The sequence below is a fragment of the Odocoileus virginianus genome, chromosome 22 (genome assembly GCF_023699985.2).
Source record: "Odocoileus virginianus isolate 20LAN1187 ecotype Illinois chromosome 22, Ovbor_1.2, whole genome shotgun sequence".
Taxonomy (NCBI): domain Eukaryota; kingdom Metazoa; phylum Chordata; class Mammalia; order Artiodactyla; family Cervidae; genus Odocoileus; species Odocoileus virginianus.
In genome coordinates, this window is record NC_069695.1 from 27,162,120 (window position 1) to 27,450,477 (window position 288,358).

At 38.9% G+C, this 288,358-nt stretch overlaps 3 protein-coding genes, 1 long non-coding RNA gene and 1 other non-coding gene across 14 annotated transcripts; 3 read left to right on the forward strand and 2 right to left on the reverse strand.

The window, feature by feature from the left end:
- Nucleotides 1-16,508: 16,508 nt before the first annotated feature.
- Nucleotides 16,509-86,228, reverse strand: SS18 (SS18 subunit of BAF chromatin remodeling complex). 7 transcript variants are annotated; one of them, XM_020872321.2, is made up of 11 exons: nucleotides 86,060-86,228; nucleotides 82,763-82,839; nucleotides 73,685-73,769; nucleotides 50,338-50,491; nucleotides 46,667-46,888; nucleotides 36,393-36,560; nucleotides 35,641-35,745; nucleotides 32,714-32,806; nucleotides 31,877-31,996; nucleotides 27,342-27,475; nucleotides 16,509-18,269 (listed from the first exon to the last, which is right to left on the reverse strand). In XM_020872321.2, the coding sequence occupies exons 2-11, from the start codon at nucleotides 82,837-82,839 to the stop codon at nucleotides 18,243-18,245; spliced, it is 1,185 nt and encodes a 394-aa protein (XP_020727980.1). In that variant the 5' UTR covers nucleotides 86,060-86,228; the 3' UTR covers nucleotides 16,509-18,242. The 7 variants fall into 7 exon arrangements, with proteins under 7 accessions (XP_020727980.1, XP_020727979.1, XP_020727975.1 ...); XM_020872320.2 differs by lacking the exon at nucleotides 86,060-86,228 and adding an exon at nucleotides 85,817-85,888; XM_020872316.2 differs by lacking the exon at nucleotides 86,060-86,228 and adding an exon at nucleotides 85,553-85,685.
- An 11,876-nt stretch (nucleotides 86,229-98,104) lies between these two features.
- On the forward strand, nucleotides 98,105-119,388 carry PSMA8 (proteasome 20S subunit alpha 8). Its single transcript, XM_020905338.2, has 7 exons — nucleotides 98,105-98,325; nucleotides 106,535-106,661; nucleotides 108,197-108,321; nucleotides 111,260-111,382; nucleotides 116,439-116,558; nucleotides 116,858-116,920; nucleotides 118,898-119,388. The coding sequence occupies exons 1-7, from the start codon at nucleotides 98,224-98,226 to the stop codon at nucleotides 118,988-118,990; spliced, it is 753 nt and encodes a 250-aa protein (XP_020760997.1). The 5' UTR covers nucleotides 98,105-98,223; the 3' UTR covers nucleotides 118,991-119,388.
- A 96-nt stretch (nucleotides 119,389-119,484) lies between these two features.
- Nucleotides 119,485-239,931, forward strand: TAF4B (TATA-box binding protein associated factor 4b). Of its 4 annotated transcripts, none has more exons than XM_070452770.1 (16): nucleotides 119,485-120,264; nucleotides 141,535-141,639; nucleotides 153,170-153,315; nucleotides 154,868-154,975; nucleotides 160,817-160,984; nucleotides 161,087-161,209; nucleotides 163,117-163,206; nucleotides 165,697-166,314; nucleotides 173,545-173,680; nucleotides 174,380-174,482; nucleotides 186,958-187,127; nucleotides 190,685-190,815; nucleotides 195,427-195,552; nucleotides 200,351-200,407; nucleotides 210,739-210,849; nucleotides 238,065-239,931. In XM_070452770.1, the coding sequence occupies exons 3-16, from the start codon at nucleotides 153,205-153,207 to the stop codon at nucleotides 238,230-238,232; spliced, it is 2,220 nt and encodes a 739-aa protein (XP_070308871.1). In that variant the 5' UTR covers nucleotides 119,485-120,264; nucleotides 141,535-141,639; nucleotides 153,170-153,204; the 3' UTR covers nucleotides 238,233-239,931. The 4 variants fall into 4 exon arrangements, with proteins under 4 accessions (XP_070308871.1, XP_070308868.1, XP_020760998.2 ...); XM_070452769.1 differs by lacking the exons at nucleotides 119,485-120,264; nucleotides 141,535-141,639 and adding exons at nucleotides 143,488-143,540; nucleotides 146,349-146,450; XM_070452767.1 differs by lacking the exons at nucleotides 119,485-120,264; nucleotides 141,535-141,639 and adding an exon at nucleotides 143,049-143,540.
- Nucleotides 125,948-142,615, reverse strand: LOC139030386 (uncharacterized). The gene is made up of 3 exons (XR_011482745.1): nucleotides 142,358-142,615; nucleotides 128,796-128,986; nucleotides 125,948-127,922 (listed from the first exon to the last, which is right to left on the reverse strand). It is a non-coding gene; the product is annotated as an uncharacterized lncRNA (long non-coding RNA).
- LOC139030483 (U6 spliceosomal RNA) lies at nucleotides 204,883-204,989 on the forward strand. The gene has a single exon (XR_011482848.1). It is a non-coding gene; the product is annotated as a U6 spliceosomal RNA (small nuclear RNA).
- Nucleotides 239,932-288,358: the final 48,427 nt, after the last annotated feature.

A 288,358-nucleotide genomic window follows, 5' to 3' on the forward strand; every position in this document is an offset into this window, starting at 1 on the left:
TATGTGTTAAAGTTTGGTTTTCCTCATGGAATTTATTCTCAAACTAGATTTTATATATATATATTTATATATATAGCATGCATGCTAAGTTGCTTCAGTTGTGACCAAGTCTTTGCAACCCTGTGGACCTTAGCCACCAGGCTCCCCTGTCCATGGGATTCTCCAGGCAAGAAATACATACATATATATGTGTGTGTGTGTGTGTGTATAATATTCATATATATGGGCTTCTCTGGTAGCTCAGGGGTGAAGAATCCACATGCCAATGCAGGAGACTCAAGTTCGATCCCTAGGTCGGGAAGATCCCCCAGAGAAGAGCATGGCAACCCACTCCAATATCTTGCCTGGAGAACCCCATGGACAGAGGAGCCTGGCGGGCTACAATCCATGGGGTCACAAAGAGTCAGACACAACTGAGCGACTAACACTTTCAGCCTGACAAACAGACGACACAGTAAAAACTCCCTTGAGAAATACTTGGGACTATTTGTGAAGTTTTATCGCCTGACATTCATCTATCCTTTCCCACTAATACATCTTTCCATCTCAAATGTGCAGGCTAAAAGCAAGAATAACTCAAGATACAGGATTGTAACCCAGCAGAACTAACTGTAACCAAGGAGAGGGGCTTCATCTAGTACAAGAGACACAAGGGCTCTACACTTGAACTCCAGCATCCTCAAAGGACTGCCTTCTACATCTCTCTGCATTGCCCTGCCGGTAAAACGGGGATAATTCAGCTCACCTAGATAACCCAACAGACATGAAAGTGAGTGTTAGCTGCTCAGTTGTGTCTGACTCTGTCATCCCATGAACTATAACCCACCAGGCTCCTCTGCCCACGAGATTCTCCAGGCAGGAATACTGAAGTGGGCTGCCATTTCCTTCTCCAGGGGATCTTCCCCGACTCAGGGATCAGACCCAGGTCTCCCGCATTGCAGGCAGATTCTTTACCATCTGAGCCATCAGGGAAGCCCCACAAACATGAAGAGAGATGAATTATTCAGGGTTCACTGAGTGCTTTCAATATGAAAAGCACGATGTATGTCACAAACAGAGGGCTCTGACTTCAGGGGAGGCAATCAGCAGCAGGCACAGATGAACTTTAAAAAAAACAAAGGCCCTATTCTCATGTAAATACTCCATAATAAAGGCTAAGGAAAGGAAGCTGCAGGAAATATAAAATATAAACAGAATATTTTCCATGAGGAGTCAGCAGATTTTATCAAGTTAATAAATTATTACAATAGAGTATATAAAATCAAACTCATGCAGAATCAGACCAGAGACTATCACGTGTGGCTGCTGGGATCATCTGGTGGGAAAGATCTCATTGATTTTTGTAGAGCACTGGATCTGGGAGATTTTTAAATTAGGTAAAGATGATGACCTGGTTTGGGTGGGAAAAGCTTAGTGGTTCCCAAGGAAGAACACAGCCCAAGAAGAAGTCTCTGGAGGTGCAGTTATTTTTAACCTTTCAGACCTGCATGACATGAAAAGAATTCTGAAAACTGAATGCAAAAAGGAGACATTTTAAGAACTTCTATATCCACTTCTCCTTGTCATGACCTGGGCTAAGATTTAAAAAGGACAGGCAAAGTTTATTTACATTTAAATAGGGATTCAAGGAAGATGAAATTCAGCTTGATATTCTGTATTTACCAGTATATGAAGGAACAGAGCTGGGTGGATTTTCTCTTGGACAGAGATTGGACTAAGAGAGCCCCGTAGGAAATAAAGGCCATGTGTAGTCATTTCAGTAGTGTCCGACTCTTTTCGACCCCATGGACCATAGCCCGCCAGGCTCCTCTGTCCATAGGATCCTCCAGGCAAGAATACTGGAGTGGGTGACCAGGCCCTCCTCCAGGGGATCTTCTCAACCCAGGGATCTAACCCACATCTCTTACGTCTCCTGCATTGGCAGGTGGGTTCTTTACCACTAGCATCACCTGGAAGCTACACTGAGATGGCTGAAGAATGTTTATTTTGAGACCACAGCAAAGTGCTGTCATCACCCACCATGGTTTCCAACAGTAACTGGGGCCTGACACTGTCCAGGGTAGCCTCCCTTTCACTGCCTGCATGTTGCAGCTGCTCCAAAGCTTCCCACACTAGTCAAGTTCTCCACACCCCACGAGGATCCTGCCTACCCTCAGCAGCTAACTTGGCTTGTTCTTAGAGAAGAATGTACTCACCAGGACCTGTCTCAATCTCTTCTCTTCCACCTCTCCCGACTTGCACTTCTGCATGTGTCCACACAACAGTGGATGCTGTGGGTGCTCAGATCCTCTTTACTGGAAGGTAATTTTGTCCCTTTCCATGTGACTTTGGAAAGTCACATGGGCTTTCCATGAGACTCAGTTCAGTTCAGTTCAGTCACTCAATCGTGTCTGATTCTTTGTGACCCCAGGGACTGCAGCATGCCAGGCCTCCCTGTCTATCACCAACTCCTGGAGTTATTCAAACCCATGTCCATTGAGTCAGTGATGCCATCCAACCATCTCATCTTCTGTCATCCCCTTCTCCTCCCACCTTCAATCTTTCCCAGCATCAAAGTCTTTTCAAATGAGTCAGTTCTTCTCATCAGGTGGCCAAAGTACTGGAGTTTCAGCTTCAGCATCAGGGCTTCCAATGAATATTCAGGACTGATTTCCTTTAGGATAGACTGGTTGGATCTCCTTGCAGTCCAAGGGACTCTCAAGCATCTTCTCCAACACCACAGCTCAAAGAATCAGCTTGTCAATGCAGAAGATGTGGGTTCGATTCTAGGGTTGGAAAGATCCCCTGGAGAAGGAAATGGCAACCCATTCCAGTATTCTTGCCTGGAAAATCACATGGACAGAGGAGACTGGCAGGCTATAGTCCATAGGATCTCAAGAGTCAGACACAACTGAACGACTGAACATGCATGCTTTTGTCCCTCAGCTGTTCTGAGAGCTGGCTGTTTAAAATTCACGGCTACTGCCTTCCTGAGAATTGCCCTCAGATCAACTGTATGTACCTAGTCTGGAAGGCTATGACCCATTCCCCTGGTGGGCAGACGCTAACCAATGAGTAACTGGCAGGGGGAAGGCCAGTCTTCTGGCTCCAGGTGGGTAACCGTGTGTTGCAGCCCCTCCTTCCATTAGACTGTCACTAGTTTCCAGTCAAGATCACACTCTTGCTTGGCTTTCTTCCCTACCCCATAGAGAAGATACAGAGTAATATCAGAAGAGAATATTTTACAAGAAAAATGAATTGTTTTTGACGTGTTAAGTCTTCAATGCCTGTGATATTAAACTTGAGATGTTGAGTAGGCAATTGGTATTGAGGGTTTCAAGAAGTTTTGTGTTGGTAAATATATAACTGGCTCTTGGTGGAGGAGGGGGACGCATGCATACATAAGCATTTATACATTTTCCTGATGTGAAGGATGTGTGGTGCCTAATTTACACATACTAATAAAATATAATACTCTATTGTAAACTCCATATCACCAACCAATTCTCATAAAATGTTTTTGTTGACTTTTATCAAGTGCTTGGATCCACAGAAAACCTATAAATGCAACTGATGAATGAGTGTTATGGTCAATATTTATGTTTAAGAGAAACTGAAACAAGTAATTCCCTGGTAGTGCAGTGGATAAGAATCCTCCTGACAATGCAGGGGTCACGGGTTTGATCCCTGGTCCAGGAAGATTCCCCAGGCCATGGAGCAACTAAGCCCGTGTGCCACAATTACTGAGGCTCGTGTGCCTAGAGCCTGTGCTTTGCAATAAGAGAAGTCACCTCAATGAGAAGCCTTCAGACCACAGCAAAGTCCCAGCACAGCAATAAATAAATAAATAAAATTTTTTAAAAAGAGAAAGTGAAACAATAAAGTTGTAGGTCAGGATTTCTCTTGTTCATCAATGAAAGGACCAATTTCTTCGCTGAAGTGGATAACACTTTTTGAATAGGAGACTATTTCCTCAATTTTTTGGCATTACTATGTTACAGCTATAGACATGACACTATTACGCTTAATCTACATTATTAACATTTTCTCTATCACCTTCGTAAGTCTAGACAATCAACAAAACAATAAATTAAACCCTGATCTGAAGCATTTTCCAATTTCCATAGCGTAAATATTCCCACTGTGGCAGTTTTCAAGTTACCAAGATGACATCGCGGAATGTGAGTTGCAAGAGATGTGCAGTAATACGCCACTATCAAGTCCTTTCAATATATAAATACAACAGACGCACAAAATCTCAAGTGCATTAATAGTTTTAAAATGTAGAAAAACTGTTAGGAAGTAATGAGTTTTAAGTATTTACTACCTTTGTTTTTTTTACTACAATTTATTTTGTTGTAAATTTATAATAAAGACTGGGTTTGGCAGCTCACTCACAAAGTTCCTGAAAATGATAGTTGGCTGGCCGCAGCACACCATCAGTGTAAAGTGAAGCTGAGTGGTCCAGGCTGAGACATTAAGTGTATAAGTAATAGCCCAATCAAGCATATGAATGAAATTCCCCCAGGGCGAATATTTTTCATAAAAAGGTAAGACAAGGTAGTGAGGAGGAAACCAACATTTAAAGGCAGGTAGTAGAAAAGTGAGTATGGGGAGGAGATGAGAAAGAGCCGAAGAACAAATGAGGCAGCAGAGGGTGGGGGGTGGCGGGGAAAGGGTGAAGAGTGATGTAAGAAACGGTATGGTCAACAGTGTGAAATGAGGCCAAAAACTGATCACAAGGAATGAACATTATCCATTCATTCATGGGATCATTTGTTTACTCATTCACCGATAATAATTCATTAAAAAATTTTTTTATCATGGTAAAAGTCACATCATATAAAACATACTCTTTAAACCATATTTAACTGTACAGTTCAGTGGTCCTAACTACATTCACACTGTTGTGCAATTTTCACCACCACCCATCTCCTGGATTTTTCACCTTCCTAAACTGAAATTGTTCCCATTAAACACCAACTCCCCACTCCCCCTCCCCACTGCAGCCACCCCCTGGCCCTTGGCATCTACCAATGTACTTTCTGACCCTGAGTTTGACTATTCTAGTTTCTCTGTATGTGTGTGTGCTAAGTCGCTTCAGTGGTTCTGACTCATTGCAACCCTGTGGGCTGTAACCCACCAGGTTCCTGTGTCCATGGGATTCTCCAGGCAAGAATACTGGAGGGGGTTGCCATGCCCTCCTCCAGGGGATCTTCCCAACCCAGAGATGGAATCTGCATCTGTTATGTCTCCTGCACTGGCAAGTGGGTTTTACCACTAGCGCCACCTGGGAAGCCCATCTCTGTATAAGTGGAATCAGACAGTATTTGTCTGCACGTGGGCTTCCCAGGTAGTAAAGAACATGCCTGACTGTGCAGGAGATGTAAGAGATGTGGGTTTTATCCTTGGGTCGGGAAGATCCCCTGGAGGAGGGCAGGGCAACCCACTGCAGTATTCTTACCTGGAGAATCCCAATGGACAGAGGAGCCTGGCGGGCCGCAGTCCCTGGGGTCGCACAGAGTCGGACACAACTGAGTGACCGAGCAGCACAGTGGCCTGTGACTCCGTCCAGGAGAAAGTGTCCCGAGAGGCAGGCCGAAGTCGTCTGGAGTCTGGGTGCTTGGACACTCAGTCGTGTCGAATTCTTTGTGACCCCGTGGACTGTAGCCCCCCAGGCTTCTCTGCCCATGGGATTTTCCAGGCAAGAGTACCGGAGGGGGCTGCCATTTCCTCTTGTAGGGGACCTTCCCGACCCAGAGATGGAAGCCTCCTCTCTTACCACTAGCAACACCTGGGAGGCCCTCTAAAGCCAGAGCAGGAGGCTACATTTGAGAAGTACCACCTCAAAGGAAGGTCTCAGCCTCTCGGAACACATCCTTAGTGCATTCTGCCAGAGGGCCCAGCAGTCTGGAAAACGGCTGGAGGTGTACATTTGGCTGCAGAGATCACAGCTGCCCGTTTACCGTATAAAATTTTCTTTCCTTTGTTTCTATGGCATAATATCTCCCAGTTCTCCTTTTGATTTCTCATTGTTTCACTAATCCTCCTTATCCACCCACTCCCACACCTGCCTACGTCCTTAGCCATTCAGTCCTCCTTATATCACTGAGACGCCTCTGTAAAATTTTCTTCAGAAAGAAATACTACTTCCGAGTTTGACCTGAATATACTATATTTCACCTAAGACTCGTGTTTTATCTGAGTTTCCGAAATGAAATTATAGAATATGGCTTATCTTTGTCAGCCTGAATTTTTATACCCTTTCCTTTCTCCGTCGTGGCAAACTTCTCGATGCATCAGTCCAAATATGAATGTACAGATCCCACACGTGCTTACCAAGGTATTCCAAGGAGCTCTTGCTATCTATTTCTCGTAGAAAAAGACAAATTATTAGTAACAGTAATGCCATGTCAGAAGCCCCTCATGTAAGGGAGCTGTCTACCAGAACTTGGAAATGCTTAGAAGCCATAAAATGTTACTAAAGCAAACAGGTTTAACAGGCAACTTGATTGAAGATGGTTGAGTGAATATTATGCGGTAAGGAAAGCCACTTGGAATGTAAAGGTATGTTTGTGGAGGTTGATGGGGAGGTGGGGGAGAAGCTCTAGGAAACAGAAGGGGCATTGTTAAGGTAGGATGGGTGCGCAGCCAAGGGTACAAGAGAGATGTGGAGAGGACGAAGAAGTATGACGGCAAGATCATACTGTGTATCACAGTGGGCTACAATGGTGAAGGAAGAAAACTGCACTTGTTCCTAGTAAGTTGTAGAATCCTAATCATTTAACTCTGGGCACAGAATAGAGAATAACAGAGACCAAAACACAGACAGGAATGTTGTCATCAATGTCATCATTTTCCCCATCTAAACAGACATCCCCGAGATTTCCTTTTTTTTATTAACAAGGTGAAATAAGACAAAGTTAGCTTTGCTTATCATTTTATAACTATAAACTTATTGCAATTCTATAATTCATTAATAAGTCACCAATACAAACAGGCAACTACTCCTTGCCTACTTAAAAATGAAATGTATTGTTCTATTATACAGCTTAGGTGGTTCAGTTGGTAAAGAAACCTGCAATGCAGGAGACATAGGTTCGATCCCCTGGGTTGGGAAGATCCCCTGGAGAAGAAAATGGCAACCCACGCCAGTATCCTTGCCTGGGAAATCCCACGGACAAAGGAACCTGGAGGGCTGGCAATCCATGGGTTTGCAAAATAGTTGGACATGACTTAGCAACTAAACCACCACAGACATTGACACAGATTCAGAATCCCTTATCTGAAACTCCTAAGACAAGGTATTTCATATACAGTATCTTACATCCACACCTCAAGGGGAATCTGAGTCAGATAAAGACAGGCCAGGCTTTGCAGGCACATGACCTCAAGATAGGTCAGGACTGGGGAGTTTTGAAAAGGGAATTGTGGACCTGTGTTAATAATAATAATAATAACCTTCTATTTTAACCCATTTGTTTCATTACTTCATTTATAATATGATTCCTAAATTTCTACATTCTAATTCATAACCAACATTCCTGATACTTTCAACTAATACTTACAGAATTTCCTTTCCATATCAGGCCTTATTCCACACACTGAGAGACCAGCATAGACAAAGTCCTTGACTTCAGGGAGCTGACAATGACTCCCTTTGAGCAACAGGAAGATTCATAAATGAGCTATAAAGTGATGAAAGAATTCAGTTTCATTCCTAAATCTAGCCATGACTCCCAAAGAAGCCAAAGACCACATCCTACATATTTTGCGATATTAATGCCAAATGTAAGAAGTTTATGATCAGGTTGGCTATACAGATCTTTTATAGTTCTAGCAAATATTTGGAATACACAGTACATTTGTAATCACACTCCTTTCTCTCAAACTACTTGCTGCTACTGCTGCTGCTAAGTTGCTTCAGTCGTGTCCGACTCTGTGTCTGACGGCAGCTCACCAGGCTCCTCTGTCCCTGGGGTACTTACTTGTACCTTAATATTTTTTCTTGGTCAAATTATAGCTCTGTTGGTTATTTTCAAAACACAGATGTGGTTCTTATTTGATGATCCTCTTATTTTTATTAATTTATGATCTTTATTATTCCCCCTAAAAATCTTCCTTAGATTATTTTGTCTATGTTTAGTTTTGGCTTCCTCATCCATATTCCTGAGTTGAATTTATTTTCAACCTTTTTCACATAAAGACATTTAAGGCTATTAGTTTACTTCTAAGAACTGTTGCATCAACACCTCATGAGTTTTTATATTGACAACTTGTATTTTAGCTCAGTTCTAAATGTTCTAAATTTCCATTGCAATTTTCTCTTTAACCACAGATGCTTATTAATAAATTTTGCAAGTTCCTAGCACATGTACCATTATCAGATAGTGACTCATCCAATGGATTCTGTAAAATTTGATCAGACTTTATAAATTAGCGTAAGGTCAATTTTTGTAAATATTACATATACTTGAAAAAGATTTATACTGTCAGGTACAAGACTTTGTATTTACTTATTAGATTTTCTAAATCAAGGCTATCCAGCATGGTAGCCACTAAGATGGGGCTGCTGAGCACTTGAGATGTGACAAGTGATGCACTGTAAGTATGAAATACAAACTAGATTTCTAAGACTTACTTTGGAAAGAAAGTGAAACATCTCATGAATTTTCTCTCTCTTGAAATAGCATTTGGGGTACTCTGGGTTACACAAAAGTTATTATTAAGTTTCTCTGTTTCCATACTTTTAAATGTACTAATAGAAAACATTTTAATTACATGTGGAGCTGATACTACATTTCTACTGGACAGAATCTTTCTCAATCCTTACTGTTGTCTGGATAGTAGACCCAAGTTTCTGCTAGAAACAGACTAAAATCCTTCCACTATGGTCTTGCAGGAGTCCCTTCTGCAATGCGGGAGACCTGGGTTGGGAAGATCCCCTGGAGAAGGGAAAGGCTACCCACTCCAGTATCCTAGCCTGGAGAATTTCATGGGGTTGCAGAGTCACACATGACTGACAGACTTTCACTCACTATGGTCTTACAGTTTTACATTTTTGCTTGTAATTCTGTTTTTGCCTTATATATTCCAAAGTTATTATACCTTAAGTGGTTTTTCTATTTAATTACTTCAGATTCTTCTTTATTCTATTACTGCTTTTGCTTATAAATTCTACTTTGATATTAATATATTTATTTTTCTACCTTTCTGTTATAGTTTTAGTAGTATCTCAATAAGAATAGTTCGGGTTCCCAATTTAATATCCTATAATAAGTAAGCTTAATCTGTTTATACTTACTGTGACTGATGTATTTAGATCTAATTTTATGATATTCTTTCATGAGTTTTTAGCCCCCCATCTCTTTTTTCTTCCGTCCACTGAGTTAACACATTTTGTCTATTTCTTCTTCTCTTTTTTCCCTCTTCTTCCCTCTTTCTTGGCTCTTAAATTTATTAATTATATTTGTTTTTTTAACATGACTCATTTTTTATGCTGACACTTTTTAACATTACTCTTACAATTATACCCTAAAAATTTCCAATAAAGTCTAAAGGTTTTCAGTCTATTTCCCTGAACATGAAAGAAAACCCACATGCTTCCTATCTTGTATCTGATTATTGTATCAGCTATCTATTGCTGCAATAATGCTTCATACCAAAGAAACATATACTAGTTTCACACAAACAAAGAAACTATACACATAGTCAGTGACATATAACAAAAAAAATGGCTTAAGAGCCTGCAGGGTCTTGTTGATCTGGACGAGACTTGAATCTAACCTGTGGTCAGCTGACTGGCTGGGTGGCTTTGCTGATCTTGCCTGGTGTTCACTGTTGATTTGGCTTTGCCTCTCAGGTCTCTCCCATTCCTGGGCTGGTTAGCCTGGGCAGATTTCCACGGCAAAGGCAGAGATACTGAGTGGAAGCAGAACTGCACCAGCGTTCTGTAAGCACTCTATACAAGTTACATCTGCTAACAACCCATGGACAAAAAGCAAGTCACACAGCCAAAGTCAGAATCCAGAATCCAGAAAATGAACTCAGCCTCTTCAGTGAGAGGAAGTGCAACATCACATGGCAAAGGGGCACGAACTCAGAGAGGGGCAAAGAATTGAGATCATAAATGCAACCAACCTACCACATTTATAAATTTTTTTTTACCTTTTATCTTTACCTTTCTTTTCCATGGGGTTCCCTAGTGGCTCAGATGGTAAAGAATCTGCCAGCAATACATCAGAGCCAGGTTTGATCCCCAGGTTGGGAAGATCACCTGGAGAAGGGAATGGCTATCCATTCCAGTATTCTGGCCTGAGAAATTCCATGGACAGAGGAGCCTGGAGGGCTACAGACCATGGGGTCGCAAATTGTAAAGAGCAGACATGACTGAGTGACTAACACTTTTTCTTTTCCATCCCCTAAAGAAGCGATCTGCTTCCTATGAATAATTACATTTGACAAATTTTATGTAATCTCTCTTCATCATCCTATACCTTCTTCTGATCACTATTATTATTTCTTTGCTGAAGTACATCTTCCATGGATGATACACTCTCTTGGTCTTTGTAAGTCTGAACATTTCTATTTTGCCTTCACTGAAGAAGGCTAGTTTAGCTAGGAATAACATTTAGACTGACTTATTTTCCCTCAGTACCTGACTTCTCTGTATCTTTTAGATTGCTGCAGATTAATTCTCTTGCCAAAATTTTATTTCTTCATAGGTAATGTGTCTTTTCTCTCAGATGTTCTGAACACCATCATAATGTATCTGAATATGGATTCACTTTCCTTTGCCCTCACTGGACCTAGGGCAAATTGATAATTCAAGTACTAATAGACTGAATTATGGAAAACTGTCAGATTTTATCTATGCATAGTTTTCCTACCAATCCCTCTATTTTCTTCTGGCACTACCTTATTGAAACTCTGCCTTCACTTCCATATCTCTTCAATGTTCCTTCATTGATATATATATTTTAACATTTTGTGTTCTTGTATGAGACAGTATCTCACACTCTCATCTAAATCACAAATTCCCTCTTCAGTTGTGCCCAGCCTACAGTTTATGCCAATTGAGCTTGTTTCAGTGATAGTATTTTTTACTTGTAAGATTTCTCAGTGGTTTCTATGTGTGTTTCACTTCTTCATGTTTTTGTTTTGTAATTTCATATCCATTCAAGGATGTGACTGGATAAATTTCCTTGAGCTACTTAAGCATTCACATTTTAAAATGTCAGACCATTCCATAACATTTAATTTTATATAGTGGGAATACATGTTCTTCCAAGTGATTCTGACATATCTTGAAATTTTAGTTCATGGGTTTATTTAAAGGCTTTACTTGTACTTTCTTCCTCTCTTCCCTACCCTTCTTCCATCTTTCTGCCTTTCCATTTGTACTCCTGGACCCTTGCAGAAAATTCAGAACCAAATCTCTAAAAGCTTCTTTCCCTACCGTAATTATTTCAGGAATATTTTAGATCTAATTACCAAGTTTCAGAATACCTTGGTTCTGCTCCATATTAAGATGCTAAATATGTATTATCTAGCATCATTATACTTAGCTGACTGGAAAGAAGGCCCTGGATAGTGATCATCAGTAGATTTTTTTTTTTTTTTTAAACAAAACCTCCTTTTGGATGTGTGAACAGTTGGGAAGAGTCACATTTGAGCTTCTCTGATGTCAAAACAGTAAACGTGGCTCCAGTGTCCAATCTTGTTATTACTTTTAGTTTTTATTACTTCACAGGAGCCAATTTCTTAACTACCACTACCTGCTTCTAGACTCAAAACCCAGGTGCTCTGTGGTTTCAGTCTCACTCACCAATTCACATTTTTATTCTGTTTTTGCTCCACAGAGATACTTGGTTCTTTAAGCTTGACTATATCTGCTTTGGTTCCTTTCCTGTCTTATCTTACAGTAGCAGTATTAGTATGCATTTTGAGATAATACATCAAAACATAAACCATCCCTACTTGATCAGAAGTCTACATGGAATATTCAAATCCATACACACCCCAATACAAACCCCAAAAAGTCCATACACATTCTTTCTGACTTTTGAGTGACTGATCTTAACAATTTTCCACTTCCAAAGAAATTTATATCAAATGATCTATTTAGTGATATTAATGACATAAACTGTTACCTCCCAGAAGACTGTTGTAAATTATGGTCCAAAGTCCTTTAATCATAAGAACATTGAGGTATATTTTATTTCAAAGAACCAAAGAGTTAAGTGCCACTGATTTGCAACTTGGAATTCAATTTCTTCTTATAAAAATCCAGTTATAACTTATTAAAACTGAAAATGCTTATGGGAGGGGGAGGGGGCTGCAGGAGGATGAATGACTTTTAGAATAGCCTGAGAATCGTGAATAAAGAAAAACATTGCTGTGTTTATTTAGAGAGTATTACCCCTTGGAGCCAGCATTTGCACTAATGCATTTTACATTAGCGTGCCGCATCAGGAAATCCTGAATTCTGGTGCCAAGGGGGTAATTAATATCAGTTCATGTTTTCAAAATGGTTGTGTTTATGTGGGAATGAGGACTGAGCACTAACATGTTGAGTTTGAAGTATGAAAGCTTGCTGTGAAGCAAGATCTTGGGAAAGAATGGAATACTAAAATTAATGAATAGGAATAGGATTTCTATGGATAGACTAATATTAGTACTGAAAAGAAAGTCACTGCCACACTTCCTTTTTCTTAATTTACTAAGCTAACCATTAACCGAAATAATCCCCTGGTATAGTTGCATCGAGAGAAGATAAAATCCGTGATAGCTATAAACAGTACTTTGGTCCATGATGTCAGGAGTCCTAAAAGTGCAGAAAACTTGATTGGTATGAAAAAGTATGAAAAATAATCAATATTCCAAGATATCCTTCCATAGCTAATATAGTTACACTTCCTACAGATATTAAATCCTTTATATTTGACCTGAAACTGAATGATAAAAGCTATTACAGGTATAAAATTAGAATGTTTAGTACATCTTCCCCACCCACCCCCTCAAAAGGAAAGTCAGCAGGTAAACTAGAATCAATGTATACACTTCAGATAGTCAAAGTCAGAAAACTAAGGAAAGAGCAAGAAAACATTAGAGAAAAAAGTCCAAAGATCAAGTTTGGGCAGAAGAAGCCATAATAAAATTAAAAACACAAGAGACTTTATGAAGTCCTATCTAAAACATAATCCTCAAAGTAAGTATTCAGAACACATGCTATTTATAAAATTTATAAAGATGTCAAATGATAGTAAATAGTAAGTATATTTTTACCAGTACTTTAACTAAATCTATTGTTACTAAATACAGCATTCAGCTAATTCAAGTGGTGGAAAGCTGAATATGATCTTAAACGAAATATAATGGGTTTTATCCTGTTTCACTAGTTAAGAATATGAACTAAATACAAAGTACACTACACACACAATAAAAACTTGTCACTTCTAAAAACTATGACTCCACGCAGAATATGTCACAGGGTAGTATGAACTGGCCCTCCCCTGTGTGACCCTACATTAGAGTATAGGGCTTGCTGCTATAACAAAGAGCCTCATGAGACAGAAGTGGTACTTCTCTCATGTCATCATCCAGGCAGATAGGCAGTGGGGGGTCCATGAGGCCATTCAGGAGACTTTTCATTTTATTTAGTTGCACTGTCATCCTCTAAGTAATTTTCTAATATGTTAAGTTCAGATCTCCCTACTAATATGTGATAAGCAAGCCCTTGGGAAATGGAAGAGAGAAAATGGAGCATACTTTTTAAAATGTCATCTAGAAGTTACACACATCACTCCAGCCCCTCTTCCACAGGAAGCTGTAAAATGTAGTCACTACGTAGGTGGCCATGTGTCACCCAGAACTTGGGGATTATTTTTAAAAGAAGAGAGGAGACTATTGATTGTCATCAGTATTTCCTAACAGAGACCACAAATGATGGAAAAAATCCTCATAATATTCAGGATTTTCCATTCACCTATTTTAACATTAAATAATTATTTATAATGTACCTCTCACAAAAAACCTCTCAGAATATTACCACAGTTACAAATTATAGCCTAAACATAAATGCACTGCTCACACATCTAAGTTCTTAAAATATAGATCTCTATCAGGAAAAAAATTTTTTAAATATATACATACATTTATCCACATGTATACAAATATATAATACATACATATATATGAATGTGTATGTGTAATGTATATTTCAATAATTCTCTTACTATCAAGAAGCCACTCATTATTTATACCATTGCAGTTAACTCTTACCCAATAGTAAAACCCTTGTGAGGGGGAAAAATTAATAACTTTATGCCAACTAAGTGAAGTTATATTTAAATAAATCTAACTAGTCTTTGAAATGGCATAAATCAAGCATGTCTTAGCTATAATTAATTTTTTAGGTAAACAAAATAAGGTGACTTCTCAAATAAGTTGGTTTATTCAGTAAATGATATTGAAACAACTGGTTATCATATAGGATAAAAGCTAATGCTCTAAATCATATCATGTACAGTAAGTTTTAGAAAAATTAAAATAAGTATGGGGAATATTCTCATATATTTGGAAGTTAGGGAGGTTCTAAGAAGTTATGAAATTGAATATGTGAAGTCTTAAAACTTTAATACAGTGAAATATATCAATAGTATATCTACAGTTAAATAATAGAGACTAAAGAGATGGAGAATATAGAAAGAGAATTAACATTTACATTTAGAGAACCACATATAATTTTGTAATTTGTGTATATGTATTTGTACAATTTCCTGTGTCTCTCATATGCCCAAAGAAAAATGTACAAAGAATATTAAAAGCCATTTCACAGCAAAAAATAATAAACTCCCTTTAAGTATTTTGGATGCTCAAACTTACAAATAAATCAAATGTAATTCAAATTAAATTCTGAGATAGCATTTTTTAAAAGCCTATTAGAATTGCAAAAATTAACAAGGCTAGTAATCTCGTGTTAGCAAGGATATATCCTTTAGGAAGATAATAGTGTACATGGCCTTAAACCTAACATACTAAAATTTATAGTTTAGAAATATTCCAACAATCATATAAAAACAAAACCAAAAAAACCTTGCCAGATAGTTTATGAAAGCTTTGCTTTTGCAATTGTAAAAAACAAACAAAAAATCCAAGATATTTTTTACCTAAATTTTTTTAAAAAGCTGCAAAACTGTGGTTAGTTAAATTCCAATTTTGTTTAAAAAGAGAAAATATCATCTCAGCTTACGTGTATAAAATCAAGCTGGAAGAAATGTATCAAACCTTCATAACAAGTGTTACATTTGAGAGATGAAATTAGGAAGACTGTACACTTAGTATACTTTTGCTAATACCTTAATGATTTAATATAAATCACTTTTTAAAATGAAAGAAAAGGCAGCAATTTGGCCATACGTATTCTGAGATGATTTTTCATTCACTGTTAACAATTAAAATACAAAATTTCCAAAGCAGGAAGAATCCTGGTACTAAGGTGTTACTTTAAAAAGTATTTATCTTTTAGAGATACTTATTGAAAGGATGAAAGGACATAGTGTTTGCTTCAATTTGTGGGTGGGTGTAAAGACAACACAAGACTGGCCACGAATTGCTAAGTGCCTCAGTCAGATTTCTGGTACACGAAGATCCTCATACCATTCTCCACACACACAAAAAATGCCATTAAAAAATTAAAAACAAAACCAAAACCAACTTGCCATCAAAGCTGCACAGACTACTAACATACTCTCAAATGCCAAAACTAGCACAGTTAAATATTTTTAAATGTTGATCAATAACTGCCCTGCTCTTCTTAGTAATGTTTTGCTTCTGGAATTTCATGGGATGGTATGATATTTCTTCATAATAATAAATTTTGCTAAAACGAAATTTCCAGTTTTACAATATATGGTCTGTATGGTGATGTCAAACTTGGTAGAAAGCTACTGGTAAAGTTATTCAGCTTTACTAGGTATCAAAGGAGTAAGGTAATTTTTGTCACCACCAATTAAAAACTTCTACGAAACAGGACTGTTATAAAACAATTAAACCTTGCAAATGCGGTAGTCTCCAGGAAGAAAGTCCTGGAGGAAATTCTGCTTATTAAAATTGCAATTTTAGTTTCCATTAAAAGGAGAATAAGACAACAGAAGATGGGTTGGCAAGACAAATTATTTCTTAATGTCAGTTGAGCTTATTTCAAATGAGATAACATATCTACACCAGGTTGGGTTCAGCACAATTTCGTCTCCTCAACTCATTTATCTAATTCAGTCATCTTGATTATAGCCTCATGGACTTCATTTTCAGAGAAAGAATTCCATAACAAACAGCCCACACAACATTCTGATTACTGAACAGTTAATTCTAATTAACTTGGGCATGACAAGAGAATTTTGATAAAGTCCTAGAATACAAATATAGTCTGCTTATACTAGACTAACTTATATAAAAAACCCACAGCACAGTCTCCAGACAGAACAAGAGAGTCAAAGAGATCTAATTTAAAAAAACAAATGAGAAAATTAAAATCACAAATAATTTATTCTTCTGTTAGAGTTGATACAGTTTTAAATAGCAACAAAGTACACAGTGGTGGAAAATTGGCACAGAACCTAAAAGCATTTCAGTCACAATAAGGCTGTCCATGCTTTATCTGTTAAAACTTGATGTCCATTTTCTACTGACCATGTTGAAAACAGCCTTATTCAGACCTTAAAACACACACACTCTCTCTTTCATACAGAGACACATTAAAATTTCTCCTTTTGGTTACAGTATGTTGAGAACAGTACATTTTGCTTTTTCAAATTTATGGCACCCCTTCTGTTTTGTTTCCAGTTGTAAGTGGGAAAAAACAATCCAATTATAAAGAATATACCTTATTCCCTGGGCACAGGCAACTGTGATGAAAATAGCAACTTACCTTTGGGCTAGATGTTTTCAGATTACGCTTAAAGAATTGTGGTTATAAACTTCTCAATGCATGATTTCCTGCCCAACTGCAAAATCCCTGAACTCAGCTCAAACAATCAGGCACAGGACAGTCTCAAATATGATTAAACAGACCATGCTAAACAGAGTGATCTGAAATGCAACCTCTATGCTTTTAATATAGATCAGAATAAACCTCATCAGCAAGCATTTTCCTAAACATCTCTATGTTCTATTAACCAACATAAAAAAGGGGGAAACGTAAAAGTACTCCTTTATAAATGGCATTATTTCCAGTCAAGAAAAGTTGAAAGGAAGGTTTATAAAGTCTTCTGAACTATTCTTATTATAGAAACCAATTATCCTTCTCATGTTAAAAAATAAAATACATCATTGTTGACTCTTCTTTGATATCATTTATAAAATGTTCTGATATTATTTACTAGTGATTACTCAAACAAGGTAAAATCAAAACTTTCATGTTCAGTTATTGCTGTTTTAGGAGAGGACTTACATGCAAACTGTTAACCAAGATTCTTCAGATCCCACACGAAGTAATTCTTATTGCCTCACATTTTAAAACAGAATTATAAATGATCTTTTATAAAAAAGGTTTTTGTCCACAAAACTGGAAAGCTTTTTTAAAAAATGTCTTTTTACTCAAAACTGTACCACAGTGCCCCTGATTAGCTGAGAGAAAAGGGGTCTGAATGTCCCCTGGAGAACCTAGTAGTGGACGTATGGGAGCTTTGTCTTCCCCCTCACCTTTAGCTTCACAGAACACCATTTTCAGACTAGCACAATCAAGCATCCAACGTGCTCCCGTCCCCATAACAGAGGATTTCTGATCCTGTCCAGCGTGTAGTGTACCGCCTTGCAGATTCACCACATGAAATAAACATAATATACAAAATATTGCTGCTGTAAAAAGTGTACATTTCCCTCTTCCCCTTACAAAAGAATCTATGGAAAAGTATTAAATTCCCTTAACCTTCATAAACATACAATGCTGTTCACACCTTTAAGTCTGTAACAGTCCGTTTGAAACGCAGTTCCGAAATCATTGCAAATTGGGTATGTCATTGTATTTTCTGTCCAATGTTGCCATCTAGAGTAGACATGTGAAATCAAGAGTATTTTTGAGCTACTAAAGCCTTTTTATAACTAAGCCACACAGGCTGCTTACGGATGAAACAGCCGCTTATCCACAAGGTTTTTCCAAAAACTAGATGGAATGGAAGGGTCTCTTCAAAGGAAGGTGTCCACAGTGCTGAGGCGACAATATGGCTGCTAGTAGATCCTGGCTACTGGAATGGAAGTACTTTTCACTGCTGGTAGTTTCCATACTGCCCCTAAAAGATAAATTTTAAAATGTAATTAGATGATCATTTGACCATAATAGTTTGCACAGAAAATCACAAGTAAGTCTTTACACTGTCATATGGCAAAAGCAGCTACTTTCACAGCATACAGATATCGTTCTAGGTATATATAATATCTCTGTAACTTTTTTCTGATATCACAGTCAACTGCAAATGGATTTCAAAATCTTTGAGCCTAGAAACAGCACATAATGAGAATTTAAGTTTCTGGTGAATTTTGATGAACTGAATTGATCAGGAATGAGCGAGAAGTTCTGGCTCTAAACTCTGGCATGGTGTATATCAGTGTATAAATTATGTGCTAGTATACAAAGTTTGTAACTGTTTAGATTATTATAACTACTTATGTATTAACACCAAGTTAGAACAAGTAGCAAGGATGAAGAGATATCTGGGAGATAAGGGGAAAAGCACCTATAGCCTGTCTACAGAATTTGGGCCTCTCCCTGAGGCCAGTGAGGTATCAGCAGACATATTCAGATAGGCAGCTGGTACATAAAATCAAAGAAAGACTGTTGTGCTTTTGTTGCTTTTATTTTATTTTTATTTATTTTTGCTTTTATTGCTTTTAATAAGGTAGGTTTGAAGGGCCTGCAGGCTGACAGCAAGGGAAAGAAAATAAAGTATAGATATAAAAGAGGTAATGAATGAAACAGCAACATTCTACAAGGGAGGTAAACAATGTCCAGTATACAACTGTTAAAGCAAGTTTTTAGAAAAGAGAAGCAAAATATTTTTCTCCAAAAGAGAAGAAAGGTAGAAGAAAAGAGAGACCAGAAAAAATATACTTTAGTAAAATATCTTAAATGTGTTTTAAAAAGATGCTCATAAAAGCACTTATTTTCCAAAAACAGTATTCACTGGAAGCACATAATCAGCTATTTACTCTGGCTAAATATCCCCTTCTAAGTCACATTAATTATTTTATATCAAGAAAGTATTCTAGAGTTGAACTCCTCCTATACCATAAGAAGTAGTACCCTAAAAGTTTACACTTTCATAGAAGCAAATATACTTGAAAATCTGCTGAATACCACTATATCTAAGCAGATAATGCACTATAAATAGAATTAAGGTTTGAAAAATTTTGATGTATTTTACATAATTATATTCAGAAAGATTTAAAGTCAGAGTTCACCTTATAATATGTGTAGGGCTTCCTAGGTGGTCCAGTGGTTAAGAATTCAACTGCCAATGCACACGACACGGGTTTGACCCCTGCTCTGGGAAGATCTCACATACCGAGGGGCTACTAAGCCCATGGGCCACAACTACTGAGCCCACGCTCCGCAATAAGAGAAGCCCCTGCAGTGAGAAGCCCACGCACCACAAAGAGCAGCCCTACTTGCCACAACTAGGGAAAACCCCACAGAGCAATGAAGACAGCACAGTCAAAAAATAAACAGGCCATTAAAAAAGATAAAATTATAAAAAGAAATATTTATAGGTAGGATTTGCTTTAAAATAATAAAATAGGGTGGAAAGTATATAAAACAACATTGGTAAAAATGTTGATAATTGTTGAAGTTGGTTTGTAAAGTACCCAGGGATTCATGAGGTTCTTCTCTGCTGTCTTTGTTTAAAAATTCCTATGTGCTGTGCTTAGTCGTTCAGTTGTGTCCAAATCTTTGCAACTCCTTGTGTCCATGGGGATTCTCCAGGCAAGAACACTGGAGTGGGCTGCCGCGCCCTCCTTCAGGGGATCCTCCCGACCCCGGGATGGAGCCCAGGTCTTCCGCACTGCAGGTGGCGTCTACTGCCTGAGCCTCCAAGGAAGCGCAAAAACTCCTACAGCACGAAGGGCGAAGTAAGACGCGCTTCCTGTATGGGGCCTGCCATTCAGCTGTACAGGTATCTAAGTACCGAGCTTAGATCCCAACGCCTGTTAACTGTTTGAGACGCAGATGCTTCACCGATGAGGTGGGGACTGTAACATGCTCATCTCTGGATCTCAGCTTTCTGTTGAAGGTTACATGAGTTCTACCTCATTTGTTTGCTAGGACACTCAAATAAGAGAGGACATGAGAAAGCGCTTTCAAAAATTACAAAAAAATTAGAAATAAGCAAGTCTCAATGCTGGAAGGAAACACTCTCCTAGTGAATGTGTATAATGAGATAGTAATGATGAAAGCAAGTGGCACATATTACGAATCATGTGAATGCAGAAGAGAGGTAAAAACTGTTGTGCTATATAAACAGAAGCTATAATCTACTATAGTATGAATTAATGATAGGGACTAGGTCTTATCCATTCTTAGGCCCCAAGTATTGATGAGGGCCTGACACACAAGACTTCTTCAATAATATATGCCAAATATGATATTCAAGCAATTACAAACATTTACTGAGTAAATATTATATGTTCATCACTGTAATAAACCTGAAAAATAGGGAAAATAAGATTTACAAATGGAGGAAAAATGGGTAAAAAACACTTAGGTAACTGGAGAATAAAAAAGAATGTACAATAATAAGGAGTAGAAGCTCTTGATTATTTGGTAACACACAACTTGAAGTAATAGATGCAAGTCTAATATCAATAATAGCTAACTGTTAATATATCTCAATAAGATCTTAATTACCAGATGTCAAACACCATAATAAGCGCTTCGTGTTCATCTGTTACTTATGTAGTACGCATTATCTCCATTTTAAAGATGAAGAAACTGAAGCCCTGAAAATTTAAGTAACTTAATCTACACTTAATCACTTCGCTAGGATAAAATCAAATACAAGCAAGCCCCCCCAAATACTGTATATGTGTAACCATTAGCAAATTCTAGGGTTAAAAGTAAGGGTTTTGGAGCCGGAAATCTATTTCTAGTTTTAATCCTCCTGCTTAACAGTTTCTTGTCCTTGAGGCCAGTTACCTACCTTCCCTTTCTTGATTTTCTCATCTGACAAGTGAGGATAATTGTAATTCCTGCTTCAGACAGTTATTCAAGAAGAGCATGAAGATGCTTTGCACACAGCTGGTGTGGCTGGAGGCAGCCTGGTACACTGCCTCCAGTGTACTGGAGTGAACTGGACCCCCAGGAAGGGTCCAGTCACTGGGTCTCTAGTCACTCAGGACTTACCACCCAGCTCGACCACTTCTCACCTCGGTCATCTTCGGTCAACCACGTCTACTCTCTAGGCCTCGGCATAGCATCTCTGCTTCTTCAATTTTTCTTTTCCTTTTTTAAATTACAAAATTCCTCTGAGTAAAGAATGAATGGGAAAGGATGCAAGAAGACAGCACGGGAGAATCCTTCATCCTGTGATGAAGTTAGGACATATTAATGGTCTAAACAAAGACAAGGCACTTTTAGAAGTGGACGGATACAAGAATGTTGAAGGAGACCAGGCTAACAAGATTTTGTCATTTACCAGATGGAGAGAGGGAGATGGAGAAAGACTTAAGCACCAAATGTGGCACATGGAATTCTAACTTGGCAATAGTACCTCTCTCTGATAGACAACACAGAAAGGAGGAATGTGTGGCAGAGATTATAAATGTTTTGGTTATATGAAACTGATATGCTACTTCTAATTGCAGATGACTACTAGGCGCCTGATGTTCAGAAGAGAAAGTCAGACTAGAAATAAAGATTTGACAGTCAACAGCACAGTAAATTGAAACCCTGTGAGTAAATGAGATTTTTCTAGAGAGTGTATGGTGTGAAGAGTCCCTAGACTGAACAATAACTGAGTAATATCAACCATCTTTAAATTTCTTTTTTTCATTCACCTAATCATATAAAGGTCTTAAAATTACTGTCAGAATACTTTTTAGGGGTTTCTTATGATTCTTATGATCACCATTCAGATTTAGAAAGTAAAGGCGTTATATGTTCACTCACCATATTTATTGACTACTCAGTGTGTTCCCTGGAAGAAAAGCTATGACAAACCTAGAGAGCATATTAAAAAGCAGAGATACTACTTTGTCAACAAAGGTCCATACAGTCAAAACTATGGCTTTTCCAGTAGTTATGTATGGATGTGAGAGTTGGACCATAAAGAAAGCTGAGCGCCAACGAACTGATGCGTGTGAATTCTGGTACTGGAGAAGACTCTTGAGAGTCCCTTGGACTGCAAAGAGATCAAACCAGTCAATCCTAAAGGAGATCAGTCCTGAATATTCATTGGAGGGAATGATGCTGAAGCTCTAATACTCTGGCCACCTGATGCGAAGAGCTGACTCACTGGAAAAGACCCCAGTGCTGAGAGAGATTGAAGGCAGGAGGAGAAGGAGCTGATGAGAGGACAAGATGGTTGGATGGCATCAAAAACTCAATGGACATGAGTCTGAGCAAGCTCTGGGAGACAGTGAAGGACAGGGAAGCCTGGCGTGCTGCAGTCCATGGGGTCACAAAGAGTTGGACACACCTGAGCAACTGAACAACAACAATAACAGCAATGTGTTCCACTGGGTGGTGGAGACTCAACAGTGATAAAAACAGACATGGTGCTGTCTTTAAAGAACTGACAGTCTAGCGGAAGAGAGTATGATAATAAACATAACTACATAATGTGTCACATGGAGATAAATGCTATGCTAGAAAATAAAAGCATTCAACATCATATTTAATGAAACTTTCCTGCTAAGATCTAATGAAACTTTTGTGCTAAGATCAGGAACAAAGCAGAGATGTCCCCTCACACCACTCTTTCTCAACACTGTACTAAAATCCTAGCTTATGCAATTAGAAAAAGAAATAAAGATAAACAAATTGGAAAAGGAGAAATAAAACTGTCTTTGTTTGCTGATGACATGACTGACTTGGGAGAAAATCCCACAGAATCAACAATAAAAAAACCTCCTGAAACTAATAAGCAAGGTTGCAGGATACAAGGTTAACACAGTAAAGTCCCCTATATACTAGCAACTGAGACAGTCAATTCCTGGGCAGGTTGATAAGAAGTCCAGGGTCACCGAGGAGGAGAGAGGGGTCTGGAATTCTCAAGGAGGAGGAAAGGACAAACGTCTTTTTTTTCTGTGTTCCTTAGTCTGAGTCATAAAACACTTTTTTCTTTAAGCCTGGAAGTGATGCTTATACAACAAACAACTCAGTTTAAACTCTGTACTGAGGATTATGTAACAACAATGTATCCTGTCCTGAGGACAGCTTCTCCTTCCTGAAAATCTTCTGACTAATCCTGGTATCTTGGGATGTATATTATGGGAAAATCCTTCTGTTGTTAAGTTCTAATCCTATTATCTTAAAATGTAAACTGTGGGAGTGGGTTTGGTAAAATTTTTACAACCTTGAGACATTCTTGTGATTTATTGTAATAACTAATTTAAAAACTATATAACCCCCTTGCTAACACTAGCGAGGGGGCCACTCTCTGTCCCCCTTCCTATGTCTGTGTCAGAAGCTTTCTCTGTCCCTTTTCTTAGTTTAATAAAACTCTGCTACACAAACGCTCTTGAATGATCAAGCCTGGTCTCTGGTCCTAAAGCTAAATCTTCTTCAGAGATCATGAATCTCACACCATTCACGGTAAGTTATCACAATGAACAAGTGGAGTTTGAAATTAAAAATAATACCATCTACATAAGAATTCTCCCCCACAAGTTAAATTCTTAGGTATAAATCTAATAAAATATATATAGAACTGTATAAGGAAAATTTAAATAGTAATAACTAAATAAATGTAGAGATTCTCCATGTTCATGGATAGGAAACTCAATATTGTTGAGATATATGAGTTCTTCCCAACTTGATCTAAAGACTACTCAACACAATTGCAACCAAAATCTTCAAGTTATTTTTGGATACTGACAATATAATTGTAAAATCTATATGGAGAGGCAGAAGACCCAGAATAACCAAGGAATACTGGAGGAGATGAACAATGACTGATAATGTTCAGCTTCAAGACTTACTATCAAGCTGTAACAATTAAGACAATGTGATATTGGTAAAAGAATAGAAAAATATATCGATGGAAGTGAACAGAGAGCCCAGAAATAGATCCACTTAGATACAGTCAACTGATCTTTGGCAAAGGAAAAAAGGTAATACAATAATGCAAGAGTGGTGTCACTCAACAAATGGTGCTAGTTAACTGGACATCCGCATACAAAAAAGTGAATCTAGATACAAATCTTAACAATTAAGGTTTTCTCAATTCAGAAAATTAACTTAAATAAGAAATTGACCTAAATGTAAAATACAAAACTAATAAAGCTCCTAGAAGGTAACATAAGAGAAAACATAGGTGACCTTGAGTTCTGTGGTGACTTTATAGGAACAATATCAAAGGTGTGATCCACGAAAGAAATAACTGATAAACTGGACTTCATTAAAATTAAAACTTTCTACAAAGACAATGTCAAAAAATAAGAAAAGCCAAGAAAACAAAAAAGTACTCGAAAAAGACACATCTGATAAGGACTGTTATCTAACCTATTCAAAGAACTTACAACTTAACAATAATAAACAACTCTATTAAAAAATGGGCCAAAGACCTGAAAGATACCTCACCAAAGAAGATACAAGGATAGCAAACGAGCACATGAAAGGATGTCTATATAATATGTCATTGGAGAAATGCAAAATAAAACGAGATACGCCACACACCTATTAGAATGGCCAAAACTCTGAACACTGATAACATCAAATGCTGATGAGGGTGCAGAGTGACAGGAATTCGCATTCACTGCTGGTGAGAACGCAATATGGTTGAGCCACACCATTATCAAGATAAAGGACAAGCTCCCCTCTATGTCTTACAAGAGTCCTCCGAACCTGGCCCTAATTTATCTCTCCACTCTTGCCTCTTCCTCCCCACACTTCTGCTTCACTGAGCCACATATCTCAACACTAGTCCTTCATGAGTGCACTTCTTTCTGACAAGAATACCATTCTGTTCTCTACAACAAGCTGGCTCCTGCACTTATACTTCCCAAGTAACATATATCTGAGTTAAGAGCTCCCTTTCACAAAAATCTTGCCTTCCCTCATACAAGTACCTTCTCACACTACATCATATCATCTACTTACTTGTCTGTACCCCACCTAGACTTAAGTTCACAAACACAGAGTCCATATCGATCTAATTTTCCTAACATGTTCCCATCTTGGCATATAAATGTTGCTCAAGAACCATTTGCTTAATGAATGATATAAGCTTAGGAGATTCAGAAACATGATGAGTCAGAAAAAAAATGATGAAGCTGAAGAAAATGGCAAGACACCCAGAGAGATGTTCTGTACACAGCTGAAAAAATGGAGCTGGAGCTGGGTTGAGAAGGGTGGGTTAAGGATACGGAAAATGTAAGACAGGAGGAATACAGACCGAAAAACACTAAGCCAAGGATTGATAAAAGAAACTGATGGGGGGTAAAAGAAAGATGAGAAACAAATAAAAAATAGAAAAGGAATCACTGGAAATGTAAGAGGAACGAAACAGTAGTCACACAGAAGCTAAAACACCACTTAAGAATGAAAATAGGAACCTGAGTCAAATGCTAAAATGAGGTTAAGGAAGATGGAGGGAGTTTCTCCATGAGCCATAAGGACCAGGTCTGTTTCACTCATCTAGGACACAATAGAGTGCCCAGCACACACGGGAAATTAATAAAAATTTGTTGAATTACGGAGTAAATGACCACTTTTCAACAGCTATCCTGTGGATTAGAATGAGCCTAAATTATATCTGCTCAGGGATCCTGTCCTTAGATACTCACTAGTCAACACTTATTTTTCAATTAAATAAACCTTCTACCTAATCCTTTGACTTAATCTTAGTATATTCTTTTTAATATTACTTATCTGTCCACATCCTTTTATTTTTCCCACCTAACTAGAAAGTGTCAGTTACAAGAGGGTTGTCGACTTGAGAGAGCGCTGACGAAAGAGCTGCTCATGCCTCATCATCTAACCAGCATTGTATATGACTTGTTCCTCAAACTAGATCATTCCTACTGGTCCTGTAACCCTGACATTAGAAAGTAAGTATTTTAGGCAGCTTAAGTGGTGAACAGATCAGATTCTCCTCACTGTAAAATCATTAAACAAACCTAAAATCAATCAAAAAAAAAAAAACCTGCCAACATAATAAATCATCTTAATAATTTAGAGCATGTATGAGAAGATTCATAAAACAATGACTGTGGCGCAGATTATTAAGCCTGAGCAATTTACTGACGAAAAGAAGGTTTAAGAGAACCCAGACATCATAGGATGAGATGCACTTATACTCATCTAAAGGAAGCAGAAGGAAGGGTAACAGGGGAGAAAGAAAGAGTATTAACATCTGACACAGTGGACAGGGGTACAGGAGGCAGCAGAGACGCTGTGAGCATGAACGGAAAGAGAAAGGCCACCGTGGCTGCTGAGGATGTGGAGTGAACGTGCCGACGTGAAGCGGAGAGCCAGTGAGTGCACTGACTCAGACGGACTCCACGTTTCAACAGGGCAGGTCTTGAGGAGTCTTGAACAATAAGCAGAAGGGAAATAAGAGAAACCAGGGGGTTTAGAATACAGGATAATGTTTGGAAGGGCTAAGGGAAGCATGCCTGCAGGGTAAAGACTAGAGAGAGGCTATAAATGAATGAACATGAATGAATGCTGGTGCCTGGAGAATGCCATGTTTTATATGCGCAAGTAACCATGCTGCTGCTGCTAAGTCGCTTCAGTCGTGTCCGACTCTGTGCAACCCCATAGACGGCAGCCCACCAGGCTCCCCTGTCCCTGGGGTTCTCCAGGCAAGAACACTCGAGCAGGTTGCCATTTCCTTCTCCAGTGCATGAAAGTGAAAAGAGTAAGTGAAGTCACTCGGTCGTGTCTGACTCTTCGCGACCCCATGGACGGCAGCCAACCAGGCTTCTCCATCCATGGGAGTTTCCAGGCGAGAGTACTGGAGTGGGGTGCCATTGACTGTGCTAGCATTCTATGAAAAAGACTCAAGAGAAAATATTTTTTTTTTTTTAGTTAACTCATGTTATAAACAAAAGGAGGGAAAAACGAGTTGCCAGCTGAAAAATATTTAAGCTAATCAAGAGTGAGCAAACAATGGGGCAGCCACACAGCCGGCCAGGTAACTTACCTGGTCGTACCCATAAGGCCTCTGCTGCGGTGGCTGTGGGGGTCCAGGCTGCGCCGGTCTGTAAGCCCCATACTGCTGACCTTGTCCCTGTGCGTAGTTAGGATACTGAGGACCTGGGCCGCCCTGTGAAGGACCTGCAAAACAATTAACACAAATAAAACCCCAGAAGAAAATACAGCAAGTTCCTAGAATTCTAGAAAGGGTTTAGAATTAGATGTTACTATGCTCTCATTTTTAAACTCAAAAGAATAGTTTGCTACCTTGATTCTTCTCAAATGCTTTTTGAAATAAATTCCAAAATTTATAAGTAAAAATACTGTTAGGTTCAAGAAGGAGGGGACACAGGTATACTTATGGCTGATTCATGCTGACATTTGGCAGAAACCAACACAATATTACAGAGCAATTATCCTTCAATGAAAAATAAATTATAAAAAAATACTATAAGTTGTAAAGCACATGAACTCCATGATGTTAAGGAAACTCATCTGTATTTCTATTAGAAAGTTAACTAGTATGAGCAAGGGGTAAAAGAAAAAAGCAAGAAGCAGACTCAAAATACTGAAGAAATTTCTAATTAAAGTTTGGAAATCAGTGATAGTTGCAGCTGTATAACTCAACATTTACACTTGCAATCACTAGAAGAATCACAAAGAATGACTTTACATGTAAATTCCAGATTTAATTCACAATCACCAAAAGAAAGCTTTATGCTCTATCTACACTGACAAACACTGACAAACAGAAAGTAAAGAAGACTTGAAGAGCCACAGATCGCAAGTGAAAAAGCACGATTCAAAAGTTACACTCTGTACCCATCACCTTTAACACTTAACACACATAAGTGAATGATTTCAACGTCCAGAGAGACAAGGGACTAATTTGGCTTGCCAAAAAAATATGTTTATTTCGTAAATTCTACTACTGTCTATTGTCAAGAATGCTTTATAAAGCATAAGCTGAAATGCTTTCGTGCTTAAATGTTTTCAATCACAGCCATTCAAAACCTATCACAGAAAACACTGATTATAGAGAAATGTCAAAGAGAACAAATTTTCAAGCTGAATTCAGTCTACTCTTTTGACTATGTAATTATTATGTACCCAATTATTAAAACTAAATTTTCTATTAGAATGAAGTTTGACAACTAAAACCTACAGATAAGCAAAGTGGGAACATTTCCATGAGGGTACCCAATGTCAGACAGAAAAGCATTTAACCACTTAAACCCAGATTTAACCACTTAAACCCAGTAAATTTCTTTTACTCTCTCTTTCCACTGAAAATATTTCTCTTAACTCAATAAACTTGCCTGACTGATCCATGTAACATTTGTTTTCATACAAACACAATAAAACCAGAATACTCTATTTATTCAATGTACAAAATGTCCAATGGTCATGAAATGGAAATGCCATTTGAGAGTAGTAAGAATATCCGTTCAAAAAGACAAGAAATACATGGAATATTTCTAAAGTCATATTTGGAATTAGGGAACCAGAATTGATCAATGAGGGGAAAATACCTAACTTCCAATACTTGACTGAAATTTCAGTGCTTACTTGCGAAGGTACAAGAGAATTTTAGCCTGATTCTGGTTCTCAGATTTGCTATCACAGGTGGAAAGAGGTGCCCATAATAACAGCAGAGTTTAAATCAATGAATAAAAAGAGTATGACATTGTTGTTTTCAGTCACTAAATTAGGTCTGACTCCTTATGACCCCATGGACTGCAGCCTGCCAGGTTCCTCCATCCCCTACTATCTCCCAGAGTTTGCTCAAATTCATTGAGTCAGTGATGGTATCCAACAATCTAATCTCCTGTTGCCCCCTTCTCCTTTTGCCTTCAATCTTTCCCAGCATCAGAGTCTTGTCTAATGAGTCAGCTCTTAGTATCAGGTGGCCAAAGTACTGGAGCTTCAGCATCAGTCCTTCCAATGAATATTCAGGGTTGATTTTTTAGGATTGACTGGTCTGATCTTGCAGTCCAAGGGACTCTTAAGAGTCATCTCCAGAGTCATCTCCAGCACCACAGTTCGAAAGCATTGATTTTTTGGTGCTCAGCCTTCTTTATGGTCCAACTCTCACATCTGTACACAACTACTGGAAAAACGATATTTTCAACTATACGGACATTTATCGGCAAAGTGATATCTCTGCTTTTTAACACACAGTCTGGGTTTGTCATAGCTTTCCTTCTAAGGAGCAAGTGTATTTTAATTTCACAGCTGCAGTCATCATTCACAGAGATTTTGGAGCCCAAGAAAATAAAATTTGTCACTGCTTCTACTTTTCCCCTTCTATTTGCCATGAAGTGATGGGACCAGATGCCATGATCTTAGTTTTTTTTTAATGTTGAGTTTCAAGTCAACTTTTCATTTTCCCCTTTCACCCTCATCGAGAAGCTTTTTAGTTCTTCTTCACTTTTTGCCATTAGAGTGGTATCATCAGTGTATCTGAGGGTCATTGATATTTCTCCTGTTAATCTTGATTCCAGCTTGTGATTCATCTAGTCCTACATTTTGCATATAAGTTAAATAAGTAGAGTGATAATATACAGCCTTGAAGTACTCCTTTCCCCATTCTGAACAGGTCATTCTATGTCCAGTTCTAACTGTTGCTTCTTGACCCACACACAGGTTTCTCAGGAGACAGCTAAGGTGATCTGGCATTCTCATCTCTTTTAAGAATTTTCCAGTTTGTTACAATCCACAAAAGGCTTCAGCATAGTCAATAAAGCAGAAGTAGATGATTTTCTGGAATTCTCTTGCTTTCTTCATGATCAAACAAATGTTGACAATTTGATCTCTGGTCCCTCTGCCTCTTTGAAAACCATCTTGTGCATCTGGAAGTTCTCAGTTCACAGACTTGAAGCCTAGCTTGAAGGATTTTGCACATATCCTTGCTAGAATGTGAAATGAGCACAATTAGATGATAGTTTGGACATTCTTCTTTCATTCAATGGAATGAAAATTGACCTTTTCTAGTCCTGTGGCTACTGCTAAGTTTTCCAAAGTTGCTGACATATTGAGTGCAGCATTTTAACAACATCATCTTTTAAGATTTTAAATAGCTCAGCTGGAATTTCATCACCTCCACTAGCTTTATTCATAGTAATGCTTTATAAGGCTACTTGACTTACATTCCAGGATGGCTCTAAGGGAGTGACCACACCATAGTAGTTATCTGGGTAATTAAGACCGTTTTTGTATAATTCTTCTGTGTATTCTTGCTACCTCTTCTTAGTCTCTTCTGCTTCTGTTAGGTCCTTACCACCTCGGTCCTTTATTGTGTACATCTCTGCATAAATGCCCCGTTAGCTCCAATTTTCTTGAAGAGAACTCTAGTCTTTCCCCTTCAATTATTTTTCCTTTATTTCTCTGCATTTTTCATTTAAGAAGGGCTTTTATCCTCTCTTTGCTATTCTCTGGAACTCTGCATTCAGTTGAGTATATGTTTCCCTTTCTGCCTTGCCTTTCACTTCTCTTCCTTCCTCAGCTATTTTGTAAAGCCCCTTCAGACAACTACTTTGCCTTCTTGCGTTTCTCTTTGGGATGGTTTTGGTCGCTGCCTCTCGTACAACATTACAAATCTCTGTCCATAGCTCTTCAGATACTCTGTCTACCAGATCTAGTCCCTTGAACCTATTTGTCACCTCCCCTGTATAATCATCAGGGATTTGATTGAGGTCATACCTGAATGGCCTGGTGGTTTTCCCTACTTTCTTCAATTTAAGCCTGAATTTTGCAATAGGGAGCTAGCTCATGATCTGAACCACAGTCATTTAGACATATTGATGTAAAAAAAAAGAGACCCTGTTAGCAAAAGATGATACCTAATTAAGAAGCTATATCTCCTATCATAGGAACTATACTTTCCTATATCTCAATAGTCATAGATAATTAAGACTGATATTTCAGACTGATATATCAGGTCTGTATCATTCCCCACTCCCTATCTAATAGATAGCCAACTAGTAAATACTACAGTGAGAATATAATAAGAAAAAATGGCTATACTTCCTCCAAACTCTGTAAGATACATACCTGCAATAAACATACCCCCATGAAAAGTGTACACTGCTATTTTAAAAGGGCATGACAAAAACAGTTTCTCTAGACATTCCAAATGGACCTCATTTGTACACTAAAGGATCAATGTTACTTTTCATGGTAACAGTCATTAGTTTTGGAAACGAATTTGCCAAGCAGATTATGTAGATACTGTTAGTAATCACCCAACTCATCAGTTTTCTAAGCACATACAAAGCTACTGGTTGGTCATGAATGCCAAACAGGTTTAGGAATTGATTAATTAATGAATTCATTTCAAATGACTTTCTATACCTTACCTGTGGTCAATGAGCCATCTCCAGTTTATGCTTTCTCTTAAACAGACTACTAGTTTTAAGAACATTTTAAAGAGACACTCCATGAGCAAACTGAGCTAAAGCTGTGAATTTTCAAATGAACATTAAATATCCACTTCCACATTTTGAGGGGAGGGACAAAGTTAAAACTTCCAGAAGCAATTACCATAGCCCTGCTGCTGTCCTGGGTAGCCTTGCTGCCCTGGGTACTGCTGCTGGGGTGGGTAGCCCTGTTGGGGAGGTGGTCCTTGGTAGGCATCTTGCTGTTGGCCATACTGTGAATTTCCTACATGATAATTGGAGAAGAGGACAAAAAGAAAATACTGAGGAGTTTGCTTAATTAACTTTTTTCCTCTAAGATGCATAGCCAACAACACAAGAACAAAATGAAATGCTATATTGATTTTTTAAAGTTAACAAAACAAAGAAAAAACTCAAACCAAACAGAAGGATTTCGGCCAAACAAACTGCAGTTAAAGCCAATTTTGCAAGGTTGAACTGCAGCATTTTCAGCGTCTCTGCCATACGAGCATTACATTTACTGGAACATCACAGTCATAAGATCATGACTATGCTAAATAAAATAAAAAAGACAAAAATTAAAGACAGCTACAAGAGCACACACTAGCTACACAAGATCAGCAAGCTGTTTCCTAGAGGCACTAAACTTATATGTAAAATTATACATATGTGAACACACAACAAGAAAAAAAAAATTGGATTGATGGATTTATGTTCAAATAGAAAATTTCCACCGGGGAAAAAAATTATTTTAAAATGTTTTAGTCTTTTTATGGTTGTTAGAAATGGCAAGTCATGGTTATACATTTTAAATATTTGTAGGAAAATTATTCTGATTGTTCTAGGCTCCCTGGAACTTTCAAGACAGCCAGCAACTAGTATTCTACGAGAGCTTTGCATGGGTAGAAGTTGTCTTATGCAAGAATTTTTGTTCCTGTAGAAGGGGATATATATGTGTATGTGTGTGAAGGTATATAGATACCTCCTTCGTAGTAATGTTGTGAGGAATCCTCATAAGGCCTATCGTAGCCTTGTTCAGGATACGACGGTTGCTGATAACCGTAATCATTATGACCTACATCAATTCGACAAGAGACAGGAAGAAACGTTAATGGCCACTGAGTGAAAACCCTAAATATATTTATACTTTCAGATAAAACTGAAAAAAAAAAAGAAAAAGAAATGGAAATACATAAAAAATAATTTCAATTGCATTAGCCAAATATTTACCAAATGTGATTGCTTTCATATTGAGATAACGTGCAATTTTCTTTTTAAAGCAAAAAACAGTTTTAGAAACATTACATTTAGTCTTAACTCTGATAATCCTCATCAAGGAGGGGAAAAAAAACTCTATCTTCCATTTTTTTAAAAAAAAGAAAAGAAAAGCACTTAGGCCTTTCACATGTAAATAACCTGAACTAAATTAGAATAAGCAAAGGAAGCAATTATCATATTTTGTCAAACACCTGTTCTGCTGATCGCCAATTCCTCAGCATATGCTAAAACAATGCAAAATATAAAAGAGCTCATAAGTTCTTTTCCCCCTAAAAGAAACTTAAATATTTCACATTCTGTATTAACTTCCTTGAAGTATCTGTATCTCAAAGTATTTTCAGATGCAAAAATATATTGCTTAATGCTGACATTCTAGGAGCCTTTAGAAAATATTTCTAGAGTATCATAAACATACACCTTCATAAAATTAATACTGTGTTAAGTGCCAGAGCACACTTTTAATTTTAAGGCACAATAAGTTACACCTGCAAGATGACTAGGCTTAGTCCTTTTAACTTAGTTGCTCAAAGAAATTGCAGGAAAAAACCTTTCCGTTAGCTAAAATCTGAACTAAATTTTAGAATACCTAATTAAGGAAGGAGGAATATAGTTATGAACAAATATAATACTCATAACTCTAGCATTTCAGTGTTTCCAAACCACCTCCTAAGTATCTACATTATAGATTGGCAACCTATGGCCTGCAGTCTAAATAGAGCCAGTGGCTTGTTTTTGCAAATTAAGTTTCACTGGAACAATCATACCCATTCATATTTTCTATAGCTGTTTTCATGCTACCACAAAAGTTTAGTAGTTGAGACCAAGACCATAGGACTTGCAAAGACTAAAATATTTACTCCCTTGCCCTTTACAGAAAAAAGTTTGCTGGTCCTTATCTACATATTTACTGGCATAAGTATCTAAACGTAGTAAGAAAACATCCAATGCTGTTTAAGAAAATTGAATGTTGCTATAAATGAAATACTCTATGTAAATATCAGACAAATATATTAATACACATTTACATAAAAATGATATACAGCTTAAATTTTTAAATTCCATTGTACAACAAAAGAATTATTTATAGCAACCTTAAAGTTCTGCTATTTATAAGAACAATGTATCTATTTAGAAAGTTCATATTTATAACAATATAAATTTCATGTTTCACGAAATACTCAGTAACAGAATAATGGTGTTAAATTCACCTCAATTACTTAAAATATGTATTTTAAAAATTAAACAAGACTATCATTTATCTTCAGCAGACTATACCTAATGTATTTAGCAACCTAGATTTCTTTAAAATATCTATAGTATATAAATGTAACTAAAGTTTTTCAAGGAAAAAAAAGTTAAAACAATGTCTACAATGTGAAAGGAAAACAAAAGAACTGCAACATTCTAAATAACTGAGGGCAAGTAAAAGATTTTTTAAAATATATTTTCTAACCAAAATTATCCATATGTATCACTACCACTAAGAAACACAATTTTTGTGTGCAAAATTCTATAAGGCGTGTTTGTTCTGCCTATATAAGCAGAACCTCTGCAGGAAAAAAACAATGTCCTTATACCACTTAGGATTTATACACTGACAGAAAGTGGCTGACAAAATGCTTTTTTAAATACACCAAGTCATATCCTCCTGCTAGCTTACATTAGCTTCTAGTTAAATAGTCTCAACATTTCAGTTTCAAATTCTTAGTTTCTCCAAGTTTCTCTGTTAAGTAGTTTTACCTAATTACATCAAGGGAGCTTAATATAAATAAAGATTTTGGCAAATCCTTCCAAACAAGATAGATCATTTTGTAATGTGAACAGCCACCTCTATCTGATCAATTTTATATGTCTGGATTATTTTTTCTTCAATATTGTATCATAAAATTTTCAAGCATACAAGAAAACAAAGAACTGTATGATGACAGTCTACTTGTATGCTTGGCTTACTACTAAACACAGTACATCTTTTACGGATGATTTTTTCACAAGCTACCTTCTCGTTAAAAAATAAAATTACCATTAAACTAAATAACTAGAGTTAAAATCTGATTTTCAAATGCTTTTCTATTCTATTAACTCTATATAAATAGCTATATTATGGATACAATTTAGCCTCCAAAGTTTTTCTCAAATGCAAATGATAACATATATAAACCATAGTTCTTTGAGACGTATGTAATATTAACTAACAGGATACAATTTGGTAGAATACTCAAGAATTATATTCTCTTTGTATTTATACAATGAATAAAAGTAAATCAACAGTTGAACTTTATGATGTATGAATTACCTCAATAAAGCTGTTTCTTAAAAAAGCAAATCAGTAACACTTGCTTTGGTTCAAATGAACAATTCCAGATACAAAAGGATCTTCTTTTACATAAGATAGGATTCCAATGATAGAACATGTTGCCTGACGATACGAATATGGAATTACCAAGCAAAATATACTTTAAAATAGATTATAAATTAATGCCACGATTGATGCTTTAGATTACTGAAGTGTTTCTAAATTTGGAAGAAACACAGTGTTAGTTTCTTCATTCTCATCACAATGCTTTGAACAGCTGGCTACATTAACACTGGGCAGGGGTAGAAACTGGGACAGTTAACACTGGGAGAGATTACCATCAGGGTAATACTGCTGGCTCATGCCTTCTGGAGGGCCTTGTCCACCGTGACTGTACTGGTCCCCGTAGTAGTCTTCCTGGCCTGAATACTGCTGCGGTGGACCTGAAAACCCACAACCAGTCAAGACGTAAACAGTCTGTTCTCTGTGTCATCAAAGGCGTTCGGTCCAATCTGATGTTATGACAGATTATTTCTCAGCCGCAGATTCCCCATCCCACGCTCTACCATCTCAGACACTTCTGACTTTTCTTATACACACACATGCATAAACACACAGCAACAACACACACCACATTTCACAGAAATCAATGTTAAGACCATACATGCAATGTCAAACAATACCAACTCAAAAAACACAAACACTACCTTCCTAAAAAGAGATTCAAACTGCAGAAAATTAACTTCCTGATATTAGTGCAGTTTGAAAGAAATTAGGGTTTGTTTCTGATCATACATTTAGTAATTTCTCAAAAATAAAATGGTGTTTTCTGCTGTAAGTTAGTGAGCTTGTAATAATTTGATGACATAACCTTTTCCCAGAAATGAATAAACAAAATCATAAACCAGGGAGTTCATATCCACTTTTCGTGACCCTCTGTGCCTACTATACCCATTACCTTTTAAGAAAAATAATAAAATATGATTTTCAAAATCAAGAAAGAAAAGGCTCTAACTTTGCCTATATGAAAACTTCGTTAAAATGGAAAGCCTCTCGAGCACTGTGAGAATTTCTCCCCGTGGAGCCATACCCTGTTGAGGTGGTCTATAGGGGGGGATCTGCCTCTGACCCAGCATATGATTGCCTTGGTTAACTTGACTCATCATCCCCATTGGTGGCTGCTGGCCTTGGTAATGCTGCCCACCTCCCTGGGGCATGTTGTACTGTTGAGAAGGAGGCTGCTGGTGCATCACTGGACCTGAAAACAGGCAAAACATTACACACATAATTGCTGGCATATAACTTCAACATCTTAAGAGAAATACAAACTTCTTGTATTGCCACATAATCCCTCAACTAGGTAATTTATTGGAAGATAAACTGACTTCAAGTAATATAAACAAATCTCTTAACTACAGTTCACGTGCCTAAAATAATCTGCAAACTAGGAAAAACAAGCAATCCATGGTAGCTGATTTGAATTCCACTGGAGGAATGTTGTAGCAATTTCTTAAAAAACAGAGTGGTTATAATATATGAACTTGCTAAATGCATATATTTTTCATTATGTACTATGTAATATTTATCCAGACAACCTTTCCAGAAAAGACAGAATCTTACGCTACATAAGAAAATATCTCAAAACAAAAAAACCCACAAAAGTCACACAGCAAATGAGTATTTAAACAGAGGGAAAGAAATCTAATTCCTGGGTATGTCTTTTTCCTTTTTCAATGCCCAATCATTATATAACAGTAGACAGGGAATCTACAAATGCATTTATAAATGTACTACTTATATCAGTGGAATTTCATACACAATTTTAAAACAAAAACCTAAGGGTCTTCTATTTTTCAACTTTGTGAATATGCGTGTTCAGTCATGTCTGACTCTTCGTGACCCCCATGGACTGCAGTCTGCCAGGCTCCTCTGTCCATGGGATTTTCCAGGCAAAAATACTGGAGCGGGTTGCCATTTCCTTCTCCAGGGGGTCTACCCGACCCAGGGATAGAACTCTCTATCTCTTTCATCTCCTGCACTGGCAGAATGGTTCTTTACCAGTTGAGACACCAGGAAGTTTTTTCAACTTTAATATTTACAAACAAACGGTCTTCCTGAAATCAAAGGGCTATAAATACTTAATAACCTCTAACACACACAGTCAAAAAAACACGTAGGCAGAGAATTACAATAAGCCATAGACTTAGAAATCAGAACTGCATAGTTTCCTGAGTGAGCAATATCCAGACAGTAGAACAACCACTGCTACAGTATCATCACACTGGCAACAGTAAAAATGTATCACACGATATAATCAACAACCATGAAGTTCCGTGTTGCCATCTAACAAAGTAGGTAGCTCCTCAGAGGTTCACTGGGCTAAGTTAAGGTATGCAGAGCCCATCATTTGAACATTATAACCATTACTGCCTGAGAAGGATGTATGAGTTGTCTCCTAATTTCCTGCTTAAATAGCTACATGCCCCACCCCGCCTTCACTGACTTGGGGGAAGAATTAGAAAAGTTTTACAGGCAAAATTGTCCAGATGAGCCAAAAGCTCACAATTTACATAAAAAATTAAAAACGCAACACACCCACCACTTTAAATATATTTCTGACTAACAACAGCAGGAACAATGTGAGCAAAGAGAATTCACTCTTTTCCAATATGAAGAACTGGCTATCTAAAGAAGTACTCTATTACAGCGAAAATTCTTTTTTCTCCTATTTGCCTTCTTCTATTCTACTTCTTTTCAAATTTCTTTTTCCTTCTAATTTTGTCATAAATATACATCTTTCAAAGGTTACTCTGGGACTTTGTTGTCAACAAGGAAGTAAACTCAATCACAGGGATAAGATAGTTCAGTAGAGACTGGGAGGGGAAAAGAGAACCTGACACAGAACGCACTTGCTACCAGAAGTGCTCTCATGTTTACTTCATGTAAATCACTAACAACTACCAGAGGTAAGGATCCTAACTTTCCCGTGTTCAGCCAAGAAATCCAAAGATCAAGATTATATAAGCTAATAGACATCAACTGGGAATCAGGCAAAACTCCAGTTAGATTTCAAAGCAGATTTATTCCACTATTCTTCACTGCCTCTATTCCAGCTATAGCAAAGTTAGTAGTTCAGAAGCAAATTATGCAATGAAAAAGTTTCAAAATACTAATTTAATTAAGGGTACAATTATTAAAACATTTTGTATATTGAACACTAGCATTCATAATAGAATAGGCAGCATAATTGACCATTTATAGAATTCATTTCCAGTAAATGAAGGTTTTGCCTTGTCTTTCTTCTTCAACATTGATTAAAGATCTCTTGTTTTAACAGAAGATCACTAAAAAATTAAAGCATATAATATGCAGTGGAACCAAAATTAAAGGAGAAAGAAAGCAAAACCATAACAGTTGGGGGAAAATCCAAAAAGACACAATAATAACAAAGTTCTAAGGTTTGCTCTAAAGGAGAAAACTAATTCTAGTTTAAGCCCTAGATAGAAAAAACCATGCCACTTGTGCTTTATCTTTTGGGACTGTCAGCAGTTCCAATCCCAAAGAGCTCAATTATCACCCTTCTCTTATTTTCTGTCACTTCTCTCCTTCTAAGGATCCACGACATCACTCAAGATCAAGCCTAAAACTGCAGAAAACAGAGCAGGAGAGCACTGCTAGACCACAGCACTTTTCATCTTTTTCCTTGAATCCTTATCTATTAAAAAACTATGACTTAATTCTGATTGTTTAGGAAGCATATTATTTTTCTTATGATAATGAAATATGTCACACTGGCAAATAAATGTGTATTGACATACTAAGTGATGTAAGAGTGCTAAATCTCAAAAGGCTACCCCAAAATAAGTTCTAAAAATCTGTGCTACAGAATAAAGATTACAAAATGAGTCTATTATAACCATTTTCTACAAAGTGTCACATCACACATTACTATATGCTTAAAGGCTATTTTTTATCTTTCACATAAACCTTTCTGACACTAAGAAGTACTTACTATAAAGGATGATATATACAAAGATCCTACTATCAAATACTCTATAGAAACAATGTCCTATATTTTAATCATATGTTGAGATGCAAAATAATAAAACTCTAAAGTCATATTATTAATCTATGAATAATTTCAAAAGATTAAAAATGACAGCTAACAGTTAATGAGCACTTATTATGGCCCAGGCATTAAGTTAAGAGCTTTATGTCTATTATTTATCCTCCTCAAACCCAATGAAACAGGTAGTATTGTTGTCAACTTCACTTTACAAGTAAGAAAACTTAAGGCATACAAGCATTAAGACTCTTACCTAAAGTTGTATGGCTAGGAAATGGTGAGAAATCTAAAGCCATGCTCTTAGCCATTATGTGTAACTTCTCCAAAGTCAAATCAGACTTCTCCATGTAATATCTCATCTCCAAGAAAAACAGTCCTACATAACATTATCACTATAATAATAAAATCCTAGAATACAGTAAGTTTCTTCTTTTCATCTATTATCTCTGTGTTATAGTAAGAATGGCTATGAAACTATAGATAATATCCACTCCAAGCCCATTTTCTTGTTCATCTGTCATCACCTATTGCTCACATTTTACTACTTGTTCCTTAGCCATTCAGTCTCAAACTAAACCATTTACAGCTCTCATTTGAAAGTATTACTAATGGTTTATTTGTAAGAAGAAAATCCCTGTATTTCAGTAAATTCACTAACCCACTACCTATTAAAATGCCATTTAAAGTGAATAGGATTCTTTACCTACCTAAAATCTACACCTGCCTTCATTAAGAGTTTTAAGTGGTTCATAAGACATTTAGAAAAAAACATCAAGGGTAAAAGAACAAGAGCTAAGTAAGAAAATCTCAGAAGTTTAGTAAAGTCACTGTTAACTAGTACAAACCGAGCTGAATTTCCTAGCAACCAATGAAGAAACAGAACCATGACAGCTTTTATCTTGTAAAAAGAACAATTTTTAGAGAAATCCCATAAAAGTATTTAAAAAGTACTGAAACGTAACAGTATCAACAACTTTTGTTATTGTTGTTAAGTTCTTCAGTAACACAGACCACCCTTCCATGCAGCTCCACAGAGCAACCATTTCTTAAGGCTGTGACTCTGTCCCCAGGGGACATTCAGTCAAGTTTGGAGGCATTTTGGTTGTCTCCACAGGTGCTGGGGGTTGCCTACGGCCACCTAGTGGGTACGAGATAGAAATACTGCTAAATATCTCTGCACGGGGTAGGCCCCCACAGGAGAGACCGATGTAACTCAACATGCCAATAGTGCTGAGTTAAGAAGTCCTGGATTCTCAAGGGCATAATTCTACATCATAGGCATCTCTACAAACTAGTCTGAGGATTAGATTGTATATTTAGCTTTCTGCTGATTGAAAATTAGGAAAGGGATGTGTTGTGGCTTCATAAATCTGACAAAGCAAAAAGCTACGCAATTTCTCAGTCAACTCCTCTGAACAGTTTCAACTATACTATATAATATTAATTCAAAAACAAAGCCCCTGTAGACTGCATCTACTGTAGACTGAAAGGAATTCCAAAAGCTTTAGATTTATGCGACACAAGTGACAATCTACTGTGAAAGTAAAGGCCCCATCTTGTTTAAACAAAAAGCCATGGAGATGGGCTATATGATAACATACAGCTTTGTGTCAACTTACCATGAAAGCTGAAAGTTATGAAGCATCAGGTACAGGAGAGATTATCCTGCCCAGATAAACTTCAGATGGAATAGGCTGTATAAACAGGCATGACTTGGAAGATTTGTAAAATGTAATTTCTAAAATTTACCACAAGATTCTCAATTAATGCGCATGGGGTAGAGCAGACAAACCTTGTTTTAACAGGTACCCCTGATGATTCTGATGCCGGTGGTCTTAGGATCACACTTTGAGATAAAGACTTCTAACAGAAAAAAGTAAATCAATCATCCCCTTTTACCATAAATGAAGCTAGATTATGGTTAACACAAAACATTTAAACTGGAGTAAAACAGCATCCCATAAAGTCACCTAGGATGTTAGTTATGAAAGGAAGGCCAAGGAGTGTATGTGTTACAAATACATCAAAACCCAGTGAATGAGACACTTTTAAGATTTATTTCATTGTATGTAAATGTTACCTTATTTAAAAAAAAAAACTATTAAAAGAAAAAGGAAAAAGTTTTAAACGTTGTGCTCTAATGCTATGCAGACTAAAGTGTTAATGGGCAAAAGTATAATAATATCTGCAAAACACTCGGAAATGCATTTTAAAAGAAGATGCTATTAATGGATGAGTAGAATACAGGGGGCAACGATACAGGTACAATTCCTTTAAGTTTTCTGTACGTTTGAAATTTTACATTAAAAAAAAACCCGGGAGAAAAATTTTAAATTAATCCTAAAAGAATATATGAAGACTTCTCAAAACTCAACAGTTAGACAATAATTCAACTAGAAAATGGGCAAAAGACATGAAAAGACATTTCACTGAAGAGGATATACAGATGGCAAATAAGCACGTGAAAAGATGTTCAGCATGGCCAGTCATTGGGGAGATGCAAATTAAGGCCACAATGAGGTGTGATCTACTACTCATTTTTAGAACAGCTAAGATTTTTTAAAAATTGACCATACCAAATGCTGGCAAGGATCTGAAGAAAGCAGATCCCACAGGCACTGTGCGGCTGGGATGGTAAAATGGGAGAGGTACTTTGGCAGTTTCTAAAAAAATTGAATATATAACTGGTAGTAAACCACTATATAATAAGAGTAAATATAACAACCCTGGCTATGATAATATTTTTTGCCCTTTATATTTATATGGTAAAGGTACTGAAAGAAAAATTTCCCACTACTCTAATGTCAAGCTTCTAGATCAGATCATTATCACTTGCAACTTATGAGCTAAATGAATCAAGACTTTCTTAATACTGTTCAAACAAAACTAAAGCCAGAAATAAATTAGGTCTTATGGCTAAAGAAGACAATAGCCAATAAACAGATCTCAAGTTCTCATTATTACAAAAAAAAACCCTTGTTCTCATTTTATGTAAATTATACAAATAATTATGGAATTAGGCTTTTTAAATGCATCATCTCACTTAATACTTAAAGAAATTAAGAAAATTAAAGAGAGGTCCCATACACAGTACTCTATGGGGCCAAGACTTGGATCCAAGTCTGAAGAATTATATACCATACCTGGAAGTTGTGAAATATATGCTTTAGCACAAACATAAAAATTTGTGAAAATCCTTACATTTGAATATGTAATATGTAAGTAAAATGGTGTTAAAATCTGGAAAGCTATAATCACTAAAGCCTGGGAATGAAAAATATGCTGGTTTGATCAAATGTTAACTGTTGGTCCAGAAAGCCTACCACTCTATTTAAATTAATTAGACTTTTAAGAAACATCTTTAAGGCACTAACTCTATATCTTTCTGGGTTATCATGTAGCATTTGGTTTCAGTTCCCATTCACTGAAAAGACAGATCTGCATGCCTACCCCCAGGTTTTGTTCTAGACACCAGGACAAAAGAGGCAAACCTCTGCCTCTTTGGAGCTGTCTGAGTTGCAGTGGAGCGAACGCTATGTTAGTGAGTAGATCCAACACGTAAGAAGGTGATCAACTGTGAACATGAGCCTTACTCTTAAAGTTCAAAGTGAACATCACTGAACTTAATATGGGAAATAGTTAAAATAACACAGTAAGTAGATCAGATTAACTATTTACAACATTGTGCAGCAATTTAAGAAAGAAATTAACATCAAAAACTTGCTAAACCACTCATCTAAAAACAGCTGTCCTCATAAAAGAATATACACTAAACGCTAAATTTAAAAATATTTGCTTTCTCAATTCACACACATAAAACTACAACTAAAAGTAGGTACCAACTGCAATGCCACTGTCATGTAAGTTTATTTAACTTATAATTTTTTAATGACCATGAATATAGAAATCAGTAAATTTAATGAGGCCATGTTTGGTATGGTAGGTCTACATGTTTTCACTATATTAGACTTTGCATTAATTTGGTTTACTATTATTTTTCAATTTTACAGTAAAAATTTAAAAGCTGAAAACAGCTTTTAGAGAATTAATGACATCCAAAGACATTCCATAATTTCATTGCCAGAAATGATACTTTTACTATAACACTAGTACACAATGTCCCCTTTTATATTGGAACTATGAGTATAAATTATCATGCTGCTTCTCCTTCCTTTTTTAAACAATCAAAATGATAAACAGAAAATATATAAGATATCTATCTTTCGAATTTATTTCAATCAGACTCCAAAATACATGACAAAATTTTTAGACGAGTATTATTTTCCTCCTGAATTTCATTTTCAAAGCAGGGAGAAAAAAAAGAAGGAAAGGAAAGGAAATGAAAGGAGAGAGGGTAAAAAACAAAGCCACTTCAAAACTACCAGAATAAAACACATCTAGGTCTTGACCAGCAATGTTCTATTTAAAAAACTACTAAGACATCATCAGATAAAGTACCCAAATATGTCACCTAAATAATAATTATTAATGTGACAAAGGTTAAATAATTGTTATTTGTTTTTAAAACACAATTATCTGGGCTGGCTTTTTCTCCCCTTTGTTTGTCATTGGACAGAGATTTAATCTAAGAAATTCCACTATTTCATTGTTAAATATTTAATAAATTTCATTGTTAAAAAATAAGTGGTTTTAACATTTTTTTCCTAATATCTCTTGATGTAGAGATATGTATACAGAAATAAGCAGATAGTCAAAAGGCCTCAATGTTTTGAAATCTGAACTAAATCAAAGAACAGCAAATAATATTTCAACAAATAATAACAAAAAATTTTTAAAGTAGAAAACATTTCCTTTTATAGAATATTGATATTCTTCTAAGCTTTATTTTAAAACGTAGTCTCCTCTAATTTCTTTCACCTATTTATCAAAACAGAAAAAATGTAATGTAAAACATGTAGCTTATTTGTATAAAACTAAGGAAAGGTTTTATAATAAAATAAATATTAAAACCTCAAATAAAACATGTCATGCTGAACAAGTTTTTAAAAATCCAACAGGTACCATGTAATTAAAGTATTTTTATAAGGAATTCCAAAATATTTTTATAAGGAATTTAACTGAAAAGTTTTTTGTGATTAAGAAAGCAAGTATTGCTAAAAACTCATATAACTTTCCCTCCTTTTTTCCATGGTAATTGTAATTTTCTTCGGTGGTTCTTGATTCTGAAATGCAAAAATTTAACTGAAAAGCTTTATATTTGTCCTGAAGAGATTTTTTAAAACAGTGGTAATTTCCTCAATAACATCCTCTTTTCTTTTGAAATGTAGCTTTTATTTCTAAATCAGATCCTCAAAGTCATGTTTTATACAGTCTATTTTCTATTCATAAATTCACAAATTATGAGAACAAAGAAAAAGTAAAATAACTTCTAAAAGAAGAAAAAACTACACATTGATACAAATAGGACATTTTTCAGTAGAACACTGTGGGGTGTTGGGGGTGATGCACAAAATAGGTGAAAGAGATTAAGAGGTACAAACTTCCAGGTATAAAATAAGTAAGTCATGGTGGTATAATGTACACATAGAGAATATAGTGAATAATATTTAACAATTTAGTTCAATAACAGATGGTAACTGTTCTTGTGGTTATCATTTCATAATGCATGAAACTAACAAATCATTATGCTATACACCTGAAACTAATACTGTATGTTAACTGTAACTCAATGAAAGAAAAATAATTTTAAAGAACAGTAATAGCTGGTGGCTATGTTTTGAACAGAAACTCCTATGAAACTTCAATTCCTTTTTCCAAAAACAGTAAAACAATTTTCTCCATACACATTGCTGCATATGTTATTTTTCTTCTTCAAATCTTAAGCACATGCTCAGTTGCTCGGTTGTGTCTGACTCCTTGGCAAACCCATGGACTTTAACCTGCCAGGCTCCTCTGTCCGTGGGATTTCCCAGGCAAGAATACTGGAGTGGGTTGGCATTTCCTTCTCCAGGGGATCTTCCTGACCCAGGGATCAAACCCAGGTATCCTGCACTGAGGGCGGATTCTTTACCACTGCGCCACCTGGGAAACCCCTTCAAATCTTAAGATGCCACATCAAACCATGCTGTAGCAACCTCCATTTTCGCACACGTATTATCTAAGTGAGCCACCATTACGGTGGCTGCTGTAAAGAATCGCTATTGCTTTTCTTTGCTCTCTTTCCTGGTAATCAAACTGTATACGAAACATCTGAACCCCTCCTGATCGAGCACTGACTGGATCTTGCTGTGGTTTTGAACCTTTATTTGATATAACTTAAAAAAGGAAATATTCCATAATGGGCACTCAACAACTTTCAGGGGAAAAGAATGGAACAAGTGCCAGTGCTGTGAAGCTATGTTCATTGACAATTTGTTCCATTTATTTGCCTTTGTTTCTGGTGTATTTTACCAAAATTATAGAAAATATCTGTAGATTATAAAATCACAATATATTATTTCATCAAAAAGAATGATCAACAGATTAACATTAACTTCCTTTATCTGGGTGTATTTTGGTGACTTGTTTTTCATAAGCAAAATCTAGAGAATTTTATTGCAAATACATTTAATTCTATCTGAGACTCTTAACCTCACCACATTTCATAATTGAAACAGCTTTAAGCTGGCAACAGGCCAAATGTTTAAACAGGCAATTAGCAGAACAGAGCGCCACTTACTGGTTTTTAGTTATTATTCACAAGAATACTTAAAAGAGAAACATGATAACAATTTCATTCTCTGAGATTGGTAATAAACTTTAATAGACTTCACACCACTCTAATAACAAAAGAATACAGCAGCACCTCCACTGAACATTCTAACAACAAATTATCTTAAAATTACCTTTAATGCTGAAACACAGCATCAGAAAACATTAAATCAAGGAAGATTCAAAGAAAATTAATATATTCTTCACAAGTAAAATGAACCACAGAGCAGATGCTTTTTAAGGGATGTACTTAATAAAATAAAATTTTATTTTCTCAATTCTCTAGGTCTAACCAAATGTTCTGTTATTCACCAATTAGCTTCAAAATCCAAAAATACTGTCTCAAATAAACTGTCCAAACAATATAAAAATAAATAGGCTTAAAAAGCTAAACTGAGCAATTTAATTCCTAAATGTAAAAGAAAAAAATATTTTCAGCTGGTTTCAAACTTGATGTTCCTTTTCTGAGTATGACTTACTTCAAACTTGTGTTTTTGAAACTCAGCTAACATTTTGAAAAAACTGCTCGATTTTCAAAAGCTAATGGAGCATGCTAGTCAAGAAGGGTATAAAGAAAGCTAACTTACCTTGGTTTGGTTGCATACTCATATTTGGTCTGGGGCCATAGTTTCCCATGGGCTGCCCTTGACTCATGGTCATCTGGTTCTGCACTGGCATGCTCTGGGATGACGGCACGGAATGGTTGTAACCTCCCATGGACCCATGGCTACTTGAAGGCATGTTCATGGAACTGTTTGTCATATTAAGTTGATTGGGCCCAGGTCCCTGCATAGGCATATGGTTGGGCCCTAGAAGAAAAGTGATCAGAACCAAAATATGAAAGTTAAACAGATGATCTCTACAAAAGCGCCTTAAGAAGCTATTTTTTTTTGCATTAATGCAATAGTAATGCCAAATGATAACTTGAGTACTGAATCAATAGCCGAAGAAGTAAATGCTTTACTTGAATGATAGCAAATGCTGTAAGGTGGACTACTATTCTCATTTTACACATTAAGAAACTGATGCTTTTGAAAAGCCAGAAACATTCTAGAAAAATTAAAAAAAAAAAAACAGTATGAAGGAGGACTTGCTTTATAAGAGACCAAAACATATGAAGCTGAATTAAAAGTGTGCAGTGCTAACACATAAATGAACAAATTAACAGATCAATGAATCTAGAGCACAATCTAAAAACTGACCCAAAAGCACAACCTGGTAAATGACAATGGTTCTGATACTAAGTATCTGCGAGCAAAAGAAAGATAATTCAGTAAGTGATATTGTGACAACTGAGTAGACATCTGGAAAAACACAGGTTGGATCCCTACCATGTTTTTTCTAGCAAAACTAAGTCCAGATGTATAAAAGAATTAAACATTAAAAAAGAAGAAAGAAAAAGTAAGGAAACCAAGAAAGAGTATTTCAAACTGGAGAATTTCTAAAATAAACTTAGAGTGGAAGTGCTTTCTTAAGTATACAAAAAAAAACTCAGAACTGTAAAAGATTTATTAACTAGAGTACATAAAAATAAAACATTTGCACATGATCAACAAAGCAAAATTAAATAACAAAAAGATTAACTGGGGAAAATTGTTTACAAGAAATATCACAGACCAAACTAATTACTTAACATATAAACTAAGTAGGTAAAACTCCACCAGCAGTAAACAGGCAAAGTACATATGAAACATCAGTTCACACAAAAGCTGCAAAAAGGCCATAGACATAAGAAAATTCCTTGTTTCATTTAATATAGTAAAAAGGCAAATTAAAACCATGAGATCCATTTTTCATCTTTTAGATTTGCAAAGATCAAAAGTTTTGTCCAACCATATTATGAAGAAAAAAGCACTTTCATTCTTCATTGGAAGACTATAAATGTAACAAGTACTATTTTTATGTAGACCAATATGGCAATAGCTACCATATTATAAAATGCATATACCTTTAACCTAGCAATTTCAGTTCTGGGACTTTATCCTATATACAAGTTTTTGAGTGAATATGTATATGGATACAAAACTGTAAGTTTGTTTACTTATTTATTTATATTTCATAGGCATATTCACAAAAGTGTAATTTTTAAAACCAAAAGACTAGAAATAACCTATATTTCTATCAGAAGGAAATTGTCCAAATAAATGAGGCATCCATAAAAAGAATGTAATACAGTCATCAAAAACAATGAGGCAGCTCTTTATATACTGAGTGGTCTCCAAAGTGTATCTTTATATACTCTCGGTCTCTAAGGGAAATTTTTTAAGAGGTAAAAATATGAAATATAATACTACCTAACATATGCTACCATTTGTGTTTAAAAAAAAAAAAAAAGAAAGAAAAAAGAATGTACACCAGCACATGTTTTAAAGGGTAACTAGACACCAATGACTATCTGGAACAACGAGTCTGGGTAGATAGGGGCTGTGTGCCTTTTCACACCTTTTGATTTTGGCACCATAGGTATATATTATCTAGTTTTTTTTTTAACCTGCTAAATTTATTTTAAAGGAAGATACGTGACCAAGATCAAACAGCATATAAAGAGCACTACCACTTACAAGACAAAACATTCAAAACAAAACTAAAATCTGAAATTAAAAGCCTAGATACAAATTTGTGTGCATAAAAAGGTTGGCTAAATACCATATGAAACTTATTAAATAAAAACAATATAACTAACTGGACTTCCAATTTCTCCTACACCTAACTAAACTTTCTAACTATGAGTTGTTTTAGTTGTTCTCCAGTAATCTGGACAACCCAGGTTATAACTGGTTGAAAATCCCTGGCTCATAAAGAGATATCTTATTCCAGATGGCATTACACAAAAACCAAATGTCATGTTAACAATAATTATATTGCTGCTTGCTTGCTTCCTCAAGCCTTTGGCTTGAATGTTACCTGGAAAAGTTGAATCGAATTCCTAATTAAAGGCACCACCATAAAAACAAAAAAGAAATCACAAAACTCCCCTGACTTGCTAACCTGCACTGGCACTACCCTAACAGTTTTAAAAACAACGTGTCCTGATGATCCAAGTGTGGACAGAGCAAGAAGCTTCCTTCGACTACAACCAGAAGGAAGCGAGAAGCCTCCTTCTAACTAGCACCAACAAGCTGTTATGTCTTTAATCCTGCCTCCACGTGGGGTGAGGGCCATGTGGGCCATGACTGTGGAAGCCCCAGAAAGAAAGAGAAAGTTACCACCAAAACACCCCACCCTCTACATGACCAATCAATCACATATCGATCTCCTCTAAGCCAGGTCACCTGGCCTCTTTTGCTCTGTGCTTTCTACATCCACCCTCAACACCAATGCTACCGACACAATCAGTTGATACTATCCTAAGGATGCTAATACTAATTTTAAAAATAAACTTCTCTGTGATTTTAATTTACTCTCACTATTGCTATTTGTATAATACTTTATGTTAATGAAAATAACCTTTGTTTTTAGAAAGCAATAATATTCTCACATTAAATGTAGAAAACACCCCACCAAAAATTATGGGTGTGTGACTGTTGTTACAAAAACAAGATAATTTAAAGATACTTTTCAGATTAAAAATTCAACCCAGCAAAAGGTGTATAAATCAGCACCTGATGGTCTGAAAGATATTTTAAATAGCTCTAAACTTAAAATGGATAAACAACAAATGATGCATTATATAAGAAAGCTGACACTTTTCAGCTTTTGATTTTGCTCAATTTCCACATTTCCATTATGCTATAAACATATATATTCATAAAAATCCAAGCTCACTTTCAACAGACCAATGAGGAAATACTAAATACATTAGCACTTTAGAGAGTGTTTCGTTTTTATCTCCGCATGTGTTATTTTTTCAGCAGTATTGTTTCTGAGATCAATAAAATTTCAAGTAAATACAAAACTCAGAGAAATGTTATAATACATTTTTATAAACATTTTCATTCTTAAGCCACGATGCCATGCCTTTTTTCCCCCCCAAAAGCTTCTAAAGCCAGCTGTATTGCATAGTTTCAGACAGACTAAATTTAGCCAGTTCTGTTCATCAGAGGAATGCTGTGTGTCAGCTACATCAAAGCCCAAGGGCAGCCTGATAAACACTGAATACAGGTCACGTAGCTCTGTAGCTAACAAACTCTAAGAGAGCTTGGACTCGGGGGCATTCAAAGCAGTTTTGTCATCAACAATCTAAGTATCCCTTGAGCCCCCATGTCGTTTCAGTTGCTAAGCAACTCTGGTGTTAATGTCTTAGAGGAGAGAAACTTACCAGGCATCTGGCCGTTCATCTGGTTCTGCATGTGTGGTGCCGGAGGACCCCCACCTACCATTCCATCTGAAGGCATGTTGTGAGCGCGCGGAGGTGGGGGAGGGCCGCTCGGACTCATCCCTCCGGGACCCATAGGCATATTCTGTGTGGGTGGCTGAAAGAAGACAGTTTAGTAAAACAAGACAAACAGTCAGGCTAATATATTAAAGATGCATATGGTGTAACAGTTGCCTATATTATTCAAGTGAACAGGAGCAAAAACACACAAGCGTTTCAACTTATTCTACTGCATTTTAATCATGAGCTTATTCACATTGTGTTTAATACACTCCAAAAACTTCACAGGATCATCAGCATGGATGTATCCTCTGAACACCTTAGACCAAAAGAACCATAACTGAGGTATATTTTACTTAACAGTGAAAATTTAAAAATTGTAACATTCAATACAAAAAGAATTCTTGTTTATCTATCAAGATTTCTAAGGTGCCCACTATTGCTATTTCAATTATACTTTAAAAATCAAGCCTCCTTTCATTATTGATATAATGGGGTATATTTACTCTTAGTGATGTATTTCACCTTAAAACAGTGACAAAAGACTACGGGACAGAAACTTCAAAATGTGATATATTTTATACTGTTGGGAGGGGGGTGATTGTGTAGGGGGAATGTTTTAAAGCACAGAGATGCAGCTCAGCCCAACATTTTTGTGCCGACTACTCCTATAGATTGGAAACATTACTGACGGCCTCCAAGGGTATACAGACAGCTGCCTCAAAAGGATGCCTTTGGCAAATTTCCTAACGCAAGCGTGAAGAAAATCACTGACTAACCTTGAGAGTTCACAAAAGGGCAAAAGGAAAAACACAGATATAAGGTAAGGTGATCTGTAAACTTGGCTCCCTTCTTGGGGATTTTTGGGTAGAGAAAGCATATAGTTTCTTTCCAAACCCCAGTTTTTTAAGCCTGTAAGAGGATACGGAAATCTTAACAGATCTATTTGGCTTTCTTTCTCTACTTGTCTGTGTTCTAAACAGAATGTCCATTTCTACTTCAGTCTTCCTCTGACATGTTTACTATGTCTATACTACCCAGATTTTGCAAACACAGTCCTCCCTAGCACACTGACCAGATATACATCGTTCTTTAGACATCACGTGTAAACACTCAAATCTCCAACCACCTCATAACCACCACCATTTACAAAATTAAACAGATTCAAAATCTTAAATTCAATTCTTAGTTTCTTCCACTACTGAATCCAATCCAATAACTGCTTATTAAATATTTCCTCTTCAAATCTTATCCTAAATTCTTTATCCAATTTTTATTTTTTAAATACTTTGCTCCATTTAAAAAAAATTACCAAACATCAACTTGGTGTCACATATCTCACTTATAAATCGCCCTTTCTTTATCCTCCTTCAATATGGCTGACTTGACCCTCTAGTTTGAAAATCAAATTCCTTCCTCCTATTACCTTGTCCAAATTTTTTGTTCAAGAATTTGTGCTCTCACTCTCAGTAGGTATCAGTTTCTCATCTTCTTGTGATTCAACTCATAAAACACCAGTGTTCTCAGTTCCCATCCTAATAAAGTAGCTTGTATCAAACTAACCCTCTCTCTAGTAAAAGCTGTAAAATCCAGATAGGCCACTCTCTCCTTCTGAGATGGCCCAAACTCTTGCCTGTGGAGTGTCTTTCTCTCTAAATCCATTTCTTACCTATCACCTGGTTCTCATAGAATTCTTTCTGCCATGAGACATCAAGAACCTGAGCTTCATCAAGTTCTGAAACCAGGAGGTGGATTGAGAAAGATCTTGCTGTGATTTATGTCAAGGAGTATTCTGTCTATGTTTTCCAAGATTCATTACTTTATATTTGTGCTTCTTTACCTGGTTAGTTATACTTTTTGAAAATGGCAAAGAAAAATTAAAACTGTTTCTCTAAAAAAAATACAATCTAGATAAAAGTAAAAATCTAGATAAAATCTAGATAAAAATACAATCTAGATAAAAGTAAAAATTTGAAGGCACTGAACAGTGATGTACACAAAGAGGAACAAGAGGGGCTACAACTCTTAAAAGAAGGGAAAATAGAAACAACACAACCCCACAGCCACGCTGGCTTTTCCCGACTTCAATAGGGAACAGGAAAACAGAGCCCATGATGCAGGCGCCAGTCCTACGAGACTAAGACAGAGATTTTTGGCATTTTTGGCTGCCGGAGAGCTGGAAACTAAAGAACAAAGTCCCAGAGAGAAAGAACCAGAAAGAAGGGGAAGATTCAAGAAAACTAGCAGAAAACAGCAATTACGACAAAAAAGAGCTGAGAAGAGATTCCAGCTCTGCCCTGTTTAAGGGAGACAAAGATTGGAGTAGAGGTCCCAGTACATCAGAAAGGCCTTCAAACAAGTCAATCCCTCTGTTAAGATTTCAAAAGAGCCTTTACTTGGATTAAGATCAAATTTAAATAGATGAGCCCTACCAAGTGCAAAAGCCCTCAATTAAAATTAAAAGGCATTCTGCAAAAAGTAAGAAATGGCCAACACTCATCAGGATGGCTACGAAATTTTTTTTTTTTTTTAACTACAGAAAATAACAAGTGTTGGTAAGAAAGTGGGGAGAGTAACTCTCATACATGCTGAAGGGTGCATACATGTAAAAGGGTGCAGCTGTTGTGCAGAACACTTGAGCAGTTTCTTAAAGAGGTAAACACAGAGCTATCAAAGGACCTAGCAATTCCACTACAGGTATAGATCCAAGAGAACTGAAGACATATATTCACACCATATTTAAACATGAATGTTCACAGCAGCACTATTCATAAAATAGCCAAACAGTAGGGAAAAAAATAAAAGTTCTTTAACCGATGAATGAATAAACAAAATGTGATAAATTATCTACACAATGGGATGTTTTTCAGCCACAAAATGGAGTGAAGTACTGATACACACTACAACACAGACACATCTTGCAAACACTTATGCTAAGTGAAGATGTCAGACTCAAAAGTCTATACATGGTATGATTCCATTTATATGAACTGTCCAGAACAGGCAAAGCCAGAGAGACAGAAAGTAGACTGATCAGTCTTTGCCAGGGGAATGGGCAGAGGGGAGAATTGCAGCTGATGGTCAATGGTCATGAGTGTTCTTTTTGGGGTGATGGAAGTGTCCTGAAATTAGATAATGGTAATGGCTGTATACCCTGTGAATACACTGAAAACCACTGAGTTGTCCACAATTCCTTATTTTATTGTGCTTCAAAGATACTGTATGCATGTGTGTGTTATAAATTAGAGGTGTGTGGCAACCCCATGTGAAGCAAGTATATTGGTGCCATTTTTCCAACAGCAATGCTCATTTCAAGTTTCTGTGTCATGTTTTGGTAATTTTCACAGTATTTCAAACTTTTTCATGACTATTGTATTTGTCATGGTGGTCTGTCAGCAGTGCTGTTTAATGTTACTATTGCAAAAAGATTACAACTCACTGATGGTTCTGATGCTGGTGAGCATTTTTAGCAATCAAATATTTTTTAATTAAGGTGTGTACACTGATGTTCAGACACAGTGTCAATGCACACTTCACAGACTACAGTACAGTGTCACACAACTTTTATATGCTCTGGGAAACAGAAGATTTTCTGTGACTAGCTTTATTGCAGTATTCATTTTATTGTGGTGGTCTAGAATGGAATCCACAATATCTGTACTTTAAAAGGTTAAAATGGTGAACTTCACACTATGTGAATTTTATCTCCAGTAAAAAAAAAGAGAGAGAGAGTAGATGGAAGACCAACAGAAATAATAGAAAACAGAAAAAAAGACACATAGGTCATTCACATTTTAGAGTTATATGAGAGACTTTAATAATGACTGATATGTTCCAGGCAAAAAGCAAACAGAATAAATGGAGAACTTCAGCAAAGCCTAGAATTCTTAAAAGAGTAAAATGGAGCAACAAAAGTGTAAAATAAAATCACAAATCAAGACAGAAAAAATGGAGAGAAAATACAACTCAAAAGTGTTAAAGACATGTATGCCGTGTTAAAAAGGCCTAACACACATCTCACATCTAACTGGAATTACAAAAGTGGAGAAAATGACACATAAGCAGTAAGAATGCTGGCCAAGAATTTTCCAAAGCTAACAAAAGACATGAGTCTCTAGCAAACGTATGAAGCTCTACAAACCTCAGCAGGATATGAAGCAAACATAGCTAGACATGTCAGAGTAAAAGGCCTAAAAGCCAAAGTGAAAGCCTTAAAAGTAGCCAGGGAAAAGTTACATTACCGTCAAAGAAATGGCAATCAGACTAAAAACCTATAGTGTGTCATAAATAATAGAAACAGAATTAAAAAAAACCAAGATCTTTAAAGTGCTAAGACAGAAAAAGAAAATAATAAATCAACCAACCTAGAATTCTATACTAAGAGAAAATATACTCCAAATACAAAGATGAAATAATAATAGTTTCAGATGAATGAAAGCTGAGATAACTTGTTCAACTGAAAAGGATTCATCCAGCTAAAAGAAAATGGCCCCAGACAGAAGCACAGAACTAGAGGAATTAACATAAAGGAATGGAAAGGTAAATATGTAAACAAATAAAAACATTAACATTTAAAATAACAGTAACAATGACTAATATAGTTTAAAGATATGTAGAAGTATAAAATATGACAAGACTAACATAAAGGACAACAGAATAAATAAAGTTAAATTGCTATAAATTTCTTGTATTTTTTTCAGCAAGTGTTAGAAGTACAAATTTAGACTGGAATCTAATAAACCAAGCTTGCTATTGGATAACTACTTCAAAATGCCTATACACATATAAAGGAACAAATAATGCTTGATTAATTCAAAGAAGGACCAAAATAAGGCAAACAGAAAACCAGGATCAGGCTGACAAACTCAGACCCTACTATATCATGTTCTACATTAAATGTTTATGGACCTCTCATTTCAATAAAATAACAAATATTATTGAATTTTTTAAACATTCAACTATATTCTGTTTACAAGAGATTTACTTTAAACTTAAGAACATACAGATGTTAAAAGAAAAAGAATAATATATAAACATTAATTAAATGTATGGTGATATCACTATATATCAGACAGTTGACAAATCAAAAACTACTACTACTAGAAATGCTAAAAGGACAGTTTATTATAATAAAAGGGCCAATTAACCAGGAATGTAACAATCATAAATTTGCATACATCTTGTAACACAGCTACAAAATCTATATCATAAAAGTTGACAGAATCAAAAGGAAAAATGGAATAATCCATAATAATGGTTGGAGATTTTAATATACTTCTAGAAACTGACAGGACAAAAAAACACCTAATAAAGAAAAAAAAAAGCCTTAGAATATAAGATTTGACAACACCATTAACAACTCAATTTAATTAACATGCTTAGACTACTATATACAACAACTGCATAATACACATTCTTCTCAAACACTCACGGAATGTAGACCAAACTAGGCTATATACAGGGCCACAGAGGAAGTCAACAAATAACAAATGATTGAAATCATATGTTATATGTTTTGAGCATAGTGGAATTAAACTCTAAATCAGTAACAGAAAACTAATAACCTATTAATGAAGAAATCACAATGGAAATCAGAAAATATGCTGAAATGAATGAATGGTAATGAAGATGCAACATCAAAATTTGTGAGACAGGGACTTCCCTGGTGGCCCAGTGGCTAAGACTCTGAGCTCCCAAAGCAGGGGGCAGAGGTTCAATCCCTGGTCAGAGAACTAGATACCCCATGTTGCAACTAAGGCACAGCACAGCCAAATAAATATTTTCTTTAAAAAAGCAGCAGCAGCAGCCAGAAAAAATATGTGAGATACAGCTAAACCATGAAAATTCATAGCTTGCAAATACATATTTAAAATGCATTTTTAAGAAAGGTTGAAAAGTTAATGATATAAGCTTCCATCTGCAGTAGCCAGGAAAAGACAGCAATCAAACCCCAAGTAGTATAATGAAGGAAATAAAATAAGACAAGTACAGAACTCAAGGAACCATATACAGTCTTTTAGAGAACAAAAAAATGGGGAACAATTTCCAAGTCTTAATGAGGTCACCAAAACTCTGATACCAAAACCTGACAATGATATCACAAGAAAGAAATTTACAGGCCAATATTTCTCATGAACACACACAAAAATCCTAAACAAAATTCGCAAATCAAATTCAGACTGCATAAAAAAGATGATGCATTAATAACCAATGGAATTTATTTCAGGAATGCAGGCTAATTTCACTTTTGGAAATTAATCATTGTAACTCACCAAATTACCAAAATAAAAGTCATATAATCATCTCAATAAAGCAAAATTATCTGTTAAAATTCAACATCCACTAAAGACTTTAAGACATTAAGAATGGGAACATCCTTAACCTAACAAATCTAGTTTACAAAATAAAATGTATACTCAGTATCATCTTTTACTGATGAAAATACTGGACTTTCAGGAAGAAAATAAAAATTCAAGATCAAGACAAGTATATTCATTGACACCATATATTCAACAAAATAAACAAGCCAATAGACAAATCAACAGTATAAAAAAAGAATCAAGTGGGGGAAAAATAAAAGATTGGTAATGACATATAATTATTATTCAAAGATAACATGATTGAGTGCATAGAAAACCCAAGAGAATCTTTAACAAACTGTTAGAACCACTAAAGTAACTAGAGACAAGCAATATATATATGTATATATACCTATATGTGTGTGTATATATATAATTTCTATAGTTTTCAGTAAAAAACTAGAAAACTAAAATTTTGAAAATGATACCATGTATAACAGCATCCAAAAAAAGGTGAATAAATAAATTTAGCAAGAGATGTGCAATACTTCTACACTGCGACATTGTTGAGAGAAATTAAGGGGTTTACTAAACAGAGGGATATGTCATCCTCATTGACTGCAAGACTAAATATTGTGGAGATGTATCAGTTTCTCCAATGTTGGTTTAGAGATTTTATGTAATCTCAATCAAAATACCAGCAGGCTTTCTGCAGAAATTAACAAGCTAACTCTAAAATCTACATGGAAATACAAAAGACTTAGAACAGCCAGGACTTTAGAACATTACCTGATATGTAGTGCTCAGTTATGTGGCTGATGCAAGGACTGATAAACAGACCAATAGAATAAAAGAGTTGAGGAACAGCCCCCCAGACACAGACACTTTACAATAAAATGATTTATATTCAATGGGTGAAAACTGATCTTTCCAGTAAATGGTACTGGATAAACTGAACATCATATGAACAAAAATGAACCCTAACTCCTAGCTCAGATCATAAACAAATTTAATCTACAATGAATCATGGATAAACGAACTTTCAGAAGAAAGCATATCTTCATGACCCTGATACAAAAAAGTATTTCATAAACAAGACACTGAAAATAAAAGAAAAAGACTGATAAACTGGATTTCATTTAAATTAGAAACTGTTCATCCAAAGACACCATAAAGAGAATAAAAAGGTAATTTTCAAACTGGAAGAAAGTATTTGCAACATACATAGTCAGTAAAAGATTTGTATCTAGAATATAGGAAGAACTCCTACAAATCAATTTAAAAGACAACCCAATTTAAAGTGGGCAGAAAACAGGCATCAGAGAACTTTTTTGGAATGATAGCATTATTCTATATCCTGATTGTAGCAGTAGTCACAAGGATTAGTCAAAATTCATCCACCTATACAATTTAAATGAACGAATTTTATTCTATGTAAATTATAGCTCAAATGCCATTTTCTCAAGAAAGCCTTCCCTCACCCCAGCGTCATCAGGCCCCATTATCTGCCCCCTTAGTCCTAGATGCCCTTCCTTCATAGCATTTGCAACTGTCACTTAAAACGTTTGCATAATTACTTAATTAACATGTCTATCACACTATACGTTAATTTCTGTAAGGACTGAGCCCATAATTATATTTGCTTATCACTGTAGCCCCGAATCATCTCGTATCAAATAGAAGTGAAGTGTTAATTGCTCAGTCGTGTCCGACTCTTTGCGACCCTATGGACTGTAGCCCGACAGGCTCTCCTCTGTCCGTGGCATTCTCCAGGCAAGACACTGGAGAAGGTTGCCATTTCCTTCTCCAGGGGATCTTCAGGACCCAGGGATCCAACCTCAGTCTCCAGCAATGTGGGCATATTCTTTACCATGTGAACTATCAAACAGAGGTACTCAATAGATAATTGTTACATGAAAAAATGGGGCTTCCTTCCCTGGTGGCTCAGACGGCAAAGAATCCGCCTGCAACGTGGGGGACCTGGGTTTGATCCCTGGCTTGGGAAGATCCCCTGGGGGAGGGCATGGCAACCCACTCCAGTATTCTTACCTGGAGAATCCCCACGGATAGGGGAGCCTGGCAGGATCATGACTTTTGATGTCAAAATTACCTACTCTTAACTCCACACTTCCATTTGTGAGTCTATTAGACACCTCAAACTTAAAATTTACAACACTGAGTCCCTGACATCTTGGCCTCAGCCTCAAATCCCTTTATCCAACATTATCAGCTGATGGCAATTTCATCTTCCAGTTGCTCTGCTGAAAACCAACAGGGGCATCCTTTACACCTCTATTCTTACACACTGCCTCCTACATCCAACTTTCAACATATCCCTGGGGCTCCACCTTCAAAATAAACCCACAATGTGACTTCTACTACCAACTGCCCTGCTCCCACCCTGGCACAAGCCACCATCACCACTCACACTGATTACTGCAAGAGTCTCCTTGAGGAGTCCCCGCTTTGACCACGCTCCTCCACAGTAAACCCACAAAGTAACCAGAATGAACTTGTTAAACATCAATCCACTCGGGCTCAGAATCTTCCTTGAGCTTCTGGTTTCAGAGTGAAAAACAAAGTCCTTACAACCTGCAAGACAGGCTCGGTTCACACACCTTCCTCACCTTATTCTGCTCCAGCCACAACCATCTTCCCGTTGTCCCTTGAACAAGCCAGGCACAGTCTCACCTCCGGAGCTTCCCACTGCTTGTATCCTCCGCCTAGAACACTTTCTCAGGTCTTAGCTCAGACGTCACTTTCTCAAAGAGGTCTACCCTGACCACTCCATTTCATATTATAAACTCCATCCTAGCTTCCAGTGTTTCCAGTATACCTCTTCTCCTATTTGTTTTCCTTTTCCTTAGCTCTTTCCATCTCCTAACAGGCAACATGCTTTAATTATTTATCATGCCTGCCTTACTCAGTACAACATAAAATCCAAAAGAGCAGGAATATTTGTGTTTTGGTAAAGTAATTAACTATCACCTAACACACAGTAGGCATCTAATACTTAGGGAACAAATGAAGAAACTACCAAATTTAAACAATTTACTATAAAACTAAAAATAATTCTGACTATAAAATATCTTCACTATTTCTTTAGAATATTTTAAAAAACTGAAAAATACAAATTGTAGTTTAATAATCTTTGGGCTGTATAGATATCATTAGTGTAACTGTCACTAAAATAGTTCCCCAAAGGAGGCAATCAAGTGACATACAGAAACAGATTAAAAAGAAACTATTCAAAATAGGCTACATATATTTTACACATACAGATAGATACATATACACATATAAATACTTCCAAAAACTGATAAAGAGATGATCCTTAGACACACACAAGAGTCTTGATGAATCAACCAAGACTGGACCCAAAAGCCCCATCCATATCATTATTTGTCTTACTTCCTAGTCCTAAAACCAGTCTCCCAAAATGAGTTTTACACATAATCTGAAACGGCTTAGGAAGGTCTCCTCGATTCTTTATTCATGCTATCCAGCAAATAGCTATCATGATTTTTCCTAGGAGTCTGAAAAGACACGACAGGCAACAATGTTGGCAAAATGCTCCCTGTATTAACACAGAGAAATGTGTTCCCATAAATTAATTCTCTATGAAATGCATAGTTACCTCCTTTACGAAACCTTCTCTAAGCCTCAATAAAAGAACTAATCACATCTATTATGTTTCAAATGTACTTGAAATATACATACTTCTAAAATAGCATATAATTATACTGCAGAATTACTGTTGTCTTTAATTTCATTTATAGAATGCTCTGGCATATAAACTACAGATACACATTTCAAAAGACCATTTCACCTGCAGTCTTGCTCTGTTTTTAACACCAAAATGTCTTAATTAGACACTTTTTATTTTGCAGCACTTATTAAGGTAGAAGAGAAAGAAGACAGCTGTGGCTGGTGAAAGAAAAGGGAGTAGTCTGAGATGATCACTATGTTTCTCAGTAAAAGAACTCAGTGTTTATACTACTCACTTGAGATAGGAAATATGAAAATGCAGGCTGTGCACTCCCCACCCCCCCTCTTTAACAGCAGGGAACAGAGGAAACTTGAGAGAGATGAGTTTTGCCCACATCATGTGGTGAGGAATATTCAAACTAGGTATGCCAAATGGAAGCTAGATTCACGGTGCACACCTGGGCAAGAAGATACCTATTTGGGAGCCAAGAATATGGAGAAAGTGAAAGTGGCTCAGCCACTCACTCTTTGTGATCCCATGGACTATACAGTCCAAGGAATTCTCCAGGCCAGAATACTGGAGTGGGTAGCCTTTCCCTTCTCCAGGAGATCTTCCCAACCCAGGGATCAAACCCAGGTCTCCCACATTGCAGACAGATTCTTCCAGCTGAGTCACAAGGGAAGCTCAAGAATATGGAGGGGGAACCTCAGGTCAAGAATATAAAAAACCAGGCATGTGAGTGAAATCTCCCAGAACGGGTGTGCATGGTAAAAAAAATGTCCAAGGATAGATCATCAACATTTGACGGGCAGGTAAAGGTAGGGAGCTGAGTATCGAGCAAGGTGAACACAGAAAACCCTCCCGGAAGTTAAAGGACAGCAGCCCCAGCGTCGCCACACTGACCACATGAGCACAGCCGTGCCCATCAGACACTGAGAACATCCCGAGACTCGGAAAAGATGCCGATACTGAAGTACCATGAATCTAAATGAGATGTTAAACACTTTCATTAAAAAAAAAAACTGTAATAAAAAATAGGATAGTGTGTACAGCAAGGTTCTACTCGCATAGAAAAGAAGGGGAACGTACGCATTGACTTTTACTTGCTTAAAAGTACATTGGCTTTTATTTGCATAGAACACAGCAAGAAGACAAGTTGGAGATGGGTTTTGTATAGCTTTTGGCAGTCCTTAATGTTCTAACCACATCAAAGTATTATAACTTGTGCTAAAAATTAAGCTAAAATTTCTAAATGAAACAGATCTTGCTAATCTTTAAAATACTCCACAGCTCTAACCATGTATTCCTTCACTTCACTTGGACCATACCTGCAAACAGCTAATTTTGTAAACAGCAAATCCTATAATACCAAACTTTAGTCAGTGAAACATCGTAACTAATGAGTGCTCTGCCAGCATGGTCACTGACATGAAGACAAGTGTATGATCGTTATTCCTGACACTTATCTAAGGAAAGGCTAATCGAGTGCCCAATGCTAACTCAGACTATCAAGTGTGGCATCCTCCAAAAATGCAATTTAGGAAATAAAAAACAACATATAAAGTGTAAGGCTACTTTCTCTAAGCTGATTTTTAGTAACAATTTAAGACTTTTATTTTTTTGTACAGAAAATACATTAAACAAAAATTATCTTTAATACCTAAAATTACCTAAATTAGATATCCTTTTTAAAACTTAATGCTCATAATGAATTAAGTGAAAAGCCAAGACAAGCAATTCCAATCAACTTTCGGCCTTCTTTTAAAATTAAATGCACACACACTCAAACTCAGTGAATGGCGTGAATATCAGTTAAGTCTCCAAAGTCCTTCCCTTATCCTTTATATGTATTCAGTAAGGGAATCCCACCAATATTCTTTCAAACACTAGCAAATCTGAATTCTCTTTCCATGTGTACATTCCAATTGCATACTACCTTCATTGTCATCACCATCAATATTTCCTGAGTACCTCCTACACACTGGACACCCTGAATGGCTTTATTTAGTCCTCCATGTAGTAGAATCATAGAGTAATTATAAATTCTCATAAAGTGGTCCGGTATACATCAAATGAAGGTAGATACTATAGAAAAAGGTATCATATTTTTCCAAAGTTTTACCTATCCTCAAATATCACTGGATATCCCATTCAAAATATATAGCAATATAAAATCCTCAATTCCTAGTTATACAACAGAATCAACTGAAAAGCTTTTAAAATGTGCAGCCATGGTAAAGAAACACTAGACAATATGATTGTCCAAGTTCCTTCCAGCTCCAAAATTTAATTCTGTAGAAATTCCAGACTGTACGTCTTCAAAATGAACTACCATAATAAAAAAGACTATTTTCTCCCCAAGTTTTTCCCAAAGAAAAATTAAATCAATAGATAAAAGCTTTTTAAAATTTAAACTGTTCTCTCATAATTCTTTCCTAAATCAATGGTACTTGAAAGTGAAAGCTGCCCAGTCCTGTCCAGCTCTTTGCGACCCCATGGACTGTAGCCCACCAGGCTCCCTTGTCCATGGGATTCTCCAGCAAGAATACTGCAGAGTGCTGCCACGCCCTCCTCTAGGGGATATTCCCGACCCAGGGATTGAACCCAGGTCTCCTGCACTGCAGTCAAGAGTCTCTACCATCTGAGCCCAGGGAAGCCCACTGTTGTTTTAGAAAGTGAATACCAACTCTGAAAACCAATATTCCAGTGATGCCTCCAACATCATAAGGTAGACAGGACCCTACATACACATGCTAAATGGAGTCAGAATAGTGTGCACTTTGAACAATGCCCACTTTGTATAAATATTTGGCCTCTCTCAATGTCACCTCAGATGTCAGGTACACTGCTTTTAAATAAGCCTGTCCACAGACTACATTCTCTGAGTTCTGATTTGTGATTTGCTTTTTGGTTATGGACTTAAAAATGAAAAATCAAACTTGTTAAAACATATATAAAATTAAGAATAGTTTCTGTTAGAAACTTACAATGCATTTGAAACAAGAAAAGAATACCCAGGGCCCAGACTAAGAAGTAAAATGCCTAATGGTTAGTACACTGGCTTTGTAAGTCATCTTTCTCCTTTTAGGTCTTTTCCCATTTATTCCTGGTCTTTCAATTCTTGACTTTTATTCAAACAGAAGAAGATTGCTAGATCTGGTCTAGTTTCAGATACATGAAATATTACTATAAACACATAATTCCTCTTTTGGGGGTGATATTAAAGACTCAAAGTTGAGCTTACATATAAGTATGGGCACATTTCCAATTCCCACAACCAGTTAAAAAAAAAATGAAAAACTCCATTCTGGAAAACTTGAGTAAAATCACCCTAAAACATACAGTCTTTTCTCAGGGTCAAAATTTCTCACACTACAGTTAGTAACTAGTATATTCTATCCCTTTTGGCCGACTAGTGATAGGTATTCTGCTATTTCAGTTTTCCCAAATTCACCTTTCTTCCTATTTCATCTCTAATCCAACTGCTTCCTTTGCAGCTGATTTTTCCCCTCTCTAGCCCCACTTTTCTTTATTGGTCCAACTCTCTGTTGTTCCCCTTACTATGAGGATCAATTTATTTCTAGTTTCTCTAAAACCCTTCCTCCTTGCTAATGTTGCTTTTCAAACAACTTAAAGGTCAAAATACTCATTTTTTAAAATGAAAATTTGGTCACAAACTTCAATTAAAACTTTGACCAGTATTAAGAGGGAAAAATTTTATTTCAAAATACACAAATTGCAGTATCTATACTCTTCAGCAAAATATGTAAAATGGTGACTCTGTGTTAAATGAATCTGAAATAATGGTAGGTCTGTAATGAAATCTGTGTCTTTCCTACGTGATAGTTCTTAACTAGGTGATTGTAAAATAATATTTGCCTTGAATACAAATAATAATAATTTTTACTGTCCTATTTGATCTGTAGGAAAAAATATAAATGCTATTTTTAAAAATTGCAAAAAATTTCAGTAAAGTATATAACTTAGCAACAGGTGAGAATGGACTAGCAAATTCTGAATCAGAAAATTTTGCAGTAGCTTAATGAATTTCTATGGTAAGCTAAATTTTACCACATTGGCTTCTCAATAATTACTACTTTTCTGAGGATGGGCAAGAGAAATGAGTCACTAAATCTCCAGATGCGTGCTATGAACCAACACTGTTGTGTTCTCCATAAAAGCTAGAGAGAATAAGGGACATGTGAGAAATTATAATGTTTAAGACTTTAAGATATTTCCATATCCTATGAAGACAGTATTTCAAATTAAGACAAACTGACAAAATTCAAAATTGCACAGCACCGTAAGTCACAGAGACTCTCCACTGGGTGGGCGGAAGGGATATGGAGGGGGTAACAGAATCACCTGAGAGCACTGTGCACCGCTCACTCCCCAGCCACCCCCGAGATTCTGCTAACTGTCTGGGGGAGAGCGTCCCCGCTCCACACTCAATGCCCTGACCTGGGAATCCTGTAATGTGTTACTGTGTTGACGAGAACATGATCAGAAAAGTGTTATATCTTTCAGGAGTACAAGAACAGGAGAAAAAAAAAAAATCATCATGGTGACAATACGAGAAATTCTTAGCCTGCATCTTAAATCCAGAGTATAGTCCCCAAACTATAAGCAGACTAATTCATTTAACTTTTTTTTTTTTAAACAAACTTAACACCTAAGGACAAGAACAATGCTAGACAAAAAAGAAACAAAAGTGATTAAGGCATTCATTTACCTAACAACACAACAGAACAATCAAGTCACTGCAGGTTGTAAAATTTAGATTGAAGCTCTAGAAAAAATCCAGCCAACTCCTACCCTGACACACAAACTTAAGAGCAAAGGGGTCAAACTTTTATTTCCATTCTATCCTAGTAGTAATATGACTGACTGATACAATGCATGAACTGCTTTCAGTAAGGTGTGGGTTCAACGGTCATGCTACCACTTACCAAGACACCCGAATCATCCTGAGACTCAGTATCTTCAACCATGAAATGGGACTAATATTTTAAAGAATTCTGAGGATAAAATACAGTACTCAGAGGACCCAGTACTTAGTAGTCCTTTTCTGCATGTGTGTTCTCTCCCCAGTGAAACAGGCATATCTGAGAAGCCATAAAAATAATTAATATACTATGGACAGCAAACAGAATTCTATGCCAATACTTAAGGAATCACACAGGGTGATGGCAGAGGAGGTCATTCAAATCCTCCATGATGGACAACAAAAAAGCTGGAGAAAATATTTTAAAAATATGTTTCAAGACATAGAAGAGCAGACAAAGTAATTAAAAATGCACAGGCCAAGCTCCAGAAGAAAAAAAATGCAGAGACATGGGCCCAAACCTGGGGCTACATTTGCTGTGGGCACAACAGGCAGTACAGAAAGCTGGTTGAGAATTTCCCAAAACTGATCAAAGATTTCAATCCACAGACTTCAGAAATCTCAACAAAACTCCAAGCAGAATAACTAAAAAGAAAATAGATAAATAAAACACCTAGAGAGATCAGAGTAAAACTGCAAAAAACTCTAGGCAAAGCAAAACTCTTCAACACAAAGAAAATAGTCAAACTGCCTTCAAAATAATCACATTTACATCAACACAGGTGTCAATAATTAAAGGTCAGAAAACAGAATTATTAATTTAATGTATTCATATGCCAACCTAAAATCTGTCCCTGGCAAAAGCATCTTATAAGAAGGATAGTAAGAAAAAAAAAAATTTTCAGATCACATATACAAAAAAAAGACCTGAAGATATTTGTCACCACCAAACCAGTGCTAAAAGGAAATGTTGAAATATGTTCTTTCAGGAGGAAAAGAAGAAATGACCTGAGAGAAAAGGCTGAAAATGAAGGGAGGAATGAAAAGCATCAAAAATGGCAATAATGATAATTCTAATGAATATTAACTTTAAAAAAAGTAATAATTGTGAGTAAACAGTCACAGATTTAAAATGCGTAACAACAGATAAGTCATTGAGAAAATGAACAGAAATACAGTTATCTGAGGGCTCTTGAATTAACTGTACAGTAACCTATACAGTAAAAGAATAGTAAGCATATAAGTATATAATTTCCAAACAAGCATTAAAAAAAAAAAAGGAATGATAAAAAAATTATCCAGACAGAAAGAACAGAAAAAAGGAATATAAACAGATGAGACAAACACAAAGTGTTTGCATGGTAGGTTTATATGATGGTAGGTTTAAACTCAGATATATGAGCAATTACATTCACTATAAATGGATTTAACCTTTCAAGTAAATAAAGATTGTTCAACTGGATTTTTTTAAAGTTTACGATTATTCATAAAACAGGTATCTCTAGCACAAAGAAATGGTCATTCAAATGGGAGATACAACATGAAAATGCTAAAGAGAGCTAACTGAGCTACATAAAACCCAGACAAGTAGATACTAAGACCAAAAGCATAGTCAGAGACAATGAGGGGTACTTCATAACAACACATGTTACAAAGAATCAGAAAGCTCTAACATTTCTAAACATATAAGCACCCACTGACAGTGCCTCAAAGTGTGATAAAATCTTAAAACTGTACAAGGGAAAACAGTCAATGTATAACTATACTTGGACATTTTAAACATACACCTCTCAGTAGCTGATAGAACAAACACAAAAATGAAACGTCACGAAGTTAAAAAAAAATCAGTAAGGCTATGTATTAATAGAAGATTCAAACAAGATTAACACACTTGAAACAGTCAACATATATAGGACTCTGCACTCAGGAGCTAATGAATACATGGAACTTTTGTAAAAACTGACCATATGTTGGACCACAGAATAAATCTCGAAGAATTCCCAAGAACTGAAATCATATAAAGTGTTAACTACCCACAATGCAATGAAGTTGGAAATCATTAAGAAAAAGAAACAATAAAATCTCCGTGCTTGCAAACTAAGAAATATATTTACCAACCCATGTATAAATAAGAAATAACAATGGAAATTATATATGAATATACTACACAAAAGAACTAATTGGACAGAAATTTACACCCTCAAATGCATAAATGAGTATGGAAGGATTAAAACTGAGGAAGCCAGGATTCATCTTAAAACTCAGAAAAAGAACAGCAAGATACAGTGAAAGAAAATAAAATGAAACAATGAAGTAAGATCAGAAACGAGCCATAAACAAAAACAAACAAAAGAGTAATGTCACAAAGTCTGGTTCTCAAGATTCTTTTAGGAAATCCAAAAGGTCCAAACTATTTCCATAATAGTACTAAGATAATGTTTGCCTTTTAAGCTATATTGGTATTTATAATACCATGGTGCAACAGCAAAAGTGGACATAACAGATGCAGCCTTATATCAAGGCATCAAAGTCTACTGCAAATCACTGTATTATTGACTATCAGAGACTGGCAATAAAAGAAAGTCACTTTCACTTAAGAATGTCCTTGATAAAGCAGTAAAAATTATTCATTTATTAAATTCTCCATGTCAGTTAAATACTCCATGTGATGACAAAATGAGAAAATAATAAACATATCTGCCACAAATCAAAGTGAAATGAAAACAGTTTGTGACTGAGCTGCTTGCTGATTTAGGCACCGTTTTCATAGAATACTGGGGTTAGTGTTTTCACGGAACATCTGTGGCTCACATGGTAAAGAATCTGCCTGCAACACAGGAGAACCAGGTTCAATTTCTCGGTTGGGAAGATCCCCTGGAAAAGGGAATGGCAACCCACTCCAGTATTCTTGACTGGAGAATTCACGGCCAGAGGAGCCTGGCTGGTTACAGTCCAGGGGGTCGAAAAGAGTCAGACATGACTAAGTGACTAACATTCTCACTGCCCTTCATGAACACCAGCTTTACTTCAAAGAACAATTTCTAGACAAACTACCCTCATCCAGGCAGACATTTCCTCAAAACTGAACACAGTGAGCCTGGAAAACAATTGACAGTACTTATTGCCAAAGATCACATTGCCAATGATCCTTGACTTTTCAAGGAAGAAATGGGAGTTTGGCAAACATATTTTCTATCTTGAGCTTGACAGCATCCCAACATATAAGAGGCTCTTCTGATGAGACTGGCAGTAATTTCAACAAATGTGGCTTTTGGTATCACATAATGAAACATATCAGTACTTAAAATATGTGCAGAACTAAGTGAATTTATTATTTACCAGATGACCAAATCATGATGTTCTGAAATCATGCATGAGTAAAAGATCCATCCAAAAATGCAAGACAGACCAATGAACTTTAAGGTACCGGAATAAGATAAATGTACTGATAAAATTTCAGATTCCATACTGCAACTAACCTTTAAAAAAAAAAAAACACTTGCTAAGATGTGCTATACTATCAGATTATTCGCAACATTCTGAAAAGGCTAAAAATATTCTTCCCTTTACAAACTTCCTATTTGTGTGGAACTGGGTTTTCTTCTACTTAAACCAAAACATATTATGCTAGATCAAATTCAGAAGTAAATGTGAAAATACAGATGTTTTCTATTAAGCCTGACATTCAAAAGAAATTTACAGTATCATTTACCTCACTAAATTAGATCTAAAAGATAGAGTTGTTTTTTCTTTATAGAATCTTATATTAACATGCAATGAGTTTAGTGTTGCTCATTTTAAATGAATAGTAGTATAATAAGTAAAATAAAATACATATATATAAAACATATGAAACTCCTCAGTGTTCAGTCATGTTTACATATGATGCAGTTCTGAGGACAGAGTTTTGAGAAATGATGCAACAAAGAAAGATCAAAGACAAATGCTGATTCTTTAAAAAGATTAAGAGAATAAATACAAAAAATACTTGGCAACTGTGATCAAAAAAGATTTTTAACAAGAAGGCACAAATAAACTACAATGAGGATAAAAAAAGAAACCATCACTACAGATCCTGTAGACATTAGGAAAATTCTATAAAACCCTAACAGATGTTAGGATTATTCTACAAACTTTATTATCAATAAATTTGAAATTTTAGATAAAATGCTAAAAAGCACAATTTACTGAAATAGGTATCTCATAAAATATAGAAATGCATAAACTGTCCTATAACCATAAAAAAATTGAGCAGGTAAATAAAAGTCTCCTCACAAAGAAAACTCCAGATCCAGATGGCTTTTCTAAATTATACGAATCATCTAGGAAATAGCAATATTATGCAAATTCTTCCAGATAAGAAAAAGTGGGAAAATTCTGCAGCTCATTTTATAAAGCCAGCATAACCTCAAAACAAAAAAGAGACAAAGGTACTATAAGAAAGGAAAGATAAAAGGCAATTACACTCATGAACACACATAAAAATCTTGATCAATGGCTAAATCTATAGCCATTCAAATAGCCCCTTAAAATGGTTATAATCAGTTATTACTTTAGAGATGTCTGGAAGGAAAGATTCCCAGATACACTTGATGGATGAAAAATTGAATTATTCAGGAGAAATTAGTTTTTCTAACCAGGCAGAAAGAGTGCTCAGGGAAATTTTATTCCAAACTATAATCATATAACAATTATGTGTTTGGAAATTACTTATATATAGGTCTCTAAAACACTTCAGTTTGCATTGTTTTTATTTTTAGTCTTCATTTATCTTATAATTGAAATCTTCAAATTATTTAGAAAACAGACTTGATAATGTATAACAGAACAGCAATTTCTATTGAAATGTTGAAGTATTATGTGTTTTTAATGAATATTTAGTTGGTAAATAAAGCTAGATTTTGTTTGATGTTAAAAAAAAAAAAATCTTGATCAAAAATTCAACAAACTGAATACAGCAATTTTTTTAAAAAGATCATGACCAAGTGGGTCATGAAAAAGTAGGTTAATTACTAAAAAAATTCAAGACTGAACATTAAGAAGTAAATCAATGTAATTCACCACAATAACAGATTAAAGAGAAAACTGTGATCATCTCATTAGATGCAATAAAAGTATTTAATAAAACTTAACATCCATTCAATATATAAACTCTTGGCACAAAAGAAACAAAGGGAACTTCCTTAACCTGATTAAAGGTATCTACCAAAAAACTAGAGGGAACATCATAGGGAATGGTTAAACAGTGAAAGCTTTTCCTCTGTGACCAGGAACAAGATTAAGATGTCCTCTGTCACCACTTCTACTCAGGAATGTACTGGAGGCCCTAGCCAGAGAAGTTAAGGCAAAAGAAATAAATAAAAGGTGTAAAGACTGGCAAGAAAAGAACAAAACTCATTCACAAATGATACACTGGTGAATAGAGAAAATGAAAGTATCCACAGAATAAGTTTTAGAGATAAAAACTGAACAAGACTATGGGATTCAAAACCATAGTTTTGTTTCTATGTAAACAGCAATCACGGTTACAAAATAAAGCTTAAAAAAAAACAAAGATTTCATTTAAAAACTGCCTTAAAAAGACAACGTACTTAGCAATAGATCCAAAGAGAGGTGTACAAATCCCCTCCAGGAAAAATCACAAAACTTCACTGACAGGGAGGAAAGGACTAAATAAATCAAAATATATGGAATGATCATGATTTGAAAGACTCAGTATTGCAGAGACATCAATTCTCCCCAAACTGATTGACAGTCAAAGTCATCTCAGTGAAAATCACAATGGGATTATAGTGAACACGCTGATAAGTTTAAGTGTATAAGGAAATGCAAAGGACCAGTACCCAAGACAGTCTTGAAAAAAAAAAAAAAAAAAGGAACCTAAGGAAGAAGTAAAGAACTTCTCTAGTACACATCAAGACTTATTACAAGTCTTGACTATGACAAGTGTGACAGGACGGAGGAAATCATCAAAACCAGCCAGTGGAACAGAAGAGGTAAGACACAGACCCCCAGGTACATGGGCACTTGATATATGATAACAGGTGTCATAACAGAAGTAGAGAACAGATATTTTGCTTTGTTTTCCCAATAGATAATGCTGAGAGAGAATTATCTACCTGGAAACAAATGAAATCAAACCTATTTCTCATACTAGCTGGTAATCAAGATTATGGTTTAAAAAAAAAAAAAAAGATCATGGTAAAAAAAAATCACATTATTTCAGATTCAAAACAAAATTTATTCATTATATATCTTTAGTGAGAATTATCTTAAGGACAAGCCTATTATTGTTAGTGGCAATGTTGCTATATTGAAATTATGTTACATATGTAGCAGTACAAAGTAAACAAGACTATAAAATTGTTAAGATATCAAGCTTTTTAGAAAAAGAAGAGACACTAATATACAAAATTAAAGCTCAGTTAAAAAAAAAAATCTCCATGGCTAATTCATATCAATGTATAACAAAAACTACTGTAATGATGTAAAGTAATTAGCCTCCAACTAATAAAAATTAAAAAAAAAATAAAAAATAAATAAAAAAAAAAATAAAGAAACAAAAAAAAAAAAAAAAAAAAAAAAAAAAATCTTTCCTGAGGTGAAAAATACCACCAATATTTTCTTTAAAAAAAAAAATGTTTACTACCTCTGTCCACTGAAAATGCTCCAAACATTCACTGGAAGGACTGATGCTGAAGCTCCAATATTTTGGCCACCTGATGTGAAGAGACAACCCATTGGAAAAGACCCTGATGCTGGGAAAGACTGAGGGCAGGAGGAGAAGGGGGCGAGAGAGGATGAGATGGTTGGATGGCATCACCGATTCAATGGACATGAGTTTGAGCAAACTCCAAGATAGTGAAGGACAAGGAAGCCTGGTGGGCTGCAATCCATGGGGTCACAAAGAGACAGGCACAACTTACCGACTGAACAACCACCAAACGCAGTAATAACAAATGCCCCAAACATCCAAATTGTGGTCTCTAAATATCAATTCCCACAGAAAAAAAGGCTAGCTGAAAAAACAGCTGGGGCAGAATAGTTCTGGGGCAGAAATACAGTCAGTCTGATCTCTCTCATAAATTCTAAAGTAAAGAAGCTCTACAAGAATACTGGAATCATGTCAGCAGGGCACAGAAGCCAAAGAAAGGGATTCCCACTGACCAAAGGTGAGAAAACTTGAGCATCACAGTGTCTCAATGGATTTAAACACATTAAAAATATAGAAATGTGTAAGTTCAGATAATAATAAAAACAAAGACAAAATCCTTGGTCATCCTTTGCAAGTTGCCACAGACCAACTTGTTATTCTGAAAATTGATAAACTGATTAAAAAATTGATAAAGAATAAAATCAAGATTTTTATCATGACTTTCCTATAGGAACTCTCTATTTTAAGATAACCAAATATTTGCTGAAATTCTCCTCTTTAAAAGAAGTAAAATGAGGGAGGAACTGTAAAGTGAAAAATTTATCATTCTTAGATCTTAAGAAACAATGAACCCAACCAACAAGCACCAATGACTGATAAACCCATTAACTGAAAGGTAGATGAAGAACTTTATAATGGACTGATGAAACTGGTATCAATTGTGAGCACTGATCAACATTAACATCACTAAAAATTGGACAACAAAATATGTTCCTCCTAACAAAAAACAATAGGCAACACTCACATGGCGCAGTCAATGAAATCTTCAACATAAAACTAAATCTAATTATGGTCGAGCCTCTCCATCTATAAATTACCAGTCTAGAGGAAACAGAAATGAGATGGAGGAACATGTTTAAGGATCATGAGGCTACAAACAGCCAAATCCAGAATGTGAGAAATTCTACAAAATAAGTGACCCTCTTTCTTCAGTAAGTAAATGGAGAATGAAAAAAACTGATACAGGTTAAAAAAGACCTAAGACACAGATCAGCCAAAGCAGAGAGTGGGCCTTGCTTGGATTCTGTGGCAAACAATTGGCAAAACATTCAAATTTCTTTTAGATAACTGGGGAAAACTGAAAACATCCTGATTATTATAAGACATTAAGAGATTTTGGCTATTTTGTTACGTGGGATATCAGTCCTTATCTGCTAGAGACGCATATTAAATTACATACATGATGGATAGGGATCTGCTTTAAAATATTATAAATTTGTTCCTAAATAATTTGTGTGATTACACATCAAAATAAATGAATAAATAGGTAGGTGGATGGGTGAATGAATAGATGGATGGATATAACTTCCTTGGGCAGCAAATCAATTCTAACTGAATTAATTCAAATTAAATATGAAGGCAAAATAATAAAGCTAATAGATCATGTAAACAAATATCTTCATGTTTTCAGAGGAGGGAAGGATTTCCTAAACAAATCTCAGAATCACTCAACAAAACTGGGTCCTTCTGTATAGAACTCTATAAAAATTATCTACACTTCCCACTACTTTAAAGGTACTTACTGCTGGTAAGAGAGACTGCATGTTCTGATTAGAATCTGCTATTGTAGCAAGGTAGACCAAGTTGGTATGCAACATCTGTTGATACCTATTAAAACAAAACAAATGTCAATATTAAAAAATCATTTTCTTCCTATCTGCTTACACACAAACAGCATTCTATTTCTCAAGTTTTTAGTAAGAGATTTCTGTTGCATGAACATCAGCAGTACTTCAATTTTTTCCTAGTTCTTCTGCAAAGTAACTGTAAATAAGTACAAAGACAAAAATAAACACAAGGCTCTCTCCATGTGCTAGATATTCCTAGAGAATACATAAACATGCTTTATATACTTAAAACGTCAAACTAACACTATGAGGTAAAGGTTCTTATTTTCTCCATTTTACAGATGAAGAAACTGACGTGTAGAAAGATTAATACCTTGTACAAGATTGTACAGCATAGAAAATGGAATACTAACACAGGTAAGGGCTCCACACAAACTACTGGGTTGGCCAAAAAGTTTGTTCAAGTTTTTCGTATTATATATAACACCTTATGGGAAAAACCAAACAAACTTTTCAGCTAACCCAATACACTTAGAAAGAGATCTAGGATGAAGGAGTCAACGAAACTGATATGCTTATTCCCTTTCCTCTGCCATTTTCGTGTTACCAAAAACCTCAAAGTCAAGTACAGTCAACACGCTCTGTTAAAAATGTCAGAAAGGAGGTGGAAACCACACTTTTTTTATCCTCATTCCCGCAGCAGTGATCAATAATTTATGCAGTTGTGCTGCCCAACTATCAGGACCTAGCATATAGAGGACAATAAATAGGTGTCTCCAAATAAAAACAGAGACATTACTTTGCTAACAAAGGTCCGTCTAGTCAAAGCTATGGTTTTTCCAGTAGTAGAGAGTTGGACTATAAAGAGAGCTGAGTGCCGAAGAATTGATGCTTGTGAAGAAGACTCCTTTGGAGAAGACTCTTGAGAGTCCCTTGAACTGCAAGGAGATCCAACCAGTTCATCCTAAAGGAGATCAGTCTTGAATATTTATTTGGAAAGACTGATGTTGAAGCTGAAACTCCAATACTTTGGCAACCTGATGTGAAGAACTGACTCATCTGAAAAGACCCTGATGCTGGGAAAGACTGAAAGCAGGAGGAGAAGGGGACGACAGAAGATGGAGATGGTTGGATGGCATCACCAACTCAATGGACATGAGTTTGCGTAAACTCTGGGAGTTGGTGATGGACAGGGAAGCCTGGCGTGCTACAGTCCATGGGTTCGCTAAGAGTCAGACACAAATGAGCAACTGAACTGAATTACAAAAAAAAAGTTACAAGCTAAAGCACTGAGATGGAGTAAAGAACAGAACACCAACACCATTACGAATTAACTTTTAAAAACAAAGCAAATTCTCATTATTGGCATGAAGTGGTTAAACATGTTTATTGCTATTTTATTTATTTATGAATAATTTTTGCTAAGCCTCTCTTCATAATTTTAAAAATTAATTCCAATGAAACCAGAGTGAAATTAGCAGTGATTCAATTACTAGTGTTGGTAAATACACAAAATACAAACTTAAAATCTGCATCAGATCATTATTCTTTTAGAATTTCATTTACTAATAAACAGTATATAAATTAAAATTATGAAGTAAGTAAAAAACACCTTTATTCTGCAAAATAAAGCCTTCTACTGCAGATCCCAAATGCAGTAATTTTCTAAAACAGACACCATAAAAGGAATCCTAGCAAATTCTTTGCTGTTAGAAAAACTAGTAAACTCTTTTTCCTGTTAGAAAAACTGGTTTCATTACTTTTTTCTTATTTAGCGGGGAATAAAACTTATTTCTCACTGAACTTGAAGTTTCTTAACTAACAAGATTATGCTTTTGTAGTTTGCTTGTTTTTTTTTAGATTTATTGAGATATAACTGATATTTATAAAGAACTTCACATATTCAATATGTACAATTTGATGTTTGGACATACATGAACACCTGTGAAAATATCACCACCGTGGAGGTAAGACATACCTAACACTTCCCAAGTCTTCCTTGTTTCCCTTTGTTATCGTTTTTTTGTTGTTTAAAAACAAGTCTACAGGTTCTTTATGTTCCTCCTCACATATATTATACACTACGCTGCTCAATCACACGTGACATATTGTTACAATGATCCTTATACAAACAAGGACCAAGAAATAATATTTTTCAGTTATTCCCAATTATGCCACTGAAATTCTTCAAACAGCACTGACAGGCACCACCAGCTGGAACTGCTTCATTATTCCATAGGGATCTTAAATGGAATTTAAGGTGCAGGGTTCCACAATCTTGCCATTTTTAAAAAACCAACCAGCCATTTTTAATTAGAACATATAATGCATTTCAAAGGCTACTCCTTCAAGTTTTCCTCTTTTTCTGAGTACCAGTAAGGCTCTAATACACGTATTCAGATATGAGATTTGCTGACTGACCTATCAAATATAAAAATGCCAACGTTACTAAGAACTATGGCTTACTTATGACCCTTTAAGAAAAACTGTAATCATGGTTACTGGTACTCAGTAAATCAGTATTAAAATATTTAATCTGCCACACTCTTGAGGCCCCATTTATAAAATACTGGCAATGAGAGTGGATCTATAAAGTGCTTGTAGTTCTAAATATCTTCAAATACAGCACCTTTTATCAAATATGTTAAAACATTTCCCTAACTTTCAAATCTTAATTTTTAATCTTGAAATAACCTCAAACTCAATTTCAAGAATAATATGAAGAACTCCCAAATATCTTTCTCCCACACTCCCCAACTGTCAGCATTTTACATTTGTCTCACACTATCTCTAAACACACAAATCAACATACACATGCATGCAACTACACACTTTTTTCCCAAAGTCATTTGAGAGTCAGTTATTGACATAATACTCATCACTGCTAATACTACATTGTCAGTTTCCCAAAAACAAGGACATTCCCTTACATAACTACAGTACAACCATCCTAAGGAGGAAATGAATGCTGATACAATGTTAATCAAATCCACAGAACACAGTCAAATTGCTACAACTGTCCCAACAGCCAAATCTTTTTATCTAATGTAAGGGGATAGGTAAAAACGAAAAATTTTAATGGGTCTTTTATAAGTAACTTCGTTAGGTTTTCTTTCTGGTAAAAGAAAGAAATTCTTTTTTCTTCTTATTTTCTTCTTCATTCTTCTTACAACACTCACCAAATAAGCTTATTCTCAATTCTACAAATATTCTTCTGAGAAACTTTTTTTATTCTATAAATACTACTAATTTATCACTGTAGCAGTTTTTAACATATATGCTTATAATTTCTAAAGCAGTATATATGAGAAAACAGTACATAAACAAAGGGCAGATATAAAACATAATCAACATCTTATATTTGATGATGGTAACTGCCTAATAAATACTGGCAGGTATTTCCAAATACCCTCAATCATTAACCTATTAAATGTGAGGCAGTTCACTTCCCAAAGATTCCACTAAGAGCCACTATATCAATTACCTCGAATAAAGTTAAATAACCACTATTGAATGTATTGATATAATGATAAAACGAATCAAAAAACATGAGATTTCATTTTGAAAAAGAAATCTTTATCTAGAAGCTATGAAGAGTATATTTATAGGTTAATAGGAATACAACATACAGAATAAAAGTTATCTTCATAACTAGAGATTTTAACCAAAATTCATTTATATTATGAACACAAATTTTTCATTTGAGAATTGTTTATAACACATTCTGAAATAGATGCAATCACCCTGGAAAAAAAAAATAAGGGCTGATTTAAGTAAATACATGGAATGATTTAGAAAATGCTCAAACCAAACACCACAAGAGAGAAATAATATATTCTTACATATACACTGTCAGAATTTAAAGCGAAGAGGAGCTTGGTGTACAAGGCTCAACAGTGATTCACTGCCTTATATGTGTGTGTATGAATGTATGAATGTAGATAAGGATATACACAGAGATATATATAGATATACACAGAGCTGTGCATATACATATATCTCTGTGTAGATATACACAGAGCTTCCAAGGTGGCTCTAGTGGTAAAGGATCCTCTTGCTAAAGAGGAGACACAATAGATGCAGGTTTGATCCCTGGATCGGGAAGATCCCCTGAAGTAGGAAATGGCAACTCACTCCAGTATTTCAGCCTGGAAAATTCCATGGGCAGAAGAGCCTAGCGGGCTAGCATCCATGGAGTTGATGTAATCAGCAAAAAATCTTTGGGTGATGAGAATACGGTGTTCATTCTGTAAATTTTATATACCCGTGTTTCCTAATTTTCTACAATGTATATACTGTGTTCATAAAAATAAAGTTATTTTTTATCTAAAAAAACTCTGCTTGAGGCAGTTATCACATCTTAAGGAACTGTTTAATTAAAATTGAACAGTCAATTCCCAAATGGTTGTCATTGACATTTCTCTTTATTTTCCTTTCGCTTCTCCTCCTGTGAGAAACAAGAACATTTATTAACATTGAAAGGAGAGATTTTTTTTCTCTTCACTCCCAAACCAATTCTGACAACTTTAGAAACAGAGTACCTGGAAAACTCTAAGAATGAAATTAGATACAAGAGAAAGGGCAGAATTTAAGATTCTACCTAAATCAATTTAGGCCCCATTTATACCAGATATATCTATTTGAGCGAATGAGGTCTATGCCAACAGGCCGAGAAAGAGGAAAATGATCACATACACGAGAATGCTGAGAATATAAAGAATAAGACAGGATGAACTTGTGCCAACAAGTTGGAAAAGAGGATTCTAGATCTGAATATGTCCCCATCACTCACTGCCAAGGCCTATAGGAAACTGAACCAACCCTGTGCCCTCGGCTCTGCCTGGCATTTTGAAAAGTCACAGGTGTGGTGATCACTTTGTAACGTACAGAAGGGTCAATCACTACGCTGTGCACCAGGAACTAACATAGTGTTATAGGTCAGTCATGCTTCAAAACAAACTCACAGAAAAAGAGATTAGATTTGTGGTTACCAGGGGCCTAGGGGAGGGTACCGAATGTGGACCGGGCAGAGGTGCTGGATGAAGGCAGTAAAAAGAAAAAAGCCACAAGTGAAAATGATCATTCTCATCAGTGCCTCACAATCGTTACTATTCCACAGCTGACTTGAGGTAGGGATCTCCTAACAACTGACGATCAGTCACAGTTAAGCTAAGGAATTAGCTCCGCTGGTAATTTCTTAGAATAATGTTTCACATGTAAACAGACAAGATTCATCAAAGAAAATACACATAAAAGAAATGGCAGTGGTCACATAAAATGCAAAATGCACAAGTGATTAGAAAACAGGATAGCCTAGCATTCAGATCTTAATTTCTGAATATCATTTTCCAAAAAAAGAGCGAGGACCTGGAGAAATGGATGATTCCAGAGTGGGGCCGAAAAAAAATACAAGATAAGCCTGGAACATTTTGTCAGGCAAGAAAATTCTGTAAATGCTCAACAAATAATAAGAGATGTATCAAGAAACCAGCTTGAAGGGCTGCCAGTGGCCAGCATTTGGTACAATTTGAAAAAGAAAATATATAGACTAACAAATTATAATCCAGAGAATACAATAAAAATCCATAAGTCCATTCAGATATAAATCAATGAATGAATGAATGGGAGCAGGGCTTCGGAAATTTCTTCCTTAAAGTAGGATTCCAAACAAGAAGGAATGATAGATTCTGTCACCTTTTGGCAACCAATACAGTAGTAACTGTTTGAGTTAAGAACCACTGTTGTTACTGATGTTTAGCACTATGTCTACTGCTGTTTAGTCACTAAGCTGTGTTCAACTCTTTTGCCACCCCATGGACTGAGGAGCTGGCAGGGATTTACCAGACAAGAATACCAGAGTGGGTTGCCATTTCCTAGTCCAGGAGATCTTCCCAACCCAGAAACTGAACCCGCATCGCCTGCACTGGCAGGTAGGTTCTTTACCAGAGTTACCAGGGAAGCCCCAAGAATCACTGGTGGATGTTACAATGAACATGTAGAAATAGGCTAAGAAACAATGTTACATGTGTCTCAAGGTATCTCCCCAAAACATAGGTAGGAATCATGAAGGAAAAAAATAGTAACTTTATAGTAAAACTCTTGGCAGGCATGACAGCACCTTAACATACTGGCCAAAGTTATCATGAACACTGGGACAAACCACGGCCACACAGCTACCGCAGATGCACTGAGAAGGCGACAAAAGTATGTAAAAACGGATCTCATCAGGAGAAACAGCACTCAAACTCCACAGTGAGGGACATTCCCCACAACCAGCCTGTACTCTCCAACAATGCAAACATCAGGAAAGAGAACGGATGAATCGAAGGACAGATCCACATGAGAGTGTTCTGAGACCAACCTAAACATACCATCTGATCCTGTACCAGACTGTGGACCTGAGCAAATACACTAACAGGAAAACTGGTAAAATTTCTAAAAAGTTTGAAACTAGACAATGGTATTAAATCTTGATTTGAACAACTAGACTCTTAAGTTGTGCCTGTTTTCATGAAATATGTATGAAATACACACGGATATTATAAAGGTGAGAGAGAATCATGCCTGCAACTTTTTCTCAAATGTTTCTGAAAAACAATGTAGGGAAGAAATGAATGACATAGCAAGGAGACTAATACGTTAACATTTGAGGAATTTCAGGGAAGGACATACAGGAATTTCTTTTACTATCTTTGAAACATTTTTTGTAAGAGTGAAATTATTTTAAAATAAAAAGTTTTAGGAAGAGATACCACTCTTCACCAAACTTTGTAAAAAAAATTTTTAAGATGGCCACTATCCACTGCTGGCAGACATGGTTGAAAACTAGGTCTCTGAAACCTAGATGGAGGAAGGCAAACCAATATAATACAATCGAGTAATTTGGAGATTCAGCACAGTTTTTGACCCAGCCATTCCTTTTATAAAACTCTAACCTACTAAAAACAAAATGTCTAAATGTGTTTATATAAATATGAGCACAAATTTGTAAATGCACAGAAAAATGTTTGGAAAGACAGAACTAAATCACTGTAAGTAGTTACCTCTATGGAGAATAGAGATAAGAGTGAGAAATAAGAAGTGTATGCCTATGGCCGATTCATATTGATGTATGGCAAAAAACACCACAATACTGTAAAATAATTACCTTCCAATTAAAATAAATATTTTACAAAGTTTCATCTCTACAAACTTTTATGCTTTATGATTTTAATTCAAAAATAATTTTAAGCACAGGGGAAAAAGTCATGGAGAAGTCATGAAGGACTCAAAATTAGGAAAAGGGTTAATCAGATAATAGCCAAGAGACCAGCACAGCATGAAAGCCATGCAGAGCCAGGGTTGCTGAAAAACATCTTCCTGAGGCAGACCAGTGAGATTTCCAGGAAATAGGTGAATACCAAAACAACGGTGGGAGAATAGTACTTGGAACTGAGTTGTCCAATACGGTAGCCACTAGACACAGTGAACTTGAGGCTAGTACAAAATGTCAGTAGAATCAGATGCACAGTGGGTTTCAAAGACTTGGTATGAAACAAAAGAACATAAATTAACTGATTCGTATTTTTATACTGGTTATATATTGAAGTGATATTTTAGAAACAATGAGTTAAGGAAGGTATTATTAAAATTAATTTCACCTGTCTCTTTCTACTTGTATAATGTGCCTACCGATGGCTGATGGTAAAGAATCTGCCTGCAATGCAAGAGACCCAGGTTAATCCCTGGGTCCGGAAGATCCCCTGGAGAAGGCAATAGCTATCTACCCATATCTTTGCCCGGAGAATCCCTTGGACAGAGGAGCCTGTGGGGTACATTCCATGGGGTCACAAAGAGTCAGACATGACTTGAGTGACTAACACACACACACAAAAGCAAATGTAGAATGACTTATGTGGCTTGCAATATATTTCTCCTGACAGTGCTGTTATAAAGATTTTTGATAAAATATTCAATTTGTTTCACTCTATCAGATCCTACTAGATATAGGGTACTGTTCACTTCGAAACATCATTACTTTAAAATAAGTAGTTCAGTTCTTATGAGTGATAATCAATTCTCTATTTATTAGATATAAACTTTACATTCTCAACCACATACAGTTGACCTTTGCACAAAAGGGATGAAGACACAGAGCCACCTGTAGTTGAAAATCCAAGTATAACCCTACAGTTAGCCCTCAGTATCTCACGGTTTCGCATCCATGTATTCAACCAACTGCAGAGCATACAGCACTGCAGTACATCTACACTAAAAAAAAATCCATGTAAGTGCACTTGTGTAGTTTAAACCTATGCTATTCAAGAGTCAATAGAACATGCATGTAACTATGAATGTGAAGATCTAACTGTTCCAAAAATCAGACTATAGAAATTTGAAGTCATTTATAACAGAGGATAAGTGGTGTAAGGAAAAAACTGATATATCCTCCAGCCCAAGTAACAAATTTTTCTTTTACAAAAATCAAGTCACACAAAAAATTGCACACGAGTGTGCACAGCATCACTCATCATAGTCAAGACCAGGAAACAATCCAAATGTTCATCACTGATAGATAAATAAAATGTGGTACAGCCATGGAAGATTATTTAGCAATAAAAAGGAAGGAAATATTGATATAAGCTTCAACATGGATGAATCCTGAAAACACAATGCTAAAAGAAAGCAGTCAAAAAAGATCACGTACTGAGTGAATTCATTTGTATGAAGTGTCCACAATAAGCAAATATACACAGACAGAAAGCAAATTAGTGGTTATTAGCGGGTGTGGGATTAGAAGGTGAGAATGGGGAGTGAATGCTAATGATAGGGTTTCTTTCTGGACTGTTGAAAATGTTCTAAAATTGATCAAAGCGATAGTAGTACAACTCTATGAATATACTAAAAACCACTGAATTGTACACTTTAAAACAGGTAAATTATATGGTATGTGAATTATATCTCAATAAAGCTATTTTTAAAAAGAAAGAAAAGTAAAAAACTAACCAATACAGAAAAAGAAATACCAAAAAACAACTTTCATATCAATCTTACTGAGAACACTCTGAGGTCTTTCCTTTATTCTGATAGTCCATTATACACTGAATTAGATGGTTATTTTCATCCAGCATCTGAAATAAAAGTAAAAAAAGTTTATTGTAAATCTCATGCATCAAGTAAAATAAAAAATTCAGATTTCTAGAAAAGTTTATCTATTCAGGAACTGAATCCACAGGTCTTTTTTATACCTACAATATAGCTCTGCACAAAAGATCTTATTTTATATCTTTCGGATGTTATGTTTAATCAACAATTTTTAATTTTTTTTTTCAACCACTGCCGCCCAGCTTGTGGGATCTTAGTTCCCAATCAGGGATTGAACCTGTGCCCCCTGCAGTGGAAGCTAATCTGTCCTAATCCAGAATGAAGTAAACTGATGAAAACTTCAGCACAGGAGGCTTGAGGAGATAGCTGGCTAGCTTCCCAGTTTTATGTTGTTGTTCAGTCACTAAGTCATGTCTGACTCTTTGAGACCCCATGGACTGCAGCACACCAAGGTTCCCTGTCCTTCACCCTCTCCCAGAGCCTGCTCAAACTTGTGCCCATTGAGTCCATGATACTAGCCAACCATCTCTTCCTCTGTCACCTCGTTCTCCTGCTGCCCTCAATCTTTCCCAGCATCAGGGTCTTTTCCAAGTTTTATGCAGCATGGTTTTGTGATTTTCCAAATATGCAATCATTAATTCCAGTAATTTCTAGGTAAGTACTGTAATATTAACCACAGACCCTATGAGCCAACCTTATAATTGTCCCAAAAGTTTAAAAACAATCATATATTTATCATACTATGAAAACTTTTCAAAGCAAAATTGGCTTTAAGGATTAAATAATTCATCTAAGCAGAGTGGTACTGAGGAAAAAGCACTGACGTAGCAATTCAAGTCAGTTTTACTGTCAGTTTTGCTATCCTGAGCAAACCACTCAGGATGTCAGAGGCTCAGATTTATTAAGGGACAGGAGTAGATGTTCCTCTTCAAACTGTCCCCACCCTTCCAGGATTTCAGGAAAGCTTTAAGTTTAATACCATAACCACTCTTTCTCACTAATTTAATTAAAGTAATTCTTTTAATTAAACATGAAGATCCATTTAAAAGTGTCACTTCTTCTCTGCATATGAATCAGTCTTCACTAGGTGGAAAAAAATATTAATACGCCTTTCAAAAAAAACAAATGCAGTTTTCTTCTTATATATACTCATCAGATGCCAAAAAATTTGTCTTTAGAATGTGTTTTAATACAATGTCCAACCTAACGATTTCACAACCTATCTTCTCAGTAGATTCCACGGCTTAACAATCTTCACCATTAGAACGTCTGGGTTTGTCTCGTACCTTAACGTCATTCCCTCACACTATACAATCAGGCACTTAATGTGGATCCTTTTTCTCTCCTGAGCTGAGGATGAACACTTTAACTGATCAGCACCTCTTGAGTTAGTCATCCACGATAAATTATCTTAAGATGTAGGTAAGAACTCTTTATAAGAAGCACAAACTCAGAACTTTTTTACAGTCCAAAAAGTGAAGCCTTCCAGAAACACGTTTTGTGTACGCGCACTCACAGCTGTTTGCCAGGCAGCAGACTTCGCCCAGCATGCTACACAAAAAGTACTGCATTTTCAGGCAACGCCAAGCCTGTCTCTTCATAAAAAAAGCAACAGCTGGGCAAATGTCAAACGCCACACTGTAAAGAGCCTGAGAGTCAACAGAAGCCTATTAACAAAAACTACTAGGCATACGATGGTGTCTTGAGTGGTTGTTTTTTTTTTTCTTGAGTGGTTTTAAAAGTTGACTTTTTTCCATTTTCATCTTTGTTCCGGTGCATAAAACGAAACAGAACTATTTAGGGTAAATTGCAAAATTTAGCAAGTTAACTTTTCAAACTCTGGTTCACTAAAATTCAGAATGCTGCCGTGCTCAAAGACAACAAGGGACAGAAAACAATAAAGAAACCTTTGTGTTCGCAACTGGCAAGTAACCGCGGCCACAGCGCAGCTCCCCGCGTGTGTATCACGTCTTCTGAAACTGATCACGAGGCTCAGACTGTCTCCACCACTCGACCCTAAGCTCCCTGAAGGCAGGCAGGGACCATGCTCACCACCGCAGCCTCGGCGCCTACGCTTGGCGCTGCAGCTGTAAATGGGCCGGAGGTAGATCCGGAGGGGAGAAGGGGCTCCGAGAGATCCCTGAAGTCTGGAGGGTGCTCCCTCGTCCGCCTCGGAGCCTCGGCCGAGATACCCCGCAGCATCCCCCAAGTTCTGCTGAGAGCTCCCCAACTCGGCCGGAGTTTGCAGCCGAGCGCCAAGAGCGAGCAGCGCTCCTACTTCTCCTAGGCCCACCCCCGGGCCCCGAGGTGGGGTCGACCCGGAGCGGCCGCCGCACCGCGCGGGGCGGGGCAACGCCAAAGTAACTCCGGAGCTACGCGCGGGCCGCGGGGGGCGCGGGCCTCGGAAAACAACCCTGCCCCGCGCGGCCGCCGCCGCCGGGCGCAAGCGCCCCGCCGCGCGAACGCCGCCCCATCCCCAGAGAAATCGGGCGGCGGTTACTCGGGCTTTTGGGCCCGTAGGAAAGACCCGAGGGGGCGCGCAGGACTCCGCGAGGGGAGCAGGTCGCCCCCTTCCGCCACCCACTAGGGCGCAGCCCCGCGGCTCGGGTTCCCACAGCCGCCCGCCCAGCAGGCCCGCCTCCGCCCCCGGCACGGCCGACAAGCCCGGCCCGAGCCCGACCCCCGGGTTCCTCCTCAACGCGGGCCAGGCCTGGCATCCCCGACGCCGCGCGGCTTCACCTTCTGAATCGCGGCGGGAGTAATCTCCCCCTTGCCGCGCTGCCTCGGGGCCGCGAACGCCACGGACATGTTGCCGCCGTCACCACTACGGGCAAGTCCCGAGCGCTCCGGGTGAACGGCAAACTGGGGGAGAGACGCCGGCCTCTCGGGCCGAACCACGTCGGGCTCGGGGGAGGGGGGATGCTCCGGCGTCCGACGGGCAGCCGGCCGGCCCCGCCTGCGGGAGGAGCTCTGGCCTGAACTAGTCCGGATTCTGCGCGGTACCTGGGAGCCGCGGCCCCGGCAGAACGTCCCTGTTCTCGGTCGCCCTCCGGTTCCTCCGCCTGTCCTTCCTCGCCACCCCCGGCCCTCTGCGCTCGTGGTAGGGCCGCGCCCCAGCCCTCCCTCCGCTTCAGCGATTCAGGAAATGGTCCCGCCGCCCGCGGGAGAGGGAGCGGTAGGGCAGCCCCTGTCACAGGAAATGCGAGCGCCCGAGCCGGCCCGCCCCCTTCGCGCGGGGCCGCTTGCCTCCCTCTCCGCGCGCCCGGGTGTCCCTCGGCGGCGTTTCGGCGCTCCGCTCTAGAGCTCGAGCAGTTTTGCCAACTTCCTCCTCACCCCCTCCTGGGTAGAAGTGGCCGCCCCGAGCTCTGCGGGTACCCGGCCAGGGGAGGAGGAAAGTCAGGACCCGGGAGTTTCGTGCGCACCCGTGGAGCATCTGCCAAGACGCGGCAGAGGTGGCCGGACGAGGGGAGCGCCGATTCGCTGGTTTGAATGGCTCGGCTACGCCCCCGAAGTGCGCACCTCCGAGCCCACGGTCTCGTGCGCATACACAGCACTGCCGAACAATTAGAAAGTAAAGCGCGACCCAAAATCGGGAAACGAAGGCTGTGTCCTGTACTTCAGGGGCAGTCGGCCAGCTTGGCTGGAGCGGCCAGGGTTCGTCTCTTAGGATAAACCCTTGGCGGAAACGTGGGTCGGTTTCATCTGACTTGCATCTTGAATTAGGTTTTGAAATAGGGCACCCTCGCGCTTTTCTTTCGCAATTACGTATTTAGTGGCTTGTACATTAGGCCCAAGCTAATCAGTGTGAGGGGAAAAGCCAAAAGTTTTCAAATTGTGGAAGGGACATGGGCAAAGGTCCGTAATATGTTGGCGCAGGGTTTATTAATACACAGTAAAATTAGACTTGCATGTAACACGAAGGAAAAGTTTATATAAAAATGTCACCCAACATTAATGAGGCTCAAAAATCAATCCCTCGGTTTATATATAAAATAAGCCGGGGGGGGGGGGAGGGAAAATTTCCTTATTTTAAAATATGTTTCAAATAAATGCTCTTCACAAAAAAAGCCATGAGTTTCACTCATTCAGCAAATTTGGGTCCTTTTTATGTGCTAGGCTTTATGCTAGGCGCCTGAGATACAGCTGTGAACAAGATGGACGAGTACGTGTTCTCAAGGAACTTAACTCGGATAGGGCTCAGAGACCAGAGACAAACAAATATGTACATATGTAAAGTACTTAGGAAGACAAGCAAACTGGAGACTGAGAGAGACTGAGAGACTGGTTGTGATGCGAAGTCCCCTTGGTTATATTTAACCTGAGACCTAAAGGATGAAGAGACTCAAGCCATCCTCAGAATAAAAGTAAGATGTTTTGTAATTCTGCAAATAGTAGTTTCTTTCAGGAATTGTCTTTCACTACCCTCAGCGTTGACAAAAATACACTGGTAAACTTGGACATAGTGCGAACACATCAATTTGGAAAACCTGTTGAATTCAGAACAGAAACTAAGTCTTGTCTAAAAGCCTGGCTTCCATGGTGGTGTGTTGATGTTTACACAAATGTGCCTTAGTAGTTGAGAATATCTCAGTAGGAGGAATGAAACTCTTACTGCTCCAATTCTATCTGCTAGGGAGATAGCATGGAAATTGTAGAAGAATGACATGAACCAGTAGCAACACTGTCTGAATTCCTATAGTCCAGAGAAAAAAAGTGCCAAGGAAGTACCCAGAGAAAGGTAACCCTTTTGTCTAAAGTACAGCTTCCCAGCTGTAGGTAAGGAAAGAGATAGCAGCTCTGCTCAAGTAGTTTATTCCTTCAAAGTAGCAGGGCAGGGCCTAGGACACCCACTACTTCTAGACATGGATAACCACAGTTTTCTCTGATACCAAGGGCTTCCCAGGTGGCCCAGTGGAAAAGAATCTGCCTGCCAATGCAAGAGACACCAGAGACATGGGTTCAATCCCTGGGTCAAGTAGACTCCTGGAATAGGAAATGGGTACCGACTCCAGCATTCTTGCCTGCAAAATTCCATGGACAGAGGAGCCTGGTGGTCTATTGTCCCAGGGGTTGCAAACTTGGACACCACTGAGCATGCATGTGTATATGCCAAAAAGATGCCAGTATTTTCTATATGTCCATCCCATGAAATCAAAGGGCAAGCACTGGTGTAATGGTTCATCCAAAGATACAAATGATCTCCGTGAAGAATTCACCTTTTTAAAGGGGCCCTAAAATCCCATGGACGGAGAAGCCTGGTAGGCTACTGTCCGTGGGGTCGGAAAGAGTCGGACAGGACTAAGCAACTTCACTTTCACTTTCGTCTTCCTCCTGGGCTTCCCAGGCAGTGCTAGTGGTAACCAATCTGCCAGGCGATGCAAGTTAGTCATAATAAATGCCGGTTCTATCCCTGGGTTGGGAAGATCCCCTGGAGAAGGAAATAACAACCCACTCCAGTATTCTTGCCTGGGAAATCCCATGGACAGAGGAGCAAGGCGGGCTACAGTCCACAGGGTTGCAAGAGTGGGACACAACTTAGCAAACAGACACCAACAACAATCTTACCTTTAAGCTTTCATTATAAATCCAATCAATCAGCTTGATCTGGACAAGTAGAAAATTCAGCAAGTGGTAAGGAAGACTGTAGCCTGGAGGAACTCTCTGGGAATTTTGGATGCGTTGTACCTATAAGATCCCTGAGTTAGGGAAAAGATAGAAGCATCTAGTCTCATTTCACCATTAGTTAAGAGAGAGGAATCCCAAGGTAACTACAGAGTGATAGCAGGACTGGAAGGGAAAAGAATAGAGTCCCCAGAATTTAGATAAGGAGAAAACAGAGAATGGGTAGTTGGCCCAAGTTTGAGAAATGACTTGGAACTTAAAAATGAGCTATGCAGGCAGCTGTCTCCCCAACTAGAAAAATCCGTCCCATTATTTAAACTGCTCTTGTATTGAGACAACTGAAAAAGGAATTCAGCCCCATAACAAAGAGGTGAAAGGTTTTTGAGAATCTACAATAGCTCAGAATAAGTAAAAATATCCACATGAACAACTGGTCTTTATTATTCACACTAATGAATGTAGATACACTTTTCAAAAAATAATGAGGAAATTATCTGTGCTTGATTTTCAAATATGCTTAAATTCTCTATTTGTTTTACATAAATTTGTATTCCTTAAATGAATTTAACTGAACTGACTGAATCAAGTGCTATAGGAATATGTTCAATATTTAATAAAACTATAAAATCATGGCATTAAAATTATCTTAATCCACAAAAAATACATCATGAATTTTCAGATAATTGAGATAACTTTACTTTCATACAAGCATTTCTTCAGTACTTACTGTTTTATAATTAGTAGACTCTCTGTACTACCAAATTAGCTGGTATTTTACACCCTGTGCTGCCATCAATTCATATAATACATTGGGAAGGCACAGACCAAGCCTGTCTGCTTATAATTGGGCTCAGAGCAAAACCCCTCAGGTAATATCTTTCAAAATATTTCTGCTCACTGTCACCATGGCATTTGATGAGTCATTTTGAGTTGTGGCTTCCACAGATTTCAAGACTATAAGGAGAACAGCAGACATCTATATATAAAATCATTATTCTAGGCAAGAACAAATCACCTTTCCCAATCCTTCGTAAAAGACTTTATTTTCAATACTCCAGAAGATTTCATTCAGAGTAGACTATAACTTAACCTCTCTGGCACATTTCTATTTCTTCTAATGCTATCAAATATTGAATGAATTAAGGAGAAGCTGAATCAATTATATTTGGGGGTTTAATATTATAAGAAAGCGTTGCTTCAAAAAACTAGTTTCTGTGGGAAGCTCTGTGCAACTGTAACTCCCTCTCTGTGATGAATGCACAAGTTTGGAGATCCCAGTTCTTCCACCTATGGCATGATACTGGACAGAACACTCTTTATCTCATTCACCTTTCACCACCCTATCTAAAGGACTATTAGGAATAATAAGAGTTTAATTATTTAGTTAGTATTCATTATGCACAGCCATTGGGCTGAGTGATTCTTTAAGATGTTGTCAATCTTAACCGGTAAAATATGCAAAAAAAAAAAATGTGATGTTGTAATTACTAAATAAGGATAAGATTTGTACTTAATTATCTAATAAGGAGAGAAATACATACTTCAAGACTAGAATTGGTCCAAAATACTTGATAGTGCAGCCTCCTCTTAAGATGTTTTATAACTTAGAAATCACATTTTTTTCCTATTGAACATGTTTCCTGACCTTGAAAATGATGTCCGGTTACTTTACCTTTAGTAAAGGAATATAATAACTGTCCTTGAACTACTTCACAATTTATAGAGAGGATGATGACATACTAATTTCCCTATGAATCGTTAACTAAGTTCCCTATGAATGGATGCGATAGGCACTGTAATTTCATCCTCACACAGATGACTACTTCCCAATCCTCAGAACTTGTGAATATGATAACTTACATGAAAACATGGTATTAAGGTTCCAGTTAGGATTGAGGTAGTTAATCAGCTGACCTTAAAATACAAAGATGAACCTGGATTATTTGGGTGAAAGTTAAAGTCACTCCATTTGTCTATCTCTTTGCAACCCCATGGACTATACAGTCCATGGAATTCTCCAGACCAGAATACTGGAGTGGGTAGCCTTTTCCTTCTCCAGGGGATCTTCCCAAACCAGGGATTGAATCAGATCTCCTGCACTGCAAGCAGATTCTTCACCAGCTGAGCCACCAGGGATGCCTTTATTTGAGTGAGCCCAGTGTAATCACAAATTTCCCTAAATGGAGAACAGTGAGAGAAGTGGTTCTTGAGCCAAGGAATGTGGGTGGCCTCCAGATGCTGAAAAAGCAAGGAAGGAGATTCTCCCCAAGAGCGTCCAGAAGAAATAGAACCATACTAACACTGTTATAGGGCTTCCCTGATGGCTCAGATGGTAAAGCGTATGCCTACAATGCGGGAGACCTGGGTCGGGAAGGTCCCTGGAGAAGGAAATGGCAACCCACTCCAGTATCCTTGCCTGGAGAATCCCATGGACAGAGGAGCCTGGTAGGCTACATTCCATTCCTCGGGGGTCGCAAAGAGTCGGACACAACTGAGCGACTTCACTTTCACTTAATTATAGCCCAGTGAGGCCCATTTTGGGTATCTGACCTCTAAAACTTTGAAGTAATAAATTTGTGTTGTTTTAAGCTACTAAGTTGGGGATAATTTGTTCATGCACCTATAGGAAATTTCCCTATCTAACATTTATGGTTGAATTATGCAATGTGCACTAAGATATGGATGTTATTCAATATGTTACAAACTACTGTCCTAATTACATACTAAGCTAACCTAATAGCATTTATTGTATATTTTCTTTTAAAGAAAATATTATAGCACAGTCCTATAGGCACTATGGAGAAGGCAATGGCACCCCACTCCGGTACTCTTGCCTGGGAAATCCCATGGACGGAGGGGCCTGGTAGGCTACAGTCCATGGGGTGGTGAAGAGTCAGACACGACTGATGTGACTTATCAGCAGCAGCACAGACGATATAGTTTCAGCCTTCTGGCCTCCAGAATTGTGAGAGAATAAATTTCTATTATTTTAAGCCACCAGATTTGTGGTAATTTATTACAGCAGCCATAGGAAAACTAATACAGATGCCAAGATAATTCAGTGGAGGAAAAACTGTTTTGCAACAATTCACGTTTTAAAAAATGAACTTTGACCCTTTCCTCACATAGGCACAAAAATTAACTTGAAATATACTATAGACCTAATGTAGAAAGTAAAATTATAGAATTCTGAAACAAAAAATTGGTGAAAATCTTCATGACCTCGAGTTAAATATTTCTTAGGTATAACAAAAAGCAAGAAGCATCCAAGAAAGATTGATAAAGTGGATTTCAATCAAATTTAAAAGTCTCTTCAATCCTCTTCAAAGGATTATAAGAAAGTAAAAATGCAAGCTATACTCCAGGTGGAAATATATGAAAACAGAGAACTTGTATCTAGAAGATTTAAAGAACCCTTAAGCTCAGTAAAAACGCAAACAACACTTAACAAAAACGGACAAAAAATTTAAAGACACTTAAAACAATGATGTAGGAGCGGCCTATACATAATGCAGGTTTACTGTGACAGTTTCTTAAAGTTGGTTGAAACTTATAGATTCTTACCAGTGAATTTTTATTGCTCTTGTTGTTGTTGTTTAGTCACTCAGTTGTGTCTCACTCTTAGTGACCTCACAGCCTGCAGCACACCAGGCTTCCCTGTCTTTCACCTTCTCCCAGAGCTTGCTCAAACTTATGTGCATTGAGCCAGTGATGCTCTCCATCCAACCATCCCGTCCTCTGTCGTCCCCTTCTCCTGCCTTCAGTCTTTCTCAGCATCAGGGTCTTTTCCAATGAGTCAGTTCTTTGCATCAAGTGGCCAAAGTATTGGGGCTTTAGCATCAGTCCCTCCAATGAATATTCAGGGTTGATTTCCTTTAGGATTGACTGGTCTGATCTCCTTGCAGACCAAGGGACTCTCAAGAGTTCTCCAGCACCACCGTTCGAAAGCATCAGTTCTTCTGCAATCAGCCTTCTTTATGGTCCAAATCTCACATCCATACATGACTACTGGAAAAACCGTAGCTTTGACTGTACAGACCTTTGTTGGCAAAGTAATGTCTCTGCTTTTTAATACACTAAATTGGTCATAGCATTTCTTCCAAGCAAGCATTTTTTATTTCATGGCTGCAGTCACCGTCTGCAGTGATTTTGAAGGCAAGTTTGTTATTACTCCAACTCTATTACATTAAAATCCATTGGTCTATGTAGTCTTTTATTTATGCATAACTGTGTATCTTGCTTTGGTCATTGGAAAATACTGGTTCACTGAATTATGTATAAATTCCAAATGCAGTACTACATAAAAAATTAGACTTTTTCATTGCCACTAGTCTCATCAGTAAAAGTTTATTTTTTTGCCATTTAAGATTTTAATTTAAAAATAATTTTACATATGCATTTTTCTATTCTTCTTCAATTTTTTTCCTAAATGGGTTATTGTAGAATACAGACCAAAGTTTTAATTTATGGGGAAGTTGTCCAGTTCATGGTGATGTATGCAAGTCTTCCAAAAATTCTAATTTTTGCTTAAATGCTTGAATTTTATCTTTTGAAACACACACTATCTGGTTTTGGGGGGGGGGGGGTTGTTTTGGACTTGCACTGGGAGTTGAAGGATATTAGTTCCCCGACCAGGGACTGAACCTGCCCTATGCAGGGAAAGCACAGAGTCCTAACCACTGGCATGCGTACCTGCTCAGTTGCTGGCTGTGTCTGATTCTTTGCTACCCCATGGACTGTAGCCCACCAGGCTCCACTGTCCATGGGATTTTCCAAGCAAGAATACTGGAGCGGGTTGCCACTTCCTTCCCGACCCAGGGACGAACCTGAGTCTCCTGCATCTCCTGCATTGGCAGGTAGATTCTTTATCACTGAGCCACCTGGGAAACCCTCTAACCACAGGACCACCAGGTAATTCCCTGTATGCTGTTCTTTTGAAATGACAGGTTAATGTCATTCAAGAAATGTTTGCCCAAATATCTAACTCTGAAAAACCACAGTATGTCAATCATTCTTTCAAGAATAAATGATGTCCCATAAGAAAGGGGGTGGTTCAGCAAGCAACTCAAATATTTAAAAAATGCTTTTTCTCAAGCTAACATCTTAATTTGAAGGCAGGAGAGGTGTTTTATGTGAACTGCCCCTTACGTCATTCTGAATATTAAAACAACAGGTACTCAAGAGAGAAGATTTAATAAAATTCATAATTAAGTGCTTATTCAATAACATTCTAAAATGAGTTTGGCATTTCTTCCCACAGGTGCCTACTGGTAAAGAATATAATATTTACTAATACAACTTTGTACTACTGCCTTGATTTATTCTAAAACTCTAGCAGTTTTACCTATTTCTTTACACTGTCAATGTAAATATCCATACAGTGAAAGGGCAAATACAGCTTAAAAAAATTTTTTTATTGGAGTATAATTGATTTACAATGTTGTGGGACAAATACTGTTTCAGTGTTATCACTATAGGCTTGACATTGTGAATCCCTTGAAATGTTTTGGGGTACCTCCAAGATCTCTAAACCACAGTTTGAGAAACATTGCTTTATTCCAATAGGACTGAGATGATTCAAAGCTTGGTATTAATCCCTATTAGAACAGGTCTATTTTTGTTTCACTCTTACTTCGGGTTGTGGCTCTCTGAATCCTAACAAAAGCTTAGGTGTTTTTCGTGACCTCTGTACTCTGACAGACTTTGAACTCCAATTTTTGTTTATAAAAGGTCTCCTTTGCTTCTCATGTAGGAATATGTAGATACCTTAAGAGGAAGATGCTAGGCTTACTCTCTATGAGTTTTCCTTCTCTTCTGATCCTGGCACCACAAACCCTAGGTGGAGTTAGCAAGCATGCATATATTTTTAAAATATTTTGTCCAATATTTCTGATTGTTCAATAAGATATTTGGCTCAGACCATCAAGATGTCATTGTTGAAAGTCTCTAGGCATTAAACTAGAAAGTTTAATGTTGCTTTTATTATTTAAGTATAAATTATGTTTGCTGTAAAAAATTTAAAATAATGCATATAAAGTTTGGAACAGTATCTTTCTTCTCTTTTCTTACCATGTCTCCCCAGTCTCCTTCCAATCCTTGGCCTTTTGCAAAGAAAACCATTTGGTTGACTTGATGTATGTTCTTTCACTCTTTCTTCTGTAGATTTAGAAATACATATATACATATGTATTTACACATGTACATTTTAAATATGTACATATTTAAATATATACATTTAATATGTATGTATTACATATATATTAATAATACATACATTTAATATGTATATACACATGTACATTTCAAAAATATATAAATGGGTTCATGCTACATTTTACACTTCCTAATTTTCTCTTACAGAATAACCTTAACTTTTTACTTAACTCAATGATTAATAACAATGGTTATCATTTTTCAAGTGCTTGTATGTGTTAGGTAAGGTAGTCTGGTATTCCCATCTCTAAGAATTTTCCACAGTTTATTGTGATTCACACAAACAGAGGCTTTGGTGTAGTCAATAAAGCAGAAGTAGATGTTTTTCTGGAACTCTCTTGCTTTTTTGATGATCTAACAGATGTTGGCAATTTGATCTCTGGTTCCTCTGCCTTTTCTAAATCCAGCTTGATCATCTGGAAGTTCATGGTTCACATACTGTTGAAGCCTAGCTTGGAGGATGTTGAGCATTACTTTGCTAGCATGAGATGAGTGCAATTGTGTGATAGTTTGAACATTCTGTGCATTACCATTCTTTGGGACTGGAATGAAAACTGAACTTTTCCAGCCCTGTGACCATGGCTGAGTTTTCCAAATTTGTTGGCATATTGAGGGCAGTACTTTCACAGCATCATCTTTTAGGATTTGCAATAGCTCAACTAGAATTCCATCACCGCCACTAGCTTTGTTCAAAGTGATGCTTCCTAAGGCCCACTTGACTTCGCATTCCAGGATGTCTGGCTCTAGGTGAGTGATCACACCATCATGGGTATCTGGGTCATGAAGATCTTTTTTTGTATAGTTATTCTGTGTATTCTTGCCACCTGTTGTTAATATCTTCTGCTCCTGTTAGGTCCATACCATTTCTGTCCTTTATTGAGCCCATTTTTACATGAAATGTTTCCTTGGTATCTCTAATTTTTTTGAAGAGATCTCTAGTCTTTCCCATTCTATTGTCTTCCTCTATTGCTTTGCATTGATCACTGAGGAAGGCTTTCTTATCTCTCCTTGCTATTCTTTGGAACTCTGCATTCAGATGGTTTTATCTTTCCTTTTCTCCTTTGACGTCAGCTTCTCTTCTTTTCTCAGCTATTTTGTAAGGCCTCTTCAGACAACCATTTTGCCTTTTTGCATTTCTTTTTCTTGGGGATGGTCTTGATCACTGCCTCCTGTAAAATGTCACAAACCTCCATCCATAGTTTTTCAGGCATTCTATCAGATCTAAACCCTTGAATCTATTTGTCACTTTTACTGTATCATCGTAAGGGATTTGATTTAGGTCATACCTGAATGGTCTAGTGGTTTTTCCCTACTTTCTTCAATTTAAGTCTGAATTTGGCAATAAGGAGTTCATGATCTGAGCCACAGTCAGCTCCTGGTCTTGTTTTTGCTAACTGTGGAAAATTCTTAAAGAGATGCGAATACCAGACCACCTTACCTGCATCCTGAGAAATCTGTATGCAGGTCAAGAAGGAACAGTTAGAACTGGACATGGAACAACAGACTGGTTCCAAATAGGAAAAGGAGTACATCAAGGTTGTATATTGTCACCCTGCTTATTTATATGCAGAGTACATCATGAGAAATGCCAGGTTGGATGAAGCACAAGCTGGAATTAAGATTGCCAGGAGAAATATCAATAACCACAGATATGCAGATGACACCACCCTTATGGCAGAAAGTGAAGAAGAACTAAAGAGCCTCTTGATGAAAGTGAAACAGGAGAGTGAAAAAGTTGACTCAAAACTCAACATTCAGAAAACTAAGATCATGGCATCTGGTCCCATCACTTAATGGCAAATAGATGGGGAATAAATGGAAACAGTGACAAACTTTATTTTCTTGGGCTCCAAAATCACTGCAGATGGTGATTGCAGCCATGAAATTAAAAGACGCTTACTCCTTGGAAGAAAAGCTATGACCAACCTAGTAGCATATTAAAAAGCAGAGACATTACTTTGCCAACAAATTCCGTCTAGTCAAAGCTATGGTTTCTCCAGTAGTCATGTATGGATGTGAGAGTTGGACTATAAGACTATAAAGAACTGATGCTTTTGAACTGTGGTGTTGGAGAAGACTCTTGAAAGTTCCTTGACTACAGTCCTTACAAGGAGATCAAACCAGTTAATCCTAAAGGAAATCAGTCCTCAATATGCATTGGAAGGACTGATGCTGAAGCAGAAGCTCCAGTACTTTGGCCACCTGAGGAAAAGAACTGACTCATTGGAAAAGACCCTGATGCTGGGAAAGATTGAAGGTAGGAGGAGAAGGGGGGCACAGAGGATGAGATGGTTGGATGGCCTCACCGACTTGATGGATGTGAGTTTGAGGAAGCTCCGGGAGTTGGTGATGGACAGGGAAGCCCAGCATGTTGCATTCCATAGGGTCGCAAAGAACTATCTGAACTATCTGAACTATCTGTGTTAGGCACTGCCCTACAGGCAGTAACACATTATTTCATTTTCTCTTCATAACAACCTTATGAAGTAAGTATTGTTATCCTTGTTTTACAGATTAGAAAACTATTTTCATCATCACTAAAAAACTATTTTAATGACCTGAAATATACTTGCCCAAAGTCACCCTGTTCATTTCAGTGTCAATGTGAATCCGTGAATGTGTCAATTAATCCTTGTCAACATTTTAACATTTTAATGCTATATTTATGAAATATGTGCTATAACACACTGTAACACTTTCAAAATGTCTCTCAGTCAGAGCTATGTAACTATTTTATACCAGTGTCAATTTCCTGGTTCTAATATTGTACTATCGTTAATATGATGTAACATATTGGGTAAAGTAGATGAAGGGTACAAGAGCCCACTCTGTTTTATCATTGAAACTTCCTGTGAATCTGTAATTATCTTTTTTAAAAGTTACATCTGTAAAATATAACGAGGGAGGAAGGGGAAGCGAGAGAAGGAAATTTTAGAATATGAAACCAAACATAAGAGATTGAAAATTAACTTACCACTGCTTCTCTAACAGGTTTGTGAAAAATAAAAATACCCAATCTTCTAAATTCTGTGTGTGTGTGTGCACATGTGTGCACACGCCTTAGCGTGCTCAGTCATGCGTGACTCTTTGCAACCCCATGGACTGTAGTCCACCATACCCCTCTGTCCATGGGATTCCCCAGGCAAGAACACTGGAGTGGGCTGCCATTTCCTTCTCCAGGGAAATCTTCCGACCCGGAATCGAACCTGCGTCTTCTGCATTGGCAGGAGGATTCTTTACCAACGCACCACTTGAGAAAGCCCTATTCTCACTATTAAGCCCTAATCTTTGAGATCGTTTTCACAACCCCATCCTGCAGCAATACCAGGGTGGGAAAACCAGGACACAGGAACTAAGGTGAGCCCTGGAACAGGATCACAGTGGACTCGCACATACCACCTCTCACTCGCGGAAGGACTCGAGGACGCCTGGGTGGCGCGTCAACACTTCCGGCGGCGTCTTGGGGAGCACGCGCAAGCACTTCCGGATAGCACGTGGCCGCCGGCCCCGCCTCTTCTTGCTCCTTGGCTGCCGTATCGTGGGACTCTCAGCTGGGCCAAGGGTAGTGGTGCGCGATGGCGTCTCGGTATGATCGGGCGATCACAGTCTTCTCTCCAGACGGACACCTATTTCAAGTGGAATATGCCCAGGAAGCGGTAAAGAAAGGCTCCACCGCGGTGAGCGAGCAACTTTTCTTGGCCATCGACCCCTGCCTAGTATCAGGCCTTTATTACTCCACGATCCTAGCCCATCGCTGGATGTGGAGGGACCGGAAGTGTCACCTATATGTGAAAATTGCCTCCATTTTCTACCAAGGGAGGTGGTGTTTCTGAAATTCGGGTTGGAAACAGCGGAGTTAAAAGGTGGTAGACTTCTTAGGTTTCCGTTGTTGCAACTGCCATTAACAGTCGCCGTAGATACGTACCTGGGGTGAGGGGGCGGGCGCGGCGTGGAGGTGTGTGTTTTGTGCCCTTGAGTGTAGAAGAGACTTTTTTTTTTTCAAACTTCAAACTTTTTATTTTGTATTGAGGTATAGCGGATTAACAATGTTGTGGTATTTTCAGGTGGACAGCAAAGGGAGTCAGCCGTGCAGGTACTCCTATCGGTTCTCGCCTAAACCTCCCCCCGCACCTCCCATGGAGGCTGGCACATAACATTGAGTAGAGTTCCATGTGTTGTATAATAGGTCCTTGTTGGTTATCGATTTTGCAAATAGCAGTGTGTACAGTGACCTTCCCAAACTCCCTAACTATCCCTTCCCTCTCCCACCAAACATAAATTAGTTCTCTAAGTCTGTATCTTTCTGTTCCGTAAGTTCATTTGTATCATTTCTTTTTAGATTCCACGTATAAGGGATGTCATACCATATTTCTCCTCTGCCTGTCTGTCTAATGGAAGAGAGACCTGTTAAAAATGTTTGCCCAAAAATTTACTCCTGATTATTTAGCGGCCTTATAGAGATTTTTTTTTTATTAGTTGGAGGCTAATTACTTTACATCATTACAGTAGTTTTTGATATACATTGAAATGAACTAGCCATGGATTTACATGTATTCCCCATCCCAGTCCCCCCTCCCACCTCCCTCTCCACCTGATCCCTCTGGGTCTTCCCAGTGCACCAGGCCCGAGCACTTGTCTCATGTACCAACCTGGGCTGGTTATCTGTTTCACCCTAGATAATATACATGTTTCAATGCTGTTCTCTTGAAACATCCCACCCTCGCCTTCTCCCAGAGTCCACAAGTCTGTTCTATACATCTGAGCCTCTTTTTCTGTTTTGCATATAGGGTTATCGTTACCATCTTTCTAAAGTCCATATATATGTGTTAGTATACTGTAATGGTCTTTATCTTTTTATAGAGATTTTTAAGCCCCCAAGAATCTCAACTCTTTTGCCATTTCCCACTTTTGGTTTGATTGTTATAAAGGAGAGTATACCCTCCTTTAAATTGATATATCCACGGTTCTGAAAAACTTTCAAATACTCAGGGTAGCAGTAGTACTCCTGCCAAGGTTTAATTACATTTAATAATCTTAGTGATTTATAAAAATTTATAAGGACAAAAATGGCCTGGTGACCCAAAAATCTGTTACCCCAAATTTTCCAAATCCTAGCCATTGGGTTTAGGAGGATTTGATGTTTTAAAATCTTTCGAATTTCATGAGCATGTTTGTTGTGTATCTTGTAAAAGGAGACACCAGCTATGAGAATACACAGTGCATTTCTAAGTCTAGCAATGTCTATATTTTCTCTGGCTTTCCATGCCAACTTACTTATGGAAGGAAATAATTCACTTTTATTATAAATCTATCAAATGTGAAGTGGTAAAAAAATAACACTAGAAGGAATTTTATCATCATTTTAAAAGTATTTTTCTATTTAATTGGGCCCTCTAGTTTTACTTCTGTTTTGTAAGTAATTCTTTTAGAATTGTAAATTTAAGAAAAGCCTGATGTAGCTTAAACCAGAGGGGTACCATTTTGATAAAAACAAGAAGTTATATAATCCCCAGCATGGCGTGAAGCATATGGTTAGAAATAATGCCCCAATTTTAGAGCCTAAAATAAAGAGAGTAATGGGAGAAGACTGAGGTGTAATAAGAAGCCGCATTGGCTATTTAAAATGTTTTAAGAATGCTATAGAACTGATTGATAGTTCCTTTGTAATGAGTTGTAAAAGGGTAAGGATATAAAAATACCTATAGTGGGCATTTTTAAAGATACATTGCAAGGAGGAGACAGTTTTGTCTCAGGATTCTGAATTATAATTTGCATTTTTGTATGGAGTTATTCATTGTGTTTCCTTTAGGGTGCTATGACCTGTCACATGGGGTAAAGTTTATAATGGCACTTGTTTATTAAGATATGTCACAGAAGATTCTGTCTGTAAATGACAGTTGATATGATGAGTTTTAAATAAGCCAAGGTTGGCCAGTTTTGACCAATGTGAAGATATGATATTATTTAGTAATAAAAAAAAAAGTTATATGGGCTGCAACTAGAGACCGTGGGTTCTGCTTTCTTCTTGATGATCATCTTACAGAATTAAGTGAGGCAAGAGGCCTGTTTTCTTTTTCCTTAGTTCCCTTTTTATATAAATGAAAAATATGTTTGAATAACATTTTAGAGAGGTAATACCTTTCTTTTTAGGAAAGAAAAAAAAAAAATGAACCCCTCAGAGTATTCCCATGGAAATGATAAGATTTATTATCATTCTTCATTCTGTCCTTTCCCTGACCCCAAACTGTTATTAGCTCCATATTTCCTACTTTATCAAGCCCCAGATCCACAGTCTGGCCATCAAAGTCTTCCATGATCCACTTTAATTAAGGGTAGAGCTTTGTGGTTTTACCAATATATGTTTCTTCCCTTGTAGGTAGGGAGAACAGAAAACACCTCTGTCACTCTCTGTCTTTAGAATCTCTGCACATTTCTCTCCTTTGTGGAGCCATCTCTGATCCACTCCAGTCATGGATCTCTTGGTTCTCTGAATTTATCATCTGTACCATTGTATCATCTGTGTATAGTATTTACTATTTGGCTTCATGGGCTTCCCTGGTGGCTCAATTGGTGAAGAATTTTCCTGCAGTGCGGGAGACCTGGTTTCAATCCCTGAGATGGGAAGAATCCCTGGAGGAGGGCATGGCAACCCACTCCAGTTTTCTTGCCTGGAGAATCCCCATGAACAGATGAGCATAGTGGGCTACAGTCCATGGGGTCGTAAAGAGTACATTTGGCCTCATATTCTTTTTAATGTCAGACATTCTAATAGTCTTCTCACTTTAACTGGATAGTAAGACCTTGGTAAAAAATCCACCTGTAATGCAGGAGACCCTGGTTTGATTCCTGGGTCGGGAAGATCTGCTGGAGAAGGGATAGGCTACCCACTCCAGTATGCTTGGGCTTCCCTTGTGGCTCAGCTGGTAAAGAATGTAATGAGGGAGACCTGGATTCGATCCCTGGGTTGGGAAGACACCCTGGAGAAAAGAAAGGCTACCCACTACAGTATTCTGGCCTGGAGAATTCCATTGTATAGTCCATGGGGTCGCAAACAGGTGAACACAACTGAGCAACTTTCACTTTCAAGAATCTAAATGGTGTAATGCCTTTGTACTTTTACTGCAGGATATACAGTGGAGGAGCTGAGAAAGAAGGAAACTGCCATTTTAAGTAATACTCATTTCTGCCACATTTCATGTACATTGTCTTACATTGCATGCTCAGTTACTCAGTCATGTCCAGCTCTTTGCTACCCCATGGACCGTAGCCCTCCAGGCTCCTCTGTCCATGGAATTTTTCAAGCAAGACTACTGGAATGGGTTGTCAGTTTCTACTCTAGGGGGTCTTCTTCTTAACCCAAGGATGGAACCTGTGTCTCCCACATCTTTTGTGTTGACAGGGGGATTCTTTACCACTGAGCCACCATTAAGAACAGTGTTTAATCCCCTTTTTAATGTATGTGGAAGCTATGATTCAGAAGCTTTCATAACTTGGTAAGGGTACCCAGCCAGAAACATAGAGTCTGTGTTCTCACTTCAGTTTTCCTGGTTCCAAAGCCTTTGCACTTTGTGTTGCACCATGTGATTTATTTGGTAAATGTTTGTATATTAATTATCTGTCAACATCTTAAATGTGGAAGCTAGATATGTATCATGTAAAGCAATTAACTTCTCTAAGCTTCAGTTTTTTAAATAGATAGGCATCAAAATAGTGCCTGCTTCATAGAGCTGATGGGAGAATTGAATTCGAGGCAATCAAATGTGTTCACCATTTTGCAGTGTCTGGTTCACAGCAAGTATTTAGTAAATGGTAGCTATTATTCTTTACTATCCCTTTGTTTTCTCTTTTTCCTTGAATTTTGTCTGTAGTTCTTCCAGCACTTCCATTTATTATTTAAAGACATTTTTGTCTGACACTTACACCTGCCAAATGTAGTGCAAGGTCCTCTGGTTTCACAGTGGACAAAAGAGTCTCAGTCTTTGGCCTCAGAGAGCTTGCAAGCAGGGGTGTTGGATGACTGTGAGTATATAGTCCTAACAAGGCCTGTCTGAGTATTATAGTGGGAGATTATGAGGCTTTGTGGGAACTCTAGGTATTAGGTCCTAGGTCCATGGTCCCCATGAGGAAGTATGTGATATTTATGTAGACACCTGAAAGATGAAGTTAGCCAGATGAAAAAGTTGGAAGGGGAAAGAGAGGAGTATAATAGACAAAAAGAACTAACATGTGAGAAGACCAGGTAGGAAAATACAACTATGGTTCACCAACTGAAAGACATTCAGGATTGCTAAAGCAATGGAAAAATGGGAAGAGGTGAAGCCAGAAACAGGAGCCAGGCTGTGGAATGCTTTTAAGGGAATAAGAAGTTGAAGGGTTTTGATGTGGTTATTATTGTTCTGCCTTTCTAATAACAGGCTCCATTTGTCCCACCAAAGAGGTACTCACATGACCCAAGAAATGTTGTTGATAGTTTCTGTCCTCCTGCAACAAGCACGGGACAGAAATCTAGCCAGTATAAGTCCACAGAGCAGGACTTTTCTAGCTAGAGATACTGGTAGCTTTTTTCCTCTGGGAGAACTATTGGGATATGAGTCCAGGGTTCCCATTTTTTTTCTTGTACAGATAAAGCAAGTCTGCATTAAGAGTGCAGAAAGCTGATAATACAGAAGTAAATATTACAGTCCCTAGATCCTTTTGTCCCAAGTCTACTTCTGTGTTATCTTGGTTTGCCTAGTGAGAAATGTTCCCCACTAATACAGGTTTTAAGTGGGGGAGTGCAGCATTCCGATTTTCTTTTTTCTTCATATTTTTATTTTTCAAAGATTTCTCATACTGCATCGTGGTCAGTGGATTAGATGAAATCAAGGAAGCAGGGAAACCGCATAGGAGTCTCTGGAAGTAAGCCAGATGAAAGATAGTAGGAGTTGTTACTAGGGTTGGGGCCAAAATGGACATATGGCAGATTCTGGAGAAAATTCCGTGGTATTGTTGATACGTTGGATGATTATTTGGATGGGTTTGGGGGTTGGGGGAAGAGAAAAGGTATTGAAGAGGGAGGAGTCAGAGAAGGTGCCTCTGTTTCTGGATTTAATCTCTTGGTATATGGCACTACCATTGTGTTTTTTTTTAAGGTAATCTGAAGCACTAATTGACAAGCTTATAGGATCTGTAGTCAGCGGCCTCCAAAATGGCCTTTAATGATCTACATCTTCTGGTGCTCGTTGCCTCAAGTAACTCTCTCCCTGTATGTGAGCTGAACCTAGTGAGTGGCTTCTGAGGAATGGAATGGGAAAGTGATGGAACGTCACTTCACATGTTGGGTTTCAGATGGTGACTTACTTCATCCTCCTGCTTGCTTACCCTGGTGGAGCCCAGTTGGCATGTTGTGATTTGTCATATGGAGGGTTCTGTATAGCAAGGAACTGAGGGAATCATTTCTGTTAAAAACCTGGTATGGAACAAAACCCAGTGTGGAACTGAGGTCCTTAGTCCAGCAGTCCACAAGGAACTGAATCTTGTTAACAACCTTGTGAGTGAGCTTGTAAAGATTCTCCCCCAGGAGCCAGGAGATGAGTGCAGCCCTGGGTGACAGCTTGGTTGCAGCCTTGTGAGAGACTGAACTTAGCTAAACTGTCCAGATTTCTTACCTAGAGCTGGATATACATGTTTGGAAATCAAGAGACTGATCTAGGCTGGGGATACTAATTTTAAATGTATCCTTTCTCTCCCCAGCTTAAAACCTATGTTAAAGGTCAAGTAAATGAGTATTCTTGAGTACCCTTCTTCACTCAAGAAAATAATATATAGACTACAGACCACGTAGAGGGTAGACAAAAGCCTTAAGGGCTTTTAGTGACCTTAGTGACCTATGTGTAGTGCACCTTGGCTAACATTGGGAGGAGTGGGGTAGAAAGCAGGTTGCTGTAAACTGAGTTGATGACAGTATTTGGCCTTGAAAGGGTTAAGAGAGAGAGGCAAAATTGAAATAAAGTGGTCTTTAATATTCTGTTTAAACTAAGAGAGGCTTAGCCATGTGTTCAAATGTTGGTGAAAGTTGCTCAGTCATGTCCGACTCTTTGCAACCCCATGGACTATACAGTCCATGGAATTCTCCAGGCCAGAATACTGGAGTGGGTAGCCTTTCCCTTCTCCAGGGGCTCTTCCCAAACCAGGGGTGGAACCCAGGTCTCCCGCATTGCAGGAGGATTCTTTACCAGCTGAGCCACAAGGGAAGCCACAGGGGACTTCCCTGGTGGTTGAGCCTGTAAAGTGTCTGCCTACAATGCGGGAGACCTGGGTTCAGTCCCTGGGTTGGGAATAGCTTCTGGAGAAGGAAATAGCAACCCACTCCAGTATTCTTGCTTGGAAAGTCCCATGGACGGAGGAGCCTGGTAGGGAGTCCATGGGATCGCAAAGAGTCAGACAGACTGAGTGACTTCGCTCACTTCAAATGTTGGTGAGAAAAACTCTGGAGAGAAAGCTGAGGTTTATTTGTTTTTAGGTGTGTTTGATGTATTTTAAACTTTTATTTTATTTTATTTTAAACTCTTACATTTACAAAGATATAGAGGGAATAGTATAATGAACTTCTGTATACCCATTATGCAGCACCAGTAATTATCAACATTTTACCAGTCTGTTTAATCTTTCTGACTTTTTCCTGTCTCCAGTGGAGTAATTTTAAATGAAATTTCTATTGAGATCATTGTAGATTCACATGCAGTTGGAATAAATAAACATAGGGGTCCCTAGTATACTTTCTGCATTTTCTGCCAATAATAACATTTTGTAAAATGGTACAGTGTCACAACCAGGATATCGATGTTGATATTTTATTCAGAATTCTCCAATTTGACTTGGACTCATTTACCTATGTACTTTCCTGCATCCACAGTCAAGATACTAAGCAGTTCTAGGTTCACAATTCCATATGTTGCTCTTATTTAACTCTTTATTTACTTTCCCTACCAAACTGACCTATCCATAGCTCTAATCCCTGGCAGCATTCACCTATCCTTCATGTGTAAAATTTTGTAACTTCAAATTGTTATTTAAATGACATCATACAATATGAAACTTTTTGGGATTTGCTTTCTTCCCTTGAGTTTCATCCAAGTTGTTGCATATATCAGTGTTTTATTGCAAGTAGTGTTACATGATATGGATGTACCATAGTGTTTAATTAACTATTCATGTATTGGAGAACATTTGAGTTGTTTCCAGTTTGGAGTTTTTATGAATAAAGGTACATTCATAGCACACTTTTGTGTGAACATGCTTTTATTTCTCTGATAAAATCTCCCCAAGTGCACAATTACTAGATTGCATGTTAATTGCCTGTTTTATAAAAAGCTGCCAAATTATCTGCATATGGTCCCTAATCCTTATCCCTCCTAACTGTGAGATATATGGAAGAGCTTTCAGGATTTTATCTACTTGACATTCTATACTACTTCTACTACCACCAGTACTGGTACTGCCCATTCTATAAGAAATGCATACGTATTCCAGCATCTTGTTTCATTTGGGTAAATGTTGTTCTGTAAGGAGTCTGGTGGGCTACAGTCCATGGGGTCGCAAAGAGTCGGACACGACTGAGCAAGTTTTCACTTTCACTCACCCTTAGGTGTATAAGATTAGGACAGTCGTGTGGTTTCAGCACTGGTGGTGTATTCTAGTTTATACCTGTTTGTCTTTGCTTTTGAGTTTGGGAAGTGGACTTCCTGTAAGCCTATACTTGTGTGTCTTTAGTTTTCTTAGAAGTCTCTTTTTCTCTTTTATATTGAAGGTTTAAGGAAAACCCTTTTCCTTTAAGTCATTTGTTAGAGTAATTTGATTTTAGGTGTAAAAATGGCCAGCTCATTCTTTCTTATAATGACTCAACAGGTCGGAATTCGAGGTACTAATATAGTTGTGCTCGGGGTCGAAAAAAAATCCGTCGCCAAGCTTCAAGATGAAAGAACTGTGAGGAAGATTTGTGCCCTTGATGACCACGTCTGCATGGCTTTTGCAGGTACTTGTGGGCCTATAGTAATGATGCAGAGTGTGTTGGTATTTTAGGTAACACAGCTGGCCCGAGTGTAGCTGTTACATAATATTCATCATAAATAGACTATACGCCATTTCTCATTAAACATAAATAGTGTGTCTTTTATTTTGGGGGGAAATCACAACTCTATAAATGAAGATTTCTGATAATGAGTTTTCTACATATGATACTTTTATTTTTCTATAGTTTTGGATCATATCAGTATTTACAATGTAAAGAAATACTGTACTTCAATATCTCCTTCCTTATCTTATTTTTAAATGGAGTAAAGCTTTTAGCCTATAGGGTAGGCTAAGTCAATCTATCACCATTTCTTTCTCTCAGATAACCTTTGCAAAAAGAAAAGAATCAATTTCTTCTCTTTAACTGAGTGTCTGATTGTAATTCATACCCTACTCCTGAGTGTTAGAGTGGTTCTCAACAGTGGCATGTTCTGACAGCTTCTTCTTTGTTGGTTACTGTTAACTGTCTTCAGGAACTGACCATTCTTTCAGGTTTGTAGAAACACATTTTGAAATGGCATGTAAAGAAACAAGTTTGTGACTGCAGAAGACTGATTGGTTATGTGAGAAACGGCTGTTTCAGAGATTTTGTGAATGCGTTTTTTGAGCAATATGATATTAAGAGAGTGGAGAAAGAAAGTAAATGGTGATGAAAAGGTCAAATGCCAAAAAGTCATCAATAGAAATGTTTGTAATCATTTGAATCCCTTTAAGTTTTTGGTCATTTTGATAGAAACATCTTCTGTCTCCGCTTAGAAGTGTTAAGAATTCATCACATGATGTTTTGGTATGATAAAAGTAAGATGAAATTTTTTCTTTCCTTCTTTCTTGTTTTTGGCTGTACACCTTTTGGCATCCTAGTTCCCTGAAAGGAATCGAATCCAGGCCCTCAGCAATGGACATGCCAGAGTCCTCACCATTCGACTGCCAGCAAATGCCCTTCTTTTTCTGTTTTAATGTTCTTGATTTTCAAACCCCTAATCTTAGACAAAAAGCTGACAAGTGGCGTGTCACGGTTATGTTGAATGCAGATTGAGTTCGTGTTTGATAATGAAGTTTCGTCGTCTTCATAAGAAGAAATCCAGCTTACTTTATGGTTTAGGTAATAAGTAGCTTGGTTCTGGAATCAGAATAGACAGTCAGCTTTTGAACAAATCTGCCACTGATACTGTCTCAAAAAAGCTTTCGAAATTTGACTACAGAGTTGTTGTTTTTCTTTAATTTAATAAAACCTAATAATCAAACCAGCTACTGTAAATTAAACCATCTTGATCTTTGGGAAATAGGTTACTTAACATTCATGTTTAAATATTAATTAAAACAATTTTCTTTAAAAAGTAAATAAGAATGGATCAAATGAAGGAAACAAAGCAACTTAGGATGAGTGATACTGTATTTCATAAATTCTTTATTATGGACATATATTGGAGAAAACAAAGAATGTTACAGGAAAAATATAATGGTAGCCAAAACACTTTTTTCTGACTGTTTTTATAGGGCTGACTGCTGATGCGAGAGTCGTCATAAACAGAGCGCGTGTGGAGTGCCAGAGTCATAAGCTTACAGTTGAGGACCCAGTCACTGTCGAATATATAACTCGCTTCATAGCAACCTTAAAGCAGGTAAGCCAGGTATGCCAACAGATTTCTCCACGTGTTCTTTTTTCCACCACGATGGGTCCTATCATGGGAACACTAGTCACTCCAACCATTCAGTCTGTTAAAATGTACTGAATTCCTTATTATTTCTCACTTCACACTCAGATTCTTATACCAGTGGAGTGGATTGATTTGATCACTAGAAATCTCAATCAGTATCAATTCTGAGAATTAAATATTAAAAAAAAAAGAGTGACCTTTTAAGGAGATTTCTGTAGTTCAGAGATGTAGCAGTAAGACACCACTTTTAAAGTTTTCCATAGAAATACCTGATTCTGTCATCTACAAAGCTAAACACAACTGATCAGGTTTAGATATTATGTCTTCTGAATCCATATGTAGATACATGATTTGACCTTTAATATAATCATGATGCATACAAATTTTGCTTCATTTATTATCATTTTCTTTGTTATCTATCCACAGCAACATAGTTCTTAACACTCACCACCCTAACTATGTAGTACTGTTTTTAATTGCTGTCTCCTAATGATTTAGGTCGCTCCAGGTTTTTTCCTTTTCTCCTTCCCTCCCCTACCCCCTCTTTCTGCCTCTCTTGCTGCCTCTGTCTTTCAATCTGCTACTTTAATAACATTATTCTATCTTGGTCACAGTTTTTTCTTTTTTGAATTATATTGTTAAATTAACTTTCAGTCTGGGATTCCTAGATTAAAGGTTGTAATTAGTTTTAAGACTCTTGTTATATGTAGCTAAATTGCTTTCTAAAAAGATTGAACAAATTTTTATCGTACAACTAGCAGTACATAAATATATCCCTAAAGAATCATCAGCATTGGGTTTTTCATTTTTCTTTTATTTTGCAAATAAGTATAGCATAGTATTGTAATAGTTGTTTTAATTTGTATTTTATAATTAGTAGTGAGGTCAATTTTCCCCCCACATGTTTGTTTGCTATTTTCATTTCTCCTAGTGTAAACTATCTTTTCTTTTGACAGGCACTGTAGCAGTTAAGAATTTGCTCCCAGGAGCCAGAAATTTGGGGTTTAAGTCCTGGCTTTGCTACTTCTAGTTAATGCCCTGGGCAAACCATTTAGCCTGTTTTGCCTCAATTTCCTTATTTATAAAATTAACATTACAATAATGTTTGTTGAATTGCAATATATAGTACACTTAAAGAATCTAGAATACTTCCTGGGATGAATTTAGTATTTGTTTTTACATAGAGATTTTTTATAGGTTCTATATATTCTAGATATTAAATTTTTTAAATTTCATACTTATAAGAAATGGCCCTATTTTGTTTTTTTAGAATTTAATTCATTTCAGCAAAGTTAAGCATTTTATATTTTATTTATTTATTTATATTTTTCTTTCTTCATTGCTTTGATTTTCCCAAGTTAAAAGGTACTCACCAAAAGCCACGAAGATTGTGTACAGAAGGTACAGAAGATTGTGTATACAAGGTTCCCAGTTAAGGTTTTTAGGTTTTATTTTGGAAATATAAAAGCTATTATGCATGGAACATTTTTAGAAACATGCATTGTGAATCTGTAACAGTGGCATTGCTACGGAGCAGAAGCCTGAGGCTCTGGAACAAAAGTTATCCTCATGTACACCATTTGTTCTTTTAAATGATTTTTTTTTTTAAATGATTTTAACCTTGTGCATGTATTTCTTCTTCATGCTGCTTCGATCCCTGGTGGAGGAACTAAGATCTCACATGCCTCTCGGCATGGCCAAAACAAAACAAAAAAGTGATTGCTTAAGCAAGCAAAGTAAAAGTTTGTTTCCTTTAAGGTGTATTTACAAAACATCTACATTTACAAAACATCTACTTCATACCTACGTGTGAACTAGGAGCATTAGGGAATACAGAGAAAAAAAGACAAACCCTATTCTTTCAAGAGTTTCTGTTGTAACTCACTATTTGCATTCAAAATTTAAAGTGGCTTTGGAAATTCCCTGGCAATCCAGTGATTAGGACTCCGGCTTCCACTGCTGGGTGTCGGGGCATTTTGAACTAAGATCCCACAAGTTGTGTGGCATGGCTGAAGAAAAATCAAACAAAAAAACCCCAAATTTAAAGTGGCTTGTAAATATATATATAATAACATTAAAATTAAAAAAAAAATTATGTAGACAAGTCCAAGAAGAAAGCTAGTGTAAAGCATCTCAGGCCAGAATTCATACAGTTGCCTACAAATGTGGTCCTTAGTTTTCTACCATAGCTGCTGCTCTGCACAACTTCTCTGGATGCCAGTCTCAGAATTTGCGTGAATTCCACTCCCTAGGACATAAATGCAGAAAGTTCCTCGCACCAAAGTTAAAAGATAAAACTGGTTTCCAGTGCCCCATTATCAGTGAGGAAAAACATGCTTTTTTCTTCAAGAGAAACAAAAGTTTCTTGTTTTGAAACTGAAAGAAATGTCCTAGTTGGATTTTTATGTAGAGATAAGAGCATAGTGAACAGAATATACTTGATAATAATAGTATCAAATAAGAATACTTGATAATAACAACAGTGTCCCTCACAGTGAAACCAAGGCCGTGCTTCGCACAGCTCACTGAAATCAACTTTGTTGAGAACCAGAACGATATGACATGCACAGTTCTCTGCAATAGGAAAATGGTTACAGTGTATTTATGCTACCAAACTTACATACGGCAACAGGAAAACAAATTTGAGACCATACATGAGGAACTTAATGATTTCATTTTACAAGACTGTCAATATTTACTTTTTAAAATTTTCATCATGGGTTGAGGTCACTACTGAAGAAGTTCAGCAAGAAGATCTTGAAGTTATACAAAACAAATTAGTAAAGATCATTTTATCAGGAATACTTTATTTACTATTAGAGATTGTTATTTGATAAGTAATAGTGTTGTCCTTTCTTTGGCCTCATACAGAGAGTAGCCATGAAAATATTTTATTTTTCAGAAATATACTCAGAGCAATGGACGAAGGCCTTTTGGTATATCTGCCTTGATTGTAGGTTTTGATGATGATGGTGTCCCAAGATTATATCAGACTGATCCCTCTGGTACTTACCATGCTTGGAAGGTGAGTCAGGAATTTGTTCGTGTCTTTTACAATTTGAGGGTTATACTCGTTGGATAGCATCACTGGCTTACTGGACATGAGTTTGCGCAAACTCTGGGAGATAGTGAAGGACAGGGAGGCCTTGCGTGCTGCAGTCCAGGTCGCAAGAGTTGGACACAACTTAGCGACTGAACAACAACTGCTGAGAAGCATCTTTATTTCAAAGTCAGTTAGGAAAATAATGGAGATTGCTTAATTGTTGGCAAGTTTATTTATATCTGGGTCTGAAACTGCTTTGCTGTGGTGTTGTAAGGCCAGGTGGTGGAGGTGGGAGGGTGTAAACAGCATGAGCATATGCACACACACATGTACACTATGTCATCATCATTTTACCAATTTTATGTATTGCACTTATAAGATTTTGGTTGAAGGACGCATTATGCAACTTAAAAAAATCATCTATAACAAAAAATCTTGGAGACTTTTTTATTCTAGGTATTGGAAGTAATACTCAGGAGTTAGGTGACTTTTTTTTTTAAGTTTTCACCACTAGTTAACAGCAAGACTGGAATTAGAACTCAGGGTCTCCTGCTTCTTAATGCAGGGTTTTGTCTTCTACTTCATGCTACTTCCCTCAAGCCAAATGATCCTCTCTCTATAGTATATAAATTCTGATATCCAGCCTTTCAATGTGGAGTAAAATCTTGTGGTTTTATTTTTATTTAGGGGTGTGCCCTCTGGCACTTTGTTAAACATAAGGTCAAGTTTCTCTGTCTTGTTTCTTTTTTGCTTTGTTGTTTTTTACGCTGACCTAGTATACCACGCAGCCTGGTAAGATGGTGCTGTGGACTGCTGAGAACACGGCTGTGTCATCACCACCTAATGACAACACTTTGCAGTGCTAGGTTGTAGTCTTACAAGGTGCAGTTAGAGGACATGTGAAATAGATAGTAGAGATTTTCGCGCATTAGAGTAACATGATCTGATTTATATTTTTAAAGTATCTCTCATTGAGAATAGATTGTAGGGCAGAAGCAGGCAAACAAGTTGCATGCATGCTCAGCCACTTCAATCCTGTCCAACTCTTTGCGACCCCATGGACTGTAGACCACCAGGCTCCTCTGTCCATTGGATTCTCCAGGCAAGAATACTGGAGTGGGTTGTTGCCATGCCCTCCTCCAGGGGAATCTTTCCAACCCGGGGATCGAATTCGTGTCTGAGTCTCCTACATTGCAGGTGGATTCTTTACCCACTGAGCCACAGGTTAGGGGACTCAATAATACGTGAACTCAGATTTAGATCAGGGGCATTAGCCAGTGAAAAGTGGGGATAGATCCAGCCTAGTCTGTAAAGGAGGAGAACCCAGAGAGTAATATTCAGGATCCGGAGTGAAAACAGGTTTCCAATAAGAGTTGATCAGCCAAGTCAGCACCACTGATAAATCAAGTAAGAAAAGGACTGTGCTATGATTGAATTGGGCAACATGCAAGTCATTGGTGACCTTGGCGAGAACAGCCTGGATAGAGCAACGGTGATATGCTTATAAGGCCAAGTTTTTTGCTGTGTTGGTAATACTTTAAACAGGAACAAAGTTAGTATATTGTGTACTTCAGGACAGTGTTTCTCAAAGTGTATTTCTTTGGATGTTAATATATCTAAGTTAAGCTGTTTAAGGCTAATTAATTTGGGGAGATGTTTTTCCAAAGAAATTTAATAAATTTTCTTAAGTTCTGCATGTTCTAAAAGACATTGTATATATTCTAAAAGCAGTTTAAGTAGTCCCCAAGATTACTTTAATTTGGAGCCCTTTTATCATAGATCCTCTCTCCACACTGGTATTCTTTGGAAAATACCATTTGACCATTAGTAAAGGCCATTCATTTATTTTAGTAAAGGCCATTTAACCATCATTTTTACTAAGCGCTTTGGGGATCAGCATTTGTTGAAGGGAAGGGAACAAGATGAGGCTGAGGGAAAAGTGGGCCTGCAGTGCAATTTCAGTAACGGCCTCCTCAGTCCTGTGGGAAGCCCTGGGTCAGGGGTAGCTCTTTAGAGTTGTTTCAAGTTGGAGTGGGGGTGCTGGGCATTAATAGCTTTTCATCAGTCAGTCATTGGATTTGGACCAACTCTGGAGAGTACAAGACCTTAGACAAGATAAGGTCTTGTTAACAAAGGCACCTCTCAAAGAAAGTTAAGAGTAGGGGCCATGTGCCCTTGGCACTTCTAGCAGCTGGAGGAATAAGGCTTTCATTTCTGAAGGGGAGTGGGGCAACACATCCCAGGATCCACTCAGAGGTGTATTTGTGAATTATTGTTCTCTGCTCCTAACCACAGGGACGTGATGATCCTTAACACATAAGGATTTATCTTTCCTGCATAATGAGAAGGTTGAAGTAGGCAGTTACTGGTATTTGTCTCTTTTATTATCTTAGTCTTTTCTCATGCTTCCAAGGTAGTTACTAGACCTCCAGCCAACATGTCTGCATTATAGGCAGCAGAGATTCCTAGAAGGTTCATCCAGTTACTTCCACTTGTATATTCCTTTTGGTAACAGAGGGTAGGACATGACATTTTTCAGCAGGCACATTGCCTGGAGTTCTGTCACAGAGGAAGAATGAATACTGGGGTTGGCAGCTAATATTCTTCACCACAGAAAATCATTAATCTGGACAGGCAGGCAGGAAAAACATTGCAGAACCATCAAAAGTCTGTTGAAATGAGCTTGAGTGGGTAATGGGGCTGGAGGGAGGGTGGGGTTAAAGTGTGGTAAGAAGCAGCTGGACTTTAGGAAACCAGTCAAATAGATTCGGGGTTAAAGAATTTTGACATCAGCAATTGGAAGCAGTGGACAGGAAAGTCACCAGGCATTTTACAAGCTGACTTTTAAAGGCTCAGTGAGATTTTTGGATAAACCACTACTTTATGTACTTCCTCTCCAGGCAGCAGCCAGTTAGTTGACCAAAACAAACTTGAAGCTAATAAGCTCCGAAGTCACACCAGGCCGAAGGGTTTACCTCTGATCTTAATGAAATTTCAAGGCCACAAACTCTAATTTAAAATTTCATAGCTATTTATTTTAATCTTCTGAAATATAAAGGTATGGTAGAAGTTCAGTTCAGATGCTCAGTTGTGTCTGACTCTTTGCGACCGCATGGACTGCAGCACACCAGGCCTCCTTGTCCATCGCCAACTCCTGGAATTTACTCAAACTCATGCCCATTGAGTCAGTGATGCCATCCAACCATCTCATCCTCTGTTGTTCCGTTCTCCTCCCACTTTCAATCTTTCCCAGCATCAGAGTCAGTTCTTCGCATTTGGTGGCCAAAGTATTGGAGTTTTAGCTTCAGGATAAGTCCTTCCAATGAATATTCAGGACTGATTTCCTGCAGAACTATATGTTCATGTAGTACAAAAGGTATGTTTTCATACTCACTTCCTAAAAATCTCCTTTGCAGTCTCTTTCCAGTAACCATAGTACATACCAGTTAGAACTGGGACATTCCCTGTTTATAGCCAGAATCCTTCAGTGAAAGGATGGGCCTTTCTGCTGGTTCTTTTCCCTCTCTGGAGCCATCACAGCAAAAGGGCATGTGGCAATGTGGTGTTTAGAGCTCACAGCTCGGACTGATGATTTGATCTACTTGGTTTCAAAGCTCATATCTTCTGCTTACCCCCTATGTGATCTTGGGCAAGATTACCTAAGCCAGTAGTTCACAAATAGCGGTGATTTTGTCCCTGCATAGGGACATTTGGCAATATCTCAAGGCCCATTTGGTTGTCATCGCTGAAGTAGGGGATATAACTGGCATCTAGTGAATAGAAAGCTGAGCGCTGAAGAATGGATTCTTCTGAACTGTGGTGTTGGAGAAGACGCTTGAGACTCCCTTGGACTACAAGGATATCAAACCAGTCAATCCTCAAGGAAATCAGTCATGAATATTCATTGGAAGGACTGATGCTGGAGCTGAAGCTCTAATACTTTGGCCACCTGATGCAAAAAATTGATACTGGAAAAGACCCCGATGCTGGGAAAGATTGAAGGAATGAGGATGACAGAGGATGAGACAGTTGGATGGCAGAGGATGAGATAGTTGGATGGCATCACCAACTCAACGAACATGAGTTTGAGCAAGCTCTAGGAGTTGGTGATGGACAGGGAAGCCCAGCATGCTGAAGTCCATGGGGTTGCAAAGAGTTGGACACGACTGAGCGACTGAACTGAACTAGTGGATAGAGGCTGCTAAACATCCTGCAATGCACAGAATAGCCCCCCACCACAGCAAAGTTATGCAGTCCAAACTGTCGGCTCTTTTAACCTTTTCAACCCTTCATTTCTTCCTCCATGAATTAGAGTTAGTAATGGTACCTTTTTGATTGTTTTTGTGATGGTTAAGATGAGATAATCCATTTAAAATGCTTAACATAGTGCCTGGTACATTAAGTGTTCTGTTAATAAAAATTACTGTTGTTATCATTATCATCACTAGTACTCATCTGGATATTTACACTGAATGGAAAGAACAGGCTATATATTACCTGTAGCCATGCAGCCAGCCAGATGCTTTTGCCTCTTCCTTTCATCTGCTGAAAATTTCTGAAGAACGAAGAAAAATGGGGAATGGAACAGAAGCAGCCCTTGTTACTTATAGTCAGAGGAGATAAAATGATGCACAGTCCTGTTCAAAAAATAACCTTTCTTCTTCACACTGATGTCCTTTTATTTTTCTTTTTGCATCATATTGCAGTTATATCTCCTTTCCTCTTTATATCTTTTCAAGTTTCAACTCTTTTAATCTTTTTTGACTACTACGGACTTGGGAACCATTAAGGAAATATAAAGCACTGGCCAGGACAAGGCATTGGTGTATTTGAAAATAAGTCATGCCATCATCTCAGATTATTCATAGAGTAAATCAAATGAGCTGTTGAAATGTTCGCTAAACCTTCAAACTACAATTTTCATTAAGTAATTATGCTAAGTAATAGTGGAATAAACTCTAAACCCCTAAACTTCACTTAGTAACCATAAGTTCATTCATATTACAGTGGGATTAATAATTATCTTCTATCTTTCAAGGCAAATGCAATAGGTCGAAGTGCCAAAACTGTCCGAGAATTTCTGGAAAAGAATTACACAGAAGATGCCATAGCACATGACAATGAAGCTATCAAATTAGCAATAAGAGCTTTGTTGGAAGTAAGTGATCTAATAACGCATATACAGAAAATCATGGTTTTTTTCCTCTCAGTTGCTTATTAAAACACAGACTTTGGGGAAGGAAATGGCAGTCCACTCCAGTATTCTTGCCTGGGAAAGTCCATGGACACAGAAGCCTGGCCGGCTGTAGTCCATGGGGTTCCATGACTGAGCATGTGTGCACAGGGTGGAGGGAGATGGGTTGGTAGCAATAAAGTGGTAGAACTAAAAATAAATAAATAAATAAATAAAACACAGACTCCTGAAGTAATTCTAAAATTGCACTTGTTTTCCATTAGGTTGTCCAGTCTGGTGGAAAAAACATTGAACTTGCTATAATAAGAAGAAACCAACCTTTGAAGGTAAGTCATTAACCAAAGAGGAAAAATACCTGTAGTATAAGGCATTTTGACAAAAAACTTTAGTATGTTGCTGACACCTGTGAATCTTTATTACAAGCCTGAAACCTCCATTTGCATCCATTGACACTGTGATGAATTCTGTTTTGTTTCTGTAGGCTGACAGTCACTAATCTGTACATGCTTACTATGCAAGCAGTTAGCTCTCCCTAGCCCTCTGTGAAGTCCTAGGGGTGCTGAGATCTATGTATAGGCCTACCCCACTTAGTACATGTTCTTATAAGTAGGAATCCCTAGTGAGTCTGTCCCATATAGGGTCAGTGTACTGTATTCCCTGTGGAGATTCATTCCTGGCACCACATAGTGAACAGTCCTTCTTGCTGTCTTTTTAGATCTGAAACCAAGATTAGCTTCCAGTGTCATTCAGCTGCCATTTATATAATTGCTGGCCCTCTAGGCTTCTAACATAATGTTATCCTTCATTATGTTAAAAAACCAACCTTTCTTGATTGCCTACTGGTTTTTATCTGATTTATCTACTTTTCACTTATGAGTGCGTTAAGCTTCTGTGAGACTTACATTTTGATATCTAATTGTGATCATCTTTTCATATTTCTTTATGTCAAGTCTAGCGTTATTAGTTGTACACCTTAGTCAGCCATTGTATGTTAAAACTGCTGGACCACAAAGTAAATTGTGCAGGACACTGCAATAAATTGTTCCAAACATTGTGATAGAGGACTCATTGGTCAAGAGTATCTGAAATGTGACTGACTGTTCATTAGGTAGAGCTTCACACTGTGTGCCAACTGGCTCTTTAGCTGAGAGTGTACAAAAGCACTTGCATGGGAAACTATATGAAAAATGTGCCCTGAAGCAGTATTTTACATATACCCATTCTTTTGCGTTAAGGAAACCATTTCAAGGGGAAATAGTGTTAAAATCAGTGCTGTGTGGAGCAGTGGTTTGGTTTTCGGAGTTTTGTTGTTTTGACACCAGTGGGTTAGGGATGCAGGGACAGGGCAGGAACAAGTTTCAGTGAGGAAGAGAAGTGGGGACACGGCTGGGGTGCCTCCGTAGGGCCCCACATAAACAGCCAGGGTGCCGAGCAGAGCATGGAGATGTGTGGGGCAGAGTATGGAGGTGTGTCGCCTCTGCTTCCAGGACTCAGGGACAGCTGTGCCAATACCACAGCGACACAGAACCACTGAGCCAGAGTCAGCTCTCCAGCCCCATGACATCCGTGTGAACACAGCTGGATAAGCGCACACACACAGATACACGTGTCTTTATTTTAAGTAGAGTGGTAGGATGGTATGCATCCTGGCAACAGAGTTACACTGTCCCTCCACATGACATTTCCCAGTAGGCTGGGTAGTGAGTAGAGCCTGTGCTTCAGAATTAGGTAGATCTGGGTTTAATTTCCAGCAGATGCATTTGTTTAACAGTATGATCTTGAGCAAGTTGCTCCCATCTTTGATTTTAAGTAAAATAAAACTGATTTAAGTAAAATCAAAACTCTTCTGTTCTCTGCTTAGTCTGGCAGTTCTAAACAAAACACCATGAAAATCATCCTTTTCCTACCTCTTTGGCTAGTTCTGGAGCTGATAAACAAAACCTAATGAGAATCACAGTGGGATGAGATGGGAGTTCAGTAATCAGTTATTTTTTCATGAATAGAATAAGCTTTGAATTCAAATGTGTTCAGAATTATATCCATATATAGGATATGGAATCCAATATTGCATTTCCTGGCTTTTTATTTTAGCACAATGATAGTGGAAATGTTGTAGAGTTCTGGTTTTGTCCATGATTGTTACAATTAAGTTACTTCTGAAATATTTCATCATGTACTTCAAGTTATAAGATAAAAAGTTATAAAAAATAAAATTATAAAATATAATTGGGTTCATCAACATAAATATTTAGAAATTGTTGCTCTAATTTAAATTTGCTTTTTAAAATTTTTTCTCTTTTCAGATGTTTAGTGCCAAAGAAATTGAATTACAAGTAAATGAAATAGAAAAGGAAAAAGAAGAAGCAGAGAAGAAAAAATCAAAGAAGACCACCTAATTCTTAGAAGAAACACTGGGATCTTTTAATATTTCCTTGTTCTCAGAATTGCTTAGTGAAATTTTAAAGGAAATAAGTCAATATGCAACATTATATTTAGTAGTTACATGTGTTGAGAATGTCATACTTGTGGCATTCATCTATGACAAACATACATGATTATGAAGATTTTTTTTAAGAGTTCAGTAATTGTTGAAAGCAGTCATGACTTTACATAAGCCTGAAACTATATTTTATAACTTTCTCAGTATGTTACTTTTTTCATATATGCAAATTCAATTACAAATTTTTAAATTAAAAAATAATTTGGTGCTATTCAAGCATTGACTGTCAGGTAGAGATAGCTATTCCAAAATAAACTGAATATAATAATTGAGTTGCATTTCTAGATAAAAACACCCTTGGATTGGTGAAGTGCCAAAATTTTGTCAGTGCCTTATTTTTAAGCAAGCTTTCCAGGCAGTGCTAGTGGTAAAGAACCTGCCTGCAAATGCAGGAGACGTAAGAGACGTGGGTTCAATCCCTGGGTTGGGAAGATCCCCTGGAGGACGGCACGGCAACCCACTCCAGTATTCTTGCCTGGAGAATCCCATGGACTGAGGAGCCTGGCAGGCCACAGTCCATGGGGTTGCACAGCTGGACAGAACTGTAGCAAATTAGCACATGTTGTCATAGTTATCTTACAAGTTGCAGTACAGTCATCTGTTGGTGTCAGCCCCTGTGAACACCAAAACCTGCAGATGCTCAAGACCCTTGTACAACAAAATGGTGGAGTATTTGCATGAGCCTACACACGTCCTCTTGTTTACTTTATTATTTCTTCCAATTGTATTGAGATACAATTGATAAGGGCCTGGTGGCTCTGCTTGTAAAGAATCCACCTGCAATGTGGGAGACCTGAGTTTGATCCTTGGGTTGGGAAGATCCCCTGGAGAAGAGAATGGCAATCCACTCTAGTATTTTGGCCTGGAGAATTCCATGGACTGTGTAGTCCATGGGGTCGCAGAGTCGGACACAACTGAGCAACTTTCATGTAAAAACAGATTCTGATTATGTATTACGGGCTTCCCAGGTGATGCTAGTGGCAAAGAACCCACCTGCCAGTGCAGGAGACGGAAGAGACGTGGGTTCAATCTCTGGGTCTGGATGATCCCCTAGAGAAGGAAATGGCAACCCACTCCAGTATTCTTGTCTAGAGAATCCCATGGACAGAGGAGCCTGGCGGGCTACAGTCCATGGAGTCACAAAGAGTTGGACACGACTGAAGCATGCAGGTAATTGATATGCAACATGGTATGTTTTAGGGCACACAGCCTAATGATTTGATTTATAAACATTAAGAAGTGATTGTCACATTAGGTTTTAGTGGACTTCCAAGTTTAGTGAACATCATCTCACATAGATAAAAAATGAAAGAAGCAAAAAAATACCTTTTTCTTCTAGAGAACTCATGATTTATTCTTCAGAACTTTCATAAATAACACAGCAGTGTGAATTATATACTTATCACATTGTACATTATAGACATAGTATTTATGTATCTTATAACTGGAAGTTTGTGCCTTTTTGATTGCCTTGATCCAGTTACCCCTTCCTCCAATTCCTGCTTCTGATAAACACAAATCTGATCTCTCTTTGAGTTAGTGAAGTGAGTTTGTTATAGAAGTTTAATTGAACTACAACAGTATGTTAGTTCTTGCTACACAACATAGTGATTTGATATTTCTACCATTTCAAACTGATCACCCTAAGTCTGCTTACAGTATGTCACCACACAAAGATATTACATAGTTGTTGACTGTATTCTCCACACTGTGTGTTTCATAACCATGACTCAATTACTTGGCAGTTGGAAGTTTGTACTTCTTAATCTCCTTCCTCTCTTTCCTCCCTTTGCCTCCCTCCTCTCTGACAACCACCTGTTTATTTTCTGTATCTATAACTCTGTTTCTCTTTGTTTTTTGTTCATTTGTTTTGTAGATTGCATGTATAAGTAAAATGCAGTACTTGTCTTTCTCTGTCTGACTTATTTCACTTAGCCTAATACTCTCTAGGTCCATTCACATTGTCACAATAGCAGGATTTCTTTTTTATGGCTGAGTAATATTCCATTGTATGTGGGCATATGCATGTTTTCTTTATCCATTCATCCATGGATGGGCACTTTGGTTGCTTCCATATCATGGCTATTGTAAATAATACTGCAGTTAGCATAGGGGTGCATATATCTTTTCTAATTGGTGTGTGTATGTTTTGCTTTCTTAGGATAAATACCCAGGAGTGGAACTGCTTAATCTTATGGTACTTCTACTTTAAATTTTTTTGAGGAATCCCCATACTGTTTTCCATAGGGGCTGCACCAATTCACATTCCCACCATCAGTACACAGGGTTCCCTTTTCTCAACATTCTCATCAACACTTGTTTGTTTTCTTTTGCATAACTGCCATTCTGACAGGTGTGAGGTGGTATCGTGTTGTGGTTTGATTTGTATTTTTGTGATGATTAGTGCTTTCCAGATGGCACTAGGGGTAAAGAACCTGCCTACCAGTGCAGGAGACAAAAAGAGACGCAGGTTCAATCCCTTGGTCAGGAAGATCCCCTGGAGAAGGGCATGGCAACCCACTCCAGTATTCTTGCCTGGAGAATCCCATGGACAGAGGAGCCTGGCGGGTCACAAAGGGTCAGACACAACTGCATGACTTAGCACAGCACAGATGATTAGTTATTTTGAGCATCTTTTCATGTGCCAGTTGGTCATCTGGATGTCTTTCCCAATGTCTTTTGCCCTTGTTGAACATAGAGTGATGGGCAGGCACCACATAACTGTTGAATATGTCAACGTATTGCATGCATGGTCCCTGAAAGTGGATTCAGACCCTGGTTAGGTCAAAATGGGGGGACCTCCAGAAAGAGAGGGATGTGTTGCTAGGCCACACATGGCCCTGGGAAGCCATCTCATGAAAGTGCATTCACCTACTGCTCATCCTCACCAAACATTCTCTTCATGCTAAGTGAAAGTCAAAGTTACTCAGTCGTGTCCAACTCTTTGTGACCTCATGGACTGTACAGTCCATGAAATTCTCTAGGCCAGAATACTGGAGTGGGTAGCCTTTCCCTTCTCAGGGGATCTTCCCAACTCAGGGATTGAACACATGTTTCCTGTATCGCAGGCGGATTCTTTACCAGCTGAGCTACAAGGGAAGCCCAAGATTACTGGAGTGGGTCACCTACCCCTTCTCCAGGGGGTCTTCCCAACCCAGGGATCAAACTCAGGTCTCTTGCATTGCAGGCGGATTCTTTACCAGCTCACCTACCAAGAATTAAAAAGATATGGTCCTTGTCTTGAAGAGGTCACATCACCAAATAATTGAGCCCATTCTTATGAGTTATATGAATAATGCAGTCTATTTCCCTTAAATCTGTGGATTTAATATGGAGTATGGAGTATGTTGCTAGTAGTAATTTCTGGAATAACATTTAAATCTTCCCTAGTAAAACACAAAACACTAGACCTTAAAGGAAATGAGATGTATTTTTTGTTAATCAACAAAAAGGAGAAGATACCTTCCTCTCCCAATTTCCACCTCTAATCTGAGGACAGGGCCTTTTCTACCTCTGGATGTGTTTGGCTCTACATGGATACTGTACAATGTTAATTACTCTCTTCTGAACCATACCTCAGCTGTGTGGGTCCCATGTTTCCTAGGCGTGGGGTGAGGGGAGGAATGGGGACACATCATCCTAATGATCCGGTTGTAATTCCACCCCTTAATTTTACTAAACCACTACTCACACACTGTTTACTACATGCCAGACACTGTCTTGAATTCCTTGAAAACATTAACTCACTGAATTCTCTTAACCTCTAATGAGACACACTCTATGGTTTATGCCCAAAGACACATTTCTCCCCAGTCTTCCTCACAAGGCTGCATCATAAGAGGCGAAAGCTTTTATATCTCATTGGCTTTATTCCGCCTATAACTGGCATGAGCATCAGCTTGTTTTTGACTCGATTGCTTTGTTTTACTTTGGAAATCTAAGTATCAGGTTTTGCTGATTTATACATATATCTTTTTTTTTTTTTTAATGTGAAGTTTTAACCAAAATATGGGGCTTCCCCCTGGCTCAGTGGGTAAAAAATCTTGCAGTGCAGGAGACACTGGAGACCCAGGTTCGAGCCCTGGGTTGGGAAGATTCCCTGGAGGAGGAAATGGCAAACCACTCCAGTATTCTTGCCTGGAGAATCCTATGGACAGACGAGCCTGGTGATCTACAGTCCAGGGAGTTGAAAAGGGACATGACTGAGCGATTAACTTTAACCAAAATACACTCAAACATTATTGCTATTTAAAATGTCAGTTTTCTTTTGTTGGAAAAATGCAACATGCAAGCACTCTGTGCTTTTTCTCCCTTGTATCTTCAAACTGAGATGATCACAAACATTTGGTTCTGGGGATCAGCTAGACAACTTCTCTTTCCATCGTTAGGTTATCATTAACTAGATAGTCTGAAAAAACAGGCAAAGAAGCAAACACTGGATAAAATCTAACAAATCTTAAGTACATGCCCTTTAAATGCAGAACTGAACTCACAGGAAGAAAGGGAAATCCCTGAGGCCAAAACCAGAAAAAGGTTTGAGAATCAGAGCAGATGTCAGTGCTGCCCAGGAGAAAGCTGGACTGGTATAGGTAATGCGCAAACTAAAGATGAGACCCCCCCAAAAAATGACTTAAAAACACACCTACCCTCACTGGGTTACTTGGGTTATGGCAGCAAACACTGCATATCAGTGGGTACAGAATAAGCTCTTTAATAAATGGTGAGAGGACAACTGGTCATCCATTTGGAGAGAAAGACAGTGGAATCTCTACTTGACACAGTTTAAACAAATCAGTGTCAGATGAATTAAAGACCTACACATAAAACTTTTAGAATGCAGGAAAAGATGAGACCTTGTTTCTAAACATACAAAAATGCTAACACTTAAGAGATGGATAATTCAACTACCTGAAAATGTAAGCTTCTCTATATCAAAAGATACCATAATGGAAAACTAGGAATAAAATAAATAAACACCTTAAAATACTAGGAATAAACCCACCATATGACCCAGAAATCCCTCTCCTAGGCATATACCTTGGGGAACCAAAATTGAAAAAGACACATGTATCCCATTGTTCATTGCAGCACTATTATACAATAGCTAGAACATGGAAGCAACCTAGATTTCCATCAACAGATGAATGGATAAAGAAGTGGTACATATATACAATGGAATATTACTCAGCCATAAAAAGCAACACGTTGAGTCAGTTCTAATGAGGTGGATGAACCTAGAGCCTAGTATATATACAGAGTGAAGTCAGAAAGAGAAAGGTAAATGTTGTATTCTAATGCATATACATGGAATCTAGAAAAATTATACTGAAAAAATTATTTACAGGGCAGCAATGGCAAAACAGACATAAAGAATAGACTTGTGGACATGGGGAGAGGGGAGGAGAGGGTGAGATGTATGGAAAGAGTAACATGGAAACTCACATTACCATATGTAAAATAGATAGCCAACAGGCATTTGCTGTATGTCTCAGGAAACTCAAACAGGGGCCTTGTATCAACCTAGAGGGGTGGGGTAGGGAGGGGAGGGACATGAGAGGGAGGCTCAAAGTGGAGGGGATATATGTGTATAACTATGACTGATTCATGTTGAGGTTTGACAGAAAACAAGAAAAGTCTATAAAGCAATTATCCATCAATTAAAAAGTAAATAAGACAAAGAAAAAAAGAATGTGAAAAGACTGGCCCCATGGGGGAAGATGGGGGAAGATGTTCGTAACATGTAACTGATAAAAGGTGTGTATCTAGAGTTTATACAGGACTGGTTCAAAGGAATGAACACCATGCAACAGAAAATTGGATGGACCATTTAAACAGACGTTTCACAGAAGAGGACACCTGAACGATTTTCTCTTCATGAGAAGCTTATTAAATGAAACTCTACCCTAATCCAGTAAATACATATTGTAGCTGTGATGAGACACTATTTCACAGCCATCATCAAGCTGGCAAAATCTAACACCGTATAAAATGTCAGTGAGCATTTAGAGCCCAAGAAACTCCAGTATACTGCTATTGGACTTTGGACTACTACACCTGCTTTGGGGAGCAAGGTAGTGAGATCTAGAAAGTCAAAGAGGCATGTGTCCTTCAGCCAGTAATTCTACTCTGAAATATGTAGCCTACAGAAAACTACACTATATGTGCATAAAGATAATCACCGACAAAGGCATTGCTTGTGATAGGAAAAAAAATTAGAAATAACCTAAGACTCATCAACAGGAGAATGACTGAATAAATCATGATTTATTCAAACAGAGCATACCATACAGTAGGGAAAAAGAAGGCATTACCGTGACATGTATCAACAAGAGTATGTCTCCAGAGCAAACACTAAAGCCAGTTGTGACAGAGTACACAGAATGGACTGTTTATAGAAAGCTTGAAGAGCTACAAAATAAAGATAGTGTTCATCAGACACAGCCAGGTAAAACAAGAAAAGCAAGGGAAGAGATGTTGCAAAATACAAGACAGTGAGTCCTTCTGTTGGGAGCCTGGAGAGGAATACACAACGGTGAGGCTTTTGCAAAACTTGGTGGAGAGAATGTGTGTGTTCACGTCATTAATCTCTGAACTGTGCATGTCAACTATCTACACTTATTATGTGTCTCACAATTGTAAATCCAAAGAACATTCGATGCAGAAAAAGATTAAGGAAGTTTAAACATGCATACCTTGCCTTTAAACACACATACTTAAACAGAAGCACACTGTTTAAGAAAAAATGGAAAGCACGCATAACTATAACATTGTGTTGTCTGTGTATTCATATGTAGTAAAAATAAAAAGCAAAATCAGGAGGGTTGGAAGAGAAGGGAACACAAAGGGCTTCAACTGTATTTGATACATCATATTTATTTCTTGAATAGTGGATGGAATAAGAGTTGATTACAGTATTCCAGAGACAACTTGGCTTCTTTACTAAGGTTAGAACTTAATCCTCTCTAAAAATTTCTTTCACCCTCATTCCTGGTTATCTTGAGGAAGATGATCAAGAGAGTGAAGTAATGAAAGACAGGACAAGGTCACCATCATCTGAAGTGAAATCATGACTAATTCTCTTATGAGCAGATCCGTAGTTTGCACAATAAGTTTCAAAAGACATTTGAAAGTGTTAGTCACTCAGTCGTGTCTCTTTGCAACCCCATGAACTGTAACCTTCCAGGCTCCTCTGTCCTTGGGTTTTTCCAGGCAAGAATCCTTGAGTGGGTAACCATGCCCTACTTCAGGGGATCTTCCCAACCCAGGGATCAAACCCCAGTTCTCCTGCATTGCAGTCAGATTCTTCACCATCTGAGCCACCAGGGAAGCCCCCTAGTAAATTTCTACTTGATCTTGGAAAAGGATGTGGTTGAAATAAATACTCTCAAGTTTGAAAAAAAAATCTCATATTTCATATTTCCTTAGGGGGTCTTCATTCCAAGTATTCCGATGCTGTGTGTAATTTAATGGAATATATATATATATAAATTATATATTAAGATTCCTTTAGACAGAAATTAAACAATTTATCATGATTCCACATACATTTTGAGTAGTTATTGACCAGGTCATAAAAATGTCTCATCTAATTAAAAATTAAAAGAAGGCTTTTCACTGTATTTTTAATAGACAGCTATAAACATACATTGTGCTTTACATAAAGTGGAGAAAAGAGATAAGATTTTCTTTCAGGAGGCGTATATCAGAAATAAACAACATAAGAAGTGCATGTAATAGTCTCATTGAATGAAAATGTTTATACAATTAACTCTTATTTTTAATAACTAATATATGTGTGGCTCAGCTAGTAAAGAATCCATCTGCAATGTGGGGGAAATGGGTTCGATCCCTAAGTTGGGAAGATCCTAGAGAAGGGAAAGGCTACCCACTCCAATATTCTGGCCTGGAGAATTCCACGGACTGTATAGTCCATGGGGTCGCAAAGAGTCGGACACAACTGAGTGACTTTCACTCTTCACATGATACATAATTTTTTAAAAAACTGTATAGGCAAATACAGCATAGTCCATCCAATTTTTGTCCCCCAGTAACAGTTCTCTTCCTGGAGGCAAACCATGTTATCAGTGTGTTCCCACTGATATTTTCAGTTTACTTCTATTGATATTCCATACATATACAAACATGAATACCTCTTTTGGTGAAAATGGTATCACACTGTATATACTGTTCTATATTTTGACTTTTTTCACTTACATGTCTTTGATGTCTTCCCATGAGAAGAACATTCTTTCCAATATACAGATGTAAAGTTAAGATTCTTAACCAATCTTCTACTGATGAACCTTACTGTTCATGGTGCTGCTATTGCAAATAATGTTGCAAAGAATGAACTTTGGATTGTCATTCCCCATATTAGACGTATATTTTCAGGGTAAATCACTAGAATTAGAATTGCAGGGTTAAAAGTATTTTACACAGTTATACAAATGTGTGTTTCTCCTAACAGTGAGTGAGGGTCCCTCCACTATACCTTTCCCATTGTTAGTTGCACTGGCTTTGTATGGTGTCAACTCAGCTGACCTTAGAATGACTTCCCCAATTCTTCTTTCCTGTAGGGAAATTTGCACAGTATTTGAAGGCAGAAGAGAAGGAGCTCAGAGTAGGGCACTGGTACTAGAGCAGCTTGCAAGGGATGCTGGGTTGCTGGCTCACTTTACTGGTGCGGGGAGGCATCCAGGCTCACAGCTACTTAGCTCCTCCAGATCCTGCCAAATCTCCTCCTTCACATTCTTCGCTCACGGATTCCTTGCTTGCAGCTTGATGGCAAAGGACCCCAGCTTTCCTGCAGGTCACCAGCAGCATCAAGCCTGCAGATGGTGAAAGATACATGAGGGCACTTTTTGTCCTCGTGGGTTACAGCCTGTTCTCATCCTCCCCATTTCACATCCAGCTTATCTTCCTGACTTCCAGAATGAGCTGACTACAGAGGCAGCAGCTTTGCACAGACCTCTCCCTCAACTCCCACAACCGTGTGAGGTCTACTTCCTCTAGAAAATTGCTTACTCATTATCACAGTGATTTTGCTTCTCTAACTGAACTCAAACTGATAACAATGGTGCGTCAAACTTTTTTGCCCAGAAATAGGTGAATCTCAATATCTATTTACTTTTTGTTTTTAAAAATTTCCCCAAATAATTTTGATTCGCACATCTCTTATGAATGATGTAGAACATCTTTGAAAAGTTGAAAGTTTAGCCGCACAGTCGTGTCCGACTCTGCGATCCCATGGACTGTAGCCTGCCAGGCTCCTCCGTCCTTGGAATTCTCCAGGCAAGAGTCCTGGAGTGGATTTCCATTTCCTCCTCCAGGGAGAACATCTTTATGTTTGTCTAAATGCCTTTTGAGGGCTTCTCCTGGTGGCTCCTCGGTAAAGAATTGTACCACAATGCAGGAGACCGTAGGTTGGATCCCTGGATCAGGAATCTCCCCTGGAGAAGGAAATGACAACCCCCTCCAGTACTCTTGCCTGGGAAACCCCAGGGACAGAGGCCTGTGGGCTACAGTCCATGGGGTTGCAATAGAGTCAAACACAACTTAGCAACTAAACAGCAAAAAAGCCTTTGAATTTTCCTCTCATTGATCCTTCATATCCTTTGCCTAATTTTTCCAATAAGTTTTGGCTTTTTCCACATCAATTTGTATGAGTTTTTACTATATTTGGGAAATTACGTTTTGCTTACATGTTAAAGCAATGCTAGCTGCTACAGTAGATGACCACACACAGAAGTTTCTCAATAACAAATCCCATTGCTGCTTGCAATCCTCCAAGCAAAAATCTAGGAACCACGATTCTTCCCATTTTGTGGCTCTGGCATCTTCAGCATGCCATTTTCAAACACTCCCGAGACTTTTGTGTCCATCTAGATTTAACCTAGCAAATGGGGAAAGAATTTGGAGTACCAATTGTAATTAAAAAAAAAAAAAACTTGGTATACTAGAAATAGAAGAGAACTTCTTCAACATGATAAAGGGTGTTTTTAAAGGACTCAAAGCTAACATCATACTCAACGGCCAAAGACAGAAAGCTTTTCCTTTAAGATCAGGAATAAGACAAGGCTGCCTACTTTCACCTCTTCTATTCACCAATATATAGGAGGTTCTAGTCAGAACAACTGGGCAAGAAAAAGAATTAAAAGGCATCTACATTGTTAAAGAAGACGTAGTATCAATTTTGTTGCCAGATGTTTATTAGTTCTAACATTTTTCAAATGGAATCTTCAGAGTGGAAAACAAAGATGCAGGATAAAAAAAAAAATTCAGATGCATTTTCTTAAAAGATTTTTTTTTTTTTTGACGTGGGCCATTTTTAAAGTTTTTATCCAATCTGTTACAATATTGCTTCTGTTTGATGTTTGGCTTCCAAGTATGTGGGATCCTGGCTCCCTAACTAGATTGAACCTGCACTCCCTGCATTGGAAGGTGAAGTCTTCCACTGGACCACAGGGGAAGTCCCAAGTTAGATGCATTTTATACACTGACAATGAACAATTCAAAAAGGAAATTAACAAGTTCCATTTACGATAGCATCAGAAAGAATATAATACCGAGGAATAAACTTAACCAAGGAGGCAAAAGATTTGTGTACTGAAAACTGCAAAGCACTGCTGAAAGAAATAAGACACAAATAAATGGAGAGACACCTTGTGTTCATAGACTGGAAGACTTCATATTGTTAAGATGTCAACAGTACCCAAAGGCATCTACAGAGGCAATGCGATCTCTATCCAAGTCCTGGTGATGTTTTTTTTGCAGAAGTAGAAAATTTCACCCTACATTGAAAATTCAAGCACTAATCATGGTTTCCTATGTTTTCATTAAAGACCACCCAAGTGGCTCAGAGCTAAAGAACCCACTTGCCAAAGAGGAGATACAGGTTCGATCCCTGGATTGGGAAGATCCCCTGAAGAAGGGAACGGTAACCCACTCCAGTATTCTTGACTGGGAAATCCCACAGAGGAGCCTGGAAGACCATGGTCCTTGGGGCCGCAGAGTCTTTGTTAACTAACGTAAACTAACGAGTATTTCTCATACTTTAATGAATTTATAAATTTAGGATCTTGTGAAAACACAGGTTCTGACTCAATCAGTCTGAGGTAGGTCTTTTCTGTCAAGTCCCCAGATGATGCCTAGACGCACTGGCATCACCTAAGTACTCACTATGCCTGATTAGCTCAGGATTTAGGAGACATCTACCTACATGGAGCCTTACTCTGGTCTATGAGACCTGCCACCCCTCACCCTCCCCATACCTCTTTGCTTCATCTCTTGCCATTCCTACCATCCCTCATTCACCTCAAGCCACACTGGCCTCCCTGCTGTTCCTCATAAACAAGAAGCACATTGCTGTCTCAGAGCTTTGGAACTGACCGTCCTCAGCCTGGAGCACTCTCCCCACATGCTCCATGGGCAAGGCTTGCTCCGGGGTGTGCCTGCTAAGTCACTTCAGCAGTATCCAACCGTTTCAGACCCCATGGACTGTAGTCCGCCAGGCTCCTCTGTTCATGGGACTCTCCAGGCAAGAATACTAGAGTGGGTTGCCATTCCCTTCTCCAGGGGATCTTCCTGACCCAGGGGTCGAACCTGAGTCTCCTGTGACTCCTACATTGCAGGCAGATTCTTTACCGCTGAGCCAGCGGGGAAGCCCGGCTTGTGCCTATACTTCCATTTGTGCACAAATGTCACTGTATGGGCAGGTTTTCTCTGATCGTCATTTGTAAAACAGGACTCCCGCTACCCCCAGACCTAACACCTGAAATAAAGGTTTGTGTTTACTGACTGTCCCCCATCCAAATTATAAGTTCCATGTCTATTTTATTCATTAGTGTATGGCCAGTGCCAAGAACAGTCTGAGCTTACAGTAGGTAGTTAACACATACTAAATGGATGAATATTAGACAGCCATTTACTTATATTACAACTTAAAACCCCCAAATCAGATACCAGTTGTCTCCATTTTCTTACTTAAAATCGCTGGCTAAGATGAGATTGTTTTTTGCTTATTTTAGTATAATATCATATTTGTTGACAATGGCATAAAGTTATAGGAAAGAAGTTTTGAAAAGTTCTCCAAATGATGTGTTTGGTGAGTTATCATTCTGTCTTTGAAATGCATATAGCATGTGAGTGGATTACATATATGAGGCTGGCCCACCTCCACTAGGAATTCAAGGACAATTGAAGGCCACCTTTTTTCAGACATGGTATTTGGAATCTGCTGACTGTGTCATGTGTTCTGTATGCCCACTTCAGTTAAGATCTCTCGGCTAAAAGAAACAAAGATTGACTCCAGCAAGGATTCAAGGAAAAAAAGGCTCTTGCTGGGAAATATAAAACTGGGGAAAAGAGCACCATTTTGCCTTGTAGGGACGGCACTGCTAGAAATCTCAGCGTCAGGAACTTTTGGATCTTAATTCTAATGTTGAAGCAGGAATATGATCACTTCCTTTCAGCACATCTGTTCTTCTCTCTCTGCTGTCTGACTTTCTCAGCCTCGTTTTCTTTCTTTAACACACTGCTTATGCTAACTCATGGCTTCTTTTCCTTTATAACCTTCTGGCTTATACATATGCATTATGGCCCGTCTTGCCTCTCTTTCCATTATGATCGTGTAGCTTCAGCTCCCATAGTTAACTTCTCTTCTCTTTTCAGGTTCCCAACAGAAATTCTGCATGAGTAAATGTGTTTGCACCAGCTGATATTTTTTGCATCTGGCCTGGGTAGGATATCTGCCTTTGGGCCAGCTTCCTGTTGCTTGTCCAGTCAGGAGTGGCCAGTGGCCAAGTGGTTCCACCCTGTGATGACCTTTGTATCAGTAAAGCAGTTCTCTTTCGAGGGGCTGCATGTATGACTGAGGTGGGGGAGTACCCACATGCTTCCTCAAAACTTCTTTCCTTCTCCTTTTCATCGACGGGAGCTGACTCTGGAAATTTCTTATGACTCACCCCAGGCCCAAGAAGCCTTTCCTCAGGCTGGCTAGAAGCCCGATCTCTGTGAGTTTTTGTTGGGATCTGTCTCATACTGTCTAATAAGTGTTTCACACTTGTACCTTCCACTTTAGTGTGAGCATCTCTGGCTAAGAAAACTATACTTTTCACTTAAAATATTTATGACATGTCAAATATTGATGGTAATTGGTGATAATCATCAATTTCTTGCCTCTTACACATCCACCTTTCTTTGCCCCTTTTCATGATAGTAGACCTGGTCTCTGGAAACCTCTCTCCGTTGCCAGCTGTGAAATGCCAAACTTCGCCAATAGAGGGCGCAGAAGACACACTGCAGAGCCGCAGCAACAGGCTTGTGGGTTCCGGTGACCTCCCCAGGTGTAGAGAACCCGCCTGGTTCTCTACAGGAGAGGCAGGTTCCATCCCTGAGTCGGGAAGATCCCCCGAGGAGGAACCGGCAACTCACTTCAGTACTCTAGCCTGGAGAACCCCACGGACAGAGGAGCCTGGTGGGCTACAGTCCTTGGGCAAAGAGTCAGACACGACTGAGCGCGCACACACTCACAGATCCGCGGTGGCCCTTTTCCTCTGGCAAGCTTCTTCATCACTGCCAGGCAGTGTGCTCCATGCCCTTTTTGAGAGTTCTGAATCTCAGCCATGGGGAGTCTCCTCTGGTAATCTCTGGGTCTTTCAGTGTTCACTCTCCCTCTAGCTGGAGGAAGTAGATGCTTTTTTTGCACCTGCTACTCTAAGGATGCCTTAGAGCACAGGTCCCCAACCTCTAGGAACCTAATGCCTGATGATCTGCGGTGGTGCTGATATAATAATAATAAAGGGCACTATTAATAAATGCCCTGAATCATCTGGAAACCATCCCTCCTACCCCTCGTCCATGGAAAAACTGTCTTCCACAAATCTGGTCCCTGGTGCCAAAACGGCTGGGGAATCACTGCTAAGAGTTCTGCTTCTTTCAGTAGTAAACCTCCTTCCAGAAGTTAAAAATTCTTTACATTTTCCCTCTTCAACTAGCTTAGTAATAGTTGTCCTCTAAATGGACCCTGGCTAATATAACATGTAATGAGGCTTTTATGGTGTTTTTAAATGGACCCATAAATAAATAACATAATTTTCTCCATTTTAATTTCTAACATGGTAAATATTGACAGATATAATCCATACAGAGAAAAGGTTTTAGGGATCCTCAAAAAGTTTTAATAGTTTAAATGTTTCCTGAGATAAAAATGTTTGAAAACAGCTGCTTTATTTCAAGTCTTCTTCGTGTTTTGTTTTGGTTTTTTTTTTCCCAATATTTATTTATTTTTATGGCTGTGTTTGGTCTTTGCTGCTGCTGCAGCTACTCTCTAGCTGTGATGTGTGGGCTTCTCATTGTGGTGAATTTTCTTGCTGAGGAGCCCAGGCTCCAGGGCACATGGGCTTTAGTAGTTGTGGTGCACGGGCTTAGCTGCACCAGAGCATGTGGAATCTTCCCTGACGAGGAACTGAACCCATGGCCCTTGCATGGGCAGGTGGATTCTTAACCACTGGACCACCAGGGAAGTCCCTTCTCAGTGTTTTGCCATACTAATCCACATTGCATATCTGAATTTAAACCCAGATCTAATGTATATAAAGCTGTAGGTGAGGCTGACAATATTTAAGTCTTGAAAACTTGAAACCTTTTTTTCTCATTCAGAACTTTAAAAAAAATTAAAAAAGAGGTCACTCCTTAACAGTTAACAATGTGGTAGTGGTGGTTTAGTCGCTCAGCCGTGCCCAATTCTTTGCAACCCCACGGACTGTAGCCCGCCAGGCTTCTCTGGCCATGGGATTTCCCAGGCAAAAATACTGGAGTGGGTTGCCATTCCCTTCTCCAGGGGATCTTCCCTGCCCAGGGATCAAAACCCTCACCTCCTGCTTGGCAGGCAGATTCTTTACCCCTGAGTCTCCTGGAAAGCCCAGTTAAAAATATAATTAAAATGAAATACATCAGCTGGGATTACTTGACATGACATGGAAGATACAAGGAAGAATTTGGTGAAACTTAGAAGGCAGATAAGATTCTCTGGGAAGGATACCTGGAAACAAACTGAGAGGTGGTGGGTGAAAGCTCAGTTTTGACTGAGATCGTGACTTCCTTCCTTCTTACCACAAAAAACTCATGATACTGTGTCAGAAACTGCAGGTTAAATGGCAGGTTAAACGGTAAAGTTTCTGAAAGAAACTCAGAGTCTACAGGGGAGACTGGGAAGTAAGGACTATACCAAGAGAATCTAAAGGAGGATCAACCAAGAGGATGTGGGGATATTTGTAGGGGAGAGGGTCATAGAAGACTTCTTTGGGAAAGTTCTTCCCCCACCTCTTTGCCTGGTAAGAGGCACCTGGCATCACAAGAAGTCAGGTGTGGGAAAATGAGGGTGGTAGCCAGAAGTGATGCCGACCAGTGGTCACATCACGATGGGACCTCTAGTTCATGTCTATGTTTTATTCTGGGGACACTGAGGGAGAGGGAGGGGCATATGATGGGTGGGAGGAGGGCATGGAACATTTTTAAGTATGCAGGAAACCACAAATTTTTGTTTTGTAAAGGCAAACATCAAACAGACCACGTGAGGAAATATTACATCGAGAACAAGACTAGGAAGCATATCATTGTTATTATTCGACACTTCCTTGGAGGTCATATCTAACCAGTGCAATAAGACTACAAAAACACACGATCTACAAATCCATTCATTCAGTTGAAAATATTTATAAAACATCTACTATGGGTCAACCATTGACCCATATTTAAGGACACAGCAGTGAACAACAAAAGAGCCTTGATTTCATCAAGCCTCATTCTAGAAGAGCCAAACTGAAATCTGACCTCTCAGCATTTCACGTAGTTCAACCCTTGCTTCTCGACTTCAACTCTTTTGATTTTTACTTTTTTCTTTTTTTTGCCTTGGTATCCTGACTTCACACTTTTTGTTTTCTCCCCGTATCTCTCTAGCCTCTCTCCTCCTTCCCCAGTTTCACTTTATTGGCTTTTTTTCCTATGCTACCATGAAATGCTGATGTTTGATATGGGCTCTTCTCTCTTTACTGTACTTGCTTTCCTTCCATGATAATATCCAGTCCTATACTGTGTTATGAAGTGCAGCTAGAAAGGTAATATAAAACCTAGTTTTGGTTTCACTTTCAAGTTCTATTCAATCTTTCTTGAACTCTTGATCTTTGCCATCTCCAATCTTCCCCATTATTGTGAATGCAATCACTAATCTACCCAGTATCTCAAGCTATAAACTGACAGTCACTCAACACTTTTCCCTCCCTAAGCTACTTGGCTCAATTTGCCACTAACACCCACAGATTTTTACTATCAACATATATTTCAAATCTGCCCACTGCTACTACCCTATTTCAGTTCAGTTCAATTCAGTTGCTCAGTCGTGTCCGACTCTTTGCGACCCCATGAATCACAGTACGCTAGGCCTCCCTGTCCATCACCAACTCCCGGAGTTTACTCAAACTCATGCCCACCGAGTGGGTGATGCCATCCAGCCATCTCATCCTCTGTCGTCCCCTTCTCCTCCTGCCCCCAATCCCTCCCAGCATCAGGGACTTTTCCAATGAGTCAGCTCTTTGCATCAAATGGCCAAAGTACTGGAGTTTCAGCTTCAGCATCAGTCCTTCCAATGAACACCCAGGACTGATCTCTGTTAGGATGGACTGGTTGGATCTCCTTGCAGTCCAAGGGACTCTCAACAGTCTTCCCCAATACCACAGTTCAAAAGCATCAATTCTTTGGCACTCAGCTTTCTTTATAGTCCAACTCTCACATCCATACACGACTACTGGAAAAACCATAGCTTTGACTAGACGGACCTTTGATGGCAAAGTAATGTCTCTGCTTTTTATTTTTTTTTAATGTCTCTGCTTTTTAATATGCTGTTTAGGTTGGTCATAACTTTCCTTCCAAGGAGTAAGCAACTTTTAATTTCATGGCTGCAGTCACCATCTGCAGTGATCTTGGAGCCCAGAAACATAAAGTCTGCCACTATTTCCACAGTTTCCCCATCTATTTGCCATGAAGTGATGGGACCAGATGCCAGAATCTTAGTTTTTTGAATGTTGAGCTTTAAACCAACTTTCTCACTCTCCTCTTTCACTTTCATCAAGAAGCTTTTTAGTTCTTAACTTTCTGCCATAAGGGTGGTGTCATCTGCATATCTGAGGTTATTGATATTTCTCCCAGCAATCTTGATTCCAGCTTGTGCTTCATATGCAGAGTAACTGTTATTATATTATTACAAACTAATATAACGTGTCTCCTAATATGACACAGAGGGTATAATATCACTTATGCAGTATTTCAGACAAAATGCATAACCTGACTCTGCTTATGAGGAAACAATAAACAAATGCAACGGAGGGCACTCTACAAAATAAATGTCCTGTTCTCTTCAGAAATGGCAATATCATGAAAAAGAAGGTAAAAGAACTGCTCTAGATTGAAGGAGACTAAAGAGATATAAAACTGTGCACAATCAATGAGTCTGGATTGAATCCTGGGTTAGAAAAAAACTTGCTATAAAAGAACAATATTGGGAAATTGGCAAAAATTGAAAAAGATATGTTGATTTAAGATTTATTGACTAAATAGTTGTATCAATGTTAAATTTCCTAATTTTGTTAATTGTACTGTGGTTATATAAACCCGTGTTTTTAGGAACTATAAATTGTAGTATTTGGGGGTAATGAGGTGTCTTCAATTTAATTTCAAGTGGTTCAGGGGAAAAGTGTATATGGAGTTGATTTTCATTATTTGTAGTGATTATGTTCTATTAAGTTGCAGAGCACTAAATTAGCAAATACTCAAAAAATTGTGCCTAGGGGAAACATACAGTTAAGTTCCTGTAAGCCTCTAGTTATTTTTTTTTCCCCACCCTTCAATATATTACCTTGTTCCTTGTGTGATATTAACTTGTTTCTTGTGTGTTTCTGTTTGTGCGTATGTGCATGCTAAGTCCCTTCAGTGCGTCCGCCTCTTTGTGACCCTATGGACTGGAGACTCCCAAGCTCCCTGGGATTCTCCAGGCAAGAATACTAGAGTGGGTTGCCATGCCCTTCTTCAGGGGATCTTCCCAACTCAGAGACTGAATCCACCTCTCTTGCATCTCCTGCATTGGCCAGCAGGTTCTTTACCACTAGCGCCACCTGGGAAGCCCATGTTTAAAGATATCTTTTAATATATATTTAATATATACTGTTGATTCATTAACACTAAACTCAAAACCAACAGTGCCGACTCTTTGTGACCCTATGGACTATACAGTCCATGGAATTCTCCAGGCCAGAATACTGGAGTGGGTAGCCTCTCCCTTCTCCAGGGAATCTTCTCAACTTAGGGATCAACCCAGGTCTACCGCATTGCAGGCGGATTCTTTACCATCTGAGTCACAAGGGAAGCCCATGTTTCTATTTAAAGATACTTTATTTAATATATATATATATATTTTATTTAATATATATTGTTGATTCATTAACACTGAACTCATAACCAACAGCACTATTACTCATGCCTGGAATTGACCAGGGAGAATATGTTTCAGATGGGGAAGGCTTTTAAGGGGAGGTGAACCACTGTGTGAAAAGGCATTGGTTTTCATACCAATGAGGTTTGAGAGAAAGTTTGCGACATCTGGGAAATTCCTGTAGTTGTATATGGGGCCAGTGGAAGGTGCCCAGCTTTGTGAATTCAGTGACGTTTCCTGGATATTATGGACAGGAGATGAGGGAGAACTTAACTGTGTGTACAGATTTCAAGTGTTACTAAGAATACATATTTTAAGAAAAAGTTTGTTAATTTTTGATTATGTAAATACTATTCATTCATTGTTTTAAAAAAATTAGAGCACACAAGAGAAATTTTTTTTAAAAAAGATCACTTGGACTATCCCCAAATAGAGACGTCCTCTGTTAACAAGATTGGTGTATAATCTAGATTTTCTTCTGAGCATCTGTTTATTGGTTACAAATATTTTTTAATTTACAAAAAAATGGAGTCATACTTTGTATCAGTTCAGTTCAGTCACTCAGTCGTGTCTGACTCTTTGCAACCCCACAAACCACAACATGCTAGGCCTCCCTGTCCATCACCAACTCCCGGAGTCCACCCAAACCCATGTCCATTGAGTTGGTGATGCCATCCAACCATCTTATCCTCTGTCGTCCCCTTCTCCTCCTGCCCTCAATCTTTCCCAGCATCAGGGTCTTTCCAAATGAGTCAGCTGTTCGCATCAGGTGGCCAAAGTATTGGAGTATCAGCTTCAACATCAGTCCTTCCAATGAACACCCAGGACTGATCTCTGTTAGGATGGATTGGTTGGATCTCCTTGCAGTCCAAGGGACTCTTAAGAGTCTTCTCCAACACCACAGTTCAAAAGCATCAATTCTTTGGCACTCAGCTTTCTTTATAGTCCAACTCTCACATCCATACATGACTACTGGAAAAATTACAGCCTTGACTAGACAGACCTTTGTTGGCAAAGTAATGTCTCTGCTTTTTAATATGCTATCTAGGTTGGCCATGACTTTTCCTCCCAAGGAGTAAGCATCTTTTAATTTTGTGGCTGCAGTCACCATCTGTAGTGATTTTGGAGCCCAGAAAATAAAGTCAGCTACTGTTTCCCCATCTATTTGCCACTAACGTCTTTTTTTTCATTTAACTACATGCCATGATCATTGTTTTTCATAAATGCACCTCTAAAAGTATATATCTTAATGCTGTTTAATATTCCAGAGTGTGAATAGATTTCTTACATTAGGATCATTCAGCTGTATCCACTTTTTTGAGGACCTTGACTTTTAAATACTAAACACTTTTTAAAGTGGCTCAGACTTCATTAACCTTTAATGAAGCCACCCAAAATTGAAATTATTCACGAAGTCAAAACTCTTTAAGAGTTTGAGGAATTTCCTTGTGGTCCAGTGGTTAGGTCTTGGAGTGGTGGGGTTGGGGGCAGGATCCTGCAAGCCATATGGCAAGACCAAAACAGAAAGAGAGTGAGCCACATTCCTTTAAGAGGAAAGGAGTGATACAGTGGTGTTCTGTTGCAGAAAGTATTTAAACAATCTGACGCAAAACACAGATACTGACTAGGCTCAAGGTACAGAACTTGAAGGCACACAGTCGTTTCTGGCACACTTTGAAGGTGAGGCCACAGCCATCTTAGTCAAATCGTTATGTTTTCTTAGGCAGATTTTTCAGCTGATCTCATTTCACAAATAAAGAAGGTTTCCTATTTAAATCCTAAAGAGTAGTAAAGTTCTACTCTTTTTGTGGAGACTGTAGGTACTTGGAAAATCAAATGGCCAATAAGAATAATTGACACCTTCTACTTGGTAACTGTGTGTGTGTGTGTGTGTGTGTGTGTGTGTGTGTGTGCGCGCCCAGTCATGTCTGACTCTTTGTGATCCCAAGAACTTGTAGCTTGTCAAGCCACTCTGTCCATGGAATTTTCCAGGCAAGAATACTGGACTGGGTAGCCATTTGCTACTCCAGGGGATAACTATACCTAGTTAAATTGTTTGTGTCTGTGTGTAAAAAAGGGCTCCCAGACGGCTCAGTGGTAAAAAAAAAAATCTGCCTGCCAATGAAGGAGACATAGGTATGATCTCTGGGTCAGGAAGATCCTCTGGAGGAGGAAATGGCAACCCACTCCAGTATTCTTGCCTGGAAAATCCCATGAACAGAGGAGCCTGGCAGGCTACAGTCCATAGGATAGCAAAAGGTTTGACATAACTGAGTAACTAAGCATGCATGCAGTATGTAAATAGTAAAATATTCAGAACATAGATTTTATATTTGTTCAGTTTTATCACCTGAGTTAATAAGCAGAATATCTGGGCAATAAATGACTTAATCCCTCATTTAGAAGGTGCTAAGGGCTTTCCTGATGGCTCAGCAGGTAAAGAATCTGCCTGCAATGCAGGAGAGCTGGGTTCGATTCATGGGTCGGGAAGTTCCCCTGGAGAAGAAAAGGCAACCCACTACAGTATGCTTGCCTGGAGAATTCCATGGACAGAGGAGCCTGGTGGGCTGCAGTCCATGGGTCGCAGAGTCGGACATGACTGAGTGACTAAACACTCACTCACACTCAAGGGATTCCCAGGTGGTGCACTGGTAAATAATCCACTTGCAAAATCAAGAGACATAAGAGACATGGGTTTGATCCCTGGGTTGGAAAGATCACCTGGAGGAGGAAACGGCAACCCACTCCAGTATTCTTGCCCAGAGAATTCCACTGACAGAGGAATCTGGCAAGCTATAGTCCATGGGGTGGTAAAGAGTTGGACAGAGTGACTGAGCACATACACACATGATCTGAATGTTTGTATCTCCCCAAAACTCATTGCTTGAAATCCTAACGCCCAAAGGTGACGGTATTAGTAAGCCGGGGCTTTGGGGAGGTGTTAAATCATGAAGGTGGAACCCTCATGAATGGGATTAGTACACTGGACTAAGGTAAATGAACAAGGATTTTCAACATCTTTAATTTCACAAATATTTTAACAGCTAAATCTAATAAAGTGTTAGTCACTCAGTCATATCTAATAAAATCAAGATATAATCTTCCCCCTACATTTTTCTTTTCTTACATAGAATGCATTTTGCCTCACTATATATACTGTTTTATTATTATAAATTTCTATAGAAAGGAAATGTAATAAACACAATTATTCCTAAACTCCCAATTCAGGACAAGTATTGTAGTTACTTGAACTGGGTAAACAGGAGTAAATTTTTAAGTAGAAAATTAAAGCTCCCATTAGCGCAGCAAATTACCAAGCAAATGTAAACATTTAAAAGAGAAGTGTCCAAGGTCACCTTAAAGAGAAAGTATACTTCCTCAGTCAGGTCTCTTTGTAACTTGATAGAAGTTATTTACATACCTAAATACAGTATGTGAGTTGGGGGTGGGGTTTAATGGAGTTTTAGAAAAGGGTAGTTCTCAGAGCAAACTTCTGACCCTTTCTTTCTTCAGCTGAACAATTTGTCCAGCGTGGAAACAGCAGATCTGAGATTCAAATCCACTAGGTGATTTTGCTTCCCTGAAAATGTTGCATTGTTGTTGTTTAGTCACTAAGTCGTGTCCGACTCGTCCAACCCCATAGACTGTAGCCCACCAGGTTCCTTGGCCCATGGGATTTCCCAGACAAGAATACTGAAGTGGGTTGCCATTTCTTCTCCAGAAAATGTTGCATGGCTCCATTTAATTCATTTACTTAGCAAATAATTACTAAATACCTTTTCAGTGCAAAGTACTTTGCCAAGAGTTGTGTGTGGAGGATCTAAGAATCACTAACGGAGTAGTGGGAAGAGACGTACTTTGGGATCAAACAGACTGGTTAGATTCCCAGCTTCATGGATAAATTACTCCTTTGCAGTTTTTAAGCCAGTAACATGAAGTTTTGTTTTTTTTTTTTAAAGGAAGAAAGCAAGAAGGAAATATAAATATCTGTGACCAGGACACAAGAAATGCTCAATAAAACTGCTTTTCTCTCTTCAACTCCACTTGGAGGAGTTTTCTATAAGGTAAGTGATTAAGTAAGCCTTCATAAAATGGGGAAGGGTGTAATTGATTTGGGTCTTAAGGGTTCTTGATTTGGACTGGTTGAGATATGGGAGAGAACAAACTCAGCAACTGACGTGTTTGGATTGGAAGTAGATCCTGTTCTCTCAAACAGACTAGGAGGGTGAGAACAGGAAGCTGCAAAAGTCAGGATGCCTTTTATAATCTCATTCAGTATAGAGCAGGTTCCTAAAAACACAAAGTTATGAGGACAACAGCCTGAAATCAAGGCATCTTCTCTGATTAGATCTACGCGGCAAGTTTTTCCGTATTTGATTGTATTATTGATTCATTCACCACACACTTTTGATTTATTCAAAGAATAACACAGCACTTAAAATCTACACACTAGAATGTGGCCAGGAATCAAAAGACACTGTCCCAGTTTTGAAGCAGACACATAAACAATTTAAATACGTTTAGAGTTGATAAAGAGTCAGGTAGCACAGCTCTGAGAAGAAAAAGAATTTTTCTTGGGTCAGCTCAACTCTAATTATACGAAAATAAACACATTTTACCAACTGTAAAATTATACGCCACGCTTAAACATTGAAAAAAAGAAAGGGACATTAAGTTTTGTTTTTTTTCCCCCTCGAAGTGTCAAACGTAAAGCTCATTCTAGCGATGCTTTTGGAGCTAAAGCCGCAGAAAAACACTGAGGAAGCGTGACTGAGTTCTTACTGTTAGTGCTCTCCGAAATCGGTCCTCCACATCGTTTCCTTAAAAAGTAGAAGCTTATGGGAAACACAGTCTTGGCTCTTCAAGGAACACGCAACTAGACACACCAAGCAGAAAGCAGAACGCGGATGCCGCAGTTTTCCAAGTGCGGTCTGCCGTTCCCACGTGGTGGATTTTTGGCAACTCGCCCCGCCTTCCTCCCAATTCAGGGGAAGATTCTAACGCCCTCTGGAGCCGTCCCTAGTGACGTCACGAGCGCGATTCCAGTCTGCGGCCAATCACGCTGCCGGATTCCGGGGGAAGCCCGGGGCGGCGGTGGCGGCCTGTGCGCGTGCGCGAGGTCTCCGCGTGGCTATATAAACATGGCTGGCGTGGCCGCGCGGCGGGGCTGTGCGGAGCGCGCGTAGGGGGCTTCTGGGCGCTCTGGCTTCGTAGGTTTGAAATTTCTGGCGGGGGATCCGCCGCGCCGAGTTTCGGGGGGAGGTGGGAGCCGACGTGACGCCCTTCCGGGAGCCGCGCAGCCGGGCTCCGGTGCATCTGGTCCCGGGGCTGAGGCGCCGGGTTGAGCCGGCGCACGTGTGAGCGCCGCTGAGGAAGCGGCGAGCGGCCGAGCAGGTGTGGCAGCCGGCGGGGCCGCGCGAACGGGAGGAAGGTCCGGGACGCCGGGGTCCCGCTGTCCAGCGCGGCGTGGGTCACTGACTCCTGTGTCGCGGCCCCGGCGCCTCTCCCTAGCGATGCTGTGGAGCTGGAACTGCACCGGAGTCGGCGGCCGCTTGTCAAGCCTCCCCTCGCCTCTGCTCCCGGAACGGCGGCGCCGCGGCTGCCGCTGATCCACCTGGGGGGATGCCCGCGGGCCTCACGGAGCAGGGCGGCGCCGCTACCCCCGCCGGTGTGGGCGCCTCCGGGACCGTGACCATGGCCCCCGCCGCGGCTCTGCCCGTCCGGGTGGAGAGCACTCCGGTGGCCTTGGGCGCCGTGACTAAGGCTCCTGTCAGTGTCTGCGTAGAGTCCTCGGCGTCCCAGCCGCTGCGGTCCCCCGTGGGGACCCTGGTGACCAAAGTGGCCCCTATCAGTGCCCTTCCTAAACTCAGCAACGGCCCTCGTCTGCCATCTCCTCAGATTGTCGCCGTGAAAGCCCCCAACACCACCACAATCCAATTGCCTGCTAATCTGCAGCTTCCTCCAGGTACGTGGCTCACCTTGATAGCTTTAGCGGGCCAGCTGGCTGTGACAGGGGAAACGTCGCAGCCCCCGATCGCGCCTTGTCGCTGGGAGTTACAAAGCACTCAGCCCAGAGAACCTTTCAACATCTCCACTTTGCGGGGCAGTGATTTGGCTTGACAATGGAGATAACCTCTTTGAGTCCTTCCTGCATAGTTTTTTTCATATTTAAGGAAAGCATTTTTCACCTAAGGGGCCACAGTAAAAGCTGGAGCAGCATGTTCGAGAGGCCTTTGAGGCACTGGCTCTTACATTCGGGAAGATAGAGATTCCCTCAAGTTTTATTTCGTGTGGAGAAAGGATCAGTTTTTATATCCACACACTTAGATTACTGTGTTTTGTTTTTTCTTTTAAAAGTGTTTTTAAAAGGTTCTTCTGTGTTAAGACCGAAAGATAAACTAAAGTTTACTCTGTAGGGCTGTTTTTCTTGACTGAGGCAAAGTTTTTGCTTTGTGATGACTTACATATTATAAATATGCTGGAAGGTGTGTAAGTATTTTATCTTGTTTTCTTGCCTCCAGTGAAAGTCACTTGGAATTTCTGTGGGAGGAAAAGGCACATTTTCTCTTCTTTGGAAAAAAATTCTGCTGGTGATTTTATTGTATTCTATGTGTTTTGCTTAGCAGCAGTGGGAGCTCTGACCAGCAAAGGTGGTAAAGAAATGGAAACCTTTTGGTTCACATGATGTCAGTTTCCCCTTAGCAGAATGAGGAGGCCTCTTTTGTAGCTAATGTTCTGTTTGGTCAGGAACATTGTGGAAAGATTAGTTCTTAACTTTTGATGAACTTGTGTTTTAGTTCTGTATGGTACAGGGGGTACTTAAGACTGTGTACTCCAATGGATACTTTTTTTTTTTTTTTAATGTTTTGGAAGGACATCATCTATTAAGAGAATCATCATAAATTAACCCTGTACAGAACACAGGAGCTAGGTGGACAGAGACTATAGTCTTTTGTAAGACATTGCTTCCTACTAATCAGTCCCTGCAGGGCTTGCTTTTTTTCTTTCTTAACTTCTATACAGGGTTACTGTGCAGTTGGAAAAATTATCTTTCTCAAAAGAGCTGATGTCAGTTTCCCACTGTCTACAAATTCCAACAAAAAGTAAACCCAAGTGTGCTCACAAAGTGCTCTTAGTCAACATTACTAGTGGTATGTAGTTTCAAGGTCTCCCCTCAATTGGTAAAATAAACAAAACCTTACAAGAGGAACACTAAAATATACATGAATACTTTGCTCAGTATCACACAATAAGTTAGGTTTCCAGTTCACATACTCTATGACTGTGCGATCCACCTCATCCATACTGGTCCCCAGGACTGTGTCCGCCTGAAGGTTTAAAATAAAGAAAATGAGCCAAACTCTGTGGCTTAGGAGTCCTCTCTGGAAGACAGTACTGACCTTCTGAACACTGGACTCACAGACTTGTTGATGTGGCTTCCTGCTGTGCCAGGATCTCCTGGCAGGTCCTGTACATTTCAGTCAAGCAGTTCCACTGAATATATTTTGTGCTGGTTCTAAATTGTCACCCTACATACCCTCGTATAAAGTAGTTATGAATGTGCTTAGATGAAGTACTCCTGATTTGTTAAAAACGAAATTCCTATCTAGTCCCCAAAGTTTGTTTAGAAATGATCAAAAAGTATTGAGAGGAAAACTTTCAAAAGTGGGAACTCACTGGTGAGAGGGACCCGATCACTTATTGAGAACATACTGTGCTATAAAAATTGAGGTAAAGTTGACATACAATATTATATCGCTGGGTACTTTTTATACATTTCCATTATTTGGTTTGTTGGTCAAAATAGATACCAAATAAGGAAAAAGTTGTCTTAAGAGTAAATAATTTGTCCAGTGCCAGACAACTTATAGATATCAGAGGGAAATTGAATTCAGCTTTGTTTGACTCTTTCCACAGCAGTGTGCTTACCACTTGATGTGCGTGTATGATATGCCTCCTTGAGTAGCAATGTTAAAAGGTGATTTATAGGATTTTAGAGCCTAGTCTTTTTATTACACAGAGAAACCAAAACTGAAACTTGCTAGAGCAAAAGAGCAGCAAGCCAGGACCACAGCTTAAATATGCACCACGCTGACACTTGTTATGCCGTGGGAGTGCTGTGCTGTGCCTAGTCACTCAGTCGTGTCTGGCTCTTAGCAAATTCGTGGACTGCAGCCCGCCAGGCTCCTCTGTCCATGGGATTCTTCAGACAAGAATACTGGAGTGGGTCGCCATGCCCTCCTCCAGGGGATCTTCCCAACCCAGGGATCGAACCCAGGTCTCCAACCCAGGTCTCCCACATTGCAGGCGGATTCTTTACCTCCTGAGCCGCCAGGGAAGCCCATGCTGTGGCAGAAACATCCACAAAAGAGAGGAGATAAATTGTCTCTAGGAGTTACTTAGAGAGGAGATAGGATGGTACTTGAGGAGCAGCTTTTGGAATTTCTGCTCAAGTGTAGCAGAAGAGCATACTCAGGTTTCACTCTTGTAGGTGCACAATAAGATAACTGATAACCTGAGGTATGACATAGAAACACTGATTCAAATAACATTTGGACACTGATTAAAGTAATGTTTTAAAGAGTTTATCAGTCTTGTACTAGTTCTTTTATAGGCCAAGGATTAGCAGAGGATTACTCACAGATGCTTAAATTACATAGGAGTCAGCTCTGATTCTTCCAAGGTAATGAGTTCTTTGTGTTTGATTTCTCTTTACTTCAAAATTTCCTCTGTGAACTGAACTATTTTTTTAAAATGTACATATGTACCACAGGTTTTTCTTGGGAGCAGGAGCTGGAAACAAAAAGAGGGGCATTGTGAGGAAATGAAAGAAACTGTAGCAAAGCCCTGAAGATTATTCTGTGGAATATTTTTGGTAATCTCTTCAGTCTTTTCTCTTTTATGAATTTGTGGGATTCAGACCAGACTGTGGCTCTTTGCATTTTTGGTATCCTGTGCCTCTTCTATCATGTATTTGAGAGCGATGAGGAAGGACTTGATTGCTTCTTTTATGCCACAGTTCTTTTACGAACTGTGCTTCATAAATTCTGCTTCCATAGTCTTACTGTACAGAAGTTTGTGAAAGTTGCTGGTGAAATGGATCAGGTCCTTTTTCATCAACTCCTTCATGCTGAGACATGGCGTAGGTTTTGCATCTTTCTAGAATTCTGAATCAGTACCTGGATAAACTTGTGGTTCTTGTTTTCACCCCAGCTTTATCAGAGGGATATTCCATGATCATCTGCTCCCATGGTTGTCCCAGTACTCCTGGACACCATGGAAAGAGTTGGCAGTTGTCTTCAGTGGTCACCAGTGCCCCGGTGACTTATCTGGTAAATAATCCACCCACAATGCGGGAGACCTGGGTTCGATCCCTGGGTTGGGAAGATCCCCTGGAGAAGGGAATGGCTACCCACTCCAGTATTCTGGCCTGAAGAATTCCATGGACTGTATAGGCCATTGGGTTGCAAAGAATCTGACACAACTGAGCAACTTTCACTTTCAGTGCTCACTGTATGTACCAGCCACAGTTTGGATTTCAAGGGCTGTGAAGTCACTTTGACTCACATTTACCCTTACAGCATTAATAACAACTACTACTGACAACTTTAAAATTCATAAATTTGCTCAGAAGTATTGTCTCATTTGATCTCTTTAACAATCCTGCAAAGTAGGATTGTCCTCAGTAGGATTTGTCTCTCAGTCCACAAACATGAGATGTCTTTCCATTTATTTAGATCTTTAATTTCTTTTAAACAACATTCTGTAGTTTTCAGATATTGCTTTTGTACTTTTTTTTTGTTAAATTTATTCCTAAAGTGTATTATTTTTTATCTTATTGTAAGTGGAATTTTTTCTTAATTCTCTTTGCAGTTGTTCATTGGAAATGTATGGAAATGCAGTTGATTTTTGTTTATTGACCTTGTATCCTGCTTCCTAGCTGAACTCATTTCTTAGTTTTAATAGGTTTTTTTTAATCATGGATCTGTTTGGATTTTTATATACAAAATCATGATATATGTGAATAGATAGTTTTACTGTCTGTTTTGGATGCCTTTTATTTTCTTGTATCATTGCCCTGGTTAGAACGCTCAGAACATTGTTAAATACAAGTGGTAGTGATTGTAGGCATCCTTGTCGCGTTTCTCATTTCAGGAATCCTGATCTTAGGGTAAAAGAATTTAGTCTTTCACTGTTAAGTATGATGCTAGCTATGTGTTTTAAGCCAACCTTGCGTATTGAGATAAGTATCACTAGATCATGGGGTATAACACTTTTTAAATGTTGCTGAATTTAGTTTGCTAGTACTTTGTTGAGAATTTTTGCATTGGTATACATAAGATATTTTGGTTTTAATATGAGGGTAATACAGACCTTACAGAATGAATTGACACATGTTTTCTATTCTGTTTTTTTAGAAGAATTTACGAAGACCTAGCGTTTATTTTTCCTTAGATATTTGGCAGAATTCATCTGTGAAGCCATGGGGACCTGAGCTTATCTCGTGGATACTATTTTATATTATTCATTCAGTCTGTTTGTTAGAGGTCTATTCAGGTTGTCCATTTTCTTAAGTTAGTTTTAGTAGTTTATTGTGTGCCTAGAAATTTGTCCATTTCATATAATTTATCTAATTTATTGGTTTATAATTGGTCATAGCATTCAACTAGAATCCTTTCTGTAAGGTTAGGTGTAATATACCCTCTTTCATTCCTAATTTTAGCAATTTGAGCCTTTTCTTTTTTTCTTGGTTAATCTAGATCAAGATTTCTCAGTTTTTTTATCTCTTCAAAGAACCAACTTTTGATTTTTTTTTTCCTCAGTTGTTTCTCTATTCTCTATTCCTCTGACCTCTGCTCTAATCTTTATTAATTTTCATCTGCTTGCTGTCATTTTTATTTAGTTTTTTCTCAATGTCTTAAGATAGAAGGTTATAAAGCTATTACTTTAAATTATCCTTCTCTTAAAATACAGGGATTTACTTTCTGTAGTCTGTTTTCAGCCTGAAGAACTTAATTTGGTATTTTCTGTCTGATGCTGGCACCCAGTCCTCTCTGTTTTTATCTGAGGATGTCTTTTCTTTTTTTTCACTTTTTATTGGGGTATAGTTGGTTTGTAATGTTGTGTTAGCTTCAGGTGTACAGCAGAGTCAATCTGTTATACACACACGTATGTCCACCCTTTCTTAGATTCTTTTCCCGTATAGGCCATTACAAAGTATTGAGTAGAGTTCCTTATGCTATACAGTAGGTCCTCACTAGTTATCTATTTTATATATAGTAGTGTGTATACGTCAGTTCCAATCCAGGATGTCTTTGTCTCCTTTTCTGAAAGATATTTTCATTGAATATCTGATTGTTGGTTGATAATTGTTTTTGTTTTTCTTTTTCCCCAGCAAGTGGAATATGTCATACTCCTGATGTCTGGCGTCCATTGTTTCCGATGAGAAGTTAGCTGTCAATCCTTTTAACACAGTTCTCTTGTATATTTTTCTCTTACTGTTCTCAAGATTTTGTCTTTGTAGATTTTTATCATGATGTGTCTTTGCATTTATCTTATTGGGTTGACCGAAAAGTTTGTTCAGGTTTTTCCGTCTTATGAAAACTCAGATGAGCCATTTGGCCAATTCACGACTTAGGAGTTTGTTTAGCTACTTTGATGTTTATTTTTCAACACATTTGGGAAGTTTTTAGCCCTTATTTCTTTGGATGTTTTTCTGCCCCTTTCTCTCTCTCCCTCCTCCCCACTTCTTCCCCTCCTCTCCGGTGTTCACATCAGTCCTGTGCTGATGTGCCTCTCACGGTGCCAGGTTTCTGTGAAGCGCTGCTCATTTTTCTTCATTCTTTTTTCTCTCCATCCTTTGGATTTCATAATCTTTATTGAACCGTCTTCAGGTTCACTGACTTATGCTCATTCAAGATTGCTGTTTATCCTCTCTAGTGAAATTTTTATTTTAGTTTTCGTACCTTACAATTACAGAATTTTTTTTTGTAATATCTGTTTCTCTAATAGTATTCTCTACTTAATGACAGAATCATCATCATATCTTCCTTTACTTCTCTAAGCATGATTTCCCTTAGTCTTTTGACATTTATAACAGTTACTTTGAAGTCTTCTAACGTCTGATTTCACTCATAGGTGGTTTCTGTTGCCTGCCTTTGTGTCATTCTTTTTTCTTTGCATGTCCTATCATTTTTAAATTAAAACTAATATATTGAAACTTCCAGTGGCTAAAGCTCCGTGCTTCCAGTGCACGGGGCCCAAGTTCGATCCCTGGTCAGGGAACTAGATTCCACATGCTGCAACTAAAGATCCTGTGTGCTGCAACTAAGACCCAACACAGGCAAATAAATAGATATTTTTAAAAAACTAGCAGAGTGACTTGAGGTATTGGTCTTTACTCCCTTGAGTGGATTATTGTTGTTTGTTTTTTAAGTGTCTGGCTGAACTATTTTAATGAAGTCTGTTTCCCTCAGAGGGCACAGCTTTAGGCATAAGCACAGCCTCCCTCCGATGACAGAGGTTTTAGCAGGGCTCTTTTTGACTGTTTCTTTCTCTGATAGCTCTGTTAAGCTTTCTGCCTCTGCTGGTATGCTGGTATCATGAGACTCCACTCACTGCCAGTTACCCTCTTGTTTTCAACAGCACCCTAAGGCCTAACTAGCTTCACAGTCTAATTCAATTAAATATGGACTCATCTACAGGAAGTAGTTTTTTGAGGTCATTACTTGAGGTTCTGACCCCAGTGAAGTGAAGTGAAGTGAAGTGAAGTGAAGTGAAGTGAAGTCGCTCAGTTGTGTCCGACTCTGCGACCCCATGGACTGTAGCCTACTGGGCTCCTCCGTCCATGGGATTTTCCATGCAAGAGTACTGGAGTGGGTTGCCATTCCCTTCTCCAGAGGATCTTCCTGACCCAGGGATCGAACCCGGGTCTCCCGCATTGTAGGCAGACGCTTTACCGTCTGAGCCACCAGGGACGCCCTTGTGACCCCAGTAGGGCCGTTCTTAGTTGTTTCTTTGGCTTGTTCTCTCTGGTAAACCAGAGATAGACCTGTGACTTAGCATAGCCTGTATCTGTTAGGAAGATACCAAAAGCCTTTCTTTTAATTGTTCATTGTGTTTGAGAATGCCCTTAGTTTGCCCTTTCCCACACTCTGAAATAAAGTCAGTTTCTCTTGGGAGATGTTTGGAGCAGGTACTCAGGACAGTGGCATACTTCTTTCTGAGTGATGTCTCTGGGGTGCTTTAGAAGTGGGGTACTGGGCTTGGGTGGTGACCTCTAGTCTGCTCTGCTTACCTCTTCCATCACGGAACTCCCACCTCATGAAAGAGCTGGGGTGAGGGTGATGGGGGCCCAAGTATTCTCAGTCGAGCCTTCCCTTTATGAGTAGGGATGAGTAAAACAAGAAGCCTGGAAACTCTTGGATGCACTTGTCTCCAATTTATTCTCTTCCGTGTGCAGCTTGAGGTGGCAGAGATGCAAGATATTGTCCCTGAAAAGTAACAAAACCCTCAACTGGAAGCTTGGGAGAGAGGGACACCCTATGTTGGCCACATTACCTAAACTGAGGGAGAGGGGGTGGGTCATGGTTCAGATGCCACAGATTCTTGTTGTCTTACTGAGTTTTACTAGATTCTCTCTAATAAATTGTCTAGTCATTTTCTGTATGCCTTTGGGCAATTTCTGAAGACTTTAAATAGTTGTTTTTAAAAATAATTTTCACCAGTTATGGGGAATGGCTTTATGGAGCTCTTCATGCTGCCATTCCAGGAATGGAACTCCAGCTATGAATATTCTTGCTTGTACCTGCTACTTATATGGACAAGAATTTCTTTACAGTAGAAATACTGGGTTAGAGGGTATGCAAATGGGAACCAGTTTGGCACAGTCGTGTAGAGTTAAATGAAGCAGTTGTACCAAACTAGACTACCAGCTTCAAGATTTTAAGAGTTTTTTTGCTACACATCTGTCTTAACACTTAATATTGTCAATGGACTTCTTGATTTTTGTCTGCCTAGATAGACACAAAGTGATATCTCACTGTGGTCTTAATTTACCTTTCCCTGTCATTGGTGTCTGTGTTTCTTTTGTGCATTTTGGATGTTCATTCTTCGAATATATGTGAGTTAAATTTTTTTTTCCAATTTTTGTGCTTTGTCTTTTTACCTCATGGTATCTTTAGCTGAGCAAAAGTTTTATATATCTGTTTATTTTATTTTATTATTATTGTTTTTTTTTTTTAAATAAAAAAGGGGGTTTAAAATGCTATGCAGTCATCAGTAGAGATGTTTAGGACTCTGCCTCCCCCGTAACTATCTGAATCTCATCTGGCAGGAAATGCAGACGCTTCTCGCATGTATCTGGGTAAAGTAGGTTAGCTCAAGAAAGGGTCTCCATTGCGTTTCCTTTCACAGTCGTGACTCTGTTTTTTAAGAATGTAACTTGTTTGTAGGTGATGCTCGCATCTGTGACTACTACCTGCCCCTCCAGTGTCGGGGGTTCTGGGTCCGTCACCTGCAGCAGAAACCCCTCTGTCGGTACCCATGTCTCTCTGTGCTGCCCCACATTCTTCCCACAGTGTCTTTTTCAGCGAAGAGAAATGCATTGAAAATTAGGTCACTCCTGTCTGTTGAGCTTCAGGATTATATGTTGTTTTATACACAATTATTTCAAGATAGAACCTGGCTTTATTGCCAGATTCTTTTTTAAACATGTTTTAATTCCCATATGAGCAAACTGTCCAACTTAAGTTTTTCATAAAATTAAACTTTTCTTAAGATCAAATTTGTCTCTAGCAATGATGTGATGAGTTGCCAAATAATTGAGATTATTTTAAAATGTTTTCTTCATATTCTTGTTTTATAATTAAAATTTACATTCAGTGTGTGTGAAATTTTTTTTTTGGACTCTTAATGTAAGGTGGATATTTCTGTCATTTTACATTGTTTCTTACTGAGATTTTATATATAAATTATAAAATGTTTCCCAAAAAAAAAGTTTTAAAAATATAGTGGTATGTATCAAGCTTTATTTAGTTAAGAAATTCTTCCCTGTTCCAAGTTCAGAATGACAGTTTTCTACATTGTTTAAGAGGTTAAAAGTTTTTATTCTTGTATCCTTGATGTCCTTGGGTTTTTGTGCATGATCTGGAACATTTCATCTTTTCCATATAAGTAACTAATTATATAGTAGCTCTTTTTCTCACTGATCTGCAGTACTCTTAGAAAAATTTCATATGACATATCTGGAGGTTGGGATTTTCTATTCTGTTCCACTGGTCAGTTTGCATAGTCTTGTGCTGTTACCATACTGTCTTAACTGTAGCTTTATAAATAGTTTGATGTCATGAGGAAAAGTGTTTTGCCTTTTTCAGGAGTATCTCATCCATACATTTAGACTTTTAATATTTTAAATAGCTATGAGTAACAACATTTTTCTGTATTATATATTGTAATTAGTAGATGTAGAATTCAGTGTGTACTAACTATTCACTTATTCAGAACATTTTACAGCATTGAAAGAAATGGGAGAACAAAATATATGAAGATTATGCTTCATTTATTAGCTCACATTTTGTTTTCTGTTAACTACAGGAACCGTTTTGATCAGAAGTAACAATGGTCAGCTGATGTTGGTATCTCCTCAGCAAGCTGTAGCAAGAACCGAGACCACAACTAACATAACTTCAAGGCCAGCGGCGCCAGCAAATACGCAAGCCGTCAAAATCTGTGCCGTGCCGGTAGTATACCTTAATGTTTTCTTCATCCTCCTTAGTTTTCTAGCAATTACCTTCATATAAGTGTGTATGGATTTGCCAGTAAAAATAATAGAAAAGATGATTCTGCTCAACTTTTTGAATTAAGCTACTTTCCTTGAATATGTTAATTTTATCAAGATGTTTGGTTTTCTCATTTGGTAAAATTAAAAATTTAATCTTCATACTCAGATTTTGTTTTCCTCAAGGGAATGTTCAAAGGGATATTTGCATCTCTAAATGGGAAGAAAATAACCATTCTCCTTCCATTTTAATTTGTGGTAAGACATCAACACTACAGTTTACAGTATTCATTTTCATCTATATCATACAGGAGTTATCTTTAAAAAATTAGAAATCTACTATAATATTTCATTAACTTGGCATTGTTAAAAGGTGATTTATTTTACATACATGATCATCTTTCTAGGTATGTAAAGCTTATCCTGTGTGTGTCAGAGTTAATAAAAAATATTTTTATGGGCATCTTTCTTTGGCTAAACAGAAAATACAGAATGTAGTATAGTAATTTCTTCATGAGTCAGGCTCATCCTGATAAAAAGGTTCATTGTATTCTGTGGTAATATCATCTCTGCCAGTCTGTCCCAACCCACTGTGTTCTGTGCTCCCCTAATTTGATTCTAGGTGCTCAACCAGTCATTTTCTCTATTTCTGTATCAGTGATAGCTACTCCTTCCTTTTCCTGTTTACTATGGGTTGAGAAGATAGGTTAGCAGACTTTTGTTTATAATCACATATTAAATAAGAATCTAAAGGGGAGGGGCATGGTAGTGGTAGAAGATTTAAGAGATACAAACTACCATGTATAAAGTAAATAAGCTACATGAATATATTGTACAACACAGGGAATATAGACAGTATTTTAAAATAGTTATTAATGCAGTATAACATTTAAAAATTGGGAATCAATATATTATAAGCCTAAGACTTATATAATATTGTACCTCAACTATACTTCAATAAAAAAGGAATAATAATTATGTGATACGATGTAGATGTTAGTCAATGTTATGGAATCATTGCATTATATAAATGCATTATATAAATTCCCATTCATGTTAGGGAATCATATTGCATTATATTAAATGTATCAAATCAACACATCACACACTTTAAACTTATGCAATGTTATATTTCTATTATATCACAATAAAAAAAGTTTAATTAGTGATATTTTTTTAAAAGACTGAAAGGATATCAGCAATGAAAATGGCAGAAAAAAAGAATCTATGTTTTCTGTGAGAATCAAAGAGTAAAATTCAAGTTTTTAATGCTGAAATACTGTGATATTTAGGAATATTAAATCAACTCTTCACCTTCTGAGCCATCAGGAAGCCATAGTAACAATTTACTAGTTAGGTTAATAGTAGAAAATATGCATAAAGTTCATGAGGTTATAAAGCAAGTTATAGCAAAGAAGTTTGTTGTGTTAAAGTGTTTGGATGTTTGCTATAATACTGATTGATTTTAAACTACTAATATTGATGACTCTCTATCATCTCCCCCTTCCCCCAAGAATTCTAGTTCACAGTTAATCAAGAAAGTGGCAGTGGCACCTGTTAAACAATTGGCACAAGTAGGAACTACAGTGGTAACCTCTGTTCCAAAGCCTTCCCCAGTGCAAGTAAGTTGTGACTTGTGGTCATGTGCACCCTGGTTATAGTCTCATATTTTGTTATTATTTATTGTTCACTATTTCCTGAAAAGAACAATCCACTGATATATGAGGATACTTATTAAACTGGGAACTGTTGGAAGTATGGGAAACACAAGATGAACATGGTATATAGTCTTGGAATATCATGTTTATTTGAATGTATTAAATTAATACAAGCGTGTCTAATGTTTATGTGTCCCGGGGTCTATAAGCAGGTGCTGGGACAGAATTTTGGTGTCTGGGATGTTTATAAAGGATTGATAGCTGTGGACTGGAAGGAGAATAGGAATTTGAACTAAATACAGGCCCAGTAATGCCTTGGCCACCCTGATGGGGAACTCTGGAGCAAGTGTGGCCCGTCAAGAGTTGTCTCACCGAGTGCCACCGTGGTTGGGTGAATCACAGTTCCCCCTCTATGATCAGTCACTGGATGTGGACTCTCCAGGGAGAGTTGTGTTCATGGCAAGGTAATGCTCTGTAGCTGAAACAGATTCTGAAGGAACTGACAACTGTCATCTCTCTAAATAGCATCCCCAACAGCTAGGATAACATATATCTTTCTTTCTGATGGTATATCGCAGTCTCCTCCTTGAAGCACTGGGACATACATGTTGTAAACCAACTCTCCTTGGATTCTAATAGGTTTCTTCCTTGGGGAAGCAGAGAAGAGGAAGTTAGTAGGGTGGACTACAGTCCCCACCGCTGCAGCTGACATCATCATTTCCTTCCACCATCCGTTCTGGATTCCTCCCACTCTTACCTACCAACTCTGTTGGGTCTTAACTGGTAGTGTGATCAGACTTTTATCCCTGAGGGATCTGAGGTCCAAACTGCAGTTTTGTTTTTTTTTTAATAAGTTTATTTATTTCTTTATGGTTGTGCTGGATCTTCATTGCTGTGCATGGACTTTTCTCTAGTTGCAGAGAATGGATGCCTGACTCTCTGGTTGCAGTGCACAGGCTTCTCATTGTGGTGGCTTCTCTTGTTGTGGAGCACAGGCTTTAGGGTGCGTAGGCTTCAATCATTGTGGCACGTGGGCTCAGTAGGTGGGATCCCTGGGCTTAGAGCACAAGCTCAAAAGTTGTGGTGCTTAGTTGTTCCTCAGCATGTGGGATCTTCCTGGATCAGGGATCAAACCCATGTCTCCTGTGTTGGCAGGCAGATTCTTTACCACTGAGCCATCAGGAAGCCCCACCACGGTCTTTTTAGGCAAGAGTTGTGGCACTTGTCCATTTATCACCGTAATTGGACAAGGAAATAACCAAGAGCCAGTAAGTGAATCACCTGGATTCACTGCATAAACTCCTTGACTTTCACTGTATAAAAGCAACCTTCCCAGATGTTACCAGGTCTGTTACCCCTGTCATGATAATGACTCTTCTCTTTCCTGCTGGTTGGTAGAATGCGACCTTGAAGTCCCCAGGAGGCAGCCATAGTGTCTACTTCCTAGGGACTCCTGTTTCATTCTTTGGTGAAAGCGTGTGCACTGTAGGCAGGAATGGAAAGCACAGAGACCCCCAGAGGGTTTTGGGGAGTAATAGTAAGTAGATCCATTCATCCTTCTACTCTTTGATTTTTTGGTTCTCCATGTTTTTGTCCATATAAAATTTTTTGATTGAGTGAGTACACCTAAGTCTTAAAAGATGGAGGATGGAATTCTGTCTTCATAGAGTATTGTCTCTGAGTTTGCACTTCACCTGGTTTCTGCAGGCTGTTCTAAACTAAGCAGGGTCCTGCCAGATGTGATACAATCAGTGGATCCCGTGGTCATGGGCCCACTGTTTCCCTTCCTTTGCTGTATAGAAGGTACATCTTCCTGGAACATGTTATGTGAAATCCCATGCTGTAGATCAAATGTGGTGTTTAAGGTTTCAAAATTGTTTAACCGTATTACTTCCTCTAACATTAGAGATGATGAGCAGTGAATCTGATTTTAAACATAGTTTTTCTTTTCCCTAATAACGGCTACCATTTATTGAGCACTTAATATGTTGAACACTATAAGAGTTTTACATCCCTCACCTCATTTCATTTCGTCCTGTGACTACTCTATGAGGAAGTATTATCTCCATTTTATGTGTGTGAAAATAGGTTTAGAGAAGTTAAGAAATTTGCATGATTTCTGCTAATATGTAGCAGAGGGGCATTTGAGTCAAGGTCTCTGTCTGACTCTGGAAATTGTTCTTTATCACCTCTGTGCTGATTGTCCCAAACTCTAGGTCCCCCCAAACTTGGGTTACTCTAAGGAGCTCATTGGGCCAAAGAGCATAAATTGAGGCCTCTTGGTATCTGCTCTGTATTGTAAGAAATAATTATGTGTCTTAAAAGGGGATTTTCTTTTTTGATGATCAGTCAGATGTAGGCACCAAATACCACCACAGAGGGGTATGTGGAAGTGAAAGAGATTTATTATACTGGCAGGTCTTAGAAAAGGGGGCATGGCATGCCATGCAGGGGGGCACGTGGGAGGAGACCTGGGGCAGACTCACCAAACAGGTGGTGTCTGAGAGAGTGAGGACCTGGGGGGCAGGTGCCCGTGTTGAGAGTTCGTATGCATTGAATTTCACTGGTGAGTTTGAATGGCACTAGGTCACAGTCAGGAGGGCAAAAAGAGAACTTGTGGCAGGGACCAGCCTTTCCACCCTGGGTCACCTGGTCACCTGGGCGAGGTGTTCACAGCTTCTTTGTGGGATGTTGAGGCACCAGGAAAATATGAAGTTGAAGAATTTATAAGATGGTTTTATGAAAGATTTTCTCTTCTGCGGTACTTGGAGTATATCATTTCTTTTATCTTTTTGAAAAACATTCATCTTTTATTTTTGGATGTGCTGGGTGGTTCTTCGTTGCTGCGTGGGCTTTTCTCTAGTTGCGGCCAGCAGGGGCTACTCTTCATTGCAGTGCGTGGGCTTCTCGTTGCAGAGCACCGGCCCTAGGAGCACAGGCTTTCGCAGTTGCGGCACATGGGCTCAGCAGTTGCGGTGTGCGGCCTTAGTTGCTCTGCAGCAGGTGGAATCTTCCTGGACCAGGAATCAAACCTGTGTCCCTTGCATTAGCAGTCGGATTCTTATCCACTGCACCACCAGGGAAGTCCTATCAGTTTTTTAAATTCTATCTATTTCTTAAAGATTTAGTACTTGCAGTTGTTCCAAAATGATATATATGTGTGTTGTTTCATTCTTTTCTACCATTGCTCTTTCCATGTAGTGTGTGCATAACTCTTCTTAATTTAGACTGATGGATATTTCAAGCTGGGTCGCTCCTCAGTGGAAGGCTAAGGCAGTAGAAATATCAGTGAATTAGTGAATAATATCTGTGTACACTTTGAGAGGCCAGTCAGTTCAGTTGCTCAGTCGTGTCTGACTCTTTGCGACCCCATGAACTGCAGCACGCTAGGCCTCCCTCCCCATCACCAACTCCCAGAGTTTACCCAAACTCATGTCCATTGACTTGGTGATACCATCCAACCATCTCATCCTCTGTCATCCTCTTCTTCTCCTGCCCTCAATCTTTCCCAGCATCAGGGTCTTTTCAAGTGAGTCAGCTCTTCGCATCAGGTGGCCAAAGTATTGGAGTTTCAGCTACAACATCAGTCCTTCCTGTGAATACCCCAGACTGATCTCCTTTAGGATGGATTGGTTGGATCTCCTTGCAGTCCAAGGAACTTTCAAGAGTCTTCTCCAACACCACAGTTCAAAAGCATCAATTCTTTGGCACTCAGATTTCTTCATAGTCCCAACTCTCACATCCATACATGACTACTGGAAAAACCATAGCCTTGACTAGATGGACCTTTGTTGACAAAGTAATGTCTCTGCTTTTTAATATGCTATCCAGGTTGGTCATAACTTTCCTTCCAAGGAGTAAGCAACTTTTAATTTCATGGCTGCAGTCACCATTTGCAGTGATTCTGGAGCTCAAAAAAATAGTCAGCCACTATTTCCCCATCTATTTGCCATGAAGTGATGGGACCAGATGCCATGACCTTAGTTTTCTGAATGTTGAGCTTTAAGCCAACTTTTTCACTCTCCTCTTTCACTTTCATCAAGAGGCTTTTTAGTTCTTCTTCACTTTCTGTCATAAGGGTGGTGTCATCTGCATATCTGAGGTTATGATATTTCTCCCGGCAATGTTGATTCCAGCTTGTGCTTCTTCCAGCCCAGTGTTTCTCATGATGTACACTGCGTATAAGTTAAATAAGCAGGGTGACAATATACAGCCTTGAAGTAGTCCTTTCCCACTTTGGAACCAGTCTGTTGTTCCATGTCCAGTTCTAACTGTTGCTTCCTGACCTGCATACAGGTTTCTCAAGAGGCAGGTCAGGTGTCTGGTATTCCCATCTCTTTCAGAATTTTCCACAGTTTATTGTGATCCCAGTTTTAGATATTTCTTAGAAATGAGGGTCTAGAACCTGGATGACTCTGTGTAGTCTGTTAAATTTGCATACAGTTCATTTCACTGACTAGTATAATTGATTTTTCACAATTTATTTCACATATACCCAAGCATTTTTCTCTCCTGTCCCCTAGACATGCCTATCAGTGCCAGTGTGGTCTTGAAAAGCATGGCAATAGCATTACCTGGTCTAGCATATGGAGAGTTAATGATTAACACAGTTCATCCATTATAGCAGTGTGATGACACATAGTGTAAGGGTGGAATCATGTAACTCTCCATGCCTCTTAAGAGGTGCAAGTATCAGGTGAGGTACAGGTAGTAGCTATATTAGTAAGAGTTACAAAGGACAGATTTTTGTGCTGGAGACAGGATAAAATATTGACAAGGAAAGTAGAGATGCTATAAATGCTTCTGCTCACAAAAAATAGGACTTTTCCTGAGATTTTCCTCATTTTGCTTCATAAGGAAAAAGGACAGTAGTTCCCCCAAGGAACTCCTCTCATTGGTCCGAAAGCTGAAGTTCAACATCACTTTCTTAAATATAGTAGTACAGAGAATTAATGGCAGAGTACAAAACATTCACTGAAGAAGTATGTATTTACTGTCTATAAACCTAAAAAAGTTTATTAGAAAATCTCCAAAAGGATTCAGAGGAAACTGTATAGTACTTTTATCTCAGTATGGTTGTCTCAAATATTTATTACCCAATTTGTGATTTCTTGTATTAAACTTTTTATCCTGCAGGTGGTGCTGTAATCACTCTTCATTTAATTGAGGCTAGAAGAAACAACTGAGATTCTTTTCCATGTGAAAATAACACAATCACATAATATTTGTTATTACAAATTTCAAAGATATTACTTCTCTAATAAGTCTACATAAAAAGCGGCTTATCTGAATATAAGATGATCAGTAGATCTCTCAGCTTTGTACTTAAATAAAAAGCAAAGTATTGCAGAATAGGAAATTGTGTATTTTCATATAAAAACTTACTATTTCACATCCTTTTTGGAGACATATTAATATATTTGAGGACTGTGCGCTTGGCACAGTTTTTTAAAAACAATCCCAGGATAGTAGGTACCATTGCTATCCTTGTTTTCTTACAGATAGGAATCGAGAGATTAGCAAGATTAAGTAATTTACCTGAAGTGGATGCTTGGGTGTCAGTGAAAAATAATAGGTAGTTAATGAAACCCAGAAATGAAATGAAACCTAAAATAGGTGAGAATGAAACCCAGAGGTACTAGAATCCAGAGCTGGTAAACGATTTTACACTGCCTTAGACTAGTAGAGCATAACACAAAAGCACGAAAGTCGAGATCCATCTGTAGTCTTAAGTGTGAAATGAGGGACCCACGTGATACACAGCATAGTAATGCGTATCTCAGTATCTACTGCTTTCAATTTCAGTCTGTGGCTGTGCCAACTAACGTGGTCACAGTTACTCCTGTAAAGCCCGTGAATACTGTAACGACCCTGAATCCTTCAAGTTTGGGAACAGCATCTGCCCCCTCAAATGAGCTCAATCTCAAAACAGAGAACTCGACCGCTGCTCAGGCTAACCCTAACCTTTCTCCGGTAAGCTCTCACTTGCACCTTACCTAAATCAAGCACGCTACACATTTTCTGGAATTCTGTTTTCTAGCCAACATTTGTATGTGTTTGTATTTCTGTATTTAGACGATGCTAGAAAATGTGAAGAAATGTAAGAACTTCCTCGCAATGTTAATAAAACTAGCGTGTAGTGGATCCCAGTCCCCGGAGATGGGGCAGAATGTGAAGAAGTTGGTAGAGCAACTTTTGGTAAGTTTGGACTATAAAAGCTCTGTAAGAATCCATACAACTGGTTTTCAATGGGGAATAAATAAATATTTTTAAATGAAGTTTATCTTAAATGGATTTTTGGATAAACTTTACTTTTGCTTCTTGAAAGCTCTGTAATGATTATAAGTCTTAGAGTCATAAATCTAGGCTATCCTGCTGTTGCCCCGTATCCATGGGGGTTGGTTTTAGGACCCAGTGTAGATACCAAAATCCCCGGATGTTCAAGTCGCATAGTTGACCCTCCCTGTCTTTGGGCTACACATCTGCGATTGGACCAATCACGGGTTGTAAATCTTGTAGTACCCCATCCTTAACTGGTTGAATCTGCATATGCGAGTCTGCGCACACGGAACGCGGGGATCCAGAGAGCAGAGTGTGTATTACTTTTTGTTTGCTAGTCTTGCTTCTCTTAGCCTAAAAACAGCTTTAGAGAGAAGGTTGATTTTTTTTTTTTCTTTTGGTCAGGTAAACTTATTTGGGAGAATATTTGGCCTCATGGAAAGAGATGATTTAGAAAGTATTTTGAGAGTTTTTCTCCAGGTCATTATAGGTATTGTTTATAGTCCACTGGTTTATCTTGTACCTTGAATGGATCTTTCACCCATGTATGATTTTTGTAACAGCTCACATTTGGTCGTCTGGAAAATAACTGGTTCAGTGGGTTGTATAGATCTTCCAAGTGTTGACAGATCTGTTTTTTAAAATATCAAAAAATCATACACGTAATCTAACAATCCCATCAGAAAATTTTTTCAGTACAGGTAAACTATCAAATTCAGGATTATGGTTACACATTTTCCAAAATTTTAATTTTGACTTGAGAGCGCTGATTTTTATCATTAGCAGCAAAAACTGACAATTGTTTTCCTCACAGTGACAGGCTTGCTTCATTTGTTTTTTTCCTTTTGAGAGAAGGTCTCTCAAAATACCCCAATGTGAATAACCACAGCTGGTTTGATATTCTTTCCAGTAAACGAAAAAAATAACAACAAAACACAGCTAATTCAGCTAGCAGCTCAGTGGGAAATTGCTTTTCCTTGAGTATCTTACTTTGGCCTGCTCTGTGTGTGGTTCCCAGTAGGTTACATGCAATATTTTAAAAAGATATCTAGTAAAGTGTTGAGATTTGATATTTTACTGTTTGGTCAAAGACATTTTCAAGTGGAGCTGGTTCTGTTTTTTGTTTTTTTACCATACCTGCTTTGCAATGTAGAATATGACAACTATTTAAAACTGCCAGCAGTTTTATTCAGTGTTGCTTTTGTACCATTTGTGCAAATCTCAACACAGTGAAAAAGGCCCCAAAATGATTAGTGTTAATGTGAGAATAATTTAGACCTCAGAGACCCCTGCAATGTTTAGAGTCCAAAGTGGTATGGAAGGGTTCCTAAGCCCTTTGAAACAACAGCATGTATATTATTGTGGCCTTGTAATAGCATTCTAAAAATACAGTCCAGTCACAATTAAAGTAAAATTTGGGCAGGCAAAGCAAAACAAAATCCAAAACCCCCACACCAGGTAACTTTTCAGATTTCTGCCCTAAGTAACATAGGACTCCTGTGTTTTTACTTCTTAGTTTGTTCTTAACGGACTGTGGTCTTAATACTGTCACCTTACCATTTAGCCAGCTCTCCTCTCACTTTCACTTTGCTTACTGAGATCTTAAAAAATAATAATAATTGCTTCATTGTATTCTATATGAAAAAAGCATCTGTTTATTCACTTTGTAGGAGACATGAAAAAAAAACAACCCACCTGTATTTAATGATAGACTTTGACTTTATCATTGTTGGAAGCTTGCTATATCTCCAGTCATGAATCATACACTTTTCCTCTTGTAAAATATTTGTAGACCTAAAAGTGTTTTTCTTTCTCCTATTCTTCAGGATGCAAAAATTGAAGCTGAAGAGTTTACTAGACAACTGTATGTTGAACTAAAGTCTTCACCTCAGCCTCACCTAGTTCCTTTCCTTAAGGTAGAGTTATGTGTTACTTTGAAGAAATTGTTTGGATTAGATTACTTTAAAGTAATTGAAAATCTGAATGTTTCAATATGACAGCAACTTAATATGAAGATTATAACAGTAGGAGAAACCTCTCAGGGCTGTTGTAATCTGTAAAGCACATTTATAATCCATATTCTTTGGAGCATGCTGGGAAAACAAAAGTAACATCTCATTCATGAATATAACTTAATGATTATATTATTTAATGCTTGTATCCTGAAAGATTCTTAACTTTAAAAAAATAGGGTCTCTTCTTTGTCCTGTTAATTCTTACTGTCAGAAATAGTCAACCTCGTGGTGCCAAATTTAGTGGGAAAACTGTTACATTTTGGGTGGGGGAAAGCTATTATTTTTAAAAATTAATTTGTAATGTTAGACATTCTCTTCTCTAAGATTTATTGGATTTAATAGATTTTGATGGAGAACAATATCTTTGATAACAAGAGCTTTGTTTGGCAGACTGAAAAAATATATTCCTTTTGTATATTTAGTAACTGAAAAAGAGTTGAATTGAAAGTTAGAAAGTTATTAAAGACCTAGGGTTATAGTAAACCGAAGAGTCCTCCCATCCATTTTGAAATAACAGAAGGAAGAGTTGCCTTTAGAAGAGTTTGGCATGGTTGTCTAGGGGAGATGAGTGAGACTTCCTGAAGATGAAAGAAGAGTGGGAAAGGGGGTGGGGCACCGCACTTTCCTAAGGCTATTAAGATAGTAGAAATTGTCACCATGAGGCTGATCATGTTAATTAGGAGAGTGCCAGACCTCTGATCTGAACTGAGAGTGTTTTAGCCTGAGCAGACTTGGTCTGGGGAAGAGAAGATTAAAGAAGCAGCACAGTGCTGAACATCAGATAACGTTTCCAGGCAGCCCTCATGATTGAGAAGTTAGTGCCAGTTCTTCCTTAGGTGCTTCAGTGCAAAAGGTCTGTGAGCTGTAGGTGCTGTGTGTGACACTGACAACTCTGTGTAATATGAATATATGTTTCATACTCATTGGAGACTGTAGGGGAGAAGAAGGGAATAAGTAAGTACCCACTATGTGTTCTGTGCTTTGCTAGCTACTTATGTTTTTTTAATTTGTATTGTTTGGATTTAATTTTCCATTTCGGAGGTGAGAAAATTGTTCAAGTTAACTTTTGATTAAACACACAAGCCTAGAATTTAGCCTGACTCTACGGCCTGTAAAACACTACCTTAAAGTTATCAAATATTACCATTAAGTATTTTCACTTTGCATCAATTTGTAAGGACTGTAACAAAGCCTTTTTTTTTTTTTCTTGAGAATAGTTTTTTTCATATCCTTGGGCACTCTGGCAGTTGGCTGGTGCACTGGGATGAGGGATTTGGCATTTAAGCTTAACTCTGGCCAGATAATCAAGAGATAATATAGCATTCATATTGTATTTATTTAACATACATATTTTTATTGCTATCTTTTTAAGTCATATTACTTTAGCATGTTTCTCCAATGTGTTTTTCCCAGGTCTCCTCCATCTTTGACTTCTCACTTAAATTTAATTAATCACATCACTTCATATGTTAATGTATTTTCAAAGCAACTTATTTTCTACCATTTTTAAAATTTGGGAAAATAGCACTGAGAGACTTTCTTTTCTTTGATACTATTTATAGATATATGATTGAAAACCTTCGGTTTAAAATCTTTTCAGTCTTTTTAAATAAAAAAAGTAAAAGAAGTAACTAAAAAGAAGAGAAGCCATAGTTCTCATTTGCTTCTTAAGTAAAGGCAGTCTGACTGCATTTAAGTATCAAAACATGGAAATCTTCCAGAACAGCTCAAGAGTTCACCAAAAGATAGCCTATAGCCTTCTCCTTTTTTATCTTTTTTTCTAACTTAAAAACAAACCAAATAAAAATCCCAGGGATGAAAAGGGAGAACCTTCTACTTTTTAGTTTAAGCTGTTTTTATTTTTTTCAGCAAGATACAAAGAGAGACCCAAACTTTAAATCCAGTCAGAAAATACTCTAGCTCAATTAAGAAAATTGACCTTGTTTCTGTTAGTTTTATTTTCATGTAAAGACTGTTTCTATTCAAAGTTTGGAAGTTATTTAACAAAAACTTTTTTTTAAGATTCTGCTGTCCTGTAAACAAACTTGTAGATACTAAAGTTACAGGTGATCTATTAATGGGGTTTAGATAAATACAAATAAGTAGCATAAAGTGTTTTATTTTACCATACTAATATTTGATACCAAATTGATACTACGGTCTATAAGCTTAATACTGAGACATAATACTTATGAACTAAAAATGAAGCACTTTGGAGCTTTATTTATATCCTGGGTATTGACTGAAGGTAAATGATTGATAACAGATTTCCTCAGCTGAAACATTGATGTACTTTTTATGTTGTTGAGATGTGACACACAAAGTAGTTCTGTTTCACTCGAGCTCACTCACTCAGTTATCAGTGTTGTTGTTTTTCTTTCCTGTTTCTAGAAAAGTGTGATTGCCTTACGACAACTGATGCCTAATGCCCAGAGCTTTATTCAGCAGTGCGTTCAGCAGACTTCTGGCGAGGTGGTCACTACTACCTGTACCACGACATCAACACCTTCTCCCGTGGTAACAATGGCAGCTTCCTCCACCCAGCCTGAGAAGCCTGTTGGTGGTTCGGAAGCAGCGGTGCCCGGAACTGTGTCCGTACAAACTCTGAAACCACTTGCTGGTCCAGGGGGAGCAAACACTGGAGTCGTGACACTTCACTCTGTGGGGCCGGCTGCTGTGCCTGGAGGGACCACGGCTGGAACTGTCGTGCTGCAGACTCCAAAACCTCTGGTGACATCCCTGCAGAACACCATGACAACAGTCTCTCTGCAGCCTGAGAAGCCGGTTGTCTCCGGCACAGCGGTGACGCTGGCGCTCCCCTCGGTACCTTTTGGAAAAACCTCAGCAGCAGCTGTTTGCCTTCCGTCCGTGAAGCCTGTTCTTACTTCCGCTGGGACCACATCCGACAAGCCTGTCCTTGGCCCTCCACTCCAAATCAAACTCGCACAGCCGGGCCCTGTGCTTGCCCAGCCAGCCGGTATCCCGCAGGCAGTTAAAGTCAAACAACTAGTGAGTAACTTTTCATTTCTTCCTCAGTTTCTTCTTTAGAAAAAGTCCAACATTCTGAAAACTGGCAAGACTAGTAAAATCAACCCCTGTGTACCCTTGACCACGGTGGGTGAGTTGGTAACGTTGGAACATGTTGGCTTTGTCTCATTCCCCTCTAGTCACAGGCACAGACACACACGTAATTTTTTCCCTGAACCATTTAAGAGTTGTTTGCAGAAATTGTGACTTTGCACTGTTAAATACTGTGTATCTCTTAAGGAAAAGGGTTTCTTTTTCTTTGCATTAACTGCACCATACTATCATGCATGGGAAGTTAATACAGGCACAATACTTTCTTTGTTGTCCCAACAAGTTCCTTTATAGCTAGTTTGCTTCCTGATGTTGTTTCTAGTAAAGAATTGCATATTACCCTTGTCATTTTTTTTCAGACTCCTGTAGTCTAGAACAGTTCTCAACCTTTTGTGGTTGTTCATTGTGTTGTAATAATTTTAAGTGCTTGGGGCTAGTTGTTTTTCAGAATATCCTTTTGTGTAATCGTTTCCTCAAGATTAGATTCAGATTAAATATTTTTGGTAGGCTTGTTATTAGTACATAGGTGATGTTATGGTAACATTTCTTTCAAAGTTGCTAAGGAGAGAAGGTGACAATGAGGAGAGCAGATGAGTAAGAAGTGGTGTTTTCTCCTGAACTCTGTAAGTTGGGAAGGAAGTTCTTGGGTAAAAGAACTTGAGTGAAATCTGTGCTGTTTATCTCTTCGTGTTTAGATAAACCTTACTCAAGACAAGTTTTATCAGGAGACTGAACGTATTGTTAAGCTGTGGGAGACAGTACATGGTGAATTAATTGAAAATTATGTTTTTTAAATAAAGTTCTCACCTACCTTATCCTATAACAGAACTAACTGTTCTTTTTTGATTTTTGGTGATTGCACTTGTTCTTTATAAACCTCCTTGTTAACGGCTGTGTTTTTAGTCTCTTTGTTTTAGTGTTTTCTGCTTTTTTGGAGTAGTAAAATTAAGTAAAATTAAAACTTCCCGTCCTTGTTTATGTGATCAGAACAAAACATTAGTATCTGTGGATGATGGTCTTTGAGGCAGAAGGCAAACCTTGGGTATAGAATGAAGGTGTAGAATGAAAGAGGAAAGATCAGTTTGGACAGTAGTCAGACTCTTTAATTTTTTTTTTCATCCCTTCCTACTCTGGCTCTGATTTTCAAGTGGAAAAATGTACCTGCCTCATGGTGTTTCTCTTGGGTGTCTGAATTTAGCCTAAGAGATAAAACCTTTAGAAGCAGTGATTCTTAAACACCTGTCTGAACATCCAGGTTTGTGAGGTGCTGGAACCGTAAATGCCCCAGTGGAAGGTTGCTTTTGGTAACACTGGAGAGAATGGAGATCCTCTTTATGTGTCAGAGCTGATTCTTGAATCAGTGCTCATCTTTATTGAAAATCTGTAGCATATCCACCCCTAAGTGAAATAACACTTCATAGCTACATAGAGTTTTAAAAACATACCTTGTATGCAGTATGGATTTTGAAATAATTTTGATGAAGGTAAGACAGAGAAAACTTAAGAATCCCAGAATTTTAAGGGATCAGTCTGCTGACACTCAAGCAATAGATCTCAAAGTAGAATACATTGTCTTCCCCATTAAATTATGGTGCTCATGGCAAGAACTTCTAGGTTTCTAGAATGTCTTGAAACAGAAGACTGTCAGGTAATAATATCTTGTGGCCTCCAAAGTGACTCAGTGGTAAAGAGTCCACCTGCCATGCTGGAGGCACAGGTTCAATCCCTGGGTCAGGAAGATCTCCTGGAGAAGGAAATGACAACTCACTCCAGTATTCTTGCCTGGGAAATCCCATGGACAGAAGAGCCTGGCAGACTACAGTCCATGGGGTCACCAAGAGTTGGACATGACTTAGCAACTAAGCAACAATAATATCTTGACAGCATTTACACTTCATAAGCTTGACTTGTTATACATTAGAAACTATTTCAATCAAGAAAAACATAACAAAATCCATTGTTAAATTTCAGGGATTTTTAAACTTCTACTTTGACTCTTAAAAGAATGGAAATGATTTAGTTTTCTTATGAATTCTGCTTTCTTGTTTGGCCTTTGTTTTAATCAACAGATTTAATGTCAGTATTCCTACTTTACTGTTTAAAACAGAAAAATCCAGAGCAGCTAGACTCTGAAGATGCATTGTAATCTGTTTTATAGCAGATTTTTACCTGGGGCACAAAACAGCATAAGCTGTTCTATATGGTAATGCCACAGAGAGGATTGAATTTGAATGCTCTTTCAAATCAACTAATTTAGAACATTAGTATTACTTAGGTTGGAAATAGTGTTACTCAGGTAGTTTAAGAATATCATCAGTGAGTTCATTACAAACTAGTCCAATTTAATCCTAGGTTGAAGTGAGGAGGAAGACACTCAGTGTGCTAGAAACAAGATGGTATTCAATGCAGCTTATAAGAAACATGATGAATAATTATTTAAAATGTGAGAGTTGCCATGCTGGATCAAACCTGTGGTCCATAAAACTCAGGATACAGTCTCCAGTAATGGTCTGAACAATGCAAATGTGACTGTGTTGTTCAGTGTCAGGTGTAAAAGTTTGTGTGGTTTATTTCCTTTAATAATCATGAATTTAAAAGTTCCCGTTAGTACTTTATCCTTTTCTAGCTTGTACAGATTTTTCTGAATAATTCTATAGGTTTTCTTCCTTCTTGATAAGATGTTCTAAATGTCACACTTTTAAGTTACAAGAAGCTTCTTAACCTACCATTGCAGAGTTTAGTTTTATCAGAGACATTTCCCTTATTTCAGATATTTCCCCAGGTGACTGTATTACTTGCATTTCTTTCTTAACAGAATTGTAGACATTTGATAAATAAGTGGCCAAGTACATTCAACAAATCATTGTCCAACTACTATTGTTTTGTGGATATAAGAGAAAAACAACTAATTAGTCCATTATTAGTGTGGTAATTTTCATTTTTATTATACTGAAGTGAAACTGATCTCCTAAAATAAATTAACCCAGAATATTAGGGAAGATTTGTTGTTGTTGAATAGGATTTTTGCCCCATAACTGATTGTTTTGAAGGAGAACCATAATGAGTAGGAAACAAAACAAGGATTATTGTTTTTTTGAGTCAAATGGTTCACTCTCAGTTTCTTATTGGACTGACCTAGATCTAGACTTGAGTAATCAGTTTGTGGGTTTGGTTTTTTCCTCCCCTTTTTTTGCATGCTGTTAGAAGAGTGAGAGGAGAGGTAGAATTCAGTTGTTGATTGTAACACCACTAAAATAGGACTAATGAAAGACTGGGTGAAGAGGCTGAGTCCAGATAAGGCCTGCTGCCCTTTATTTGCCATATATAATTAGGAATTGCAGAGAAAAATCTTCGTGGGCTATAATGTGGTCAGAGTTTACATAACAATAGTCTTAACATAGGTTGATTAATGCCAGCTCATTTAAATTTACTTGAAGAATATATGTTTTTTTAGGTTTTATTTTGATATGGGGGCATCAGAATTCATGGAAAATAAACTATTGAAGCTGTGTTTACAGTGTATATGTTGTCTTATTTTTGCCTTATTCAAGAAAATGTTTTATTATGAAAATTTCCAAACATAGCAAAGTTGAGGTTTATCATGAACACTGTATACCAACCACCTAGAGTCTGTTGTTTACAGTTGCTCTACTTGATTTATCCATTCATCAATTATCTTAATTTTTGATACATTTCAAAGGCTTCTTCCTAAAATATTTTGATATTAATGTGCATATCATTAACTGCCAATCAATATTTCTTTATTCTTTTTCTTGTTTTTAGCTAAAATGTATATACTGTGACATGCACAAATTTTAAATCTGTCATTGGATAAATTCTGACAATGCTTAAAAGTGAAAGTGTTAAGTCTAGTGGCTTAGTTCATGTCCAACTCTTCGAGAGTCCATGAACTGTAGCCCACCAGGCTCCTCTGTCCATGGACTTTTCCAGACAAGCATACTGGGGTGGGTTGCCATTCCCTTCTCCAGGGGATCTTCCTGACCCGGGGATCATACCCAGGTCTCCCCCACTGCAGGCAGATTCTTTACCCTTGGAGCCACAGGGGAAGCCCCTTGATGATGCTTACCTCTGTAACTCAAGTCTGCTTTTCAAGATATAGAATGTTACCGTCACCTTGAAGTTTCCTTCTCTCCCTTCCCAGTCTGTCTCTACCTGCATACCTCCAGAACCACTGACTCTTCTAATAATAGTTCTTTGTTTTACTTGCCAAGTAGCAGCAGATCTATCATCCTTGGACTAATTTCCATCTCTCTTAATATCGGTCTCCAATATATGCCTTACATTATAGTCTAAAACTGTACTTTCTTTGAAAGAACACTGCTGCTGAGTTGTTTTATATTTTCTCATTAGTGGTATTTTATTTTGTTCAGCAAGTGTTCAGGAATATGCTTCACATATGCTCCCGAGTGTTACAGTCATTAGGACAAGGAATGATGGGGATTCAGGATTGTTAAATCAGTGGACGCATTTGCCTCCTGCCGTATACATGAACTTGCACTGGATTGGGCCTAGATTGGGCCATGCACAGCCCTGGTCTTGGAGCCCATGTGAAGGCTCACCTCCCTACTTGTTCTGTGTCAAGGTCACATGCTGATGCTGGGTTCCTTTGGCCTTCCTACCCCATGCCTCCTGGCTGGTCCCCTAGAGGCTTGGAGCCTCCATTCACCTTAGGGGCCAGACTCTATGCTGTAGTTATCATTATATATATATATATATATATATATATAGAGAGAGAGAGAGAGAGAGAGAGAAAGTATCAAAAGTAGTTTGAAAACTAACTCAAATTTCTAATAACATTTTATTACTACCTTTCATAATCAAAATATGAAAACAGTACCAAATAAAAGATAGGGAAGAAAATAAACAATAGGGGGATAAGTCAGAGTTGCTAGGAGTATTTGTTTTGTTTTGAGTTTTCATCTGAATGCATAAGTGGGATTCTGAGTGTATATTACTTTGTAGAATTTAAATCTGATTCCTAGAACTTTAGGATACAGAAGTATGATCTCAACTGAAACACATAATTGTTTTCAAGGGTTCTTTCTCTCTTTCAAGAGTCAGTTCTCATAGAGTCATGACAATTGAATTATTCCAACTTGTATTTCTCCTTTAGGGGCATTAGTTCCTATATGATTATTTACTGGGACATTTTGGATTTCTTGTAAGTTACTTTTGTTTAGTAATATGCACTAGATTTAATTTTATTTGTAAAAGAATATAGAATAAATTATGAGCTTCTCTGGTGATTCAGACAGTAAAGAATCCGCCTTCTATGCAGGAGACCTGGGTTCAATCCCCAAGTTGGGAAGATCCCCTGGACGAGGGCGTGGCAACCCACTCCAGTATTCTTGCCTGGAGAGTCCCCACAGACAGAGGAGCCTGGTGGGCTGCAGTTCATGGGGTTGCAAAAAAGTCAGATATAACTGAGCGATTAAGCCCAGCATATAGAATACATTAAATAACCTCCAGAATTCTGTTATGAAACCAGATCATTTATATTAACCATGTATGAGTTTGAGGACTTAAAAATAGTTCACTATGAATAGCTGGCTCAAATACATAGTGACTTTTTTTTTTTCTTTGAGGTGAAAGAATGAAACTCTACTATTCTGTTTTTTTCTTCTTTGAAGCTAAAAATAAGGCTCTGCTATTACTTTAATTTCTCTTCTTTTATCCCCAACCCTCATCCTGTGGATTTCTTGAACTGTTATCTTAGAGAATGCCTTTAGCATTGCTATCTTTCAGATACTTTTAAAAAACAACTGTTTGAAAATCATTATCTTTTAGAGGTATATTTTGAAATATTTATGGATTAAAAGATATACCTGAGATTTGCTTTAAAATAATTGAGGGTGGGGAGAAGTGGGTAGGGATAGAGATGAATTAATCATTGCTGAAGCTGGGTAATAATGGTATAGGTGTTTTCATTTTTTGGTTGTTGTTCCCTCTGCTTTTGTATGTCTTTGAAATTTTCCATGGTAAGTTAAAAGGATGAAAATAAGATCTATTTGGAGATTTAAGTTGCGCCGTGTGTAAGTTTGAATTCCTCTCTGAAAATTACAGTGTGAGATTATCATGGTTTTCACTTTTGAGCTAGGTAAATTTACCACATACAAATTTTTTTTTTCCATTTATTTTTATTAGTTGGAGGCTAATTAGTTTACAACATTGCAGTGGTTTTTGTCATACATTGAAATGAATTAGCCATGGATTTACATGTATTCCCCATCCCGGTCCCCCCTCCCACTTCCCTCTCCACCCGATCCATCTGGGTCTTCCCAGTGCACCAGGCCCGAGCACTTGTCTCACGCATCCAACCTGGGCTGGTGATCTGTTTCACCCTAGATAATATGCATGTTTCAATGCTGTTCTCTTGAAACATCCCACCCTTGCCTTCTCCCACAGAGTCCACAAGTCTGTTCTATACATCTGAGTCTCTTTTTCTGTTTTGCATATAGGGTTATCGTTACCATCTTTCTAAATTCCATATGTATGTGTTAGTATACTGTAACGGTCTTTATCTTTCTGGCTTACTTCACTCTGTATAATGGGCTCCAGTTTCATCCATCTCATTAGAACTGATTCAAATGAATTCTTTTTAATGGCTGAGTAATATTCCATGGTGTATATGTACCACAGCTTCCTCATCGATTCGTCTGCTGATGGGCATCTAGGTTGCTTCCATGTCCTGGCTATTATAAACAGTGCTGCAATGAACATTGGGGTGCACGTGTCTCTTTCAGATCTGGTTTCCTTGGTGTGTATGCCCAGAAGTGGGATTGCTGGGTCATATGGCAGTTCTATTTCCAGTTTTTTAAGGAATCTCCACACTGTTTTCCATAGTGGCTGTACTAATTTGCATTCCCACCAACAGTGTAAGAGGGTTCCCTTTTCTCCACACCCTCTCCAGCATTTATTGCTTGTAGACTTTTGGATAGCAGCCATCCTGACTGGCGTGTAATGGTACCTCATTACCACATACAAATTTAAACTTTTAAGTAGGCTTTCTTGTGATGCTAAGGTAAAGGTATGTATGGTTAAATGAGGACAATCATTTGTTCTCTTGTTACAGTTGTAGTTTTGTTCTTTTCTAAAGCAGGGCTAGTTGAAGGACTGTATTAATAGTTCTCATTGTTTCAGGTAGTCCAGCAGCCTTCAGGAGGCCTTGCAAAACAAGTGACCACTCTTACCCATTCCCCAGCATTGACCATCCAGAAACCTGGACAGAAGAAGATGGCAGTGAGCACTACAATACCTACCAGTCAGTTTTCGCAAGGTAGATTATAACTAATCTCTGCCCCGTCATGTTGGGCTTGGAACATGATGGGTTTCTGTACCTTTTTTTTTTCACCATTATACTCAGAGAAGAGAGATTTCTTTTAAGTTGAGACCTATGAGAGAAGACTGAAAAATAGCTTAAATATTATATTCTTTGTACATAGCCACTTTTTAGGGGTGTATGTTGTTTTAGATTAAATCAACACCATTCATGGTATTTTGTAACTAGATAAAACAATCTACTAGTAAATACAATACTTTTTTTAACATAAATTTTGCTATTGCCTTATTTTTATTAAAATTTTGCTTTTTTTCTCTACATTTGGAAGTCAGTCTTACAAATGAAAGGAGTCTTTATGTATTTTTAAAATCCACCAATACAAAAGATATAGTATAACATGTTTCTTTTCTTCATAGTATTTTTCATAGTATTCTTCATAGTATTTTTGTAACGCTGGTAATTCTCTAGACAGTTTGGGGAACATATAAAAAGAAATGGAGAGGTCTTGATTTTGTGATTTCTTGTGCAAGGAATAAATTAATTGTAATGTTTGAATTTAAATATAGTTCTAGAAAGCTTTGAAATTTTCTTTGATTATTCTATATGCATTGAAAATAGCTATTGTCCTGAATTTTTTCCTGATGTGTGATTGCTTTTTTTTCATTTTACTTTTTCTGTCTTCTTTTGTTTTTATAGCTTCCATTCTAAAGCAAATTACTCTTCCAGGAAATAAAATTCTGTCACTTCAATCATCTGTTCAGAAAAACAAAATAAAAGAGAATGGAACAATATCCTTCAGGTAAAAAAATTCAATTATCGAAATTTTGTCTGATTTTAAGAAATTAACATTCTTTTGAAAAACACAAAAGAGATGACGAAATAATACTTATATGAAATAAATTTAATGATGCCTTTTGAAAAAGCTAACAATGCTTTATTGAATATAATTTATAAGTAGTAAAGTGCACAGATCTTAAGTGTAATCTTAATTCAGACCAAGATGCTAAACATATCCATCATCTTTATGCTCCTTTCAAATCAATTACTTCCAACCTTGCCTCTGGCAGCCACTGTTCTTATGTCCATCACTATAGATCATTTTTGTCCATTCTTGAACTTTACATAAATGGAAAATTGCATTTGATTTTTTTCACTCAATATGTGTTTGAGATTCATCTACATCACTTTTATTATTATAAGATTGCTATTTTGTTCTGGTGAACAATATTCATTATCTCAATGTAAATTTGGTTATTTGTTTTCCTGTTGATGGACATTGAGTTGTTCCCAGTTTTTAAATGATTCTATAAAGTTACTGTAAACATTTCCATACAGATTTTTATGTGAACATAGGTTTCATTTCTCTGTAGTTAACATCTAAGAATAGTATTGTGGGGTCACTAGGTAAGTATGTGTTTTACTATTTAAGAAGCTATCAAACTGTTTTTCAGAGGGACTGTACCATTTTTCATTCCCACCATCAATGAGGAGACTTCCACTCCAATTTTAGTGCTTGTTATTGCCAATTCTTTTGACTTTTACCATTCTAAGTATACAGTGGCTATTGTCACTCTCATTTTAGTTTATATTTTCCTAAAGACTTAAGATGTTGAACATCTGTTCTTGTGCTTATTTGCTATCCTTAACACTACCTTCTTTGGTGAAGTAATCTTTTGCCCATTTTTCTTTTGAATTGTTTGTCTGTGATTGCATTTTTAGAGTTCTTTATATATGTTCAAGATCCAAGTCATTCTCTTACCAGTGTCTTTCACAGAGCAAAAGTTTTAATTTTGCTGTAGCCCAGTTCATTAATTTTTTTCTCTTGCAGATTATGCTTCTCATGTTTTATATAAGAAATGTTTGTGTAACCAAAGGTTATAGAAATTTTCTCCTGTTCTTTGTTCTAGAAGTTTTACAGTTTTGTGTTTGTCCTTCTTGGATTGGTACTTTTTAAAATTCACCAGTTGCTTACTTAAAAATCTGTGTGTGGATATTCTATTTTCTTCTTTAAATGCTCCCATTTTTAGTTGCATAATTTGTCACAGTATGTAAGCATTTGTACATTAATCCCCCCCCTCAACCCCACCAATACTTTAGTTGTAGTTCTACTTTTATATTAAAATCCTCACCTTCAGTCTGTTCTCTGGAGTTTTTCTCAGTCATCTCTTGTTTGGATGAAATTAATTGAATGTGGTCCATGCTTTGATCTACCAGGACACTTCTTTAGTGTTTTTTGACTTGGGATGTACTTAGTCTTCCTGCCAGTGGTATATTTCATCCTTTATTCTGCCACTAGTTCTCTGGTCTCTCTCCTGCAATTTTTATTCAGTCTGCTTTTGCCCAAAACGTCTTGAGATAGGGTGAGTGAGTTGAGGAATCGGTCGCCATTGGACAAGAAAGTGTGCACTGGAAATTGTTGTTTTGCTTTTTCATTTACTCTTGTTTTGAAGTTTGGATAATTCTTTGTCTTCAGGTTGTACTGAGGCTGTGGTGTTTGTTGTTCTGTATTGCTTGGGGGAAGTAAATGTTGGAAGATGATGACCTTGGCAGTCATCATTGTCTTCCAATGCAGTGAGTTTCAACAAAAGACTAAATTCATGTACCAAGTACTCAGTCAAGATACATAGAATATTTTCAATACCCTGAAAGCCTCCTTTGTGATACTTCGCAGCCAGTCCCCTCATTATACCTTAGGCAACCACTAACTGGCTTCTTATCATTGTTGATTTTTCTTTCCTAGGGTTTTAAATAAGTAGAATTGTATAATTTGTATTCTTCGCTTGGTTTCCTTTGCTCAGCATAATGTATTTGATATACATCCAGTGTTGTTGCATGTATTAGTAATTTGTTGCCTTTCATTGCTGAGTAGTATTCCACTGTATGGTGCACTGTGGTTGTTTGCACTGAATTGTTTATCTCTTTAGCCATTGGTAGATATTCAGGTTGTTTCATGTTTTTGGCTATTGTGAGTAAAGATGTTAGAAACATCTGTATCCAAGTCTTTGTATGGACATAAGTTTTCCCTTGTGTAAATATATGAGCAAAATTGCTGAATCATTTAGTAGGTTTATGTTTAACTTTATAAGAAGCTGCCAATCTGTTTTCCTATGTGGTTGCGCCATCTATAGTCCTACCACAAGTATAAGAATTTGTTCCAGTTGTTCTGTATCCTTGCTCAGTGGATGGGTGAATCAGGCTAGAACTGACAGCCGCTGAGTTTGCTTTACTCCAGAGAAGATCTGTGACTGTGCCTCATGGGAACCAGGGAGGATTTGGCACCACGTTAGCACCTGCTCTGAGAACCTGACTTAGTTTCTCCACTCTGACAGAGGCCAGACAACTAGTGCCAGCCTTTACCTTTAGAGTGTACTCGGTGCTTATTTTTACTGATACTTTTTGACAACTTCTGTGTGCCCAACATTGGAATGAAAAAGGCTTAAACTTGTCTAAATTAGAATGCCATATAATTTCTCATGGGTACATCTGGTCCACTTAATGCCTGATGCAAAAGTGTCACCATTAGCAGATTTTAAATCACAAAACTAGCTTTATCAGTCCTCCTTTTATAACTTTTGAATTTTGCATTATTCTAAGAAATCTTTTCCTATCCTGAGCTTATAATGATGAGCTTGTGTATTTTCTTCCAAAATATCTATACACACTCCATATATGAAGTAGGCCTTTACAAAATCATCAGTAGTGCTTGATTCTATCTTTGTAAATAGCTGAAGCAGAAATAACCTTTTCCTGGCTGGGTTGCTTACATCAACAATAGTTACTGAAGATTTCATCATCTTTGCTTTTCTGATATGAAATGCTACTTTACCTTTCAGTAAATCCCCATTTGTTCAAGGGTATATTTCTAAAATTTCATTTTACTGCTGTTTTTGTTTTATTTCTATGTTAATATTTTTGCATTTTCATTTCTCTTACTTTCATTATTTTTATATCTGGATAAATTCTCTATTCCTTTCTTATCAAAAATGTCTTGACTTGTTCTTTTACATATAAATTTTAAAATCAGCGGGGCAGTTCTTTTAAAATTTTTTACTGAGATTACCTTGAACCATAGTTATATTTATTAGAGTTCAGTAAGGTTGTAGCTGACGGAAAAACTGAAGAGTAGTGGCATAAGCAAGATAAGATTCTTCCCCACATTTAGGAAAACTGGAAGTAGGCAGACCGTTACGGGTACAGCATTCTCTTCGTGTTCGGGACCCAGGAGTTCTGCTCCCTTCCTTTTGGTTCTTCATACACACTAGTCAGGCCCGCTGTACAGTTTTTAGATGTGGTTATTTCCTGCATTTTCTTTCCCCATCTTCATATGGACCAATCCAGTTTAAAAGCTTCTGTTTGTAACAGTTATTATTAATATTTCAGTTTAAAAGTTATCTGACTAAAGAGTCTTTGCTTGGCTAACCCTGTGAAGTAGCTTTTTCAGTCACATCTGCTGTCTTGAAGCACTTATCTAAAGTTACTCTTATTTATTTGTTTATCCTTCTTTATACTCCCCAATCTCTCTGAGAGTTCGTTGTAACTTTACCGTTGTGTACTTAATGTGTAGAACAATGCCTTGTTCATAATAAGCATTCAGAAATTTGTTGAAATAATGAATTTTGAAAAAGAACAGGAATATCTATAATCTTAGATATAATCTATTTTTAAGATAAGTTTTATTTTAGCTCTAATATGCACTTTTCATTTTTGTATAATATGTTCTAGTTATTTGGGTCATATGTGACTTTATGCATATCTTTTTATAGTGATGTCTTTTTGTTAAGTTTGCTTTCTCAGATGTTTAGTATTAATATCACTTCATTTACTGTTTAGGTAAGAGACTCTATTTAGGTAAGAGGATGTAATAGTGTATGGCATTAGATCTTGTCTTGACTTAACTGGATGAGGTTAATAGCAGAGTGATATCCTTCTGTATTTTCAAAACTACTTAAGTGAAAAGAAAATTTTTGTGACTTTTTCCCTGCGTAAATCATATTTTCTGTTGTGCTTGTCGGTATCATCTGGGATGAATAAAGGAAGCTACATAGTGTTTAAACACCAGAGGGTGCCAGAGATTCGTGTTTTATTCTTTTTATTTCAGAATCAGAAGTGACAAATATTACAGTAGCTCTGCGTGTTTGTGTAGTTAATTTTATTTAAACTGGAAACTGGAAATTTGATGATCATAAGGAGTTATTGTTGATTTTTTTGAAGAGGTGATACTGTCTTATGATTAAAGTTTTTCTTTAGAATCCTTTTATTTTAGAGAGATAATAAAATATTTGTGGATGGGTATTATATGTGTGTGGATATTTATGTATACATGTATAACTTAGGAGGAATTATAACAGCTAGAGGTTAAGTGGTTTTTTTAAAAAATTTGCCATAAAAGACACTTAGAAAATAGCGTAGGACAAGGTTACATACTGTTTGTACAGATATTACTCCACCAACTTTAATGTCCCATTTTCTTCTTATTGCAAGAATCAGATTCTCTAGTGTAGGTTAAACATGTGCTCTATCTTGATTCATATGTAATTAATTGTTTTATTACGTATTTATACATAATAACAGATGGTTAATCATTCCAAGGAAGGACTTAGAAAACTGTCTCTGGTGATAAAATCTTGGAAGGACAGGAGACGGAAGAAACATCCTTCTGAGCTGTGCAAATTAATTCTAAATCTAGGGTTAAATTCAACAAAGAAAAGTCTTGGAGGAGTTGCCTTTATGCTAAATCTTGTTAGACATTAGGTTCTTAAATATTCCTCACAGCAAAACTACATGAATGAAAACTTAGAGATGTGATTGTGAAAGCTTGCAAAAATTATTAGCCAGATTTTATTATAGTAAAATGCTATTTAGGAAAAATTATCTTTGTGCTTACATGCAGAATGAACTGGGAAGGAATATACTCTGAAGTAGTTCCTAAAGTCACTAAAGTTTGAGAAATACTGCAATATCCTATGCTATGTTTCTTAAAAAGAAGAAAGATGATTTCCCATGGGGAAAAATACCTTTGAAAAAGCATAAAAGAAGAGTAAGCAGGATGTTGTGTGAGTTTATATACAGGCTGTGGTAGGTAACACAGAGATTATGCTCAAAGGTGATGAAACAAGAATATTGAAGGTAAGCTTATTTTACCAGGGATTAGTAACCTAAAGGAAGAACTTGATCTTCTTAAAATAAAAAGAAATGTACCCTCGGAAGTTCAAAAGTTGTAGTAATTGGACAGACACTTTAAAATTATGAAAACAAACTAACATTTCCAAAGTAGGCAATTGAAGTCGATCTGGATATGCATGGGGCATTGACAGCTGAAAGATAATAAAGCAAAAGGAGCTGAAGACTAGAACAAGAAAGGGAGAATAGCCTGAGAAAGGCCAGGGTCGGTAGGCGCTATTTGATGGTGAGAAATGGGAGGGAAGAGTGTGCTTAAGTTAAGGTCATTACATGGAAGACCTTGAATATCAGGTTGAGTTCATGGGATCATGAAATGTTTTGTAACAGGAAAGTAATGTGATTTTTTTCTACTAGAGAAGAATTAGTTTGATGCTGTTATAGATATTAAGATGGTTCAGTTCAGTTGCTCAGTTGTGTCCGACTCTTTGCAACCCCATGAACTGCAGCACGCCAGGCCTCCCTGTCCATCACCAACTCCCAGAGTTTACCCAAACCCATGTCCATCGAGTCAGTCATGCCATCCAACCATCTCATCCTCTGTCTTCCCCTTCTCTTCCTGCCCTCAGTCTTGCCCAGCATCAGGGTCTTTTCCAATGAGTCAGCTCTTCGCATCAGGTGGCCATAGTATTAGAGTTTCAGCTTCAACATCAGTCCTTCCAATGAATACCCAGGACTGATCTCCCTTAGGATGGACTGGTTGGATCTCCTTGCAGTCCAAGGGACTGTCAAGAGTCTTCTCCAACACCACAGTTCAAAAGTGTCAATTCTTTGGCACTCAGCTTTCTTTATAGTCCAACTCTCACATCCATACATGACCACTGGAAAAACCATAGCCTTGACTAGACACACCTTTGTTGACAAAGTAATGTCTCTACTTTTTAATATGTTATCTAGGTTGGTCATAAATTTCCTTCCAAGGAGTAAGCGTCGTTTAATTTCATGGCAGCAATCACCATCTACAGTGATTTTGGAGCCCAGAAAAATAAAGTCAGCCACTGTTTCCCTATCTATTTGCCATGAAGTGATGGGACCGGATGCCATGATCTTAGTTTTCTGAATGTTGAGTTTTAAGCCAACTTTTTCACTCTCCTCTTTCACTTTCATCAAGAGACTTTTTAGTTCCTCTTCACTTTCTGCCATAAGGGTGGTATCAACTGCATATCTGAGGTTATTGATATTTCTCCCGGCAATGTTGATTCCAGCTTGTGCTTTCTCCAGCCCAGCGTTTCTCATGATGTATTCTGCATATAAGTTAAATAAGCAGCGTGACAAGTAGAAGCAATTTTAAAAAGTAGGCACAAGCGGTAGTTAACTGTATTAAAAGCTGAAGAATTAGACAGTTTCAGAAGCCAAAATGCAAGCCAGGTGATTGGGTAATACTTCTTTAACTTTTGCATAGTAACCTATTGCCCCGACAGAATCTTAAATTGGAAGCCTTTCACTGTTAAATTTTCTTCTTGTATATCTTTTAGAACGAAACAGGCTTATATCTTTCACAACACCTTCGTTAAAAAATATAGTGCATCAGACTAGAGGTCTTGAAGAATGATTCAGAGATTCTCACTTTCTTTGCCTCTAAAATTAAACCAACCCAGAATCACAAATTACCTCAGCAGCAAAGCCTTTGTTCCTGCCTTGGCCGGTCTTTTTTAGCCTTATCAACAATACTGCTATGACATTGTGTTGTCTTTGCTTTCCTTTAATCTGCCTCCTCTCTGAGAGGAAGTTTTAAATGGCTCGGGTACTGTTGGTCGAGGTACTCGTTCCTCTTCCCTCCTTAGGGGGTCCCTCTCTTCATGTGGCCCTCTGTAACCATAGCAGCTGATAGCTGGACTGGAGGGAGCTGTGTTCAGCTTGGGGCCAGATAGAAGGGGCGGGGATGGCTAGGCAGGAACAAATCTTATTGGGTGGTTAGCTCCCTGCTGATTTCAGAGAAGGGCTGCAAGAAGATTCTGAAAGACATGGGACAGTCTCTTCACTGATTAATTACTTTCAGTTCTAGTACTGTGCATGGGACTGCTAGTAATAGGAGGCCTGGTACTGGTCTCTCCAGTCTGTATGTGAGATTTTAGCAGGGGCTCAGTGGGAACACCCACCTGTGGAAGCAAGGTGCCATGTACAGGGCCTCTGTACCTGGCACACAGCTGACATTGTGACCATACCATGCTGTGTGCATGTGTGTAAAGGCCATGTGCTGTATACCGTAAATAAGTCTGGGGGTTTTTTTAAGGGAAGAATGAGGCCATGTTCTGAACGTCATTACATTTCTCTGTCTTCAGTTTTCTTTTTCTGTTTATTTACATATTATCTTTAAAATATCACTAACCATTTGATTGAGTAATCCATGTATATAGTACAACATTCAAAGGGTAGAAAAGATAACGTGTTTGCATGCGAAGTCACTTCAGTTGTGTCTGACTCTTTGCAACCCTATGGACTGTAGCCCTCCAGGCCCCTCTGTCCATGAAATTCTCCAGGCAAGAATACTGGAGTGGGTTGCCATGTCCTACTCCAGGGGATCTTTCTGACCCAGGGGTCAAATCCGTATCTCTTAATGTCTTCTGCATTGGCAGGCAGTTTCTTTCCCACTAGTGTCACCTGGAAAGCCCCTAGAAAAAGAGTATGATGTCATATAAAATGTCTTCTTTCCTACTCATGCTTCCCAATTTCCCCCTCCAGAGATGAATTTCTTGTGTATCCAGAGATATGCCCATATAAGTGTGTATTTTTTTTCCCCAAGGTACAGTCTGTTCTATACCTTGTTTTGTTTAGTTTTTCCCATTTTGTAATGCACCTTGGCATTTGTTCTGTATCTGGCCAAAGAGAGCGCCCTTATTCTTTCAAGTGGCTGAAAGTGACATTATAAAGTACCCTAATCAAAGTTATTCATTGTTTTGAGGAGGAAAATTATGTCCTAGAGGTGATAAGTAACTGGTTGGGATTCTACTTCAGAGTGAACAGATTCTGTTTAGGAGTGAACAGAGTTTTTAATCGAATGTTCTTGGCCCCTTTTTTCTTTTTTAATAGATGATTTTTTAGTGCAATTTTAGGTTCACAGGAAAATTGATTTGTATCTTGTAGAAAATTCTAATACATGCACAGCCTCAATCATTACCAACATCCCCCACCAGAGTGGTTTATTTGTTATGATTGATGAATTTGCACTGAGACCATTATCATTATCAACCAAAGTTCATTGTTTACCTTACAATTCACTCTTGTTGTGTGATGTATTCTGTGAGTTTTTACATTTTCGTGTGATGACATATATCCCCCATTATAGTGTCATACAGATAGTATGTATTTCACTGTCCTAAAAAGTCCTCTGTTTTCTGCCTAGTCATCCCTTTCTGCTAACCCCTGACAACTACAGGTCATCTTATTGTCTCCATAATTTACATTTGCCAAGATGACATGTAGTTGGAATCATCAGTATGTAGCTTTTTCAGTTTGGCTTCTTCACTTAATAGTGTGCATTTAAGTTTCCTCCACATCTTTTCATGGTATGGTAACATTTCCTTTTAGTCCTCAACGATATTCCATTTCTGGATTTACTACAGTTTGTCCAGTCACCTGCTGAAGGACATCTTGGTTGTTTCCAGGTTTTGACAGTTAGGAATAAATCTGCTAGAAACATCCATGTACAGCTTTTTGTATGGATGTGAATTTTCAGTTCCTTTGGGTTAGTACTGAGGAGGATAATTGCTGGATCATATGGTAAGAGTATGATTAGTTTTGCAATAAACTGCCAAACTGTCTTTCATGGTAGCTGTACCATTTTGCGTTCCCACCAGCAATGAATGAGAGTTCCTGTTTCTCCACACCCACATCAGCGTCTGGTGTTCAGGCTTTTGGCCATTCTGATAGGTGTGTAGTGGTATCTCATTGTTTTAATTTGCATCTCCTTGACAACATAGGATGTGGAGCATCTTTTCATATGCTTGCCATCTTTTTGGTGAGTTGTCTTTTAGGTCTTTGGCCCATTTTTTAATCTGTTTGTATTCTTTTTGTTGTGTTCTAAGAATTCCCTATATATTTTGGATAACAGTCCTTAATCAGATATGTGTTTTGCAGATATTTTCTCCCAGTCTATGGCTTGTTTTTTCATTTTCTTGATACTTGATTTTTAAAAAGTATTTTTTACTTAGATCTTTTAAAATATTTTTTTAACTCAGATCTTGGTCCATCTTTAAGTTTATAGTTTCTATTGTACTCACATTTAAGCTTTAAGTGTTCAGATGTTTCTGGAATACTTCTTTGTTTACATAGGTGGTAAATTAGTTCTTAGAACCATTCTCAGCATCCCATACCTCTGACAGTACCTCTGTGACATTTGATAAGGTGGTGACCAACCATTTTTATACAGTTTCTTTACATTGTATATTTCATTTGGTTGATTTGAGATACTAATTTTAAAAGTTTTCTTTTCCCTATTACAGAGACACAGTTTCAAAGGTTAGGCTTTTAAATATACTGTTCAGGTTGTGGAACCATATTTCTTTCTCTTCACTTGCAACTGCTGTGTCTAGCACTTAACTTTCTTTCATTTAGTTTGAAACTCTTATACCTATTTGAATGGGGTCTCTTTCCCTCTGTTAGCCCTAACATGCTGCTTTTTAAAGTTGAACACCAGAGGCTTTCATATCTTAAACACTTAACTGGTATAGTTCATTTCCGTCTTTTGTACACAAATGCATTACTACAGGGAGGTTCAAATCTATTGATATGAAATCACATGATAGATCATTTGGCCCATGCAATAAATAGAAACAATATCTTTTTTATATAATCATGTTTGTGTAAACTGTTATGCACTGGTATGTGAGTTATGGTCAGTGACATGCCTCTTATTATGTATGGTGTCAAGGATGCCATTCAGTTCAGTTCAGTCTCTCAGTCCTGTCCGACTTTTTGCGACCTCATGAATCGCAGCACTCCAGGCCTCCCTGTCCATCACCAACTCCTGGAGTCTACCCAAACCCATGTCCATCGAGTCAGTCATGCCATCCAGCCATCTCATCCTCTGTCTTCCCCTTCTCCTGCCCCCAATCCTTCCCAGCATCAGGATCTTTCCAAATGAGTCAGCTCTTCACATCAGGTGGCCAAAGTATTGGAGTTTCAGCCTCAACATCAGTCCTTCCAGTGAATACCAGGACTGATCTCCTTTAGGATGAACTGGCTGGATCTCCTTGCAGTCCAAGGAACTCTCAAGTCTTCTCCAACACCACAGTTCAAAAGCATCAATTCTTCCGCGCTCAGCTTTCTTTATAGTCCAACTCTCACATCCATACATGACCACTGGAAAAACCATAGCCTTGACTAGGCGGACCTTTGTTGGCAAAGTAATGTCTCTGCTTTTTCATATGCTATCTAGGTTGGTCATAACTTTCCTTCCAAGAAATAAGTGTCTTTTAATTTCATGGCTGCAGTCACCATCTGCAGTGATTTTGGAGCCCCCAAAAATAAAGTCTGACACTGTTTCCACTGCTGCCCCATCTATTTGCCATGAAGTGATGGGACCAGATGCCACAGTCTTAGTTTTCTGAATATTGAGGTTTAAGCCAACTTTTTCACTCTCCTCCTTCACTTTCAGCAAGAGGCTTTTTATTTCCTCTTAACTTTCTGCCATAAGGGTGGTGTCATCTGCATATCTGAGGTTACTGATATTTCTCCCAGCAATCTTGATTCCAGCTTGTGCTTCTTCCAGCCCAGCATTTCCCATGATGTACTCTGCATATAAGTTAAATAAGCAGGGTGACAGTATACAGCCTTGGCATACTCCTTTTCCTATTTGGAACCAGTCTGTTGTTCCATGTCCAGTTCTAACTGTTGCTTCCTGACCTGCATACAGGTTTTTCAAGAAACAGGTCAGATGGTCTGCTATTCCCATCTCTTTAAGAATTTTCCACAGTTTATTGTGATCCACATAGTCAAAGGCTTTGGCATATTCAATAAAGCAGAAATAGATGTTTTTCTGGAACTCTCTTGCTTTTTTGATGATCCAGCAGATGTTGGCAATTTGATCTCTGGTTCCTCTGCCTTTTCTAAAACCAGCTTGAACATCTGGAAGTTCACAGTTCACATATTGCTGAAGCCTGTCTTGGAGAATAAGGATGCCATTAGAATTTTAGAATTTCTTTGGTCTTTCTCTTCTCTCTCCTTAAACATAATATACTCATCTTAGTACGATAGCCATGTAGCAATTCTATTAGATAAAACCAACTATTTAATTTTGCTGGCACAATGCAAGGAGCCCAAACATATTTTGTGTTCTTATACATATGTGTGTATAATTTTATATCTTAAATATTAGCCATTTGCTAGAGGAGGTGGTTTAATGAATTCAGTTGGTACAGAAGAAGCACACCAAAAGTCTAAAGCAGAAAAACAAAGCTGGTTTTAACCATATAGTTTCAGAATAGCTAGTCTAGAGAGATTCTTCTCAAGGGCCTTTTCACGGGTATGGACCTTTTAGGATCAAAGGGTTTCTCCTCAGTGGACCAGTGGAGGGCAATGGGGATATTTCAGGGGTTTTTAATCATCTTGGGTGAAAAAAAAGAAGCCTGTTTTTATTTCATTGTCTTTCATTGGAGGCAATTTGTGGATAACTTAGGCTAACTTCCAAATCCCTCTTTTTTGAAGAAAATTATTTATTTTTATTGGAAGACAGTTTTTCCACAATATTGCATTGACACCTGCCATACATCAACATGGATTGGCCATGGGTATCCTGTCCCTGCCCCCACCGCAAACCTCTCTCCCACCCCTCTAGTTTGTCACAGAGCACTGGACCAAATCCCTCTTAGTGCACCCTGTTTACTAAACTGAGAGAGGGAGAGATGGGCACCAGGATTCAAAGGTGTCTGTGATCGATCTTTCTGATATTAAATGTACCAGAGGTTAGAGACACCAGTTAATTTTAAAGACTGACAGAGAGGGATAGCCATGCCTCACTTCTTCTCTTGCTTAGATAAATTAAGTAAGATAATGTCTTTAGTTATAAGGAGAGATCTACACTTCCTTGCTGTTTGAAATCACTCATTCACATACCACCACCACCACCAAACAGCTTTCCTTTTTTTTTTTTCTATTAGAGATGAAGATGACATCAATGATGTGACTTCCATGGCAGGGGTCAATCTCAGTGAAGAAAACGCCTGCATCTTAGCAACAAACTCTGAATTGGTTGGCACACTCGTTCAGTCCTGTAAAGATGAACCATTTCTTTTCATTGGAGCTCTACAAAAGCGAATTTTAGACATTGGTAAGTATGATCATTGACCTGATAAGACTGTCTGATCCAAGGAAAATGTTATCAAGAGTTAGATAGCCTGGGTTCGTGTTTCTGGAAAGTCTGAAGCTTAACAAAAGCTCTGGAAGTAGTCAAGATTTCATGGGTGTTACAGTAATATTTTATTTTAAAAAAATTATTAAAGAAACTTAAATCATACAGCCTGTGGTTTCTGGTATAGGTAGTAGTTAATATCATAAGTATATAGATATACTTAGGATATTTTTTTTTTCTGTGCTGTTCTTCCTTGGTTGGCCTTTAGGCATGTAATTTATGTTACAAATTTGTGTTTATGAAACAAAGAAATAGCCAATGAGATTAAGTCCCTTTTTTCTCATCTCCACCTTGGAACTCAGACCCATCCTTACGGTAAAAGAGTGAAACTAGAATATCAGGGTTCTCTCTGGCCAGTAGTTGTTAGATGGCCTGAAGTATGTGAAAGGAAATGGTAGAGAACATACCGGTTTTATTCTGGAGCCAAACATTTTTGTTGTTAATAGCAAACTCACAGTGGTAACTGAAAAAGGAGACACATTGAAGAGAGATTGTTGTGTGTGTGTCTTCTCGTTTCTTGTGTACTGACACAGGGGCTTGCCAGAGGCTAACTCTCCTCCTTCACCCATGTCCAGCTTGAGGGGCCAGCACCAGTGACCTTTTAGTATGCTTGAGTAAGAACCTTTGCATTCCGTGTTAAAGGCTTCACACAAAACTGTGGAAGTTTCAGATGTTTGATACATCCATGGTATATTTAAGGACTGTTACATATTCTAAGTCTACTTGAAAATTACTCTGTAAATATTTGAGCTCCTACTGTATGCTATACAAATTATCACTTTTTTCACCTCAGTATATATTATCCTTTTATTTTGAAAAAGTAGAATTTACATTAGTTCAAAAGGATTGGAATTCAGAAAAGCTAATTGTAAAATGTTTGTTTGCCGTTTGCTTGTGTTTTGTTTGACTGCTCTCCTCTCCAGCCCTCCCTCCCCCTCTTTCTTCCCTCTCTCTCTTTCTTTCTCTTTCGTTTTCTTCATTGCATTCTGTTCTGTACTGTACAGAAAAGGTGGTTCCTTAATTTGCGATTAAGCCTAAGCACATACCTTTCTGTGATGGCTTGGGAAATTTGCTGGTGTTTTGACTGCTTTTAGCCACACAATTATTTAGAACTCTGGTGGAGCACAAGTAGATTCGTACTTAATTTTATCAATTCCCTGCCCCCTTATAAATTTTATTTCTAGCTTGATTTAGACCTTGACTGTATGATAGGAGAACTTTTAGTATTGAAAGAACATTTTTGATCTTTTAGGACGGAGATTGACAGGTGTTTTTTTTTTTTTCTTGCAAAGGACCAGATAGTAAATGTTTGCTACTTTGTAGGCAAATATAGTCTGTGTCGCAACTGCTCACCTCTACTGTTATATTACAGAAGAAGCTGTAGACAATATGTGAACTAATAGGAAAGACTGTATTCCCATCAAACTGTATCTATAAAGAGAGACCAGGTTTAGTTTGCTAACCTCTGCTTTCAAGGAGAATTCTGGGGATAAGTCTTTGTATTTTCAGTTCTTAGTGATAAAACACAAGCTTGTCATTTAATATGATGGAAAATTGCAAAACTTCTTCCCTCTAAATTACCTAAGCTTTTAAAACAAAAACCATAGAGTGAATGGAGTTACGTATTTCTAGGAATGTTCTTCATTTATAATAAAATTCCATGTTCACAGAACAGGTCAGAACCAAGATCATTTTTTAATAACAGGAGTTATAAATTAACCCAAAGAATTTGGGGAGGAAGATTTTCTTACTTGAATATGGTGGGGGAGTAAACATGCCAGTGTTCTTCCTTTTTTGCAAGTCACCTAAATTAAATTACACAGACTTTCTGTAAAATCACATAGTAAGCTTTCAAACACTAACTTGATCTCCTTAATCCATTAATGATGACTTTACCAAAGAGTGTTTTACTTTAAAGTGAGACTTTAACTTTGTAACTCTGTCATGTTTTATCGTCAGTTTAGTGAGGATATTAGAAAATTTGATTGTTCACTAAGTCCTGAAATTGTTTGCAACTCCCAACACTTGTTTATTTTTAGTATTTTAGAAATATGGATTTTTCTTTAACTTAAGGTTCTGTTTTATACTTATGAAATTATTTTCAAAGTTTTTTCCCAGACACTATATATTATTAAATGTTCGTTTTTCTTAAAGTATCAACTGGTATGTCATCCTCTACATACCCATGTTTACTCATAATTTTAATCACTGGATTGTTTTGAAATTGTATTATTACTGCTATACATGGCCCCACTATTTATTTATGCTGATGTTTCAGTAAAGTAGATTTGACTTTCCAGTTTTTTCCCCTTGCTTGAATTGTATATTGGTGATGAATTCAGTTTTGCTAAAAAGTAATGAACTACATTTTGAAGGTTTGGTACAGATGAAGCTGAATCATTTTATATCCTTTTTCTGTCTGGTTTAATATAGCCCACGTTTTGAACTAAAGTTCAGCATTTCTTATGGCAGCATTTCTTATGATCAAACAGTATATTTAAGATTTGTAGGCTTTTTAAATTAAAGCTTATTTTTTTTGCAATCTTTATTCACACTTTGAGTATATAAGATGTATTTCAGATAGAGTGCAAGCTAAATATTATATTTTTAAAATTTGTGTAAATACATATGTTAAAAACAAACACAATAGCACTTAGAAAACTCATTTAGATGAGATTACATAATTGCATGTATCTTTAGGGTTATCATCTCTGATGATACAGGAGAACTGCTATTTAAATACTGATGAGGTTGATTTATAAATGAGCTGCTGCTTTGCAGTATGTGGTCGAAATTGTTTTCCTGAAACTTTCTTCCTAGTTAGCAGAAGGAAGAATAGAAGTTTGGTTTATTTATAGAAAGAGATATAGTGAAAGAGAAGTTTTTTAAAATTGATGAGTAAAATGATGAGGCTTTGAACTCACTTCAACTTGTAAACTAATTATCAAGTCAATTTATAGAATATGTGTGCAAAGTAAGCATGATTGGTATTGGACAAAAAAAGTATAGGTGTGTCGTGTAGACAAGTTATTAACAGAGATTCACAATCTGAATTCATGGAAATAAATGTTGTAAATTGCTAACAATGTCAAACAGGGCAAAATGTAATTTTCTGTTTTTTTTAATTACTAAAATTAACAGAATACAGCACTAATTTCTGCAGTTACCATTTTCCTCCCTGAACACTAGACTTGATTTGTGTTCTTATTAACTTTGTCCTATAAATGACCTTGCAAGGAGAATGATTCTAGAGGCTAAGTGAAACAATGTCTATATTTTCTGAGGCTCCAGGCTAGGTTTTATTAATGTAATGTCTTAAGATCTTTGAAGTTGTGACTTTACCAGGAAAATCATAATCTCCAAACCTTTATTCATAATGGGTATGACTTCCAGGGGGAACAGAATACCTGCTGTGCTAATTATTTCAATTATCAGCCTCTGCTAAAACACGTAATGGATTTTCCCTGCTTCCACAGGTAAAAAGCATGACATTACAGAACTTAATTCTGATGCTGTGAACTTGATCTCCCATGCAACACAGGAGCGATTACGAGGCCTTCTAGAAAAACTGACTACAATTGCTCAGCATCGAATGACAACTTACAAGGTAAAGGAAATCATTAGAGAAGACCAAACTCTTCTCCCTTCTTTGTTCTGTTAAAGGTAGCTTTTTGATATAGATTCATATTCTAGGTACATTTTTCAAGGAAATGGTTGAGACATAATTCATACTGGTAGGAAACCAAAATCTCATTCCTAATGTGCCTTATTTAGATATGTTTACATGACAAATAAATAGAGTTTCAGTAGTATCCAAAGTTTCTATGTTAGTGTAGACTGAAATACGTATCTGTCGTGCCTGAGGCTTCTCTTCCTAAAGCTCTTGACTGGAAAGGGGAGGATGTGTTAGAAGGAAATATTGGGTATCTGTGTTCTCTTCAGTGATCCGTACTCTGCTGACAACTCCCGTTTCCTTTCACTGAGTTAAGCGATTGCATTGAGGACTTTTATTTAAAAAATTACATGCGCAAATAGCCTTGTCTTATCCCTAGTGGTGTGAACCAAATCACTTGCCATCATCAAGATGAAAGCACTAGATTTATTTGTATTATGGTTTTGATGAAGAACAAATATATTGGTTGATGAGGGTTAAAAAAGAAAATGATAACGTTTCCCCTCATAGCAGGAAATGTTCACAGCTAGATTTTATACATGTTACATGGGTATCCTTTTAACGTTTTGAGTTTGCAAGAATAGTCATTGTCATGATGTCCTAGACATAGGTTAAAAGGAATCTAGGGAAGTATCAGCTATGCTTATGGTAAATTTCCTGAAGGAAATCATTCTATTTTCTCCCCTTTCTGTTTCATTTAGAATTTTGGGAAAACTGTTTATAGTTGCTGAGGTGCTCACTTGTGTCTTTGATGTGCTCACTTGAGAATTTGCTAGACTGACTTAAATATCATCAGAAAAAACTGCAGAAAAAAAGACCCCTAATGTCAGTATTAATTTCTGTGTACTTCTGGAATTTGTCCATTTCTTTTGGGTTATTTAATTTATTGGCATACAGTTGTTCATAATATTCTCTGGTAATCCTCTTTATTTTTGTAAGATCCATGATAATGATCCTACTTTCTTTTCTCACTTTGTTTCCTGAAGGTATAAGGTTGGTTACTTATTTACAATCTCCTCTTTTAATGAGGCATTTCTTTATTGCTATAAAATTCCCTCTAAACACTGCTTTTGCTGCATTCAATAAGTTTTGGTACATTGTGTTTTTGTTTTCATTTATCTTTTAGTTATTTTCTAATTTCCCTTGAGATTTCTTTTATCTATTGGTTATTTAAAAGTATGTTGTTTAATTCCACATATTTGTGAAATTTCCAGTGTTCCCTCTGTTGATTTCTAGCTTCATTCCATTGTTGTCAGAGAATATTCTTAGCACAATTCAGTCATTTTAAATGTAGTGAGGCTTGTCTTGTGGCCTAACATATGATCTTTCTTAGAGGCTATTCCATGCACACTTGAGAAGAATGTGTATTCTGCTGTTGTTGGGGAGGAGTGTTCAGTATGTTTGTTAGATCTAGTCGGTTTATAGTGTTAGTCCTCTGCTTTCATACTGATATTCTGTCTAGCTATTCAATCCAGTATTGAAAGTAAGGTATTAAAGACTTCAACTATTGTTGTAAAACTGTCTCTTTCTGAATTCTCCCCTTTTCCTCACCCTGTTGTTTCAGAGATACACGAGTGTACTTTCATTTACAGTAGACAGTTTCTGTACAAAATGTAGTATGTACATTTAGTATGGGATAAAATTTTTCCAATGACTGATTGTAATGGAATGCTTTCCATTACAATTTCCAGTGTAATGTTTACTATCCCAAATACCATCCAAAGCTTTATTATGTATAACCTTCAGATGGAGTAGTTCTTGTGAGGTACATCAGCAGCACATATTACAAGGATTTAGTTGCCCCAGGCAAAATGGATAGCATCTACTCCACTTAGAAACTCAGTAAGAGTTCCCTGGTGACTCAGACGGTAAAGCGTCTGTCTACAGTGCAGGTGACCCGGGTTTGATCCCTGGGTTGGGAAGATCCCCTGGAGAAGGAAATGGCAATCCACTCCAGTACTATTGCCTGGAAAATCCCATGGACAGGGGAGCCTGGTAGGCTACAGTCCATGGGGTCCCAAAGAGTCAGACACGACTGAGCAACTTCACTTTCACTTTCACTTTCAATACCTCCTTAACTTCCTGCCTTGACATTGTCTGTCTTGATTTATTTTTCCCCTCTCTGCCTTTCCCCACTCTTACTCTTTAATATAGCTAATGCCACTGTGTGAGTTCATGCATATAAAAAGGCAGCTACATGATCATACTTCTTTAAATAGAAATGATAATCATTTAATTATTTTTGATTCTATTTCAAAATTATACTTATTTTGTAGACTCTGAGTATAATAATCTTTGTGTCACAGATTGAGCCTTGTCTGTATATTTCAGTTCATCCTGATAGGATTTTTTATCTGTACAGTGGGAAAATTTACTCCATTAATTTCATAACAATGAGCTACTTTTATTAAAAGCAAAATCCCACCATCTCTTTTGATTTGAAATCCATCTACTTTTGACAGTCTTTCACCTGGTTAGATATAATTCTCTAATTAATCATAGTCCATAAATTGAGATTTAAATAAAGAAGTGGAAAGTAAACACGTGTGACACAAAGCTTCTGATCTTGATGCCAGGTTTTTCCCCACTGAAGATATATTAGAGTCTTCTAGTGCCAGTGGCTGTGGAAAAGCTTCAGTGTTTTCCAGTTGAAAGGGACTGTAGTGCTTTCTTTAGATGGGATTCACTTAATGATGTTGTCATTTGGTCTGAGTCCTTGTATTTTCATTACTAAACCACCCTCCTCTGTGGTCCAAGAAGACTTCAGTTAGACCAGCTGGATAGACAGAAGGGATCATGATAAGACTGGGGTTACTATTATTTAAATACGGTTAGAGACTCAGTAGAAATAGGGAAGACACTCATTTGTTTAGGATCTGGAAGAGTAAAGGAAGGATGCATTAAGCAAGAGGTGGTTGCACTGAGCTGCAAGAGAGAGAGAGAAGGAATCTTAGCATGGAAATGAGATTGGGTTCAAATTTAGAAAGTCTGTGCCCCTTTTTAATTTAGCATTTGTTGTCCTTTTAAATTAAATCCTCTCAGTAAACTATCTCCAGAGTGTATGAACACAAAAATGGTAAAAATGAAGTATTTAAGAAACCACTGGTTATTTTGTTTATGCCTGTATGGTTGGCCCATAATGTATTCCATATTCTATCTTGTATTATTTAACTTTAAAAAACATTTGAGAATTCTTTTTTGTATTAAACACAAAGTAAAATAAGTAGCACTAATACATCCTTGTTCGTTATACTATGTAATACTCCTTTGATCTGGTTAAATACCAACAATAAAAATTTAATTTAAAAAGAATCTTGGGCATATGAAATCTCTCAGTCCCAGTTAATTGAATCAGCCATGAGCATGGGATAAAACAAAGATGGGAATGGTACTGTAACCAGATTTCCAAGCCAGGCACTGACTGTTGGACTAAATGTTTAAAAACATTCAGTTTTCCTGTTATAGTCTCCCTCCTATAGCTTAGATGTCTGAATTACTGAAATGAGTAGATGGCAGGAAGTCACCCCCCACCCCCACAAGCATATATATATATATTAAGAGAGATGGGTGGTCATATCAGATGAATAAAATAATAAAGTATTTAGATTGTAAAGCACTGTTTTATAGTTTAGCATATTAGAATAAATGAAACTGTAAATTTTATCCTTTTATGGAACATTGAAGATGAATAATTACATTTCTTGTTATGACTCTGATTTATGCAAGTTTCTGCCCAAGTCCATAGCTTAAGGAAATTCTCACAACAGGGTTTAGGATTTTAAGTTTGCCATTTGATCTTACGTTTTCTTTTGATAGAAGTTGCATTTGCTTGTAAAAGTTAGACCAATTCAGCAATAGAAGCAAAGGTGATAACTTTCATCTTTGGTATATTTTTCAGAGAGGTGATTATTTTTTTATCTTTTATGGGCCTAAGATTTAATTAATCATTAAGGTCTGATGAGATTGACAGTAGTTTAACTAAAAAGATTTAGATGATAGGTAAACAGTACACTGTTTTGCTTTCTATTCCTATTATCAGGATCTGCTGGGCTTAATTCCTTTTTCCTCCCCTCTGGAAGAGGCTTACTAGGAAATTTCTTTGAAATTTTTGCTTAATCGCCTCTCAGATTTTAAGAATGAGGGCTTCTCTAGTGGTTCTGACAGTAAAGAATTTGCCTGCAATTCAGGAGACCCAGATTCCATCCCTGGGTCAGGAAGATCCACTGCCGGAGGGAATGGCAACCCACCCCAGTATTCTTGCCTAAAGAATTCCATAGACAGAGGAGCCTGGTAGGCTACAGTCCATGGGATTGCAAAGAGTTGGACATGACTGAGAGACTTTCAAACTTCTTTTTAAATTGCCTCTCAGATTTTAAGAATGATTAACATACTTGCTTTGTTATTTGTTTAGCAGAAATAAAATATTACCTCCTGAAAATTTACCTCCCTGTGTATCTTGGTGTAACTGTGTTTAGTTGATTTATAACAAGACCTAATGTAGAATGTGTTGCCTTGGATCATCAGAAGACTTTTTTTTCCCCCCAGGCAAGTGAAAATTACATCCTGTCTAATGACACCAGATCACAGCTCAAATTTCTTGAAAAGCTAGATCAACTGGAGAAGCAGAGAAAGGATTTAGAAGAAAGAGAAATGTTACTTAAAGCAGCCAAGGTAAGATCCTGTGTGATTTATGAGTGAACGTGGCCTGTCAAGGAGGTCAGAATCAGCTTTATCATTGGTTGACTGTCTTGGTTTTGTTAGGCCATTAGATGTCTCTGAAGGATTTCTTAAAATGGAATAGTTTTTAAAAGTTTATTTGTTTTGAAATCATCCCATACTTATACAAAGGTTGCCAGAACAACATATCTCCTTTTCAGTTGAGGTTCCCATTTTTAAGATTTTAGTGTACTTGCTCCATCTCCACTGTTTCTGGAAACAGGTACACACTCCCATCATCATTATTCTTCTGTTCTTTTTCTCTTTCAATTTAGAGGTTTCTTGTGCTGTTTTCTCTAGTCTCTCTCTAAACCTTTGAAAGCAAGCTTTAGACATGACATCTCATCATCATTTCTGAACATTCTAGCATGTGTTTGGAAAATCAGGGACATTCTCCTGTGTAACCTTCCAAGTCAGGATGTGACTCATATGACACGACCCTCTAAATCTTTAGACCCCAGCCAGGTTTCACCGGCTGCCTCAGATCTTTTTCCTTCAAGGCCCGTTTTCACGTTCAGGTGTATGTGTCTGTTCAGTTGTCATCTCTTTTCAGACTCCTTTCAGATCTCCTCACTCTTTCCCTTTCATATCTTTGACAGGTTTCAAGAGTACAGGCCTTTTCTTCGGCAGGTGACTCTGGGCCACAGTTCATCTTGTGTTTCCTCACGATTTCATTTAGGACATGCATTCTTGGTGGTTATACATACATAGAAATGATGCTGCATTCTTCTCAGCTGCTTCTTTCAAAAGGCATACTTGATCAGTTCTATTTTAAACTTGCCCTTTTCCCCTTTGTAATCAATTAGTTTTTTGTAGAAAGGTATTGTAGGATTATACCAATAATCCCATTCTTTATCAAACTCTACTTAGCAACTTTAGCATGTATAGATGATATCTGTGAATCAGCTACATCTACGATGGCTGCCAAATGGTGATTCTTTATTCTTGTCACCTCTTCCACATTTGTTAGTACTGTCTTCCGTGGAAGAGCCTTTCTTTCTCTGATTCATTCACTCATTTTTATCAGTATGGCCTTTCAGATATCTGTTTGATTCAACAGGTTGTAACCTATTACTGTCATGATCTATTCTGATGCTCAGATCTCTTGAGTGGGAGACCCTTCCAGCTGGCACCTCTGTCCTTTTGTCTTTTTAAGATCATTCACTGAACATGTCCTTACTTTCAGGCACAAGATACTCCAGCCCCAGCTTTCATTCATCCTCCCCAGCCATAGAATCAGTCATTTCTCCCAGGAACCCTATATTTTTTTAGTTGAGGATGATTCCCAGAAACAAGATTAGAGTCTACCATGTGCTCCTTGCTCAGAGGGTATTATTACATTAGATCCTGTCAAATAGACAGAAGTAGGAAGTCTGTGTGTGGTATGTATATATGTACACACATGCATATAAACACACATAGATCAATAAATATTTTTCTGTGTGTGTATGTTATAAAACCATAAATTTATATTCTAAAACTATAATTTTTTATATGAATACCTTTGACTTTATTTCATATCTTAGGATTCTTCCTAGCCTTAACCTTTCCATGTTTATAAGTATTTACTCTGTAGTCAGAAACTTGGCTCTCATTATCCTTGATATATTTACTTATATTCGCCGTTTACTTATTTGATCAATGTAATTAATCTTCCAAGCAGCCATGTTGACTGACTCTTCTGTCTGCCACCACTGTTATCCCTGCTCTCATTTCATGGCCCATGTAACTGGCCACCATGCCTGCTGGCCCTTGCCTTGGCGAGCCTCCTCAGCCCTTCGTCTCCCTTCTTTCTTGGCCTCTGGTCTACACCTTCATGTGTCAGGGTGCACCAAAGCCATGTGACTGAGCAGCTCCTCACTGCCCACAGTCTCAGTCCCCATTTTGACCCCTCTTACACTGGGAAAGGCAGCTGGGACAGGCAGATGCTCTTTCCTGAGCCCGTGAGTATTATAAGCAAGCATGCAGCCACTGTAACGAGGTGGTTTATTGGGATTTTATTTCCAATTACTATGCTGTAAACAAGGTTATAAACTATTAAATACTTGTTTAGTTCTTATTGGATGTAGTATATTATACTTGCTCTCACTTTCCCTTCTTTTCACCTTGTAGTCTTGCAGATTTTCTTACTCAGTAAATGACATTGTTACTCACCCAGATGTTCAAGCCACAAAATCTAGGACATCATCATTAACTCCTTTCCTCTCTTCTTGTCCTGCATCCAGTCATTTCCTATTCAGTCCCCAAAGTAACCGTCACCCTCTCTTCATCACCATTGTCACCACTCTAGTCTAAGTCATCTTGCCCTTGAACATTTATAATATCTTCTAACTAACACCCTTTTCTTTCTACAATCCATTTTTCATACTGTTGTCAGGATAATGTTTTCATAACAAATCGTGTGTGTGTCTCTGTTGCATAAAATTCCTTCAGTGGCTTCCTCTTGCACTTAAATTAAAATCCAAACTTCTTAGCAAATTTTAAAAGGCACCCACCTCCCTCTCTGACCTTGCTTCATGCTTTTCCCTTCTTCGCTCATTCAGCTCCAGTCATGGTGACCTTTCATTGCGCTCCAAGTTTGTATCCTAGACTACTGATGAGGCATCCAAAACTGAACTCTGAGTTCCCTTCCCCAGATCTAGTGCAGTCTTGACCTTCTCGGAAAGTTGGAACAATCATCCTTCCAGTTACTTAGACCGCAGTCCTAGGCATCATCCCTGACTCCTCTCTTCACTTCACACCCTGTGTCCAGTCCTTCTGTAAATCTGGTTGGCTCTGCCCCCAACATATGTTTCAATCTAATTATTTATTGTCACCTTCTCTGCTCTGATGCCGGCTCAGGTCATCCTCATCTCTATCCCAGTCTTGTATCCACAACAGTTGTCTTAGAACAGCCTCCTAATTGCTCTGTGTTCCTGTGCCTCCAGTCTTGGGTCCCTTCAGTGCACCCTGTACATGGCCTCCAGGGGCCTTTCAAAAGTGTCTTGTCGGAGGCATCTCACACCTGTGCTTCAAATCCTCCAGTGGCTTTTTCTTACAACAAGAATCAAACCCCAACTCCTTACTGTGGCCCATAAGTAAGGGTACCCCTGTATCCAGCCACAGCAGCCTCCTTTTTTCCTCAAGTGTGCCAAGCAGATTCCCATTTTTTGGCTTCTACAGTGACTTCTGCCTTCTGCTTGGGGTGTTCTTCCCTCAGATATTTGTGTGGCTGCCTCCTGCTTGTCATTCAGATCTCTACTCAGTTTTCACTCCTTAGCGATGGATTCTGTCCCATTCTAGCTATAGAAGTACTCCCCTCCTATCACATGATCCTATTTTCTTTATAGTACTTATCATTCTCAGTCATTTTTTATTTTTCCCTGATCATAAATGTATTATATTTCACAGCTGTGTTTAATTTCTGTAAATTTTATTATTTTTATCTTCTTAGGCAGGGAATTTGTCTTGTCATCTCATTTCTGTATCTCCAAGGCCTAGAACAGTGACAAGTCAAGTAGGATATATACTATGGGTAGTCAGCAAATGTTGGTTGACTAACAAAGACTTGATAACAAAATATGCCCATTTTATACTGAGGCAAAGCATTATATACACAGACATGTATATGCACACATATACACACATGTTTTTGTGTGAATACATACATACACATACTCATTCTCTCCTAACATAGATATAATAATAAAGGAGTTTTCTTAGTTTCAGTTGGAGTGAAGTTCTATTAGATTGGACACAAAATGAAGGAAAAAATTACTTTGAATAGAATCTTATGTAAGTATTAAGGTGTTTAAAATTGGAAGGCACTCAAATCTAAACAATTTCTAGTGTTTTCCTTTAACAAAATTCTATTAAATTAGGAAAATACCTTTAGCTTTTATTTTGTTAGCCTATCTTTAGTTAGCTAATGTTTCATTTTATAGAATAAATATTCAGATTTATAAGGAATTAGGTAATTTTGTTAGAATGAGAAAAAGGATTCACCTGTCCACAGCATCTTTTTCAGCAGACAAATGTCCATGGTGTCAAAAATAAAATTCCTTCCTTACCTTTTAATGCATCATAGCATTACATGTAGAAGATAGCTCTCTTCTTATAGCAGTCTTCTAGGATTATTCATTTTTGGAATGTTGAACTGAATTAGCATGGAAAGAAACATTCAATAAACAGTTTTTGAACTTTTACTTGGGCACAGCATTCAACTAAGTGCTATAGAGAATCCAAAGAAGTTAACATACTCTAGTGAAAACACTGGGATGTATTTCTTCCTTAATTCTTAAAAATTACACATTCGAAGAGAGAGAAATTCAGTTCAAAGTTCATTAGTTTCTTGATTTTAATAGTCTTTGAAATACCATGTGTTTTACCAAAATGGCTTCACCTGAGGATCAGCGGTGTTGATTGTTTTCATTCATTGAAGCCAACAGTTATCCTCCTCTGCTTTCCTTCCTCTGTACCATACATTTTTCAGTTTTTAGTGTTCCAACAAGAACAACGTCATGCCTCAACTGGACCTGACCGACATTGTTAGCATCATTTTCTGTATAAACTTCCTCCAGGCTAGAACTGCAGCAGCCAGCCCAGATGATGAGGTGGGAGGAGGTAGGGGGAGCACAGGACTGGATTGAGGCATTTTCCCCCAGAGCTAAGGTTTTCAATCACAAGAGAAAATTGTCATTTATTAAATATTTAACGGCAACTATGGTGTTTAGATGCTAGTAATTTCTATTAAAATTTTCTTTTCCTTTGATAGAGTCGTTCCAATAAAGAAGATCCAGAACAGCTGAGATTAAAGCAGAAAGCCAAAGAGGTAGGACTTTCAAGTTACCATGCTTGTCTTTGTGTTGGAGGGAAGGTTGGCAGCTCTCTCCTGGCAATTAGGTCAGGGTTTATTTTGCTGTTGCATACCATTTGCCGAAGCCTTGGGGAAGGACAGGAACTGCTGAAGGCAAGGGCAGTGCTTCAAATGAGGTCAATGAGTTATGTGCTCTCTTTTTAAAATTTATTTTCAAGGCTTAGGCCTGTCTAGAAATGGCTCTTTGTAAACTCCAGCAGCCCACTTGGAGGAATATAATGTGGGATTAAAAAAAAAGAGAAAAAAAGAAACTTCTGAGATTTAGCATCTGGGACTGTACAATAGGCTACATTTTTCCAGGGTAATTGTTCGTTTTGTAAATCTGATACTGCTTATAATTCTTTGGCTGGGAGGTGGTACTGGGATTTAGTTTTAAATGGAAAACGCCTCTGGCTTTTAATTTTCTGGGCCCAGCAGTTTTCTGTTCTGGAATGGAGCCCTTGTTTCACACAGTTCATGTTTAGCTGCAGGGGTTTTAGTTTATAGCTTAGACTGGTTAAGCTTTTACTCCCAGAGGCCTCTGCATAGCAACTGTAGAAATCAACAAATAAGTTCATTTATGTCTGCAGCCTCCTCTCAGTAGCTGACTTTTTACATTTCCCAATATCCATTTCCTGACTTTTCTAGCCCCAGAGAAAAAAGCTCCACTAATTGGAGCTTATTTTAATTGAGCCTTAATATTAGATCTCACTGGAGTTGCCCCCAGAGCTGCTGAGAACAGAAGGAAATGAAAGTACCTGAGGTTGAGGATGGGGTGTGTGTGGATGGGGTGTGTGTGGATGGGGTGTGTGCGGATGGGGGTGTGTGCGGATGGGGGTGTGTGTGTGTGTGAAATTTTTCACTTGACCTACAGATTCTTTTCCCTGCTGAATAAATCATCAAGCCTGTTCACATTTCTGATTAAGGATCTGACAGCAGACGATAATAAAGACAATTGAGGTGTGAGACGTGTGATATGGAGCTGAAGAAATTGGTTTCTATAGTTACTTGACTGATTTCATGCAATTTTTAAGGATCTTTGTGCTAAATAAGAGTGATTTCCTGAGCAACCTTTTTCCTTAACTGTGCCTCTTGAACTATGAAATTTGTTGTTGCTTAACATTGCTGCACTCAGCTCCTAGGTGCCAGCAGCAGCAGGTTATTTATGAATGTTTTAAGGGCCCTTATTGTTTGGATTAATGTAGGAGCTGAGGCAAAACAAATGGAAATCTAGTAAGATCCTTACAATCAATGTGGTGTGTTTTCACTAAAACAGAAAAGGAAGAAAACATGAACTCAGGATGGAGGAGTTTCTGGATTGGGGTGAAGAGAAATATGAAAGAAGAACACTAAAAATGATTTGAAACCAGAATCATTTTATTTCAGCGACAAAATTCTTTCCAGTGGAAAACTTACCTAAAAACGTCACCTGAAAAAAGGAACCACAAGAACTATACCTATACCCTTTTAGCAAGCCTGGCTTGATGGTAGATTGTGTGGGGATGGGCACTCTGTGGCTGCTTTGAATCATGAGTGGTCCTCTTTGTTTTCATTAAGGACTGATTAGATGCTTATCTTGCTTTGAATTCCAGCCACTTTTGGAATATATATATATCAGAAATCTTACCCTTTTATCATTAAAGGCCTTTCCTGTCTGTTCTTCCTTCATAAACCTTGAAACATCTGGATGATTAGATTAAATTTTCCTTCAGGTTTATATGGAGTGGTTTTGGTTGGTTGGTTGGTTTTTCTTTTAATTGTGTGTGTGTTTTAAATTCCCTGAGGGATGAATAGTTGGATAGGATTTTTCTAAGAAAAGTCTAAGAGCAAATGTGAAGGGAAAAAACTTCTCCCTGAGAGCAGGTGGTAGCAAACCTGTTCTTTTTCCTCACCACTCTTTTCGCAGCTCCATTTATTTCTTTTTCCTAGCAAGACTTAAAAGACCGTATATTTTCTTTCCAAAATATTTGGAAAGTTTTCTGGTTGCTTCCTATTCTGAATCCTGTTTGATTAAAAAAGGAATCAAATACATTGGCCCAGTTCCAAGAACAGGGCCACCCTGTATTCATTGCAAATGTTTGATAAAAGTAAAATATTGTCATTTTTGTCATCTCTTTGCCCCCTAGAGCTCTTGATAACTAATATTCTTAGGGCCTCTAGTTTAGAATCAAATATACCATTTTTTTTTTTAAGAAAAAACTTTTTATTTTGTATTGGTGATATACCCAGTTAACAATGTTGTGGTAGTTTTAGTGGACGGCAAAGGGACTCAGCTGTACATACACGTGTATCCATTTTCCCCCAGCTCCCCTTGCATCCAGGCTGCCAGATAACAGATTTCCATGTGCTCTTCAGTAGGTCCTTCTTGTTTATCCATTTTAAATATAGCAAAACACCATATTTTGTTTGGTTGCAATAATCATTGACCCTGTCTTACAGAGTTGGATTGTTATATGGTAATTTGTAAGGTTATCTTTTGGGATATGCTAATTGTCATCACACTGGTATAAACTATAAAGCTTTGGTTTGTAATGTTTTGGTATTTGGCTGTTTAGGAAGTTTTCACTGTCCAGTCACGAAAATTAGTACAGATGCCTTCCAGTTTCTCAGTTAAAACTGCTTTGCTCTCCTTTTCCAGGTAATTACCTACCTACCAAGGTGTGCACAGGAAATAGATTAATGACCTTATCTTACAAATATACAACTCCAAAGAACTATTTAAAGAAGCTGTAGGCTTTATTGATCCTGAGAAATGTTTTAGCAATGATGTCTGTCATATAAATATTAAATCACAGCTTGAGTCCCCTTCGCACATAGGCTTATACTTTGTGATTGCTTCTAGCTGTTAAGGGCTAGAGTTTTGGTCTTGGTCATTTCTCCCCTTGGTTTTCTTGTCTCTAATACAGGTTTAGAATCTATGCATTCCCTTTGACGAACTGTTCAATTGAGCAGGTTTTTGTAAAGGTGTATAATTTCTCTTCATCCTTCCTGTTGATTTCTTCCAATGTTGTCGTTCTCATTCAGCACATTAAAAACAAGTAAGCTGGGTACTTCCCTGGTGGTCTGGTAGCTCAGGCTCTGCGCTCCCATTGCCAGGGGCCTGGGATCGATCCCTGGTTGGGGAAACTAGATCTCATATGCCCCAACTAAGACCCAGTGCAGCCAAATACATACATACATACATAAAGTGGGCTGCCTTTGGGTTGCCTTCAGCTTAATCTCAATCCAGTGAAGTAGCTCCTGCTACATTCTATTCTTATTGACCTGACAGGTTATCTGTCTATTTGAAAACCTTGTTGTCTGGCTAAAATGTCTGTGGATATCAGACTTTCTTTAAATTTATTTTTATTGGAGGATGGTTGCTTTACAGTGTTGTGTGGGTGTCTGCCATACGACGACGCAAATCAGCCATAAGAATACATATATCCCTATGTTCCTTCCCTCTTGAATTCTGATTCCAACTTCGGGGCCATCTTTTTCCTGTTTTCTATTTTTGCCTAGAAAAACGTCATTATACATGTCTTCTCTCTTTATTGCAACTTTATATTTTAAATATGGACACTTTTAAATTGTGATGGCTTTTTTTCCCCTTAGATGCTTTTACTAAAACGTAAGTACTGACATTCTTCCATTTCACTGTCCATTTGTGAAAGGTTTTAAATAGATTACTAATTGCCAGATTGTGACTTCAAACAAGCAGGGGCATTTTTGTTCAGTGCATCTGCAGACTTGTCTGAAATGTGTGCTGTGTGTCCTAGATTGCCATCTAGCCTTGAGTGTTTTCCTTTCTTACCACATCATCCAGAATTCTATGGAGCAAGCCATCTGACCTTGGAGTTCAAACACCCTGATTCCTTAAACATTTGTTATATATATTGTGACCCTTATTTCCTTTTAAATATCTTCTTTCTCCTGTGGGAATGTGAGTTCAGTACATCTGTGCAGAGTGAGACAAAGAATTCATTTTCTTTGTAACAATTCCTAGCATTCCCATTTTCATTTGTTATCAGACAATAGAAGAAAGAAAAAGGAATGCAAGACATGTACCTACTGGCACCTTAGTTTCACAGTACTTCCTCTAGAAACTACAAAAATAAGTATTAAATGATTAAAATGCATAACAGTACCCTGAATTATTTGGGATTTTTGCTTGTATAAAATATAAGAACTATAAGAAATACAATTCTCCATAAAACATTATTGTACAATAAATAGAATACTGACTCATAAGACTCATTACTGATTAGAAAATATATTATTTAGGTACAAGAAGGGTAAGGGACTTTTATAATGAAATTTTAAAAGATATGGAGTCAATGAAATGTGATGGTAAAGGCTAACTGTTAAATTATAGCAACTTGTGTTTAAACTTTATGCTGGTTCTCCATGAGCCAAAATTCATGGAACACTGAACAGGGCAAAATGAAATTTGTCATTAAAAGTACATTCAAGTGCTCGCTTCGGCAGCACATATACTAAAATTGGAACGATACAGAGAAGATTAGCATGGCCCCTGCGCAAGGATGACACGCAAATTTGTGAAGCGTTCCATATTTAAAAAAAAAAAAGTGCATTCAAGCAATCAAATTAATGTAGTATGGAGAAGGTGTTTTTTTTTTTAGTTGGAGGCTAATTACTTTACAATATTGTAGTGGTTTTTGTCATACATTGACATGAATCAGCCATGGATATACATGTATTCCCCATCCCGGTCCCCCCTCCCACCTCCCTCTCCACCCGATCCCTCTGGGTCTTCCCAGTGCACCAGATCCGAACACTTGTCTCATGCCTCCAACCTGGGCTGGTGATCTGTTTCACCCTAGATAATATACATCTTTCGATGCTGTTCTCTTGAAACATCCCACCCTCGCCTTCTCCCACAGAGTCCAAAAGTCTGTTCTATACATCTGTGTCTCTTTTGGAGAAGGTTTTCTTAAAATGACAAGTTATAAAGAACTTGTATACATAGCAGAGAAACAGAATTGCCATGTTTCAAAGCACTGGTAGTCTAAGTGGTTCTCAAACTCAGATGTACATAAGAATTATCTGGAGGACTCATTAAAACACCAACTGCTGGGTCCCAGGCACCTATGATACAGCAGGCCTGGGTGAGGCCTGAGAATTCACATTTCTGACCAGTTTCCACTGATTTTGCAATTGCTGTTGCTGCTCAAGAGACCACACTTAGAATCCTTGGTCCAGGAGGAGAAAGAAGGTGGCCTTTAAAATCTATCACTTTTGTTTTTCCATTGACTATATAGTCATAGAAGGTTAAATTAAATACTGTGATTTGGGGAATCTGAGAATTGGCATCTTGAATTGGCATAGTTCAGTCACCATCCAATTACCATTCACTTGGTTCTTTCTTGGACACAGGAAAGCTACAGTAGGTTTTTTTAATGGATATTTTCACAAGAGACCTTATTGGTTGTATTCCTGGATTGGTGCACGTAAAAAAGACGACATTTTATTTTTTAGTTAGAGCTTCAGAAGCGAGTATGCATCTTTAATTTTGAATATGGGATCTGTGTGTCTTGAGAGACATGTTTTCCTTTTGCGGGAAAATGTATATATTATAGCGGAGGGAGCATTGAGGTAGGAGTCAGGAGTCTTGGATGCTAGATTCAGTCTACCATTGTCTCAATTCCACTGTGGGAAAATCACTTGACCTCTTTGAACTTAACCATTTCCTTGTATTTAAAAATGAATGTAACAATACATGCCCTGCTTGTATTACAGAGCTGTCATAATTTAGGGAAAGGTGAGATATTAGAGGGAAAACCAGTAGCTTAAAAACATTAGCTGTGGAGATGTTTAAGAAAGATGCCATCAGGCAAGATTGACCATGAACCTGAGATTGACCATGGATATGTCTGTTTCCAAAAATTAATTAACATACCAATTTTGTATGTGTGTGTTGGGGGAGTGGTTTCCTTCCAGAGGTTGAGAATAAAAAAAGACTGTGAGAGTAAGAACTGGGGGGAAAGTTCTGTAATCATATCAATATAGTACATTATATTTCTTTTCAACAATATATAAAGTACTGTGTTTGAGTGTAAGGGGGAAAGTGTCCAGTTGAGATTATGTGGAATATACTATTTTCCTGAAAGGTGAGGTTGAATTATAAAGGCTATCTAGCGTGATAGCGCCTCTAATTCTGCCTAGTAAGCTTTTGGTTTTTGTTTTCATACTTGTTGCTTGATCCTAGACATGGACACAGTCACAGAACTACATGGCCAAGAGGAGTAACTAAAGCCCCAGACTTCTAGCCAGAGAGACAAAAAGAGGAGTCAGCCCCAAGGAACCAGGATTTACTGGGAAGAGGAGGTAGAAAGGGAGGAGCTCAGGAAAGCAACCCCATATTCTTATGTTTATTTCTTGTTCCCACTCGAGCTACACTCTTGTCATATGTGACCCTGACATACTCTGCATACCAGCCAACAGTATAGATCAATATGCCTCATGAACATAAGTGTAAACATCTTCACCAAAATATTAGCAAATCAAATCCAGTGATACCTAATGATAATATATCTTGACCAAAAAGAGTTTACCCCAGGAAGGCAAAGCTGGTTCAGTATTCAAAAATTAGTAAAATCTAACATAATAATTGTCTAAGAAAGAAAAACCATGTGACCATATCAACTGATGCAGAACTATGTTTGAAAATTTCACCATGCATTATTAATAAAACTCTAAGCAATCTAGAAATAGAAGGGACTTCCTCAGTCTGATATAGGGCCTCTGTTAAAACCCTCCCACTAATACCATTCTTCATGATGAAAAGTCTGAATGCTTTCTTCTAAAGATTAGGAAACATTATATTGCTAGTACAATAAGGCAAAAAAAGAAAAAGCATATAGATTGAAGAGAAAAATAGTGTGCCCTTTCATTCTATTAACTGTCTTTTACAGAGCAAAAGTTTTTAATTTTTATGAAGTCAAATATGTGAAAAAAAAAAAAAAATAGACCTGCTTTGGCTGTCAATGTCTGAGAATTCTTTGCTGGGCCATAAGTCATGAAAGCTTTTCCTCATGCTTTTTGCTAGAAATTTAGAGTTTACATTTTGAGATTAATTTTTGTATAATGTGTGAGGTTCGGGATTCATTTTTTTTTTTTGCCTGTGAATGTTCAGTTGCTCAATTTGTTGAAATAACTGCTTTCTCAATTGAGTTGTTTTTCACCTTGGTCAAAAATAAACTGGCCATGTTTATACGAATCTGTTTCTCGATCCCCTATCCTGTCTCATTAATCTGTGCCTGTTCCTTTGTCAATACCACATTATTTTGGTTACTGTAGCCTTATATAAGTAATTCTTAAAATTGCATGGTGTAATTCTTCCAATTTTGTCCCCTTTTTTCCCCCCAAAATTGATTTAGCTTCTGATTTCAATTTCCATATAAATTTTATATCAACTTATACATTTCTACAAAAAAAATTTTTATTGGAATTATATTGTCTGAAGGTCAGTTTGGAGAGAATTGAACCTTTACTGTTTCTTACAATCCATAACAATCCATAGATTGTTAAATCTTACAGTCCATAAACACAATGTATCTCTCCATTTATCTGTTTTTTTCTTTTATTTCTTTCATCTGCATCTTGTGGTTTATAGCATACAAGTATCTGTATGTGTTAGATTTATACTTATTTCATTCAGGGGGGGAAAGCTATTTTAAGTGGCATTTTAAAAAACTTTAAGTTTCTGACTTTACCTTAATGGTATTTAGAAATGCGATCATTATGTGTATTGACTTGCATCTTGTAGCCTTGCTTAAACTTGTTATTAATCCTAGGAAGTTCTTTAATTTTGTTTTTTATAACCACCTTGAAATTTTCTGTGTAAATAATCATGTCACTTGCAATCCTGTTTCCACTAGGAAACCTCTAATTCAGTGCTTTTATCATGCAGAAAGTTTACATGTCTTCATCCACAGTGTATTATGCTGGCCACAATACATTGAGTTTAAGCAAGTTTATTGTAAATACAGGACCCACCAAACTATGGTCAGTTTCTATTTTTGTTAAGAGTTTTGCAAATTTTTCTAAAACATTGTGTGTGTGATTTCTGGAAACCAAAGTACAATTTGCAGAGAGAAAATGCTTTACTTTATAGGGAGAGGAATCTGATGACAGAGGTCAGTTTTAAAACTGTTTGGTGTGACTGTCTTGCAGATACCATTTCTCTACAGGGAAAGACTTTAAAATATAGCTTGTTGTTTGATTTGTGCTGCAGGGTAGATTAGCTAAAATTGTATTTTGTTACCCTGAAGTTCTATATTGTGACAGCGTCAGACTCTAAAACTGTATGTTTTATTTAAAAGACCATCCTCAACAAAAGATAGTTTACAACTCCCGAAAATAGTTTTCTAACAGTTTATATATATATAAATTCACAGTTTAAAGGATGGATTTCTGCCCTGTAATTTGTGGAGCAAAAGGGAAGTGGTTCCTAGTTCATTTTCTTCAGTTAAGTCAAACTTTTCTGCTTTGTTAGACTCAGTTACCTATAGCTTACTGGCTTATTCTTTGTCTTTCCTTTGATATTATGAAGTAATTTGAAATGATCTCTCTGAGATGGCCTACTTCATCCCAAACTGTTTTCTGCTTTCATCTGGTCTTTTTTCTTTTCTTTTTTTTTTAAGTGTTAAAAATTTGGTTAGTGCTCTTTTAGAAGAATATTCTCAGGATATATTTATGGTTCCCCAGTAGGTTACTTCAGTTGACTATCTTGGAGTTTGATCTTGTTTGAATATTTATCTAGCAATCACTACCTAGTTCTTTCTCCCTTTTTCTCCACAGTAACAAGATTTTTGATAGGAATGGAACATTATTTCTCTTCTGGAAAAGCGCAAGGATCTGTGTAGTGATATTTTATTTTGACTTCTTTACCTTGTTGTTTTTTTAAAAAAAGAATACCATTTGACACTTGCCTTGGTGAAGTGATGCAGTGTTTCATACATTTATTTCTCAATTTTAGTATATTAAATTTATCTACCTTAACAGGACATCTTTGATAGATCCTGTGTACAGCTTAGTGCCCAAATATCAAGAAATTATATCTTGTAGATTTCATCATTCTGGTTTAAGCATAGTGATAACAGTACACCAAAACAATACTGACTCACTTTCAATCTTTGACATGAAGATAAATATAGAGTAAATCCATAAAAAATGTGATATATTGAAAAGCTTTTATGGCTCTGACTTCCGTTTTTATCACTTCTTATTTGTGTGACCTTTATGATGTTTTCCCAACGTCTTTAAAGCCCCACTGTCTCCCTTAGTTGAAAAAAAAAGTACATGTATACTTTTCATGTTATTATAACTATATACCTTTCAGTGTGATTTTAAGAGTTAAATGAATTAATTTTAAGGAAGTGCTTTGTAAATCATATAGAACTGTTTCCTGTAATACATAAAAACTCTGTTTTTAAGTACAGTTGACCTTTGAACAACACAGATTTGAACTGTGTGTGTTCACTTACATGTATATTTTTTTCACTGAATACCTAGTACGACATGACTTTCAGTTTGTTGAATTAAGGGATATGTAGATATGCAGAAACCTCTATAAGTTATATGTAAATTTAATTATGTGTTATGTATTAGCTGCTCAGTCATGTCCAACTCTTTGCGACCCCATAGACTGTATCCTGCCAGACTCCTCTGTCCATGGAATTCTCCAGGCAAGAATACTGGAGTGGGGAGCCATTCCCTTCTCCAGGGGGTCTTCCTGACCCAGAGTTTGAACCCGGGTCTCCTGCATTGCAGGCAGATTCTTTAATTTAGTTATATGTTAGTTATAAGGTATATGGAAGACCAACTATAAGTTAATGGTGAATTTTCTACTGCATAGATAGTCAGCACCTCTAGCCTCACATTCATTGTTCAAGGGTCAGCTGTAATTTGCTTTTAATCTGAAAAATTTGACTATAGTTTGGCTGCTTTCACTCCAATTTCCGGTTCAGCTTATTCTTCAGGTATTTCTTATCTGTGGTTAAACTTAAGGAGAGGTTAAGCTCTAGATGTCTTTCTTCTGTTCTATTCTATACTTCTTCCTTACCTAAATTCTGCCTCTTCTATTTAGAGATTCAGGACTGAGTTTATCAGAGGAAAGGAATCAGAATATGATGTATACTTGGCTGTTAGGGAAATCTGTTATTTATTTTGATCTGATATTTATTTTGCACTGTCACATACTTGGGAAAGAACAGAGAAGTGGGCTTAGTGGTCAGTTTCTTTACCCTCTCTGAGCATGGCTGTGTGTAAACACCGATTTTTTTTTTTTTAATTCTGTCTTCTAGTTACAACAGCTGGAGCTCGCGCAGATACAGCAGAGAGATGCTAATCTCACAGCTCTTGCAGCTATTGGACCAAGGAAGAAGAGACCACTAGAGTCTGGGTCTGGAAGTGAGGTATGGAAACAATGTTTGTCCTTTTATTTATCATGTCAAAAAAGCAGGCCTAAAGGAAACAGAGAATGCAGATAATTTACTCTACCTTTCACACTATTGCTGCCAAACGCTTGTTAAAGCTCTCCTTTGCCTATTTTATAAAATCTTAATTTTTGCTTGTTCTAAAAAATATATATTACCTTGAACTTTCCTCCAGTTTGCTACTTGTTTTATACTTCTTCCCATCCCCCACCACTGGTCATACTGAGTTTGACTATCTCAGTTTTTTCCTGTACATTCTTTCAGGCAGTTTTATATAATTTTCTCCTCTCTGGGTGTCTAAATCCAGCTCATCTGTTAAGATCAAGTCTGCCCTCTTTTTTCCACCATGACCTTGATTCTGCATACCCACGCTAACTTCTCTTTTTTTCGGCATGTAATGTGTTTGCATGGCAATAACCGTTCTCTGCTCCTCACATGAGTATTTTCTCTTTGGTGAGATTATGAATTTCTTGAGCAAGACTGTAATCCTTTCCTTTGAATCTCCCACAGGACCAGGTACATATTCATATATATTCAATAAATATCTTTAATTGATTGATTAACACCAAGAAAGAATCTTACATCTTTAGAGCAATTATTCTAGATGAATTAATCTATAATGCTAGATTTTCAGATTGGTCATTGGGGCTAAGATACAAAAGTCAGAAAGAGCCCTGAGTTAGGTCAGTAATAAAGAAACTGTGGCTCCTCTGTTCTGCTCTATAAAACTTAAATGTGCTTTGGGACAAGCTCTTCCCAGCACTGACCCTAAACATTAACAGTTCCTAATGAATGATAGTCATCTCTATAGAGGAAGGATTTTAAAAATCTAGTTCTTTTTATTAATAAAAATGTAATGGATATAATACATTCACATGCCAAAAAAGTCATAATATAAAAATGTTTGAAAAGATGAGTTTCCTCCTCCCAGATTTCTAGTCCCCCATCCCCTGCCCAACCAGATGTAACCACCGTTCAGATTCTGACATATCCTTCTAGAATTTATTATGAATATGAACGTGTATCTATTGTTCTGCTCTTGATACTTTTCCCCTTTTCCATAATCTCTCTCATATAATTTACCTCAGTGTTTTTTAAAGGTATGTTACATCACTGTGTTTAGATAAACAATTATTCAGCCAATTCTCTAATGGAAATTTAGGTTGTTTCTGGATGCTTCTGTTACCTCAGAGTGTCCTTATGCTTCCACTGTTGTGCTTGTTCAGTGTATCTATAAGCTGAATTCACACTTGATCTTAGCCAAAAGGCCGAGAAGCGATTATAAGCTGAATTCAAAAAAATGAAATTCCTGGGTTAAAGAGTGTTCATGATAGGAACAACTTTGGAAAAATTCAAACATATTCAAAGATAGAGTAATATAATGAATCCCCTACATACTTAGCATCCTGATGCAACTACTATCATTTTATGCCAAATTTTGTTTTATTTATATCTGCACCAACTTTCTCAGGTAAGTTTTTTACTCCTCGGGTTATTTTCAACACAAACCTAGACTCAGTATCATTTTACCTATAAATTATTTGTTGCTTTTCATTTTTGATAAATATTTTTAAATTGCCCCTGAATGATTTGTACCAGGTTTTGCGTCCACTCGTGCCTGTTTTTCCACACAGTCATTAACCCGGGGGACTATCTTTTCCATCTGATGACTGGAAGTACAATTTTTAATAGTGTTTAAATTCCAAGTGAAATTGAGCAGTTTTTTCATGTGTATATTGACACTTTCAATTTATTTTCTCCCACTCCACATCCCCTTTCTCTTTTCTTTCAGTTTGTCTGGGCTTTATTCATATGAAAGTTTGTATTTTGTTAAATTTAAAAAAAGAAATCAGTCATTTTCTTTTGTCCTTCTTGGATTCCATTGTGTTTGGAAAGCCCTTTCTTAATGATTAGACTTACGAATTAGTACTTTTATCATTTCAGCTTTAAAGTATAAATCTCTGATTCATTCAGAATTTGTTCAGAATAATAGGTGAGATCTGCATTTAGCGTTACTCCCTTTCTCCCTCCTCATTCTCCAGACGAGCAGATTGTCCCAACACTGTTTCCTCAATAATTCTTTCCCCACCGATTTGTTGTGCCACCTTTATCACAAACAGGTTTGTGTCGAATACAAATTCCTGTATGTATTTGAGTCTGACCCAGTGCTGTCTAATAGAACTTCCTGTAATGAACACATATGGAGTTTTGAGCTGCCCTCAACAGCTATATAACAGCTGTTGAGCAGTTGAACTGTGGCTACTGTGATTGAGGAAATGAAATTTTAACTTTAAAAAGTTTATGTAAATTTTAATAGGCACACGTGACTAGTAGCTGCATATAAGTGCATGGGGCCAGTCTACTGTTTATAGGTTATTTATATCTGTTTATGATTATTTATGTATTGCTGCCGAATCTTTTTTCTTAACCATTTCAACCATTTTTAAGTGCACAGATCAATGGTGTTAAGCATATTCACATTGCTGGGCCCCACTCCCCCAGAACTTTTTCATCTCGCAAAACTGAAACTCTATACCCATTAAACAACTCCCCATCTTCCCCTTTCCCAGCCCACTGGTAAGCAACACTCTGCTTTGATTCTATGAATTTGACTACTTAGAGTCCTCATGTAAGTGGAATGAATCATACAGTATTTGTCTTTTTGTGACCTTGAGGTTCCAAATCTTAGTATATTTTTAAAATATGGTAAAACTAGTCCAGTAGAAATTTTTATGTTTCTACTTCTCTACCACAGGATGACCCACTGTCCTTTATTATTGGTCTATTTGTATATAAATGTGTGCAAATATTTTATTAAAAGTGAGGCATGCTGTTTCATCATTAAGCACATTCCTATAAATATGGCCTTGCTAGCATACTTTTTGGCAGGAACAGTTTGTAAATTTGTTCATCCACATAGTTATTCTTTATAATATCATAACTCCTTTGAGAAAGATACAGGAATGTCTGAGTTCCTGCCCTACTTTTTGATTAATTTTTTCAAAGCTTCACTTTTATGTGTCATTTTAGTTTGTCACAAATCTCAGAAACATTAAAGGTTCCCTGGTTTCTAATAATCAGAGATTGTAAAGTACTTTTCATTTATTGTATGTTTGAATCTGAGAAAGTCTATAGGTTGTGGGGGCAGAAATGAAATGTACTATTAATATTCAAAATGGTGATTTTTTAAAAAAATCAGTTTCTATCAGTATTAAAATGGAAATTTATTTAATTTTTATTTGTTTAGTGGAAATTTAAATTAAATTTAAAAATTTAATTTAATTTTTAAATTTCAGAACAGATATATGTTCTAACTTGGCTATAAATATACTGAAGTGTTTGTCTGCTTGGTGCTTCTTCAGGTTTGAGAATTTAGGCACATATATTTTCCCTTTTATTCCTGTATTTTTAACTTAGATTGTTGTTAGACTTTTTCTGAATTATAAACAGACAGTACTTTAAGTAATACAACCTGAATTGAAAATGTCCATTTCTTTATTGAGTTGGTGACAGTACAATCCTTATTTTGAAATTAGCTGAAAACTACTTTTTTGTGTTGATTTGTATTCATGATTTCTAACTTTAAAGGCAATTTTCTTTGAAAAATGGGAAACTGGAGAGAACGCTCCTATATGCTCTTTTCAGTGTTTACATAAACTGCTGATTGATTTGCCCCCCCCCAGTCACTTAAATTGCATGAATCAGGATTGTTAAAAACCCTTTAACAATTTGATTTTTTTTATTCTCACAAATAACACAAAATTGATATTTGAAAACCATTTATATTTTTATTATTCTGTACCTAAAAATTGAGGGTCTACTTATTGTCTGCCTCTTTCTTTATAGATGGAAACCTGAAATGTTACCTGTTTGGTCTGAATTTGCTGGAATAAGCATAAAATCCCAGAGGGGAATGAGGAAGAGTCTTGCTCTTTGAGCAGTAAATCCTTGGTTCAAATGCAGGTTTTTCTAGTACCTAGGGGGAGAGCTTTCAGTTTGGAACACTGCATACAGTGGTGGCGATTTTTAAAAATATAAATTTCAGAAAATTAAACTTAGAACATTGAGCATTCATAGCTTATCCTTTTTGCTGATAACAAATCAACAAAAATAAATTTGAAGAAATTTGTTTTAGACCTTCTTCCTTTAGTATTTTTTTCTGTTATGCAAAACTCCCTCTTATCCTTCAAAAATCTTTCTAGTTGTACAATTTATATATTAAACTATCCTCTATGTAGATTTACATTTAATATTCTCAGAAGTCTTGTTAGAGTTGAATAGCATCAGCCACTGTCTCCGGGTGTTACTCTGGCAAAAAGCAACAAGTACCAATTATCATTTAGAATCAATTATTTATTCCGTAAGCCTGTTGAGTCTAAGGGAGGGGGACTGTTAGAATTTACTACTTTGGAGTATTTAATTTCTCCTTAATCTACTTCTGTACATTGAAGTTATATATAAGAATATAAGTGTATGAAATCAGTTCTTAGATTAACATAGACTGTACAGATACCTCTGCGGTAATCTAGAACCTACTTAAAGATTTAGAACATTTGCATGTGTGTTTTTTGTATGTATATTGCTTAGGGGATGTCTTTGGAATGTTAAGTCGTGAATAACTTCACTTTCTCCATTAATTTTAGGTCCTTGGATTAGAAAGAATCTCTCTTCTGGATTAGTAATACTTTTTAAAAAATAATTTATTTATTTATATTAATTGGAGGCTAATTACTTAACAATATGTGGTGGTTTTTGCCATATACTGACATGAATCAGCCATGGGTGTACATGTATCCCCCATCCCGAACCCTCCTCCCACTTCCCTCTCCATCCCATCCCTCTGGGTTGTCCCAGTGCTCTGGCTTTGAGTGCCCTGTTTCATGCATTGAACTTGGACTGGTCATCTATTTCACATATGGTAATAGAAATGTTTCAGTGCTATTCTCTCAAATCATCCCACCCTTGCCTTCTCCAAACAGAGCCCAAAAGTCTGTTCTTTATATCTGTGTCTCTTTTGCTGTCTTGCATATAGGGTCATCATTACCATCTCTCTAAATTCCATATATAGGTGTCAATATACTGTATTGGTATTTTTCTTGCTGACTACTTCACTCTGTATAGTAGGCTCCAGTTTCATTTACCTCATTAGAACTGATTCAAATGCTTTCTTTTTAATAGCTGAGTAATACTCCATTGTGTATATGTACCATACCTTTCTTATCCATTCGTCTGCCGATGGACATCTAGGTTGCTTCCATGTCCTAGCTATTGTAAACAGTGCTGCAGTGAATATTGGGGTACACGTGTCTCTTTCAGTTCTGGTTTCCTCGGTGTGTATACCCAACAGTGGGATTGCTGGGTTGTATGGCAGTTCTATTTCCAGTTTTTCAAGGAATCTCCACACTGTTCTCCATAGTGGTTGTACTAGTTTGCATTCCCACCAACAGTGTAAGAGGGTTCCCTTTTCTCCACACCCTCTCCAGCATTTATTGCTTGTAGACTTTTGGATAGCAGCCATTCTGACCAGCGTGAGATGGTTCTTCACTGTGGTTTTGATTTGCATTTCTCTGATAATGAGTGATGTTAAGTATCTTTTCATATGTTTGTTAGCCATTTGTATGTCTTCTTTGGAGAAATGTCTGTTTAGTTCTTTGGCCTATTTTTTGATTGGGTCATTTATTTTTCTGGTATTGAGCTAAACAAGCTGCTCATATATTTTTGAGATTAATTCTTTGTCAGTTGCTTCATTTGCTATTATTTTTTTCCCATTCCGAAGGCTGTCTTTTCACCTTGCTTATAGTTTCCTTCATTGTGTGAAAGCTTTTAGGTTTAATTAGGTCCTATTTGTGTATTTTTGCTTTTATTTCTATTACTCTGGGAGGTGGGTCATAGACGATCTCACTGTAATGTCAGAAAGTGTTTTGCCTATGTTTTCCTCTAGGAGTTTTATAGTTTCTGGTCTTAAGTTTAGATCTTTAATCCATTTTGAGTTTATTTTTGTGTATGGTGTTAGAAAGTGTTCTAGTCTCCTTCTTTTACAGGTGGTTGACCAGTTTTCCCAGCACCACTTATTAAAGAGACTATCTTTTCTCTATTGTATATTCTTGCCTCCTTTGTCAAAGATAAGGTGTCCATAAGTGCGTGGATTTATCTCTGGGCTTTCTGTTTTGTTCCATTGATCTTTATCTCTGTCTTTGTGCCAGGACCATACTTTCTTGATGATCGTAGCTTTGTAGTGTAGTCTGAAGTCCGGCAGGTTGATTCCTCCAGTTCCATTCTTCTTTCTCAAGATTACTTTGGCTATTCGAGGTTTTTTGTATTTCCATACAAATTGTGAACTTATTTGTTCTAGTTCTCTGAAAAATACCGTTGGGAGCTTGATAGGGATTGCATTGAATCTGTAGATTACTTTGGGTAGTATACTCATTTTCACTATATTGATTCTTCCAATCCATGAACATGGTATATTTCTCCATCTATTTGTGGCATCTTTGATTTCTTTCATCAGTGTTTTATAGTTTTCTATATATAGGCCTTTTGTTTCTTTCAGTAGATTTATTCCTAAGTATTTTATTCTTTTCATCGCAATGGCGAATGGGATTGTTTCCTTAATCTTGCTTTCTCTTTTCTCATTGTTAGTGTATAGGAATGCAAGGCATTTCTGTGTGTAAATTTTACAACCTGCAACTTTACTGTATTCATTAATTAGCTCTAGTAATTTTCTGGTGGTGTCTTTAGGGTTTTCTATGTAGAGGATCATGTCATCTGCAAACAAGAAGAGTTGTACTTCTTCTTTTACAGTCTGGATTCCTTTCATTTCTTTTTCTTCTTGATTGCTATGGCTAAAACTACCAAAACTATGTTGAATACTAGTGGTGAGAGTGGGCACCCTTGTCTTGTTCCTGATTTTAGGGGAAATGCTTTCAATTTTTCACCATTGAGGGTAATGTTTGCTATGGATTTATCATATATGGCTTTTATTATATTGAAGTAAGTTCCTTCTATGCCTGCTTTATGGAGAGTTTTTATCATAAATGGGTGTTGAATTTTGTCAAAGGCTTGCTCTGCATCTATTGAGATACTCATATGACTTTTATCTTTCAATTTGTTAATGTGGTATATGTATCACATTGATTGCTTTGCAAATCTTGAAGAATCCTTGCATCCCTGGGATTAAGCCCACTTGGTCATGATGTATGATCTTTTTAATATGTTGTTGGATTCTGTTTGCTAGAATTTTGTTGAGGATTTTTGCATCTGTGTTCATCAGTGATATTGGCCTGTAGTTTTCTTTTTTTGTGGCATCTTTGTCTGGTTTTGGGATTAGGTTGATGGGGGCCTCATAAATGAGTTTGGGAGTTTACCTTGTGCAATTTTTTGGAAGAGTTTGAGTAGGATAGGTGTTAGCTCTTTAAATTGTTTGGTCTAATTCACCTGTGAAGCCATCTGGTCCTGGGCTTTTGTTTGTTGGAAGATTTTTGATTACAGTTTGAATTTCCTTGCTTGTGTTAGGTCTGTTTTCTCTTTCTTCCTGGTTCAGTTTTAGAAGGTTATACTTTTCTAAGAATTCGTCCATTTCTTCCAAGTTGTCCATTCTAGTGGCATATAGTTGCTTATGATCCTTTCTATTTCTGTGTTGTCCATTGTGATTTCTCCATTTTCATTTCTAATTTTGTTGATTTGATTCTTCTCCCTTTTTTTCTTGATGAGTATGGCTAATGGTTTGTCTATTTTATCTTCTCAAAGAACCAGCTTTAAGTTTTGTTGGTTTTTGCTTTAGTCTCCTTTGTTTCTTTTTCATTTATTTCTGCTCTAATTTTTATGATTTCTTTCCTTCTACTAACCCTCAGTTCAACCCTGGGGTTCTTCATTTCTTCTTTTTCTAGTTACTTTAGGTGTGAAGTTAGCTTATTTATTTGATTTTTCTCTTGTTTCTTGAGGTAAGCTTGTATGCTATGAACCTTCCCCTTAGCACTGCTTTTACTGAATCCCATAGGTTTTCATTTTCATTTGTTTCTATGCGTATTTGGATTTCCTTTTTGACTTCTTCCTTGATTTGTCAATTAGCAATACTTTCAAATAGTTTACCTAACTTACTAATGATCCAGCCATCATAACTATTTATTTTGTTGAAAATAAAGATAGATTTTATTTTGACCTTATAACATTGGCTTGAAAATGCTGGTATTTCTTTTAAGATTAAGTGGTTACAGTGTCAGATCAACTACATGGTGCTTATAGTATTTATATGCCTAGTCTGTGTTGCTTTAAAGAGTGTTCATTTGCTAAACAAAGCAATTATTGCCACATAGATCAGTATATACTCTTTCTGTCTAGAAACTGGTTAGAGTACTGCCCTGTAAAATTGTGAAGATTTTAGGGGAAGAGAAGGGACTTTTTTGAAACTTTGCTTGGCAATAAATTTTATTGAATCAGAATTGCTTTCAGACAAATATATTTTTTTCCACAGTTGAATCTAATTCAGAAATGAATGTCAGAGAATGATAACAGTTTTGCTATTTCTCCCAGCTATTAAAGATACATCCCTAAAATTCATTTCTTCTTTATTGTACTTTTTAAGTGTGTGTACCTTCAAAATAAGGCATTTAATTTAAGCAGACTTGTAACTATTATTAAACCAAGGATTCTGTAAATATTATTAGCAAAGCAAATTTTATTTGGACAGAACTATAAAATGATTCTACAGCAGAACTGTAAATCTATATGCTTAACTGTTTATTGGTTAATGGTGTCTTTGTAACATTAATAATAGAAATCATCACATTACAGTATTTTGTGAGTAGACTTATGGGGAAAGAAGGTGAAAAGGGATCATTTTAGAATAGTATGTTGACAATACTATAAAGCAATTATGCTTCAATTAAAAATAAATAAATAAAAAAGTTAAAAGGGAAAAAGAAATAGGTATTGAATTCCACTGGCAAGAATATTTCATGCCATAGCTTACAGAAGTGTGATTTCTGAGAAAGTTATAATTAATTTTTATGTGTATTTAGAGATGAACTTTTGAAAAAATCCTATACCTCAAATAGTGTTTCATTACAGTTTGCTACAGATATTATTAGAACTTTTTTGTACAGAACTTGAGAGTCTTGTGATAGTATCTATTGTAGTACCCTGCCTTTCTCTTTAGCTCCAATTTGATGTCCAAAGTATTAGAGTACTTTGATTTGAGGGGGAACAGGGTATGGAGAAGGAAGGGAATTTTCAGAAGACTGTGGGCAAACAGCAATGAAATAACTCAGGGTAAAGAAATAAATAATGGTGTAAAAGAAACAAAAGTGCTTTAAGAATCTTTCCCGTATGTTTTATTTTAGCCTGTGTCTGGGTGCCCTAAACAAAGAGTGGCCCTACTCTGCTAGAAGCCCTAGTCCTCTGAAGGGCAATGTACATTATTAGGGCCTGGGCTGTTTTAAGTAAAGATATCTCAGGGCTTGAAAATTCACCTGTGTTTATTTTTTTGGCACCTGGTATAAAATTTTAAAAATCAAGTGGGAAATAAAGCTTTTTTAAGAAAAGAAACTGAAATTGTTTGAAGAAAAATCACAGTGTACTATGAAGCAGGGCTGAAGCAATGTAACAAGTAATAAAATGCCTTGTTTTGAAAAGAATGTTCTAGAGCTGTTACATTATAAGTATGTGACAAGGTTTGAGATAACTCCGAAGAAATAATTTGCATTAATTTCATAAATTTATATTAAGTGCTTACTATTTTGAAATTTTCATTCTTATGAAAAATAAAAGTAATTATAGTCACTTCATAGATAGCCTGAAATCACTTGGGCATTCTACTAATTTGAATATACCTGAGAAAAAATGTACCCGAATCATAGTGGCACAAACATTTGCCTTTCCTCGTGATTTAATATTAAATCCTCAGTGTCTTGAGCTTCCCAGGTGGCTCAGTGGAATAGAATCCACCTGCCAGTGTAGGAAAGGCAGGTTCAATCCCTGGGTCGGGAAGATCCCCTGGAGAAAGAAATAGCAACCAACTCCAGTATTCTTGCCTGGACAGTCCCATAGACAGAGGAGCCTGGCGGGCTATAGTCCATGGAATTGGAAAGAGTAACATGACTTAGCAACACTAAATAACAACACCTCAATGTCTTAGGATGCCTGCACCTATTCAGTAAAAGAATAGCTTAGTGGAGTCCAAGAACTATCTCCAAGATTCTGAAGAAATCTGTGTTGTGGGTAGCCATTTTCTTCCCTCCATGCTAATCCTAACAACAGTATTTCCTGTCCCTCTCCCATTATTTCTGTTCTTTGCTGATATGCGCCTTCAAGGAAGTGAAAATTAGCTAGTTAAGTGCCAGGTAATGATGTACCTGATTTTTTAAAACAAGGACTCTGCAGCAAATTCCTGCTCATAGCCATAAATGAAGTCTGGGAAAGGTGGGACATCCTGGAAAGGCAGTGATGGTACTTACTGGAAGGTGTTCTGTCCAAGAACAAATAAACTTTGGTGGTTTGTGTGTGTCTTGTCAGATGAGAGGAAACATCAGGAGGCAGAGTGAGATGGGTTCCATTGCTTTGTCTTCTTCAGAGAAGATGGTTAGGGAATTTCTGGGTTTTATTACTAATTATCCTAATTATTACTTTTTCAAGAATCATTCCAGGGTCTTCCCTGGTAATCCAGTAGCTAAGACTCCAAGCTTCTAGTGCAGGTGGCTTGGGTTCAATCTCTGGTGAGGGAACTAAATCCCACATGTCACAACTAAGACCTGGCATAGCTAAGTAAATAAATAAAAATTTTTTAAATAAAAGAATCATTTCAACACGGGGCAAACTAGGGCTTCCAAAGCACTCTGTGGTCTCAAACACAGAGTGCCCCACTAATTTCTTTGTACCTGTCAGAAAATATTATTTTGTTCTCATTTCTTGACTTTTCTTCTCAATTCCCACCCACTTTTTTTTTATAAGGATAGTTATATAGAATTATTAAAACCAAAGCTCTTTGGAATATAATATTAGATAGATTTCAGTGGAAACTTTCTTCCATTGTTTAAACTAGTATGAGTTTACTTAGGTATGTAATCTCTTAAGATCCTTTCCAGGACCTACAAGTTTCTTATGAAATGAAGAGGACACAATTTCTACAAGAGTACAATCAAAAGGTAGATTATTGATTGAGGGGGTAAGAAAGAGGTCTCCTGTGTCTGCTAGAGTAAATAGCTTTTTATTTGGGAGAAGGAGTGTTAACTCTGATCATGTTGAAAAATGTCAAAATTATATAAAAGAGTATTAAAAACAACTCTTACGTTTCCTGGGTTACCCTTTACAGAAATATCCATACATATATTAGGTTAAACCCTATGAACTTGCCATTTTCATAGATGAAAATCTATCAGGTATTGGCAACTCCATACCTATGATCAAATATATATATATATATGTGTGTGTGTGTATATGTATACACACAATTGCATATTAATAACTATAGTTTACCTTTATCAGGCACTTAGAATGTATTACTTTTGTTAGTTTTGTTAACTCCTCTACTATTGTTTTCTCTAAATGAAAAAATTGAGGTGTAAGGAAGATGACTTTTCCAGAGTTCCACAGTTATTAAGTGGAGAACCCCAGATACATATCAAAGAATTTGATGTTTGTCTGTGCTCTTAACCACTATAATGGAATCATCCTAAAAGTACTGTTTTACAACTTGTGGAACAGTGTATATTGGACATTTTCCTATACTGGCTACATACTTTTGTGCCATAGTTCTGTAATCCACTGATAGGCATTTAAAATATTTTCATTTGGTTATTTTAAATAGTTAGCATTCTCTGTCATCATGTACCCATTTATTTTGCAGACTTGATTTCTAGAAGTGGGACTTCTGGGTCAAAGGATATTCACATCTTAAATTTTAGTAGTATTTCCGTGTTACTTTCCAAGAAGTTTATGCCAGTTTCTACCACTGCGTGAATGCCTATTTTCCCATTCCTTTGTTAGTAACAGATGTGATCAGACATTTCAAAATGTTCCAGTTTCTACAACATTTCGTTTATTATATCTATACCATTTCTCTCTACCCTCTTCAAAGGTTGAGGTTCTATTTATGAATGGAACATGGTGCAGGAATGTGAACAACTTCCAAGATAGCCTATAAGGAGAATACTTGGGTTTTAAATTTTTATTTAAGCATTAAAAATTATTTATGGACAATTTTTTTCATACCTTAGAAATGGGTGTATTTTGTTTTTGTTTTTGTGTGTGTGTGTGTGCTTGTCTGCTGATGTATTCTTAACAACTGGAACAATGCCTTGCACATACTAGCCAGTGAGTATCTTATTAAATAAATACATGAAACATGTTGTACCTTGCCGAGACAATCTTTCTTTTGATTTTGAAATTTTGTATTAAATTTGTTAAGCTTTGTCTGTTTTCTTCCTTAGCATTGCTAACTATTTATTGGATCTCTGGTCATTCCCATATTCATTAGCTGAGTTGGTAAAGAATCTGCCTGCAATGCAGGAGACCCTGGTTTGATTCCTGGGTTGGGAAGATTCACTGGAGAAGGGAAAGGCTACCCACTTCAGTGTTCTGCCCTAGAGAATTCCATGGACTGTATGGTCCATGGGGTCTCAAAGAGTCAGATACGACTGAGCAACTTTTCACTTTCACTTTGTCTATATTCTTCCTTAGCATTGCTAACTAGTTATTTATTGGATCTGTGATCATTTCCATATTTATTCTCTAGTGTCATGTTTTTATCTTTCCTTAACTTTCTGTACAACTTGGTACAACTTTCTGTACAACTTCTCAAGCCTATTTTCTCCAACCATAATTCAGATTTCTATAGTAGTGGTTTGATTCCTTTCTATTTTTTTTTCCATTTATATTAGTTGGAGGCTAATTACTTTACAACATTGCAGTGGTTTTTGTCATACATTGAAATGAATTAGCCATGGATTTACATGTATTCCCCATCCCGGTCCCCCCTCCCACCTCCCTCTCCACCCCATCCCTCTGGATCTTCCCAGTGCACCAGGCCTGAGCACTTGTCTCATGCATCCAACCTGGGCTGGTGATCTGTTTCACCCTAGATAATATACATGTTTCAATGCTGTTCTCTTGAAACATCCCACCCTCGCCTTCTCCCACAGAGTCCACAAGTCTGTTCTATACATCTGAGTCTCTTTTTCTTTTTTTGCATATAGAGTTATCGTTACCATCTTTCTAAATTCCATATATATGTGTTAGTATACTGTAATGGTCTTTATCTTTCTGGCTTACTTCGCTCTGTATAATGGGCTCCAGTTTCACCCATCTCATTAGAACTGACTCAAATGAATTCTTTTTAATGGCTGAGTAATATGCCATGGTGTGTATGTACCACAGCTTCCTTATCCATTCGTCTGCTGATGGGCATCTAGGTTGCTTCCATGTCCTGGCTATTATAAACAGTGCTGCGATGAACATTGGGGTGCACGTGTCTCTTTCGGATCTGGTTTCCTCAGTGTGTATGCCTAGAAGTGGTATTGCTGGGTCATATGGCAGATCTATTTCCAGCTTTTTAAGAAATCTCCACACTGTTTTCCATAGTGGCTGTACTAATTTGCATTTTCTGCAATTTTCTGGAAGAGTTTGAGTAAGATAGGTGTTAGCTCTTCCCTAAATTTTTGGTAGAATTCAGCTGTGAAGCCATCTGGTCCTGGGCTTTTGTTTGCTGGAAGATTTCTGATTACAGTTTCGGTTTCCTTGCTTGTGATGGGTTTGTTAAGATCTTCTATTTCTTCCTGATTCAGTTTTGGAAAGTTATACTTCTCTAAGAACTTGTCCATTTCTTCCAAGTTGTCCATTTTATTGGCATAGAGCTGCTGGTAGTAGTCTCTTATGATCCTTTGTATTTCAGTGTTGTCTGTTGTGATCTCTCCATTTTCGTTTCTAATTTTGTTAATTTGGTTCTTCTCCCTTTGTTTCTTAATGAGTCTTGCTAATGGTTTGTCAATTTTGTTTATTTTTTCAAAAAACCAGCTTTTAGCTTTGTTGATTTTTGCTATGGTCTCTTTAGTTTCTTTTGCATTTATTTCTGCCCTAATTTTTAAGATTTCTTTCCTTCTTCTAACCCTGGGGTTCTTCATTTCTTCCTTCTCTAGTTGCTTTAGGTGTAGAGTTAGGTTATTTATTTGACTTTTTTCTTGTTTCTTGAGGTAGGCCTGTAATGCTATGAATCTTCCCCTTAGCACTGCTTTTACAGTGTCCCATAGGTTTTGGGTTGTTGTGTTTTCATTTTCATTCATTTCTATGCATATTTTGATTTCTTTTTTTATTTCTTCTATGATTTGTTGGTTATTCAGAAGCGTGTTGTTTAGCCTCCATATGTTTGAATTTTTAATAATTTTTTTCCTGTATTTGAGATCTAATCTTACTGCACTGTGGTCAGAAAAGATGACTGGAATGATTTCAATTTTTTTGAATTTACCAAGACTAGATTTATGGCCCAGGATGTGATCTATTCTGGAGAAGGTTCCGTGTGCACTTGAGAAAAAGGTGAAGTTGATTGTTTTGGGGTGAAACGTCCTATAGGTGTCAATAAGGTCTAGCTGGTCCATTGTGTCCTTTAAAGTTTGTGTTTCCTTGTTCATTTTCTGTTTAGTTGATCTATCCATAATTGTGAGTGGGGTATTAAAGTCTCCTACTATTATTGTGTTACTATTAATTTCCTCTTTCATACTCGTTAGTGTTTGCCTTACATATTGTGGTGCTCCTATGTTGGGTGCATATATATTTATAATTGTTATATCTTCTTCTTGGATTGATCCTTTGATCATTATGTAGTGTCCATCTTTGTCTCTTTTCACAGCCTTTATTTGAAAGTCTATTTTATCTGATATGAGTATTGCGACTCCTGCTTTCTTTTGGTCTCCGTTTGCGTGGAATATTTTTTTCCAGCCCTTCACTTTTAGTCTGTATCTGTCCCTTGATTTGAGGTGGGTCTCTTGTAGACAGCATATATAGGGGTCTTGCTTTTGTATCCATTCAGCCAGCCTTTGTCTTTTGGTTGGGGCATTCAACCCATTTACATTTAAGGTAATTATTGATAGGTATGGTCCCATTGCCATTTATTTTGTTGTTTGGGGTTCACGTTTACACCACCTTTCTGTGTTTCCTGTCTAGAGAAGATCCTTTAGTATTTGTTGAAGAGCTGGTTTGGTGGTGCTGAATTCTCTCAGCTTTTGCTTGTCTGTAAAGCTTTTAAGTTCTCCTTCATATCTGAATGAGATCCTTGCTGGGTAGAGTAATCTAGGTTGTAGGTTATTCTCTTTCATTACTTTAAGTATGTCCTGCCATTCCCTTCTGGCCTGAAGGGTTTCTATTGATAGATCAGCTGTTATCCTTATGGGAATCCCTTTGTGTGTTATTTGTTGTTTTTCCCTTGCTGCTTTTAATATTTGTTCTTTGTGTTTGATCTTTGTTAATTTGATTAATATGTGTCTTGGGGTGTTTCGCCTTGGGTTTATCCTGTTTGGGACCCTCTGGGTTTCTTGGACTTGGGTGGCTACTTCCTTCCCCATTTTAGGGAAGTTTTCAGCTATTATCTCCTTGAGTAACTTCTCATGGCCTTTCTTTTTGTCTTCTTCATCTGGGACTCCTATGATTCGAATGTTGGGGCGTTTCACATTGTCCCAGAGGTCCCTGAGGTTGTCCTCATTTCTTTTGATTCTTTTTTCTTTTTTCCTCTCTGCTTCATTTATTTCCACCATTTTATCTTCTAACTCACTTATCCTATCTTCTGTCTCTGTTATTCTACTCATGGTTCCCTCCAGAGTGTTTTTGATCTCATTTACTTCATTATTAATTTTTAATTGACTTTTTTTTTATTTCTTCTAGGTCCTTGTTAAACCTTTCTTGCATCTTCTCAATCTTTGTCTCCAGGCTATTTATTTGTAACTCCATTTTGTTTTCAAGATTTTGGATCATTTTTATTATCATTATTCTAAATTCTTTTTCAGGTAGATTCCCTATTTCCTCCTCTTTTGTTTGACTTGGTGGGCTTTTTTCATGTTCCTTTACCTGTTGGGTATTTCTCTGCCTTTTCATCTTGTTTAGATTGCTGTGTCTGGAGTGGGCTTTCTATATTCTTGTGGTCTGTGGTTCTTTTTATTGTGGAGGTTTCACCCAGTGGGTGGGCTTGGACAATTGGTTTGTCAAGGTTTCCTGGTTAGGGAAGCTTGTGTCAGCGTTCTGGTGCGTGGAATTGGATTTCTTCTCTCTGGAGTGCAGTGGAGTGTCCAGTAATGAGTTTTGCGATGGGTCTTTGTGTTAGGTATGACTTTGGACAGCCTGTATGTTGACACTCAGGTCTATGTTCCTGTGTTGCTAAAGAATTTGCGTGGTATGTCTTGTACTAGAGCTTATTGGCTCTTGGGTGGTGGCTGGTTTTAGTGTAGGTATGGAGGCTTTTGGATGGTCTCTTATTCCTTAATGTTCCGTGTAGTCAGGAGTTTTCTGGTTTTCTCAGGTTTTGGGCTTAAGTCTCCTGCCTCTGGATTTCAGTTTTATTCTTCCAATAGTCTCAAGACTTCTCCAACTATACAGCACTGATAATAAAACTTCTAGGTTAATGGTGAAAAGATTCTCCACTGTGAGAGACAACCAGAGAGATTCACAGAGTTACATGAAGAATAGGAGAGGGAGGAAGGAGATAGAGGTGGGCAGGAGGAGAAAAAGGGGACTCAAGAGGAGAGAGACAGATCTACACAGTTATCTGTTCCCAAAGTGTTCTCTGTAGCCCAGACACCCACAAAGATTCACAGAATTGGATTGGGAAGAGAAGGGGAAAGGAGGAAATAGAGGTGTTCTGAGGTAGAAAACAGAGAGTCAAAAGTGGGAGAGTAATCACCACACTCCTGAATAGAAATGGGAACTGAATATTGGATTCTTAAATGTCCAAAATTTACATCACATACTGAAAAGCAAAGATTAAAAATCTAGTGTAGAGGTTAGACTCTTTGAAATACAATATTTAAAAACAAAAACACACCAAAAAATTAGAAATGTATATGAAGTTTGGTTTAAAAATAGGGTTTCTCTCTCTCTCTTTTTTTTTTTTTTTTGGCAAGGTTATAGTGAAATGAAAATGAAAATTAAGGAATAATAGAGGAGTATTAGAGGACTTTAAAAGGAAATAGAAAAACAAGAAAAAGAAAAAAAATTTTTTTTCCTAATTAAAAAAATCATATAAATATATGAAAATGAAAGTTGAGGAGTAATGGGGGAGTAATAGGGAATTTTAAAAGAAAATAAAAGAGAAAAAATAAAAAATAAAAAAAAAGGAAAGAAAAAATAAATTTTTTTTTAATAAATAAAAAAAAAATACATATATATCTAGGAATTCCTCTGGAGTTGTTGCGGTCAGTGTAGGTTCAGCTCAATTTCAGATAGCTCCTCTTTCCAGCTTACACTTCTAGATATCTATAGGCCCCTTCCGGTGTAGTCGGTGTTACCTTCAGGGATTTTAATCTGTTGCACCGGTCCTTTCTGAAGCGGTTCCCTTTGTTTATTTTGGCTTCTCTTCGGTGTCTAATTTCCACCCTGACACAGGCGGGCGGAGGTGATCTCTTATTTAGGTTCGCTAGTTCAGTTTAGTCCTGCTACGGGGAGGGCGGGTCGCTGCAGACATACCGCTCCGTGTGGCTAGCACTCACCGGCCACACTGGGTTTGCCCCGCTCACGGGTGTCAGTGCTTTCCCCATCTACACTGCTCAGGCTCCCGGCTGCTCTATATGGAGCGGGCCCTGCGTTGAGTGCGGTTCCAGTTTTCTGGTACTCCACAAAAGCGCGGATTCGGTTGCGCCTGCGTTTTGTGCCTTTCCTGGCCTGAGCGGCCCAGGCAGCCAGAGGCTTGGGCGCACTCTCTCCGGGTACGGCGCGCTTTTCCCCTCCGCGACCCCAGCGCGCGCCGCCAGTCGGGTCTCAGGAAGTCTTTAGATAGGAACCGGGGGCCTGTTTGCAGTGTGGGAGGGGGTGGCTTCTCAGGGGCTGAGTTTGCCCTTTTCCCCTCCCCCCTGCCTCCTACCTCCAGCGGGGATGGGCCGGCTCTTCTCTGGAGTTTCTCAGTCCCTTTGTTTTGCGAACCGCCGGCAATGTGTTTGGGCCGGTTAATTTTGTCCCTTGCTATCCCACAGTTTAAAAAAGCTCCCTCCGATTGCTCTCAGGGTCTTCTGGCCGGTCCTTACCCTAAGCAATGCCGCCCGCTCCTCTCCATTCCGCCCCCACTTGTTGCTGGCGGTTGCGGGCGTCTGGGGTACTTTTCTGCTGGGAGTTGCTTTTAGGCACGTAATCTGTGGGCCTTGTTTAATTTTTCCTCCCAGTTAGATTGCCAAAAACTTCCCCCAGTCCCTCCAGTGCGAGGGTTTCCTGGTGATTGGAAACTTCCTCTATTAAGACTCCCTTCCTGGGACGGGTCTCCATCCGTAGCTCTTTTGTCTCCCTTTTTTATTTTGTCCTACCTCCCTTTGAAGACAATGGGCTGCTTTTCTGGGCGCCTGATGTCCTCTGCTAGCGATCAGAAGTTGTTTTGTGAAATTTGCTCCGCGTTCAAATGTTCTTTCGATGAATTTGTAGGGGAGAAAGTGGTCTCCCCGTCCTATTCCTCCGCCATCTTGGCTCCTCCCCCGAAATGGGTGTATTTTGAAACAGACAACCAAGTTGAATTCTTAAGGGTATTTGAATGATCAATCTTACATAGATGTTATTTTGTTTACCGTATTTACTAGTTTTCATGATTTGAGGGTCTAAGATTATAATTGAAATATTTAGCATGAAATGATTGGGGGAACACAGCAGTTTAAAATCTACTAGGGAACAAACAGAATTAGATATTTCAACAGATTTGTTTCTATAAATATCATGGAGATACATTAAAATTGAGAGCATGTATCATTTTAGATAAAGAAGTAGTTTTTTATATTTTGAGGTATATTTTTTCACATTTAATTTTGTTCACACTTTCATTAACAAATCTGCCTCTCTTTCATAAATGACTTAAACATAAATCTGAATTTTAGTTGGATCTTTAAAATTTTCCAGAGATTCAAAGGCTGACTCTTTGTCAGCTATCTTCAGGGACTGCCTGTGAAATAAGTTGAATTGCACATTACAGGTTTATCTTTCATCCTTCCCAAATCCCCTTTAAATGATAATAAAGGAGAGAAAATGACATAAAAACACAAGAATAAAGAAAAGAGAAAACAGCAATACAAGTACTTACTTAGTTAAAATAACACTAAATTTCTCTTTGAAATATTCCTAAATAAAATGTTCAGATTTTCAATTAATGTTGTCAGTTAAAACCCAGGTTTTCATGGAAAACAGTGTATCTGCCTTTAAGTATTGCAGCAGTACCTAGTTAGAGTATGTCCTTAAACCCTGTTTATGCAGTTTCTACTAAGAATTGTAGACAGTTTTGAAAACAGTGAATATAAGTTGTTATTGAAATGTTTACCACACCTTGTTTGTTTATCAGACTGTGCCAGCTGTTAGTATCTTTCTTTGAGATAATTCGCAGACCACACCCACACTTCTTGTGCTGAGTGTTGCATGCCTATCGTTCTCCGTCCTTTCACTTGCGGCCTGCCCGTGTCTGCGTTTGAGCTGGTGTCTGGGCCCCGTCCCTCCAGTCGCGGGCTCTGCCTCCCCGTGGCCTTTCGGTCACGTCCTCTGTCCACGGGGCTCTCCAGGCAAGGGTGCTCGGGCAGGCTGCTCTGCCCTCCCCCAGGGGATCTTCTCAGGGAGCAGACCTGCATCCTTCGTCTCCTGCATTGGCAGCAGGGTTCTTTACCACCAGTGCCACCTAGAGTAGCATGTAGTTGAGTTTTGGATTTGTATCCAGTATGAAAATTTATTTGGACAGTTGAGTTCATTTACATTTAATGCAATTATTACCATGATTGGACTTGAGTCTGCCATTTTGCTGATTTGTTTGTCCTTGTTTTTGTTGTTGTTATTGTTTCTCCTTTCTTTTCATCTTTTGAGTCAATCAAGTAGTGTTTTAGTAACCATTCTATATCCTCTTTTAACTTTTTAACTATACCTCTTTTTTTTTTTATGGTTGCTATACAGATCTGTCTAAAGGTACAGTATGTATTGTTAACTGCTTACACTCAATTTTGAATTAATGCCACTTCACATACCATGTAAAAACCTTTTAACTATAGAATTTCATTATATAAATCCCTCCCATCCTTTGTGTTATTTGTCTTCACCTGTTTTACTTCTGCATGTTTTAACTTCCATAGTACATTGTTATTACTTCGTCATATATCTCTTAAAGAACTTATGAAAATAAAAACAGCTTTTTAACATTTATCATTTCTAGTGCTCTTTCATTTTCCCTGTAAATTCATATTTCTTTCTAGTATCATTTTCCATCAGTTTATATGCAATTCATCAACTCTAGAATTAGCACAGTTTCAATTAAACAAAGCTGCTATTAATACATTTAAATATACTGGTAAACCTAACCTTGCTTGTGAGGCACAACAATCCTTACAGATACTGTAGCATTTTTTTTTTTAAACATTTACAATCCTGAAAGGATAAAATTAAAGCTGGCTCTGAAAGAAAAATCTTTTACTGGCAATCCTTTAAAGAAATTCTTATAGAATAATAGATAAAACTTGTTTCTAGACGTAGTTTACTTGAGTTTTTGGAGGACTTTGTAAGTGTCTTAATTAAAGGTTAAAGAAAATAACCAGAGTATGAAGAGGAAAATCCTACTGATACAGGCTTATCAGCTTGCAGTAAGTTACTGCTTTTCAGAATTGACATTTATTTGGTTACTTGGTGTTCTTGTGTGTTGTATTACTTGGTGGGTTGAAGACTTGCTGACTGTTTGGAGAAAGTGACAGAAAGTAGCCTTTTGAGTAAATACCATCTGGTGGCAGCTTGGTAGGGATGAATAATGTAGAAGAACAAGTCAGCAAAAGACTTTACCTTTCAGCTCTTCTCCCAGATTTATTTGGCTTCAAGGTAAGAATAGCAGCAGGATCTTGATTTAAAAGCCTGTAGTATGGCTCATTTTCACTGTTTTGGTCATTCACATAACTGATATTATTGAGTCATACTTTGTGCAGAAGTGTACAACATGTAGATTGGATAGCAGTAAGTGCCATATATATAAAATATTCACAAGTCCAAAATCCTTCCTTTTCAGTGAGTGGGCAAGTTATTAGAGAGGTAGTTGGGTTGCATTGAACACATATGATGGTAAAGTAGAGAGCACTGAAGTCCACGGGAGATGCCCCTCATCTCAGCCAGGGCTAAGTGTGTTTGTAACATTGAAAAAACATGTTACCTGGGTTGAGTCTTGAAGAAGTTAGTCAGGTGCTGTGATTCAAGGGTAGGACAGAGATTGGAGAAGGAATCCCAGGAGGAGAGAAGTAACTCTCTCGAACAAACTGGAAAACACATTCTATGGCATGATCAATAGTTTGAGTAGTAAGAAGGAAATGAGAGATGAAAATGTGGAGAGAAGCTTTGGCGTGCTCATGGTTGACTGTGTCATGGTTAGATACTTGGACTTGGTCCTGGAGAAGATTTTTAGCCACTGGAGCATTTTAAATAGGAAAATGGTATTACCAGATTACTCATTTGAGAAAGATCATTCTCACTGTAGTGTGAACACTATTGATACTGAAAACAGGAAGATTTCTTAGCAGGCTGATGAAGTAATCTCAGGCATGGAGGTGAAAAATGTAGAAAGATGTGGATTATTTGGAAACTATTAAGGAGGTAGAACTAATAAGAAATGATAGTTGGGATATAGAAGGTAGGTTTGAGGGTGACACCCAGTTTTCTGGCTTAGGCATTGGAGGTGGTTTTATCATTCCTTTAAGAGAAGAGGAAAACAGGAGAAGTAATGACTTAGAGCTGTCTTCCCCAGCCTCTGGTAAAGAATCCACCTACCAATTCAGGAAACACAGGTTTGATCCCTGGGTTGGGAATATCCCCTCGAGAAGGAAATGGCAACATACTCACGTATTCTTGCCTGGGAAATCCCACGGACAGAGGAGCCTAGCAGGCTACTTGCAAGAGTCTGACACAACTGAGTGACTAAACAACAACAAAAATGACTTGCCGAATTCTTTATTAGGGAGTTGAACAATGAGGTCTAGAATTTAAGAAGGTGTTCTTTCAGAAATAAAGATGAGAGTGGTCATTAGCACAGGATATCCAGTATTGTCTTTATAGCTCTCATAATTGCACAACTAGAAGTAGAGTTCAGCTTTACCAGCTGAGCCACAGTGGAAGCCCAGAATTAGGATTCAGAACCCAGGATTACGTGTCACGTCAGTCCATTTAGACATCTTACTTCTGTAAAAGACTGCTGAAACACACAAACTTAGAGGTGACAAAATTCGAGGGTGGAAATTAACATGCAGGGTTGTCTGTGTTCTGACGTAAAGGTGGTGGAGGTGAAGGGTCTTTACTTCAGGAGCTGTGCTCGTTGGCCAGCAGAGGGCGGGCAGCAACACGGCTCAGTACCCGTCATTTCTGCTCTGTTGCCCCTCCGGCCTGGAAGTTCAGGCCTTCCAGGGGTAAACATGTCCAACTTTTGTTCCTAGTTAACTGTTAAGATTCACAGACACGTTTGTGTTTTGCTTGGTCTTACGATTCAGAGACTGGAGTGGAAGGAATGGACATTGGCTCATGGAGATGGTGCTGATGAGCCTGGTTGGTTCTGTAAGGCAGCACTGCCACTCTTCCACTATTTGATTTGAGGAGCTTGTGAAAACCTTCCTATCACAGTTAGGGTGGCAGGACAAATTATCAATATTTCTTTAAACTAACCAGGACTTACTTACAAGAATAGGATTTAGGCGAGAACATTTAATTAGATTTAACTAGGGGATGCAAGAAAGATCTTGGAACTAGGGTTATACTATTTCCAATTTACAAACCTTCAATGCCTCCCAGCTGACAAATGACATTTATAGAGAATACACTGTATGCCAGGTATTGTCCCTATTTAATCCTTAGGCCAATCTCAGTTACTATTCCTGTTTTGCAGATTAGGAAACTAAAGCACAGAGAAGTTAAGTAATTTTTCTGAGGGGTTACTATGGAGGAGACAACCTATATGCACCACCATTCAATCCCCCTGTGTATTTTAATTTTTTAACTTATTTATTCACTAAACTAGACTGTACTGAGTCTTCATTGCTCATGTAGGCTTTCTATAGTGGTGAGCAGGCGCTGCTCTGTCACTGCAGGGCCCGGGCTTCTCACTGCCATGGCTTCTCTGGCTGCAGAGCGTGGGCCCTGGGGACGAATGGGCTCAGCAGTTGTGGCACATAGACTTAGTTGCTCCACAGCATGTGGAGTCTTCCTAGACCAGGGATCAAAACCGTGTCCCCTGCATTGGCAGATCGATTCTGAACCACTAGACCACCTGGGAAGTCCCCCAGATAACTTTTGAATTTAATTAGTACATGGGCTAGCATGAATTCGCTAGTATAGCAGTAACATAATTTAAGAAAACATAGGTAGAGACGCTTTTAAAAGTTTTACCTCACAGCATCTACCTGCTGTATTGAGAAATATGGATAACTGGTTATTTTTAATTACTTACTGATAACTGACAGTGTTCAAGTGTTCCTTATTAGATCAAAAAAGTTCCTCTAAAAATATGAAGTTTTGTTTACTGATATAATTGAACAACTTAATGAAGGCTAACTTAATTGACCTGGCAGTTTTAGAGAATGCTTACATTTAGGTTTGGTTATGCTTCTGAAAACATCTGTTGTACACTTAGTAAGTGAATTATTTCTTTCATCTTCATTGAATTTCATCTTCTATTTTATCCTCTTTTCATCTAAATGAAGACTACAAATTAAGGAGTATGTTCATGTAGAAAGTCAATTGGGAAAACCTTCTGTTTCAGAAACAAATAGTACATTGTCCCAAGAGGTTTTTATTTTCCTTCTTACAACTTCTCATCTCCTAACTACATTTGTGTTCTTTGGCATTGACTGAATAGCATAACCAGAAATCAGTCCTAGACAACTTTGGGCAAAAAGACTTGGTGAGAAAGAAGAAAATGAAAACTGATGGTGAGGGCAGATTTTGAGTTTTTACAGCTCTGGGTTCCACCCTCCTTACCGTGGATAATTAAGAGGTAGCTGACTGTTCTGGCCAGGTCAGTGGGAAGCTGACAAGTCAGACTGTGGATTTTCCCACATCATCAGCCTAGGAATAAAATTGCTATATATTTGTATCTAAGTTCAAGAAAGACTGACTTTCCAAGCCAGCCGCTGGTTTGGGAGAAGAGAATGCAGTCACCTTCGTAGAGTTGTGAATTATAAAAGACATTTCTGTTGGGTTACTGCATGTCCCTTGGGGTTTGTTTCATTTATAACATTGCCTCAGGCCTTTCGCAGCATCCTGTTGGAATGACCTCCTTTTCAACCCTGTGCTGGCAGCTGCAATGTGGCTCTTTCCCGGGGATCCTTCAGGCTGCTCACGTGACCAACGTGAACTGCGACCCCTTTGTTCCTTACCCAGATGATTACTTTTCCTTTTTTTTTTTCTATTTAATAACTTTGCCTTATTTTCTGTCCTTTTTTTCCTCTTCACTTCCCTTTTTATTTCCTACATACCCAAGACTTTGGGTGGCAATTTAAATTTTTTTTATTGAAGTATAACATCAATGCAGAAAAGTACACAGATCGTAAGTTAGCTCACTGAATTTTCACAGCATGAACATACCCATGCAGACAGTCCTCAGGTCAAGGAAGAGAACAGCACCAGAATCCCAGCAAACCTCTCCTGTTCCCTTTTCTGGTTGCCATTCTTCTCCCTTAAAGAGAATCGTTATCCTGACTTCTACAGCTTTGCCTGTTATTAAATCCAGAAATGGAATCAAACCATGTGTATTTCTTTGCACCTAGGTTCTTTCATTGATCATTTTTGTGACTTGTCCACATTACTCTTTATTCCTGCTATGTAGTATTCCATTTGTGTGCATAGTCCACAGTTTATTCTGTTCTTTGTGGACATTTGGATTGTTTCTAGTTTAGGGCCATTATGAATAGTACTGCAGACATTCTCATACATGTCTTTTATCAAAAGACATGACATATTTCTGGATATTTACATAGAAATGAAATTGCCAAGGCCTAGTGTATCCATCTAACCATTTAATTTAAGATTCATGTCAACCACTGCATGGGTGATTTTTGGTGAATTCTTGGCAGGAAACATTTGTAAACATATAGATTCAGCTTCAGCAAGTCTAATCTTTGGCTATGAAAAATGCCTTTAGTTAAATGTGTGATAGTTTTAAACAGATGACTCCTTTATACAACAAAATTGTTGCTCAGTCATGTGTTTCATTAACTTTCTTCCTAATGAGTCCTTTTATCCAGCATTTCAAAGCTGAGTTGGTGGGCCCATTCTGTAAAAATCTTACGTATTTTGACAGTAATAATTTACACGAGTTAAGATTTCATGTTTGTTACACGGCCTCTAAGTAACAGTGCAGGGGAGAGTGATGTACTGGTGCTTGACTGTCATGCTTAGTCAGAGCTACAGAGGCTGGCACTCGTATTTGTGCAAATTTGTACCAAGACACCTGCAAAGTGATGAAAGACAGGCTCTACACCAGAGAGTCTCCAGGAGAAGTAACCAGGCAATTGTGTAGCTGAGAGTAGTCTTTTTGTTCTTTTTTTTAAAATCAGGACTTTACAAAACTTGTTTCATGGATGCTTCTGAATAAGTTTAACCTAATGAGTATAGAAATGTGATTGTGATATCATATGCCTTCAAAAGGGAATAACATCTTTGAAGGAAAGTTTATTTGTGAAATAAAATGTTCCCAGTCATTCTGTGAACATGTATGGGATTAAGTTGACTTGCTTTGACCATAGTGTTTTGGAGACCTTTAAGAGAATTTCCTTACCTTTATCAAAAGAAAACAAAGCAAAAAAAAAAAAAAAAAAAACAGAAAGAGGGAGTAATTAAAATTTGATGGTTATAAAAATATAGTAATGGAACCATCAGATTCACTTCCCATGTTAGGTAGATAGCTTTCCTTTAGAAGAAAGTCTTTTGAGTAGGGAAAGGAGGGTTGCCATTCCAGTTGAGATGGTTTTGAAACAAAGTATAGTAAAAATAAATAAAAGAATGAGAGAATAAAGGATTCATTTCTGCCAAATTATTCTATGTCTGAGTATTCTGTATTTTTATTTCTTCCAGTCTTTTTTATAATAGTGATGTATAGACATACTGATAAGAGAATTTAATATCTTAATATAGAAATATTGGGTTTTATTCTATTTTGAATGACATTTAGAACTCACACTGAATTGTTCAATTGAGAAAGTATTGCTGATAATAGGTGTTGTCCTGTGTACTTGGCTAAGCCCTCAATGACATAGAAATGATAGTCCCTGTCCTCAGAAAGCTTACAATCTAGTGGGTATGGCAAGTACAAATTACAGTGTAAAGCAATTGCCACAGTGAGAATTCTTGAAGGAAAGGAGAAGGCAAGTAGACCCATTTGAAATGAGTCTTAAAGGATAAGTCGTTTGGCCTGGAATGGCCTTTTGCTGATCTTGGCAGTGAGAAGTAAGGCTAAAGGGAAGCAGGTAATAAGTTTGTACCTGATATGGTATCCCAGGTGACACAGTGGTAAAGAATCTACCTGCCAAGGCAAGAGATGCAGATTCAATCACTGATCTGGGAAGATCCCCTGGAGAAGGAATTGGCAACCCACTCCAATATTCTTGCCTGGGAAATCCCATGGACAGAAGAGCCTGGGAGATGACAGTCCACGAGGTCGCAGAATTGGACACAATTAAGTGACTAAGCAGCAACACAACACAGCGTGACCAAGAGCGTTCACTTTAGATCAAGTTAAAAATTGAGTCTTTGCTCAGTATTGCTGTCTAACCTTAAACAGGTTGTGTCAACCTATCCAGGCTCAGGTTCCTCATTTACTTAGTGGGGACAGCGCCCATGTCACTTGCCGCAGCATTGTAGGAAAGATGAGATCCTGTGCAGAAGTGTAGCTGCACTGCTGGAGGACCAGGTCGAGCTCTCGTGATGTGACCTCCAGCACCTAACTCAGGAGCCAGAGGAGAGCAGGCTCTTGCTGAACTGACAGATTCTCTTTGAAAGATGGCTTACTTTATACTTGCTTCTCCCTTTATTTTGTTTAGGGTTTAAAAGACAACCTGTTTGCTTCTGGGACATCCAGTCTGACAGCCAGCAAGCAGCTGGTTCGTCCAAGAATCACGAGAATCTGCCTCAGGGACCTGATCTTCTGTATGGAGCAGGAGAGGGATATGAAGTATTCCCGAGCTCTGTACCTGGCCCTCCTGAAGTGACCACAGGCCCGCCATCCAGACCCTTGCTACTTAACTGCCAAAGAAGACGTCACGAGCGTTGTTGTGCAGTCCTAACATTTCGTTTCTAGAAAATAATCACCAGTAGGGGAGACCATTGTTTACAGTTATAAACTTTTACTAAATCGTGCTTATATATCCCATGAGGTTCTTAATGACTAGGATTCAGCTTTGTCTCCTGAAAATTGGTTGTGACATACGGTGTAAACCGTAGTAGGCCTCTGTCTTCGTACGTGTTTAATTACAGCAAGGCTCTGTTTGTTCCTGCCTGCTTCACTTATTAACAGGTAAGGTGTCTCTCCCTGTTACATCCTGCACTGAGATGCAGGGGGACAAGAGGGGGAGTCTTTACTTACCAGGAAACTATGTATTTCATCCTGTAGGATGGAACCTGACTCAAAGTGTTAGGTTTTCTGGCCTGGAATCAGAAGTTGCTAAGCTAACTGTGACAGTCACTTTCTGTGGTTGAAGGTGACAAGCCACAGGGAAAGACCCCATGGTGGTGACTTGGGTCAGCTGAGACCCATTGATGTCAAAACATTGACAAATGGTGATAGTTTGTGCCCAAGGTTCCCTGGTTCACGTCACTACGTGCTGCTTCTGATACCAAGGGGACATCCTTGTCAGGGAAGGATGCTATACATTGAAGCTGCTGGTATACCTCATGGAAAAATGGAAAAGATAGCGAGTATACGAAGGAATGATGGGGTACTGCCTCCAAATTGATGGAGGGAAAATGAAAATGGACTCGTAACAGGAAATGTGCTTTATACACCTAAGAGGAGGCAGATCGAATTAGAACTCCAAAGCAGCCAGTACATATTTTGTTGACAGGGAAAAACAAAAAATCGCAGCCCAACCAAAAAGGAAAATGTGTCAAACATTTTCAAATTACAGTATTTCAGAAGAAGTTATTCTTTGTTTTGTGTATTGCTTTAAATCTCAAGAAGGATAGTTTTATAAACTCTTTTAGCCTAAGTTTTAAGCATCTTGTTGCATTTAAAAAAAAGTCCTAATTGATGATTAGAAATTTTTAACAATGGATTCCATTTTGGGTTCTGTACACAAAAGGTAATGTCAGCATCTTACTCTCGAACATCTTGGCTCTGCATATATTATGAGAAGCATGTTACATATATACTCCTCTGAAGAGGAGGCTGACATTTTTCAAAGCAAACCCTCTAATTTTTTTTTAAATTCGACTTTTGTGGCATGTAGCTGGTGAAAAATAACAACTGTAGTTAGAATCACATACAGAAAAAGTGAGTAAATTCTCCAAAGAAGGTTTTTAAAAAAGGGGTTGGGTTGGGGGAGGAAGCTGTGCTTCTTAGAAAAAGAATTCAGGGGAGAGAAAAAAAAACCTCAAGTATGTTATTCTTCATCCTGTTCTTCCCTTTGGGACTGTTATGGCCATATTCTGACTGTAGTAAGTTTTAAATTGGCCACATTTTCTGTTTCAGCAAGTTATTATGTAAAAATGCTATAAATTATGTATATGTTAAAAAAAAGTCCTTTAAGAAGAGATCTATACCTAAAGTTGTTTTTGTATATTGAAAACAAGCTTAGCTTTATTTTTTGGTAAAGTGCAGCACACTCCCATATTTGTGTATAATCTTCTTGATCAGATGTTTAAAATTATTGCAAATACTTCATTAAAATAATTATTTTATTATAAGAATAACGTTGCATAATCACTGACTTGGGCAACATCTCTGGAAGTCCACCCATGAAGCTGGCGGCTGGGCAGTGAATCTTTCTTGGCTCGGATTGTTACTCTGGAGAATGAGCATTCTAGAACCTCACTTCAGATCCAAGCTCCTGTATCCTTTCTTTGACATAGTTGTAAATTTGCATGGTATTTGACTCACAGTGAAAGCTACACATATTCATTACAAAAGCTTTTCTTGGCCCATCAAAGTTTTCTTACAAAGGTATTCCTTTTTCCAAATTTAAATTTATTACACATTTTAAACTTTGGGTCATGGAGTAGATCTTACACACAAAAAGACACACACAGTGGGCCTGAGGTATTCCTCAGGTGTCACTCACTTTGCAGAATGGTGTCCTGGGGCCAATTTGATCTCTTAAGTGAATTTTCTGTGACTCACATGTTGCTGCCAGTATTTTAATTCACAAAAGTATATTTCCAGTTCTTTTGAAAAATTAGATGATCTGGAGTCGTTAGTTGTACCCGTTTGTGTGACGACCTTCTGGAGTCAAACTACTAGCTATCTAGGTGTGAGGGCACAAGTTTACAATCCCTTGCCTGATCCCTTTAAGCACTGATGTTTGAGGCTCTCTGCGTTCATAATATATTTACTTTGTGGGATGAAAACTAAAAAAGCAAAGTGCCAGAAGTTCTCCATCTATTTACTGTATTTAAGCAACTTTATTGAGACATGTTTTACATATAAAATTCACCATTTTATTCATTTAGTTTTAATATGACTGATGGACCTTTTAAATTATTTCTTCATGGCTATCTGTAAGATTCTTCTCTTTAAAAAAGTGAATTTAGCTTTCTTTCAAAGGCTGTATTTGTCTTTTTCTTTTTTTTTAAATTGAATGAAAGTTTCAATTCTATAGTGCTTTATTGTTTTACAATTTTCAGAAGTTTCACACATATGATTTCATGTAATCCTATAGTAACCCTTTTTTCCCTACCCCTTTATTGCCCCCTTCCCTCTCTCCACTGGTAACCTCTAGTTTGTTCTCTGTATCTATGAGGCTGCTTATTTTTTGTTTTTATTCACTAGTTAGATTTCCATTGGTAAGTAATATCATATGGTATTTGTCTTTCTCTGACTTATTTCACTTAGCTTAATGCCCTCCCATCCATGTTACTGCAAATGCAAATTTTCGTTCTTTTTATGGCTAAGTAGTATTCCATTGTGTGTATACATACATATATACACACACACCACATCTCTATTCATTCATCTGTTGATGAACATTTTGGTTCCCTCCATATGGAGTTGGTGATGGATAGGGAGGCCTGGCATGCTGCGATTCAGGGGGTCGTAAAGAGTCGGACACAACTGAGCCACTGAACTGAACTGATACCTTGGCAATTGTAAATAATGCTGCTTTGAACATTGGGGTGCATGTATCTTTTTAAATTAGCATTTAATCCCAGGAGTGGGATTGCAGGGTCATATGGTAGCTCTGGTCTTAGCTTTTTGAGAAACCTTCATTTTTCCACAGTGGCTGCACCAATTTCCATTCCCACCAACAGTGTATGAGGGTTCCCTTTTCTCCATATCCTCACCAACATTTGTTACTTGTGGGTTGGTTGGTTGGTGGTTTTTTTGGGTGATACCCATTCTGACAGGTGTGAAGTGATATCTCGTGGTGGTTTTAGTTTGCATTTCCCTGATAACTAGTGATGTTGAGCATATTTTCATATGCCTGTTGGCCATCTGCATTTCTTCTTTGGAAAAATGTTCTTCTGCCCATTTTTTAATTGGGTTTTTTGTTGTTTCTGTTGTTTTTTGATGCTGAGTTATATGAGTTGTTCATATATGTTGGATATAAATCCCTTATTGGTCATATCATTTGCAAATATTTTCTCCCATTCACCAGGTTGTCCTTTTATTTTATTGATGGTTTCCTTTGCTGGGCAAAATCTTTTAAATTTAATTAGGTTCCATTTGTTTATTTTTGCTTTTGTTTCCTTTGTTTTAGTAGATGGATCCCAAAAATATTGCTGCAATTTATGTCAGAGGGTACTCTGCCTGTGTTTTCCTCTACAAGTTTTATAGTATTCAGTCTTATATGTAGGTCTTTAATCCATTTTGAAGTTTATCTTTGTAAATGGTATTAGAGAATTTCTAATTTCATTCTTTTACAAGTAGCTGTCTGGTTTTCCCAACACCATTTATTAAAGAGATGGTCTTTTCTCTATTGTATATTCTTGGTGCCTTTTTCATAAATTAATTGACCATCGTGTGTGTTTATTTCCTGTTCTGTTGATCTGTGTGTCTGTTTTTGTGCCAGTACCATACTGCTTTGATTACTGCAGCTTTGTAGTATGGTCTGAAGTCAAGGAGTATGATTCCTCCAGCTCTTGTTATTTTTTCTCAAGATTGTTGTAGCTATTTGGGATTTTTTGTGTTCCCTTACAGATTTTAAAATTATTTGCAGTTGTGAAAAATGCCATAGGTATTTTGATAGGGATTGCATTAAATCTGTAGATTCAGTGCCTTGAATAGTATGATCATTTTAACAATATTAATTCTTTCAATTCAAGAACATAGTATATCTTTCCATTTGTTGGTGTCATCTTCAGTTTCTTTCATCAGTGTCTTATAGTTTCCCAAGTACAGGTCTTTTACCTTCTTAGGTAGGTTTATTCTTAGGTGTTTTATTGTTTTTTATACAGTGTTCAGTGGGCTTGTTCCTTAATTTCTGATAGTTCATTGTTAGTGTATAGAAATGCAACAGATTTCTATATATTAGTTTTGCATCCTGCAAATTTATCGAATTCATTGATGAGCTCTAGTTTGCTGATAGCGTCTTTTTTGTAATATATCATCTGCAAACAGTGACAGTTTTACTTCTTCCTTTTTAGTCTAGATTCTTTTTATTTCTTTTTCTTTTATGATTCTGTGACTAGAATTTCCAAAATTATGTTGAATAAAAATTAAAGCCTGTATTTCTTGAAATCTGTTTTGAGGTAAATTTTGTTTCATTAGAATTTTGGCCGAACTTTATTTAGAATTAAAACCATTTATACTAGTTATGTCATAGTTGCAGTAAAAAAACAACAACAACCAAAAAAAAAAAAACCCACAAGCAGTATTAGGGCATATTTAGAAAAATAAGGAACCAAGATCTCAGGATGATTGAGTTGGACTTCATACCTACTTGTACAATGAGACAACTAAGTGTTTGTGAAACTTTAATGTTAACAGGAGTCAGTGATTCTACAGGAAATAAAAGTATAATATATCCTATGTTTATATATGACCTGGTAGCCAGTTTTTGTTTTTAACGTCACTAGCTTTTCAGATATTTTCATATGCCTTGCTGCACTGAAACAGCTTTTTTTTTTTTTTTTTAAACATTTAGGCACAGTTTGCATCTAATAAGCAGAGTAATTCTTATGTCCATGGCTTTGCCTATTAAGTTTCTTGTAGAGTTGGAAGAAGTAATGAAGCTGTGCTGTTATTTTAAAATTTTTAATTGAAACTATCATAGATATTGTGAACAATCAAACCGTATAAAGGGCATGCCAAAGTAATTCTCCTACTAACAGACTGCAGAGGTCCTGTGCTCCCCTCCCTCGGTGCACCCACTTTTTCTAGTTTCATATACCTCTCACCAGACATAGTCTGTATACATAGAAGCATGTAGTAGTGGGTTCCTCCTTCATTTATGTATGGGAGCATACTGATCTATCCATTGCCATTTTCACAATTTCATTATTCTTATTCAGTTTATACTGTGTTCCAGGCCAGGAATCCTAGAAGAATCTTGCTGTAAATCTTTGGGAAAACTACACTGAAATTTTCCTTGAGGTATGTTAGTCTCAGATTTTCTTACTGTTTAGTAAATTTTCTTTTCTCACTAGAAGAATCCAGTGATATCTGAGTGTGTGTCAACAATGTTCCTCTACCAAACAGGCATCATGAAAAAATCAGCAAGGGGAGTAGAGGTTTCCTCTGGTAGGAAGTAGGGAGAAGGAAAAGGGGAAAATCAACTAAGCTAAGAATTGAGTGTGCCAGTTATAAAGTTTCACTGACAGGACCCTCCCGCCATGAACACTAGGATTGCAAGTTAACCTGAATTGAGGGTCACTCCAACCTCTTTTTTGTAAGATTGACATTCTTCATTTAAAAGTAATAAGTAGATCTTAATAGGGATGATCTAAATTTGGGTTCCCGGGAGTGATCCCTAAAGGGGTGCTTGATCCCAAAATATTCATATTCAATATTCACACTTGTAAAAATATTCTGCACTATGGGGAGCAAGGGCTTTCCTGGGGGCTCAGACAGTAAAGAATCTGCCTGCAATGTGGGAGACCTGGGTTCATTCCATAGGTTGGGAAGATCCCCTAGAGGAGGCATAGCAACCCACTTCAGTATTCTTGCCTGGAGAATCCCCTTGGACAGAGGAGGCTGGCAGCCTTCAGTCCATGGGGTGGCAGAGAGTCGGACACACCTGAGGGACTAAGCGTGGGGAACAAAGATGCGTAAGACAGAGTCCACGACCTGGAGGAGCTCTCTAGTCAGAGATACGGACTCAAGACACATGAACACACTAATAATGCAAAGTAGCATGTATTCCCTGAAGAGGTGTCTCATTATTTGCATTGGGCCTCTATGTGAGAAGCTAATGTGGGAGAAGAATTGCCAAAATTCTATATATAAACTACTGGGCAGAATCAAAGCTAGTGCGGAAATGTTACCTATGAGATTTAGACTGTAGGACTCATAACTTTATGGTTTGTCATTTTAATGGAGGCTTTACCTGAAGATGAGAGGAAGGTAAAGATTTGCTGGTTGACTTCTTCAAATCTCCTGACTTAGGTTTATGCGTGTGCTTGCATGTTCAATCATGTCTGACTCTTTGTGACCCACATGGACTGTAGCCCGCCAGGCTCCTCTGTCCATGGAATTCTCCAGGTAAGAATACTGGAGTGGGTTCCTGTTTCCTTCTCCAGGGGATCTTTCTGACCCAGGGATCAAACCCACACAAGCCTTGCCTCTCCTGCCTTGGCAGACAGATTCTTTACCACTGCACCACCTGGGAAGCCTGTCTTAGAGTTTCATTTCCCCAAACAGAAGTCTGAAGTTGTGCCAGGCAGTCTCCAAGGAACCTTTTAACTTTCAGATGGATATACGAGTATCTCACAGGGTAGTTCTCACAGGAGTGTTAATTCCTGTCAGAGGAGACAAGTGGTTGCTGTTAATGCCGAGGAGAGCAATTGAGTAAATGGTGTATCTTGTCTTCTCCATGTCTTTTGCCATTATCAAGAAGTGTAAGTTGTGTGTGGTGCTGGACAGACCCCAACCAAAGAACCATTCAAGTGCCCTTCTTGCTCTCTCCCGAGCTGGATGAGGTTCCCACGGCTGCCATAACAAATTGCCACAACTGGGTGGCTAAAAACAGTTAAGTTCTCTCACAGTTCTGGGGGCTAGAAGTCTGAAATCAAGGTCTCTTGGCAAGCCCACGCTGCCTCCAGAGGCTCTTGGAGAACCTTTGCCCTTCCGCCTCTGGTGGTTTTTGCTGGCCTTGGCTATGGCAGCAGCACTCCAGAGTCTGCTTCCATCTTCACCAGCTCTCTGCATCCTTGCCTCTTCTTATAAAGACATCAGGCATGGAATTCAGAGCCCACTGTAGTCCGTTCTGACCTCATCTTGACCCTCAGCTAGCATCTGCAAAGACCCTATTTCTGTTTGCTTTTTTTTTTCAATTTGTATTTATTTTTTAACTTTTTATTTTGTATTGGGGTATAGCCAGTTAACAATGTTGTGATAGTTTTGGGTGAACAACAGAGGGACTCAGCTGTGCATACACATGTATCCATTCTCCCCCAAACTCTCCTCCCATCCAGGCTGCCACGTAACATTAAGCAGTGTTCCTTATGCTCCGCAGTAGACAAAAACCCTATTTCTAGATCAGGTCCCATTCCGAGGTTCCAAGCGGACATGAATTTGGGAGGGGAGACACTGTTTACCCTACTACAGGGTGTAGGATGAATACTGTGTATGATTTATATTCCTAATACTTTATTTTCTGCCTCTGACTTAAAGAGTAATGAAAAAACGTCATGGTTATTAAAATGAAAAGGGGTTGATTTTGTGTCTCAGGTACAGGTAACTCAGAATCTGGTGGTCTGTTAAGACCCCTGTCTTCCGCTTCTCTCCACTTCTCTCCTCTTTAGGCTCAGAAGTTTCTAGTAGGTGACTCTGTTCTGAGCAACATGTCTTTGATGTGGTGTAGGCTGCCATCCTGCTATTTACAGAAGTATCTTCAAGTGACTGTCTTCTGAAACCCCTTTTGAGGTTTTACATGTTATGTACATGTTGACTGTTCTTAAGTAAATTCTCCACACTGTGAGCAAATCATAAGTTTATTTCATGTGGAAGTGCAGATTCTAACAGGTGTCAAGTATTAGACATTTTTTTTTTTTAATAAAAGTGAACCCGGGCCCCCTCTTCAAGAACTTCAAGAGAGTATAGGCATGCCTCATTTAACTTGTTAAAGAATGTGCTTTTCCTACTGCAACTTTCAAAGGCCAGCCTCTGTCTACTTCTTATGGATTTACTGAATAACTAGGCAAAACAGTTGCAACGGGTTTGGGGGAAAGGCCCTTAGAAGAAGTCTGCATATATTCTAGGCAGAACCCCACAGAAAAATCTATCAAGTGTTATCTGTAAAGGTAAAAAACCAGCAGATCTGCCTGAAATGTTAATGGAGGATCAATCATCTAGCGGATTCTCAAACTTGTTTTCATGACATAGTCTGCAGTTATCTCAAGGGAGGATTCAAATCTCAGGTTTCCCAAGATGAAATTTTAATCCATCTTTTTAATAGATGAAGACACAGGCATGAGATAAGGAGAAAAAGATATCAAATCAAGCAAACGGGTAGGACATTGCATCTTCTTATCTGGTTTCATCTGTTTCAAGGCTAGTGAGTGACATCCATTGCTGAGGTGCAGGCTAGGTTACAAAGATGAGAGTCCATAAAACAAGGATGTTGATGTGTCCCATCTACCACATTTGTGTGCAGATCCGCTTAGAATCAAACCACTTATTTGCAGCCCAAGGTTCTTGATATTTCTGAGGCTATTCAGAGGTTAGCTGGTCCAATATTCAACTAATAAAGGAACTCCCTTTGGCATCCCTGAAGCCAAGGTCCTCTACTTGAATAGCTCCAGTAGTGGAAACCTTACTGTCATCACAGAATCCATAATTGAACTAATATTCCTTTATTTTGTCTTGGTTTGATCTGAAATCTGTCTCCCTGTAATTTAATATTTGGGAAACTACATTTGTTCTTCAGAGTTAAGTGATAACAGCAGTTTGTTGAGCGATGACTGTAACAGGGACTAGACCAAGCTCAGCATTCTCCCTGCACTATCTAAACCATCACCCTCACAGCAGCCTCAGGAGGGAAAGCAGCTGGGAGGAGCTGGCTGTTCACCACGTCCCTTTCTTCCTGGGCTTAACCACGTTTCTGAGTCTGTCACTGAATGTGACCTTGTGTCTGAGGTCTGGCCAGTCACGTGCAGGCAGAAGTGATGTGTCACCTGTCAGAGCTGGCTCCTGACAACGTGCTGTGTGTGACCTGCTTGCTCTTTGCCTTTCTATCAAGACCCTGCAAGGCTCGTGACGGCAGAGCCACCACATGGAAGGAGCAGTGGTCACTGAATTGTGGCCAGTTGGAGCAAAACTACTTGCTAATCAAAGATACCTATTTTATTTATTTACTTGGCTGCACCACGTGGAATGCTGGATCTTAGTTCCCTGACCAGGGATTGAACCCCTGCCCCCTGTATTGGAAGCTCAGAATCTTAACCACTGGACCACCAAGGAAGTCCTAAGAACATCCATTTTAGACTATACACAACTGAGAAATAAACATCTAATGTGTAAATCACTAACATGATGTAACTATCATGAGAGTTAATTGCTAATAACTATATATGCAATATGGTCTTTCCCAGGTGGAGCTAGTGGTAAAGAACCAGCCTGTCAATGCAAGAGACGTAAGAGACGCAGGTTCAGTCCCTGGGTGGGGAAGATCTCCTGGAGGAGGGCATGGCAACCCACTCCAGTATTCTTGCCTGGAGAATCCCATGAACAGAGGAGACTGGTTATTGTGTCGTGTTTCAATTTGTTTTTCTAATGCTCTTCACAGCATTTAAAATATCTAGTGATAGCTACTATATCATATCCTGCACATGGTGTTCCCTTCTGTCAGCTGAAGCGTCCCAGTTTTCCCCTTCTCACCACGTAGATTCTAGATGTCTGAGAATTTTATTTGTTCTCTTGGTCACATTCTACTCTGCTAAAGGCCACATGGTTTTCTGTTCTAAATGCAATACAGCAGAAGGAGCTGGGGCATCAGAGGATAGTAGGGCCATTCATTCGCGTGAAGTCAGATGGTGGTTGTGTGAACGTATGGTTGACAAACAGCTCAGGGCTTTTTCAGCCTCGCTATTCATCCCCAGGTTGGGAAGATCCCCTGAAGGAGGGCATGGCCCCTGCTCCAGTATTCTTGCCTGGAGAATTCCGTGGACAGAGGAGCCTGATGGGCTACAGTCCGTGAGGTCACAAAGAGTCGGACACGACTGAGGTGACTTAACACTCAGAGAGTAGCCAGTTGTCCAGTAGCACCCTCTTCACCTAGCAACTTGTCAGAAAAGCAGACTTTCAAGCCCCCAATGCAAACCTGCCGAGTCAGAACCTGCCTTTTAGAGAGAACCCCAGGTGTGTCCCATCCTCATTGCAGTTGGAGAAGCACCTGGCTGTCAGTTGCCTCTATCAACCTGGAGAGAACCTTACTGTATTCCGCTTGCCTCGTGTTGTTAGTTTTGGCCTATTCTAGCCAGTCCTGATCATTTAGATTTTGATTGTCACTCAGTGAGGACATTTGAGTTCAAGTGACTCAATCTGCTGTGCAACCCATTATCCTGTTCAGCCTTGTGTCACTTACACGTTGCACCAGCGTGCCTTTTGTGTTCATTCTGTCTGCCCAGAAGTGTGTTGAACAAGACAGGGCTGGCTATGAGACCATGAAGCATGTTGCCGCCCTCAAGCATCAGTCTGTTTTCTTTATTTTTATTTTTTTGGCTGCGCTAGGTCCTTGTTGCTGCACAGGCTTTCTCCAGCTGCGGTGAGTGGAAGTTACTCTCTAGTTTTGGTGCACAGACATCTCATTGCAGTGGCCTCTCTTGGTGCTGAGCATGGGTTCTAGGATGTATGGAGTCAGTAGTTGTGGCTCACAGGCTTCGTTGCCCTGTGGCATGTAAAATCTTACCAGATCTTACCAGGATGTTCCCCCATACCACAATCAGATGTTTAACCACTGGACCACCAGGGAAGCCCCTGCCGTTGCTTTTTGGTAGAAGTGGTCATCTGGCTCTGGTGAGATGATCTGAAGTGGTACCTTTCTGTTTGTGTGAGAAACATGGGCTTAAGTGATGCTAACTAAAATGCCCCAGGGCTGTTTACTCCAGTAATGACTCAGGTGAAGTAAAGGATTGATTCAAAGGGCAGGATCACTTCTAGGGTCACAAGGTACAGAGAAATGTTCAAGGCGTGTGCATTCGTGGGCTTTAATCAAAGCTTGCGGGAAATGCCAGAATACCACACACCTGCGACCAGGCTTCTGGGAGAATGAAGTCCTCACCAAACAGCACAACCTCCAGCAGTCCTGTCGTCCTGTCCCCTTGACATCAGCATCCCTCTCTCTGGAATCTCAGTCCCTGCCTCTCCTGCTGACTTTCTGCTGCTATCTTGCTTTCTGTTTCCTGCAAATATGTCCTCCCTGCGCACACATGCATCTGTGTGTCACATTCAAACCACCCAAGAGAGAGGAAGCACGTGGGTGGATTAAATAAATGCTCTTCCTTTTGGACTTTTATACCTTTTGGATAATGATTTTGTGCTAAACTATCTCACAGGTGACTGGCCAGCCTATAAATGGTTGCTCTGGGGTCAGGGCTGGTCCCTGGGTCAGAAAGCTGTGTCACAGGTATAAAGCAAGACAAGAGCGTGAAGAAGTGCCATTGGCAGTATTGTTTATAGGAAGGCTTTAGCATAGTGGGCAGGCTATACCCTTGCCACTCAAACTGTGGTTCCGGGACCTGCAGCACAGGCCTCCCCAGGAGCTTGTTAGATGCAGGACCTTGGCCCCGCCCTCAAGCTGCTCAATCAGAATCTGCATTTTAACAAGATGCCCAGGGGATTTGTATGTGTGTGATACAAGTTTCAGAAGCACCGCTCTACCTATCACTGCCTTCATTGATCTTTGGTAAATTTGGACTTTTCTGAATATTGTTTGCTTAGGGGGTTTCCCAGATGGCACTAGTGGTAGAGAACCTGCTTACCAATGAAGGACACAGGTTCGATCCCTGAGTCAGGAAGATCTCCTGGAGAAGGGCATGGCAACCCACTCCAGTATTCTTGCCTGGAGAATCCCATGGACAAAGGAGCCTGATGGGTTATAGTCCATGGGGTCACGAAGAGTCGGACACGACTGAAGCACCTTAGCATGCATGCATGCAGGTTTGCTTAAAACTGCATACCCCTGTGGGTCAGATCAGAGCCAAGCTTAGGATTTTACAGACGTACTGAGCCTTAGCCATGCAGTCAGAGTTCAGGATGATAACCTGAAACCCTGGAGAGATTAGTTTGCCTGAGGGCACAGTACTAGAATGAACTTAATGATGCACAATTGTCTAGAAACATGGGTAATATTTTTAAAAATTATCTTATGCAACCTAGCAATAACTGAGTCAGTTTCAGATCCAGATAAACGTGAGAACCGGGCCTAAACTTATTAAAGCAATGGACAAATTACCTGACTGCGTACAGGAACTGCATTCAGAGGGGTGAGTTCCGTGGAGGATTGGAGAGAAGTTGGAAGGATTGTTTGCCAAAGAGAATCATCACCCTGCTTCCAGTTACAGGGGCCAACACTTGGCTTGGAGAGTCAGTCACTCTATCTGGTCTTACCCTCTCAGGAGAGATTATTAACATCTATCCTATTTCTAAGCAAATTCTCCAACCTCTTTTATATTTTAAATTTCCATTTTGATTTGCATCAGAATGCCTTTGATCTAAATGGACACCTTGATAATAAAAGCATTTGTAGTCATGGCATTGGTAGCAATAATAGTACAGCATTTCAGATATATGATATGAATGAGCTATATATGTTGCCCTGATAGTATGAATATAAAAAAAGTACCATTGCAACCCTGACTGTTTTCCCTGATGAATTTTCCACTCATAAATAGATCTTATGGTCTAAAATACTTTTCTAAGGTTTTGTAGTGGTCACTGTTCATTCAATATTTAGCTATGGAAGACTTCCCTGGTGGCCCAGTGGTTAAGAATCTGCCTGCCAATCTGAGACATGGGTTCGATACCAGGCCCAGGAAGAGCCCACATGCTGGGCAGCAGCTAAGCCTGTGTGCCACAACTGCTGAAGCCCATCACCCTAGAGCCCGTTGCTCAGCAACAAGAGAGTCCACTGCAATGAGAAGCTTATGCACCACAACTAGAGAGTAGCCCACACACAGCAATGAAGACCCAACGCGGCATAAATAAATAAATTTAGCTACAGAATATCCCCTTTGCAGAGCTTTTGAGGGGGTGGAATTATACACATGAGCAGGCTAAGGGATGTTTGAGAGCCTGGAACAGGCACCTCATTTTACAGATAAGAATAATGTCAACAATATTGTAAAGTAATTAGCCTCCAACTAATAAAAATAATTGGGAAAAAAAAAAGAATAATGTCAATAAATGGTCAGTAGCAAAACAGACAACTGGTGCCCAGGGGGACAGAGGTTTGAATCATTTATCAAGTTGGTAGGGTGTCCCCTTTGGCCATGAACTTGGCCTTGGGAGCCTGAGAGCCTGACATCTGGGCATTTGCTTGAGCGGCCTGGCAAAATACTTAACCCTGATCCCCAGCAACCGTCTTAGCTGTGGCTCCTGCTTCCAGGTGTACAGGTGTCTTGGTTGTAGGTTGGATACACTCCAATGCACTCCACCATTTCCCCTCAACATGTAGTTGCTGCTCCTGTCTATGGATTTCTTGCATTCACTGGTTTTGCCAAACATCTAGCAGACATTTATTTGGCGCCTACTGTGTACCAGGCACTACATCTGTGTAGTGGAAAATTCATCAGGGAAATCCTATAATACAGTAGGATTCTAGGATGAATTAGATACACGCTCTGCCCCTGGAGCTGCCTGTGAAGATGAGACACACGGGAAGCACGTGGCTGTAACAGACTGTGGAGAGAGCTCAGGGTGAACCCAGTGCTGTGGGAGGGCTTTCATTCCTGTCTGCATCAACTCTATTTCTCTCACTTTCTGTCTTTTCTTTCAGTTTCTTTTCCTTCTTGAAAACAAATAAATATCAAATAGCTCAAGGAGAGTAATTTGTTTTTGTTATCATTTAGCCGCTCAGGTGTGTCCAACTCTTCGTGACCCCATGGACAGTAGCCCTCCAGGCTCCTCCATCCATGGGATTCTCCAGGCAAGAATACTGGAGTGGGTTGCCATTTCCTTCTCCAGGGAATCTTACCAACCCAGGAATAGTAATACCTGGTTTTATTTTATCACATGTCCTTGTCCCCAAGCAAGGTGATGGGTACACATAGGTGGACCGTATCCTTGACAGGTGACAGACTTGTCATCAAGTAGCTGCGTGGGGTGTGCTCAGTACTGGGACGGGAGGCATGCAAGGCCCTGCAGGGCTCACAGGAAGGAGGCTGCTCCGGGAGAGACTTGGGAAATTTAGGAGCTACTGAGGAGTTCCCTACTGGCTCAGACGGTAAAGAATCTGCCTGCAATGCAGGAGATCCGGGTTTGATACCTGGGTTGGGAAAATCCACTGGAGGAGGAAATGGCAACCCACTCCAGTATTCTTGCCTGGAGAATCCCAAGGACAGAGGAGCCTGGCAGACTATAGGCTAGGGGATCACAAAGAGTCAGACACAACTGGGTAACTAACACTTTCACTTTCACTTTCCCTAGACCCCTAGGAGAAAGAAGCTTGTCCAGGCAAAAGGCAAAGGTCCATGACGTATCTTTATTTAAGGACTTATTCATTTCTTGAGGCTGGGGCACATCAGGAGAAAGTGCAGATAGACAGCTTTCCTAAGCCATCTGAGTATGGGATCAACCCTCCGGTGGTTGCACAGGGCACGCATCCCAGATGCCCTCTGTAAATGATATACATGATATACGCCCTTTAAATGATGATACATTGATGGTACCCAGGCAAGGCTTTCTGAGAGGTAAGGCCTGCTGGAATTTAAGCATGAGAGAGCCTCAGCTTTCACATAGTCTCTGCCTTTGCCCACGATTCACACCCACACACCAGTCACGGCCATCCATGGGTTTCGGTCTTTCACATGCGGTGGGGCTAAGGATAAAGCATCTCTGTGCCGCCCTGCCCACCTGCCTGTCTGGCACCACCCCCAAGAGAGCAGCCAGGGGGTGAGTCACAGCCCAGCCGCCTGAGCCCCTGCCACGTCAGACCCTGAAGCCTCTTTCTGGGGGCTCCTCTGCCCCACGCCCACCCTCGTCTTTCGTGACAGTACCGGTGGGGATGGGTGAGGACACAGCTCAGAGCTGTCTGCACACGGCCTCACGTGCGGTGGGCCCACTGGGGCCCCACGTGACTCACGCTGTGGGAACAAGCCAACAAGGTCACAACCCTTTGCTGCAGCCTCGCTTGTGCGGGGGACGCCCAGGTCTGGTTTTAGAGGTATGAAGGTCGAGGGCGGGCTTGTCAGCCCTGGTGGGACTGAGGGGTGGGACTCAGCAAGAGCAGGGTCCCCTCGCCAGGCACTGGGATCTGGGGAGCGTCCTAGCTGCCTGCCCAGTAGCCTGGGCCTGGGGGAGGAAGTGCCTACAGATGCTGTCATTAGGGACTTGATCTTTTCTTTTTTTTTAGCTCCCCTGGAATGGAATTTCTGGAAGTCAGCAGGAGCAAACTGGCTGGGCGGGGCCGGGGGGCGGTTCTCCTGCCTGTTGGCGGCAGCACTCACCACCTCTGAGTCACGGCACGGTTCTGGGCTCCTCCTGGGCGGGCTTAGGCCGGTCTCTGAGTACAGAACCCTCTTACGTCACTTCCTCCAAGCCACCGCCAGCAGGTTGCTTGTGCCACATAAGCCATGGACTCTGGTTGAGCACCTCCAGGCGTGTTCTGTAACAGAAGCCTGGCTCGTCTCCTCTCCTCTCGTTGCCCCTTCTCCTCCTCCCGGGGGGTCATGTGAGGGTTCCAGCTCCCTCACAGGGTTTGACGTTGTTTCTCAGACTGGAGAACCGAGGAGGGAAGCTCTGTGTTTTCCCCTCTCAGCGCCCTGTTTGTCCTGGGAGCAATGCCTCCGGCTGCACAATCACGATGGGTGGGCCTGTCTTACTTCTAGACCCTTCAATCCATAACTGGAGACCCTGGGCTCCCACTAGAGGCCCGTTAACCAACCCAGGCTCCCTGGCCACTCTTTTGGAAGGAGTAGGGCAGGGGGATTCATTCATGGTCTAGAAGCCTAGGCTGTCCACTGTAGTGGGGCTTTGAGAGAAGAAATCCCTCCCAGATACCACAGTAGGCTGCTGACTGAGCCCAAGAGGGTTATATGGGGTCAGATGTGCATTTATGGGTGCCAGGGGCGAGGGAGATGAGTACCCTGGGATCCAGGCAGCCCTGCTGGTGGTGCCGACACCATCCAGGCTGGAAGGGAAGCCCTGAATTACAGAGGGCCAGGAGGTTGCGGGGGGTGGTCGGGGGAGTGATGCTGGTGGAGGGACTCACAGACCACGTGTCAGAGGCTCCGAAACACAGAGGACAGGAGGGTAAATGCACTGGTTCTGCACCTCAGTGTGGACAGGAAGTACTCCCAGGAAGCTCTCCAAGGAGAGCATCCGTTCAGATGTGCAGAGGGAAGGTCACTGTGGTCCCACAGTGCCGTGTCTCCTACTTAAAATCAGGACCAGTGGTTTGACACGGAGGACTGGGCTGCTGTCTCGAGAGTGTGAGAGCCTGAGGGTCCCCGCAGGGCCGGCCCCAGGTCAAGCCCATGCTGCATTTCCTGGCTGCCCATGTTTCTTAAACTCACCAACCTCATGGCAGAGAGGCCAGAGGGAGGGGAGCCCAGAGAGTCATGGGGAGGATAAGATGGGGCGGCAGGCGGCTCTGCCCCCTAAGCCCTCAGCGACCAAGCAGCCTGCTCCCCTCTCCAGCTCTCCTCTCCAGCCTCTGCCGGTCCATCCATGCGGGGGTGGGGCTGGAGGCGCCTACCTTTTGCAGGATCACTGGATGTCTCAATGTGCAGATGCCCAGGGCCAGCCTGGGACATGTGAGAAGCTTAGGAAATGAACCAGTAAGTGAACAAGCAGACTTCCTACTCAATCTGACATCCCATACATATTTCCTTCCGACCCAGGGCAACCTCAGCCTCACGAATCACAGCTGGAGAAAAGTTTGATGGAAAAGAATTTGTGAAATCTTCTCTGGCAGGAAGCGTGGACTTTGGAAAGCTGTCTTTGTACCTGGATCCGGAAGTGTGCGCCGGAAAATGTTAGAGTCTGGGGCTTGTTGCTTCTGTGCTGGTCCTCTCTGCAACCCCATGTATACCACCAAGCCGCTTCACGGTCTAAGTAAACAAGATCAAGTGTGCTATATGAAGCAGAACCATGGGAGTATCTTTTCATCCTGGATTGAACAATTTCAAACTTTCTTCTGATGTTTTTTCAGGGGAGGGGTGGAGGAGGGCCTTAACTCTTAATTAAAAAAAAGTCAGAAATACTCAGCATCTCCTGGAGATCTGAGGCCTCTGGACCTGGAGGCTTTCAGCACTGAGACTTGACTATAAACACCAGTGTGGCCAAAACCCACAACTGAGTGCTATTACTGGAAAGTGAGTGGATGGGTGAATTTTTTTAATTCAGCAAATAACATGGCTTCCCTATATCTTTACTCCTCACGGGTGCTGGCTTTGCCAAGCTGGTCAATTTCTTTTATAGATAAATATGTGCCTGTTTTATTAAAACAAAAGCCTCTTAAATGCAGATGATACGCTTCCTGCTTGCTAGTCCTCACAGATTCCTTGTTGCAACCCAAGCGGGCGTGTTACTTTGATAGTCGTATGAAATAACCTTCCCTTTGCCTGGGGATATTTATAACAAAACATGCAGAATTATTGCACCATAAAGCCTGCTTCACTGATTCTTGCTGATTAAAAACTTTTTTTTTTTTAAGACTAATGTAATAAAAACCAAAGACCTAGCAGCTGGAGCTCAGAGGACAGCCCAAGTGGAGCCAGCAGCTCGCCCTCCGCCCTTTGATTCAAACCCTGCACCCGGGAAGCCAGGCCAGCACCACGGCCCCTTCCCAGAGGCGCTTCATGCATCACCGATCTTCCCGCCCCAAGTCCAGGCCAGGAATGAATGGCCTGGGAGGGACGGGCTTGTCTTTCTGCCATGCTGGAGGCCAGTGCCAAGTTTTACTTCAGGAAAACGAAGGCAGAGCAATCCTGGGCATTAAGCAAGGCCAGTGTATCTCGCCTGTGCCCTGGCAGGCAGGTCCAACAGGACAAAGACATTTTTAATTGATGCTAGAAACTTGCAAGCATAAGAAGTTGGCAGGAACTAACACAACCCTTTCTTCCTCCTTCCAAGGTGCCCATTTGCTGAATACATCCTTAAGGGCACTGTTAACTGGTGTGAAATCAGATCCAGTGGGTTTCTTCCCCTCGGCTGTTGGCCAGAGTCAAACTGGTTTCATCAGAGTCTGAGTGTCGACGCTACCTGTGTTAACTGGTGCCTTCAGAGTTAATTCTCATTTTCTCTGGGTGCCACGAGGAGCTTTCCCATAACCTCTCCCATTGGTTTGGGGCCGGAATCGGCACCTCCCCACTCTCTTCTCTTCTCTCAATTCCCCTCAGCCATCTTCAGCCCCTCCCCTGGCCACCTACACATTCATACATGCAGAATCCTTAAAACATCAGAATCAGCCGAGTTCCCTGACTCTGCCTGCCTGCGTGCATGCTAAGTCACTTCAGCCGTGTCCGACTGTTTGCGACCACATGGATTGTAGCCCATCAGGCCCCTCTGTCCATGGGGATTCTCCAGGCAAAAACACTGGAGTGGGTTACCATGCCCTCCTCCAGGGGATCTTCCCCACCCAGGGATCGAACTTGGGTCTCCTGCATTGCAGGTGGATTCTCACTGTTGAGCCATCGGGGAAGCCCCTCCCTCAATCTAGCTCAGGCGGAAAAAACCTGTTCTGTTTTTTTTGTTTGTTTGTTTGTTTTGTTTTTTTAAAAAGGTGTTTTCTTATTCCTGAGGGGGTTACTGAAGAGAAGGACAATACATTTATCTTAAGCCCCACCCCCAGGAAGTGGGGGCTGAACAGGAATCCCTATCCTGTAGGGGTGTCTCAGCCACCATGCACCAATCCTGATGACCCTCACTGTTTGCAATGAAGTGGAATAAAGACTCATAGTTCAGGGAACACTCGTGCCCAACACTCACTCGATTCTTATTTTTTGTTTTGGTATCACTCTAGTTGTTTTATTTTAATATGTTACAATGCTCCGCAGTTAATTATCAGGAATAATTTATTCATGGTTAATATTTTAGAGTCAAGGAGGAGGATTTACTCTATTACATGATAATGTCATTTCATAAAACACACAGACAAGCCGTAGAGAGTCTACAAAAGTACGCGGTTTAATGACGAACCGAAGAAAATGTCAGTTTAAACCACTGACGTAGATTATTGCAATTATATTGTAATTCATCCATATAAGTTTTATTGAGGCAACCCTAAGAGTGAGGGTGAGCAAAAAGCAAAGCCAAAAAAAAAAAAAAAGCTTATGACTCCACGTTAGAGGGCTAGTTTTCCAATACAAATAAGGACAAATTTTACTTTGCCAACAGTCACTTTAATACAAGGCTGCTTCTCTTACCCCAGGGGTCCCCCTGTGTGTCCTCTTTGGTCTAGCTCCTTTTCTCTCCCCTCAGAAATGATCAGTCATCCTGAACTGTGTGTTCACCATTCCCTTGCTTTTCTTTATGTTTTCATGTATATTGAATATCTCTAACTAGAATCTTCAGTTGGCATGTTTCTAGACTTTACATGATGCAATAATATTCTTCTGTGACTTTATTTCTGGCAACATCAGGCTCCCGAGAAGCATCACTTTGGCTGCAGCTGTGAATTGTTCAGCGTTGCTGCTGCATTGAGTCCCATTGTATGTTGATACTGAGTCCAATAGACATTTAGATTGTTTTCACTTTTTTTTTTTTTTTTTACTATTTCAGACTTTCCTGCTGTGCTATATTCTAGATAATGTCTCCTTATTCAGCACTTGCTCTGGAAGTAAAAAGACTGGTTCTAGATGGTGTACATCTTCAGTTTTCCAAAGTGGCTAGTTCAGTTTCCACTCCGCTGCAGTGTAGTAAGTGTACTGTTCGTTTCCTTACAAACTTCATGTTGTTTTTTATCTTTGCCAATCCACTGAGCAGAAAATGATGGCTCAGTGTGATTTCAATTTGAAATCCCCATTGATTAATGAGGATGGATATCTTTTAATTTTGCTAATTAGCCAGTGTGAAGCACCTATTCAAATATTTTGCCTGTTTTTTTTTAATGGATTTATAGGTATTCTTCATATATCTTGGCTATTAATCCTTAGTTATGTGGGTGACAAATTTATACTCTCAGTTTTGACTTATTATTTCACTCTCTTTGTGGAATATTTGATGAATAGAAGTTGTTAATTTTAACATGAAGTTCTTTAATCTTTCCCTTTAGAATTTGTATAATTGTGTCTGGTTTCAGGAACCCTTTTCTACTACATACAATTTCATAGTCTCCTAAGCTGTCTTTTAAAAGCTTTGTGGTCTTATCTTTTGTATTTAGCGCTTTAGCCCACTTGAAATTCTTTTTTTTTTTTTAATGGTATAAGTTCAGGGTCCAATTAAAAATTTCCATCCATATGGATAAACCATTGTTCTACAAATTTATTAACAGTCTGTTCTTTCCATTGATCTGTAATGCTGCCAATTTCACATCAATATTAGTCTCTTTAAGGCTCTCAATTCTGTTGTCAATTTCTCTATCTCTGCACTGTTTTATTTATTATGGCTTAAAATAAATATCGATACCTAAGAATGCCAGTTCCATGCTCCTCCCCCATTCTTTTCCAATAGTGTCTTGGCTTCTAGACTGTTCTCGTCTCTTTACACTTCCATATAAATTTTAGAATCAGTTCATCAAGGTCCACAAAAATCCTCCTGTATTTGACTGGATCTGAACTTGGTAGATGAATTTGGGAAAAATTGGTATCTGTTGATGAAAAGATTTCAATACTACTGTCAGGTGTATTTTTAAAACAAGCTTTCTAGCATAGTCTGTCTTTACTCATATTTGTTTTTATTTGTTTCTTTCTGTCTTAGTTTGGCCAGGGATCGAACTCCTGTCCCCTCCAGTGGGGCACAGAGTCTTAACCACTGGATCACCAGGGAAATCCCTTTCCTCGTATCTTAAATTTCTTATTTTATCTTTTAAAACACATATTCTGTATCTGATCATTCCCTGGGCTCTTCTGTGTGTGTGTGTTTTTTCCTCCTGCTTGTACTCTCTGATGCTTTGTTTCCTTAAGTGTTCTGTGATTCTTGACTTTGAGCTGATACCTGCGGGAATGATTTCAGGCTTCGTTGACGAGTTTCTCTTGGGAAGATCTGCATTTGTCTCTTTCAGGCATCTGGGGCACCTTCTGTCATAGATGTATAGACGTGTCATACATATGTGACAGGTATGTCAGACATATATAACACAGATGTCATAGACATCTTTACACTAAATATTCAACTTGAAGTTTTTCCTTCCTCCTCCATTCTGTGTTCACAGAGGCAAATCTCTTGCATCCCCTTGGAGGAGGGAACAGATGAATCTATTTCTCAGTTCACACTTACACAGAAGATCTAGAACCCCACTGGGGTTCTAACTTTATGTAGGGGTTTTTCTATTAGACTCCCCTCCTTGATCGAGCCCTGTTTCCTTCACCCAAGAAAGCTGTGAACACCAATATTCAAATTCACTGTTGCCGCAAATGTCATCAAGGAGAAAGCTGGCTTTGGAATTCCATTCATGTCTCTGATTTTTCACCATCACTTAATTTTCAGTCTCCTGCCATTTTTCTGGCCAAACTCAGCAGTGCTTTTTATAGATCAGCATTGTTCATCATTTCCCGTAGGAAGGTAGGACAGTGTATCTTTTCCAGAAGCAGAAGTCCTCCCAAGAGTTACTACTCCAGTTCCTCTTCCCAGAGTGCTGATTTCTGTTAGACAAAGTTTTCAGACTCTCTAATTTCAATCGAGCAAGCCTACCTGGATGCTTTGCAGTCTGTGTCTCCATCTCTTTTAGATGTATTTTTCCTCTTGACCTTGACCCCCGACCCTCTACTTTCAGAGGCTCCTCTGCTTCCTACATTACAAAATACAGTGAGACCACCAGCTATGAGTTCTCTTGTACTCCCTCCTTTCTGCTTTCCAATACCTGTTTGTTTGTGTTTTTTTAATTATTTATTTTATTTATTTGGCTGCATCAGGTCTTAGTTGTGGCATGCAGGATCTTTCATTGCAGCGAATGAGTTTTGGCACTCAGGCTTCTCTCTAGATGTGGCATGCAGGCTTAGCTGCCCCTCAGCATGTGGGATCTTAGTTCCCTGACCAGGGATTGAACCCTTGTCCCCTGCATTCAAAAGCAAATTCTTAACCACTGGACCACCAGGAAGTCCCTCCAATTCCTCCCTATTTATTCTTCCATTAAGGCCAGCTCCTCCATCCTTGCTATGCATGCTGTCTTTGTAGCAGGAATTGCTCCTTTCTCACGTGCTTCCTCTGCATCTTCGGCAATCATATTATTGCACGTCTTCTAAGGATGAATATGGTACTTTCTCTTCTGTGATGCCTTCTGAGGTGTCCTTTTCCTTTTCTTCCCAAATTTCCTCTCTGATCCCCAACAGCACTTTACTGCTAAATGAATACAGGGCTCACACTGCCACGCCACATTACCACTTGTGTAACTGTCACCTCTCCTACTCAGCGGTGGGTGTCTTAGAGAAAGCACTGCTTTTCATTGTATCTGTGTTATGCTTACTGTGCTGAGCACAACACTTTGCAGATATTGGCTCCTTGTCCCTGAACTAATGAGTCCCTGCTTGCCCTCTGTAGAAATCAGCGTTTCCAATGATCTCTCTTCCTTAGTCTGCATCTTCTCTAGATCCTTCCCTTCTCTAGTCTGACACACTCAAGACTTGGAAGGGAAAGAAAAATCTCTTGCCTTGGTCCTGTGTTGCCCTTTTAATCTTTTCTCTTCTAAATATCTTGAACACATGGTCTATAATTTCTGTCTTCTTTCTTTGCCCTGAGTCTTTCTTTAGCCATCTGTAATCTGACGTCCACCCTCATCTCTCTATTGAGAGCACACTCTTAAAGACGAACGTTTGCCTTCTATCACTGGCACATCCTCCCCTCAGCTCCCGTAACGATTCTGAGCTCGCCTGCTGGTAAGTATCCTCTGCCCCGGTGGCCCTAGAGTCCCCGGTGCTCTCCCTACTGTGTGGCCTCTTCTCAGCCCACAGCTTCCCTCCCTGTCCTGGGGTTCTCCCGCCTTTGGGACTTTAGCCTTAATTAATGCGTCTGCTTTTCACGTCCTGATTCACATCCCTAACTTCCAGACATTTCGTTCCAGTGCTCAAGATGGCTCTCTTTTCTAAATTTTTAACGTTCATCTCTTCCATCATCTCCCAGGTCATTTAGGTTCATAAAAATTTCAACTTAGCTTCGTACCTCCCACTTTCTTATTTCTCTCTCCTGTCTCCCTCACCTCCCATCAAGTTGGTTCAGCGATCACAGCATCTCTATCCCTTCTGGTTGCCATGGTTGCCATGACTCTGGTGTAGGGTTTCCCCCTCTGGACCAGTGTGTCAGGCTCTGCTTTATAGCCGCTTTCCTTCCCTAGCCATGTTGCCTAGTTTTCTAGAAATCCTCCCATCCCAGGATATGATGGAGGGCTCTCAAAAAAGGAGTGTGGATTTTGGAATCAGACAAACCAGAATCTGAACCCCAAATCCACTGTTAGTGACTGGGGAGTGCCAGTTTCTTCAGATGCTATGAGAGTTGGACTTTGGTGAGTATTAAGTGAGAGGATATAATAAAGTTACCTTCCATATTAAAAAAAAATATTAACAGATGAATAAGCAGTTTCAGAGCTGTTAAGTAACTTTCCCAAGGTCACAGAAATACAGTCTATAAAGCAGAATACAGTCTATAAAGAGATTTTTCACATATCTCGCAGATCAAGGTGAGCATAAGCCTTTAATTGGCCTATATTACTAAGTCCATATGCCTAAGGTCTAGAAACAAATCCTGGATTCATCTGGTTTTTCAGGATCCAAGAAAGCACACTGAGTGTGTAGGGCTGGAGCCGGTCCTCATTGATGTCAGGGGCCGAGACCAGGGATGGAAGGCAAGTTCATATGGTCAGTGTGGAGGCCAGCACGCGGACACTGGGAGGTGAGGGGACCGGAGCTCGTGACCAAAGGACCCCTGCCCGGCACGACTGTCACTGGAAAATGAGAAAGGATGTGGAGCTCATTGTGTATTTTTATGATGTTCAGTGAATTTAATCCTTTTCTGCCTAGGGCAATTCACTCTTCATAGGGGTCTTGGGGATTTGGCCAATTGTGAGAATGTCTGTGGTGATATTAAAGCTCATTTTATGAGGTTGGCAGCCATTACTTTCAAACCATAAATTTCATCCTTTAAAACAATGAGAATGACCGCTTTGAAAATCTCCATTTGATGATGAAAAGTACAGTCACAAGAAAAACAAAAACAAAATTCAGAATCCCTCCTCCTGGTCTCAGGCCTGGCTGGGAATTGGGTCAGGCGTCTGGGCCATGTGAGGGGCTGGGGCCTCCCCCCACCCAAGCCTCTGTGACTGATGCTGTGGTGAAGCCAGGGAAAGACCCAGGAGCATGTACTCAGGAAGAAGCGAGAGCGAAGGAAGTGGAAGGCCCCTCACTCCACCTCCCTTGGCTTGACTGCCTGGGGTTGTGTGTCTGGCTTCTTCAACATGGCGGCAGCATGGTCTCGATTTGTCCCCTCCTATGTCTGGGAGCTGTGCCTTTTCCATTTGCTCACATCCCTAGAGCAGTGGCTTGAGGGAGCCACTCCTGTGTGCATGCTGTGAGTGCTTAAGTCTGTTCAGTCATGTCAGACTCTTCACGACTCCATGGACTGTGGCCCACCAGGCTCCTCTGTCCATGGGGTTCTCCAGGCAAGAATACTGGAGTGGGTGGCCACGCCCTCCTCCAGGGAATCTTCCCCACCCAGGGATCGAACCTGCATCTCTTATGTCTCCTGCTTTGGCAGACAGGTTCTTTACCGCTAGCACCAACTTGGAAGCCCGTAGTTACTCCCTTAGAACTCCTTGAATAAAAGCATTCTGCGGTGAATTCTGGTTTGGAGAAGCTTCGTGTTATTCTCTCCTTCTGCAAGTTCAGTGACTACCTTCAGCTGGAGTTAAGACTCTTCATTAGTGAATAACCTTCAGGGCCCAGGTGACAGGTTTCCGGATATTCCGGGGTGATCCTGGGGCCCACATCCTGCTCTGGAGGAGTTTCGGAGACTCTCACCTCTCTGGAGATTTCCACCATGTCTGTGGTTTGTGGCAGTTACTCCCTGGCAAGGGCGCACCGTGGAAGAGAGGTCAGAGTCTCCTTCCCACCTGCTCACAACCTGGAGCTCCTGGTTGTTCCCTTCACATAATTTGCTTCCCCAGTCACTCCTCCCTCTAATTGAAGGAGGAAACCCACTTGTCTGTGCCCTGGGACACTCTGTGGCTAGTTTAAAAGTAAAGTATGGTTTAGGGATGGAAAAGCTTGAAGCTGGGTTGGGGGAGCAGGTTGCGTTGTTACAGCAACTAAAGCCATCGGCTGGTGTGCAGTGGGGAAGGGCTAAGCTCAAGAGCATCACTGGGAGTCCCACCCATGGTCATTATCGAAAGTCAAAGGTCACAGATAAACTCCAGGGCAGGGGGTTCAGAGTTGCAAACTGGTTCAGCATGCAGGCACTTAAGTTCCCCAACAGGGATCGAACCCATGCCCCATGCAGTGGAAGCACAGAATATTAACCACTAGACCATCAGGGAAGTCCCTCATTGATCTTTTAAAATACAATTTCTTTTCTTCTCTCTAACTCTGCCCTCTCCTAGGGAAATAGTGAGAGAAGTTCTCAGGGAGTTTCAGAGTTAAATTTGACTGACTTTGATGAAAAACATGTGGAAGGAGACCACTGTGGTCAGAACTCAAGCCTCAGGTGTCACTGCCCTGTTTTCTGACCCCAGCAGTGAGTTTCCTGCTGCCCGCAGGGGGACCCCAGATGGTTTTCTCCGTACCTGTTCCTATCTGGAGAAGGGAGAGCCTGCAAAAGTCTCTGAAATGTTTCTGTTAGTTGAATAATTTGTGTATTTAAAGGCATATAACATTTTAAACATTGTCAACATCTCATAAAGATTAAAAACTATATTTTAAAATGTTATATTTGAAGAAAAACTACAGGCACACCTTGGAGATCTTGTAAATTTGGTTCCAGACCACCACAATAAAGTGAATATTGCAATAAAGCAAGTCATACAATTTTTCTGGTCTCCCAGTGCATATAAAGTTATGATTACACTACACTGTAGTCTATTAAGTGTGCAATAGTGTTATGTCTAAAAAGAATGTACATATCTTAACTACAAATTCCTTTATTACTAACAAATGCTGACTATCACCTGACAACACAGGGTTGCCACAAGCTTCAATTAGCAAAAAAAAAAAACCCAAAAAAAACCCACATTACCTGTGAAGCAAAATAAAATGAAACCTAATAAAATGAAGGTGTGTGTATAAAATAGCAATAATACAAAGACATACAAGCACAAGGCTTTTCCTGGCCAAGGCTGGAAACTGTCAGCGGCTGGGGCTGAAGGCCACACCCCCGGCCAGCTGCCCAGGGCTGCAGCCTGGGCAGTCACCCAGGCCCTTCACACGCAGGACCATGGCCTTGGAGGAATACACTCTCGCTGCTGTCTTGAAGTTCCCAACACCCTGTAAACAAAGGACCTCGCATCTTCATTTTGCGCTGGGCCCCTAACTATGTGGCCGGGCCTGCCTCACTTGTTCCCCATCCCGGCAGAATGAAGACTGCTCGTGTAAACTCTCCAGGCCCAGCCCTGCACCCCTCTTGGACCCCTTATCTGCTCTGCTGGGGGCTCAAGGTGGCTGGTCCCAGGCTCAACACTCCCCGCATGGGCTCTCTTGCCTCTGACTTTGCTGAGCTGACCCTGGCTGGGGAGGCCTCTCCCTGCTCCTCAGGTATCCGCTTCTGCCTCCTCCCTCCTCAAGCATCCCTCCTCCCTGCCACTGGTCCAGCTCAAGCGCTCACATTTCTATGCAATCATCCACCACACCCATCCCATTACACTCACATCCTGTGTGTCAGTCCCCTCCACCCCGTGAACCCCTCTGGGCGGGCACTGTGCCCAGCCACCCCCATGCCACATGTCAGATGTAATGTGAGATGAATTGTTCAATGGATGACCTTTAAGTTGCCTGGCAATGGGGTCTCTGGGACCAAGGTGGGAGGGCCGTGCACAGTCTTGACTTGCTCCCAGCACCTCCTTGAACAGCCCATGCTCAGACCTCCAAGTACCCTGGCATGATTTATCCCTCACCCTCCAAGGCTCCTTTTGTGGCCAGTAGAAAGAGACTTCTCGCATGCAGCACGGACATGGTGCTAACGCCTGAGCACTCGGGTTGTTCCTCACCCCATGTGTCCCTGCGTGCCTCTGCCCCAACGACCAGGACAGTCACCTGTGTCCATTATCATAACTGAGGTCAAGCAACCCTATGGACAGTAGCCTGCCAGTATCCTTTGCCCACGGGATTCTCCAGGCAATACTGGAGTAGACTGCCATGTTCTCCTCCAGGTGATCTTCCCGGTCTAGAGATCAAACATGTGTCTTGTGTGTTGCTTGCATTGGCAGGTTGGTTTTTGTTCACTACTAGCACCACCTGGGAAGCCTGTTTCTTCATCATAAAACAGCCTAAATAGACTTTGCTTCCTCACTAGGCTCTGGGAAGGTGAAATGAGATAATGTATGCAAAAGCACAGTATAAGTCAAAAGTACTATGCTTCCTGGTTTAATACCACCATCACCATCCCCTGCAATCTTACTCACCCCTCTTCACCTTCAGATTCCTTAGTCAAGAGTTGGTTTTGTTGTCTTGATATGAGGCAAGAATGATTTCTGAAAAGCAAAGTTACTGCCATGTGCAAGGTCAAAGTTTTTTAGGCAGCTGCATTTCAGGATGATGCAGTAATGTAAAGATAAAAGGCTGGGACTTCCCTGGTGGTCCAGTGATTAAGACTCCATCCTCCTACTTCAGGAGGCATGGGTTCTATCCCTAGTTGGGGAACTAAGATCCTGTATGCTGTTTGGTATGGGCAAGGGAAAGAAAAAAAGATAGAAGGCTGATGTCAGAATGCCTGATCTCTAGTCTTGGCAATGTCCTTGTCCTTATTTTCCATCTTTAAACATTGGCACCATCCTTTCATTCTTGAACACTCTACTATAACCAGACTCTGCTAGACACTGGAGCAGAAAAAAAAGTCTTAATTCTGGCCTTCAAGAGGTTAGCCTAGTCTTTCTGGCAAAACTTGGGCTGTGGTAGACCATAATGTGGTTTGCAATTATTTGCTGCCATGGGTTGGTGCTAAAGAATATGCCTGCTAAAGCAGGAGACATAAGAGATGCAAGTTCAAGCCCTGGGTCAGGAAGATCCCCTGGAGAAGGAAATGGCAACCCACTCCAGTATTCTGGCCTGGAAAATTTCTTGGACAGAGGAACCTGGTGGGCTACAGTCCATGGTCAGAAAGAGTCAGACACAACTGAGCATGCATGCACCTTCTTGGGACAGGATTGTTTTCCCTTGCCTCATTGACATTGGCTTGGACAGATGACTTCCACTGGCCAGTGAGATGGAAATGAAAGTGGCATTTACTGCTTGTGAGTCATTGCATGTCTGCAGCTCCTCTGGTTCTTTTTTCTCTACCACAAGACCAGTTTGTCCCAGAGAGGGATGTACTCCAGCCTAGGTTTTGAAATGGAAGAAAACATGTGACTGACTCATAGAAAATGTGAAATGGAAGCAAAAAATAAACCTTCTTGTTGTTAAGACTCAGATTTGGGAGGAAGTTTGTTACACAGCCTAACCAAGCAAAAACTGAGTGATACAAAAGGAAAGAATGGTCTTCCATTTCTTTGCTTCACTGGTTTGATGATAAGAACAGTAATCACTGTGACTAAAATGATAGATTTTTTGTTGCTTAAAGCCTTACTTCATTCATTTCTTGTCTGTAGAGCCTTGAGGTCTAAGTAGCCAGGGATCCAGGCAACCAGGACGGTCAAGTGCACAGAAGCCCACTGCCCACTTCTCTATGGCCTTGGTGGCCCTAGTGTCCCAGATTTCAATGTTTCTTTGCCACTATTTCTGATGAGTAGTTGGTTCTTTGTGTTGAAATCACCCTGAACTGCTTCCCTGACCATATCTGTAAGGCAGCATCCTGGAGTTATTTATCCTTCATGACTTGAATCAGGACGACTTTGGAAAGAAACTCCCTATTAGACCATATTGACCTGGGTACAGAAGATGCAACTGCCTGTCTGCTTTCCTAGCCCCTCTCAGAGTCCACCCCTGAGGAAGCCCCAAGTCGCTTCTCTGTTTCATCTCCCTCTTTCTTCTGTCCATATAGTCAAAGCTATGGTTTTCACAGTAGTCATTTTGAACAAACGTGAGAGTTGGACCATGAAGAAGGCTGAGCACCAAAGAAGTGATTCTTTCAAACTGTGGTGATGGAGAAGACTCTTGAGAGTCCCTTCCACTGAAAGGAGATCAAACTAGGCAGTCTTAAAGGAAATCACCCTGAATATTCATTGCAGGACTGATGCTGAAGCTGAAGCTCCAATACTTTGAACGCCTGATGTAAACAGCCGACTCATTGGAAAAGACCTTGATGCTGGAAAAGATTGAGGGCAGGAGGAAAAGAGAGTGATGGAGGATGAGATGGTTGGATGGCATCATGGACTCAATGGACATGAGTTTGAGCAAACTCTGGGACATAGTGAAGGACAGGGAAGCCTGGCATGCTGCAGTCCATGTGGTTACAAATAGTCAGACATGACTTAGTGACTGAACAACAACTGTATACACATGGTTACTTTTTTTCTTTCCCATTGGATGGAACTGAAGGGACACAGCCAATTCCTTTAGAGTGTCAGGCCTAGAAGACAGACAAGCTTTTGTCGAGCTGATCCTGAGTGCCTCTCACAGCCTAACTTCATGTAGTAGCAGTAGTGTTAGTCACTCAGTCGTGTCTGACTCTATGTGACCCCATGGACTGTAGCCCTCCAAACTCCTCAGTCCATGGGATTCTCCAGACAAGAATACTGGAGTGAGTTGCTATTCCCTTCTCCAGGGAATCTTCCTGACCCAGGGATCGAACCTGGGTCTCCTGCATTGCAGGCAGATTCTTTACTGTCTGAGCCAACTTCATGTATTAAGCATGTTAGTATTAACCCCAGGTCGGTAGGTGCCAAATATGCTACTGGAGAAGAGTGGAGAAATAACTCCAGAAAGAACGAAGAGGTGGAGCCAAAGCAAAAACAACACCCAGTTGTGGATGTGACTGCTGGTGGAAGTAAAGTCCAGTGCTGTAGAGAACAATATTGCATAGGAACCTGGAATGTTAGGTCCATGAATCAAAGTAGATTGGAAGTGGTCAAACAGGAGATGGCAAGAGTGAACATCAACATTTTAGGAATCAGTGAACTAAAATGGATTGGAATGGGTAAATTTAACTCAGATGACCACTGTATCTACTACTGTGGGCAAGAATCCCTTAGAAGAAATGGAGTGGCCCTCATAGTCAACACGAGTCTGAAATGTAGTACTTGGGTGCAATCTCAAAAATGACAGAATGATCTCTGTTTGTTTCCAAGGCAAACCATTCAGTATCACACTAATCCAAGTTTATGCCCAACCAGTAATGCTGAAGAAGCTAAAGTTGAACGGTTCTATGAAGACCTACAAGACCTTCTAGAACTAACACCCAAAAAAGGATGTCCGTTTCATTATAGGGGACTGGAATACAAAAGGAGGAAATCAAGTGATACCTGGAGTAACAGACAAATTTGGTCTTGGAGTACAAAATGAAGCAGGGCAAAGGCTAATAGAGTTTTGCCAAGAGAACGCACTGGTCATAGCAAACACCCTCTTCCAACAACACAAGAGAAAACTCTATACATAGACATCACCAGATGGTCAATACCAAAGTCAGATTGATTATATTCCTTGCAGCCAAAGAAGGAGAAGCTGTATACAGTGAGCAAAAACAAGACTGGGAGCTGACTGTGGCTCAGATAATGAACTCCTTATTCCTAAATTCAGACTTAAGTTGAAGAAAGTAGGGAAAACCACTAGACCATTCAGGTATGACCGAAATCAAATCCCTTACGATGATATAGCAGAAGTGACAAATAGATTCAATGAATTAGATCTGATAGAGTGCCTGAAGAACTATAGATGGAGGTTCATGACATTGTACAGGAGGCAGTGATCAAGACCATTCCCAAGAAAAAGATATGCAAAAAGGCAAAATGGCTGTCTGAGGAGGCCTTACAAAGAGCTGAGAAAAGAAGAGAAGCTAAAGGCAAAGGAGAAAAGAAAAGATATACCCATTTGAATGCAGAGTTCCAAAGAATAGCAAGGAGAGATAAGAAAGCCTTCCTCAGTGATCAATGCAAAGAAATAGAAGAGAACAATAGAATGGGAAAGATAGAGATCTCTTCAAGAAAATTAGAGATACCAAGGGAATATTTCATGCAAAGATGGGCACAATAAAGGACAGAAATGGTATGGACCTAACAGAAGCAGAAGTTATTAAGAAGAGGTGGCAAGAATACACGGAAGAACTGTACAAAAAAGATCTTCATGACCCAGATAACCATGATAGTGTGATCACTCACCTAGAGCCAGATGTCCTGGAATGTGAAGTCAAGTGGGCCTTAGGAAGCATCACTATGAACAAAGCTAGTGGAGATGATGGAATTCCAGTTGAGCTATTTCAAATCCTGAAAGATGATGCTGTGAAAGTTCTGCACTCAATATGCCAGCAAATTTGGAAAACTCAGCTGTGGCCACAGGACTGGAAAAGGTCAGTTTTCATCCCAATCCCAAAGAAAGGCAATGTGAAAGAATGTTCAAACTCCTATACAATTGCACTCATCTCACATGCTAGCAAAGTAATGCTCAAAATTCTCCAAGTCAGGCTTCAACAGTATGTGAACCATGAACTTCCAGATGTTCAAGCTGGATTTAGAAAAGGCAGAGGAACCAGAGATCAAATTGCCAAAATCCACTCAATCATTGAAAGAGCAAGAGAGTTCCAGAAAAACATCTATTTCTGCTTTATTGACTATGCCAAAGCTTTTGACTGTGTGGCTCACAACAAACTGTGGAAAATTCTTCAAGAGATGGGAATACCAGACCACCTGACCTGCCTCCTGAGAAATCTGTATGCAGGTCAAGAAGCAACAGTTAGAACTGAACATGAACAATGGACTGGTTCCAAATTGGGAAAGGAGCATGTCAAGGCTGTATATTGTCACCCTGCTTATTTAACTTATATGCAGAGTGCATCATGCGTAATGCCAGACTGGATGAAGCACAAGCTGGAATCAAGATTGCCAGGAGAAATATCAATAACCTCAGAATTGCAGATGACACCACCCTTATTGCAGAAAGCAAAGAACTAAAGAGCCTCTTAATGAAAGTGGAAGAGGAGAGTGAAAAAGTTGGCTTAAAACTCAACGTTCAGAAAACTAAGATCATGGCATCCAGTCCCATCACTTCATGGCAAATAGATGGGGAAACAAAGGAAACAGCAAGAGACTTTATTTTGGGGGCTCCAAAATCACTACAGATGGTGATTGCAGCCATGAAATTAAAAGATGCTTGCTCCCTGGAAGAAAATGTATGACCAACCTAAACAGCATATTAAAATGCAGAGACATTACTTTGCTGACAAAGGTCCATCTTGTCAAAGCTATGGTTTTTCCAGTAGTCATGTATGGATGTGAGAGTTGCACTATAAAGAAAGCTGAGTGCTGAAGAACTGATGCTTTTGAACTGTGGTGTTGGAGAAGACTCTTGAGAGTCTCTTGGACTGCAAGGAGATCCAACCATTCAATCCTCAGGGAAATCAGTCCTGAATATTTTTTGGAAGGACTGATGCTGAAGCTGAAACTACAATAGTTTGGCCACCTGATGTGAAGAACTGACTCATTGGGAAAGAACCTGACACTGGGAAAGACTGAGGGCAGGAGGAGAAGGGGACAACAGAGGATAAGATGGTTAGATGGCATCACCAACTCGATGGACATGAGCTTAAGCAAGCTCCAGTAAATGTGAAGGACAGGGAAGCCTGGTGTGCTGCAGTCCCTGTGGTCGCAAAGAGTCAGACATGACTGAGCGACTGAACTGATTAACCATACTAACCAAGGCCCGCCCTGACTCCCACCTTCCTTCCCTCCTTTAATTCCTTCCTCCTTTCTCTCATTTCTTTCTTACAGCAAATATTTATTGATCTCCTACGGTATTTTAAGTCACTGCCCTGGACACTGGAAATGTGTCCGTGCATAAAACAGATCAAGAAGCTCCTCCCTAGGACTTCCCTGGTGATCCAGTGGTTAAGAATCTGCCTTGCAACGCAGGGGATCCCAGTTCGACCCCTGGTCAGGGAACTACGATCCCACATCCTACATCCTATGGAACAACTAAGCCTGTATTCCACAACTAGAGAGTCCATATACCACAATGAAAGATCCCATGGGATGCAACTAAGACCCAGTGCAACCAAGTAAATATTGAAATATGTTTTTTAATTTTGAAAAAGAAGCTCCTTCCCCAGAGCTGGGGGAATGCGTGGGGTGAGTGGGCATGCCAGCCCATCATTCTTTCATACAGAAATCTGCCACATTGGTATAACCTATTATTCTTTTCAGTTATTCTAAATGCAGACCTCTGGGTAGAGATAAGATGGACAGATAAGGAGATGAAAGAGGAACTGGTAACAGTTCCTAACAATTTCTCCTGGAAAAAAAGTCTCTATAGGTTTATCAAGCTGGGCCTTGCTGTCTTCTAAACGTTGGAGCAAAGATGGGAATAAATGATCATTTTGTCCAGTGCTCCCTAGAATTTCCACCAAGTTGCCCTAGGGGCAGAGCACCGTGAATCACTGTCCATGAAAGAGACAGATTTACTGTGAAGTTGCCAGATACAAGGGAAATTGTTTTGAATTATCTTCTGCAACTTAAACATTAATGTAATTTTTTGCTTGCTTTTTATAACATAGCTGTTTTGTTTTCATATAAAAATTATTCTCCGAAGACCATATATTAATTCCACTTACAGGGAATGCCCAGAATAGATAAATCTATGGAGACAGAAAGTAAATTAGTGGTTGCCCAGGGCTCCCAGAGCTGGAGGACATGGAGGAGATGGCTGAAGGGTACAGGGTTTCTTTTTCCGGTGATGGAAATGATCTAAAATTGATTGTGTGATGGTCACACAACCCAGGAATATATTAAAACCATAGAATTGTGTGATTTATATGGGTGGATTGTATGTCATATGAATTATATCACATGTGTGTGTGCTCAGTCGCTTCAATCATGTCCCACTCTTTGTGACACTATGGACGGTTGCAAAGGCTCCTCTGTCCATGCAAGAGGCGGCAAGAATACTGGAACAGGTTGCTGTGGAATCTTCAGAGAATCTTCCTAACCCAGGGATTCAACCTGCGTCTCTTATGTCTCCTGCATTGGCAGGCAGGTTCTTTACCATTAGTGCCATTTGGGAAGCCCCTATATCTCCGTAAGACTGCTTAAAAATAAAAAATTGTCCTTCCCAATCTTCATGTAAAGTTGGGATTCTGGGAAGATAAGTAGCTTGTAGCTTTTCACTATTGAGTAGGCTGTGGTTGAATGCACCCATTCGAGAAGTGGGATTCTGGTCCAACCCTAGTTTACAGATTTACAGAAGCCTGAGGAGGAGACACGACTTGCCCAAGAACCCGGGAGTACGAGCCAAGCCAGGTTTCTGGAATCTAAGTCCAGGAGCACAGGGCAAACCCCCAAATGTACTTTGCCTTGAACTTGGCATTCATTTTGTTTTGCTTTTCTATGTCATTTACTTCCCGAGTCAGCTCAGCCACACATGTTTCCTGGTCCATGTCCTGAGCCTTCTTCTCTTGATTTCTCTGGCTTCCCACATCCTGGATGTTCCCCCAAATAAGTGGCTACACCTGCAGATCCCTCGCCCCTACCTTCCCTGGGGGCCGGGTGGGAGGCCCGAGTGGAGGAGAGGCCCCACCCATTCTTGCCTTGAGCCCCACTGAGCCAAAGGCTAGCTTTGCCTTAGGGGAAGCTGTGGGAGTCAGAGCCACTATCTGTTTAATCATGGAGGAACTAGCAGTATCTGGATGGAACCCCAGCCAGGATACTTTGATCCCAACCTGCCCGACAATGGGCAAGCCTTGAACGTGAGCAGCTCTGGTCAGACATGAAGAATCGTGTGCTGACCTGCAGTCACTACGGGCCGGCCATCTCCAGAACGCCCCAGACCCGAGGACTCCCCAGGTGTGTCTAGGTCAAGGATTTTCCCTGCCAAGCTGACCCTTTTCATTGAGGGGTGGACTCAGCGGGTCTCTGTAACCTTGGGACCTCTTTCTGTCTGGTTCTAAAAGTTTTTGCATCCATTCTTTTTTATTATTATTATTAATTTATTTATTTCTGGCCAAACTGGTTCCTCACTGCTGCCTAAGGGCTTCCTCTTGTGGCAGGCAGGGGCTGCTCTCCAGTTATGGGGCAGGGCCATGTCTTGTTGTGGAACACAAGCTCTAGAAGCCCAGGCTCCAAAGAGCTGTGGCTCAGGGCCTTAGTTGCTCCTTCACATATAAAGGAGATCAGTCCTGAATGTTCATTGGAAGGACTGATGCTGAAGCTGCAGCTCCAATACTTCAGCCACCTGATGCGAAGAGCTGACATTAGAAAAGACCCTGATGCTCGGAAATATGGAAGGCAGGAGGAGAAGGGGACAACCAAGGACGAGATGATTGGATGGCATCACCAACTCAATGGACATGAGTTTGAGCAAGCTCTGGGAGATGAAGGACAGGGAAGCCTGGAGTGCTGCAGTCCCCGGGGTCGCAAAGAGTAGGACATGACTGAGCGGCTGAACAACAACAACCACCTGTGGAATCTTCCCCGACCGGGCATTGAACCTGCGTCCCCTGGATGGGAAGGTGGATTCTTAATCACTGGACCACCAGGGAAGCCCCTTGTATCCATTCTTTCATGAGATCTTTAGACAGGTTTTGTGAGGTGGGCAAAGCAGATGTTATTGAGCTTTGTTTTTGTAGAAGACGTGGAAACCGAGGCCTAAAAACGCTCGTTATTTGCCCAGGTGGTTTTTATGCCAACAAATGAAGGAGCTGGATCTGCTCCAGGCTTCTGGGCCAGGCTATTTCTATCACACTCTGAGCCCAGATTAGCAGCAGTATGCAAGGTGGCCCATGGCCTCAAAGGACAGCATGAGCATTAATCACCAAGCATCTGAAGACCACCTCCAGAAGAGTTTCACTTTAAATCCATGCCCAGGGCTGAAATTAGATTGAAAACATAAGAGACAGCACACAGCAGTCCTAAGTGTACTCAGAAGCATTTCCTAATAACTAATTCTCCCCTCCCCCGTTTCATGAATGTGAGAGTTTGGGAAGTCAGTGGTCACAGGCAGAGATGACAGTGTGAGGTATTTCACCAAGGAGGGGTTTAACCACCACTTGTCCAGCAGAGGAGCGACTGGCCCTGGAGATTAACCAAAAACTAGTCCTTACAGGGGCTTCCCTGGTAGCTCAGACAGTAAAGAATCCACCTGCAATGCAGGAGACCTGGGTTTGATCCCTGGGTTGGGAAGAGCCCCTGGAGGAGGGCATGGCAAACCACTCCAGTATCCTTGCCTGGACAATCCCCGTGGACAGAGGAGCCTGGCAGGCTACAGTCCATGGGGTCAAAAACAGTTGGACATATCTGAACAACTCAGCACAGCACAGCGCAGTCCTTACAGAAACGTGGGAAGTTTGGGGTCTGGAATTCTGGGGCCAGGCTGTCACACTCTCCCTGCCAGGCAGGATCCCTCACCTTATGTCTGATTGGAGCTCCCATGTCTTACTGTCTCTTAATTAGATTTGTAAGATTAAAAATTATCTGATTATCTAGTCTAGAATTTTTTAAGCACTTAAAAAAAATGCTTTAGAATTCTTTTCCCCCCACATAAATAAGGATTCATACATCCAAGGAAGGCAGAGCTGGAAAAAAGGAGCACCGTGGGGACTTCCCTGGTGGTCCAGTGATGAAGACTCCACGCTGCCAATTCAGGAGGCCCAGGTTCGATCTTGGCTGGGGAACTAGATCCCACATGCAGCAACCAAGAGTTCCCAGGCCACAATTAAGACTTGGTGCATCCAAATAAATAATAATAATAAAATAAATAAATATTTTAAAAAGAAACATTTTGGAGAATAAGTTACCTCGAGCTCCATCCTTTAATAGTTCTGGTAGCCCTTCAAAATTCTTGAATTCCTCTGAAAACTGATTTAATCTCTCATTTCACTTACAGGGGAAACTGAATATAACAGTGTTAATTGTACTTATATTTAACTGCATCTTGTTGTGTACTCATCTTTTTATTCTCACAATGGTCCCACATGACAGACTCCACGTGACAGAAAAGGAAGTTGAGACCCAGGACAGTTAGGCAGGCAGCTTGCTTGGAGCCGCCCTGAGAACGTGTGGAGGACAAGGACTTCTGTCCAGGACTGTCTCGCTGCGAAGCCAACATTGGGCCAAGTCCTCAAAAACACAGATTTCTCACTAGACCCAGACTCTAGAGGAATAAGACCTTCATGGAGACTTGATGTAGATTTGTTTTTCCACCCCCCAAAGGGGCCAGCTTTCATAATACCTACTTTGAACACTGGAAAGGCACTGACTGGTGATCTCAGATAGGGTATGTGGCTTTCGGTGTTCTAGGGGAGGTGTTGGCAGTTTGTCAGTGGCTGAGATGAAAGTCAGACCAAGTTCCAAAAGTCACCTTGAAGCTGGGGCAGCAAGGGTGGGGTGCTTCCATCCCTGACACAGAATCACGTTGTCACTTGCAATGACTTCTGTCTGGCAGCTGGCATTTGTGCAAGGAACTAGGCATTATAGAAGGTTAAGAACTCTGGAAGAATCTGCTCTGACGTCCTCATTTTACAGATTTAAAAACTGGGAAATGGGTACTTCCCTTTGGGCCCAGTGGTTCAGAATCCTCCTGCCAATGCAAGGGACACAGGTTCCACCCCAACTCAGGGAAGATCCCACAAGCTGAGGGGCAGCTAAGCTGGTTCACAATAACTACTAAAGCTCATACCCCCGAGTCCATGCTCTGCAACAAGAGAAGCATTGCAATGAGAAGCCTGCGTGCGCACCGCGTCTAGAGAGTAGCCCCCACTGGCCTCAACTAGAGAAAGCCCACACATAGCAACAAAGACCCAGAGCAGCCAAATAAATAAATACACACATACATAATAAAAAAAATTAGTAGTTTTATAAATCTTGGAGATGGAGTGGCAAAAAAGGAAGAGGAGGAGGAGTGGGAGAAGAGAATATGGTCCAGGGAAGCTGGAGCCCCCAGCAATCCAGGCTAAGAGCACCTGCATTTAAGGAGAGGATCAGTAACAGCAGCTACAGCTCTTTCATCCAACAACTACTGAGAACTTACCATGTGCCTGGCACAGGGTACAGGATGCATGCCTGAACAAAACAAAGACCTCTGCCCTCCTGGAGCTCACAGCCCAGTGGGTGCGCCAGACACTACAAAGTCATCCTAATGGTGGTCTTCAGAGTTTGTTGAACAACCCAGGAGTACAAAGCCGTTGAAACTGTTCCTTCACTATAATTCTACTTATTTGTAAATTATATACATGTGCATCTACACTATTTTATGGGCTTCCCAGGTGGCGCTAGTGGTTAAGAACCCACCCGGCAATGCAGGAGACAGATGAGAGTTTGATTTCTACCACCCTGGGCCACACGTGTGGATCCTCTGGAGGAGGGCATGGCAATCTCTGCAGTATTCTTTCCTGGAGAATCCTCTGGACAGAGGAGCCTGGTGGCTACAGTCCAAAGGGTAGCAAAGAGTTGGATATGACTAAACCGACTTAGCTATACTATTCTATATTATGTATATTTAAGAAAGTGAAGTCCCTCAGTCGTGTCCAACTCTTTGTGACCCTATGGACTGTAGGCCGCCAGGCTCCTCTATCCATGGGATTTTCCAGGCAAGAATACTGGAGTGGGTTGCCATTTCCTTCTCCAGGGGATCTTCCCCACCCAGGGATCAAACTCGGGTATCCGGCATTGCAGACAGACTACCATCTGAACCACAGGGAAGCCCCATGTATATGTAAATCTACAGCCAAACAGAAAAATTTAAAGAATGAATTCAAATATTAACACAAAAGTTCTAATATTCTTTGACCTCTTTCCAGTTGGGTTGTATTAGAAATAGACTCAGAACACTCAGTGGAGAATCCTGGACCAGCCATCCTACAAGCTGGGAAAGCTAGGCATTCTGAGGCCAAATGTTGTTTTAGGTTATTTTTTATCCTGAGTTGCAGCCCTCTCTCATATCAGTACTCCATTCAACTTTAAAAAAAAAACTGTGGCAAAATATATAAAACATAAAATTTACCATCTTAACCATTTTTAAGTGTACAGTTTGGTATCATTAAGCACATTCACCCCGCTGTACAACCGTTACCCCCATCTGTCTCTAGAACCTTCTCATCCCCCCAAAGTGAAACTCCGTACCCATTAAACAGTAACTCCCTATCCCCCAGGGACCCTGGTACACACCATTCTACTTTCTGCCTCCATAAATTGACTACCCTAGGTCAATAATTATTTTTAAGCTCCTGTGATGACTCAGGGGAGTGCTCTGGCACCTAGGAGTCAGTGGTGAGCAAAGCAAGCCAGGTTTCCACCTTCCAATCTCCAGTAAAGTCTTCTTTAAATAACCTAACCTAACCTGGTTCTGCCCTCGGTCAGAGTCTTTGGCGTGGCAAGGAGTGGCTGTATCCACGTTTGTGGCCCAGAGTGGTAGACAGGGCAGGTGAGCTCAGAAGAGGTGGGAGAGGTAAGGCTGAATTGAGATGTGACCGGTGACCATCTGATAAAGGAGGAATACCTTCTCAAGGAATTCCTAAACAATTGAGAGAGAGGTGGGGCTTCCTGCATTATGTAGGTTGAGGCTGTATTTACTTTAATCGAATGACATAGAAAAGGCGATCCCAGAAGGCTGGTGGACCTGGGAGCATTAGTGTGACATTTATTGTCAGTAACCTTCAAATGACTCGGGGCGAAGGCAACTTAGCCAGGGCTGGGGAGGATCAGGTTTCCATTACAGAGATGGGGATTCGCACGTGAGCTGTTCTCCCAGGGTGAAGCCTGGCCAGGTGGCTGAAAGCCTCCCACGCTCTGCCCTTCTGCCTGCCTTTACCTTAGGATAAAATTATACAGTTCCAATTACAGGACTGGTCAAAAATCAATACAAAAGGTGGGAGAGAACAGATCATTTTTCTTATGGAAGTAACTGCTTTCATTAATTTTTCATTAGTGCTGCCTTCACTTTGCTATCCATCACTGGCGGAGCCGTAGCCTACATTTCAGCCAGTGTGCATGTTTCTTGGATTCAGGAGATAGTGGTTGATAAAACCTGCAGGTTCCTCCCAGGATTGCTGTCTGTGGAACTGGTTTAGGTGACTGTCTCTAAGACCGTTTTGCTGGTTGCAACGTGCTTAAAAATAGCAGGTTTCCACTCACTAAAACTCAGTCTTAACTCCATCTTGGACATGCTAACTATAGGATGAGGTCCCACTTCTGTTGTATTTATTTTGGAGGGTGTATGTAAGTCAGTCTCTTGGATGGGCACTTTTGGCATTAATGAATGTGATGGGTCCATTTGGCTGGTGCATTTGGCTAAGGGTTGCCTTTGGGGCATAGAGTCTTGAGTGGGGAGGAAGGGGGCAGGGCCTCATGTCTTTGCACATGGGCCTCCCCAATTTTATTCTTTTTTTTAAATAGTGACAGGCAGCTTTATTTTATTTTTTTAATATTTATTTATTTGTCTGCATCACGTCTTAATTGCATCGTGCAGGCTTTTTCGTGGTGGTACCAGGGCTCCCCAGTTTTGTCGCATGGACTCCAGAGCACGTGGGCTTAGTAGCCCCCTGGGAAGTGGGATCTTAGTTCCTCCACCAGGGATCAAACTGGCATCCCCTGCATGGCAAGTTGGATTCTTAACCACTGGACCACCAGGGAAGTCCCATCATTTTATTCTTAAACTCTTCCCTCAGTTTCCTCATCCTCAGCCTGCCCCATCCTCTCAGAAGCTTAAAGAAACAGCAGCCCACTCCAGTATTCTTGTCTGGGAAATCCCCTTGGACAGAGGAGCCTGACGGGCTACAGTCCATGGAGTTGCAAAGAGTTGGACCTGACTGAGCACACATGAAGACTTTGCAACCCAGCACTTCAGCAGAATTTTTTGACTAGTCACTCTTATCCCCTCTCTCCTCTTAATGCTTTTCATACTATAGTGTGTTGTCTATTCCCATGGGCCTCCCCTAACCAACCTTGTGTTACCTGAGGATGGGGCAGTGACTTTTTATTTTTGGATCTTCAGCACCTAAGAGCACCTGGTCAATGGGAGGTGATTAATGAATGTCTATTAAATGAAGGAAACGACCAGAAGTCCTTGCTGCGTGTAAGCCGGGATCAGAGCCCTCATTAGCCTCGGAGACGAGACTGACAATACTCCTCCAGTTGCCTTATCCTATTGATGCTGAAAGAACTAAGTGCTAATCCCAGCTGTGTGGGTAATCAGCTGTGGAACCTTGAATAAAACTCACAGGGTCCTTATCTATAAAGAGAGGATTCTCTTCCGGCCCTCATGTGCTTGACCCCAAAAACCTCTGAGCTTGGAAAAGAATTCTCCCCGGCTTAACCCTCCAGCTGAAGTGACATATAAGCCTCGGATGCCAGCCCCCCAGCTGGCCCTTGCCCAGGCCCTGAGCTCACCGGTCCTCCTTCTCAGGACTTAGAGGCTTGTCTGGAGCTAAGCCTGCATCTCTGGTTTCAAACCAAGCCCTTCAGCCTGCTCCCTGGCTTTGGTTCATCAATTAGCTCTGGACATTTTCCTATTGGCCTTACCACCCCTTATGCACCTGATCTAGTCTGATCTCAGAAGCTAAGCAGGGTCGGGCCTGGTTAGAACTTGGATGGGAGACCCCCTAGGAATATCAGGCATTGTGCTGTAGGCTTAAAAATAATAATAAATGATAATAAAGTCAAATTTATTTAGATATAGTAACTTGGATGACCACCCTCATAGGAAACATTTTCATTACCCCAGAAAGTTCCTTTGAGCCCCCATTCCCTTGCCTCCACCCTAGCTAAAGTCATTACTATTCTGACTTCTATCACCGGAAACTAGTTTGGCCAGTTTTGGAGCTTCACATACATGGATCCATACAGCATGGACTCCTTTGGTTGCTCAATTTTTCACTCAACATAACTTTTTTGCAATCCATTTGTGTTCTTGCATGTACCTGTAGTTCATTCTTTTTGATTACTATATTTTGTTGTTTGAATAAGCTAAAATTTGTTTACCAACTTTCTCATTAGAAGACATTTTGATTGTTTCTGGCTCTGGCCTTTTTGTGTTTTTAACTTTCATGTTTAGCTGTTTCCCTTAATTTCTAAATATGATAAAATCCTTAAAAAAAAAATTCACCATCAGTAACTAACCTTGTGAATTTGAGTGGGTTTCATAAGTTCTCTTAGGTATAGTTTCCTTATGTATAAAATGGTATAATAATAGTATTTTAAAAAAATATTTTTTCAGGTATTGTTTTGGGCAACAGTATTTTTTTATAGGGCTTCCCAGGTGGTTCAGATGGTAAAGAATCTGCCTGCAAGTCGGGAAACTCAGGTTCTATCCCTTGGTCAGGAAGATTCCCTGGAAAAGGGAATGGCAATCCACTCTAGTATTCTTGCCTGGAGAATCCCTTGGACAGAGGAGCCTGGCAGGCTACAGTCCATAGTGTTGCAAAGAGTCAGACACAAGTTTTTTTTCTTTCAAGGGTAAAATTTTTACTTTTGGGGAACTTTATATGCATATTTTCAAAGAAAGTCACATAAGAAAGGAAACGATGTTATCCTCCCCTCATCCTAGAAACAAATAAGAAGGGCATAAAGTTTATTTACAGTCATGACACTGAGAAGTTTAGTACCAGCATCTAAGATGAAGAAAAAAGGAGGGAAAAGCACTTACTATATATTTCAGATTTCATTGGTTAGAGGGTCTTCCTTTGTGGTATTAATATTTCTTCTTTCAGTTCATATTACCAAAACAGCAAACACAGGAAAAATATATTTCATATATTCATATGAATATATACCCAAGTTACAATGATTAGGTTTATATATTGAGGCACTTAGGATATTGCCTGGAATGTAATAAACACTGTATAAGTGTTTGCTGTTATTTACATTATTATTGAATTGTTATGAGGATTAAATGGGTCATATTCTGCTCAGAACAACACATTTGTGATACAAGAGTTATGCAAAGAACATGGATTTTGAGCCTCATCTTTATCACTTACATCCCTTTTCCTAAGTAAGCTGACTTGTAACCCTGGTATTAATTTTTTTTCTCTGGGAGAATATGCTGCTGCTGCTGCCGCTAAGTCGCTTCAGTCGTGTCCGACTCTGTGTGACCCCATAGACGTCAGCCCACCAGGCTCCCCCGTCCCTGGGATTCTCCAGGCAAGAACACTGGAGTGGGTTGCCGTTTCCTTCTCCAATGCGTGAAAGTGAAGTTGCTCAGTCGTGTCCGACTCCTAGCGACTCCCATGGACTGCAGCCCACCAGGCTCCTCCGTCCATGGGATTTTCTAGGCAAGAGTACTGGAGTGGCTTGCCATTGCCTTCTCTGGGGAGAATATGAGGTGATATGAATAGATATGGTTCTCAAGTATTCCAACTGAAAAAATAGCATCACCCTAACTTGCTGAGCTGTACCTTAGGAATTGCTGGGACAGAAAATATGTCTCGTAATTCTTGGTCTACAGAATGTAGAAAACAATAATTGTATCAAATGGTTCATGTTCAGGCATGCCATGTTAATACAGTAAAAAGCTCCAAAAAGAAAAAGATCTCTGGGTATCACTCTGCTATTTCCTTCTGGTTGCTCCCCACGATCTCTTTTCCTTCACAAGTTCTTAAAAAGAATAATGGACAATCACTGTCTTTACCTCCTTGCCTCTGAGTCCTTTCTCAGCCTGCTGTGGTCTAGTTTCAGGGCCCAGAACTTCACGATGAGAAATCTCTCTAGGGTCAGCCGTGGACTTGCAGTTACCACACCTGCTGGACCTTGCTCCAACACTGGACACATTCATTGTTTCCTTTGAAACTCTTTCTTCCCCCCAATCTCCCACCCCATCTCACACTCTTTCTCATTCTCCCTCTTGGGTGTTTCTTTTAGAGAAGCTGTATGCATACAAACATCCCCTACCTCCTGAGCTCTCTTCCGGGCCCACCCCTCTCGGTCATCACACAACATTGAGTTGAGTTCCCTGTGCTCTGTGACAGCTTCCTGCTAGCTCTCTGTCTTACACATGGTACTGTATATAAGTGAATGCGACTCTCTCAATTCATCCCGCCCTCTCCTTCCCCCACTGTGTCCACAGGCCTCTTCTCTACGTCTGTGTCTCTATTCCTTCGGCTTTCCTTCTGAGTCTCCAAACACCCCTAAATGTTGGTGGCCTCTCTATAATGTGGTGACCACATCCCATCTACAGGCCCTCCCTGGGCTTCGTGGGCAGTTTCTTGTGAGTCACCCCTCCAAAGCCACATGTTTAAGCTCAACTCTTCCCCCCGGGACTGACCCCCCCCCCACCCCCCCCCCCCGGCCTCCTAGTCTGGACCTCCTGTTGCCCAAAGGCACCTCCCCATCACATGCTCAAAACCAAACCCTGTTTAGAATGCCCGGTGGCTCAGAGGATAAAGCGTCTGCCTGCAATGTGGGAGACCTGGGTTCGGTCCCTGGGTTGGGAAGATCCCCTGGAGAAGGAAATGGCAACCCACTCCAGTATTTTTGCCTGGAGAATCCCATGGACAGAGGAGCCTGGTGGTCTACAGCCCACAGGGTTGCAAAGAGTTGGACACGACTGAGCGACTTCACTTACCTGCCCTACAAATACGAGCTTCTGCTTGGCCTCCATTCCATCTTTCTCTTCAGGGCTCCCCAACTCTTAAGAACCTGAGGTAGAAACTTCGGAATCATCCTTGATTCTTTTCTCTCCTTCACCACCCACATCTAATTGCTCATCAAGTTCTGTTGTTTCTGCCTTGGAAATATCTCCTGAATTTACCCCCTCTTTTACCTTCCAATTGCTTTCATTTATCATAGCTCCTCGAGACAGCTGGAATAATCTCCTGATTTATTTCTCAGTCTCCGCCTAAACTACTTCCTTCTCCATTCTGCCACCAAAAGAAAAAAAAAAGTATTTCTTAAAAACAAATCTAGTTGCATCACTCTTGGGATTTAAAATGTCACTGATTCCTTGTTGCCTATGGCTGGTTCCCACACAGGGCGCTGGGCCCCAAGGTCACCTGGAGGTAGATTCCTGGGGCCCCACCCCAGGAATTCTGAGTCATTAGGTGGGGCCTCACTATCTGCAGTAAAATGTGCTCTGATCCTAGCTTCCCCAGGCCGCTCTAGAAGCTCTCTTTCCTGCCCCTGCTTCTGCCCCCGGGGAAACGCTATTCTTAGTACACTGGCATCTTGCTTGTTGGAGCCTCTGTGCTTTGCAGACTCTCTGTCACTGCCTGGAAAACTCTCTGCTTCCCACTCCCACTCCCCCCGTCTTCCTGGTGGGATCACCAAGCTGCTGCAAAGTCTTCTCAGGCTTCCCTGGGGTGAATGAGCTGTCCCCTCCTCTGTGTCCCCCAGGGCAGTCTGCATGCCCCCCATCAGGGCATCTATTAACTCTGCTGCTGTATGATCAGCCTCCTGCCTGTCTTGCTGGGTGCATCTCCTGAAAGGCAGGACACCGTCTGCTTCTGCCTGCGTCCTTGGTGCCTCGCCCCGTGCCTGGCACACCAGCCCCTGTTCTGACTTGGCATCCATCAAGTAAGAGAAGAAACTCCCTTCCTCCTCCTCCTTTCTTATTTCAAGCACTGCTTGTCAGATGATGCCATCGGCAGTGCTAATAGTTAGAAAAAGCCCAGTGTGAGTCTGTAAGTGTTGCTCTGGTTAGGACTCCCAGTTTCTCCGAGTCCATTTTGGTACATTTTATTTCACTTCTTTCTTTTCCTTCAGCAGCAGAAAATTAAGGAGCGGTTGGGGAGGAGCCGCAGGAAAGAGACTGCAGTTTTCCCACATGAGGCTTCTCAAGTCGGCTGCTCACCAAGGCTGCTGGACTGGGGTATCGTGAGGCACTCCCCCTCCCCACGATTTTACTGGGAAGAACCACCTTAACTGTCGGAAAAGCCCCACTGAGGTTCTTGGGAGGTGACATTTATTTCTTTGGACAACAGGGCATTGCTTTCTGTGGCCTGGGGAAATCAGGAGCAGTAGTGGGGTCTGGATCCTGCTTGGTAACATCTAGGGTGACCTCTAGGGAAAGACAGCTGATCCAAAGAACATCGATTAGTAGATGGGCGTCCTCCTGGAGAGAGAACTTTGATGGTGCTTCAGTGGGACAAGAACATCTGTGACTTGAAGGAAAACGGACAGGCCATGTTGCAGCCAAACAGAAATGAGTGAACAGCCTTCGGCACATATCAGCCAAACAGGCTTCCAAGAGTTATTCTTTAGCAGTTACTACTAACAAACAAATGGGCTTCCCTGGTAGCTCAGGTGGTAAGGAATTAGGCTGCCATGCAGGAGACCCCAGTTTGATTCCTAGGTCGAGAAGATTCCCTGGAGGAGGGCATGGCAAACCACTACAGTATTCTTGCCTAGAGAATCCCCGTGGACAGTGGAGCTTGGCGGGCTGCAGTCCATGGGATCAGAGTCAGACACAACTGAGCAACTAAACAGGCATGCACGCACTAATATACACTTGGAGCTGGACTTGTCCTTCACCAGGCTAATTACTCTCTGACTCCATATAGATTATACTCAGCACCTGGCCTTCCTCTCCCCCTACACTCTCCTGTAGCATCCTGCATTTCAGAAAGAAGGTCATGGGCCGATAACTTCAGGGACACCAGACCTGATTGCTGAGTTGCCTGAGCCAGCTGTGGCTGTTTTGAACATCAGCAGGAGAAAAACAAAAAAGCAAGACCTTCAAGAGGATATAAAACCCCTCCCTATTCCTGAGAAAGTGGGGCACAGTTCTTGAGGCGCTAGCCTGCTGGGTTTCCCTTTTGCCTGGCAAAAATCCAAATTCCGTGTCCATACTTTTGTTGGGTGGGCATTGGTGGACGGGGAGCCATGATTTTGCCAATAGCCACGCTCACAGAATTCTCACAACTAAGACTAGAAAGAGGGCAAACAGCTTCCTGGAGACAGACGAAGGATTGCCAAGGCATCCGTGGGGCGGGGATGAAGGAGAGACACCAATCCCATGCAGTTTCACTGGGACTGATGGCAAGTTCTTCATTTGGTTACAGGATTCCCCACCTGTTGGAGATCAAGATCAGGGTGGATGTCTGTTTCTGCATGTGAGATAGCACATCAATGTTACGTTTCTTGAGAGCTATGTAGGAGTATGTTCTTATTCTTGAGATACCATGCTGAATTACTTAGGTGTGGATTGTCGTGATGCTTGCAATTTATCTTCAAATGGTTCATCAGAAACCACACACACAGTGAAACAAGTGGGAAGAGCAGACGTGGTGAAGTGTTAACAGCTGATGAATCTAACTGAAGAGTGTGGGGTATTATTTGTACTATTGCTTCAACTTCTCTGTAGGTTTGAATATTTTCTGATGAAAGCTGAGGCCAGGGTGGGTTAACACTGAAATAAAGGCTAATTTCAGGAACTGTTTTTGCTGTATTATAAGCCTAAAAATGAAAAGCTCCAGTGGTGAGTAGGCAAGTTAAGGCAAACCATTATTATCTCTCTTCTTAGCCGTGGAAAGCCAGTAAGCTACCGAATAAAACAAAGGCTATTTTGTGTGGTAGATGAACTCATTTATCAGCTCATTCAGACTGCAGAGGCAGAGGGAAAGATCAGACTATTTAGTCTCTTTCCTCCACCCCTATTGCATCGCTCTATTTAACCCTATAGTTACTTCCTGATACTTAAAAGAAAAGAAGGCAGCCCGGCCTCAAGCTAATACAGCCAGTGTTCCAGCATGTTGCCACACATAAAGCATCTTTGAAATACAAGCCCTCATTATTTTTGACTTTCTGGCAAATGCTCTTAGTTTAAAAGAAATACAGAATTTAACAATCTATTTAAAAAAATTAATTTTGAAAGTCAGATGCTTTGTCAAAAAAGGAGTGTTTTTTAAAAAATTCATTATAATTCATTTAGAGAGGAACAAAATATATATATATTTTAACCTAAAAGTACTGCTGGGAAGTGTTTGGGTTGCAAACGTGTAATTTGGAGGGTAATTCAACCTATTAGAGATATTTTCAGGGGCCCAGGAAATTTTTACACAAGCCTCGCCCAACCTGTTTGTCAATCTGATGAGCCTCCCAGAACCCCAGAGAGTCTGTGGAAGCTGGGTGTGACAGGTGGCCAGATCTGGCTGGAATGTGGGCTCCTTCATCCATTTACTCTTTGGCTCATCCCTGATAGCGACTATCTGGCTTGAGTTTCTTTTCCTTGGAGTTCATTGAGCTTCTTGGGTCTGTGGGTTGACAGTCATTTTCAAACTTGGAAAATATTTAACCATTGTTTCTTCAAATATTTTTGTTTCTCTCCCCATACTCCTTAATAGAGACTCCAATTGCATGTCTAGTAGGCTGACTGAAGTTGCACCACAGCTCAGCAATGCCCTGTTCATTTTGTTTCAGTCTTTTAAGAAAACCATGTTTCATTTTAGACAGTTTCTATTGCTCTATCTTCAAGTTCACTATTTTTTTCTTCTCTAGTGTGTAATCTGCTATTAATTCTATCAGGTCTATTTTTCAGGCATGATAATTTTTACTTTTGGAAAATTGACTTTGTTCTTTTTTATATTTCCCATGTCACCAGTTAACATGTTCAGTTTTCACTTTAGTTTCTTGGACATATGGAATATAGTTTAATGTCCTTGTCAGAGAAGGAAATAGCAACCTACTCCAGTATTCTTGCCTGGGAAATCTCATGGACAGAGGAATCTGGCGGGCTACAGTTCATGGGGTCAAAAAAAAGTCAGACACGACTTAGTGACTAAACAACAATGTCTTTGTCAACTAATTCTGTCATTTTTATCATTTCTTGGCTGGTTTAGATAGATTGATTTTTCTTCTTACTATGAGTTGAATTTTCCTGCTTCTTTGCATGCCTGGTAATTTTTTATTAGATGCCAAACATTGTGAAATTTACCTTGTTGGGTGCTGGATATATTTGTATTCCTATAAATATTCTTGAACTTGTTTTAGCATTGAGGTTGAGCTACTCGGAAATAGTTTGATCCCTTTGGGATTTGGTTTTAAGCTTTGCTAGGTGAGATCAGAGCTATGTTTAGTTTATGGCTAATTTTTTCCTACCCACTAAGGCATTCTAATATTCTAGCCAATACGCCATTAATTATGAGGTTTTCCACACTGACTGGTGGGAATAGAAACTATCATTGTCTCTGTGTACCCAATAGTTTTTCTAATCCTTCTACATGGCCTTTACTTAACCTTGGGCAGTTTCCTCAGCCACATGTACAGATCAGTACTCAGCTGAAGACCCTCTTCAGTTCTTTGGTTTTCTCTCTGTGTATATAGCTCTCTCCTTTCCATTACTCCGCTCTATAAATTCTAGATTTCTTGGCTTCCAACTCTCCAGCTCAAGGAGACCACTGGCTTCTGCCTGGGTTACCTTTCTCTGTACTGTGCCTGTTGGTTAGCCTGGGCGACTGTAGGGATCACCTTGTTTGTTTTCCACCTCTCAGACGTCACTGTCCTCTGTCGCC

Coding starts and splice junctions, on each gene's coding strand:
- TAF4B (XM_070452767.1), top strand. CDS start 143,198: ATGCCCGCGGGCCTCACGGAGCAGGGCGGCGCCGCTACCCCCGCCGGT. Junction 161,210..163,116: donor AGTTGGTAGAGCAACTTTTG/GTAAGTTTGGAC, acceptor CCTATTCTTCAG/GATGCAAAAATTGAAGCTGA. Junction 200,408..210,738: donor TAAAGCAGAAAGCCAAAGAG/GTAGGACTTTCA, acceptor TCTGTCTTCTAG/TTACAACAGCTGGAGCTCGC.
- PSMA8 (XM_020905338.2), top strand. CDS start 98,224: ATGGCGTCTCGGTATGATCGGGCGATCACAGTCTTCTCTCCAGACGGA. Junction 98,326..106,534: donor TAAAGAAAGGCTCCACCGCG/GTGAGCGAGCAA, acceptor ATGACTCAACAG/GTCGGAATTCGAGGTACTAA. Junction 108,322..111,259: donor TCATAGCAACCTTAAAGCAG/GTAAGCCAGGTA, acceptor TTTATTTTTCAG/AAATATACTCAGAGCAATGG.
- SS18 (XM_020872319.2), bottom strand. CDS start 85,015: ATGCTGCGGGGTATCTCGGCCGAGGCTCCGAGGCGGACGAGGGAGCAC. Junction 46,889..50,337: donor GATGAACGGCCAGATGCCTG/GTAAGTTTCTCT, acceptor CTTTTCTTCTAG/GGCCCAACCATATGCCTATG. Junction 27,476..31,876: donor AGGACAGCAGCAGGGCTATG/GTAATTGCTTCT, acceptor ATTGTTTTGCAG/GTCCTTCACAGGGCGGCCCA.